Source organism: Martes martes, assembly GCF_963455335.1.
Source record: "Martes martes genome assembly, chromosome: 16".
Lineage (NCBI taxonomy): Eukaryota > Metazoa > Chordata > Mammalia > Carnivora > Mustelidae > Martes > Martes martes.
The window spans coordinates 44,086,547-44,315,555 of record NC_137904.1 but is presented as its reverse complement, the minus strand read 5'-3'; the positions used below and the strand labels follow the sequence as shown (position 1 = coordinate 44,315,555).

Sequence of the window (229,009 nt, the reverse complement as noted above, 5' to 3'; positions counted from 1 at the left end):
CCATTCTGGTTGGGCCTCCTGGTCTCAGGACCTCTTGGGGTGGGGGGGGGGGTGTGGCGGTCTCAGGCAGTTTTGTGCCAAACACGTCGTGCTCCCCAACTGGCAGGCCATATGGCGTCGGGATAAGGAAGGACGGGTGACGTCACGGACCGAGAGCCCCTGTGCTGGGTGTGTGTGTTGACGTGGAGTAATCCGTGACCTCGGAAGCGCGGAAGAGAAGCAAACGACCGCGGCATCTGGGGAAGGAACTGTGAAGCGCTGGAGGGAAGCCAACGGGCCTCTTCTGGGGATGGGTGGTGGTGAGACCCATGTGAGGAAGAAGAAAGAGAAAAGAGCCTGGGCCTTCACCGGAGTCCCGACACATCCAAGGCAGGCGCCTCTGGTCCCACACTGATGCGTGATGCTGCCTCGGCGCTCAGGGATGTGAGGCTGGCTCCAGGCTCTGACGGGAAGGGCAGATGAAGGCCCTGGGTCACTTCCCGGGAGCAGTGGAGGGACCTCTGAGGACCTGGGAAGGCTTCTGTCCGGGGCACCCACCAGCCCTGCAGACCAGCTATCCAGGAGGCTCTGAACAGACTGCCAACACCACACTTGCCTCTTGCTGGTGCTTAGGAGTTGGGGGCTTGTGAGCTGTGCTGAGAAACGGACAGGACCTGGCTTGCTCCCTACTTGCTACGTACCGGCCAAATGCTTCATGGACATTTTCTTGACTCCTTGAAGTAATTTTCAACTTAGGGCTCAAGGTTCCCACTGCAGGGATCAGGAAATCAAGACTGAGATGGGCATAGTCATGTCAGAGGATGGTACCTCCCAGAAGCGACACTGAAGAACAGCCACCAGGCACGGAGCTTCCTTGGAGAGGGCAGATCTCACTGGCTGGAGTGCGGGAAAGCCACGCAGGGAAGATGCACTGCGAGTGCAGGGTCCCAGCTTGCACGGGAAGCTTATAGCCGAGAGCGAGATCAGAAAGGATGCAATACACTCATTGGGATTCCCCTAATTCAGCAACAGGGGAGCTGGCATCTCTATCAACCGACTCTCCAGAAGCACTGGTTGAGCATTTCGCTCAGCGTCGCATGCACTGGCACGGCGACATTCTGCTGCGCCACGGAAACGGCCAAGAGGCCTGGAGATGCGGATCTGCTGGGTAGAAGTTGTCCCGAACACAGGAAGATCCGAGATTCACGGCTGGCATATTGAAGGCGCCATCCACAGTCTACGGTCTTCGGCACTCAGACCCAGTATTTCCTTCTTCACGATGGTGGACAGGCACCAGTTGTACAAGAGGAAGACACAGGAGGAAGACGAAGGAAAAGACGAGGAGCGGGGGGAGGGTGGGAGAGAGCGAGGTAGGGAAGGACGGAGAGGACGGAGGGAAGAGGGAGGAAGAGAAAACGAGAACTGTATTCGCAGTGACACGGAGTCACTTGCTTGGCTGGTTCCCAAGGTGAGGACCAGAGTCTCCAACTCATCCCGCGATCCCCCGAACTGCCCCACTTATATCACGGAAAGTCCCACATCCTGGAAAAGCCCTCGTTTCTGCGTGACCCGGGACTGCTGTCTCTCAGGAAGTTCGGTGACTGCTGCTTGCTTCGTCTGGGTGGACTGCTGCTCTTTCTATCGCCCTGCTGGATTCTGCCTCCACAGATGGAAGAGATGAACTCGGATGTCCTGCAGCCGAGAGTCTTTGATCGAACTGGGATGTGCAGGTGGGGCGGGGGTGGGGGGGCGGCTCCAAGAGACAGATGCCTGTGGGAGTCTGGAATCAGGCTTTGTGGGGAAACCGACTTGGGCTCAGGCATGATTTCGGTTCATCGCTGGGCATACTGCCAGGCCCTCACGAGGCATGTTGCCAGTCTACATGTAACCCAGGGACCAGCGCCGGGGAAGGACCGCTAATCTGACTCGCCAGCCTCTTCCCAGGCCAGTGGGACTTAGAGCACACGATGAAGTTCATAGAGCAGGAATGCAGATGCTGATGGGACCACCGTGTTTTCATCTGAAATGTTTCCACGAGGTATTCTCAATTAAGAAACACATTAAGCACTTATTGGCTAAAGATTCCTAACATGAGGGGGAAAACAACTTCCTCTTCTTCAGTTCCCGCATCACCAGGAAAGCGACGTCAACAACGGCAAGGAAGTCATGCCCATTGGTCCAAATGTGGGGACCCAGTGCATAAAATCCCCACAAGAGGACGAGACAAAAGAATCTGAGGAACTCACCTCTGAACAGAAGCTGCCCCTCCACGTGTGACACCATGACCGAATCGTGCTGCTCCCCTTGCTGCCAGCCTACGTGCTGCAGGACCACGTGCTGCAGGACCACCTGCTGCCAGCCCAGCTGCTGCGGGTGCGGCGGCGGCGGCTGTGGACAAGGCGGCTGCGGGTCCAGCGGCTGTGGGTCCTGCTGCTGCCAGCCTTGCTGCTGCCGCCCAACTTGCTACCAGACCACCTGCTGCAGGACCACCTGCTGCCGGCCCAGCTGCTGCGGCTGTGGACAAGGCGGCTGCGGGTCCAGCTGCTGTGGGTCCTGCTGCTGCCAGCCTTGCTGCTGCCGCCCAACTTGCTGCCAGACCACCTGCTGCAGGACCACCTGCTGCCCGCCCAGCTGCTGTGTGTCCAGCTGCTGTCAGCCCAGCTGCTGTGGGTCCAGCGGCTGTGGACAAACTTGCTGTGGCTCCAGCTGCTGTCAGCCAGCCTGCTGCACCCCTGTGTACTGCAGGAGGACCTGCTACCACCCCACCTGTTGCTGCTTGCCCGGATGCCTCGCCCAGGGCTGTGGATCCAGCTGCTGCTAGCCTGCTTGCCACCCACACTGCTGCCATAACGCCTGCTGGAGGACCGCCACATACCCACGGCGGCCGCGGCCACCCTTGCTGCGTGTCCAGCTGCTGACACACGTCCCAATGACAGCTGCCTCACCAGGAACCCACAACGGCACACAGCACTGATTGGCCAGCGGGGAAACGGACACTGCCAAACGTTGCTGAAAGCCAGCATGCAGTCGCCAACCTTTCGGCTACTCATCTGCCTGTTCAAAACCTTGGGAATCGGCTTGAGGAAGTGTGGACCACTTCTCCTGATTCTCTTCTTCCTCAGGTCTTGGGAGTCCCCTGCCAGCGTCACGCATCCAGACGTGGAGTCAAGATCTCTGCCTTGACTCCACGGTCAAGATCGTCCTCCTGCCTGACGACCTGGGAGAAAGGAAGCCCCTCACCTGATAGAAGTGTATTCTTTTGCAACCTTTAATGTCTGCGCAACGAGGGTTTCCTTCTCAGTGCATTCATGGTCCTTGTGTGCTGATCTCTTCCTGTCGGGATCCCTCTGCATGTCTCCCTACACACACGGACTCTCACATGAGGGTCTTAATAAACCCAGTACCGATCTGCACACCACACGCTGTCCGTGTCCTCGTACGGCATGCGCGACCTAAGGGTTTCTGTACGGGTCACAGGCCACATACGTTGATTATCCTTGTGGAGACTCCTAGCCTGCCCCCACAAATTCCCATCTCCATTGGAGGATGAGGGGATCTAGGGACCGTTATGTCCCAGAGCTGACAGGGAAGCACTCAGGCGCCAGGCTGCGTCTCCTGCCCTTGCTCAAGGGCGCTCACGTACCCACGAGCAGGCGAGCTCGGCAACAGCCTGGGCCAGAGCACCAGCAAGATGCTGGTCCGAGGGTCTTCGAGGCCCGCAGAAGTCCCCTTGTCCTGTAGATGCGGGGGATATCTGGGACAAAGTGGTAGACTCCCGGGTGCCACGAGGCAGGCACCTCCAGCCCAGTGTCAGGGCAGCCGCCTTGCCCTTTAGAGCTCTGGGGAACACGGGGACCCTTTCGCGGAAGTCGGCGCCATCCTGTCCAACATACACTCCTCCTGCTCAGAGACAGGGGAGCCTGCGGAGGCCTCGTGCCCGTGGGCCCCGTCTGCACACGCACATCTTCCGTGGTCATGGAAGGCCCATTCTGGTTGGGCCTCCTGGTCTCAGGACCTCTTGGGGTGGGTCGGGGGTGTGGCGGTCTCAGGCAGTTTTGTGCCAAACACGTCGTGCTCCCCAACTGGCAGGCCATATGGCGTCGGGATAAGGAAGGACGGGTGACGTCACGGACCGAGAGCCCCTGTGCTGGGCGTGTGTGTTGACGTGGAGTAATCCGTGACCTCGGAAGCGCGGAAGAGAAGCAAACGACCGCGGCATCTGGGGAAGGAACTGTGAAGCGCTGGAGGGAAGCCAACGGGCCTCTTCTGGGGATGGGTGGTGGTGAGACCCATGTGAGGAAGAAGAAAGAGAAAAGAGCCTGGGCCTTCACCGGAGTCCCGACACATCCAAGGCAGGCGCCTCTGGTCCCACACTGATGCGTGATGCTGCCTCGGCGCTCAGGGATGTGAGGCTGGCTCCAGGCTCTGACGGGAAGGGCAGATGAAGGCCCTGGGTCACTTCCCGGGAGCAGTGGAGGGACCTCTGAGGACCTGGGAAGGCTTCTGTCCGGGGCACCCACCAGCCCTGCAGACCAGCTATCCAGGAGGCTCTGAACAGACTGCCAACACCACACTTGCCTCTTGCTGGTGCTTAGGAGTTGGGGGCTTGTGAGCTGTGCTGAGAAACGGACAGGACCTGGCTTGCTCCCTACTTGCTACGTACCGGCCAAATGCTTCATGGACATTTTCTTGACTCCTTGAAGTAATTTTCAACTTAGGGCTCAAGGTTCCCACTGCAGGGATCAGGAAATCAAGACTGAGATGGGCATAGTCATGTCAGAGGATGGTACCTCCCAGAAGCGACACTGAAGAACAGCCACCAGGCACGGAGCTTCCTTGGGGAGGGCGGATCTCACTGGCTGGAGTGCGGGAAAGCCACGCAGGGAAGATGCACTGCGAGTGCAGGGTCCCAGCTTGCACGGGAAGCTTATAGCCGAGAGCGAGATCGGAAAGGATGCAATACACTCATTGGGATTCCCCTAATTCAGCAACAGGGGAGCTGGCATCTCTATCAACCGACTCTCCAGAAGCACTGGTTGAGCATTTCGCTCAGCGTCGCATGCACTGGCACGGCGACATTCTGCTGCGCCACGGAAACGGCCAAGAGGCCTGGAGATGCGGATCTGCTGGGTAGAAGTTGTCCCGAACACAGGAAGATCCGAGATTCACGGCTGGCATATTGAAGGCGCCATCCACAGTCTACGGTCTTCGGCACTCAGACCCAGTATTTCCTTCTTCACGATGGTGGACAGGCACCAGTTGTACAAGAGGAAGACACAGGAGGAAGACGAAGGAAAAGACGAGGAGCGGGGGGAGGGTGGGAGAGAGCGAGGTAGGGAAGGACGGAGAGGACGGAGGGAAGAGGGAGGAAGAGAAAACGAGAACTGTATTCGCAGTGACACGGAGTCACTTGCTTGGCTGGTTCCCAAGGTGAGGACCAGAGTCTCCAACTCATCCCGCGATCCCCCGAACTGCCCCACTTATATCACGGAAAGTCCCACATCCTGGAAAAGCCCTCGTTTCTGCGTGACCCGGGACTGCTGTCTCTCAGGAAGTTCGGTGACTGCTGCTTGCTTCGTCTGGGTGGACTGCTGCTCTTTCTATCGCCCTGCTGGATTCTGCCTCCACAGATGGAAGAGATGAACTCGGATGTCCTGCAGCCGAGAGTCTTTGATCGAACTGGGATGTGCAGGTGGGGCGGGGGTGGGGGGGCGGCTCCAAGAGACAGATGCCTGTGGGAGTCTGGAATCAGGCTTTGTGGGGAAACCGACTTGGGCTCAGGCATGATTTCGGTTCATCAATATGAACACAATCAACACTATGCCCCTCACTTCAGTTATATTGCCAGTCTACTTGTATCCTAGGGAGCAGTGCTGCGTGTAGGACCACTAAGCTGACTCAACAACCACTTTCCAGGCCTGTGGGAATTATAACACATGATGAAATTCATAGAGTAGGAATGCATATCCTGATCTGACCACCTTTTTTTCATCTGACAATGTTTCTATATGTCATTCTCAATTAAGAAAGCATTAAGTACTTATATTTTAAAGACTTATAATATTTATGGAGCACCATCCTCTTCCTAGCTCCCCAGTAACTACAGAAATCAAGGTGAACAACTAGGTTATTCCTGCTTATTTCTCCTAGCTTCCTGGCGTCCTGCGCAGATAATCCCCACAACAGGAGGAGACAATTGAATCTGAGAATCTCACCTCTGAACAGAAGCTCCCCCTCTATGTGTGACACCATAACCAACTCTTGCTGCTCCAGTCTCTGTCAGCCTACGTGCTGCAGGACCCTCTGGTTTTGCCCATTTGCTCTAGGTCCTGTTGCTGCCAGCCTTGTTGCTTCTTCCACCCAAGTAGCTGTCAAACAACCTGATTCTGGCCCAGCTCTTGCAATTCCAGATTCTCTGGTTCTAGTGTTTGTGGACCATAATGCTGTGGGTCCAGCTGTTGCCAGCCTTGCTGCTGCCACCCAACTTGCACTCCAACCCTCTGCTGCTAGCCCTCCTGCTGTAGGTATAGCTGTTGCCACCTCAGCTGCTGTGGTTCTGGTGACAATGGGCAAAAGTGTTGTGTTTCCAGCTGTTGCCAGCTCTTCTTCCATCTAAGATGCTTTTAGACCACCTCCTGTAAGACTACTTTTTGCCTCCCTTGATTTACGTCCAACTGCCGCCAGTCTTTCTGCTCCTGTCTGCCTTGCCATAAACTACCCTCTTCCGCACACAACCTTTGTTAAGTAATTTTTCTTTTGGGGGAGGAATTCACTTACTGGGCTTTGCTCAAATCCAGTATACTACCACCATAGTGATACTGTTATTCATTTGTTTAAGAACTTCTCTACCAACTTGATGGAGTGTGTAATACTTTCCCCTGTTCACTTCCTCCTGTGCAGATGGTCATGTGTCACTTTGGTGCATCCTCAATATGGTTGTTGGTCTCTGCTTTGACACTGAATCATTGTCTTCACCTACCTACCAGTAACTCAGGAAAACAAGTCCTCATAACTTTTTCTTAGCTTTTGGTACTGAGCATCATAAAAATCTTATTATTTTTAATGTATTTATGATCTATATATTCTGCTTTATTCTTTCCATAATCACTCTGAATTTTCTTTATCAAAGCAGGAGCTCTTACTTGTATTTCTTTTTTTTTAATTTAATTTAATTTTTTAAATTATATTCAGTTAGCCACTGTATAGTACTTCATTAGTTTTTTGCTGTTGTTTTTACATTTTTCTTTATTTTTTTAAATTTCTTTTCAGTGTTCCAGAATTCATTGTTTACACACCACACCCAGTGCTCCATGCAGTATGTGCCCCCCACAATACCCACCACCAGGCTCACCCAACCTCCCACCCCACTTCCTTCCAAAACCCTCAGTTAGTTCCTCGGAGTCCACAGTCTCTCCCCCTCCAGTTTCTCCCAACTCCCATTACGCTTTTTTTTGTCTTTTTTTCCAAAGATTTTATTTATTTATCCAACAGAGAGAAATCACAGGTAGGCAGAGAGGCAGGCAGAGAGAGAGAGGGAAGCAGGCTCCCTGCTGAACAGAAAGCCCGATGCAGGACTCGATCCCAGGACCCTGAGACCATGACCTGAGCTGAAGGCAGCAGCTTAACCCACTGAGCCACCCAGGTGCCCTCCCATTTGTTTTTGATGTAGTGTTAAATCCTGTCCCATTATTCATCCCACATGGTGTTTTGTTTTATTGTACAGCATTCCTGACATAGAGACCTATATACATATTGCACATCACATGCATTATCTATCCTGAGCCCTATGATAACATCCCTGAAGTCGGATTCTACATTTTCCAGATGAGAAAATTTCACTGTGTGATGTTTGTCGGTAAAAATGAACAGCCTCAGATCAAAAACTGGGTCTTTTGCTCCTGTTCAAGGACACATACATAAACATATCAAGACAAGCAGACATGAAACTTGGACTGAGTACTAGCAAGATGTGCATTTGAATTTATCCTTATCAAAGAAGGAATAATCCCTTAAATATGCAGGTAACATTTACTGTGTTCTTCCCATATCAGTGTCCCACACCTCAATGAGCAGCAGCTAATTTGGTCAGGGAGCAGTGGTTGCATTTAAGAGCTCTCATGACTGCAGGGAAACTTTCCTTGTCTCGGGATCTGACCAGCCCCTCATGTAATTAATCTTCCTCAAATAATTTTAAGCATCCATTGTATCCTCATGAGAGAGAGGATCATTTATCGGCATTTGTCCTTCAGTATCATGTAAATCAAATTCTTGTATGTTCTCCTTCTCCTGAGTACCTTTTTAGAGCAAAAAGGAATTAAGTAATCACCTGCAAAATATAGACCCTGTAACAAGCTTCCCCACTTTAAACCAAATTGCTTCAACATGGTATTGTTCATTTTCAGGAGGGATGTTACCCTATTAAGGGCTTGACATAAGTCTCTGCTACTGACAAACAGTACATTCAGCAGAGACAACTACAGTGAGAGGAGCAAATTCTGTTGGTTCCATGCAAATCCTCTGTGCTTTGTGCCATTTGGTTCCTTTGTTCATGGTCTCCAGTCTAAATACTGGAGCATCTGAGGAGAAAGATGGGGTATATTATCCCAGACTCGTCTGGAGCCTCTCAAGTGATACTCCCTGGTGGGCAATGATATGGGACATAGAGAGGGAACAGTTTCTGTCTACATGCCCATCTCTGTCTAAATTATTCTCTTTCAATCTTGCTGCTTTCAGATCTCAGACTAAGCAACAAAGATTTTCACCATTTGCCAACAGCCCATGAACACCATCCCCTCAGCTCATTCTCCTCCAAACAAAATGTATAACCATGTGTGCTGCTCACAGTTCTTCTCACTAGGAGCATTCCCACTTTCCACTCCCTTTGCAGACCAGAAATTTTTGATTTGTTGTAAAATTTCCATTGTGCTATAAAAGCTGCTATTGGGGCTATCGACTGATAAAATTCAAGGTATTTCATGATCATACGTCATAAGTCATTAGGTTTCTGCAGGAATCAAATGGAATTAAAAACAAATAATGTATCATTTAGTCATTTAGGTCAACACCAAACTCTGGATATGAAATCACTTCTTAGTACCTTGGTCTGGAAGTATAATTTATAAATTTGAGGTATGTCTGAGTTTATGTTAAGTCATGAACAGGGGGGTAAACAAAAGAGGCAAAACCAAGGTTATTGAGTGGGGAAAAATATCTATTCTCTACTATTAAGGATTTTTGAATAAGGTTTATTTCTACTGTATTATTCAAAAATATAAGAATTGTTATCTCCTATTGAAGGTATCTGCCTAAAGACTGGCTGACACAATAACTGAGGGGAGAAAAGAGAAAAAAATCATTACAGATCAATTCATGGGTGGAAAAACTATTTAGTATGGAAGTAGGGAGAAAAAGATACATACAGAAGGATGGATGCTAGGGTACCTGGATGGCTCAGGTGGTTAAGCATCTAACTCTTGATTTGGAATAGGTTCATGATCTCAGGGTCTTCAGATTAAGTCCTGTATCTAGCCCTACTCAGCATGGAGCCTGCTTAACATTCTCTCTTCTGAGGAAGGAGCAGGATAGCAGAGGAGTAGGAGACCTAAATTACGTCTGGTCCCAGGAATTCAGCTAGACAGTTGTCAAACCATTCTGAACACCTATAAACTCAATAGGAGATAGAAGAAAAGAATAGTAGTAATTCTATGAACAGAAAAGCAAACACTTTCTGGATGGTAGGATGTGCAGAGAAGTGAATCTGAGGTGATATTTGGGAACATAGACTGCAGGGGGGAGGGAGCCTCTGTTAGCTGACTACTGGCAATTCATAGAGCAGTGGAGCACAAAATCAGAACGTTTAGAAGTCTACTCCACTGAGGGATGTTCTTCCAGCGGCTAAGCAGGGGATGGAAGCTTTGTTGGGACAGTGTGGTCTCAGGACCCTCAGGGTTAAAAAAAAGACTGAAGGTGCCTGAGTGTGGCAGAGCTCCCAAGTACTGAAGCCAGGGAGGTGGCTGCAAAGACAGAGCTGAACCTTTGGAGTATGGCAACCTCAGGGTTGCCATAAACTGTAATTAGCAGCACAGTTGGGCCACTACTCTTCGAGCAGGGACAAATGGCAGATCCAGGGAGGACCTCCCCTTCCTCCACCAGGAGGAGTGGCACAGGAGCACTCTGCAGGAATCTTCTGAGTTTGGAAACTCCAAACAGGGCCATGTGCCAGAGACAGAAATGATTGGTCACAGGCCAGGTGAGCACAGAGTACGGCCGGAGACCAGGGAGACAGGATTGATTGACTTCTTTTCTCTGAGGGCACACTGAGGAGTGGGACCCTGAGATCTTGGCTCCTCTGGGGTCAGAGACTGAGAGGCCACCATTTTCATTCTCATCTTCTAAAGCTACACAGAAAGCTTTTATGGAACAAAAGGTACTGAGAGCAGATGCAACCAGATTAGTTAGCCTGGTCCCTGGCAAGGGTGGTGCAATTTTGCATCGGACTAAGACATTTGAGAATCACTGCAACAGGCCCCTCCCCCAGAAGATCAGCAAGAATATCCAGCCAAGACCAAGTTCACTGATCACTGAGAACTTCAAAACTCTAGCGCTAGGGGAATACAGCCATAGAATTCATGGCTTTTATCCCCCATGATTATTTAGTCTTTCAAAGTAAATTTAAAATTTTTTTCTTTTTCTATTTTTTTGAAATTTTCTTCTTTCCTATTTTTAACCAACATCTTATCAATTCCTTTTAAAAAATTTTTTTTTAATTTTCATCTTTACAGTCATATTCCATCCCTTCATCGTATTTACCCTTATTTTTGTATATACATATAAGTTTTTCTTTCTTTAAAATTTTGGAAGGCAGTTTCTTCTAAGAGACCAAAATAAACCCAGAATCTAGGGTGCGGCTCAATTCTATTCACCAGCCTGACCATATTCTTATTTTTTCCCCCTTTCTTTCCCCCTGGTTTCAGGTCTCTTCTGATTTATTTAGTGCTTATTTTTCTGTGGTTGATGTTACCCTTCAAGCATTCTGTTCTTTCATTCATCTATTCTTTTCTGGACAAAATGACAAAATGGAAAATCTCACCTCATAAAAAAGAACAAGAGGCAGTACTGACTACCAGGGACCTAATCAATATGTCAGAACTAGAGTTCAGAATGATGATTACAAAGATAGTAGCTGGGCTTGAAAAAAGCATAGAAGATACTAGAGAATCCCTTTCTGGAGAAATAAAAGAACTAAAATCTAACCAAGTTGAAATCAAAAAGGCTTTTAATGATGTGCAATAATAAAAAGATGGAGGCTCTAATAGCTAGAATAAATGAGACAGAAGAGAGAATTAGTGATATAGAAGACCAAATGATGGATAATAAAGAAGCTGAGAAAAAGAGAGATAAACAGCTACTGGATCACAAGGGGAGAACTCAAGAGATGAGTGATACCATAAGATGAAACAATATTAGAATAATTGGGATCCCAGAAGAAGAAGAAAGAATGTGGGGCAGAAGGTATATTGGATCAAATTATAGCAGAGAACTCCCCAAATTTGGGAAAGGAAACAGGCATCAAAATCCAGGATGTACAGAGAAACCCCTCAAATTCAATGAAAATAGGTCAACATCCCATCATATAATAGTAAAACTTACAAGTCTCAGATATAAAGAAAATCCTGAAAGCAGCTCAGGACAAGAGGTCTATAACCTACAATAGTAGAAATATTAGATTGGCAGCAGACCAACCCCCAGAGATCTGGCAGGCCAGAAAGAACTGGCATGATATATTCAGAGCACTAAACAAGAAAAATATGCAGCCAAGAATACTATATCCAGCTAGGAGGGTGGGGGAACCAGGTGGTGGGTATTAGGGAGGGCACAGATTGCATGGAGCACTGGGTGTGGTGAAAAAACGATGAATACTGTTACGCTGAAAATAAATAAAAAATTTAATTTAAAAAAAAAAAGAAAAAAAAGAAATGTTTATCACTCTATTACACACCTGAAATTAATATTGCTTGCATGTTAACTAACTGGAATTTAAGTAAAATCATTGCCTTTAAAAAAAAAAAAGAAAAGAAAATAGAAGGAGAGATAAAAAGCCTCCAGGACAAACAAAAACTAAAAGAATTTACAGACACCAAACCAGCCTTACAGGAAATATTGAAAGAGGTCCTCTAAGCAAAGAGAGAGCCTAAAAGTAACATAGACCAGAAAGGAACAGAGACAATATATAGTAACAATCAGCTCACAGGCAATACAATAGCACTAAATTAATATCTTTCAATAGTTACCCTGAATGCAAATGGGCTAAATGTCCCAAACAAAAGAAACAGGGTATCAGAATGGATGAAAAACAAGACTCATCAATATGCTATCTGGAAGAGACTCATTTTAGGCCCAAAGACACCTCCAGATTTAAAGTGAGGGGGTGGAAAATAATTTACCATGCTAATGGACATCAAAGGAAAGCTGGGGTGGCAATCCTTACATCAGACAAATTAGATTTTAAACCAAACACTATAATGAGAGTTGAGGAAGGACACTATATCATACTTAAAGGGTCTGTCCAACAAGAAGATATAACAATTTAAATATGCCCCAAACATGGGAGCAGTCAATTATATAAGCCAGTTAATAACAAAATCTAAGAAACACATTGACAATAACACAATAATAGTAGGGGACTTTAATACCTCCCTCACTGAAATGGACAGATCATCTAAACAAAAGATCAACAAGGAAATAAAGACTTTAAATGACACAGTAGACCAGATGAACATCACAGATATATTCAGAACATTCCATCCCAAAGCAAAAGGATACACATTCTTCTCTATTGTACATGGAACATTCCCTAGGATAGATCACATCTGGGGTCACAAATCAGGTCTCGACTGGAACCAAAAGATTGGGATCATTCCCTGCATATTTTCAGACCACAGTGCTTTGAAACTGAACTCAGTCACAAAAGGAAAGTTGGAAACAACTGAAATACATGGAAGCTAAAGAACACCACACTAAAGAATGACTGGGGCAACCAGGAAATTAAAGAAGAATTTAAGAAACTGATGGAAACAAATGAAAACAAAAACACAATTGTTCAAAATCTTTGGGATGCAGCAAAGGTGGTCCTAAGAGGAAAGTATATAGCAATACAAGCTTTTCTCAAGAAACAACAAAGGGATAAATCTCACCTGGTCATGATGGATAATCTTTTAATGTACAGTTGGATCCTATTAGCTAGGATCTTGTTGAGAATCTTGGCATCCATATTCATCAGGGATATCGGTCTGAAATTCTCCTTTTTGATGGGGTCTTTGATGGGTTGGGGATCAAGGTGATTTTGGCCTCATAGAAAGAGTCTGGAATTTTTCCTTCTGTTTCTATTTCTTTAAACAGCTTCAGGAGAATAGATATTATTTCTTCTTTGGATATTTGGTAGAATTCCCCAGGGAATCCGTCAGGTCCTGGACTCTTGTTTTTTGATCACTGCTTCAATCTCGTTACTAATTACTGGTCTATTCAGGTTGTCAATTTCTTCTTGTTTCTGTCTTGGAAGTTTATAGGTTTCCAGGAATGCATCCATTTCTTATAGGTTGCTTAAGTTATTGGCATATAGCTATTGATAATTATTTCTGATGACTGTTTCTATTTCCTTGGTGTTAGTCATGATCCCTCCCCTTTCATTCATGATTTTATTAATTTGACCCCTTTCTCTTTTCTTTTGGACTAGCCTGGCCAGTGGTTGATTGATCTTATTAATTCCTTCAAAGAACCAGCTACAGACAAAGGGCTGATATCAAAGATCTATAAAGAACTTCTCAAACTCAACACCCAACAAACAAATAAATTAAAAAATGGGCAGAAGATATAAGTAGACACGTCTCCAAAAAAGACATTCAAATGGCTAACAGACACATGAAAAAGTGTTCATCATCAACACAGAAATTCAAATCAAAACCACATTGAGCTTCCGTCTTACACCAGTTAGAATGGCAAAAATTAACAAGCCAAGAAACAACAAATGTTGGAGAGGATGTGGGGAAGGAGAGCCCTCTTACAATGTTGGTGGGAATGCACGTTGGTGTGGTCACTATGAAAAACAGTGGGAGGTTCCTCAAAAAAATAAAAATAGAGCTACCCTATGATCCAGCAATTGCACTAGGTCATATGTAGTGAAAAGATACAGATGTACTGAAAAGAAGGGTCATATGCATCCCAGGGTTCACAGCAGCAATGTCCACAACAGCCAGACTGTTGAAGGAGAAGAGAAACCCTTCAACAGGCAAATGGATAAAGAAGATGTGGTCTATATATGCAATGGAATATTACTCAGTCATGAGAAAGGATGAATAACCAAATTTTACATCAATATGCCTGAGACTGGAGGAGATTATGCTGAGTGAAACAGTTAAGCAGAGAAAGTCAATGATCATATGGTTTCACTTATTTGTGGAACATAATGAATAGTAAGGAGGACGTTGGAAGGAAGAGGGAAGTGAAGGAGGGGAAATTGGAGGAGGAGATGAACCATGAAAGACCACAGACTGCGAGAAACAAACTGAAGGTTTTAGAGGGGAGGGGGTGGAGGGATGGGTTGGCCCAGGGATGGATATTAAGGAGGGCACATATTGCATGGAACACTGGGTGTTATATGTAAACAATGAATCTTGGAACAATCCATCAAAAACTAATGATGTACCGTACGGTGACTTACATAACATTATTATTATTTTTTTTAAATCGAAAGAAACAAGAAAGGTCTCAAATACACAACCTAACCCTACACCTAAAGGAGCTGGAGAAAGAACAGCAAAGAAAGTCTAAACCCAGCAGGAAAAGAGAAATGATAAAGATCAGAGGAGCAATCAATAAAACAGAAGCCAAAATAACAGTAGAATATATCAACAGAAGTAGGAGCTGGTTCTTTTAAAGAAATAGTAAGATTACAAACAAACAAACAAACAAACAAAATAATTAGTAAGATTGATAAACCCCTGGCCAGGTATATCAAAAACAAAACAGAAAGGACACAAATTAATAAAGTCATGAAAGAAAGAGTCAAGATCACAACCAACACCAGAGAAATACATTGTAACAACATATTATGAGCAACCACATGCCAGCAAATTTAATAATCTGGAAGAAATGGATGCATTACTAGAGACCTATAAACTACCAAAACTGAGCCAGGAAGAAACAGACAACCTGAACAGACCCCTAACCAATAAGGAAATTAAAGCAGTAATCAAAAATCTCCCAACAAAAAAGAGCCCAGGGACAGATGGCTTCCCAGGGGAATTCTACCAAACATTTAAAGAACTAATACCTATTCTCCTTAAACTGTTCCAAAATAGAAATGGAAGGAAAACTTCCAAACTCATTTTATGAGGTCAGCATTACCTTAACCCAAAACCAGACAAAGACACCATCAAAAAGGAGAATTTCAGACCAATATCCCTGATGAACATGGATGCAAAAACTCTCACCAAAATACTAGCCTATAGGATCCAACAGTACATTAAAAAAATATTCACCATGACCAAGTGGGATTTATTCCTGGGCTGCAAGGTTGGTTCAATATCTGCAAATCAATCGATATGACACAATACATTAATAAAAGAACAAAAACCATATGATACTCTCAATACACACTGAAAAAGCACTTCACAAAGTACAGCATTCTTTCTTGATCAAAACTCTTTACAGTATAGGGATAAAGGGTACATACCTTCATATCATAAAACTCATCTATGAAAAACCCACATTGAATATCATTCTCAATGGGGAAAAACTGAGAGCTTTTCCCCTAAGATCAGGAACATGGCAGGGATGTCCACTATCACCACTGTTGTTCAACACAGTACTAGAAGTCCTAGCCTCAGCAATCAGACAAGAAGAAGAAATTAAAAGCATCCAAATCAGCAAAGAAGAAGTCAAACTCTCACTCTTTGCAGATGATATGATACTTTATGTGGAAAACCCGAAAGACTCCACCCCAAAACTTCTAGAACTCATACAGGAATTCAGTAAACTGTCAGGATATAAAATCAATGCATAGAGATCAGTTGTATTTCTACACACCAACAACAAGACACAAAAAAAGCGAAATTTAGGAACTGGTTCCATTTACAGCTAGAAACCATAAGATACCTAGAAATAAATCCAACCAAAGAGGCAAAGAATCTGTACTCAGAAAACTATGGAATTCTCATGAAAGAAACTGAGGAAGACACAAAGAAATGGAAAAACGTTCCATGCTCATGGATTGGAAGAACAAATATTGTGAAAATGTCTATGCTACCTACAGCAATCTACACATTTAATGCAATCCCTATCAAAATACCATCAACTTTTTCCAAAAATTGGAACAAATAATCCTAAAATTTATATGGAATGAGAAAAGATCCCCAAGTAGCCAGAGGAAAGTTGAAAAAGAAAACCAAAGCTGGTGGCATCACAATTCCAGACTTCAAGCTCCATTACAAAGCTGTAATTATCAAGACAGTATGGTACTAGCATAAAAACAGACACATAGATCAATGGAACAGAATAGAGAGCCCAGAAATGGACCCTCAACTCTATGGTCAACTAATCTGCAACAAAGCAGGAAAGAATGTCCAATGGAAAAAAGACAGTCTCTTCAACAAATGGTGTTGGGAAGACTGGACAGCCACATGCAGAAGAATGAAACTGGACCATTTCCTTAATCACACAAAAACAGACCCAAAATGGATGAAGGACCTCAATGTGAGAAAGGAATCCATCAAATTCCTTGAGGAGAACACAGGCAGCAACCTCTTCGACCTCAGCCGCAGCAACTTCTTCCTAGGAACAACGCCAAAGGCAAGGGAAGCAAGGGCAAAAATGAACTATTGGGACTTCATCAAGATCAAAACCTTTTGCGCAGCAAAGGAAACAGTCAACAAAACCAAAGACAACTGACAGAATGGGAGAAGATATTTGCAAAATAAATATCAAATAAAGGGCTAGTACCCAAAATCTATAAGAGCTTAGCAAACTCAACACCCAAAGAACACATAATCCAATCAAAAAATGGGCAGAGGACATGAACAGACATTTCTGCAAAGAAGACATCCAGATGGCCAACAGACACATGAAAAAGTGCTCTACATCACTCACCATCAGGGAAATACAAATTAAAACCACAATGAGATACCACCTTTCACCAGTTCGAATGGCTAAAATTAACATATCAGGAAATGACAGATGCTGGCGAGGATGCGGAGAAAGGGGAACCCTCCTACACTGTTGGTGGGAATGCAACTGGTGCAACCACTCTGGGAAATAGTATAGAGGTTCCTCAAAAAGTTGAAAATAGAGCTATCCTATGACCCATCCATTACATTACTGGGCATTTACTCCAAAGATACAAATGTGATCTGAAGGGGCATGTGCACCCGAATGTTTATAGCAGCAATGTCCACAATAGCCAAATGATGAAAAGAGCCTAAGTGTCCATCAATGGATGAATGTATAAAGATGTGGTGTATATATACAATGGAATATTATGCAGCTATCAAAAGCCCTGAAATCTTGCCATTTGCAATATCATGGATGGAACTAGAGGGTAATATGCTAAGCGAAATAAGTCAATCAGAGAAATACTATTATCATATGATCTCATTGATATGAGGAATTTGTTTTTTTTAAGATCTTATTTATTTATTTGATAGAGAAATCATAAGTAGGCAGAGAGGCAGGCAGAGAGAGAGGGGGAAGCAGGCTCCCCACTAAGCAGAGAGCCTGATGCAGGGCTCGATACCAGGACCCTGAGATCATGACCTGAGCTGAAGGCAGAGGCTTAACCCACTGAGCCATCCAGGCACCCCTAAGGTGATTTTAAAGTACAGGAATGCTAGAAAACCTCTATAAACTCTACCCCTCCAAAATCACTTCCCATTCCATGAACATACCATGCTCTCTCACGCTTCTGTGCCTTCTTTGCACATATCAGCATTTCTGGCTCAGATTCTCTCTCCATCTATCCCCTTTTGCCCTCCCCCACCTTTTTTCTTAAGATTTAATTTATTTATTTGAGAAAGAGACAGAGATAGAGACAGAGAGCACAAGCAGAGGGAAGGAGGAGAAGTAGGCTCCCAGCTGAACAAGGAGCCCAATGTTGTGTGTGATTCCAGGGCCTCATGATCATGACCTGAGCCGAAGGTACCTGCTTAACTGACTGAAACACCCAGGTGCCCATCCCCTTTTGCTCTTTAAGTTCCACATCTAATGTCCCTTTTCTATATTACTTTTAGATAGTTAATTACTTCTTCTACCATTAGGGAGTCTATAGCAATTGGTTCTCCATAAAGAAACTGCCTTTCTACTGTAACTATCTGTTTATACATCTCTTTCTCTAACCACACTGAGTTTCCCAAAGGCGGGGACTGCATGATTTATTTAACAAATATGTATACGGATCCAGCTCTTGGCCATTCTGCAAGCTAGGTAGACCCATTAGTATCTTTTCTTAAGAAGCTCAGGTAAAGGAATGATGAAACAATGTAAAACACGCAAGGAATATACACTCCCAGAATATTAGAAGAGGAAGAGGTAGTTTGGGTGGAGACTATCAGGAAGGGTTTTTGAAGAAGGTACAAGTACTGTGGTTTCATGCATAGTGTGCACAGTGCCTGCAACAGAATAGGGAAGCTTTCAAACACTGTTTACTAAATACATAAGTGAGCGAAAACATATAACTCCACAGGACTCTAGTTTTATGATTCTATCGAACCCAACAAAGACCTTTCAAGAAGAACATTTCTAAATAACACATAGCTTGTCTGCAAACATGAGCCTGTTATTGTGATCCCAACAGTGAATCAATCACTTGGGGCTTTTCAGGCCCCAACACAATCCCCACATGATGCTGTGCATATTCTAAACATTAAAGACTGTGGGATCAGTGACTCACTTTTGCTATCAGGAAAGTAATTCTATTCTAATGGCATTATACATTCCTGGGAGTGTCATGTATTGAGGCAATAATCCATTAGTTGGCTGACACATTATCTGAAACATTCCACCAGAAAAGGATGTCTTGAATGTCTCCTACAACCTTTAAATCTCTTGTTACGACATTCGCACAATAGAGTATCATTAATTTAGACACATTCCTTCAGGGACATGAGCAAGCCAATTTTTCCTGGCCTGCACCCACATGAAATTTGCTTGTAAGGTAAATTAAGATGGTGAATATAATTACAGAAGTTATATTTAACTAAGTGTGGACCTACTTAATGTTAATTGCTAATTGCATATCATTCTGTACCTATCCCTTGAACTTATCACTTAGAAGCATTCTTTAGCTCTGATTTTAATTTTATTATCTTTTAAATTATGTTCAATTAGCCAACACATAGTACACCATTGGTTTTTGATGTAGTATCCACTGATTCATTAGATGCTAGGATTCTCAATTATGCTTTAAATGTATTGAAAAGAAGCTAAAAGGCAGTATTTTTAAAAGTTCTAGCCAACCAAATTAGACCAGTCTGCCTTCTTGTTTTTGAATTACTGAAATTTTATTACATTGTTTCTATGGAGACATTTTATAACTTAGTATCATAATATAACTTAAAAGATCTTAAACATTGTTCAAATGTTTCCTCAAGCTCCAGAAACTTTTATTGCGAATGTAATATGTGCTAAGGACTTTGCTAGATGTGCAGGATTCAAAGAAGAACACTGTTGCAGCTCCATAGCCAAGATGGGTTGTACTCTTTGGGAATATCAAGGGACTAGAGCCAAATAAGTGTTTGAAGGAGCAAGAGAAGGTATAAGAGAGTGGCATCTGAGCTATTTTATTGCTAAGTAAAGAAGAACAAGTAGGTTTTCCAGGGTATTGGATAGAACTGCAAAGGGTGGAATCTGAAAAGTGTGGACTAGAGCTTAGAGCAATGAGGAAGATAAGAGAGTGACTGGAGATGGGGTTAGGAAAGTAGGTGTGTGAAGGGTGTTGATGCCATGTTAATAAGTTTGGCATGTACCCAATGCACACCAGGGTGTCAATAGCCTTTTATAGTGAGGCCTCACCCCAAACCTGGAAATGTCACACAAAATCTGGCGGAGGTAATCAAAAGAAATGATAGCTCATAAGATATGTCTCTTGGCTAAACCAAATGCCCTGTTCATTTTAAAACTTGATTTTATTTGAAACATACTAAAAAGAAGACAAAAGTATCTTTAATAATTCCAACATTCAAAAAAATTATAAAGTACAAAGTAAAAGTTTCCCTAATGACTTTCCTCCCATCTCTAAATTAAATTGATGGGTATCATCCCTGACCTTTTCCCATGTTGATACAAATATTTCTATGTTTATATATGTGTAAAAACATACCATGACCCTGACCCCAAGGAATCTTGGGCAAAATTCGTTCATTCAATAGGTACTTATTGGAGGCTTTCTTTATACCATGCACTGTTCAAGCAACTCAGCATGTAACGCCAAGAGCTGCCATTCTGGAAGGGCAACACTAACAATTAGCAGAAGATGGAACATGGTTATTTCAAATAAAGATAAGTGTTAGGAAGACAATTAAAAAATAGAGTACATTACGATAAGAGAGACGAGAATGTTCTTGAGATTGTGAGGTCATGGGGTGGCTTCTCTTGAGGAGGGGATGATCTGAAATGTGACATGGATGATGCTAAGAGGTACAGGTGCTAAGAAAAGGCTGCCTCAAAATGAGCCACTTTTGCATGAACATCATTTTCAGTTAAAGGGAATCATAACCCAGCAAATTCTAGAAAAATTCCTTATCTTCCCCTAAACACTGCTTGTACCAGAAAAAGAATATTAATGGTGATTCCATTTCACATAAGAAACTTATCTGCAAAATAAGGAAAGCTATGTTTTCTAAATATCTCATCTCACCGTCCTAAAGGTCTTCCTGCACTTCGTGTTCTCAGACACCCACTTTCTCCTTAGCTCATATAAGCATCAAGTTGCCTCATGGTCTTTGGAATTTCAATGTGTGTACAGATTTCCCATATGTATACCATAAAAATTTATTTTTGCCTGCTAATCTGCTTTGTGGAAATTTGATATTTGTGCAAACAGAAGGACCTTAAAGGAAAAGAAAATTCATTATCATTGAAAGCATCATCATTCTCTAGTACCTTCCACCCAAAACAAAACCATATAGATGCAGAATCTGTTTGATATTTTAGATCAAAAAAGACCCATGGTAAAAGAAAACTTACTGAAAAAACAATTGCATTTAGGACTGTGGGGAGCGTATGAAAAGACAAGTGAAGACATACTAGTATAATGGAAATGTTCTATCCCGATAGATGCGGGGATTACACGGATGGGCTTCTGTGTATCAAAATTCACCACTATGGACGACTACACACAAGATTTTTTAACTTCACTGTGTGTAAAGTCCACCAAAAACAGAAAATCAATCATAAAAGGCAAACAAGAAAGAGTGACGACATGACTTCTTTATGACTAAATCTCTGTTCTTAACAAATTGTCATCTTGGCCACTTTGCCTTAAACTTAGTTAAATGACACTACTATGAGCTCTTCTGGTTCTTTGCATGGCATATTGCAGTTGTGTGTGTGTGTGAGGTGGGGGGTGCTTCCTCTAATCGAAAAGCAGTGGTGAGGAACCTGACAGAGGCACCTGCTCAAAGCATGAACGAACAGAATAAAGGGGTACGTCTCTAAGGATGGTCCCTGGGACTTCAACATCAACATCACCTGGGTACTTGTCAGAAATGCCAAACCTCAGGCTCCCCATGTCATCAGAACCTGGAGGATGTGTCCCGACATATTTAACAGGCCCTTCGGATGACTGCCGCATCCCGACGTTGGACTATCGCTAAGTAGAGCAGGAGAAACAGTAACTGAACAAAGTTACCTTGACTAACATCCATTCCGATTTCCAGTGGACACGCCCCCTCCCCACAAAAAAAAAAAAAAAATGTGCTGTACCTTTCCCAGGTCTGGGGATAAATTCTGAGGAGAGGCACATTCGGATTTTGCTACATTTCCTTTCTGTTCCGTTGAAGAGTATTTTTAAATACGAACGACATAAGAATGAAGGTGAGGCTAAGTCTTTAAGAATCTAAAGACCATCCAGAGAAAGGCAACACAAGGATATGTGACCGCAAACTTAACCCTTCCGGAACTACGAATCAGGGCAGTGGCGGGACCCATTCAGATAGTGGCCTGCCACGGTTTTAGGGTAGACAACGTGACCCAGAGACAGAAACACCCCCCAGAAAACCCATTCCCGTGGCAGGGGTCAACAACGTCACACACACATAGACAGCTGTCCCCTTCCTCATTGCTCAACAGTGACCCATACTACAGGGCCTTTTCCTCTTGTCTCATGCCCCTTCCCACATGCCACCCTATGCACATGGAGTTCCCTCCCCACTGACCATTGGAAGAAATGCACGGCCAGAGATAGGTTGGCCCTGATCCCATCCCGCTAGGGGATACACGAGGGGAGGGGAAGAATGTAATTGCAAATGCCACCTATCAGGTAACAGCCCTCTGCAGAGGAAGGGGAGAAGACAGTGGTCCAGAAGATGCCAGTGGTGTGAGTCAGGAGGAAAAGCAGACCTGACAGAATTGATCCCATCTAGAAAGGAAAATTTGTGTCCCACGAGCTTAAACCATTACATAGACAAACACTACTGTGCATCTGATAATTACTTAAATAATGGGTAAACAACAACAAGGAAGACGGGTTGACAAATCACCCGGTTTGGGCAGTATATAGAGGCCATGGCACGAGGACAGACACTTCCACACTCAAGACCTTCGCTTTCCTGGAAACCCACCCAGAACCTCCAGCCTCTGACACCATGGTCAACTCCTGTTGTGGCTCCGTCTGCTCTGACCAGGGCTGTGGCGAGGAGTCCTGCTGCCGCCCCAGCTGCTGCCAGACCACCTGCTGCAGGACCACCTGCTGCCGCCCCAGCTGCTGTGTGTCCAGCTGCTGCCGCCCCTCCTGCTGCGGCTCCAGCTGCTGCAGGCCCAGCTGCTGCGGCTCCAGCTGCTGCCGCCCCACCTGCTGTCAGACCACCTGCTGCAGGACCACCTGCTGCCGCCCCAGCTGCTGTGTGTCCAGCTGCTGCCGCCCCTCCTGCTGTGGCTCCAGCTGCTGTGGCTCCAGCTGCTGCAGGCCCAGCTGCTGCATCTCTAGCTGCTGCCGCCCCTCCTGCTGTGGTTCCAGCTGCTGTGGCTCCAGCTGCTGCAGGCCCAGCTGCTGCACCTCTAGCTGCTGCCGCCCCACCTGCTGCCAGACTACCTGCTGCAGGACCACCTGCTGCCGCCCCAGCTGCTGTGTGTCCAGCTGCTGCCGCCCCTCCTGCTGTGGCTCCAGCTGCTGTGGCTCCAGCTGCTGCAGGCCCAGCTGCTGCATCTCTAGCTGCTGCCGCCCCTCCTGCTGTGGTTCCAGCTGCTGTGGCTCCAGCTGCTGCAGGCCCAGCTGCTGCACCTCTAGCTGCTGCCGCCCCACCTGCTGCCAGACTACCTGCTGCAGGACCACCTGCTGCCGCCCCAGCTGCTGTGTGTCCAGCTGCTGCCGCCCCTCCTGCTGCGGCTCCAGCTGCTGCAGGCCCAGCTGCTGTGTGTCCAGCTGCTGCCGCCCCACCTGCTGCCAGACCACCTGCTGCAGGACCACCTGCTGCCGCCCCAGCTGCTGTGTGTCCAGCTGCTGCCGCCCCAGCTGTTGCTAGACCACCTGCTGCTCCCCAACCTGCTCTAGTGGCTTCTGCTGCTGAGGATCCTGGCCGGCACCCCGCTGACTTTCATCAACCAATCTTCCTCAGGTAGTCCCACTGTGCGCGGAATCGTGACAGGACAACTGTCAAGCCTCAGTTCCGGCCACCCTGTCAACAGACGTGGCCTCCAAATGCACTCCCCCACCAACAACACCCTCCTCCCCGCCTCCTGCTTACTAGCTCCCTCCCAAGGGAATACGGAGCTTGCATTTTCTCTGAAACCTCTCAGCCAGCGTGTCATCCCACTCACACTCTTCTTTCCTGCCAGGTTTCCTCATATAGAGATGCTCCTATACCTCAAATAAACCTGAACGTCTCCAGGCATACAGATCGAAGGGCCTTGTGTCTCATTATTTTTCCCTCGTGAACTGTTACCCTTAGCGGGTCGGTTGTATTTCTGGTGCTCCCTGCAGAAAGGGGAGTCCACCGCAGAGGACTTTAGGATTTCCACCTCTATCCCCTCAGCACTCTCCACGCTGACATCGACACTGGTGGTTTATAGCAAGCACCCGCTGCTCTCTGCTGAGCCCTTTGTCTAGATGAGGGAGGAAATTCTTGGCAGGCCACAGCTAGGGAGAGGAAGTCTCTAGGAGAAGTCCTCAACCAGTGGGCAGCACTTGGTGGATGAAGTGCTCTAGCCCCTTTCCCCTCGAGTGGGGGGTGTGAGACCAGGGGTCCTCAGCCAGGACTGCACCTCAGCCACCTACAGGGCTTACCTGCTCTGGAAATCATTCTGGATTGGCTTCCATCCCTTCCCTGGATCACTTCTCACGTTCCCTACGGCGCTTCTTGAGATCACCTCCCAAACAAACTACTTGCTCTCAGACCTCTGTTTTTGGAGCCTGCTCCTGACATCACCCTAACGCCAGCCTTCCGGAGCTCAGGATCAGGGCCTTCGAAACATTTCCATACAACAGGCACGGTAACCGTGGTGGCAGGCCACCCCTGAACATTATTCTCCACGGAAGCACTTGATCTTTTCACTATATGCTGTTTCTTCCTACAGTATTTGCACACTTGGTCTTAGACTATGGGTCTCCAGTTCCTAAAGTATCATTCTCCGCCCCTGAGGGACAGGACACGCTCCCATGAGGAACTCAGACCACCATGTTAGGAGCTGTCTCCCTAGAGGAGGCCTGTTTCAGGGGAACGGTCCCCATCTGCGATGCTTACACCGCACTCAAAAAACCAGAGACTAAAACACGATGTGCAAGGAAGACCTCTCGGGAGAAATCCGTGAGAAACAGAGGGAGAGGGCGCCTGGGTGGCTCAGTTGGTTAAGCAACTGTCTTCGACTCAGGTCATGGTCCCGGAGTCCCAGGATCAAGTCCCGCATCGGGCTCCCAGCTCCATGGGAAGTCTGCCTCTCCTTCTGAACTTCTCGCCTCTCATGCTCTCTCTCACTGTTTCTCTCTCAAAAAAGTAAATAAAATCATTTAAAAAAAAAGAAAAGAAAAGAAATGGAGGGAGACAAATTAGGGGTCTAAAAGGAACGAATGCAAAATGTGGGTTCCGTCCAATTCCACCCCCACTTGCCGACCCCACAGATGAGGGGTGTGGACTGGGGTAGGGGACTGCTCCTCTTAGAGGCAAGTGGGCTGAGCCTATGTACTCCTACATCACCTATCACTAGCCGTGGACAACCCCTGGTGCGTAGAAAGAAGGGAGGGTCCAGATGCCCAGCTGTGGTCCACCCCTAGGTCGACACAATTCCCTGAAGAACAGTGTGGGTGAACAGCGGGAGCCATGAGTAGCACCATACTCTGCACTAGCGTGCGGATCAGGGCATTTAAGGCAAAAGACACCCGAATGAATATCCATATCTACCCCTGCCTCTGCTCATGTCTATGGTTTGCTCTCATTAACCTCGCTCCATGGGGTCTGCCACCACTTCTACAAAAACTTACAAGACAGGGAGTTAGAGGGTGGCTCCTCTGCTCCTTTAGCTGACTTGCCTGGGACACTGACCTCAAACCCCATCCCTGAGAGTGCCGAGCCCATGATTCCTATGTCCTCTTCAGGCTACACTACTTGCTCATCGGCAGTTGGTTCTGGGAATAGCAATACCAAGAATGCCCCCTGTGGATCCGCTCAATGCTAAACATCTTCCTAATGGCTCCCAGAGCTCCCTTCTGTGCTTGATGATTTCCTGACACTAGAAACCCAAAGGGATAAGGTGCCACCCAGAGTTTTCATACCAATCACATTTGACCATGTTCCCCTCAAGCTAGCTTTCCTCTCTTGGAGACACGACCTCTAGATGCACACAGCCTACACTTAGAGGAGAAGGAGGCACAAATTCCCCCAAATGGATCACCGGGATGAAGATGATGCGCAAACTTCTCCTTGCACTCTAACCTCTAGATCCGTTTATTCATACAGGGGCCATGAAAGGTTTTGGATATCCTGCAGTCCAGTTCAACGCAGGTCCCATGTCCGAAAGCCTGCCAACATATGAGTATTCCAGATTCCCATGGGTCAATGGCTATAGATTGCTGGGCAAGGACTAAGGAAATTCTATGATACACACTTCCTGTGGTCCTTCATCCAAAAAGACTGGTCTCTCCATTGATGAGTTAATGGGTCTGAGAACAGCCTGGGGTCCTCAAACTATGTCAGGGATCATGACCTTCCATTGGGATCAAGAACCTCGGCCTTTGTTCCTGTATTCTTAAGCTCTTTTAAGGACACACACACACACACACACACACACACACCCCAAGGTGCACTGTATTTGGCTACCTATATCCTTGTTGGACTGTTTCAGGGGGAGAAAGAGAGACAGAGACAGAGATGGAGAGAGACCAAGCTCAGTCAGGGTGAGGGGCTGATGGAGAAGCAGACTCTCATCTGAGCAGGGAGCCCGATGCGGGACTCCATCCCAACCCTTCAGGACCATGACCTGAGCCAAAGGCAGAAGCTGAACCGACTGAGCTCCCCAGGAGCCACGTCCACCTCCCCAGCCCCCGGCTGCCCATATCCCCTTATGAGGGACACCATGCTCTATGATCCATATCGTTAGGTCTCTGAGGGTTTCACATCATTCTGACCCTTGGCATTCCAATCTGGTTGGCCATCACATAATAATACACACATTACTTCCTAGAGTTAAATGCTGCCATCTGGACTCGGCCATTCAGGGATATTATCCTCCCATTATTCCTAGGGAGCATATTCCTGGTCCCAGCAATCCCAACACAACCTCTGACTTCAGAGAATGGGCAGTACTACCTCAGTGACCTGCTGACACCGATACTTGATGACTCCTGGATAGCTGAGTAAACAAGAGTGCCCCCAGATCTCTCCTAGGGAATCGAGGCCGTTTGGACTTTCTGGCTTTAGGACCACATCAGTTTTAGCACTTCTCATTCTCCGCATGGTTCCTTTTTTTTTTTCTTTTCCCTTTTAAGATTTTTTATTTATTTATTTATTAGACAGACTGAGAGAGACAGACAGAGACAGAGACAGAGAGAGACAGAGAGAGATCACAAGTAGGCAGAGAACCAGGCAGAGAGAGAGGGAAGCAGGCTTCCTGCTGAGCAGAGAGCCCGATGCGGGGCTTGATCCCAGGACCCCGAGATCGTGACCTGAGCCAAAGACAGAGGCTTAACACACTGAGCCTTCCAGGTGCCCCTTCTCTGCACTTTTTAATTCCTCCTTTCTCACCTGTGTGAGCAGTCGTCCTAGATGAATTTGTTCTGCTTATCCGTTCTTACACAGTACTACCGCAAAATTTAGCAGTTTCAAGTGACACTCATTTACGATCTCAGTTTCTGTGGATCCGATATCTCGGTAGGTACGGCCCACCTAGACCCTCCATTTCACCGGGTTTCCCAGGGCTGCACGCAAGGTGCTGCCTGGCACTGGGGTCTCAGGTGAGGGCTCCACTGGGGAAGAAGCCACTTCTCACTTCACTTACATGCTCCCTGGCGGGATTCAGTTCCTTGAGGGCCGCTAGAGTAGGGACCCTGCTTCCTTGCTGGATGGTGAATGGGGACTGTGCTCAGTTCTCTGCTGCAAGGATCTCTCCCACATTGTACCAGGCTTCATCAAAGCCAGAGACAGAGAGAGAGAGAGAGAGAGAGAGAGAGAGAGAAGGGGTTGGCTTTGAGATGAAAGCCACAGCCCTTGGAAACTCAGCCCCTTGATGGTGCCATCTGCCATGGTTTAGAAGCACGTTACTTGACAGGAGGGAAATACAGGAGACCGTGAACACCAAGTGGTGGATAGCATCTTGAAGGCCATCTTGGAGTCTGCCGACCAGAACTCTTCCATAATACTGAGTGAAAGAATCAAATCAGAATTCTCTTTTGAAAAATCAGAAACATATAAAAATCAAACTATGTTGTTTAGGTGTGCATACCCACCTAATAAGACCATAAGGAAAATAAATGAAAACGTTACTTGAAAAATCAGCACGGTAATCATCTGTAGCATGGGAAAAACGACTCTGGTCAACAAAGGACATGTCAAGAGCCTTCTTGGTGGCAACAGAGTTCTATTTCGGGACTCAAGCTTTGGCTATACAAGTATTTGCTCCATAACTGTTTTGTATCTTATGCTCGTATAGGCCACATGTTTTTCAGTTCTATGCATTTTCCATCAGATGAAAGATTTGTTTAAAAAATTAGGGTAAACTGAAATCCATACTCTATTTAAGATTTTAAATGAAAGCTTACCTTTAGGGACGGATGGTCTCCCTACCATGAAATTTAAAGCTATGACTTCAAAGGAGTCTTGGTACGTCACTAGGACGGCGCCGACTGAACTAGTGATATATGTGCATCAACATTAGTGATTCTTACAGGCAGAAGCCAAGTCAATGGTGCCCAACCAAAGAGAAATTCTACAGACTATATGAATAGTATGTACACACACACACACACACGCGCGCGCGCACACTAGACCTACGTGTAGTGTCTGTTTGATGTTCCAGATCAAAAGAGATCCATGGTAAAAGAAAACCTACTGAAACAGCAATCACCTCTGTGACTGGGAGGACGTTATTAAAGGGCAGGTGGGGCCCGTCCAGTATAATGGAAATGTTCTATCCCGATAGATGCGGGGATTACACGGATGGGCTTCTGTGTATCAAAATTCACCACTATGGACGACTACACACAGGATTTTTTTAACTTCACTGTGTGTAAAGTCCACCAAAAACAGAAAATCAATCATAAAAGGCAAACAAGAAAGAGTGACGACATGACTTCTTTATGACTAAATCTCTGTTCTTAACAAATTGTCATCTTGGCCACTTTGCCTTAAACTTAGTTAAATGACACTACTATGAGCTCTTCTGGTTCTTTGCATGGCATATTGCAGTTGTGTGTGTGTGAGGTGGGGGGTGCTTCCTCTAATCGAAAAGCAGTGGTGAGGAACCTGACAGAGGCACCTGCTCAAAGCATGAACGAACAGAATAAAGGGGTACGTCTCTAAGGATGGTCCCTGGGACTTCAACATCAACATCACCTGGGTACTTGTCAGAAATGCCAAACCTCAGGCTCCCCATGTCATCAGAACCTGGAGGATGTGTCCCGACATATTTAACAGGCCCTTCGGATGACTGCCGCATCCCGACGTTGGACTATCGCTAAGTAGAGCAGGAGAAACAGTAACTGAACAAAGTTACCTTGACTAACATCCATTCCGATTTCCAGTGGACACGCCCCCTCCCCACAAAAAAAAAAAAAAAAAAATGTGCTGTACCTTTCCCAGGTCTGGGGATAAATTCTGAGGAGAGGCACATTCGGATTTTGCTACATTTCCTTTCTGTTCCATTGAAGAGTATTTTTAAATACGAACGACATAAGAATGAAGGTGAGGCTAAGTCTTTCAGAATCTAAAGACCATCCAGAGAAAGGCAACACAAAGATATGTGACCGCAAACTTAACCCTTCCGGAACTACGAATCAGGGCAGTGGCGGGACCCATTCAGATAGTGGCCTGCCACGGTTTTAGGGTAGACAACGTGACCCAGAGACAGAAACACCCCCCAGAAAACCCATTCCCGTGGCAGGGGTCAACAACGTCACACACACATAGACAGCTGTCCCCTTCCTCATTGCTCAACAGTGACCCATACTACAGGGCCTTTTCCTCTTGTCTCATGCCCCTTCCCACATGCCACCCTATGCACATGGAGTTCCCTCCCCACTGACCATTGGAAGAAATGCACGGCCAGAGATAGGTTGGCCCTGATCCCATCCCGCTAGGGGATACACGAGGGGAGGGGAAGAATGTAATTGCAAATGCCACCTATCAGGTAACAGCCCTCTGCAGAGGAAGGGGAGAAGACAGTGGTCCAGAAGATGCCAGTGGTGTGAGTCAGGAGGAAAAGCAGACCTGACAGAATTGATCCCATCTAGAAAGGAAAATTTGTGTCCCACGAGCTTAAACCATTACATAGACAAACACTACTGTGCATCTGATAATTACTTAAATAATGGGTAAACAACAACAAGGAAGACGGGTTGACAAATCACCCGGTTTGGGCAGTATATAGAGGCCATGGCACGAGGACAGACACTTCCACACTCAAGACCTTCGCTTTCCTGGAAACCCACCCAGAACCTCCAGCCTCTGACACCATGGTCAACTCCTGTTGTGGCTCCGTCTGCTCTGACCAGGGCTGTGGCGAGGAGTCCTGCTGCCGCCCCAGCTGCTGCCAGACCACCTGCTGCAGGACCACCTGCTGCCGCCCCAGCTGCTGTGTGTCCAGCTGCTGCCGCCCCTCCTGCTGCGGCTCCAGCTGCTGCAGGCCCAGCTGCTGCGGCTCCAGCTGCTGCCGCCCCACCTGCTGTCAGACCACCTGCTGCAGGACCACCTGCTGCCGCCCCAGCTGCTGTGTGTCCAGCTGCTGCCGCCCCTCCTGCTGTGGCTCCAGCTGCTGCAGGCCCAGCTGCTGCATCTCTAGCTGCTGCCGCCCCTCCTGCTGTGGTTCCAGCTGCTGTGGCTCCAGCTGCTGCAGGCCCAGCTGCTGCACCTCTAGCTGCTGCCGCCCCACCTGCTGCCAGACTACCTGCTGCAGGACCACCTGCTGCCGCCCCAGCTGCTGTGTGTCCAGCTGCTGCCGCCCCTCCTGCTGCGGCTCCAGCTGCTGCAGGCCCAGCTGCTGTGTGTCCAGCTGCTGCCGCCCCACCTGCTGCCAGACCACCTGCTGCAGGACCACCTGCTGCCGCCCCAGCTGCTGTGTGTCCAGCTGCTGCCGCCCCAGCTGTTGCTAGACCACCTGCTGCTCCCCAACCTGCTCTAGTGGCTTCTGCTGCTGAGGATCCTGGCCGGCACCCCGCTGACTTTCATCAACCAATCTTCCTCAGGTAGTCCCACTGTGCGCGGAATCGTGACAGGACAACTGTCAAGCCTCAGTTCCGGCCGCCCTGTCAACAGACGTGGCCTCCAAATGCACTCCCCCACCAACAACACCCTCCTCCCCGCCTCCTCCTTACTAGCTCCCTCCCAAGGGAATACGGAGCTTGCATTTTCTCTGAAACCTCTCAGCCAGCGTGTCATCCCACTCACACTCTTCTTTCCTGCCAGGTTTCCTCATATAGAGATGCTCCTATACCTCAAATAAACCTGAACGTCTCCAGGCATACAGATCGAAGGGCCTTGTGTCTCATTATTTTTCCCTCGTGAACTGTTACCCTTAGCGGGTCGGTTGTATTTCTGGTGCTCCCTGCAGAAAGGGGAGTCCACCGCAGAGGACTTTAGGATTTCCACCTCTATCCCCTCAGCACTCTCCACGCTGACATCGACACTGGTGGTTTATAGCAAGCACCCGCTGCTCTCTGCTGAGCCCTTTGTCTAGATGAGGGAGGAAATTCTTGGCAGGCCACAGCTAGGGAGAGGAAGTCTCTAGGAGAAGTCCTCAACCAGTGGGCAGCACTTGGTGGATGAAGTGCTCTAGCCCCTTTCCCCTCGAGTGGGGGGTGTGAGACCAGGGGTCCTCAGCCAGGACTGCACCTCAGCCACCTACAGGGCTTACCTGCTCTGGAAATCATTCTGGATTGGCTTCCATCCCTTCCCTGGATCACTTCTCACGTTCCCTACGGCGCTTCTTGAGATCACCTCCCAAACAAACTACTTGCTCTCAGACCTCTGTTTTTGGAGCCTGCTCCTGACATCACCCTAACGCCAGCCTTCCGGAGCTCAGGATCAGGGCCTTCGAAACATTTCCATACAACAGGCACGGTAACCGTGGTGGCAGGCCACCCCTGAACATTATTCTCCACGGAAGCACTTGATCTTTTCACTATATGCTGTTTCTTCCTACAGTATTTGCACACTTGGTCTTAGACTATGGGTCTCCAGTTCCTAAAGTATCATTCTCCGCCCCTGAGGGACAGGACACGCTCCCATGAGGAACTCAGACCACCATGTTAGGAGCTGTCTCCCTAGAGGAGGCCTGTTTCAGGGGAACGGTCCCCATCTGCGATGCTTACACCGCACTCAAAAAAACCAGAGACTAAAACACGATGTGCAAGGAAGACCTCTCGGGAGAAATCCGTGAGAAACAGAGGGAGAGGGCGCCTGGGTGGCTCAGTTGGTTAAGCAACTGTCTTCGACTCAGGTCATGGTCCCGGAGTCCCAGGATCAAGTCCCGCATCGGGCTCCCAGCTCCATGGGAAGTCTGCCTCTCCCTCTGAACTTCTCGCCTCTCATGCTCTCTCTCACTGTTTCTCTCTCAAAAAAGTAAATAAAATCATTTTAAAAAAAAGAAAAGAAAAGAAATGGAGGGAGACAAATTAGGGGTCTAAAAGGAACGAATGCAAAATGTGGTTTCCGTCCAATTCCACGCCCACTTGCCGACCCCACAGATGAGGGGTGTGGACTGGGGTAGGGGACTGCTCCTCTTAGAGGCAAGTGGGCTGAGCCTATGTACTCCTACATCACCTATCACTAGCCGTGGACAACCCCTGGTGCGTAGAAAGAAGGGAGGGTCCAGATGCCCAGCTGTGGTCCACCCCTAGGTCGACACAATTCCCTGAAGAACAGTGTGGGTGAACAGCGGGAGCCACGAGTAGCACCATACTCTGCACTAGCATGCGGATCAGGGCATTTAAGGCAAAAGACACCCGAATGAATATCCATATCTACCCCTGCCTCTGCTCATGTCTATGGTTTGCTCTCATTAACCTCGCTCCATGGGGTCTGCCACCACTTCTACAAAAACTTACAAGACAGGGAGTTAGAGGGTGGCTCCTCTGCTCCTTTAGCTGACTTGCCTGGGACACTGACCTCAAACCCCATCCCTGAGAGTGCCGAGCCCATGATTCCTATGTCCTCTTCAGGCTACACTACTTGCTCATCGGCAGTTGGTTCTGGGAATAGCAATACCAAGAATGCCCCCTGTGGATCCGCTCAATGCTAAACATCTTCCTAATGGCTCCCAGAGCTCCCTTCTGTGCTTGATGATTTCCTGACACTAGAAACCCAAAGGGATAAGGTGCCACCCAGAGTTTTCATACCAATCACATTTGACCATGTTCCCCTCAAGCTAGCTTTCCTCTCTTGGAGACACGACCTCTAGATGCACACAGCCTACACTTAGAGGAGAAGGAGGCACAAATTCCCCCAAATGGATCACCGGGATGAAGATGATGCGCAAACTTCTCCTTGCACTCTAACCTCTAGATCCGTTTATTCATACAGGGGCCATGAAAGGTTTTGGATATCCTGCAGTCCAGTTCAACGCAGGTCCCATGTCCGAAAGCCTGCCAACATATGAGTATTCCAGATTCCCATGGGTCAATGGCTATAGATTGCTGGGCAAGGACTAAGGAAATTCTATGATACACACTTCCTGTGGTCCTTCATCCAAAAAGACTGGTCTCTCCATTGATGAGTTAATGGGTCTGAGAACAGCCTGGGGTCCTCAAACTATGTCAGGGATCATGACCTTCCATTGGGATCAAGAACCTCGGCCTTTGTTCCTGTATTCTTAAGCTCTTTTAAGGACACACACACACACACACACACACACCCCAAGGTGCACTGTATTTGGCTACCTATATCCTTGTTGGACTGTTTCAGGGGGAGAAAGAGAGACAGAGACAGAGATGGAGAGAGACCAAGCTCAGTCAGGGTGAGGGGCTGATGGAGAAGCAGACTCTCATCTGAGCAGGGAGCCCGATGCGGGGCTCCATCCCAACCCTTCAGGACCATGACCTGAGCCAAAGGCAGAAGCTGAACCGACTGAGCTCCCCAGGAGCCACGTCCACCTCCCCAGCCCCCGGCTGCCCATATCCCCTTATGAGGGACACCATGCTCTATGATCCATATCGTTAGGTCTCTGAGGGTTTCACATCATTCTGACCCTTGGCATTCCAATCTGGTTGGCCATCACATAATAATACACACATTACTTCCTAGAGTTAAATGCTGCCATCTGGACTCGGCCATTCAGGGATATTATCCTCCCATTATTCCTAGGGAGCATATTCCTGGTCCCAGCAATCCCAACACAACCTCTGACTTCAGAGAATGGGCAGTACTACCTCAGTGACCTGCTGACACCGATACTTGATGACTCCTGGATAGCTGAGTAAACAAGAGTGCCCCCAGATCTCTCCTAGGGAATCGAGGCCGTTTGGACTTTCTGGCTTTAGGACCACATCAGTTTTAGCACTTCTCATTCTCCGCATGGTTCCTTTTTTTTTTTTCTTTTCCCTTTTAAGATTTTTTATTTATTTATTTATTAGACAGAATGAGAGAGACAGAGACAGAGACAGAGACAGAGAGAGACAGAGAGAGATCACAAGTAGGCAGAGAACCAGGCAGAGAGAGAGGGAAGCAGGCTTCCTGCTGAGCAGAGAGCCCGATGCGGGGCTTGATCCCAGGACCCCGAGATCGTGACCTGAGCCAAAGACAGAGGCTTAACACACTGAGCCTTCCAGGTGCCCCTTCTCTGCACTTTTTAATTCCTCCTTTCTCACCTGTGTGAGCAGTCGTCCTAGATGAATTTGTTCTGCTTATCCGTTCTTACACAGTACTACCGCAAAATTTAGCAGTTTCAAGTGACACTCATTTACGATCTCAGTTTCTGTGGATCCGATATCTCGGTAGGTACGGCCCACCTAGACCCTCCATTTCACCGGGTTTCCCAGGGCTGCACGCAAGGTGCTGCCTGGCACTGAGGTCTCAGGTGAGGGCTCCACTGGGGAAGAAGCCACTTCTCACTTCACTTACATGCTCCCTGGCGGGATTCAGTTCCTTGAGGCCCGCTAGAGTAGGGACCTTGCTTCCTTGCTGGATGGTGAATCGGGACTGTGCTCAGTTCTCTGCTGCAAGGATCTCTCCCACATTGTACCAGGCTTCATCAAAGCCAGAGACAGAGAGAGAGAGAGAGAGAGAGAGAGAGAAGGGGTTGGCTTTGAGATGAAAGCCACAGCCCTTGGAAACTCAGCCCCTTGATGGTGCCATCTGCCATGGTTTAGAAGCACGTTACTTGACAGGAGGGAAATACAGGAGACCGTGAACACCAAGTGGTGGATAGCATCTTGAAGGCCATCTTGGAGTCTGCCGACCAGAACTCTTCCATAATACTGAGTGAAAGAATCAAATCAGAATTCTCTTTTGAAAAATCAGAAACATATAAAAATCAAACTATGTTGTTTAGGTGTGCATACCCACCTAATAAGACCATAAGGAAAATAAATGAAAACGTTACTTGAAAAATCAGCACGGTAATCATCTGTAGCATGGGAAAAACGACTCTGGTCAACAAAGGACATGTCAAGAGCCTTCTTGGTGGCAACAGAGTTCTATTTCGGGACTCAAGCTTTGGCTATACAAGTATTTGCTCCATAACTGTTTTGTATCTTATGCTCGTATAGGCCACATGTTTTTCAGTTCTATGCATTTTCCATCAGATGAAAGATTTGTTTAAAAAATTAGGGTGAACTGAAATCCATACTCTATTTAAGATTTTAAATGAAAGCTTACCTTTAGGGACGGATGGTCTCCCTACCATGAAATTTAAAGCTATGACTTCAAAGGAGTCTTGGTACGTCACTAGGACGGCGCCGACTGAACTAGTGATATATGTGCATCAACATTAGTGATTCTTACAGGCAGAAGCCAAGTCAATGGTGCCCAACCAAAGAGAAATTCTACAGACTATATGAATAGTATGTACACACACACACACACACACACACACGCGCACACTAGACCTACGTGTAGTGTCTGTTTGATGTTCCAGATCAAAAGAGATCCATGGTAAAAGAAAACCTACTGAAACAGCAATCACCTCTGTGACTGGGAGGACGTTATTAAAGGGCAGGTGGGGCCCGTCCAGTATAATGGAAATGTTCTATCCCGATAGATGCGGGGATTACACGGATGGGCTTCTGTGTATCAAAATTCACCACTATGGACGACTACACACAGGATTTTTTTAACTTCACTGTGTGTAAAGTCCACCAAAAACAGAAAATCAATCATAAAAGGCAAACAAGAAAGAGTGACGACATGACTTCTTTATGACTAAATCTCTGTTCTTAACAAATTGTCATCTTGGCCACTTTGCCTTAAACTTAGTTAAATGACACTACTATGAGCTCTTCTGGTTCTTTGCATGGCATATTGCAGTTGTGTGTGTGTGTGAGGTGGGGGGTGCTTCCTCTAATCGAAAAGCAGTGGTGAGGAACCTGACAGAGGCACCTGCTCAAAGCATGAACGAACAGAATAAAGGGGTACGTCTCTAAGGATGGTCCCTGGGACTTCAACATCAACATCACCTGGGTACTTGTCAGAAATGCCAAACCTCAGGCTCCCCATGTCATCAGAACCTGGAGGATGTGTCCCGACATATTTAACAGGCCCTTCGGATGACTGCCGCATCCCGACGTTGGACTATCGCTAAGTAGAGCAGGAGAAACAGTAACTGAACAAAGTTACCTTGACTAACATCCATTCCGATTTCCAGTGGACACGCCCCCTCCCCACAAAAAAAAAAAAAAAAAATGTGCTGTACCTTTCCCAGGTCTGGGGATAAATTCTGAGGAGAGGCACATTCGGATTTTGCTACATTTCCTTTCTGTTCCATTGAAGAGTATTTTTAAATACGAACGACATAAGAATGAAGGTGAGGCTAAGTCTTTCAGAATCTAAAGACCATCCAGAGAAAGGCAACACAAAGATATGTGACCGCAAACTTAACCCTTCCGGAACTACGAATCAGGGCAGTGGCGGGACCCATTCAGATAGTGGCCTGCCACGGTTTTAGGGTAGACAACGTGACCCAGAGACAGAAACACCCCCCAGAAAACCCATTCCCGTGGCAGGGGTCAACAACGTCACACACACATAGACAGCTGTCCCCTTCCTCATTGCTCAACAGTGACCCATACTACAGGGCCTTTTCCTCTTGTCTCATGCCCCTTCCCACATGCCACCCTATGCACATGGAGTTCCCTCCCCACTGACCATTGGAAGAAATGCACGGCCAGAGATAGGTTGGCCCTGATCCCATCCCGCTAGGGGATACACGAGGGGAGGGGAAGAATGTAATTGCAAATGCCACCTATCAGGTAACAGCCCTCTGCAGAGGAAGGGGAGAAGACAGTGGTCCAGAAGATGCCAGTGGTGTGAGTCAGGAGGAAAAGCAGACCTGACAGAATTGATCCCATCTAGAAAGGAAAATTTGTGTCCCACGAGCTTAAACCATTACATAGACAAACACTACTGTGCATCTGATAATTACTTAAATAATGGGTAAACAACAACAAGGAAGACGGGTTGACAAATCACCCGGTTTGGGCAGTATATAGAGGCCATGGCACGAGGACAGACACTTCCACACTCAAGACCTTCGCTTTCCTGGAAACCCACCCAGAACCTCCAGCCTCTGACACCATGGTCAACTCCTGTTGTGGCTCCGTCTGCTCTGACCAGGGCTGTGGCGAGGAGTCCTGCTGCCGCCCCAGCTGCTGCCAGACCACCTGCTGCAGGACCACCTGCTGCCGCCCCAGCTGCTGTGTGTCCAGCTGCTGCCGCCCCTCCTGCTGCGGCTCCAGCTGCTGCAGGCCCAGCTGCTGCGGCTCCAGCTGCTGCCGCCCCACCTGCTGTCAGACCACCTGCTGCAGGACCACCTGCTGCCGCCCCAGCTGCTGTGTGTCCAGCTGCTGCCGCCCCTCCTGCTGTGGCTCCAGCTGCTGTGGCTCCAGCTGCTGCAGGCCCAGCTGCTGCATCTCTAGCTGCTGCCGCCCCTCCTGCTGTGGTTCCAGCTGCTGTGGCTCCAGCTGCTGCAGGCCCAGCTGCTGCACCTCTAGCTGCTGCCGCCCCACCTGCTGCCAGACTACCTGCTGCAGGACCACCTGCTGCCGCCCCAGCTGCTGTGTGTCCAGCTGCTGCCGCCCCTCCTGCTGCGGCTCCAGCTGCTGCAGGCCCAGCTGCTGTGTGTCCAGCTGCTGCCGCCCCACCTGCTGCCAGACCACCTGCTGCAGGACCACCTGCTGCCGCCCCAGCTGCTGTGTGTCCAGCTGCTGCCGCCCCAGCTGTTGCTAGACCACCTGCTGCTCCCCAACCTGCTCTAGTGGCTTCTGCTGCTGAGGATCCTGGCCGGCACCCCGCTGACTTTCATCAACCAATCTTCCTCAGGTAGTCCCACTGTGCGCGGAATCGTGACAGGACAACTGTCAAGCCTCAGTTCCGGCCGCCCTGTCAACAGACGTGGCCTCCAAATGCACTCCCCCACCAACAACACCCTCCTCCCCGCCTCCTCCTTACTAGCTCCCTCCCAAGGGAATACGGAGCTTGCATTTTCTCTGAAACCTCTCAGCCAGCGTGTCATCCCACTCACACTCTTCTTTCCTGCCAGGTTTCCTCATATAGAGATGCTCCTATACCTCAAATAAACCTGAACGTCTCCAGGCATACAGATCGAAGGGCCTTGTGTCTCATTATTTTTCCCTCGTGAACTGTTACCCTTAGCGGGTCGGTTGTATTTCTGGTGCTCCCTGCAGAAAGGGGAGTCCACCGCAGAGGACTTTAGGATTTCCACCTCTATCCCCTCAGCACTCTCCACGCTGACATCGACACTGGTGGTTTATAGCAAGCACCCGCTGCTCTCTGCTGAGCCCTTTGTCTAGATGAGGGAGGAAATTCTTGGCAGGCCACAGCTAGGGAGAGGAAGTCTCTAGGAGAAGTCCTCAACCAGTGGGCAGCACTTGGTGGATGAAGTGCTCTAGCCCCTTTCCCCTCGAGTGGGGGGTGTGAGACCAGGGGTCCTCAGCCAGGACTGCACCTCAGCCACCTACAGGGCTTACCTGCTCTGGAAATCATTCTGGATTGGCTTCCATCCCTTCCCTGGATCACTTCTCACGTTCCCTACGGCGCTTCTTGAGATCACCTCCCAAACAAACTACTTGCTCTCAGACCTCTGTTTTTGGAGCCTGCTCCTGACATCACCCTAACGCCAGCCTTCCGGAGCTCAGGATCAGGGCCTTCGAAACATTTCCATACAACAGGCACGGTAACCGTGGTGGCAGGCCACCCCTGAACATTATTCTCCACGGAAGCACTTGATCTTTTCACTATATGCTGTTTCTTCCTACAGTATTTGCACACTTGGTCTTAGACTATGGGTCTCCAGTTCCTAAAGTATCATTCTCCGCCCCTGAGGGACAGGACACGCTCCCATGAGGAACTCAGACCACCATGTTAGGAGCTGTCTCCCTAGAGGAGGCCTGTTTCAGGGGAACGGTCCCCATCTGCGATGCTTACACCGCACTCAAAAAACCAGAGACTAAAACACGATGTGCAAGGAAGACCTCTCGGGAGAAATCCGTGAGAAACAGAGGGAGAGGGCGCCTGGGTGTCTCAGTTGGTTAAGCAACTGTCTTCGACTCAGGTCATGGTCCCGGAGTCCCAGGATCAAGTCCCGCATCGGGCTCCCAGCTCCATGGGAAGTCTGCCTCTCCCTCTGAACTTCTCGCCTCTCATGCTCTCTCTCACTGTTTCTCTCTCAAAAAAGTAAATAAAATCATTTTAAAAAAAAGAAAAGAAAAGAAATGGAGGGAGACAAATTAGGGGTCTAAAAGGAACGAATGCAAAATGTGGTTTCCGTCCAATTCCACGCCCACTTGCCGACCCCACAGATGAGGGGTGTGGACTGGGGTAGGGGACTGCTCCTCTTAGAGGCAAGTGGGCTGAGCCTATGTACTCCTACATCACCTATCACTAGCCGTGGACAACCCCTGGTGCGTAGAAAGAAGGGAGGGTCCAGATGCCCAGCTGTGGTCCACCCCTAGGTCGACACAATTCCCTGAAGAACAGTGTGGGTGAACAGCGGGAGCCACGAGTAGCACCATACTCTGCACTAGCGTGCGGATCAGGGCATTTAAGGCAAAAGACACCCGAATGAATATCCATATCTACCCCTGCCTCTGCTCATGTCTATGGTTTGCTCTCATTAACCTCGCTCCATGGGGTCTGCCACCACTTCTACAAAAACTTACAAGACAGGGAGTTAGAGGGTGGCTCCTCTGCTCCTTTAGCTGACTTGCCTGGGACACTGACCTCAAACCCCATCCCTGAGAGTGCCGAGCCCATGATTCCTATGTCCTCTTCAGGCTACACTACTTGCTCATCGGCAGTTGGTTCTGGGAATAGCAATACCAAGAATGCCCCCTGTGGATCCGCTCAATGCTAAACATCTTCCTAATGGCTCCCAGAGCTCCCTTCTGTGCTTGATGATTTCCTGACACTAGAAACCCAAAGGGATAAGGTGCCACCCAGAGTTTTCATACCAATCACATTTGACCATGTTCCCCTCAAGCTAGCTTTCCTCTCTTGGAGACACGACCCCTAGATGCACACAGCCTACACTTAGAGGAGAAGGAGGCACAAATTCCCCCAAATGGATCACCGGGATGAAGATGATGCGCAAACTTCTCCTTGCACTCTAACCTCTAGATCCGTTTATTCATACAGGGGCCATGAAAGGTTTTGGATATCCTGCAGTCCAGTTCAACGCAGGTCCCATGTCCGAAAGCCTGCCAACATATGAGTATTCCAGATTCCCATGGGTCAATGGCTATAGATTGCTGGGCAAGGACTAAGGAAATTCTATGATACACACTTCCTGTGGTCCTTCATCCAAAAAGACTGGTCTCTCCATTGATGAGTTAATGGGTCTGAGAACAGCCTGGGGTCCTCAAACTATGTCAGGGATCATGACCTTCCATTGGGATCAAGAACCTCGGCCTTTGTTCCTGTATTCTTAAGCTCTTTTAAGGACACACACACACACACACACACACACACCCCAAGGTGCACTGTATTTGGCTACCTATATCCTTGTTGGACTGTTTCAGGGGGAGAAAGAGAGACAGAGACAGAGATGGAGAGAGACCAAGCTCAGTCAGGGTGAGGGGCTGATGGAGAAGCAGACTCTCATCTGAGCAGGGAGCCCGATGCGGGGCTCCATCCCAACCCTTCAGGACCATGACCTGAGCCAAAGGCAGAAGCTGAACCGACTGAGCTCCCCAGGAGCCACGTCCACCTCCCCAGCCCCCGGCTGCCCATATCCCCTTATGAGGGACACCATGCTCTATGATCCATATCGTTAGGTCTCTGAGGGTTTCACATCATTCTGACCCTTGGCATTCCAATCTGGTTGGCCATCACATAATAATACACACATTACTTCCTAGAGTTAAATGCTGCCATCTGGACTCGGCCATTCAGGGATATTATCCTCCCATTATTCCTAGGGAGCATATTCCTGGTCCCAGCAATCCCAACACAACCTCTGACTTCAGAGAATGGGCAGTACTACCTCAGTGACCTGCTGACACCGATACTTGATGACTCCTGGATAGCTGAGTAAACAAGAGTGCCCCCAGATCTCTCCTAGGGAATCGAGGCCGTTTGGACTTTCTGGCTTTAGGACCACATCAGTTTTAGCACTTCTCATTCTCCGCATGGTTCCTTTTTTTTTTTTTCTTTTCCCTTTTAAGATTTTTTATTTATTTATTTATTAGACAGAATGAGAGAGACAGAGACAGAGACAGAGACAGAGAGAGACAGAGAGAGATCACAAGTAGGCAGAGAACCAGGCAGAGAGAGAGGGAAGCAGGCTTCCTGCTGAGCAGAGAGCCCGATGCGGGGCTTGATCCCAGGACCCCGAGATCGTGACCTGAGCCAAAGACAGAGGCTTAACACACTGAGCCTTCCAGGTGCCCCTTCTCTGCACTTTTTAATTCCTCCTTTCTCACCTGTGTGAGCAGTCGTCCTAGATGAATTTGTTCTGCTTATCCGTTCTTACACAGTACTACCGCAAAATTTAGCAGTTTCAAGTGACACTCATTTACGATCTCAGTTTCTGTGGATCCGATATCTCGGTAGGTACGGCCCACCTAGACCCTCCATTTCACCGGGTTTCCCAGGGCTGCACGCAAGGTGCTGCCTGGCACTGAGGTCTCAGGTGAGGGCTCCACTGGGGAAGAAGCCACTTCTCACTTCACTTACATGCTCCCTGGCGGGATTCAGTTCCTTGAGGCCCGCTAGAGTAGGGACCTTGCTTCCTTGCTGGATGGTGAATCGGGACTGTGCTCAGTTCTCTGCTGCAAGGATCTCTCCCACATTGTACCAGGCTTCATCAAAGCCAGAGACAGAGAGAGAGAGAGAGAGAGAGAGAGAGAAGGGGTTGGCTTTGAGATGAAAGCCACAGCCCTTGGAAACTCAGCCCCTTGATGGTGCCATCTGCCATGGTTTAGAAGCACGTTACTTGACAGGAGGGAAATACAGGAGACCGTGAACACCAAGTGGTGGATAGCATCTTGAAGGCCATCTTGGAGTCTGCCGACCAGAACTCTTCCATAATACTGAGTGAAAGAATCAAATCAGAATTCTCTTTTGAAAAATCAGAAACATATAAAAATCAAACTATGTTGTTTAGGTGTGCATACCCACCTAATAAGACCATAAGGAAAATAAATGAAAACGTTACTTGAAAAATCAGCACGGTAATCATCTGTAGCATGGGAAAAACGACTCTGGTCAACAAAGGACATGTCAAGAGCCTTCTTGGTGGCAACAGAGTTCTATTTCGGGACTCAAGCTTTGGCTATACAAGTATTTGCTCCATAACTGTTTTGTATCTTATGCTCGTATAGGCCACATGTTTTTCAGTTCTATGCATTTTCCATCAGATGAAAGATTTGTTTAAAAAATTAGGGTGAACTGAAATCCATACTCTATTTAAGATTTTAAATGAAAGCTTACCTTTAGGGACGGATGGTCTCCCTACCATGAAATTTAAAGCTATGACTTCAAAGGAGTCTTGGTACGTCACTAGGACGGCGCCGACTGAACTAGTGATATATGTGCATCAACATTAGTGATTCTTACAGGCAGAAGCCAAGTCAATGGTGCCCAACCAAAGAGAAATTCTACAGACTATATGAATAGTATGTACACACACACACACACACACACACACGCGCACACTAGACCTACGTGTAGTGTCTGTTTGATGTTCCAGATCAAAAGAGATCCATGGTAAAAGAAAACCTACTGAAACAGCAATCACCTCTGTGACTGGGAGGACGTTATTAAAGGGCAGGTGGGGCCCGTCCAGTATAATGGAAATGTTCTATCCCGATAGATGCGGGGATTACACGGATGGGCTTCTGTGTATCAAAATTCACCACTATGGACGACTACACACAGGATTTTTTTAACTTCACTGTGTGTAAAGTCCACCAAAAACAGAAAATCAATCATAAAAGGCAAACAAGAAAGAGTGACGACATGACTTCTTTATGACTAAATCTCTGTTCTTAACAAATTGTCATCTTGGCCACTTTGCCTTAAACTTAGTTAAATGACACTACTATGAGCTCTTCTGGTTCTTTGCATGGCATATTGCAGTTGTGTGTGTGTGTGAGGTGGGGGGTGCTTCCTCTAATCGAAAAGCAGTGGTGAGGAACCTGACAGAGGCACCTGCTCAAAGCATGAACGAACAGAATAAAGGGGTACGTCTCTAAGGATGGTCCCTGGGACTTCAACATCAACATCACCTGGGTACTTGTCAGAAATGCCAAACCTCAGGCTCCCCATGTCATCAGAACCTGGAGGATGTGTCCCGACATATTTAACAGGCCCTTCGGATGACTGCCGCATCCCGACGTTGGACTATCGCTAAGTAGAGCAGGAGAAACAGTAACTGAACAAAGTTACCTTGACTAACATCCATTCCGATTTCCAGTGGACACGCCCCCTCCCCACAAAAAAAAAAAAAAAAAAAATGTGCTGTACCTTTCCCAGGTCTGGGGATAAATTCTGAGGAGAGGCACATTCGGATTTTGCTACATTTCCTTTCTGTTCCATTGAAGAGTATTTTTAAATACGAACGACATAAGAATGAAGGTGAGGCTAAGTCTTTCAGAATCTAAAGACCATCCAGAGAAAGGCAACACAAAGATATGTGACCGCAAACTTAACCCTTCCGGAACTACGAATCAGGGCAGTGGCGGGACCCATTCAGATAGTGGCCTGCCACGGTTTTAGGGTAGACAACGTGACCCAGAGACAGAAACACCCCCCAGAAAACCCATTCCCGTGGCAAGGGTCAACAACGTCACACACACATAGACAGCTGTCCCCTTCCTCATTGCTCAACAGTGACCCATACTACAGGGCCTTTTCCTCTTGTCTCATGCCCCTTCCCACATGCCACCCTATGCACATGGAGTTCCCTCCCCACTGACCATTGGAAGAAATGCACGGCCAGAGATAGGTTGGCCCTGATCCCATCCCGCTAGGGGATACACGAGGGGAGGGGAAGAATGTAATTGCAAATGCCACCTATCAGGTAACAGCCCTCTGCAGAGGAAGGGGAGAAGACAGTGGTCCAGAAGATGCCAGTGGTGTGAGTCAGGAGGAAAAGCAGACCTGACAGAATTGATCCCATCTAGAAAGGAAAATTTGTGTCCCACGAGCTTAAACCATTACATAGACAAACACTACTGTGCATCTGATAATTACTTAAATAATGGGTAAACAACAACAAGGAAGACGGGTTGACAAATCACCCGGTTTGGGCAGTATATAGAGGCCATGGCACGAGGACAGACACTTCCACACTCAAGACCTTCGCTTTCCTGGAAACCCACCCAGAACCTCCAGCCTCTGACACCATGGTCAGCTCCTGTTGTGGCTCCGTCTGCTCTGACCAGGGCTGTGGCGAGGAGTCCTGCTGCCGCCCCAGCTGCTGCCAGACCACCTGCTGCAGGACCACCTGCTGCCGCCCCAGCTGCTGTGTGTCCAGCTGCTGCCGCCCCTCCTGCTGCGGCTCCAGCTGCTGCAGGCCCAGCTGCTGCGGCTCCAGCTGCTGCCGCCCCACCTGCTGTCAGACCACCTGCTGCAGGACCACCTGCTGCCGCCCCAGCTGCTGTGTGTCCAGCTGCTGCCGCCCCTCCTGCTGTGGCTCCAGCTGCTGTGGCTCCAGCTGCTGCAGGCCCAGCTGCTGCATCTCTAGCTGCTGCCGCCCCTCCTGCTGTGGTTCCAGCTGCTGTGGCTCCAGCTGCTGCAGGCCCAGCTGCTGCACCTCTAGCTGCTGCCGCCCCACCTGCTGCCAGACTACCTGCTGCAGGACCACCTGCTGCCGCCCCAGCTGCTGTGTGTCCAGCTGCTGCCGCCCCTCCTGCTGCGGCTCCAGCTGCTGCAGGCCCAGCTGCTGTGTGTCCAGCTGCTGCCGCCCCACCTGCTGCCAGACCACCTGCTGCAGGACCACCTGCTGCCGCCCCAGCTGCTGTGTGTCCAGCTGCTGCCGCCCCAGCTGTTGCTAGACCACCTGCTGCTCCCCAACCTGCTCTAGTGGCTTCTGCTGCTGAGGATCCTGGCCGGCACCCCGCTGACTTTCATCAACCAATCTTCCTCAGGTAGTCCCACTGTGCGCGGAATCGTGACAGGACAACTGTCAAGCCTCAGTTCCGGCCGCCCTGTCAACAGACGTGGCCTCCAAATGCACTCCCCCACCAACAACACCCTCCTCCCCGCCTCCTCCTTACTAGCTCCCTCCCAAGGGAATACGGAGCTTGCATTTTCTCTGAAACCTCTCAGCCAGCGTGTCATCCCACTCACACTCTTCTTTCCTGCCAGGTTTCCTCATATAGAGATGCTCCTATACCTCAAATAAACCTGAACGTCTCCAGGCATACAGATCGAAGGGCCTTGTGTCTCATTATTTTTCCCTCGTGAACTGTTACCCTTAGCGGGTCGGTTGTATTTCTGGTGCTCCCTGCAGAAAGGGGAGTCCACCGCAGAGGACTTTAGGATTTCCACCTCTATCCCCTCAGCACTCTCCACGCTGACATCGACACTGGTGGTTTATAGCAAGCACCCGCTGCTCTCTGCTGAGCCCTTTGTCTAGATGAGGGAGGAAATTCTTGGCAGGCCACAGCTAGGGAGAGGAAGTCTCTAGGAGAAGTCCTCAACCAGTGGGCAGCACTTGGTGGATGAAGTGCTCTAGCCCCTTTCCCCTCGAGTGGGGGGTGTGAGACCAGGGGTCCTCAGCCAGGACTGCACCTCAGCCACCTACAGGGCTTACCTGCTCTGGAAATCATTCTGGATTGGCTTCCATCCCTTCCCTGGATCACTTCTCACGTTCCCTACGGCGCTTCTTGAGATCACCTCCCAAACAAACTACTTGCTCTCAGACCTCTGTTTTTGGAGCCTGCTCCTGACATCACCCTAACGCCAGCCTTCCGGAGCTCAGGATCAGGGCCTTCGAAACATTTCCATACAACAGGCACGGTAACCGTGGTGGCAGGCCACCCCTGAACATTATTCTCCACGGAAGCACTTGATCTTTTCACTATATGCTGTTTCTTCCTACAGTATTTGCACACTTGGTCTTAGACTATGGGTCTCCAGTTCCTAAAGTATCATTCTCCGCCCCTGAGGGACAGGACACGCTCCCATGAGGAACTCAGACCACCATGTTAGGAGCTGTCTCCCTAGAGGAGGCCTGTTTCAGGGGAACGGTCCCCATCTGCGATGCTTACACCGCACTCAAAAAACCAGAGACTAAAACACGATGTGCAAGGAAGACCTCTCGGGAGAAATCCGTGAGAAACAGAGGGAGAGGGCGCCTGGGTGGCTCAGTTGGTTAAGCAACTGTCTTCGACTCAGGTCATGGTCCCGGAGTCCCAGGATCGAGTCCCGCATCGGGCTCCCAGCTCCATGGGAAGTCTGCCTCTCCCTCTGAACTTCTCGCCTCTCATGCTCTCTCTCACTGTTTCTCTCTCAAAAAAGTAAATAAAATCATTTTTAAAAAAAGAAAAGAAAAGAAATGGAGGGAGACAAATTAGGGGTCTAAAAGGAACGAATGCAAAATGTGGTTTCCGTCCAATTCCACGCCCACTTGCCGACCCCACAGATGAGGGGTGTGGACTGGGGTAGGGGACTGCTCCTCTTAGAGGCAAGTGGGCTGAGCCTATGTACTCCTACATCACCTATCACTAGCCGTGGACAACCCCTGGTGCGTAGAAAGAAGGGAGGGTCCAGATGCCCAGCTGTGGTCCACCCCTAGGTCGACACAATTCCCTGAAGAACAGTGTGGGTGAACAGCGGGAGCCACGAGTAGCACCATACTCTGCACTAGCGTGCGGATCAGGGCATTTAAGGCAAAAGACACCCGAATGAATATCCATATCTACCCCTGCCTCTGCTCATGTCTATGGTTTGCTCTCATTAACCTCGCTCCATGGGGTCTGCCACCACTTCTACAAAAACTTACAAGACAGGGAGTTAGAGGGTGGCTCCTCTGCTCCTTTAGCTGACTTGCCTGGGACACTGACCTCAAACCCCATCCCTGAGAGTGCCGAGCCCATGATTCCTATGTCCTCTTCAGGCTACACTACTTGCTCATCGGCAGTTGGTTCTGGGAATAGCAATACCAAGAATGCCCCTGTGGATCCGCTCAATGCTAAACATCTTCCTAATGGCTCCCAGAGCTCCCTTCTGTGCTTGATGATTTCCTGACACTAGAAACCCAAAGGGATAAGGTGCCACCCAGAGTTTTCATACCAATCACATTTGACCATGTTCCCCTCAAGCTAGCTTTCCTCTCTTGGAGACACGACCCCTAGATGCACACAGCCTACACTTAGAGGAGAAGGAGGCACAAATTCCCCCAAATGGATCACCGGGATGAAGATGATGCGCAAACTTCTCCTTGCACTCTAACCTCTAGATCCGTTTATTCATACAGGGGCCATGAAAGGTTTTGGATATCCTGCAGTCCAGTTCAACGCAGGTCCCATGTCCGAAAGCCTGCCAACATATGAGTATTCCAGATTCCCATGGGTCAATGGCTATAGATTGCTGGGCAAGGACTAAGGAAATTCTATGATACACACTTCCTGTGGTCCTTCATCCAAAAAGACTGGTCTCTCCATTGATGAGTTAATGGGTCTGAGAACAGCCTGGGGTCCTCAAACTATGTCAGGGATCATGACCTTCCATTGGGATCAAGAACCTCGGCCTTTGTTCCTGTATTCTTAAGCTCTTTTAAGGACACACACACACACACACACACACACACACACCCCAAGGTGCACTGTATTTGGCTACCTATATCCTTGTTGGACTGTTTCAGGGGGAGAAAGAGAGACAGAGACAGAGATGGAGAGAGACCAAGCTCAGTCAGGGTGAGGGGCTGATGGAGAAGCAGACTCTCATCTGAGCAGGGAGCCCGATGCGGGACTCCATCCCAACCCTTCAGGACCATGACCTGAGCCAAAGGCAGAAGCTGAACCGACTGAGCTCCCCAGGAGCCACGTCCACCTCCCCAGCCCCCGGCTGCCCATATCCCCTTATGAGGGACACCATGCTCTATGATCCATATCGTTAGGTCTCTGAGGGTTTCACATCATTCTGACCCTTGGCATTCCAATCTGGTTGGCCATCACATAATAATACACACATTACTTCCTAGAGTTAAATGCTGCCATCTGGACTCGGCCATTCAGGGATATTATCCTCCCATTATTCCTAGGGAGCATATTCCTGGTCCCAGCAATCCCAACACAACCTCTGACTTCAGAGAATGGGCAGTACTACCTCAGTGACCTGCTGACACCGATACTTGATGACTCCTGGATAGCTGAGTAAACAAGAGTGCCCCCAGATCTCTCCTAGGGAATCGAGGCCGTTTGGACTTTCTGGCTTTAGGACCACATCAGTTTTAGCACTTCTCATTCTCCGCATGGTTCCTTTTTTTTTTTCTTTTCCCTTTTAAGATTTTTTATTTATTTATTTATTAGACAGACTGAGAGAGACAGACAGAGACAGAGACAGAGACAGAGAGAGACAGAGAGAGATCACAAGTAGGCAGAGAACCAGGCAGAGAGAGAGGGAAGCAGGCTTCCTGCTGAGCAGAGAGCCCGATGCGGGGCTTGATCCCAGGACCCCGAGATCGTGACCTGAGCCAAAGACAGAGGCTTAACACACTGAGCCTTCCAGGTGCCCCTTCTCTGCACTTTTTAATTCCTCCTTTCTCACCTGTGTGAGCAGTCGTCCTAGATGAATTTGTTCTGCTTATCCGTTCTTACACAGTACTACCGCAAAATTTAGCAGTTTCAAGTGACACTCATTTACGATCTCAGTTTCTGTGGATCCGATATCTCGGTAGGTACGGCCCACCTAGACCCTCCATTTCACCGGGTTTCCCAGGGCTGCACGCAAGGTGCTGCCTGGCACTGGGGTCTCAGGTGAGGGCTCCACTGGGGAAGAAGCCACTTCTCACTTCACTTACATGCTCCCTGGCGGGATTCAGTTCCTTGAGGCCCGCTAGAGTAGGGACCTTGCTTCCTTGCTGGATGGTGAATGGGGACTGTGCTCAGTTCTCTGCTGCAAGGATCTCTCCCACATTGTACCAGGCTTCATCAAAGCCAGAGACAGAGAGAGAGAGAGAGAGAGAGAGAGAGAGAGAGAGAGAAGGGGTTGGCTTTGAGATGAAAGCCACAGCCCTTGGAAACTCAGCCCCTTGATGGTGCCATCTGCCATGGTTTAGAAGCACGTTACTTGACAGGAGGGAAATACAGGAGACCGTGAACACCAAGTGGTGGATAGCATCTTGAAGGCCATCTTGGAGTCTGCCGACCAGAACTCTTCCATAATACTGAGTGAAAGAATCAAATCAGAATTCTCTTTTGAAAAATCAGAAACATATAAAAATCAAACTATGTTGTTTAGGTGTGCATACCCACCTAATAAGACCATAAGGAAAATAAATGAAAACGTTACTTGAAAAATCAGCACGGTAATCATCTGTAGCATGGGAAAAACGACTCTGGTCAACAAAGGACATGTCAAGAGCCTTCTTGGTGGCAACAGAGTTCTATTTCGGGACTCAAGCTTTGGCTATACAAGTATTTGCTCCATAACTGTTTTGTATCTTATGCTCGTATAGGCCACATGTTTTTCAGTTCTATGCATTTTCCATCAGATGAAAGATTTGTTTAAAAAATTAGGGTGAACTGAAATCCATACTCTATTTAAGATTTTAAATGAAAGCTTACCTTTAGGGACGGATGGTCTCCCTACTATGAAATTTAAAGCTATGACTTCAAAGGAGTCTTGGTACGTCACTAGGACGGCGCCGACTGAACTAGTGATATATGTGCATCAACATTAGTGATTCTTACAGGCAGAAGCCAAGTCAATGGTGCCCAACCAAAGAGAAATTCTACAGACTATATGAATAGTATGTACACACACACACACCCACACACACACGCACGCACACTAGACCTACGTGTAGTGTCTGTTTGATGTTCCAGATCAAAAGAGATCCATGGTAAAAGAAAACCTACTGAAACAGCAATCACCTCTGTGACTGGGAGGACGTTATTAAAGGGCAGGTGGGGCCCGTCCAGTATAATGGAAATGTTCTATCCCGATAGATGCGGGGATTACTCGGATAGGCTTCTGTGTATCAAAATTCACCACTATGGACGACTACACACAGGATTTTTTTAACTTCACTGTGTGTAAAGTCCACCAAAAACAGAAAATCAATCATAAAAGGCAAACAAGAAAGAGTGACGACATGACTTCTTTATGACTAAATCTCTGTTCTTAACAAATTGTCATCTTGGCCACTTTGCCTTAAACTTAGTTAAATGACACTACTATGAGCTCTTCTGGTTCTTTGCATGGCATATTGCAGTTGTGTGTGTGTGTGAGGTGGGGGGTGCTTCCTCTAATCGAAAAGCAGTGGTGAGGAACCTGACAGAGGCACCTGCTCAAAGCATGAACGAACAGAATAAAGGGGTACGTCTCTAAGGATGGTCCCTGGGACTTCAACATCAACATCACCTGGGTACTTGTCAGAAATGCCAAACCTCAGGCTCCCCATGTCATCAGAACCTGGAGGATGTGTCCCGACATATTTAACAGGCCCTTCGGATGACTGCCGCATCCCGACGTTGGACTATCGCTAAGTAGAGCAGGAGAAACAGTAACTGAACAAAGTTACCTTGACTAACATCCATTCCGATTTCCAGTGGACACGCCCCCTCCCCACAAAAAAAAAAAAAAAAAATGTGCTGTACCTTTCCCAGGTCTGGGGATAAATTCTGAGGAGAGGCACATTCGGATTTTGCTACATTTCCTTTCTGTTCCATTGAAGAGTATTTTTAAATACGAACGACATAAGAATGAAGGTGAGGCTAAGTCTTTCAGAATCTAAAGACCATCCAGAGAAAGGCAACACAAAGATATGTGACCGCAAACTTAACCCTTCCGGAACTACGAATCAGGGCAGTGGCGGGACCCATTCAGATAGTGGCCTGCCACGGTTTTAGGGTAGACAACGTGACCCAGAGACAGAAACACCCCCCAGAAAACCCATTCCCGTGGCAGGGGTCAACAACGTCACACACACATAGACAGCTGTCCCCTTCCTCATTGCTCAACAGTGACCCATACTACAGGGCCTTTTCCTCTTGTCTCATGCCCCTTCCCACATGCCACCCTATGCACATGGAGTTCCCTCCCCACTGACCATTGGAAGAAATGCACGGCCAGAGATAGGTTGGCCCTGATCCCATCCCGCTAGGGGATACACGAGGGGAGGGGAAGAATGTAATTGCAAATGCCACCTATCAGGTAACAGCCCTCTGCAGAGGAAGGGGAGAAGACAGTGGTCCAGAAGATGCCAGTGGTGTGAGTCAGGAGGAAAAGCAGACCTGACAGAATTGATCCCATCTAGAAAGGAAAATTTGTGTCCCACGAGCTTAAACCATTACATAGACAAACACTACTGTGCATCTGATAATTACTTAAATAATGGGTAAACAACAACAAGGAAGACGGGTTGACAAATCACCCGGTTTGGGCAGTATATAGAGGCCATGGCACGAGGACAGACACTTCCACACTCAAGACCTTCGCTTTCCTGGAAACCCACCCAGAACCTCCAGCCTCTGACACCATGGTCAACTCCTGTTGTGGCTCCGTCTGCTCTGACCAGGGCTGTGGCGAGGAGTCCTGCTGCCGCCCCAGCTGCTGCCAGACCACCTGCTGCAGGACCACCTGCTGCCGCCCCAGCTGCTGTGTGTCCAGCTGCTGCCGCCCCTCCTGCTGCGGCTCCAGCTGCTGCAGGCCCAGCTGCTGCGGCTCCAGCTGCTGCCGCCCCACCTGCTGTCAGACCACCTGCTGCAGGACCACCTGCTGCCGCCCCAGCTGCTGTGTGTCCAGCTGCTGCCGCCCCTCCTGCTGTGGCTCCAGCTGCTGTGGCTCCAGCTGCTGCAGGCCCAGCTGCTGCATCTCTAGCTGCTGCCGCCCCTCCTGCTGTGGTTCCAGCTGCTGTGGCTCCAGCTGCTGCAGGCCCAGCTGCTGCACCTCTAGCTGCTGCCGCCCCACCTGCTGCCAGACTACCTGCTGCAGGACCACCTGCTGCCGCCCCAGCTGCTGTGTGTCCAGCTGCTGCCGCCCCTCCTGCTGCGGCTCCAGCTGCTGCAGGCCCAGCTGCTGTGTGTCCAGCTGCTGCCGCCCCACCTGCTGCCAGACCACCTGCTGCAGGACCACCTGCTGCCGCCCCAGCTGCTGTGTGTCCAGCTGCTGCCGCCCCAGCTGTTGCTAGACCACCTGCTGCTCCCCAACCTGCTCTAGTGGCTTCTGCTGCTGAGGATCCTGGCCGGCACCCCGCTGACTTTCATCAACCAATCTTCCTCAGGTAGTCCCACTGTGCGCGGAATCGTGACAGGACAACTGTCAAGCCTCAGTTCCGGCCGCCCTGTCAACAGACGTGGCCTCCAAATGCACTCCCCCACCAACAACACCCTCCTCCCCGCCTCCTCCTTACTAGCTCCCTCCCAAGGGAATACGGAGCTTGCATTTTCTCTGAAACCTCTCAGCCAGCGTGTCATCCCACTCACACTCTTCTTTCCTGCCAGGTTTCCTCATATAGAGATGCTCCTATACCTCAAATAAACCTGAACGTCTCCAGGCATACAGATCGAAGGGCCTTGTGTCTCATTATTTTTCCCTCGTGAACTGTTACCCTTAGCGGGTCGGTTGTATTTCTGGTGCTCCCTGCAGAAAGGGGAGTCCACCGCAGAGGACTTTAGGATTTCCACCTCTATCCCCTCAGCACTCTCCACGCTGACATCGACACTGGTGGTTTATAGCAAGCACCCGCTGCTCTCTGCTGAGCCCTTTGTCTAGATGAGGGAGGAAATTCTTGGCAGGCCACAGCTAGGGAGAGGAAGTCTCTAGGAGAAGTCCTCAACCAGTGGGCAGCACTTGGTGGATGAAGTGCTCTAGCCCCTTTCCCCTCGAGTGGGGGGTGTGAGACCAGGGGTCCTCAGCCAGGACTGCACCTCAGCCACCTACAGGGCTTACCTGCTCTGGAAATCATTCTGGATTGGCTTCCATCCCTTCCCTGGATCACTTCTCACGTTCCCTACGGCGCTTCTTGAGATCACCTCCCAAACAAACTACTTGCTCTCAGACCTCTGTTTTTGGAGCCTGCTCCTGACATCACCCTAACGCCAGCCTTCCGGAGCTCAGGATCAGGGCCTTCGAAACATTTCCATACAACAGGCACGGTAACCGTGGTGGCAGGCCACCCCTGAACATTATTCTCCACGGAAGCACTTGATCTTTTCACTATATGCTGTTTCTTCCTACAGTATTTGCACACTTGGTCTTAGACTATGGGTCTCCAGTTCCTAAAGTATCATTCTCCGCCCCTGAGGGACAGGACACGCTCCCATGAGGAACTCAGACCACCATGTTAGGAGCTGTCTCCCTAGAGGAGGCCTGTTTCAGGGGAACGGTCCCCATCTGCGATGCTTACACCGCACTCAAAAAACCAGAGACTAAAACACGATGTGCAAGGAAGACCTCTCGGGAGAAATCCGTGAGAAACAGAGGGAGAGGGCGCCTGGGTGGCTCAGTTGGTTAAGCAACTGTCTTCGACTCAGGTCATGGTCCCGGAGTCCCAGGATCAAGTCCCGCATCGGGCTCCCAGCTCCATGGGAAGTCTGCCTCTCCCTCTGAACTTCTCGCCTCTCATGCTCTCTCTCACTGTTTCTCTCTCAAAAAAGTAAATAAAATCATTTTAAAAAAAAGAAAAGAAAAGAAATGGAGGGAGACAAATTAGGGGTCTAAAAGGAACGAATGCAAAATGTGGTTTCCGTCCAATTCCACGCCCACTTGCCGACCCCACAGATGAGGGGTGTGGACTGGGGTAGGGGACTGCTCCTCTTAGAGGCAAGTGGGCTGAGCCTATGTACTCCTACATCACCTATCACTAGCCGTGGACAACCCCTGGTGCGTAGAAAGAAGGGAGGGTCCAGATGCCCAGCTGTGGTCCACCCCTAGGTCGACACAATTCCCTGAAGAACAGTGTGGGTGAACAGCGGGAGCCACGAGTAGCACCATACTCTGCACTAGCGTGCGGATCAGGGCATTTAAGGCAAAAGACACCCGAATGAATATCCATATCTACCCCTGCCTCTGCTCATGTCTATGGTTTGCTCTCATTAACCTCGCTCCATGGGGTCTGCCACCACTTCTACAAAAACTTACAAGACAGGGAGTTAGAGGGTGGCTCCTCTGCTCCTTTAGCTGACTTGCCTGGGACACTGACCTCAAACCCCATCCCTGAGAGTGCCGAGCCCATGATTCCTATGTCCTCTTCAGGCTACACTACTTGCTCATCGGCAGTTGGTTCTGGGAATAGCAATACCAAGAATGCCCCCTGTGGATCCGCTCAATGCTAAACATCTTCCTAATGGCTCCCAGAGCTCCCTTCTGTGCTTGATGATTTCCTGACACTAGAAACCCAAAGGGATAAGGTGCCACCCAGAGTTTTCATACCAATCACATTTGACCATGTTCCCCTCAAGCTAGCTTTCCTCTCTTGGAGACACGACCCCTAGATGCACACAGCCTACACTTAGAGGAGAAGGAGGCACAAATTCCCCCAAATGGATCACCGGGATGAAGATGATGCGCAAACTTCTCCTTGCACTCTAACCTCTAGATCCGTTTATTCATACAGGGGCCATGAAAGGTTTTGGATATCCTGCAGTCCAGTTCAACGCAGGTCCCATGTCCGAAAGCCTGCCAACATATGAGTATTCCAGATTCCCATGGGTCAATGGCTATAGATTGCTGGGCAAGGACTAAGGAAATTCTATGATACACACTTCCTGTGGTCCTTCATCCAAAAAGACTGGTCTCTCCATTGATGAGTTAATGGGTCTGAGAACAGCCTGGGGTCCTCAAACTATGTCAGGGATCATGACCTTCCATTGGGATCAAGAACCTCGGCCTTTGTTCCTGTATTCTTAAGCTCTTTTAAGGACACACACACACACACACACACACACACCCCAAGGTGCACTGTATTTGGCTACCTATATCCTTGTTGGACTGTTTCAGGGGGAGAAAGAGAGACAGAGACAGAGATGGAGAGAGACCAAGCTCAGTCAGGGTGAGGGGCTGATGGAGAAGCAGACTCTCATCTGAGCAGGGAGCCCGATGCGGGGCTCCATCCCAACCCTTCAGGACCATGACCTGAGCCAAAGGCAGAAGCTGAACCGACTGAGCTCCCCAGGAGCCACGTCCACCTCCCCAGCCCCCGGCTGCCCATATCCCCTTATGAGGGACACCATGCTCTATGATCCATATCGTTAGGTCTCTGAGGGTTTCACATCATTCTGACCCTTGGCATTCCAATCTGGTTGGCCATCACATAATAATACACACATTACTTCCTAGAGTTAAATGCTGCCATCTGGACTCGGCCATTCAGGGATATTATCCTCCCATTATTCCTAGGGAGCATATTCCTGGTCCCAGCAATCCCAACACAACCTCTGACTTCAGAGAATGGGCAGTACTACCTCAGTGACCTGCTGACACCGATACTTGATGACTCCTGGATAGCTGAGTAAACAAGAGTGCCCCCAGATCTCTCCTAGGGAATCGAGGCCGTTTGGACTTTCTGGCTTTAGGACCACATCAGTTTTAGCACTTCTCATTCTCCGCATGGTTCCTTTTTTTTTTTTTCTTTTCCCTTTTAAGATTTTTTATTTATTTATTTATTAGACAGAATGAGAGAGACAGAGACAGAGACAGAGACAGAGAGAGACAGAGAGAGATCACAAGTAGGCAGAGAACCAGGCAGAGAGAGAGGGAAGCAGGCTTCCTGCTGAGCAGAGAGCCCGATGCGGGGCTTGATCCCAGGACCCCGAGATCGTGACCTGAGCCAAAGACAGAGGCTTAACACACTGAGCCTTCCAGGTGCCCCTTCTCTGCACTTTTTAATTCCTCCTTTCTCACCTGTGTGAGCAGTCGTCCTAGATGAATTTGTTCTGCTTATCCGTTCTTACACAGTACTACCGCAAAATTTAGCAGTTTCAAGTGACACTCATTTACGATCTCAGTTTCTGTGGATCCGATATCTCGGTAGGTACGGCCCACCTAGACCCTCCATTTCACCGGGTTTCCCAGGGCTGCACGCAAGGTGCTGCCTGGCACTGAGGTCTCAGGTGAGGGCTCCACTGGGGAAGAAGCCACTTCTCACTTCACTTACATGCTCCCTGGCGGGATTCAGTTCCTTGAGGCCCGCTAGAGTAGGGACCTTGCTTCCTTGCTGGATGGTGAATCGGGACTGTGCTCAGTTCTCTGCTGCAAGGATCTCTCCCACATTGTACCAGGCTTCATCAAAGCCAGAGACAGAGAGAGAGAGAGAGAGAGAGAGAGAGAAGGGGTTGGCTTTGAGATGAAAGCCACAGCCCTTGGAAACTCAGCCCCTTGATGGTGCCATCTGCCATGGTTTAGAAGCACGTTACTTGACAGGAGGGAAATACAGGAGACCGTGAACACCAAGTGGTGGATAGCATCTTGAAGGCCATCTTGGAGTCTGCCGACCAGAACTCTTCCATAATACTGAGTGAAAGAATCAAATCAGAATTCTCTTTTGAAAAATCAGAAACATATAAAAATCAAACTATGTTGTTTAGGTGTGCATACCCACCTAATAAGACCATAAGGAAAATAAATGAAAACGTTACTTGAAAAATCAGCACGGTAATCATCTGTAGCATGGGAAAAACGACTCTGGTCAACAAAGGACATGTCAAGAGCCTTCTTGGTGGCAACAGAGTTCTATTTCGGGACTCAAGCTTTGGCTATACAAGTATTTGCTCCATAACTGTTTTGTATCTTATGCTCGTATAGGCCACATGTTTTTCAGTTCTATGCATTTTCCATCAGATGAAAGATTTGTTTAAAAAATTAGGGTGAACTGAAATCCATACTCTATTTAAGATTTTAAATGAAAGCTTACCTTTAGGGACGGATGGTCTCCCTACCATGAAATTTAAAGCTATGACTTCAAAGGAGTCTTGGTACGTCACTAGGACGGCGCCGACTGAACTAGTGATATATGTGCATCAACATTAGTGATTCTTACAGGCAGAAGCCAAGTCAATGGTGCCCAACCAAAGAGAAATTCTACAGACTATATGAATAGTATGTACACACACACACACACACACACACACGCGCACACTAGACCTACGTGTAGTGTCTGTTTGATGTTCCAGATCAAAAGAGATCCATGGTAAAAGAAAACCTACTGAAACAGCAATCACCTCTGTGACTGGGAGGACGTTATTAAAGGGCAGGTGGGGCCCGTCCAGTATAATGGAAATGTTCTATCCCGATAGATGCGGGGATTACACGGATGGGCTTCTGTGTATCAAAATTCACCACTATGGACGACTACACACAGGATTTTTTTAACTTCACTGTGTGTAAAGTCCACCAAAAACAGAAAATCAATCATAAAAGGCAAACAAGAAAGAGTGACGACATGACTTCTTTATGACTAAATCTCTGTTCTTAACAAATTGTCATCTTGGCCACTTTGCCTTAAACTTAGTTAAATGACACTACTATGAGCTCTTCTGGTTCTTTGCATGGCATATTGCAGTTGTGTGTGTGTGTGAGGTGGGGGGTGCTTCCTCTAATCGAAAAGCAGTGGTGAGGAACCTGACAGAGGCACCTGCTCAAAGCATGAACGAACAGAATAAAGGGGTACGTCTCTAAGGATGGTCCCTGGGACTTCAACATCAACATCACCTGGGTACTTGTCAGAAATGCCAAACCTCAGGCTCCCCATGTCATCAGAACCTGGAGGATGTGTCCCGACATATTTAACAGGCCCTTCGGATGACTGCCGCATCCCGACGTTGGACTATCGCTAAGTAGAGCAGGAGAAACAGTAACTGAACAAAGTTACCTTGACTAACATCCATTCCGATTTCCAGTGGACACGCCCCCTCCCCACAAAAAAAAAAAAAAAAAATGTGCTGTACCTTTCCCAGGTCTGGGGATAAATTCTGAGGAGAGGCACATTCGGATTTTGCTACATTTCCTTTCTGTTCCATTGAAGAGTATTTTTAAATACGAACGACATAAGAATGAAGGTGAGGCTAAGTCTTTCAGAATCTAAAGACCATCCAGAGAAAGGCAACACAAAGATATGTGACCGCAAACTTAACCCTTCCGGAACTACGAATCAGGGCAGTGGCGGGACCCATTCAGATAGTGGCCTGCCACGGTTTTAGGGTAGACAACGTGACCCAGAGACAGAAACACCCCCCAGAAAACCCATTCCCGTGGCAGGGGTCAACAACGTCACACACACATAGACAGCTGTCCCCTTCCTCATTGCTCAACAGTGACCCATACTACAGGGCCTTTTCCTCTTGTCTCATGCCCCTTCCCACATGCCACCCTATGCACATGGAGTTCCCTCCCCACTGACCATTGGAAGAAATGCACGGCCAGAGATAGGTTGGCCCTGATCCCATCCCGCTAGGGGATACACGAGGGGAGGGGAAGAATGTAATTGCAAATGCCACCTATCAGGTAACAGCCCTCTGCAGAGGAAGGGGAGAAGACAGTGGTCCAGAAGATGCCAGTGGTGTGAGTCAGGAGGAAAAGCAGACCTGACAGAATTGATCCCATCTAGAAAGGAAAATTTGTGTCCCACGAGCTTAAACCATTACATAGACAAACACTACTGTGCATCTGATAATTACTTAAATAATGGGTAAACAACAACAAGGAAGACGGGTTGACAAATCACCCGGTTTGGGCAGTATATAGAGGCCATGGCACGAGGACAGACACTTCCACACTCAAGACCTTCGCTTTCCTGGAAACCCACCCAGAACCTCCAGCCTCTGACACCATGGTCAACTCCTGTTGTGGCTCCGTCTGCTCTGACCAGGGCTGTGGCGAGGAGTCCTGCTGCCGCCCCAGCTGCTGCCAGACCACCTGCTGCAGGACCACCTGCTGCCGCCCCAGCTGCTGTGTGTCCAGCTGCTGCCGCCCCTCCTGCTGCGGCTCCAGCTGCTGCAGGCCCAGCTGCTGCGGCTCCAGCTGCTGCCGCCCCACCTGCTGTCAGACCACCTGCTGCAGGACCACCTGCTGCCGCCCCAGCTGCTGTGTGTCCAGCTGCTGCCGCCCCTCCTGCTGTGGCTCCAGCTGCTGTGGCTCCAGCTGCTGCAGGCCCAGCTGCTGCATCTCTAGCTGCTGCCGCCCCTCCTGCTGTGGTTCCAGCTGCTGTGGCTCCAGCTGCTGCAGGCCCAGCTGCTGCACCTCTAGCTGCTGCCGCCCCACCTGCTGCCAGACTACCTGCTGCAGGACCACCTGCTGCCGCCCCAGCTGCTGTGTGTCCAGCTGCTGCCGCCCCTCCTGCTGCGGCTCCAGCTGCTGCAGGCCCAGCTGCTGTGTGTCCAGCTGCTGCCGCCCCACCTGCTGCCAGACCACCTGCTGCAGGACCACCTGCTGCCGCCCCAGCTGCTGTGTGTCCAGCTGCTGCCGCCCCAGCTGTTGCTAGACCACCTGCTGCTCCCCAACCTGCTCTAGTGGCTTCTGCTGCTGAGGATCCTGGCCGGCACCCCGCTGACTTTCATCAACCAATCTTCCTCAGGTAGTCCCACTGTGCGCGGAATCGTGACAGGACAACTGTCAAGCCTCAGTTCCGGCCGCCCTGTCAACAGACGTGGCCTCCAAATGCACTCCCCCACCAACAACACCCTCCTCCCCGCCTCCTCCTTACTAGCTCCCTCCCAAGGGAATACGGAGCTTGCATTTTCTCTGAAACCTCTCAGCCAGCGTGTCATCCCACTCACACTCTTCTTTCCTGCCAGGTTTCCTCATATAGAGATGCTCCTATACCTCAAATAAACCTGAACGTCTCCAGGCATACAGATCGAAGGGCCTTGTGTCTCATTATTTTTCCCTCGTGAACTGTTACCCTTAGCGGGTCGGTTGTATTTCTGGTGCTCCCTGCAGAAAGGGGAGTCCACCGCAGAGGACTTTAGGATTTCCACCTCTATCCCCTCAGCACTCTCCACGCTGACATCGACACTGGTGGTTTATAGCAAGCACCCGCTGCTCTCTGCTGAGCCCTTTGTCTAGATGAGGGAGGAAATTCTTGGCAGGCCACAGCTAGGGAGAGGAAGTCTCTAGGAGAAGTCCTCAACCAGTGGGCAGCACTTGGTGGATGAAGTGCTCTAGCCCCTTTCCCCTCGAGTGGGGGGTGTGAGACCAGGGGTCCTCAGCCAGGACTGCACCTCAGCCACCTACAGGGCTTACCTGCTCTGGAAATCATTCTGGATTGGCTTCCATCCCTTCCCTGGATCACTTCTCACGTTCCCTACGGCGCTTCTTGAGATCACCTCCCAAACAAACTACTTGCTCTCAGACCTCTGTTTTTGGAGCCTGCTCCTGACATCACCCTAACGCCAGCCTTCCGGAGCTCAGGATCAGGGCCTTCGAAACATTTCCATACAACAGGCACGGTAACCGTGGTGGCAGGCCACCCCTGAACATTATTCTCCACGGAAGCACTTGATCTTTTCACTATATGCTGTTTCTTCCTACAGTATTTGCACACTTGGTCTTAGACTATGGGTCTCCAGTTCCTAAAGTATCATTCTCCGCCCCTGAGGGACAGGACACGCTCCCATGAGGAACTCAGACCACCATGTTAGGAGCTGTCTCCCTAGAGGAGGCCTGTTTCAGGGGAACGGTCCCCATCTGCGATGCTTACACCGCACTCAAAAAACCAGAGACTAAAACACGATGTGCAAGGAAGACCTCTCGGGAGAAATCCGTGAGAAACAGAGGGAGAGGGCGCCTGGGTGGCTCAGTTGGTTAAGCAACTGTCTTCGACTCAGGTCATGGTCCCGGAGTCCCAGGATCAAGTCCCGCATCGGGCTCCCAGCTCCATGGGAAGTCTGCCTCTCCCTCTGAACTTCTCGCCTCTCATGCTCTCTCTCACTGTTTCTCTCTCAAAAAAGTAAATAAAATCATTTTAAAAAAAAGAAAAGAAAAGAAATGGAGGGAGACAAATTAGGGGTCTAAAAGGAACGAATGCAAAATGTGGTTTCCGTCCAATTCCACGCCCACTTGCCGACCCCACAGATGAGGGGTGTGGACTGGGGTAGGGGACTGCTCCTCTTAGAGGCAAGTGGGCTGAGCCTATGTACTCCTACATCACCTATCACTAGCCGTGGACAACCCCTGGTGCGTAGAAAGAAGGGAGGGTCCAGATGCCCAGCTGTGGTCCACCCCTAGGTCGACACAATTCCCTGAAGAACAGTGTGGGTGAACAGCGGGAGCCACGAGTAGCACCATACTCTGCACTAGCGTGCGGATCAGGGCATTTAAGGCAAAAGACACCCGAATGAATATCCATATCTACCCCTGCCTCTGCTCATGTCTATGGTTTGCTCTCATTAACCTCGCTCCATGGGGTCTGCCACCACTTCTACAAAAACTTACAAGACAGGGAGTTAGAGGGTGGCTCCTCTGCTCCTTTAGCTGACTTGCCTGGGACACTGACCTCAAACCCCATCCCTGAGAGTGCCGAGCCCATGATTCCTATGTCCTCTTCAGGCTACACTACTTGCTCATCGGCAGTTGGTTCTGGGAATAGCAATACCAAGAATGCCCCCTGTGGATCCGCTCAATGCTAAACATCTTCCTAATGGCTCCCAGAGCTCCCTTCTGTGCTTGATGATTTCCTGACACTAGAAACCCAAAGGGATAAGGTGCCACCCAGAGTTTTCATACCAATCACATTTGACCATGTTCCCCTCAAGCTAGCTTTCCTCTCTTGGAGACACGACCCCTAGATGCACACAGCCTACACTTAGAGGAGAAGGAGGCACAAATTCCCCCAAATGGATCACCGGGATGAAGATGATGCGCAAACTTCTCCTTGCACTCTAACCTCTAGATCCGTTTATTCATACAGGGGCCATGAAAGGTTTTGGATATCCTGCAGTCCAGTTCAACGCAGGTCCCATGTCCGAAAGCCTGCCAACATATGAGTATTCCAGATTCCCATGGGTCAATGGCTATAGATTGCTGGGCAAGGACTAAGGAAATTCTATGATACACACTTCCTGTGGTCCTTCATCCAAAAAGACTGGTCTCTCCATTGATGAGTTAATGGGTCTGAGAACAGCCTGGGGTCCTCAAACTATGTCAGGGATCATGACCTTCCATTGGGATCAAGAACCTCGGCCTTTGTTCCTGTATTCTTAAGCTCTTTTAAGGACACACACACACACACACACACACACACCCCAAGGTGCACTGTATTTGGCTACCTATATCCTTGTTGGACTGTTTCAGGGGGAGAAAGAGAGACAGAGACAGAGATGGAGAGAGACCAAGCTCAGTCAGGGTGAGGGGCTGATGGAGAAGCAGACTCTCATCTGAGCAGGGAGCCCGATGCGGGGCTCCATCCCAACCCTTCAGGACCATGACCTGAGCCAAAGGCAGAAGCTGAACCGACTGAGCTCCCCAGGAGCCACGTCCACCTCCCCAGCCCCCGGCTGCCCATATCCCCTTATGAGGGACACCATGCTCTATGATCCATATCGTTAGGTCTCTGAGGGTTTCACATCATTCTGACCCTTGGCATTCCAATCTGGTTGGCCATCACATAATAATACACACATTACTTCCTAGAGTTAAATGCTGCCATCTGGACTCGGCCATTCAGGGATATTATCCTCCCATTATTCCTAGGGAGCATATTCCTGGTCCCAGCAATCCCAACACAACCTCTGACTTCAGAGAATGGGCAGTACTACCTCAGTGACCTGCTGACACCGATACTTGATGACTCCTGGATAGCTGAGTAAACAAGAGTGCCCCCAGATCTCTCCTAGGGAATCGAGGCCGTTTGGACTTTCTGGCTTTAGGACCACATCAGTTTTAGCACTTCTCATTCTCCGCATGGTTCCTTTTTTTTTTTTTCTTTTCCCTTTTAAGATTTTTTATTTATTTATTTATTAGACAGAATGAGAGAGACAGAGACAGAGACAGAGACAGAGAGAGACAGAGAGAGATCACAAGTAGGCAGAGAACCAGGCAGAGAGAGAGGGAAGCAGGCTTCCTGCTGAGCAGAGAGCCCGATGCGGGGCTTGATCCCAGGACCCCGAGATCGTGACCTGAGCCAAAGACAGAGGCTTAACACACTGAGCCTTCCAGGTGCCCCTTCTCTGCACTTTTTAATTCCTCCTTTCTCACCTGTGTGAGCAGTCGTCCTAGATGAATTTGTTCTGCTTATCCGTTCTTACACAGTACTACCGCAAAATTTAGCAGTTTCAAGTGACACTCATTTACGATCTCAGTTTCTGTGGATCCGATATCTCGGTAGGTACGGCCCACCTAGACCCTCCATTTCACCGGGTTTCCCAGGGCTGCACGCAAGGTGCTGCCTGGCACTGAGGTCTCAGGTGAGGGCTCCACTGGGGAAGAAGCCACTTCTCACTTCACTTACATGCTCCCTGGCGGGATTCAGTTCCTTGAGGCCCGCTAGAGTAGGGACCTTGCTTCCTTGCTGGATGGTGAATCGGGACTGTGCTCAGTTCTCTGCTGCAAGGATCTCTCCCACATTGTACCAGGCTTCATCAAAGCCAGAGACAGAGAGAGAGAGAGAGAGAGAGAGAGAGAAGGGGTTGGCTTTGAGATGAAAGCCACAGCCCTTGGAAACTCAGCCCCTTGATGGTGCCATCTGCCATGGTTTAGAAGCACGTTACTTGACAGGAGGGAAATACAGGAGACCGTGAACACCAAGTGGTGGATAGCATCTTGAAGGCCATCTTGGAGTCTGCCGACCAGAACTCTTCCATAATACTGAGTGAAAGAATCAAATCAGAATTCTCTTTTGAAAAATCAGAAACATATAAAAATCAAACTATGTTGTTTAGGTGTGCATACCCACCTAATAAGACCATAAGGAAAATAAATGAAAACGTTACTTGAAAAATCAGCACGGTAATCATCTGTAGCATGGGAAAAACGACTCTGGTCAACAAAGGACATGTCAAGAGCCTTCTTGGTGGCAACAGAGTTCTATTTCGGGACTCAAGCTTTGGCTATACAAGTATTTGCTCCATAACTGTTTTGTATCTTATGCTCGTATAGGCCACATGTTTTTCAGTTCTATGCATTTTCCATCAGATGAAAGATTTGTTTAAAAAATTAGGGTGAACTGAAATCCATACTCTATTTAAGATTTTAAATGAAAGCTTACCTTTAGGGACGGATGGTCTCCCTACCATGAAATTTAAAGCTATGACTTCAAAGGAGTCTTGGTACGTCACTAGGACGGCGCCGACTGAACTAGTGATATATGTGCATCAACATTAGTGATTCTTACAGGCAGAAGCCAAGTCAATGGTGCCCAACCAAAGAGAAATTCTACAGACTATATGAATAGTATGTACACACACACACACACACACACACACGCGCACACTAGACCTACGTGTAGTGTCTGTTTGATGTTCCAGATCAAAAGAGATCCATGGTAAAAGAAAACCTACTGAAACAGCAATCACCTCTGTGACTGGGAGGACGTTATTAAAGGGCAGGTGGGGCCCGTCCAGTATAATGGAAATGTTCTATCCCGATAGATGCGGGGATTACACGGATGGGCTTCTGTGTATCAAAATTCACCACTATGGACGACTACACACAGGATTTTTTTAACTTCACTGTGTGTAAAGTCCACCAAAAACAGAAAATCAATCATAAAAGGCAAACAAGAAAGAGTGACGACATGACTTCTTTATGACTAAATCTCTGTTCTTAACAAATTGTCATCTTGGCCACTTTGCCTTAAACTTAGTTAAATGACACTACTATGAGCTCTTCTGGTTCTTTGCATGGCATATTGCAGTTGTGTGTGTGTGTGAGGTGGGGGGTGCTTCCTCTAATCGAAAAGCAGTGGTGAGGAACCTGACAGAGGCACCTGCTCAAAGCATGAACGAACAGAATAAAGGGGTACGTCTCTAAGGATGGTCCCTGGGACTTCAACATCAACATCACCTGGGTACTTGTCAGAAATGCCAAACCTCAGGCTCCCCATGTCATCAGAACCTGGAGGATGTGTCCCGACATATTTAACAGGCCCTTCGGATGACTGCCGCATCCCGACGTTGGACTATCGCTAAGTAGAGCAGGAGAAACAGTAACTGAACAAAGTTACCTTGACTAACATCCATTCCGATTTCCAGTGGACACGCCCCCTCCCCACAAAAAAAAAAAAAAAAAAAATGTGCTGTACCTTTCCCAGGTCTGGGGATAAATTCTGAGGAGAGGCACATTCGGATTTTGCTACATTTCCTTTCTGTTCCATTGAAGAGTATTTTTAAATACGAACGACATAAGAATGAAGGTGAGGCTAAGTCTTTCAGAATCTAAAGACCATCCAGAGAAAGGCAACACAAAGATATGTGACCGCAAACTTAACCCTTCCGGAACTACGAATCAGGGCAGTGGCGGGACCCATTCAGATAGTGGCCTGCCACGGTTTTAGGGTAGACAACGTGACCCAGAGACAGAAACACCCCCCAGAAAACCCATTCCCGTGGCAGGGGTCAACAACGTCACACACACATAGACAGCTGTCCCCTTCCTCATTGCTCAACAGTGACCCATACTACAGGGCCTTTTCCTCTTGTCTCATGCCCCTTCCCACATGCCACCCTATGCACATGGAGTTCCCTCCCCACTGACCATTGGAAGAAATGCACGGCCAGAGATAGGTTGGCCCTGATCCCATCCCGCTAGGGGATACACGAGGGGAGGGGAAGAATGTAATTGCAAATGCCACCTATCAGGTAACAGCCCTCTGCAGAGGAAGGGGAGAAGACAGTGGTCCAGAAGATGCCAGTGGTGTGAGTCAGGAGGAAAAGCAGACCTGACAGAATTGATCCCATCTAGAAAGGAAAATTTGTGTCCCACGAGCTTAAACCATTACATAGACAAACACTACTGTGCATCTGATAATTACTTAAATAATGGGTAAACAACAACAAGGAAGACGGGTTGACAAATCACCCGGTTTGGGCAGTATATAGAGGCCATGGCACGAGGACAGACACTTCCACACTCAAGACCTTCGCTTTCCTGGAAACCCACCCAGAACCTCCAGCCTCTGACACCATGGTCAACTCCTGTTGTGGCTCCGTCTGCTCTGACCAGGGCTGTGGCGAGGAGTCCTGCTGCCGCCCCAGCTGCTGCCAGACCACCTGCTGCAGGACCACCTGCTGCCGCCCCAGCTGCTGTGTGTCCAGCTGCTGCCGCCCCTCCTGCTGCGGCTCCAGCTGCTGCAGGCCCAGCTGCTGCGGCTCCAGCTGCTGCCGCCCCACCTGCTGTCAGACCACCTGCTGCAGGACCACCTGCTGCCGCCCCAGCTGCTGTGTGTCCAGCTGCTGCCGCCCCTCCTGCTGTGGCTCCAGCTGCTGTGGCTCCAGCTGCTGCAGGCCCAGCTGCTGCATCTCTAGCTGCTGCCGCCCCTCCTGCTGTGGTTCCAGCTGCTGTGGCTCCAGCTGCTGCAGGCCCAGCTGCTGCACCTCTAGCTGCTGCCGCCCCACCTGCTGCCAGACTACCTGCTGCAGGACCACCTGCTGCCGCCCCAGCTGCTGTGTGTCCAGCTGCTGCCGCCCCTCCTGCTGCGGCTCCAGCTGCTGCAGACCCAGCTGCTGTGTGTCCAGCTGCTGCCGCCCCACCTGCTGCCAGACCACCTGCTGCAGGACCACCTGCTGCCGCCCCAGCTGCTGTGTGTCCAGCTGCTGCCGCCCCAGCTGTTGCTAGACCACCTGCTGCTCCCCAACCTGCTCTAGTGGCTTCTGCTGCTGAGGATCCTGGCCGGCACCCCGCTGACTTTCATCAACCAATCTTCCTCAGGTAGTCCCACTGTGCGCGGAATCGTGACAGGACAACTGTCAAGCCTCAGTTCCGGCCGCCCTGTCAACAGACGTGGCCTCCAAATGCACTCCCCCACCAACAACACCCTCCTCCCCGCCTCCTCCTTACTAGCTCCCTCCCAAGGGAATACGGAGCTTGCATTTTCTCTGAAACCTCTCAGCCAGCGTGTCATCCCACTCACACTCTTCTTTCCTGCCAGGTTTCCTCATATAGAGATGCTCCTATACCTCAAATAAACCTGAACGTCTCCAGGCATACAGATCGAAGGGCCTTGTGTCTCATTATTTTTCCCTCGTGAACTGTTACCCTTAGCGGGTCGGTTGTATTTCTGGTGCTCCCTGCAGAAAGGGGAGTCCACTGCAGAGGACTTTAGGATTTCCACCTCTATCCCCTCAGCACTCTCCACGCTGACATCGACACTGGTGGTTTATAGCAAGCACCCGCTGCTCTCTGCTGAGCCCTTTGTCTAGATGAGGGAGGAAATTCTTGGCAGGCCACAGCTAGGGAGAGGAAGTCTCTAGGAGAAGTCCTCAACCAGTGGGCAGCACTTGGTGGATGAAGTGCTCTAGCCCCTTTCCCCTCGAGTGGGGGGTGTGAGACCAGGGGTCCTCAGCCAGGACTGCACCTCAGCCACCTACAGGGCTTACCTGCTCTGGAAATCATTCTGGATTGGCTTCCATCCCTTCCCTGGATCACTTCTCACGTTCCCTACGGCGCTTCTTGAGATCACCTCCCAAACAAACTACTTGCTCTCAGACCTCTGTTTTTGGAGCCTGCTCCTGACATCACCCTAACGCCAGCCTTCCGGAGCTCAGGATCAGGGCCTTCGAAACATTTCCATACAACAGGCACGGTAACCGTGGTGGCAGGCCACCCCTGAACATTATTCTCCACGGAAGCACTTGATCTTTTCACTATATGCTGTTTCTTCCTACAGTATTTGCACACTTGGTCTTAGACTATGGGTCTCCAGTTCCTAAAGTATCATTCTCCGCCCCTGAGGGACAGGACACGCTCCCATGAGGAACTCAGACCACCATGTTAGGAGCTATCTCCCTAGAGGAGGCCTGTTTCAGGGGAACGGTCCCCATCTGCGATGCTTACACCGCACTCAAAAAACCAGAGACTAAAACACGATGTGCAAGGAAGACCTCTCGGGAGAAATCCGTGAGAAACAGAGGGAGAGGGCGCCTGGGTGGCTCAGTTGGTTAAGCAACTGTCTTCGGCTCAGGTCATGGTCCCGGAGTCCCAGGATCGAGTCCCGCATCGGGCTCCCAGCTCCATGGGAAGTCTGCCTCTCCCTCTGAACTTCTCGCCTCTCATGCTCTCTCTCACTGTTTCTCTCTCAAAAAAGTAAATAAAATCATTTTTAAAAAAAGAAAAGAAAAGAAATGGAGGGAGACAAATTAGGGGTCTAAAAGGAACGAATGCAAAATGTGGTTTCCGTCCAATTCCACGCCCACTTGCCGACCCCACAGATGAGGGGTGTGGACTGGGGTAGGGGACTGCTCCTCTTAGAGGCAAGTGGGCTGAGCCTATGTACTCCTACATCACCTATCACTAGCCGTGGACAACCCCTGGTGCGTAGAAAGAAGGGAGGGTCCAGATGCCCAGCTGTGGTCCACCCCTAGGTCGACACAATTCCCTGAAGAACAGTGTGGGTGAACAGCGGGAGCCACGAGTAGCACCATACTCTGCACTAGCGTGCGGATCAGGGCATTTAAGGCAAAAGACACCCGAATGAATATCCATATCTACCCCTGCCTCTGCTCATGTCTATGGTTTGCTCTCATTAACCTCGCTCCATGGGGTCTGCCACCACTTCTACAAAAACTTACAAGACAGGGAGTTAGAGGGTGGCTCCTCTGCTCCTTTAGCTGACTTGCCTGGGACACTGACCTCAAACCCCATCCCTGAGAGTGCCGAGCCCATGATTCCTATGTCCTCTTCAGGCTACACTACTTGCTCATCGGCAGTTGGTTCTGGGAATAGCAATACCAAGAATGCCCCTGTGGATCCGCTCAATGCTAAACATCTTCCTAATGGCTCCCAGAGCTCCCTTCTGTGCTTGATGATTTCCTGACACTAGAAACCCAAAGGGATAAGGTGCCACCCAGAGTTTTCATACCAATCACATTTGACCATGTTCCCCTCAAGCTAGCTTTCCTCTCTTGGAGACACGACCCCTAGATGCACACAGCCTACACTTAGAGGAGAAGGAGGCACAAATTCCCCCAAATGGATCACCGGGATGAAGATGATGCGCAAACTTCTCCTTGCACTCTAACCTCTAGATCCGTTTATTCATACAGGGGCCATGAAAGGTTTTGGATATCCTGCAGTCCAGTTCAACGCAGGTCCCATGTCCGAAAGCCTGCCAACATATGAGTATTCCAGATTCCCATGGGTCAATGGCTATAGATTGCTGGGCAAGGACTAAGGAAATTCTATGATACACACTTCCTGTGGTCCTTCATCCAAAAAGACTGGTCTCTCCATTGATGAGTTAATGGGTCTGAGAACAGCCTGGGGTCCTCAAACTATGTCAGGGATCATGACCTTCCATTGGGATCAAGAACCTCGGCCTTTGTTCCTGTATTCTTAAGCTCTTTTAAGGACACACACACACACACACACACACACACACACCCCAAGGTGCACTGTATTTGGCTACCTATATCCTTGTTGGACTGTTTCAGGGGGAGAAAGAGAGACAGAGACAGAGATGGAGAGAGACCAAGCTCAGTCAGGGTGAGGGGCTGATGGAGAAGCAGACTCTCATCTGAGCAGGGAGCCCGATGCGGGGCTCCATCCCAACCCTTCAGGACCATGACCTGAGCCAAAGGCAGAAGCTGAACCGACTGAGCTCCCCAGGAGCCACGTCCACCTCCCCAGCCCCCGGCTGCCCATATCCCCTTATGAGGGACACCATGCTCTATGATCCATATCGTTAGGTCTCTGAGGGTTTCACATCATTCTGACCCTTGGCATTCCAATCTGGTTGGCCATCACATAATAATACACACATTACTTCCTAGAGTTAAATGCTGCCATCTGGACTCGGCCATTCAGGGATATTATCCTCCCATTATTCCTAGGGAGCATATTCCTGGTCCCAGCAATCCCAACACAACCTCTGACTTCAGAGAATGGGCAGTACTACCTCAGTGACCTGCTGACACCGATACTTGATGACTCCTGGATAGCTTAGTAAACAAGAGTGCCCCCAGATCTCTCCTAGGGAATCGAGGCCGTTTGGACTTTCTGGCTTTAGGACCACATCAGTTTTAGCACTTCTCATTCTCCGCATGGTTCCTTTTTTTTTTTCTTTTCCCTTTTAAGATTTTTTATTTATTTATTTATTAGACAGACTGAGAGAGACAGACAGAGACAGAGACAGAGACAGAGAGAGACAGAGAGAGATCACAAGTAGGCAGAGAACCAGGCAGAGAGAGAGGGAAGCAGGCTTCCTGCTGAGCAGAGAGCCCGATGCGGGGCTTGATCCCAGGACCCCGAGATCGTGACCTGAGCCAAAGACAGAGGCTTAACACACTGAGCCTTCCAGGTGCCCCTTCTCTGCACTTTTTAATTCCTCCTTTCTCACCTGTGTGAGCAGTCGTCCTAGATGAATTTGTTCTGCTTATCCGTTCTTACACAGTACTACCGCAAAATTTAGCAGTTTCAAGTGACACTCATTTACGATCTCAGTTTCTGTGGATCCGATATCTCGGTAGGTACGGCCCACCTAGACCCTCCATTTCACCGGGTTTCCCAGGGCTGCACGCAAGGTGCTGCCTGGCACTGGGGTCTCAGGTGAGGGCTCCACTGGGGAAGAAGCCACTTCTCACTTCACTTACATGCTCCCTGGCGGGATTCAGTTCCTTGAGGCCCGCTAGAGTAGGGACCTTGCTTCCTTGCTGGATGGTGAATCGGGACTGTGCTCAGTTCTCTGCTGCAAGGATCTCTCCCACATTGTACCAGGCTTCATCAAAGCCAGAGACAGAGAGAGAGAGAGAGAGAGAGAGAGAGAGAGAGAGAGAAGGGGTTGGCTTTGAGATGAAAGCCACAGCCCTTGGAAACTCAGCCCCTTGATGGTGCCATCTGCCATGGTTTAGAAGCACGTTACTTGACAGGAGGGAAATACAGGAGACCGTGAACACCAAGTGGTGGATAGCATCTTGAAGGCCATCTTGGAGTCTGCCGACCAGAACTCTTCCATAATACTGAGTGAAAGAATCAAATCAGAATTCTCTTTTGAAAAATCAGAAACATATAAAAATCAAACTATGTTGTTTAGGTGTGCATACCCACCTAATAAGACCATAAGGAAAATAAATGAAAACGTTACTTGAAAAATCAGCACGGTAATCATCTGTAGCATGGGAAAAACGACTCTGGTCAACAAAGGACATGTCAAGAGCCTTCTTGGTGGCAACAGAGTTCTATTTCGGGACTCAAGCTTTGGCTATACAAGTATTTGCTCCATAACTGTTTTGTATCTTATGCTCGTATAGGCCACATGTTTTTCAGTTCTATGCATTTTCCATCAGATGAAAGATTTGTTTAAAAAATTAGGGTGAACTGAAATCCATACTCTATTTAAGATTTTAAATGAAAGCTTACCTTTAGGGACGGATGGTCTCCCTACCATGAAATTTAAAGCTATGACTTCAAAGGAGTCTTGGTACGTCACTAGGACGGCGCCGACTGAACTAGTGATATATGTGCATCAACATTAGTGATTCTTACAGGCAGAAGCCAAGTCAATGGTGCCCAACCAAAGAGAAATTCTACAGACTATATGAATAGTATGTACACACACACACACACACACACACACGCGCACACTAGACCTACGTGTAGTGTCTGTTTGATGTTCCAGATCAAAAGAGATCCATGGTAAAAGAAAACCTACTGAAACAGCAATCACCTCTGTGACTGGGAGGACGTTATTAAAGGGCAGGTGGGGCCCGTCCAGTATAATGGAAATGTTCTATCCCGATAGATGCGGGGATTACACGGATGGGCTTCTGTGTATCAAAATTCACCACTATGGACGACTACACACAGGATTTTTTTAACTTCACTGTGTGTAAAGTCCACCAAAAACAGAAAATCAATCATAAAAGGCAAACAAGAAAGAGTGACGAGATGACTTCTTTATGACTAAATCTCTGTTCTTAACAAATTGTCATCTTGGCCACTTTGCCTTAAACTTAGTTAAATGACACTACTATGAGCTCTTCTGGTTCTTTGCATGGCATATTGCAGTTGTGTGTGTGTGTGAGGTGGGGGGTGCTTCCTCTAATCGAAAAGCAGTGGTGAGGAACCTGACAGAGGCACCTGCTCAAAGCATGAACGAACAGAATAAAGGGGTACGTCTCTAAGGATGGTCCCTGGGACTTCAACATCAACATCACCTGGGTACTTGTCAGAAATGCCAAACCTCAGGCTCCCCATGTCATCAGAACCTGGAGGATGTGTCCCGACATATTTAACAGGCCCTTCGGATGACTGCCGCATCCCGACGTTGGACTATCGCTAAGTAGAGCAGGAGAAACAGTAACTGAACAAAGTTACCTTGACTAACATCCATTCCGATTTCCAGTGGACACGCCACCTCCCCACAAAAAAAAAAAAAAAAAATGTGCTGTACCTTTCCCAGGTCTGGGGATAAATTCTGAGGAGAGGCACATTCGGATTTTGCTACATTTCCTTTCTGTTCCATTGAAGAGTATTTTTAAATATGAACGACATAAGAATGAAGGTGAGGCTAAGTCTTTCAGAATCTAAAGACCATCCAGAGAAAGGCAACACAAAGATATGTGACCGCAAACTTAACCCTTCCGGAACTACGAATCAGGGCAGTGGCGGGACCCATTCAGATAGTGGCCTGCCACGGTTTTAGGGTAGACAACGTGACCCAGAGACAGAAACACCCCCCAGAAAACCCATTCCCGTGGCAGGGGTCAACAACGTCACACACACATAGACAGCTGTCCCCTTCCTCATTGCTCAACAGTGACCCATACTACAGGGCCTTTTCCTCTTGTCTCATGCCCCTTCCCACATGCCACCCTATGCACATGGAGTTCCCTCCCCACTGACCATTGGAAGAAATGCACGGCCAGAGATAGGTTGGCCCTGATCCCATCCCGCTAGGGGATACACGAGGGGAGGGGAAGAATGTAATTGCAAATGCCACCTATCAGGTAACAGCCCTCTGCAGAGGAAGGGGAGAAGACAGTGGTCCAGAAGATGCCAGTGGTGTGAGTCAGGAGGAAAAGCAGACCTGACAGAATTGATCCCATCTAGAAAGGAAAATTTGTGTCCCACGAGCTTAAACCATTACATAGACAAACACTACTGTGCATCTGATAATTACTTAAATAATGGGTAAACAACAACAAGGAAGACGGGTTGACAAATCACCCGGTTTGGGCAGTATATAGAGGCCATGGCACGAGGACAGACACTTCCACACTCAAGACCTTCGCTTTCCTGGAAACCCACCCAGAACCTCCAGCCTCTGACACCATGGTCAACTCCTGTTGTGGCTCCGTCTGCTCTGACCAGGGCTGTGGCGAGGAGTCCTGCTGCCGCCCCAGCTGCTGCCAGACCACCTGCTGCAGGACCACCTGCTGCCGCCCCAGCTGCTGTGTGTCCAGCTGCTGCCGCCCCTCCTGCTGCGGCTCCAGCTGCTGCAGGCCCAGCTGCTGCGGCTCCAGCTGCTGCCGCCCCACCTGCTGTCAGACCACCTGCTGCAGGACCACCTGCTGCCGCCCCAGCTGCTGTGTGTCCAGCTGCTGCCGCCCCTCCTGCTGTGGCTCCAGCTGCTGTGGCTCCAGCTGCTGCAGGCCCAGCTGCTGCATCTCTAGCTGCTGCCGCCCCTCCTGCTGTGGTTCCAGCTGCTGTGGCTCCAGCTGCTGCAGGCCCAGCTGCTGCACCTCTAGCTGCTGCCGCCCCACCTGCTGCCAGACTACCTGCTGCAGGACCACCTGCTGCCGCCCCAGCTGCTGTGTGTCCAGCTGCTGCCGCCCCTCCTGCTGCGGCTCCAGCTGCTGCAGACCCAGCTGCTGTGTGTCCAGCTGCTGCCGCCCCACCTGCTGCCAGACCACCTGCTGCAGGACCACCTGCTGCCGCCCCAGCTGCTGTGTGTCCAGCTGCTGCCGCCCCAGCTGTTGCTAGACCACCTGCTGCTCCCCAACCTGCTCTAGTGGCTTCTGCTGCTGAGGATCCTGGCCGGCACCCCGCTGACTTTCATCAACCAATCTTCCTCAGGTAGTCCCACTGTGCGCGGAATCGTGACAGGACAACTGTCAAGCCTCAGTTCCGGCCGCCCTGTCAACAGACGTGGCCTCCAAATGCACTCCCCCACCAACAACACCCTCCTCCCCGCCTCCTCCTTACTAGCTCCCTCCCAAGGGAATACGGAGCTTGCATTTTCTCTGAAACCTCTCAGCCAGCGTGTCATCCCACTCACACTCTTCTTTCCTGCCAGGTTTCCTCATATAGAGATGCTCCTATACCTCAAATAAACCTGAACGTCTCCAGGCATACAGATCGAAGGGCCTTGTGTCTCATTATTTTTCCCTCGTGAACTGTTACCCTTAGCGGGTCGGTTGTATTTCTGGTGCTCCCTGCAGAAAGGGGAGTCCACTGCAGAGGACTTTAGGATTTCCACCTCTATCCCCTCAGCACTCTCCACGCTGACATCGACACTGGTGGTTTATAGCAAGCACCCGCTGCTCTCTGCTGAGCCCTTTGTCTAGATGAGGGAGGAAATTCTTGGCAGGCCACAGCTAGGGAGAGGAAGTCTCTAGGAGAAGTCCTCAACCAGTGGGCAGCACTTGGTGGATGAAGTGCTCTAGCCCCTTTCCCCTCGAGTGGGGGGTGTGAGACCAGGGGTCCTCAGCCAGGACTGCACCTCAGCCACCTACAGGGCTTACCTGCTCTGGAAATCATTCTGGATTGGCTTCCATCCCTTCCCTGGATCACTTCTCACGTTCCCTACGGCGCTTCTTGAGATCACCTCCCAAACAAACTACTTGCTCTCAGACCTCTGTTTTTGGAGCCTGCTCCTGACATCACCCTAACGCCAGCCTTCCGGAGCTCAGGATCAGGGCCTTCGAAACATTTCCATACAACAGGCACGGTAACCGTGGTGGCAGGCCACCCCTGAACATTATTCTCCACGGAAGCACTTGATCTTTTCACTATATGCTGTTTCTTCCTACAGTATTTGCACACTTGGTCTTAGACTATGGGTCTCCAGTTCCTAAAGTATCATTCTCCGCCCCTGAGGGACAGGACACGCTCCCATGAGGAACTCAGACCACCATGTTAGGAGCTGTCTCCCTAGAGGAGGCCTGTTTCAGGGGAACGGTCCCCATCTGCGATGCTTACACCGCACTCAAAAAAACCAGAGACTAAAACACGATGTGCAAGGAAGACCTCTCGGGAGAAATCCGTGAGAAACAGAGGGAGAGGGCGCCTGGGTGGCTCAGTTGGTTAAGCAACTGTCTTCGACTCAGGTCATGGTCCCGGAGTCCCAGGATCGAGTCCCGCATCGGGCTCCCAGCTCCATGGGAAGTCTGCCTCTCCCTCTGAACTTCTCGCCTCTCATGCTCTCTCTCACTGTTTCTCTCTCAAAAAAGTAAATAAAATCATTTTTAAAAAAAGAAAAGAAAAGAAATGGAGGGAGACAAATTAGGGGTCTAAAAGGAACGAATGCAAAATGTGGTTTCCGTCCAATTCCACGCCCACTTGCCGACCCCACAGATGAGGGGTGTGGACTGGGGTAGGGGACTGCTCCTCTTAGAGGCAAGTGGGCTGAGCCTATGTACTCCTACATCACCTATCACTAGCCGTGGACAACCCCTGGTGCGTAGAAAGAAGGGAGGGTCCAGATGCCCAGCTGTGGTCCACCCCTAGGTCGACACAATTCCCTGAAGAACAGTGTGGGTGAACAGCGGGAGCCACGAGTAGCACCATACTCTGCACTAGCGTGCGGATCAGGGCATTTAAGGCAAAAGACACCCGAATGAATATCCATATCTACCCCTGCCTCTGCTCATGTCTATGGTTTGCTCTCATTAACCTCGCTCCATGGGGTCTGCCACCACTTCTACAAAAACTTACAAGACAGGGAGTTAGAGGGTGGCTCCTCTGCTCCTTTAGCTGACTTGCCTGGGACACTGACCTCAAACCCCATCCCTGAGAGTGCCGAGCCCATGATTCCTATGTCCTCTTCAGGCTACACTACTTGCTCATCGGCAGTTGGTTCTGGGAATAGCAATACCAAGAATGCCCCTGTGGATCCGCTCAATGCTAAACATCTTCCTAATGGCTCCCAGAGCTCCCTTCTGTGCTTGATGATTTCCTGACACTAGAAACCCAAAGGGATAAGGTGCCACCCAGAGTTTTCATACCAATCACATTTGACCATGTTCCCCTCAAGCTAGCTTTCCTCTCTTGGAGACACGACCCCTAGATGCACACAGCCTACACTTAGAGGAGAAGGAGGCACAAATTCCCCCAAATGGATCACCGGGATGAAGATGATGCGCAAACTTCTCCTTGCACTCTAACCTCTAGATCCGTTTATTCATACAGGGGCCATGAAAGGTTTTGGATATCCTGCAGTCCAGTTCAACGCAGGTCCCATGTCCGAAAGCCTGCCAACATATGAGTATTCCAGATTCCCATGGGTCAATGGCTATAGATTGCTGGGCAAGGACTAAGGAAATTCTATGATACACACTTCCTGTGGTCCTTCATCCAAAAAGACTGGTCTCTCCATTGATGAGTTAATGGGTCTGAGAACAGCCTGGGGTCCTCAAACTATGTCAGGGATCATGACCTTCCATTGGGATCAAGAACCTCGGCCTTTGTTCCTGTATTCTTAAGCTCTTTTAAGGACACACACACACACACACACACACACACACCCCAAGGTGCACTGTATTTGGCTACCTATATCCTTGTTGGACTGTTTCAGGGGGAGAAAGAGAGACAGAGACAGAGATGGAGAGAGACCAAGCTCAGTCAGGGTGAGGGGCTGATGGAGAAGCAGACTCTCATCTGAGCAGGGAGCCCGATGCGGGACTCCATCCCAACCCTTCAGGACCATGACCTGAGCCAAAGGCAGAAGCTGAACCGACTGAGCTCCCCAGGAGCCACGTCCACCTCCCCAGCCCCCGGCTGCCCATATCCCCTTATGAGGGACACCATGCTCTATGATCCATATCGTTAGGTCTCTGAGGGTTTCACATCATTCTGACCCTTGGCATTCCAATCTGGTTGGCCATCACATAATAATACACACATTACTTCCTAGAGTTAAATGCTGCCATCTGGACTCGGCCATTCAGGGATATTATCCTCCCATTATTCCTAGGGAGCATATTCCTGGTCCCAGCAATCCCAACACAACCTCTGACTTCAGAGAATGGGCAGTACTACCTCAGTGACCTGCTGACACCGATACTTGATGACTCCTGGATAGCTTAGTAAACAAGAGTGCCCCCAGATCTCTCCTAGGGAATCGAGGCCGTTTGGACTTTCTGGCTTTAGGACCACATCAGTTTTAGCACTTCTCATTCTCCGCATGGTTCCTTTTTTTTTTTCTTTTCCCTTTTAAGATTTTTTATTTATTTATTTATTAGACAGACTGAGAGAGACAGACAGAGACAGAGACAGAGACAGAGAGAGACAGAGAGAGATCACAAGTAGGCAGAGAACCAGGCAGAGAGAGAGGGAAGCAGGCTTCCTGCTGAGCAGAGAGCCCGATGCGGGGCTTGATCCCAGGACCCCGAGATCGTGACCTGAGCCAAAGACAGAGGCTTAACACACTGAGCCTTCCAGGTGCCCCTTCTCTGCACTTTTTAATTCCTCCTTTCTCACCTGTGTGAGCAGTCGTCCTAGATGAATTTGTTCTGCTTATCCGTTCTTACACAGTACTACCGCAAAATTTAGCAGTTTCAAGTGACACTCATTTACGATCTCAGTTTCTGTGGATCCGATATCTCGGTAGGTACGGCCCACCTAGACCCTCCATTTCACCGGGTTTCCCAGGGCTGCACGCAAGGTGCTGCCTGGCACTGGGGTCTCAGGTGAGGGCTCCACTGGGGAAGAAGCCACTTCTCACTTCACTTACATGCTCCCTGGCGGGATTCAGTTCCTTGAGGCCCGCTAGAGTAGGGACCTTGCTTCCTTGCTGGATGGTGAATGGGGACTGTGCTCAGTTCTCTGCTGCAAGGATCTCTCCCACATTGTACCAGGCTTCATCAAAGCCAGAGACAGAGAGAGAGAGAGAGAGAGAGAGAGAGAGAGAGAGAAGGGGTTGGCTTTGAGATGAAAGCCACAGCCCTTGGAAACTCAGCCCCTTGATGGTGCCATCTGCCATGGTTTAGAAGCACGTTACTTGACAGGAGGGAAATACAGGAGACCGTGAACACCAAGTGGTGGATAGCATCTTGAAGGCCATCTTGGAGTCTGCCGACCAGAACTCTTCCATAATACTGAGTGAAAGAATCAAATCAGAATTCTCTTTTGAAAAATCAGAAACATATAAAAATCAAACTATGTTGTTTAGGTGTGCATACCCACCTAATAAGACCATAAGGAAAATAAATGAAAATGTTACTTGAAAAATCAGCACGGTAATCATCTGTAGCATGGGAAAAACGACTCTGGTCAACAAAGGACATGTCAAGAGCCTTCTTGGTGGCAACAGAGTTCTATTTCGGGACTCAAGCTTTGGCTATACAAGTATTTGCTCCATAACTGTTTTGTATCTTATGCTCGTATAGGCCACATGTTTTTCAGTTCTATGCATTTTCCATCAGATGAAAGATTTGTTTAAAAAATTAGGGTGAACTGAAATCCATACTCTATTTAAGATTTTAAATGAAAGCTTACCTTTAGGGACGGATGGTCTCCCTACTATGAAATTTAAAGCTATGACTTCAAAGGAGTCTTGGTACGTCACTAGGACGGCGCCGACTGAACTAGTGATATATGTGCATCAACATTAGTGATTCTTACAGGCAGAAGCCAAGTCAATGGTGCCCAACCAAAGAGAAATTCTACAGACTATATGAATAGTATGTACACACACACACACCCACACACACACGCACGCACACTAGACCTACGTGTAGTGTCTGTTTGATGTTCCAGATCAAAAGAGATCCATGGTAAAAGAAAACCTACTGAAACAGCAATCACCTCTGTGACTGGGAGGACGTTATTAAAGGGCAGGTGGGGCCCGTCCAGTATAATGGAAATGTTCTATCCCGATAGATGCGGGGATTACTCGGATAGGCTTCTGTGTATCAAAATTCACCACTATGGACGACTACACACAGGATTTTTTTAACTTCACTGTGTGTAAAGTCCACCAAAAACAGAAAATCAATCATAAAAGGCAAACAAGAAAGAGTGACGACATGACTTCTTTATGACTAAATCTCTGTTCTTAACAAATTGTCATCTTGGCCACTTTGCCTTAAACTTAGTTAAATGACACTACTATGAGCTCTTCTGGTTCTTTGCATGGCATATTGCAGTTGTGTGTGTGTGTGAGGTGGGGGGTGCTTCCTCTAATCGAAAAGCAGTGGTGAGGAACCTGACAGAGGCACCTGCTCAAAGCATGAACGAACAGAATAAAGGGGTACGTCTCTAAGGATGGTCCCTGGGACTTCAACATCAACATCACCTGGGTACTTGTCAGAAATGCCAAACCTCAGGCTCCCCATGTCATCAGAACCTGGAGGATGTGTCCCGACATATTTAACAGGCCCTTCGGATGACTGCCGCATCCCGACGTTGGACTATCGCTAAGTAGAGCAGGAGAAACAGTAACTGAACAAAGTTACCTTGACTAACATCCATTCCGATTTCCAGTGGACACGCCACCTCCCCACAAAAAAAAAAAAAAAAAATGTGCTGTACCTTTCCCAGGTCTGGGGATAAATTCTGAGGAGAGGCACATTCGGATTTTGCTACATTTCCTTTCTGTTCCATTGAAGAGTATTTTTAAATATGAACGACATAAGAATGAAGGTGAGGCTAAGTCTTTCAGAATCTAAAGACCATCCAGAGAAAGGCAACACAAAGATATGTGACCGCAAACTTAACCCTTCCGGAACTACGAATCAGGGCAGTGGCGGGACCCATTCAGATAGTGGCCTGCCACGGTTTTAGGGTAGACAACGTGACCCAGAGACAGAAACACCCCCCAGAAAACCCATTCCCGTGGCAGGGGTCAACAACGTCACACACACATAGACAGCTGTCCCCTTCCTCATTGCTCAACAGTGACCCATACTACAGGGCCTTTTCCTCTTGTCTCATGCCCCTTCCCACATGCCACCCTATGCACATGGAGTTCCCTCCCCACTGACCATTGGAAGAAATGCACGGCCAGAGATAGGTTGGCCCTGATCCCATCCCGCTAGGGGATACACGAGGGGAGGGGAAGAATGTAATTGCAAATGCCACCTATCAGGTAACAGCCCTCTGCAGAGGAAGGGGAGAAGACAGTGGTCCAGAAGATGCCAGTGGTGTGAGTCAGGAGGAAAAGCAGACCTGACAGAATTGATCCCATCTAGAAAGGAAAATTTGTGTCCCACGAGCTTAAACCATTACATAGACAAACACTACTGTGCATCTGATAATTACTTAAATAATGGGTAAACAACAACAAGGAAGACGGGTTGACAAATCACCCGGTTTGGGCAGTATATAGAGGCCATGGCACGAGGACAGACACTTCCACACTCAAGACCTTCGCTTTCCTGGAAACCCACCCAGAACCTCCAGCCTCTGACACCATGGTCAACTCCTGTTGTGGCTCCGTCTGCTCTGACCAGGGCTGTGGCGAGGAGTCCTGCTGCCGCCCCAGCTGCTGCCAGACCACCTGCTGCAGGACCACCTGCTGCCGCCCCAGCTGCTGTGTGTCCAGCTGCTGCCGCCCCTCCTGCTGCGGCTCCAGCTGCTGCAGGCCCAGCTGCTGCGGCTCCAGCTGCTGCCGCCCCACCTGCTGTCAGACCACCTGCTGCAGGACCACCTGCTGCCGCCCCAGCTGCTGTGTGTCCAGCTGCTGCCGCCCCTCCTGCTGTGGCTCCAGCTGCTGTGGCTCCAGCTGCTGCAGGCCCAGCTGCTGCATCTCTAGCTGCTGCCGCCCCTCCTGCTGTGGTTCCAGCTGCTGTGGCTCCAGCTGCTGCAGGCCCAGCTGCTGCACCTCTAGCTGCTGCCGCCCCACCTGCTGCCAGACTACCTGCTGCAGGACCACCTGCTGCCGCCCCAGCTGCTGTGTGTCCAGCTGCTGCCGCCCCTCCTGCTGCGGCTCCAGCTGCTGCAGACCCAGCTGCTGTGTGTCCAGCTGCTGCCGCCCCACCTGCTGCCAGACCACCTGCTGCAGGACCACCTGCTGCCGCCCCAGCTGCTGTGTGTCCAGCTGCTGCCGCCCCAGCTGTTGCTAGACCACCTGCTGCTCCCCAACCTGCTCTAGTGGCTTCTGCTGCTGAGGATCCTGGCCGGCACCCCGCTGACTTTCATCAACCAATCTTCCTCAGGTAGTCCCACTGTGCGCGGAATCGTGACAGGACAACTGTCAAGCCTCAGTTCCGGCCGCCCTGTCAACAGACGTGGCCTCCAAATGCACTCCCCCACCAACAACACCCTCCTCCCCGCCTCCTCCTTACTAGCTCCCTCCCAAGGGAATACGGAGCTTGCATTTTCTCTGAAACCTCTCAGCCAGCGTGTCATCCCACTCACACTCTTCTTTCCTGCCAGGTTTCCTCATATAGAGATGCTCCTATACCTCAAATAAACCTGAACGTCTCCAGGCATACAGATCGAAGGGCCTTGTGTCTCATTATTTTTCCCTCGTGAACTGTTACCCTTAGCGGGTCGGTTGTATTTCTGGTGCTCCCTGCAGAAAGGGGAGTCCACTGCAGAGGACTTTAGGATTTCCACCTCTATCCCCTCAGCACTCTCCACGCTGACATCGACACTGGTGGTTTATAGCAAGCACCCGCTGCTCTCTGCTGAGCCCTTTGTCTAGATGAGGGAGGAAATTCTTGGCAGGCCACAGCTAGGGAGAGGAAGTCTCTAGGAGAAGTCCTCAACCAGTGGGCAGCACTTGGTGGATGAAGTGCTCTAGCCCCTTTCCCCTCGAGTGGGGGGTGTGAGACCAGGGGTCCTCAGCCAGGACTGCACCTCAGCCACCTACAGGGCTTACCTGCTCTGGAAATCATTCTGGATTGGCTTCCATCCCTTCCCTGGATCACTTCTCACGTTCCCTACGGCGCTTCTTGAGATCACCTCCCAAACAAACTACTTGCTCTCAGACCTCTGTTTTTGGAGCCTGCTCCTGACATCACCCTAACGCCAGCCTTCCGGAGCTCAGGATCAGGGCCTTCGAAACATTTCCATACAACAGGCACGGTAACCGTGGTGGCAGGCCACCCCTGAACATTATTCTCCACGGAAGCACTTGATCTTTTCACTATATGCTGTTTCTTCCTACAGTATTTGCACACTTGGTCTTAGACTATGGGTCTCCAGTTCCTAAAGTATCATTCTCCGCCCCTGAGGGACAGGACACGCTCCCATGAGGAACTCAGACCACCATGTTAGGAGCTGTCTCCCTAGAGGAGGCCTGTTTCAGGGGAACGGTCCCCATCTGCGATGCTTACACCGCACTCAAAAAAACCAGAGACTAAAACACGATGTGCAAGGAAGACCTCTCGGGAGAAATCCGTGAGAAACAGAGGGAGAGGGCGCCTGGGTGGCTCAGTTGGTTAAGCAACTGTCTTCGACTCAGGTCATGGTCCCGGAGTCCCAGGATCGAGTCCCGCATCGGGCTCCCAGCTCCATGGGAAGTCTGCCTCTCCCTCTGAACTTCTCGCCTCTCATGCTCTCTCTCACTGTTTCTCTCTCAAAAAAGTAAATAAAATCATTTTTAAAAAAAGAAAAGAAAAGAAATGGAGGGAGACAAATTAGGGGTCTAAAAGGAACGAATGCAAAATGTGGTTTCCGTCCAATTCCACGCCCACTTGCCGACCCCACAGATGAGGGGTGTGGACTGGGGTAGGGGACTGCTCCTCTTAGAGGCAAGTGGGCTGAGCCTATGTACTCCTACATCACCTATCACTAGCCGTGGACAACCCCTGGTGCGTAGAAAGAAGGGAGGGTCCAGATGCCCAGCTGTGGTCCACCCCTAGGTCGACACAATTCCCTGAAGAACAGTGTGGGTGAACAGCGGGAGCCACGAGTAGCACCATACTCTGCACTAGCGTGCGGATCAGGGCATTTAAGGCAAAAGACACCCGAATGAATATCCATATCTACCCCTGCCTCTGCTCATGTCTATGGTTTGCTCTCATTAACCTCGCTCCATGGGGTCTGCCACCACTTCTACAAAAACTTACAAGACAGGGAGTTAGAGGGTGGCTCCTCTGCTCCTTTAGCTGACTTGCCTGGGACACTGACCTCAAACCCCATCCCTGAGAGTGCCGAGCCCATGATTCCTATGTCCTCTTCAGGCTACACTACTTGCTCATCGGCAGTTGGTTCTGGGAATAGCAATACCAAGAATGCCCCTGTGGATCCGCTCAATGCTAAACATCTTCCTAATGGCTCCCAGAGCTCCCTTCTGTGCTTGATGATTTCCTGACACTAGAAACCCAAAGGGATAAGGTGCCACCCAGAGTTTTCATACCAATCACATTTGACCATGTTCCCCTCAAGCTAGCTTTCCTCTCTTGGAGACACGACCCCTAGATGCACACAGCCTACACTTAGAGGAGAAGGAGGCACAAATTCCCCCAAATGGATCACCGGGATGAAGATGATGCGCAAACTTCTCCTTGCACTCTAACCTCTAGATCCGTTTATTCATACAGGGGCCATGAAAGGTTTTGGATATCCTGCAGTCCAGTTCAACGCAGGTCCCATGTCCGAAAGCCTGCCAACATATGAGTATTCCAGATTCCCATGGGTCAATGGCTATAGATTGCTGGGCAAGGACTAAGGAAATTCTATGATACACACTTCCTGTGGTCCTTCATCCAAAAAGACTGGTCTCTCCATTGATGAGTTAATGGGTCTGAGAACAGCCTGGGGTCCTCAAACTATGTCAGGGATCATGACCTTCCATTGGGATCAAGAACCTCGGCCTTTGTTCCTGTATTCTTAAGCTCTTTTAAGGACACACACACACACACACACACACACACACCCCAAGGTGCACTGTATTTGGCTACCTATATCCTTGTTGGACTGTTTCAGGGGGAGAAAGAGAGACAGAGACAGAGATGGAGAGAGACCAAGCTCAGTCAGGGTGAGGGGCTGATGGAGAAGCAGACTCTCATCTGAGCAGGGAGCCCGATGCGGGACTCCATCCCAACCCTTCAGGACCATGACCTGAGCCAAAGGCAGAAGCTGAACCGACTGAGCTCCCCAGGAGCCACGTCCACCTCCCCAGCCCCCGGCTGCCCATATCCCCTTATGAGGGACACCATGCTCTATGATCCATATCGTTAGGTCTCTGAGGGTTTCACATCATTCTGACCCTTGGCATTCCAATCTGGTTGGCCATCACATAATAATACACACATTACTTCCTAGAGTTAAATGCTGCCATCTGGACTCGGCCATTCAGGGATATTATCCTCCCATTATTCCTAGGGAGCATATTCCTGGTCCCAGCAATCCCAACACAACCTCTGACTTCAGAGAATGGGCAGTACTACCTCAGTGACCTGCTGACACCGATACTTGATGACTCCTGGATAGCTTAGTAAACAAGAGTGCCCCCAGATCTCTCCTAGGGAATCGAGGCCGTTTGGACTTTCTGGCTTTAGGACCACATCAGTTTTAGCACTTCTCATTCTCCGCATGGTTCCTTTTTTTTTTTCTTTTCCCTTTTAAGATTTTTTATTTATTTATTTATTAGACAGACTGAGAGAGACAGACAGAGACAGAGACAGAGACAGAGAGAGACAGAGAGAGATCACAAGTAGGCAGAGAACCAGGCAGAGAGAGAGGGAAGCAGGCTTCCTGCTGAGCAGAGAGCCCGATGCGGGGCTTGATCCCAGGACCCCGAGATCGTGACCTGAGCCAAAGACAGAGGCTTAACACACTGAGCCTTCCAGGTGCCCCTTCTCTGCACTTTTTAATTCCTCCTTTCTCACCTGTGTGAGCAGTCGTCCTAGATGAATTTGTTCTGCTTATCCGTTCTTACACAGTACTACCGCAAAATTTAGCAGTTTCAAGTGACACTCATTTACGATCTCAGTTTCTGTGGATCCGATATCTCGGTAGGTACGGCCCACCTAGACCCTCCATTTCACCGGGTTTCCCAGGGCTGCACGCAAGGTGCTGCCTGGCACTGGGGTCTCAGGTGAGGGCTCCACTGGGGAAGAAGCCACTTCTCACTTCACTTACATGCTCCCTGGCGGGATTCAGTTCCTTGAGGCCCGCTAGAGTAGGGACCTTGCTTCCTTGCTGGATGGTGAATGGGGACTGTGCTCAGTTCTCTGCTGCAAGGATCTCTCCCACATTGTACCAGGCTTCATCAAAGCCAGAGACAGAGAGAGAGAGAGAGAGAGAGAGAGAGAGAGAGAGAAGGGGTTGGCTTTGAGATGAAAGCCACAGCCCTTGGAAACTCAGCCCCTTGATGGTGCCATCTGCCATGGTTTAGAAGCACGTTACTTGACAGGAGGGAAATACAGGAGACCGTGAACACCAAGTGGTGGATAGCATCTTGAAGGCCATCTTGGAGTCTGCCGACCAGAACTCTTCCATAATACTGAGTGAAAGAATCAAATCAGAATTCTCTTTTGAAAAATCAGAAACATATAAAAATCAAACTATGTTGTTTAGGTGTGCATACCCACCTAATAAGACCATAAGGAAAATAAATGAAAATGTTACTTGAAAAATCAGCACGGTAATCATCTGTAGCATGGGAAAAACGACTCTGGTCAACAAAGGACATGTCAAGAGCCTTCTTGGTGGCAACAGAGTTCTATTTCGGGACTCAAGCTTTGGCTATACAAGTATTTGCTCCATAACTGTTTTGTATCTTATGCTCGTATAGGCCACATGTTTTTCAGTTCTATGCATTTTCCATCAGATGAAAGATTTGTTTAAAAAATTAGGGTGAACTGAAATCCATACTCTATTTAAGATTTTAAATGAAAGCTTACCTTTAGGGACGGATGGTCTCCCTACTATGAAATTTAAAGCTATGACTTCAAAGGAGTCTTGGTACGTCACTAGGACGGCGCCGACTGAACTAGTGATATATGTGCATCAACATTAGTGATTCTTACAGGCAGAAGCCAAGTCAATGGTGCCCAACCAAAGAGAAATTCTACAGACTATATGAATAGTATGTACACACACACACACCCACACACACACGCACGCACACTAGACCTACGTGTAGTGTCTGTTTGATGTTCCAGATCAAAAGAGATCCATGGTAAAAGAAAACCTACTGAAACAGCAATCACCTCTGTGACTGGGAGGACGTTATTAAAGGGCAGGTGGGGCCCGTCCAGTATAATGGAAATGTTCTATCCCGATAGATGCGGGGATTACTCGGATAGGCTTCTGTGTATCAAAATTCACCACTATGGACGACTACACACAGGATTTTTTTAACTTCACTGTGTGTAAAGTCCACCAAAAACAGAAAATCAATCATAAAAGGCAAACAAGAAAGAGTGACGACATGACTTCTTTATGACTAAATCTCTGTTCTTAACAAATTGTCATCTTGGCCACTTTGCCTTAAACTTAGTTAAATGACACTACTATGAGCTCTTCTGGTTCTTTGCATGGCATATTGCAGTTGTGTGTGTGTGTGAGGTGGGGGGTGCTTCCTCTAATCGAAAAGCAGTGGTGAGGAACCTGACAGAGGCACCTGCTCAAAGCATGAACGAACAGAATAAAGGGGTACGTCTCTAAGGATGGTCCCTGGGACTTCAACATCAACATCACCTGGGTACTTGTCAGAAATGCCAAACCTCAGGCTCCCCATGTCATCAGAACCTGGAGGATGTGTCCCGACATATTTAACAGGCCCTTCGGATGACTGCCGCATCCCGACGTTGGACTATCGCTAAGTAGAGCAGGAGAAACAGTAACTGAACAAAGTTACCTTGACTAACATCCATTCCGATTTCCAGTGGACACGCCACCTCCCCACAAAAAAAAAAAAAAAAAATGTGCTGTACCTTTCCCAGGTCTGGGGATAAATTCTGAGGAGAGGCACATTCGGATTTTGCTACATTTCCTTTCTGTTCCATTGAAGAGTATTTTTAAATATGAACGACATAAGAATGAAGGTGAGGCTAAGTCTTTCAGAATCTAAAGACCATCCAGAGAAAGGCAACACAAAGATATGTGACCGCAAACTTAACCCTTCCGGAACTACGAATCAGGGCAGTGGCGGGACCCATTCAGATAGTGGCCTGCCACGGTTTTAGGGTAGACAACGTGACCCAGAGACAGAAACACCCCCCAGAAAACCCATTCCCGTGGCAGGGGTCAACAACGTCACACACACATAGACAGCTGTCCCCTTCCTCATTGCTCAACAGTGACCCATACTACAGGGCCTTTTCCTCTTGTCTCATGCCCCTTCCCACATGCCACCCTATGCACATGGAGTTCCCTCCCCACTGACCATTGGAAGAAATGCACGGCCAGAGATAGGTTGGCCCTGATCCCATCCCGCTAGGGGATACACGAGGGGAGGGGAAGAATGTAATTGCAAATGCCACCTATCAGGTAACAGCCCTCTGCAGAGGAAGGGGAGAAGACAGTGGTCCAGAAGATGCCAGTGGTGTGAGTCAGGAGGAAAAGCAGACCTGACAGAATTGATCCCATCTAGAAAGGAAAATTTGTGTCCCACGAGCTTAAACCATTACATAGACAAACACTACTGTGCATCTGATAATTACTTAAATAATGGGTAAACAACAACAAGGAAGACGGGTTGACAAATCACCCGGTTTGGGCAGTATATAGAGGCCATGGCACGAGGACAGACACTTCCACACTCAAGACCTTCGCTTTCCTGGAAACCCACCCAGAACCTCCAGCCTCTGACACCATGGTCAACTCCTGTTGTGGCTCCGTCTGCTCTGACCAGGGCTGTGGCGAGGAGTCCTGCTGCCGCCCCAGCTGCTGCCAGACCACCTGCTGCAGGACCACCTGCTGCCGCCCCAGCTGCTGTGTGTCCAGCTGCTGCCGCCCCTCCTGCTGCGGCTCCAGCTGCTGCAGGCCCAGCTGCTGCGGCTCCAGCTGCTGCCGCCCCACCTGCTGTCAGACCACCTGCTGCAGGACCACCTGCTGCCGCCCCAGCTGCTGTGTGTCCAGCTGCTGCCGCCCCTCCTGCTGTGGCTCCAGCTGCTGTGGCTCCAGCTGCTGCAGGCCCAGCTGCTGCATCTCTAGCTGCTGCCGCCCCTCCTGCTGTGGTTCCAGCTGCTGTGGCTCCAGCTGCTGCAGGCCCAGCTGCTGCACCTCTAGCTGCTGCCGCCCCACCTGCTGCCAGACTACCTGCTGCAGGACCACCTGCTGCCGCCCCAGCTGCTGTGTGTCCAGCTGCTGCCGCCCCTCCTGCTGCGGCTCCAGCTGCTGCAGACCCAGCTGCTGTGTGTCCAGCTGCTGCCGCCCCACCTGCTGCCAGACCACCTGCTGCAGGACCACCTGCTGCCGCCCCAGCTGCTGTGTGTCCAGCTGCTGCCGCCCCAGCTGTTGCTAGACCACCTGCTGCTCCCCAACCTGCTCTAGTGGCTTCTGCTGCTGAGGATCCTGGCCGGCACCCCGCTGACTTTCATCAACCAATCTTCCTCAGGTAGTCCCACTGTGCGCGGAATCGTGACAGGACAACTGTCAAGCCTCAGTTCCGGCCGCCCTGTCAACAGACGTGGCCTCCAAATGCACTCCCCCACCAACAACACCCTCCTCCCCGCCTCCTCCTTACTAGCTCCCTCCCAAGGGAATACGGAGCTTGCATTTTCTCTGAAACCTCTCAGCCAGCGTGTCATCCCACTCACACTCTTCTTTCCTGCCAGGTTTCCTCATATAGAGATGCTCCTATACCTCAAATAAACCTGAACGTCTCCAGGCATACAGATCGAAGGGCCTTGTGTCTCATTATTTTTCCCTCGTGAACTGTTACCCTTAGCGGGTCGGTTGTATTTCTGGTGCTCCCTGCAGAAAGGGGAGTCCACTGCAGAGGACTTTAGGATTTCCACCTCTATCCCCTCAGCACTCTCCACGCTGACATCGACACTGGTGGTTTATAGCAAGCACCCGCTGCTCTCTGCTGAGCCCTTTGTCTAGATGAGGGAGGAAATTCTTGGCAGGCCACAGCTAGGGAGAGGAAGTCTCTAGGAGAAGTCCTCAACCAGTGGGCAGCACTTGGTGGATGAAGTGCTCTAGCCCCTTTCCCCTCGAGTGGGGGGTGTGAGACCAGGGGTCCTCAGCCAGGACTGCACCTCAGCCACCTACAGGGCTTACCTGCTCTGGAAATCATTCTGGATTGGCTTCCATCCCTTCCCTGGATCACTTCTCACGTTCCCTACGGCGCTTCTTGAGATCACCTCCCAAACAAACTACTTGCTCTCAGACCTCTGTTTTTGGAGCCTGCTCCTGACATCACCCTAACGCCAGCCTTCCGGAGCTCAGGATCAGGGCCTTCGAAACATTTCCATACAACAGGCACGGTAACCGTGGTGGCAGGCCACCCCTGAACATTATTCTCCACGGAAGCACTTGATCTTTTCACTATATGCTGTTTCTTCCTACAGTATTTGCACACTTGGTCTTAGACTATGGGTCTCCAGTTCCTAAAGTATCATTCTCCGCCCCTGAGGGACAGGACACGCTCCCATGAGGAACTCAGACCACCATGTTAGGAGCTGTCTCCCTAGAGGAGGCCTGTTTCAGGGGAACGGTCCCCATCTGCGATGCTTACACCGCACTCAAAAAAACCAGAGACTAAAACACGATGTGCAAGGAAGACCTCTCGGGAGAAATCCGTGAGAAACAGAGGGAGAGGGCGCCTGGGTGGCTCAGTTGGTTAAGCAACTGTCTTCGACTCAGGTCATGGTCCCGGAGTCCCAGGATCGAGTCCCGCATCGGGCTCCCAGCTCCATGGGAAGTCTGCCTCTCCCTCTGAACTTCTCGCCTCTCATGCTCTCTCTCACTGTTTCTCTCTCAAAAAAGTAAATAAAATCATTTTTAAAAAAAGAAAAGAAAAGAAATGGAGGGAGACAAATTAGGGGTCTAAAAGGAACGAATGCAAAATGTGGTTTCCGTCCAATTCCACGCCCACTTGCCGACCCCACAGATGAGGGGTGTGGACTGGGGTAGGGGACTGCTCCTCTTAGAGGCAAGTGGGCTGAGCCTATGTACTCCTACATCACCTATCACTAGCCGTGGACAACCCCTGGTGCGTAGAAAGAAGGGAGGGTCCAGATGCCCAGCTGTGGTCCACCCCTAGGTCGACACAATTCCCTGAAGAACAGTGTGGGTGAACAGCGGGAGCCACGAGTAGCACCATACTCTGCACTAGCGTGCGGATCAGGGCATTTAAGGCAAAAGACACCCGAATGAATATCCATATCTACCCCTGCCTCTGCTCATGTCTATGGTTTGCTCTCATTAACCTCGCTCCATGGGGTCTGCCACCACTTCTACAAAAACTTACAAGACAGGGAGTTAGAGGGTGGCTCCTCTGCTCCTTTAGCTGACTTGCCTGGGACACTGACCTCAAACCCCATCCCTGAGAGTGCCGAGCCCATGATTCCTATGTCCTCTTCAGGCTACACTACTTGCTCATCGGCAGTTGGTTCTGGGAATAGCAATACCAAGAATGCCCCTGTGGATCCGCTCAATGCTAAACATCTTCCTAATGGCTCCCAGAGCTCCCTTCTGTGCTTGATGATTTCCTGACACTAGAAACCCAAAGGGATAAGGTGCCACCCAGAGTTTTCATACCAATCACATTTGACCATGTTCCCCTCAAGCTAGCTTTCCTCTCTTGGAGACACGACCCCTAGATGCACACAGCCTACACTTAGAGGAGAAGGAGGCACAAATTCCCCCAAATGGATCACCGGGATGAAGATGATGCGCAAACTTCTCCTTGCACTCTAACCTCTAGATCCGTTTATTCATACAGGGGCCATGAAAGGTTTTGGATATCCTGCAGTCCAGTTCAACGCAGGTCCCATGTCCGAAAGCCTGCCAACATATGAGTATTCCAGATTCCCATGGGTCAATGGCTATAGATTGCTGGGCAAGGACTAAGGAAATTCTATGATACACACTTCCTGTGGTCCTTCATCCAAAAAGACTGGTCTCTCCATTGATGAGTTAATGGGTCTGAGAACAGCCTGGGGTCCTCAAACTATGTCAGGGATCATGACCTTCCATTGGGATCAAGAACCTCGGCCTTTGTTCCTGTATTCTTAAGCTCTTTTAAGGACACACACACACACACACACACACACACACCCCAAGGTGCACTGTATTTGGCTACCTATATCCTTGTTGGACTGTTTCAGGGGGAGAAAGAGAGACAGAGACAGAGATGGAGAGAGACCAAGCTCAGTCAGGGTGAGGGGCTGATGGAGAAGCAGACTCTCATCTGAGCAGGGAGCCCGATGCGGGACTCCATCCCAACCCTTCAGGACCATGACCTGAGCCAAAGGCAGAAGCTGAACCGACTGAGCTCCCCAGGAGCCACGTCCACCTCCCCAGCCCCCGGCTGCCCATATCCCCTTATGAGGGACACCATGCTCTATGATCCATATCGTTAGGTCTCTGAGGGTTTCACATCATTCTGACCCTTGGCATTCCAATCTGGTTGGCCATCACATAATAATACACACATTACTTCCTAGAGTTAAATGCTGCCATCTGGACTCGGCCATTCAGGGATATTATCCTCCCATTATTCCTAGGGAGCATATTCCTGGTCCCAGCAATCCCAACACAACCTCTGACTTCAGAGAATGGGCAGTACTACCTCAGTGACCTGCTGACACCGATACTTGATGACTCCTGGATAGCTGAGTAAACAAGAGTGCCCCCAGATCTCTCCTAGGGAATCGAGGCCGTTTGGACTTTCTGGCTTTAGGACCACATCAGTTTTAGCACTTCTCATTCTCCGCATGGTTCCTTTTTTTTTTTCTTTTCCCTTTTAAGATTTTTTATTTATTTATTTATTAGACAGACTGAGAGAGACAGACAGAGACAGAGACAGAGACAGAGAGAGACAGAGAGAGATCACAAGTAGGCAGAGAACCAGGCAGAGAGAGAGGGAAGCAGGCTTCCTGCTGAGCAGAGAGCCCGATGCGGGGCTTGATCCCAGGACCCCGAGATCGTGACCTGAGCCAAAGACAGAGGCTTAACACACTGAGCCTTCCAGGTGCCCCTTCTCTGCACTTTTTAATTCCTCCTTTCTCACCTGTGTGAGCAGTCGTCCTAGATGAATTTGTTCTGCTTATCCGTTCTTACACAGTACTACCGCAAAATTTAGCAGTTTCAAGTGACACTCATTTACGATCTCAGTTTCTGTGGATCCGATATCTCGGTAGGTACGGCCCACCTAGACCCTCCATTTCACCGGGTTTCCCAGGGCTGCACGCAAGGTGCTGCCTGGCACTGGGGTCTCAGGTGAGGGCTCCACTGGGGAAGAAGCCACTTCTCACTTCACTTACATGCTCCCTGGCGGGATTCAGTTCCTTGAGGGCCGCTAGAGTAGGGACCCTGCTTCCTTGCTGGATGGTGAATGGGGACTGTGCTCAGTTCTCTGCTGCAAGGATCTCTCCCACATTGTACCAGGCTTCATCAAAGCCAGAGACAGAGAGAGAGAGAGAGAGAGAGAGAGAGAGAGAGAGAAGGGGTTGGCTTTGAGATGAAAGCCACAGCCCTTGGAAACTCAGCCCCTTGATGGTGCCATCTGCCATGGTTTAGAAGCACGTTACTTGACAGGAGGGAAATACAGGAGACCGTGAACACCAAGTGGTGGATAGCATCTTGAAGGCCATCTTGGAGTCTGCCGACCAGAACTCTTCCATAATACTGAGTGAAAGAATCAAATCAGAATTCTCTTTTGAAAAATCAGAAACATATAAAAATCAAACTATGTTGTTTAGGTGTGCATACCCACCTAATAAGACCATAAGGAAAATAAATGAAAATGTTACTTGAAAAATCAGCACGGTAATCATCTGTAGCATGGGAAAAACGACTCTGGTCAACAAAGGACATGTCAAGAGCCTTCTTGGTGGCAACAGAGTTCTATTTCGGGACTCAAGCTTTGGCTATACAAGTATTTGCTCCATAACTGTTTTGTATCTTATGCTCGTATAGGCCACATGTTTTTCAGTTCTATGCATTTTCCATCAGATGAAAGATTTGTTTAAAAAATTAGGGTGAACTGAAATCCATACTCTATTTAAGATTTTAAATGAAAGCTTACCTTTAGGGACGGATGGTCTCCCTACTATGAAATTTAAAGCTATGACTTCAAAGGAGTCTTGGTACGTCACTAGGACGGCGCCGACTGAACTAGTGATATATGTGCATCAACATTAGTGATTCTTACAGGCAGAAGCCAAGTCAATGGTGCCCAACCAAAGAGAAATTCTACAGACTATATGAATAGTATGTACACACACACACACCCACACACACACGCACGCACACTAGACCTACGTGTAGTGTCTGTTTGATGTTCCAGATCAAAAGAGATCCATGGTAAAAGAAAACCTACTGAAACAGCAATCACCTCTGTGACTGGGAGGACGTTATTAAAGGGCAGGTGGGGCCCGTCCAGTATAATGGAAATGTTCTATCCCGATAGATGCGGGGATTACTCGGATAGGCTTCTGTGTATCAAAATTCACCACTATGGACGACTACACACAGGATTTTTTTAACTTCACTGTGTGTAAAGTCCACCAAAAACAGAAAATCAATCATAAAAGGCAAACAAGAAAGAGTGACGACATGACTTCTTTATGACTAAATCTCTGTTCTTAACAAATTGTCATCTTGGCCACTTTGCCTTAAACTTAGTTAAATGACACTACTATGAGCTCTTCTGGTTCTTTGCATGGCATATTGCAGTTGTGTGTGTGTGTGAGGTGGGGGGTGCTTCCTCTAATCGAAAAGCAGTGGTGAGGAACCTGACAGAGGCACCTGCTCAAAGCATGAACGAACAGAATAAAGGGGTACGTCTCTAAGGATGGTCCCTGGGACTTCAACATCAACATCACCTGGGTACTTGTCAGAAATGCCAAACCTCAGGCTCCCCATGTCATCAGAACCTGGAGGATGTGTCCCGACATATTTAACAGGCCCTTCGGATGACTGCCGCATCCCGACGTTGGACTATCGCTAAGTAGAGCAGGAGAAACAGTAACTGAACAAAGTTACCTTGACTAACATCCATTCCGATTTCCAGTGGACACGCCACCTCCCCACAAAAAAAAAAAAAAAAAATGTGCTGTACCTTTCCCAGGTCTGGGGATAAATTCTGAGGAGAGGCACATTCGGATTTTGCTACATTTCCTTTCTGTTCCATTGAAGAGTATTTTTAAATATGAACGACATAAGAATGAAGGTGAGGCTAAGTCTTTCAGAATCTAAAGACCATCCAGAGAAAGGCAACACAAAGATATGTGACCGCAAACTTAACCCTTCCGGAACTACGAATCAGGGCAGTGGCGGGACCCATTCAGATAGTGGCCTGCCACGGTTTTAGGGTAGACAACGTGACCCAGAGACAGAAACACCCCCCAGAAAACCCATTCCCGTGGCAGGGGTCAACAACGTCACACACACATAGACAGCTGTCCCCTTCCTCATTGCTCAACAGTGACCCATACTACAGGGCCTTTTCCTCTTGTCTCATGCCCCTTCCCACATGCCACCCTATGCACATGGAGTTCCCTCCCCACTGACCATTGGAAGAAATGCACGGCCAGAGATAGGTTGGCCCTGATCCCATCCCGCTAGGGGATACACGAGGGGAGGGGAAGAATGTAATTGCAAATGCCACCTATCAGGTAACAGCCCTCTGCAGAGGAAGGGGAGAAGACAGTGGTCCAGAAGATGCCAGTGGTGTGAGTCAGGAGGAAAAGCAGACCTGACAGAATTGATCCCATCTAGAAAGGAAAATTTGTGTCCCACGAGCTTAAACCATTACATAGACAAACACTACTGTGCATCTGATAATTACTTAAATAATGGGTAAACAACAACAAGGAAGACGGGTTGACAAATCACCCGGTTTGGGCAGTATATAGAGGCCATGGCACGAGGACAGACACTTCCACACTCAAGACCTTCGCTTTCCTGGAAACCCACCCAGAACCTCCAGCCTCTGACACCATGGTCAACTCCTGTTGTGGCTCCGTCTGCTCTGACCAGGGCTGTGGCGAGGAGTCCTGCTGCCGCCCCAGCTGCTGCCAGACCACCTGCTGCAGGACCACCTGCTGCCGCCCCAGCTGCTGTGTGTCCAGCTGCTGCCGCCCCTCCTGCTGCGGCTCCAGCTGCTGCAGGCCCAGCTGCTGCGGCTCCAGCTGCTGCCGCCCCACCTGCTGTCAGACCACCTGCTGCAGGACCACCTGCTGCCGCCCCAGCTGCTGTGTGTCCAGCTGCTGCCGCCCCTCCTGCTGTGGCTCCAGCTGCTGTGGCTCCAGCTGCTGCAGGCCCAGCTGCTGCATCTCTAGCTGCTGCCGCCCCTCCTGCTGTGGTTCCAGCTGCTGTGGCTCCAGCTGCTGCAGGCCCAGCTGCTGCACCTCTAGCTGCTGCCGCCCCACCTGCTGCCAGACTACCTGCTGCAGGACCACCTGCTGCCGCCCCAGCTGCTGTGTGTCCAGCTGCTGCCGCCCCTCCTGCTGCGGCTCCAGCTGCTGCAGACCCAGCTGCTGTGTGTCCAGCTGCTGCCGCCCCACCTGCTGCCAGACCACCTGCTGCAGGACCACCTGCTGCCGCCCCAGCTGCTGTGTGTCCAGCTGCTGCCGCCCCAGCTGTTGCTAGACCACCTGCTGCTCCCCAACCTGCTCTAGTGGCTTCTGCTGCTGAGGATCCTGGCCGGCACCCCGCTGACTTTCATCAACCAATCTTCCTCAGGTAGTCCCACTGTGCGCGGAATCGTGACAGGACAACTGTCAAGCCTCAGTTCCGGCCGCCCTGTCAACAGACGTGGCCTCCAAATGCACTCCCCCACCAACAACACCCTCCTCCCCGCCTCCTCCTTACTAGCTCCCTCCCAAGGGAATACGGAGCTTGCATTTTCTCTGAAACCTCTCAGCCAGCGTGTCATCCCACTCACACTCTTCTTTCCTGCCAGGTTTCCTCATATAGAGATGCTCCTATACCTCAAATAAACCTGAACGTCTCCAGGCATACAGATCGAAGGGCCTTGTGTCTCATTATTTTTCCCTCGTGAACTGTTACCCTTAGCGGGTCGGTTGTATTTCTGGTGCTCCCTGCAGAAAGGGGAGTCCACTGCAGAGGACTTTAGGATTTCCACCTCTATCCCCTCAGCACTCTCCACGCTGACATCGACACTGGTGGTTTATAGCAAGCACCCGCTGCTCTCTGCTGAGCCCTTTGTCTAGATGAGGGAGGAAATTCTTGGCAGGCCACAGCTAGGGAGAGGAAGTCTCTAGGAGAAGTCCTCAACCAGTGGGCAGCACTTGGTGGATGAAGTGCTCTAGCCCCTTTCCCCTCGAGTGGGGGGTGTGAGACCAGGGGTCCTCAGCCAGGACTGCACCTCAGCCACCTACAGGGCTTACCTGCTCTGGAAATCATTCTGGATTGGCTTCCATCCCTTCCCTGGATCACTTCTCACGTTCCCTACGGCGCTTCTTGAGATCACCTCCCAAACAAACTACTTGCTCTCAGACCTCTGTTTTTGGAGCCTGCTCCTGACATCACCCTAACGCCAGCCTTCCGGAGCTCAGGATCAGGGCCTTCGAAACATTTCCATACAACAGGCACGGTAACCGTGGTGGCAGGCCACCCCTGAACATTATTCTCCACGGAAGCACTTGATCTTTTCACTATATGCTGTTTCTTCCTACAGTATTTGCACACTTGGTCTTAGACTATGGGTCTCCAGTTCCTAAAGTATCATTCTCCGCCCCTGAGGGACAGGACACGCTCCCATGAGGAACTCAGACCACCATGTTAGGAGCTGTCTCCCTAGAGGAGGCCTGTTTCAGGGGAACGGTCCCCATCTGCGATGCTTACACCGCACTCAAAAAACCAGAGACTAAAACACGATGTGCAAGGAAGACCTCTCGGGAGAAATCCGTGAGAAACAGAGGGAGAGGGCGCCTGGGTGGCTCAGTTGGTTAAGCAACTGTCTTCGGCTCAGGTCATGGTCCCGGAGTCCCAGGATCGAGTCCCGCATCGGGCTCCCAGCTCCATGGGAAGTCTGCCTCTCCCTCTGAACTTCTCGCCTCTCATGCTCTCTCTCACTGTTTCTCTCTCAAAAAAGTAAATAAAATCATTTTAAAAAAAAGAAAAGAAAAGAAATGGAGGGAGACAAATTAGGGGTCTAAAAGGAACGAATGCAAAATGTGGTTTCCGTCCAATTCCACGCCCACTTGCCGACCCCACAGATGAGGGGTGTGGACTGGGGTAGGGGACTGCTCCTCTTAGAGGCAAGTGGGCTGAGCCTATGTACTCCTACATCACCTATCACTAGCCGTGGACAACCCCTGGTGCGTAGAAAGAAGGGAGGGTCCAGATGCCCAGCTGTGGTCCACCCCTAGGTCGACACAATTCCCTGAAGAACAGTGTGGGTGAACAGCGGGAGCCACGAGTAGCACCATACTCTGCACTAGCGTGCGGATCAGGGCATTTAAGGCAAAAGACACCCGAATGAATATCCATATCTACCCCTGCCTCTGCTCATGTCTATGGTTTGCTCTCATTAACCTCGCTCCATGGGGTCTGCCACCACTTCTACAAAAACTTACAAGACAGGGAGTTAGAGGGTGGCTCCTCTGCTCCTTTAGCTGACTTGCCTGGGACACTGACCTCAAACCCCATCCCTGAGAGTGCCGAGCCCATGATTCCTATGTCCTCTTCAGGCTACACTACTTGCTCATCGGCAGTTGGTTCTGGGAATAGCAATACCAAGAATGCCCCTGTGGATCCGCTCAATGCTAAACATCTTCCTAATGGCTCCCAGAGCTCCCTTCTGTGCTTGATGATTTCCTGACACTAGAAACCCAAAGGGATAAGGTGCCACCCAGAGTTTTCATACCAACCACATTTGACCATGTTCCCCTCAAGCTAGCTTTCCTCTCTTGGAGACACGACCCCTAAATACACAGAGTGTATAATAATGGATAAATGAGGTAACAATTCCCATAAATGGAATACTTGGAACTGAGATGACTGGGAACTCCTATATTCCTGGCATCTAGATTATTGTATTCTAATGGTGCTATACCAGCATTTTGTAATTATCTTTCCTGGTCATCTCAGATCCCTTATTCAGTTGCATGCAAATGGATGAGTACTCCAGCTTTCCCTATAAATATATTCATTTGGAATGTTCTAAGGAAATTTCTAGTATACACACTTGTTGTTTCCTTTTATCCTAGAGGACTGGCCTCTGGTTTGATTGGTCTGTGGGTTCTAGTCTGAGAACTGACTCAGTCTGCATACTGTAAAATGGATCATGAGTTTCCTTCAGAATCACTAACCTCAGCTTTTCGTTCATTTATTCCCTAATTCCACAGAGCTTAATGTACAGGTATACCTATAACCTACTTAACTGCCTATATCCTATTCTTAGGGACACCATACTCTTTTACTCACACTGATAGATCCCTGAGGTTCACACCCATTCTGCCCCCCTTTGTCATTCCAAGCTTGCTGACAATCACATCATTATATCCACATTACTTCCTTGAATTAAATGCTGGCACTGGACTCTACTCTTCAGAGATATATCATCCCCATTATTCCTAGGAGGTCAGTTCTCTGACGGTATTCCCTATCACAGACTCTGAATTCAAGGAATAGGAACTATTTACTCAGTGATGCTGCTGACTCCCATAGCTAATGATTCCTTATTACCTCAGTAAAGAGAGTGCCCCTGAGACCTACTCGGGGTCCTATTCAGCCAGTTGGCCTTTCCAGGTTTGTGACTATGTGTTTCCACATCTCTAAACCTTTTGAAATCTTCTCCTCAGCTGTATGTAGAGTGTACTAGGTAAATCTGTGCTGGATATTCATCACTATGTAACATTACCTCAATATTTAGCCACCTAAAATGACATGTATTTATTACCTCACAGTTTCTGTGGATCAGGAATCCTGATGCTGTTCAGATGGGTTCTCAGATGGGTATCTTCAACTAGTTAGCTGGCACTAAGGTCTCAAGTGTGGTCTCGACTGGGAAAGAAGTTACTTCTCACTTCACTTACATAGACACCAGCAGGATTCAGTTCCTGGAAGGCCACTAGAGTGGGGACCTTGCTTCCTTGCTGGCTGTTGAATGGAGACTGTACTCAGTTTTCTGTCACAAGGATCTCTCCCACATTGCACCTGGCTTCATCAAAGCCAGTAAGAGAGCGAAAACGGTTGGCTTTGAGATGAAAGTCACAGTCTTTTATAACTCAACCCCTTGATGTTGCCATCTGCTGTGGTTTAGAAGCAAGTTACTCGAGCGTAGGGAAATACATGAGACCATGAACATCAAGAGGTGGAAAGCATTGGGCCTTCTTGGAGTCTGCCTCAAAATTTTTGCATAATATTGAAAGAATCAATATTCCTTTATTTAAAATTTGAAAACATGTAAAACTAAACTATATTGTTTAGGGATGTATACCCAAGTGGTAAAATCATGAAGAAAATTAACAAAAAGATAATATAAAAATCTGGTTAGTGATCACCTATAGGGTGGAAAGAGGGAGATATGGTCCAGAAAAAACATATCAAGGGCTATATTGATGAAGGCAGCATTCTATTTCATGTCTTGGGCATTAGGTATAGAGGGTTTGTGTCAAAATTATTATATTACACATGTGTATTTTATACACTATGCAGTATATGTGTTTTTCATAATAAGAGTTTTTATAAATTCAGTGTGAATTGAAGTGCTTGCTCTATTTACAATTTAAGAAAGGAATACTAGATTAAGCATTGATTGAACCTATATTTGACCCTTGAATGATACAGGTTTGTACCACTTGAGTCCATTTATAGGTGGATTTTTTAATATAAATACAGTACAGTATTCTAAAATTTTTCCTTATGGTTTTATTAATAACTTTCTTTTTGCTGGCCTACTCTATTCTTAGAATACAGTATACAAGACATACAACATAAAAAATATGTTATTTGACTATGTTATTGGTAAACTTGTGGCCAAGAGTTGGATGTCAGTGAACAGAAGAAGATATTTGCAAGTGACATATCAGATAAAGGGCTAGTATCCAAAATCTATAAAGAATTTATCAAATTCAACACCCAAAGAACAAATAATCCAACCAAGAAATGGGCAGAGGACATGAACAGATATTTCTGCAAGAAAGACATCCAGATGGCCAACAGACACATGAAAAACTGCTCCACATCACTCAGCATCAGCGAAATACAAATCAAAACCACAATGAGATATCACCTCACACCAGTCAGAATGGCTAAAATTAACAAGTCAGGAATGATAGATGCTGGTAAAGATGTGGAGAAAGGGGAACCCTCCTACACTGTTGGTGGGAATGCAAGCTGGTGCAGCCACTCTGGAAAACAGCATGGAGGTTCCTTGAAAAGTTGAAAAGAGAGCTACCCTATGACCCAGCAATTGCACTACTGGGTATTTACCCTAAAGATACAAATGTAGTGATCCGAAGGGGCACGTACACCTGAATGTTTATAGCAGCAATGTCCACAATAGCCAAACTATGGAAAGAACCTAGATGTCCATCAACAGATGAGTGGATTAAGAAGATGTGATACACACACACACACACACACACACACACACACACAATGGAATGCTATGCAGCCATCAAAAGAAATGAAATCTTGCCATTTGCAATGGCGTGGATGGAACTAGAGGGTATTATGCTGAGTGAAGTCAGTCAGTCAGAGAAAGACAATTATCATATGACCTCTCTGATATGAGGAATTTTAGAGGCAGGGTGGGGAGTTGTGAGGGATAAGGAAGGAAAAAATGAAACAAGATGGGATAGGGAGGGAGATAAACCATGAGAGACTCTTAATCTCACAAAACAAACAGGGTTGCTGGGGGAGGCGGTTATGGAGAGGGTGGTTGGGTTGTGGACATTGGGGAGGGTATGTAATATGGTGAGTGCTGTGAAATGTGTAAGCCTGGCAATTCACAGACCTGCACCCCTGGGGCAAATAATACATTATATGTTAATAAAAATAATAAATAAATAAATAAATAGAATTTAAAAAAAGAATTTTAATCATAAAAAAATTAATCTGTGTCTTTACCAAACTGTCACCTTGGTTAATTCGTCTTAGACACCACTCTTTTAGTTAAATTATACTCCTTTGATGTTGCACTCCTTTGATGTGCAAGCATGTGTGTTCATGTGCACACACACACACATGCATGTATGTGATCATCACAGTTATCTGTAAATTCCTGGGGAGCAAATTCTAAATCACATGTATAACCCCAATCACTGGCAACATATGTATCTCAAGATTATTCACTCAACAAATCTGCCTTATAAACAAGCAGGAGTTTGATAGAGGTACTTCCTCAAAGCTTGAATGAACAGAATAAAGGAATAGGTCTCTAAGGGTCCTTGGGTCCTTCAGCATCAATATCATCTGGGTACTGGTCAGAAAAACCTTAGGTTCCACCCTGTAGTCAGAACCTCTGAGAATTGTCCCAACCACATTAATAAGCCCTTTGGATGATCTGATGCATGTTCAAGTTAGACTATCACTAAATAAAGGATAAGTAGAAATAGTAACTAAATGAAGTTAAATTGACTAAAATTCATTCACATTTCAAATGGATCCAAAAAAACCCCTGTGCTACAGAGGTAAGTTCTGAGGAGAGGCACATTGTAATTAGCCAACATTTTATCTGCTCTGTTGAAGAGTATTTTTAATTAAGAATGGGATGAGGAATAAAAATGAGGCTATGTTTTCAGAGTCCATAGTCTCTCATGGTTCACCTCCCCTTCCAATTTCCCTCAACTCCCTTCTCCACTCTATCTCCCCATGTCCTCCATGTTATTTGTAATGCTCCATAAATAAGTGAAACCATATGATAATTGACTCTCTCTGCTTGACTTATTTCACTCAGCATAATCTCTTCCAGTCCCATCCATGTTGCTACAAAAGTTGGGTATTCATCCTTTCTGATGGAGGCATAATACCCCGTAGTGTATATGGACCACATCTTCCTTATCCATTCGTCCGTTGAAGGGCATCTTGGTTCTTTCCACAGTTTGGCGACCGTGGCCATTGCTGCTATAAACATTGGGGTACAGATGGCCCTTCTTTTCACTACATCTGTATCTTTGGGGTAAATACCCAGTAGTGCAATTGCAGGATCATAGGGAGGTGGAAGGTTGGGGGAACCAGGTGGTGGGTATTAGGGAGGGCATGGATTGCATGGAGCACTGGGTGTGGTGCAAAAACAATGAATACTGTTACGCTAAAAAGAAATAAAAATTTAAAAAAAAACTCTAAAAAAAAATGAGGCTATGCCTTCCATAATCTAAAGACCAGCTGGAGAAAACAACACAAATATATATGACAGCAAAGTAACAACTCTGAGCAATGGAACATGGTAGTGAAAAGAACCATACGGATAATTGCCTACCATGGTTTTAGAGTAAAGAACACGATCCAAAGTTTGAAACATCCAAGAAAAGCCATTCCAGTGCCAAAGAGATCAGCAATGTCACACCATGTAGAGCTGTCTCCTTCTCATTGCTCAACAATGACTCATAATAGAGGTCCTTTTCCTCTTATCTCATGCCACTTCCCACATGCCACGCTATGCACATGAGATTGCCTCCCCACTGATCATTGGAAGAAATGCTCGAGCAGAAATACAATTGCCCTAATCCCATCCTGCTAAGGGATAGGGGACAGAAAGAAATGTGATTGCAAACACTACCTGTCACACAACAGCCCTCTGTGGAGGAAAAGGAGGAGAGAGTGGTCCAAAAGATGCCAGAGGGTGTGAATCAGGAGGAAAAGCAAACCAGATAGAATTGATCACATCTAGAAGAGAAAATTTGTTTCCAACACATTTAAACCATTAGTCAAACACTACTGTATCTGATAATTACTCAAATATTGGGTAAACAACAACAAGGAAGATGTGTTGACAAATCACCCTGTTTGGGCAGTATATAAGAGGCCACGGCACAAGACTTCTACACTCAAGACCTTCACTTTCCTGGAAACGCACCCAGAACCTCCACCCTCTGACACCATGGTCAACTCCTGTTGTGGCTCCAGCTGCTGCAAGCCCTGCTGCTGCATCTCCAGCTGCTGTCGTCCCTCCTGCTGTGGTTCTAGTTGCTGTGGCTCCAGCTGCTGCCACCCCACCTGCTGCCAGACCACATGCTGCAGAACCACTTGCTGCCGCCCCAGCTGCTGTGTATCCAGCTGCTGCCGCCCCTCCTGTTGTGGCTCGAGCTGCGGTGGCTCCAGCTGCTGCTGCCCCTCCTGCTGCATTTCTAGCTGCTGCCGCCCCTCCTGCTGTGGCTCCAGCTGCTGCTGCCCCTCCTGCTGCTGTCCCTCCTGCTGCCTGCGCCCAGTCTGTGGCCGGGTCTCCTGCCACACCACCTGCTATCGCCCCACCTGTGTCATCTCCACCTGCCCCCGCCCCATGTGCTGTGCCTCCTCCTGCTGCTGAGTCTCTCTGCCTAAAATCTTTGTGACATATGGATATCTTCATAAGTCACATAAAATGCATTAGAGCCAACCAGTAACTATGGAATGGACTCCTTAGCTGCCAACTATTCATCTTCTGATTTGGCATTCAGAGTTGGCATTCAGTTTTAAGAAAGGACAGATTAAAACAACTGTCAAGTGATTTTTTTTCCAATTTTTTATTTATTTTCAGCGTAACAGTATTCATTGTTTTTTCACCACACCCAGTGCTCCATGCAATCTGTGCCCTCCCTAATACCCACCACCTGGTTCCCCCACCCTCCCACCCCGCCCCCTCAAAACCCTCAGGTTGTTTTTCAGAGTCCATAGTCTCTCATGGTTCACCTCCCCTTCCAATTTCCCTCAACTCCCTTCTCCTCTCCATCTACCCTTGTCCTCTATATTATTTGTTATGCTCCACCAATAAGTGAAACCATTGACTTTCTCTGTTTGACTTATTTCACTCAGCATAATCTCTTCCAGTCCTGTCCATGTTGCTACAAAAGTTGGGTATTCGTCCTTTCTGATGGAGGCATAATACTCCATAGTGTATATGGACCACATCTTCCTTATCCATTCATCCGTTGAAGGGCATCTTGGTTCTTTCCACAGTTTGGCGACCGTGGCCATTGCTGCTATAAACATTGGGGTACAGATGGCCCTTCTTTTCACTACATCTGTATCTTTGGGGTAAATACCCAGCAGTGCAATTGCAGGGTCATAGGGAAGCTCTATTTTTAATTTCCTGAGGAATCTCCACACTGTTCTCCAAAGTGGCTGCACCAGTTTGCATTCCCACCAACAGTGTAAGAGGGTTCCCCTTTCTCCACATCCTCTCCAACACACGTTGTTTCCTGTCTTGCTAATTTTGGCCATTCTAACTGGTGTAAGGTGGTATCTCAATGTGGTTTTGATTTGAATCTCCCTGATGGCTAGTGATGATGAACATTTTTTCATGTGTCTGATAGCCATTTGTATGTCTTCATTGGAGAAGTGTCTGTTCATATCTTCTGCCCATTTTTTAATATGATTATCTGTTTTGTGTGTGTTGAGTTTGAGGAGTTCTTTATAGATCCTGGATATCAACCTTTTATCTGTACTGTCATTTGCAAATATCTTCTCCCATTCCGTGGGTTGCCTCTTTGTTTTGATGACTGTTTCTTTTGCTGTGCAGAAGCTTTTTATCTTGATGAAGTCCCAGAAGTTCATCTTTGCCTTTGTTTCCTTCGCCTTTGGAGACATATCTTGAAAGAAGTTGCTGTGGCTGATATCAAAGAGGTTACTCCCTATGTTCTCCTCGAGGATTCTGATGGATTCCTGTCTCATGTTGAGGTCTTTTATCCATTTCGAGTTTATCTTTGTGTACGGTGTAAGAGAATGGTCAAGTTTCATTCTTCTACATATAGCTGTCCAGTTTTCCCAGCACCATTTATTGAAGAGACTGTCTTTTTTCCACTGGATATTTTTTCCTGTTTTGTCAAAGATTATTTGACCATAGAGTTGAGGGTCCATATCTGGGCTCGCTACTCTGTTCCACTGGTCCATGTGTCTGTTTTTATGCCAGTACCATGCTGTCTTGGTGATCACAGCTTTGTAGTAAAGCTTGAAATCAGGTAACGTGATGCCACCAGTTTTATTTTTGTTTTTCAACATTTCCTTAGCAATTCGGGGTCTCTTCTGATTCCATACAAATTTTAGTATTATTTGCTCCAGCTCTTTGAAAAATACTGGTGGAATTTTGGGATACAGCAAAGGCGGTCCTAAGGGGGAAATTCATAGCCATCCAAGCCTCCCTCAAAAAAATTGAAAAATCCAGAATACACCAGCTGTCTCTACATCTTAAAGAACTGGAGAATCAACAACAAATCAAACCAACTCCACATGTAAGAAGGGAAATAATCAAGATTAGAGCAGAGATCAACGAGGTAGAAACCAGAGATACAGTAGAATGTATCAACGAAACTAGAAGCTGGTTTTTTGAAAGAATCAATAAGATCAATAAACCATTGGCCACACTAATCCAAAAGAAAAGAGAGAAAGCCCAAATTAATAAAATTATGAATGAAAAGGGAGAGATCACAACTAACACCAAGGAAGTAGAAACAATCATCAGAAGCTATTATCAACAGTTATATGCCAATAAGCTAAGCAACCTAGATGAAATGGATGCATTCCTGGAAAACTATAAACTCCCAAAATTGAACCAGGAAGAAATTGACAACCTGAATAGACCGATATCTAGTAACGAGATTGAAGCAGTGATCAAAAACCTCCCAAAAAACAAGAGCCCAGGACCTGACGGATTCCCTGGGGAATTCTATCAAACTTTCAAAGAAGAAATAATACCTATTCTCCTGAAGCTGTTTCAAAAAATTGAAGCAGAAGGAAAACTTCCAGACTCTTTTTATGAAGCCAGCATTACCCTGATCCCCAAACCAGGCAAAGACCCTACCAAAAAGGAGAATTTCAGACCGATATCACTGATGAATATGGATGCTAAGATTCTCAACAAGATCCTAGCAAACAGGATCCAACAGCACATTAAAAAGATTATCCACCATGACCAGGTAGGATTCATCCCTGGGTTACAAGGATGGTTCAACATTCGCAAAACAATCAATGTGATAGAACAAATCAATAAGAGAAGATAGAAGAACCACATGATCCTCTCCATTGATGCAGAAAAAGCTTTTGACAAAATCCAGCATCCGTTCCTGATTAAAACGCTTCAAAGTATAGGGATAGAGGGAACATTCCTGAACTTCATCAAATCTATCTATGAAAAACCCACAGCAAATATCATCCTCAATGGGAAAAAGCTTGCAGCCTTCCCATTGAGATCAGGAACACGACAAGGATGCCCACTCTCACCACTCTTGTTCAACATAGTATTAGAAGTCCTAGCAACAGCAATCAGACAACAAAGAGAAATAAAAGGTATCCAAATTGGCAAGGAAGAAGTCAAACTCTCTCTCTTCGCAGATGACATGATTCTTTATATGGAAAACCCGAAAGACTCCACCTCCAAACTACTAGAACTCATACAGCAATTCAGTAATGTAGCAGGATACAAAGTCAATGTCCAGAAATCAGTGGCTTTCTTATACACTAACAATGAAAATACAGAAAGACAAATTAGAGAATCGATTCCATTTACTATAGCACCAAAAACCATAAGATACCTCGGAATAAACCTAACCAAAGAGGTTAAAGATCTGTACTCGAGGAACTACAGAACACTCCTAAAAGAAATTGAAGAAGACACAAAAAGATGGAAGACCATTCCATGCTCTTGGATGGGAAGAATAAACATCGTTAAAATGTCTATACTGCCCAGAGCAATCTATACTTTTAATGTCAAGTGATTTTTAACCCAGGCCCAAACGCATGTATTTTCAGGCCAGCAATATTTTCATGCTACGTATACACTGATTATGATGCTCTTACATGACACTGTTTTCATATGTTCTTAATAAACAGCCATTTCTCCTGATGCATGCATGTGTATGTTTGTGTGCATGTGTGTCTGTATGTCTTTACCTATCACCTCATACCAAAGGCTATCTTGCTTCAAATGCAGGAGAATATGTTCAAGAACAGTTACTTACAATGGAATCAAGACTGCACTAGGTATTCGTTGCATGACATGGACAAAATTGCTTAATCTCTCCAAGCCTCAGTTTGCTTTCTCTGAGAAATTGGGACAATACACTATGTTCTTCAAAGGTATAAAGACATAATCCAGTAATACAGTTAGCACAGGGTAGGACACGTAATGTAAGCTCTCAACAAATATTCTAGAACACTATCATAGGATAGTACTGTTACTGTCTTTGATAAAACAGCAAAGAAAGTTTACATAATTGTTTCACGGTCCTCTATACCTCAAAATTAAGTTTTAGTATATGTCCCAAATGTCCCTTTTAAAAAAGTATGTTAGATGACATCATAAAGTCATCTAAATTTCACCTGCCTATATTTCGACTTCCAGTAAGTTCCATTATTGGTTGTGCAAATATCGGGTGTTCTACCTAGCTCAGATACTTTCTCCTCCTTCCTCCTTTCCTCTCTAAGCATAAAAACTCTCTTTTAGAATATTAATTATACCTTCTAAATCCAAATTTCTCAAAATCTATGAAGTCCATGGCAACTTTTCCATAAAAATTTTAAAACTTTTCATTAACAGATGCTCAAAATTTTAGAATTTCTAGACCAAAACTCCGTATTTTTTATTAACATATAACGTACTATTTGTTTCAGGGGTAGAGGTCTGTGAATCATCAGTCTTACACAATTCACAGCAAAACTCCATATTTTTTGAGTCTCATGAAAATTCTCATGTTCCTGAAGTTTCTCATCTTCTTGACGATTTTTCCCCCCACTTTGGCCCTTTATTACCTTGCCTGGTTTTACTTAAAAGAATATTTACAGGATATTTCTTTGAGACTCAGTCTTCTTAGCATCCAGACTCAGGTAAGAATGATCCTCCTTAGGTGAGAAAATGTGTCACAATATATATAACAATATCATGTTTATAGAAACATAAGGGTGTATACATTTTGGTTCTGAAGTACAGTAAAAACATTTTAAATTCAAATTGTACACATATCAGTTTTATCTATTAGCTGTGTTATATTTCCCAAAACTTTAACAAGCACAATTAAGGGTTATTATCTCTAACATTAAAAGAGAAGTAGTAAGAGACAAACCAGATAGGAGTTTATATAAAATGGGGTTCACCCCAACACAGGTTACATATCACATTCTTTGCATGTCATAGAAATGTCTGGCAGACATTTTCAGCTTCAACTTACTCTGAAATGTTCTACAGAATACAGCCCTGTCTATTCACACACCAGAATTAACAAATCTTTTATCCTCCCATATGTTCCTCTTTGATAACTACTAATTATAGGATGCAAGCTCTTGTTTTAATGTTATGCTTAATTAGCTAGACCTGAATCAAAGAGTGTAGGTTTTATACTGCCTTTTCAGCATTGAAGTATAGGAGGCTTAAAAGTTCCTGTTTTTATAACAAGAACTGCGTCACAGCAGGAACAAGATAGCAGTCTGAATCTGTGTAATAAAAGGAGTATTTACAAAAGTGTGGACAGAACTTTTAGGGAAAGCAACAAGGAATAACTTAATACCCAGGGCTCATAATAGCAAGGAGCAGTTACCCCATGCCTGAAGACCTATGCAAGGATTTGGGTGAAATAGTCAAAGGGCAGCATGCCAAACTTCTTAGGATTACTACAGAGAGGCACTCAATGTACAGTAATTTCCATGAGAGAGAGTTGCAGTGCTCTAAAAAAATCCAGAAATAATACCAGAGATACTGCAGCAGAGAAAACCAAGATAGAAACAGTTATAAATGGGAAAGTGTGTTTGTGGTCCCACCGACTTTACCCGAACACAGAGCTGTGATGATTTAAAGTGAATAGAGCATGGACTAAGTCTGTCCTTCATCCAGTTTTATTTGTCTGTGTTAAATATGTACCACTGGAATTGCTCAAGCCCTCATAGGTAGTAAACTCTAAGCATACTGAATTTTAGTTCAGACTGTTCTGATGAAGGAGATAGCTGAAGGGAGCCTTGTAATCCCCACAAACACTTTTAACAGTCCTGTCTAACCAGTGTATGGGAAGACAGTTCCTGGAGATTAACAACAGACTCCTGGTGATTAAACGGCTCTTTCCCCCAGTTGCTTCAGTTGTAACTAATAGATCAGAACTTTATAGGAGGCACAACAAGCTTAGCCAGACTTCTATGCCATTCTAGACTTGCCTACTGCGTTCTTTTCCATGCCAGTTTCAGTTTCTGCCAGGTATGGCAGAGAATCAAGTATAGATTTATGGTTTGGCTACACAGATGTTTGTGTTCACTAGCACATTGCCATAATCTAGTGAGGTAGGCTTGGACTGGATAACCATTAATAGCAAGTTAGTACTATACATTGATAATTGTGGCATTCATGAGTGAAAAATCATCAATGAATTTGAGAAAGCAAATCCAGAAATAGACTCAAATACGTAAGATTTAGTATATGAAAAGTTGGTATCTTAAATCAGCAGGGGAAAAAAAATGCACTGCTTGGTAAGTGGTGTTAGGTTATGGTCACATCAGATTTAAAAACATTTAAACCTCACATCTTGGTATCCTGATGGATTAAATATTTGAAAATATAAAACATGAAACTTTGAACAGAAGGAATTATAAAACAATGTTTATGCAAAATTATAACTGGAACGGTCTTTCAAAGTATGACACCAACCCAGAAGTCATAAAAGAAGAGATTAATAAATTTGACTATATCAAAAGTAAACAGCTGCATGGCACAAATGACATAAGCAAAGTCAAAGAAGAAAGATAAACAAGAAAAAATATGTGAAATTCATATTATATAAAATCAATGTATAAAGGCTAACCACAGTAGAAAAACATAAAAACATAAATATAGACAATACAGAAAATTTCCTATAATTTTTCTACATGATTTCTATAATTTTTTCTTATAGAAAAGGAAATACCGTGGCACCTGTGTGGTTCAGTAGGTTAAAGCCTCTGCCTTCAGCTCAGGTCATGATCTCAGGGTCCTGGGATCAAGCCCCGCGGCGGGCTCTCTGCTCAGCGGGGAGCCTGCTTCTCCCTCTCTCTCTCTCCCTCTGCCTGCCTCTCTGCCTACTTGTGATCTCTGTCTAATTAATTAATTAATTAATTTTTTTAAAAAAGAAAAGGAAATACCAATAGCCTTAAACATCTGAAGAGCTGCTCAATCCCACTTACAATAATGGAAATACAAATGAAAATCACATAGAGAGGGGCACCTGGGTGGCTCAGTCATGTTAAGCATCTGTCTTCAGCTCAGGTCATGATCCGAGGGTCCTGAGATGGAGCCCTGCGTCAGGCTCCCTGCTCCACAGAGAGCCTGCTTCTCCCTCTCCTACTCCCCCTGCTTGTGTTCCCTCTCTTACTGTCTCTCTCTCTATCAAATAAATAAATAAAATCTTTTTAGGGGCGCCTGGGTGGCTCAGTGGGTTGAAGCCTCTGCCTTCGGCTCGGGTCATGATCCCAGGGTCCTGGGGTCGAGCCCCGCATCGGGCTCTCTGCTCGGCGGAGAGCCTGCTTCCTCCTCTCTCTCTGCCTACTTGCGGTCTTTGTCTGTCAAATAAATAAATAAAATCTTTAAAAAAAAAGTTTAAAAAAAAATCTTTTTAAAAAGAAATCACATAGAATGCTGTGAAGTGTATAAACCTGGTGATTCACAGACCTGTACCCCTGGGGCTAATAATACATTATATCTTAAAAACAAAAAAATTTTTAAAAATCACATAGGGAGGGGAGTGGGTAGGGGATGGGCTAAACTGGTGATGGGTATTTAGGAGGGCACTTGGGATGACCACTGGGTATTATATGTAAGTGATGAATCATTAAATTCTACTCCTGAAACCAATATTAAACTATATGTTAACTAACTAGAATTTAAATTAAAATTTGAAAAAGAAAAAAAAACCTAGAGAAACTTTTTCACCTATCATACTGACTAAGATTAAAAATAAATACACAGGTGTCTATATACATAGATACATATTGCTATATATGTATTTATGTATTTGTGTATCCTGTGTATCGTTGCATTAATAAAAATGGGGAAAGACAAAACATTCACATATTGCTGGTAGATGTGTAAAATGGTATAAACTATGGAAGGTGAAGCTGGCATTATCTAACAAATATTATAAACAAATGTATACTCTTTGATCAGATACTCCATTTCTGTAGGAATTTATTCTTCAGAAAACACTCACACATGTGAAATTATGTATGAACAGGCTTATTCACTGCAGTATCATACGTAATCTCAAAAGACTAAAAGCAAACTAAATATCCAGCAGTGGAAAACTGATTTAATAAATTATAATACCTTCATAAATGGAATACAATGCTACCATAACAAAACCAAAAGACAACTGACAGAATGGGAGAAGATATTTGCAAACAACATATCAGATAAAGGGCTAGTATCCAAAACCTACGAAGAGCTTAGCAAACTCAACACCCAAAAAACAAATAATCCAATCAAGAAATGGGCAGAGGACATGAACAGACATTCCTGCAAAGAAGACATCCAGATGGCCAACAGACATATGAAAAACTGCTCCACATCACTCGGCATCAGGGAAATACAAATCAAAACCACAATGAGATATCACCTCACACCAGTCAGCATGTCTAAAATTAACAAGTCAGGAAATGACAGATGCTGGCGAGGATGTAGAGAAAGGGGAACCCTCCTACATTGTTGGTGGGAATGCAAGCTGGTGCAGCCACTCTGGAAAACAACATGGAGGTTCCTCAAAAAGTTGAAAATAGAGCTACCCTATGACCCAGCAATTGCACTACTGTATTTACCCTAAAGATACAAATATAGTGATCCGAAGGGGCACGTGCACCCAAATGTTTATAGCAGCAATGCCCACAATAGCCAAACTATGGAAAGAACCTAGATGTCCATCAACAGATGAATGGATAAAGAAGAGGTGGTATGTATATATAATGGAATACTATGCAGCCATCAAAAGAAATGAAATTTTGCCATTTGCAATGACGTGGATGGAACTAGAGGGTATTACGGTTAGCGAAATAAGTCAATCAGAGAAAGACAACTATCATATGATCTCCCTGATGTGAGGAAGTGGAGATGCAACGTGGGGGGTTTCGGGGTAGGAAAAGAATAAATGAAACAAGATGGGATCGGGAGGGAAACAAATCATAAGAGACTCTTAATCTCACAAAACAAACTGAGAGGGGGGAGGGGGTCAGAAGAGGGGGGTGGGGTTATGGACATTGGGGAGGGTATATGCTATGGTGATTGCTGTGAAGTGTGTAAACCTGGCGATTCACATACCTGTACCCCTGGGGTTAATAATACATTATATGTTTATTTAAAAATAAAAAATAATTTAAAAGAAAGAAAGAATGGCAAAGCGATCTATATACTACCTGAATGCTTCATGTGAAAAAACAAAGCAGGAAGACCATGACTGATGTACTACCATTTGTATAGATGAAAGAAATGAATAAATATTCTTATTCCTTATGTGTTAAATATCTTCAGAATGAGTAACAAAAAACTGGAAGCTCTGGTTGCCTTCAAGGGGGGAACCTAGGTGACTGTGAAGAAAGGTGAGAGGAATACATGTGAAAAAATGATATTCAAGATGTTTAAATTTTAAAATATAAAAGATGCAAAATATAAAATATTTCACCAGAAACTAGTTTTTTTGGTTTTTACCCTCTACTTTTTCCCTATCCAAGACAATGCTAAGCAACCTTTGAACTTTTCCTACATTCCTTCTAAAGGAGATTGTTTTCTTTTCATGTCTTAGCAATGCTGGTCTTGCCAAAGCTTATATGGATAGAGGGGTGGACACAAAGCTACAACACATAGCCCAGCTCAGTGGTTATGACTAGAGGCCTGATTCAAACAGTGGGAAGACTTGGGGTTGGGGGAAAGTTTTCCATCCCCCAGGGGAAAATGGTAGGCACCATTGTGGTATCACATCATAATTCAGTTGCCTCGTTTGAGGCAGCTTTCCTGGGTATGCACTTTCCCTACTATCTAAGAGAAGAATTATATAATCAGCAAGCATGTTTGGGGTATAGAGGTAAATTCCAAGGGAACTGTTTAAGTATTACATGTTCTCCTTTATTACAATATAAATAACATCATCTGGAAGGGACTACAGATTTTAGTTTGAATTATTTAGAAAAATGCAAGATGGTCACAGCTAATTCCAAAAAGAAATAGAAAAATATTATATGAATAGTGAACATCAGGGGGCTCTTAGGCCCTTAGGCCCATGAAACGGAATCTGAAATCCCCCAGAATACATGTCCATAGATATTTGCTGACAGTGGAGTTTCAAACGACTCTATGTAAGTTTCATGCTTATTTGTATGTTAATAATGTACAGTGCATTATTAACCTAGGGTAACATGAAGGTAAAGACAATTTCTTTCCCATCTGACTTTTCAGAGGCAGGGTATACAGAGCATAAAAATGTGGACTCCAGTGCTGGGTTGCCTGGAAACAAATCATTGCTTCCTATTTATTGGTTTTAATTCTCCCTGTGCCTCAGTTTCCTCATCTGTAAAGGGGAGATTATAGTGAAGCTTACTGCACTGGGTAGTTAGTACTGGCAAATGCACTAATCTGTGTAAACCACCGAAACAACTGCATAAAGTGCTGGGTGTTGTGTTACTGCAGCATCTAGCAAAGTACTCAGCAGGTCTGGAGAAGGAAGCAAAGAAGGACAGGAATTCCAGAATCCATTGTGTTTTCATTTTGTGTAGGCTCCTTAAAAGAACAGGTATAATTAGTGTGTAATTATGCCAAATATCTCTTCCTTATCTCTAAATGGCTTCAGTTCTTTTTTTAGCACATAAATGCTTTATAATTTATTTATCCCTTAAACTTCAAATTACTGGCTTTTAGGAGGAAAAGGCATGCATTATACACATGGAGAGTTATAGAATACATAAAAAACGGATGGAGAATGTTTTATAAGTTTTATGAAAAACCTTCCTTATACCTCTATCTTCAATTTGGTTCAAGCCTTTGCTTTGAAGTGACTCTATTATGCTCATTACCATCACTGGAGGCTATAAGCACACCGCTCACCTTGCTCCACTTCAACCTTAGCATCTCTCCCCAGAAAGCCAAGTGTATTTTGGCATTTCTAATGGCAAATCAAAAACTTAAAGTAAACAATATATGGCATGTATATATTGCATTCCTGCCTAATGGCTTTTAATAGACCCACTATTTCTCCTGAAATTTAAGGCTATACACACTCTCTCTCTCATTCTAGCAATCTCAATTTATCTCTCACTACTTCTTAAAGTATACCTTCCAGACACTTCCCTCTCACCATCACAAGCCAGAGTTATGCCCCTTCTCAACTGTTGTCCTTTCTCTTGAACAACAAAAGGTCAATGTGTCTTCTTTGATGGCTGAGACAACATCTGTGCCCATTAAACAGAGATCTCCTTTATCAAAATCATCCTATTTCAGGCTCTGGGGATACAAAAATGAGCAAAGCATAGTCCTTGCCCTAATGGAGTTTATACTCTAGAGGGAACCAGAAACATAAATGCATTTCTGGTAGAAAATGATATGATGGAACCCACGTATGTGCAAAGAACCACCGAAGCGCGATGGAGAAAAGACTTCACTTTGTGTCAAGCCAAGGAAGATACAGGAGGAAGGTGGCATTTGAACTCAATGGGAAAAATAGCTAGGAAAGCACTGAGCTCACGAGAGACTTTGCAGGAAGAGGGACTATCATGAATGTAACTTGCTCTTTCCTTGAATATTTTTTTCCCTGAATACCTGTGGCACTGAAGAATACCTCTTAGGAGTGAACCAGATGTGGCCTTGATTATAAAACTCTTTATGGCTGTAATTACTATGTAAGTACATGCAAGAACAAAAATATTTATATTCCCCTTCATGCTTCCAAGAAAATCTTAAAACATAAATGATACCACAAAAACTGACAGACATTTTAGGTTAGAATATTTGAAAATTTTTCAATAAAAATGTCATAAAGTATGACCATGGCATATTTTGACATTTCAAAAGACAGATCAAAAACTATCAACCCAATTACCCTAGCCCAGCCCAGAAGACATTTCTGAAAATCAACACGGATCAATCCCAGATGACTCTTTGTTATTTAAAAATCCTGAGTTGCTGCTAACTGTTTCAAAGTACATCAGAGTGATGAGAAATAACACAGCTTGGAATGTTGTAGGAATTTCATTAACCCAATGACCACCAGAATATACACAATGAATCATAAGTCTCCTCACTTATTACCCTCAAAAAGAAGGAGCTACCTTTCTTTTTTTCTACCAGCATTCCATCTATTGAAATATTAATTTTCCACTAGAGATTATTCTCCATCAGAAGCTCTTCCAAAATCATTGCAACATGAGAAACAGAGAAAAGACAGGGACCTACCTGTGTCACATGATACCCAGAGACTAAAGGCTTGTGACACTGAAAACAAAGGAATAAATAAGAAGTGATTCACATGAAAACCCTGGGGAACTTGAGAAAAGGGAAATAACTATTTTCTATTCATTGGGAGTTTTTACTAGAAAAATAGAATGATCTAATTTACTAATTGCATTTGTAGTCATATAAACAAAATGAAGGAAATCGTCTTTTCATAATCACAGAAGTCCCTCAGCAGGGTATAAAAGGTGCTATGTGGCAAGGACACCTCCAAACTCACTCTCTTGGAAACACATCCACAACTTCCACCCTCTGACACCATGGTTAATTCCTCTTGTGACTCTGTCTGCTCTGACCAGGGCTGTGGTCACGGCCTCTGCCAGGAGACATGCTGCTGCCCTTCCAGCTGTGGTTCCAGCTGCTGCAGGCCCAGCTGCTGCATCTCTAGCTGCTGTCGCCCCACCTGCTGCCAGACCACCTGCTGCAGGACCACCTGCTGCCGCCCCACCTGCTGTGTGTCCAGCTGCTGCCGCCCCTCCTGCTGTGGATCCAGCTGCTGTGGCTCCAGCTGCTGCAGGCCTAGCTGCTGCATTTCTAGCTGCTGCCGCCCCTCCTGCTGTGGTTCCAACTGCTGTGGCTCCAGCTGCTGCAGGCCTAGCTGCTGCACTTCCAGCTGCTGCCGCCCCTCCTGCTGTGGATCCAGCTGTGGTGGCTCCAGCTGCTGTGGCTCTAGCTGCTGCCGCCCCTCCTGCTGCATTTCTAGCTGCTGCCGCCCCTCCTGCTGTGGCTCCAGCTGCTGTGGCTCCAGCTGCTGCCGCCCCTCCTGCTGCTGCCCCTCCTGCTGCCTGCGCCCAGTCTGTGGCCAGGTCTCCTGCCACACCACCTGCTATCGCCCCACCTGTGTCATCTCCACCTGCCCCCGCCCCATGTGCTGTGCCTCCTCCTGCTGCTGAGACCCTTCCCTGAACCCACCCTCTCCCTTCATTGGGTTCATCATAGCAACAGACTCCATACACCATATGGATGCCTTGGAGGTGGCCATTCCCAGCAACTATGTGTCTACATCCCAGCCTCAGGCCAAACTCTCACCTTTTCCTCAAGTGGGCCCAGAATATGAAATTAGGTGATATTCATAGAAAGAAATTACTAGAATTGCCCAAATTCTATTTCTGACCTTTTGATTTCTGGGCACCAAGTCACCCTGCCCCCAACACAGAAATTCCAGCAGAGCCTGCAAGGGCACTGCTGTCACAGCCTCAAATCCAGAAGTCTGTGTTCCTTTTATAGAAAGATTTCTGTATCTTATTGCTACTTTTGAATAAAGCTCCACTTTCTTGGCCTAGAAATACAATGTTCTTGTGTCTGCTGTTTGGCAGTGTCCTCATTTCCTGGGAAATTATAGCCAACATGCCACTGAATCAGGTTTTCTAGTCCCTGTTCTCACCTTCAGGAAAATCTGAATGTGGAGTGTGACATTAAAAACCAACCAACCAACCAACCAACACAGAAATAACAATATACAGAATGTCCAAAAGCACTGAAGAGTCATAAAGATTTTTATGTAAAAAATTTGGGGGCATGGAGGAGAAGAGTTGTATACCACAGCAAGCCTTTCTTCAATATTTCTGAAAGCTTACTTTGCCCTACAATTCCACTCCTCATAGGTGTCTCATCCCTCTGTCTCCCTTCCTTTCCCCATCTCTCTTGTTCTTCCCTTGTCTGGTTTTCTTGGAAAACCAGGGGGTCCTCCTTATGGTCTATCCATCTCCTATGTAATCCAATTTATTACCCTCTCAGCTTCTCTAACTTCATCTCCAACAATTAACAACAAAATAATGATCTTTCAGGAAAATCAATCGCCCTGAGTAGTTGGAGGATAGCAGAAAATGGAAAGTGCTCAAATTTTAATATTTCCCTATCTTAATGACTCTTCTGGGATGTATACTTCTGGCCATGTTTAGGAGCACTTTGTCAACAAATATTATGAGGAGTGTGGGACTGACAAGAAACCAATCAATGCACTAGTTTGGTTCTTAGTAAGCCCAGAATACTCCCAAATCCTTATGGACTCTATCCCAGTTAAACAAAAAAAGAGTTAAAAATAAATTTCTGATGAACTCATGCTAGTGAAAGCAGGAGAAACATTTAGCAAGCTTTGTAATAAATGCATATTCTGAGAGTTGCAGAGCTAATAAGTAATACAGTGGGACTGAGTCATGATTGTGTTTAACTCCATAAATTAATTTAACTTGTCTAGGGACATTATTTCTCAACCCCACTCAAGTTACAAAACTCCTAATAGATCTGAGATGGTAGAAGAAAATTAGTTGTACCATCAGTTGGCTTAAGCATAAAAATTTGGGGTTTTTTTTTGAGAGGGAGAGGCTATATCAGTACTTTTTCTTTAATAATAAAGAAAAATTTAAAGAAAAAGAGTATAAGTGGAAGAATTGGAAAGAAAACAATAACAACAACAACAAAAAAAACCCACCCTGGATTTAATGGAAAATCCAGAATTTCACACACATGGACTTGGTTTGCATATTAGTTATCTACACTTGTTGTGTAACAAGTTATCCTAAAATTTGGCAGCTTAAAACAACAAACATTTATTATCTCACATACTTTCTGAGGGTTAGCAATCCAAAAGTGGCAAGTTGGGCTCTCTCTTGAGATTGCCGGCAAGTCCGTTGACCAGGGTTGTATTCCTATGAAGGCAGAAAAATCTACTTCTGAGCTCACTCACATGGCTGCTGGCCGGAGACCAGTTCCTCACTCACCATGTGGGCTGTTCAGGCACCATGTCATCTGGCTCCCCCCAGAGCAAGTAATCTAAGAAAGTGAGAAAAGTAGCAAGAAAACCCAAGATGGAAGCCACAAGCTTATAATAACCCAGTCTTGAGAGTGACATATTCTCAGTACTGCTGAATTCCATTATTTTCCAAATGAATCACCATGTCTAGCTCACACTCAAGGGGAGGGGATCACACAAGAACGTGAGTACCAGCAGTCATCATAGAGCTTGCCAACTACAGTATGTAGGAGAGGTGCTCACAAATCTGAAAACGGGTTTTAATGCTTCGGGCCTGCAGGTGATTTCCTGGGTCATAGGAAATGTCTACAGAGCAGACATCTATGACCTGGGCTATGGGAAAGCTGAAGGAAGAGCAAGAACAAACACAGGCACTGGAAAGGAACAGTCAGAGGGAAGGCAAGTAATAGAGCACAGTGTCCAAAAAAGAGTGGCAACTTGAAAAAAAAAAAAATCAAAGGACAGAATTCTACATCCAGCTATGACAAAGTAGCTGGTATCAGACTGAACCTCTCAATGAGGATAACTATAATAACTGGATAAAATTAAGAGAATGATTGATTTTAAGCACTGGGAATTGATCTATGCAGGCAGGATTGAGCGTCCCATAGTCTTAGAAGACAATTAAATCCTTTACGTTGGAAGATAAAGTCACCTCAGGCCTCTCCAGTTGTTCATATAAAATGTTTGGTATTCAACTAAAAATAGATATGCCAGAGGAAAAAAGGATCAAATTAATAAAACCAAGGAAAAGACAGTAGAAATATACTCAGAGATGATCCATATAATTAAAACTAACTTTAAAATAACTATGATTAATATATTTAAATAGATGAAAAAATGGCAAATTTCATCAGAGAACCAGAATATGTAAAAAGAAAAATGAAAACAAAAGTCTAGTGAAAATCCTAGAATTAAAAAATTCAAAACCTGAAACTCAGAACTCAATAAAGGGGTTTAGCAGATTGGACAGAAGAAAGAGCACACTGGAAATAGAAAATATCCACACTAAAATACAAAAAGAAAAAAGGTTAAAAAAATACAGACAAGAGCATGAGGTACACATGGAACAAAGTGAAAGAAGATCAAATGTACACATAAACTTGAGTCCCAGGAAAAGAGAACAGGAAAGAAGCTATAAGGGGCGCCTGGGTGGCTCAGTGGGTTAAGCTTCTGCCTTTGGCTCCAGTCATGATCCCAGGGTACTGGGATCGAGCCCCACGTCAGGCTCTCTGCTCAGCGGGGAGCCTGCTTCCTCCTCGCTCTCTGCCTGTCTCTCTGCCTGCTTGTGATCTCTGTCTGTCAAATAAATAAATAAAATCTAAAAAAAAAAGAAAGAAAGAAAGAAACAGGAAAGAAGCTATAAACAAAGAGATAGATGATGGGCAATTTAACAAAAGTGATGGAAACATCAAACCACATATTTAAGAACCTCTTTGAACTCCAATTTATTTATAGTCTTCATAATCTTCAATTATCTTCATATCTTCAATTATCTCAATTCTTTTTTTTCACTGGTCAAGGGACCAGTGAGAGTCCCTTCAAAGAAGCTCCAAATACTTTTTGATATTTACAAACAATGAGTTGTTGGTAATGGTTTCAAATTGAACACAGGAAGTAATACCTTGCACAAACTTTGAAACAGCCAGAGTCTATCTCTGATGAGAATTTATGACTCACAGATAGGGTCTGTCTTCCTCAAACCCACAGGTATCTCATAAAGATGAACTTTTTTCTATTCCCTACTATAATTCTACCTCTCTTTTGACATCAAAAAGACCCTGGCATCATGTGAATAATTTGTCCAAACAACATCATGGAGTGATACCCATATCACAGGTAAACATCAATGATGGAACCCATGCGATGGACCCTTTTGACAAACAAGAAAACAGAAAAGACAATTTTGAGAATGACCAGATTGGAAACCTTAACACACCCAGAAAAGGATATCTCATTTTTCCTCATTTGAAAATATTTAACCAGAAAATATTTAACCAGAAAAACACAGTGATTTAATTTAATGACTAATACTTCTTCAGGAAAAGAAAACTAGGAAATGGTCCAGGATAAAAACACAGCAGCTTCAGCAGAGTATAAAAGAGGACAAGCAGCACAGGGATTTTCAAATTCACTAAGCTCACTCTCTTACTAATACCCGAACCTCCACCCTCTGACATCATGGTCAACTCCTGTTGTGGCTCCGTCTGCTCTGACCAGGGCTGTGGCCAGGAGACCTGTTGCTGCCCCAGCTGCTGCCAGACCACCTGCTGCAGGACCACCTGCTGCCGCCCCACCTGCTGTGTGTCCAGCTGCTGCCAGCCCTCCTGCTGTGGTTCTAGCTGCTGTGGCTCCAGCTGCTGCAGGCCTAGCTGCTGCATCTCCAGCTGCTGCCGTCCCTCCTGCTGTGGCTCCAGCTGCTGCAGGCCCAGCTGCTGCACCTCTAGCTGCTGCCGCCCCACCTGCTGCCAGACTACCTGCTGCCGCCCCACCTGCTGTGTATCCAGCTGCTGCCAGCCCTCCTGCTGTGGTTCTAGCTGCTGTGGCTCCAGCTGCTGCAGGCCTAGCTGCTGCATTTCCAGCTGCTGCCGCCCCTCCTGCTGTGGATCCAGCTGTGGTGGCTCCAGCTGCTGCCGCCCCTCCTGCTGCATTTCTAGCTGCTGCCGCCCCTCCTGCTGTGGCTCCAGCTGCTGTGGCTCCAGCTGCTGCCGCCCCTCCTGCTGCTGCCCCTCCTGCTGCCTGCGCCCAGTCTGTGGCCAGGTCTCCTGCCACACCACCTGCTATCGCCCCACCTGTGTCATCTCCACCTGCCCCCGCCCCATGTGCTGTGCCTCCTCTTGCTGCTGAGACCCTTCCCTGTGACCACCAACTTTGTTTACCTCTGTCCCACATTTGTAGACCCTCCTTTTGTCCTTTTTAAACACATGGAGTGGAAATGATGCTGCTCAACTGAATTGGGCCTTGATTCCATGGAGGAACCAATCACACTGTTGAAGAAGATGGATGTGGCATGGAGCTTACTTACACATTTACTTATACAGTAACAAATTTTACCCTTTGACCTGACAATTGGTGAAATCATTCTCCTATCTTCCCTTTTCTAGGCCTTTTCTGTAACCTGATATATTTTCGTACCAAAATAAAATTACAATGCCCTGCATTAACAATTCAGTGTGATTATTGCTCTCTTAAGATTTTGTCTTCAGCTCGTAGGCAACTGTATTTGACTTACAACTGCAGCAAACACACATGGTCTTGTCACTTCTCAATAAATAGTTTCCATTATTCACTGCCTGAATCTTTCCTATGTGCCTCCTTATTTCATGGGCAAATCACCTAACACTATGAACCTGTCCTAGGAAAATAAACAAAAAAGTTAAAATTAGAAGTTTGGAAGACTGTAGGTAGATAAAAGCAAAAAGAACACAATACATGTTTCATGCATCACACCAGCCACCATAGCTATGCAATCTATTGTTCAGCACAGTCTACAAGTTTGTATTCAGACTTGTACTCAATGACACTGGTGTCATCCATGCAGCAAATCAAATTTTCACTGATTCTGACTCTATTTATGATAGGGCTTTAGTCAAGTCTCATTTTTTTTTCTTTTGATAGAGAAGTTTCAGATCATTATGAATTCAAGGGACAGGCAGTTTGCCTAGATGAGTAAAGCATGCCCTTAATAAGATGAAGTGTTTGGTGGAAACTGGGGCAATGTGTAGACTGCATGACCACGTAAGAGGGTATTCCTGAGTTCCTGTCAATTGTTTCCACGGGAAAATGGGGACCTAGTGTTTTCACTGGAAAGTGGGTCTGCTTTCATTGACCCTCCCAAAAGCCAATTTCTTCATTCATTCATCCAAATAGTATTTATTGAGCATTTATTACAGGGGAGGCACTTTTAAAGGTACTGGAGTAAAGGCAGAGACCAACACACAGAAAGCTCTCTACAGTAATAGAGCAGATATTCTAGTAGAGTTATTTACTTTTTTAGTAAATAGTAAAGTTTTTTCTATACATTTGTCCACTCAGGTTGCTACACAATATTTTTTCTCTGTGCTTTTACATGTGTGAATAAGACTGAGCTTTGAAGCCCCTCTTCAGATGAAAGTATCTGCGATACATATGGGGACACAGTTCCCAAAGGACAGTTTTACTAATGATGTACCCTACCCTTCAACCATAGAGCCACAGTAAGGTTGCCAAGTTAGGACAGGGAGGTAGAGATACATTCACTGATGAGCAAAAGAATGGAGCTAATTCATCAGTTACTCACTTGGGGTGAGAACTAACAGAAGACGGTTCCCATACTGCAAAAAAAAATAGTAGAGAATATATGTAATAGATATCCCAAAGGGAGGGAAAAAGCAATAAAACATACTAAGAATTATAATTCAAATAAATGAACAGTTGTATATACCTTGAAAAATCAGCCCATGGTGGTAAAAACTGAGACATAATAATAATAAATTTATAATATATGATATATTTTATTACATTGTATTATATTATGATGATCCAAAACCATTGGATTTCAAAGAAAAAACATTTTAATATCTAGGCAAAATATCCATGTCAGTTAAAAGGAAAAGGAAACAAGATTGCATTCATACATTTTGATGGCAACACTTCACATCAGAAGATAAATAAAGTAACATTCTTAAGACAAATAAGGAAAGAAAACGTGATCCCAGGATTTTATATCAAGCCAAACCAAGTTCCATGCTACAAATAAACTACTATGAACTTGAGAGACCTCAGGGAATATTCTCTCTGTGGACATAATTCTAAGGGATTTATTAGCGAATGAGCTTTAAACCAACAAGATCAATGAAGGTGTTGGAGGGATAATCTTCATGAAGACTAGCAGAGGGAGATATATAAATATATTATGTGCTGAATATATATGAGAAATGCATACTTATTATCTGTAGAACTAAGAATGAATAATGAACAGGCAAGAGGCATTATTAATGTGATGGATACAGATTGACCACATAGATACAGTACAATTTCAAAAAAAAATGTCCCTTCAATAAATGGTACTGGGAAAATTGGACTACATATAGAAAAATGAAACTTGACCATTCTCTCACACCATACACAAAGATAAACTCGAAGTGGATGAAAGATCTCAACATGAGGCAGGAATCTATCAAAATCCTAGAGGAGAATATAGGCAGTAACCTCTTCGACATCAGCCACAGCAACTTCTTTCAAGACACGTCCCCAAAGGCGAAGGAAACAAAAGCGAAAATGAACTTTTGGAACTTCATTAAGATCAAAAGCTTCTGCACAGCAAAGGAAACAGTCAACAAAACAAAAAGGCAATCCACGGAATGGGAGATCTTTGCAAATGACAATACAGACAAAGGGCTGATATCAAAGATCTATAAAGAACTCCTCAATCTTAACACCCAAAAAACAGATAATCATGTCAAAAAATATGCAGAAAACATGAACAGACACTTCTCCAAAGAAGACATACAAATGGCTAGCAGAATATTTATCATCATCAGCCATCAGGGAGATTCAAATCAAACCCACATTGAGATACAATCTTTCACCAGTTAAAATGGCCAACATTATTGGGACAGCAAACAAGTGTTGGAGAGGATGTGGAGAAAAAGGAACCCTCTTACACTGTTGGTGGGAATGCAAGTTAATACAGACACTTTAGAAAACAGTGTGGAGATTCCTTAAGAAATTAAAAATAGAGCTTCCCTACGATCCTGCAATTGCACTACTGAGTATTTACCCCAAAGATACAGATGTAGTGAAAAGGGCCATCTGTACTCTAATGTACATAGTAGCAATGGTCACAATCACTGAACTGTGGAAAGAGCCAAGATGCCCTTCAACAGATGAATGGATAAAGAAGATATGGTCCATATATACAATGGACAATTATGCAGCCATCAGAAAAGATGAATACCCAACTTTTGTATCCACATGGACAGAACTGGAGGAGATTATGTTGAGTGAAATAAGTCAAGCAGAGAAAGTCAATTATCATATGATTTTACTTACTTGTGGAGCATAAGGAATAACATGGAGGATATTAGGAGAAGGAAAGAAAAAGGGAATTGGGGGAAATCAGAGGGGGAGATGAACTATGAGACACTGCGGACTCTGAGAAACAAACAGGGTTTTGGAGGTGGGGGGATGGGTAAGCCTGGTGGTGGATATGGAGGAGGGCACATATTGCATGAAGCACTAGGTGTTGTGCAAAAACAATGAATCTTGGAACACTGGGAAAAAAAATAAAATTAAGATGTAAAAAAAAAAAAAAGGAGGAAAAAGAAAGAGAATACATAAAGTAGAAAAATGTTGCTAACTGCCTACCGGTAGTAACAGATCTAATGCTGATTCAGTGGGGAATGAAGACGTAACTAAGTAATTTCAGTATTCCTTAAAATAGAGAATCAAGAGACAGTAGCCAGAAAATTAGTCTGGTAGAGTACTATATACAAATGTTCATTTAAAGGTAACTGTTAGTATAAAATACAAACCTTCCTAAATATCAAAGACATACTGAGAAAGAAACGGAGAGAATAAAGCAGTGAAGGATTAAAGATAAAGAGAGAGAGAAAGATGTAGAGATGTAGGTATTTAACATTTATATTACATATGCGTAATTCACTATATGTTGTAGGACACTATTCATTATATATTATATATCACTATTCATTATGACATATATATATAAACTACATATATAATAAAAATTACATAACTAAAGTCAAACATATTGATCAATTGATCATACCAATACACATAATAAGCTCAACTCACCTGTAAAAAGAAAAAGATTTTCAGATTGGCTAAAAAATAAAAACACAACACTGCTGTATACAAGAGATACAACTAAAAAAAACAGGTTTCAGAAGATTAAAAGTGAAAGAATAAAGACATATCATAGAAAATGCAAATAAAAGAAAGCGGAAGTCACAATTTTGATACCAAACAAGTTAGATTTATACCAAAAAGCATTATAGGACACAAAGTGGGATACTTCATTATGTTAAAGGCTACAGTGAAGATATAACAACAAAGCTAAACTTTCAGAAACAGAAGGTGATACAAGAATTAAAAGACACAAGCCAAAATCAAAAACTAACACACTGTTGATGGACATCTAGGTTCTTTCCATAGTTTGGCTACTGTGGACATTGCTGCTGTAAGATGAATGGATAAAGAAGAGGTGGTATATATATACAATGGAATACTATGCAGCCATCAAAAGAAATGAAATCTTGCATTTTGCGACGACATGGATGGAACTAGAAGGCATTATGCTTAGCAAAATAAGTCAATCACAAGAAAGATCTATTATATGATCTCCCAAGTGGAGATGCAATGTGGGGGGTTTGGGGGTTAGGAAAAGAATAAATGAAACAAGATGGGATCGGGAGGGAGACAAACCATAAGAGACTCTTAATCTCACAAAACAAACTGAGGGTTGCCAGGGGGAGGGGTGTAAGGAGAGAGTGGTTGGGTTATGGACATTGGGGAGGGTATGTGCTATGGTGAGTGCTGTGAAGTGTGTAAACCTGGCGATTCATAGACCTGTACCCCTGGGGCTAATAATACATTATATGTTTATAAAAAATAAAAAAAATTATTTAAAAAAACTAACACACTGTATGAAGAGAGACCATATGAAGAAAAATTAATAAGAATAGGAAATAACTACACATAATTAATAAGGCAGATCTTGCAGATATGGATCAAATTCATGACCCTCAGGTAAAAAAGATACCTCTTGTTTTCAAGTGCACAATATTATTTTAATCATGAAAGCCTGAAAACAACACCAATGTCCATCAATAAGGGGCTGGATAAATAAATCATATTATGGCAACAGACCAGGACACTTTGTGGCTAAAAATGAAATGAAGAATATCTGAACTATACAACTGTGAAATAACATAACTCTGGGATAAATTGTTAAGTGAAGCAAAGCAAATTGGCGTAAAGTGTATCTCGTGTACAACCATTTATCTAAGAAACAAAGGAGATACAACTAGGCAAATGCAAACACTTACATTTAAAATAGCAGTGGAGGGGGGGCACCTGGGTGGCTCTGTGAGTTAAAGACTTTGCCTTCAGTTCAGGTCATGATCCCAGGGTCCTGGGATTGAGCCTCGCATCGGGCTCTCTGCTCGGCAGGGAGCCTGCTTCCTCCTCTCTCTCTCTCTCTGCCTGCCTCTCTGCCTTCTTGTGATCTCTGTCTGTCAAATAAATAAATAAAATCTTTTTAAAATTTTTTTAAAAATAGCAGTGGGAGGGAAAACCTTACATTATAAAAATGATTCTCTGTGGGGGAAGGAAGAAATAGAAATAACAACACTTCCTTAAACATGCCTTAATTTGTTGAATTTATTTTGGGACTACAAATACTTTCCATAATTGCAAAACAACATTTAAATTTTAAAGAGGGATTCCCAGAAACTATTTTTTTTAAAAAGCCACTGACGATGTGCTCTGTTCCATGCATGATGAAAATACTATAAGTTTCAAGCATTCACCTCAGGTGTCTCCATCCACATGGAGACAGACAATCACATTCAGGTTACAATAGATGTGCGGAATCTGAGTGCTCCACAATGTGATATCAAACATATAGGAGGAACAGATGAAGTTTAGAAAAGAAGAAGAAATGTCTAAGAAAACATAATGGAGGATGAAGCGCTCTGGGCTGGAATTTAAAGAGAGAATAAGGAATTGCTGATTTTTTAAAAGATTTTATTTATTTATTTGACAGACAAAGATCACAAGTAGGCAGAGAGGCAGGCAGAGAGAGGAAGGGAAGCAGGCTTGATGTGGGGCTTGATCCCGGGACCCTGGGATCATGACCTGAGCTGAAGGCAGAGGTTTTAACCCATTGAGCCACCCAGGCACCCTGGAATTGCTGATTTGAAGTGGGAGAATGAACTTTCTAGGGAAATTTAACAGCAAAATCAAAGGTATACACTTCATAAGACTCAGCAACCTAACACATCTCTATGTGAACTCTTAGAGAATAATGAGTACTTCATGGGTTCTTTAAGAAAAAAAATCAAAAAAGTAATTACAAAGCATTCAGAAGACTATCTGGCACGCGGCAAGCACTCATAAACAGTATCTGTAATATCTCATTTCTCACTGTAGTTAAATAAGCCTTAAATACGTAATGCTTGTTTTTGACACTAATTCTTCAATGCTTGGAATATTTGCCCAAATCTTGTCTTCCAATATACCATAGTTAAGTGCCCATACAAACAGCAAGGCTTATCTGTTTATATCTTCTTTAAGCAGAATGACTTGAATTTGAATTATGGAAAGAACACAAGAAAAAGATGCTTTAAATAAAACTTTATTTATAATGCAGAATCTATCACATATGTTGGCCAATCAAAAGAAAGATCAAACCTGCTCACCTTTACCATACTATATGTGAAGGTTCCTGAAGGAAAAAGTTCATTTCTGAAAACTGTTCTTTCATCAAAAAGGAATGAGTCAAAGCTATATCTTGAGGAGGAGTCATTACAATGAGTTTAGATACTGTGATGCCCTGACTCTCCAATCATCCAGGAAATACAGTCCAATCCTCCCATTATTTGTAGACAAGTAACCCCAGTGATGAGTCTTTCTTCCTATTTCCTTATCAGTACTCCACCTGACACTAGAATGCATTTTCCACTTTGACCAAAAGAGAGAGAGACTTGACACTGTAAAAGCCATCCTCAAAATATGATCATGGAAAAAGAGGAATTAAATCCTTGATCATATTTTGAGGATTATTATCACAATGACAGTCTCTCTCTTTTTGGGGGGGGGGCAAAGTGGAAAAGTGCTACTGTCAGGTGGGGTGCTGATAAGGAAATAGGAGGATACTCATCACTAGGTGAAACAGGTGATAGGAATTAAGGAGTGCACTTGTAATGAGCACTGGATGATGTATGGAATTGCTAAATCACTATATCATACACCAGAAACTAATGTAACACCGTATGTTAACTATACTTGAATTAAAATATGACCACTGGAGTCATACACAAAAATGGGACACATGGAAAAAGTCAATAATAGAATATTATATGACAGTTCCAACATATAAGATACAATATACAGAAAAATATGCAAATATGGTTCAGTGAATCACAATGGAGCAGAAACGGGGAAATAATGTTTTTCCTCAGATATTGGCATATTTAACTTAATAAACATAATTATTAACTTGTAACACTAATTGTTTCCTGGTAGGAAAAACAAGAATGCTCCTTGTGGTAACATCAGCTACTCAGCAGAGTATAAAAGGGGACAGAGGTGAGGAGACTTTCAAACTCAAGAAACCACTCTTCTGGAAACCCACTTATACCCACTTGTGGAACCCTACTCCTCCCACTGACACCATGGTCAACTCCTGTTGTGGCTCCGTCTGCTCAAACCAGAGCTGTGGCCAAGAGACCTGCTGCCGCCCCAGCTGCTGCCAGACCACCTGCTGCAGGACCACCTGCTGCCGCCCCACCTGCTGTGTGTCCAGCTGCTGCCAGCCCTCCTGCTGTGGTTCCAGCTGCTGTGGCTCCAGCTGCTGCAGGCCCAGCTGCTGCACCTCTAGCTGCTGCCGCCCCACCTGCTGCCAGACCACCTGCTGTAGGACCACCTGCTGCCGCCCCAGCTGCTGTGTGTCCAGCTGCTGCCAGCCCTCCTGTTGTGGCTCCAGCTGCTGCAGGCCTAGCTGCTGCATTTCCAGCTGCTGCCGCCCCTCCTGCTGTGGATCCAGCTGTGGTGGCTCCAGCTGCTGTGGCTCTAGCTGCTGCCGCCCCTCCTGCTGCATTTCTAGCTGCTGCCGCCCCTCCTGCTGTGGCTCCAGCTGCTGTGGCTCCAGCTGCTGCCGCCCCTCCTGCTGCTGCCCCTCCTGCTGCCTGCGCCCAGTCTGTGGCCAGGTCTCCCGCCACACCACCTGCTACCGCCCCACCTGTGTCATCTCCACCTGCCCCCGCCCCATGTGCTGTGCCTCCTCTTGCTGCTGAGCTCCCTGCCCTCTGACTACCATCTCTGCTTACCTCTACCCCCCAGATGTAGACTCCTTTTGTGCGGACCCTTTTTGTGCTGACCTTTAGGACACATGAAATGGGGTTAATGTTGCTCAACTGAGTTTGGTCTCATTATTCTAATGAGCCCGTCGGTGTCCCACTAACACTATGAGCATATTCTGGCCTCAGTAAATTCTACTTGTGGACCTCTCCTTTCATCCAAATATGAATTTTTTTACAACATACCAACTGTTGTATTGACCAATTCTCCCAAATTCTCCTTAATTTTGAGGCACCAACTCATCAAGCTCAAGGGGCTGAAGTTTGATTGCGGTATTTCTACATTACAGATTTTATAGTCTCTCTTAATTGTCCAGTGGATTCTCTTATAATTCTTAATCCCCAAATTTTCTTATGTTATAACTCTATGCCAAAATAAAACAACACTTTCCTGTACAAAAATTCAGTGTGATAGTACTCTTCTTTAAGATTTATAATGCAGTCACTGGGTATTATATAAGACTGATGAGTCACTGACTTCTACCTCTGAAACCAAAAATATATTATATGTTAATTAACTGAATTTGGATTAAAAAATAAAATAAAATAATAAAAAATAAATTTAAAAAAAGTTTTTAATGCAGTTTGGACAACTATATTTTACCTATACATGTAGGGCAGACAACATGGCTTTGTCAATTTTTCAATAGAGGGAGAGCCCAATTTAGTCACAGCTTCAGTTTTACTGGCAGTCTCTTAAGTTCTTAGATATTCTTGGGAAATCATGGATAAAAATCGGAGAGAATTTTTTTGGAAAACCTGTAAGAAATTAATCCTCCATGGGACATGTTTTCCATACTACATAACTGTGAAAGCAGTTAATAGTAATTATAAGGAAAATGAAACTGAATGTAGCTGGGAGGAATTGATGATTTGGGGAAAACATAACGAAAGGCTGAGGTTGATAAATCAGATATTAAAGGACAGACGTAAAAGTCAGAGGTTTCACTGGCAGCATAGAAATGGAATCTCCTAAAGGTTAAATAAAACTGAGGACCAAGGCTAGGACTTCATCAGAGGAGGAGCAGAGCTCCAGAGGTGGGTGTTCATTCAGCCTGGGTAGTTCTGCCATGCCAAGGTCAGGGCCCTAGTTGGGAGAGAAGGAGACCCTGAGATATAAGATGGAGACATCTGGATTGAAGCACTTGAAGATCTTGAGTTCCCAAATTTCCCTGAACCCTCTGGGCTTGCAAAAGTGATCGGATTTCCTTGTTGACATTTAGCGCCACCTCCACTCTTGAAGATGATACAGAAGCTTCAGTGCTGGAAAACAGGCAATACAAGCTCTCTTCACTACTCTCACCTCACTTTGTCACAGACCAATAACTATGGCTAAGTTACAAAACTAACCCAGAGAATGGCTGAACGTGTTAATGGGAGACTATATCCCACAAGATTTTTAAAGTCTGCTTCATAGATAGTGGTATGGTTTTCCATCAGGAGGCTCATATTGTCCAGTTGTCTCTTTTTTTTTTTTATATTACCAGCTGTTGGTGATCATCATCTAGGACCATTATTTCATTTAGGCATAGCAAAATCATGATATTGCAATTCTATTGTTGCTCTGCCTGCCATTTATTAGCTGGGATAATTCCATACAGAGAAACTTCCCCATATCGACATTTAGTAATCTACATGTATAGGAAAGGCAAAATAAACGTTTGATTCTTCCCTTTTATTTACCAGTTTGCATACTCCAAGAGTGATGTAAGAGTTTGTTGTTTTTTTAAATTTTGCATTAATATGAACTCATATATTTCAATATACCTGATGGTGAATCAGTCCATTCCAGTTCATATCCCTCTATTGATCCTCAAATAAGCAACTTCAAGTTGGCCTCCAAGACCTAGTAATCTTTTAAAATTCCTCTTTTTCATATAACAGGATATTACAGACTTGTTTGTACACTTCCTTCCCCAGACTTCTAATCAACAATTTCTCTGAGGACCCCCAGTTCCTTTCAGGAGGAAACAGTATTTGAGACCATAAATTGAAATATCGCATGGAGCACTGGGTGTGGTGCATAAACAATGAATTCTGTTACACTGAAAAGAAATTTAAAAAAAAAGAAATATGCAGGTGTTCATTACTAGTAAATCACTTTGTTTTAGCTTATTCAACATTCACAACTAGAAAATATGTATTTAAATGGTAAACCATGTCATGAGTTTCTACTGAGAACTATAGGGCTTTTACTAAACCTCATATATCTTACTTATAACTCTCATTTCTCCTCTGCCAAAAATGTCTCAATGACACCAATGTATTTACTCGTTTTCTTTATTCTATATTCTATATTCTATACGTTCTATATGTCCTATATATATTCTATATTCTATATGTTCTGTATATTCTATATGTTTGTCCAACAGTCTCAGAATAACATTACCAATACTAACAACAACTAACAACAATATGGATATTGAAAACAAGACTGTTTTTCAGTTGTTCTATTTATTTTTGATCTTCAAATAGTTGCTTTTTATGCCTGGATATACAGTTACATTCTTTTATTATTGTTGTTGTTTTAATGATTTTGAGATTTCAAAAACTTTAATTTTGTTTTATAACCATGTAAAATATTGACATGAGTCCAAAGTCAAACCTACAGAACAAGGTATATCCCAAAAATTTAGCTTTTATCCTCTGTTTCTCCACTCTATCTCCTCTACCTTCTCTGATACTTCCATTATTTTTTGTTTTCTTCTCAGTTTTATTAAGGTACAACTGACATACAAAAATTGCACTTACTTTAAGCATATAATTTGATGTTTTGATATATACAGTTGAAATCAACACCACGTCAAGGTAATGAACATCTATCACCCCCTTTATAATTCCTTCTCATTCCCTACCTCCAGTCAACTACCAATCCACTGTCACTATAAATTTGTTTCCATTTTCTAGAATTTAATGGAATCCTACTATTGTGTACTCTACCTTGCCTTTTCACTCAGCATAATTATATTGAAATTCATGTTGTCATGTGTATCACTAGTTCATTTCTCTTTTTTTCAGCTTATTTTTCTATATTTTCCAAGTTCATGTTTTACTTTAATCCATTCCTCTGTCTCTCCCATGCACATGTGTGTGCCATGCTCTCTCAAAAATATGGAACACTTCGTGAATTTGTGTGTCATCTTTGCACAGGGGCCATGATAATCCTCTCTGTATTGTTCCAACTTTAGTATATGCGGGACCCAAGTGAGCACTAGTGCATTTCTTTTTATGACTCAAAAGACTTCCACAGTATGGACACATGACATTTGTTTATCTGTTCACCTGCTGGTAGACACTTGAGTGGTTCCCAGATTTTTTATATTACAAATAGTCCCCATGAACATTTGTGAATAAGTCTTGGATATATCATTTTAACTTTTTTTTTAATTTTAATTCCAGTATAGTTAACATGTACTGTTATATTAGTTTCAGGTGTACAATATAGTGATTCAGCAATTCCATATATTACTCAGTGCTCATCAAGGTAAGTGTACTCTTAATCCTCTTCACTTAGTTCACCCATCCACCTACCCACCTCCTCTCTGGTAACTATCTGTTCTCTGTGGTGAAGAGTATCTTTTTTGGGTTCCCTCTCCCCCCTACCTTTGTTCATATGATTTCTCTCAGGTAAATACTTTGGGGTGGAATGGCTAGGTCATATCATAGGTGTATCTTTAACTCTTTAAAAAACTGTCAAACTGTTTTACAAGGGGATTGTGCCATTTTAGGTTCTTTCCTTGTATGAAAGTTCCAATGGTTTCATATTTTCACCAACACTTCGTAAGGTCAATCTTGTTAATGTCAACCATTGTGTATGGTGTTATCTCATTGTGGTTTTAATGTGAATTTTCCTAATGATTAATGATGTTAAACATCTTTTCATGGGTTGACTTTCCACCTGTGTTTTTACTTTGATGAAGGTCTATTCAAATCTGTTGCCCATTTTTGTTGGATTGCTTCTCTTCTTATTGAGTGGTAAGAATTCTTTATATGTTCTATATACAAATCCTTGTGAGATGTATGTTAAGTATTTTCTTGCCTTTTAATTTCCTAAACAGTATCTTTTTTAAAATTTCTATTTTAATTTCAGGTGGCTAAAATAGTGTTATATTAATTTCTGATGTATAACAGTGATTCAACAATTCCATACATCACCCTGCACTCACCACAACAAGTGAATTCCTTAAACCCCTTCACCTATTTCACCCATCACCCACCCTCTGGTAACCATCAGTTTGTTTTCTATAGTTAGGAGCCTGATTCTTTTTTATTTTTATTTTTTTATAAACATATAATATATTTTTAGACCCAGGGGTATAGGTCTGTGAATCACCAGGTTTACACACTTCACAGCACTCACCATAGCACCTACCCTCCCCAATGTCCATAACCCCACCACCCTCTCCCTACACCCCTCCCCCAGGCCACCCTCAGTTTGTTTTGTGAGATTAAGGGTCTCTTACGGTTGTTTCCTCCCAATCCCATCTTGTTTCATTTATTCTTTTCCTAACCCCCAAACCCCCCACATTGCATCTCCACTTCCTCATATCAGGGAGATCATATGATAGTTGTCTTTCTCTGATTGACTTATTTCACTCAGCATAATACCCTCTAGTTCCATCCACATCGTTGCAAATGGCAAGATTTCATTTCTTTAATGGCTGCATAGCATTCCATTGCATATATATACCACCTCTTCTTTATCCATTCATCTGTTGATGGACATCTAGGTTCTTTCCATAGTTTGGCTATTGTGGACATTGCTGTTATAAACATTCGGGTGCACGTGCCCCTTCGGATCACTAAATTTGTATCTTTAGGGTAAATACCCAGTAGTGCAATTGCTGGGTCATAGGGTAGCTCTATTTTCAACTTTTTGAGGAACCTCCATGCTGTTTTCCAGAGTGGCTGCACCAGCTTGCATTCCTACCAACAGTGTAGGAGGGTTCCCCTTTCTCCACATAGGAGTCTGATTCTTGGTTGGTTTCTCTCTATATATATTTTTCCCCTTTGCTCATGTGTTTTGTTTCTTAAATTCTACATATGAGTGAAATAATATGGTATTTGTCTTTCTCTGACTGACTGACTCGCTTAGCATTATACTCTCTAGCTCCATCCATATCATTGCCAATGGCAAGATTTCATTTCCCTCTGTAGCTGAATACTTTTCCATTGGCAATAGAAACCCCATTTTCTTTATTCATCCATCTGTAGGTGGACATTTGGAGACTCAGGCTCCCATCCAAGAGCTACCGTCAGTCACACTGCTATAAACACAAGGATGTGCGTATCCCTTCGAATTCATGTTTTGGTATTTGGGGAGGGTAGGGAAGATCCAGCAGCGCAATTACTGGATCATATGGTAGTTCTACTTAAGCTTTTTGAGGAAACTCCATACTGTTTTCCACAGTAGAAGCACCCCCTCCAATGTCTGCATTCCCACCAATAGCGTGGGAGGCTTCCCCTTTCTCCACTTCCTTACCAACACCTGTTGTTTCTTCTGTTGTTGATTGTAGCCATGCTGACAGGTGTGAGGTGCTATCTCACTATAATTTTGATTTGCATTTCCCTGATGGTAAATAATGATGAGCATCTATATGCCATCTTTGGAGAAATGTCTGTTCATGTCCTCTGCCCATTTTTTAATTGGGTTATTTGCTTTTTGGGTGTTGAGTTTTATAAGTTGTTCATATATTTTGGATACTAATTCTTTATCAAACACATCATTTGCAACAATCGTCTCCCATTCAGTTGGTTGCTTTTTAGTTTTGTTGATCATTTCCTTCACTGTGCATAAGCTTTTTATTTTAATGTACTCTCAATAGTTCATTTTTGCTTTTATTTCCTTTGCCTCAGGAGACAAATCTAGAAAAAAGTTGCTACAGCCAATATCAAAGAGGTTACTGCATAAACAGTATCTTTTGAAAAGTAATTTTTATTTTGATGGAATCCAACTACTTGATTGTTCTGGAATGCAATTAAGTTGATTTAACAGTCTGATCCTTTCAAGACTTGCTTATAAACTGATGGTGGGATTAGAGCAGCCCTTACTCTAGGGAAAAATTTGCCTCACTCCTGAGGCAATACTATTCTAAGTCCTTTAACCAATGACCCATGAATTACAAGGTTTTTCACTCTGGCTCATGGGAACATATACTGTTTCTGGCCTTTTGTCAGCTCCAAGGATTGTTCTCTTTGTTTTTTATGGATAGGGTGGGGCAGGGCAGATTTTTTTCTGCCCTTGGGTAGTTTCTTCATGCACATGCACTCATAAGTACTCAGCTGAAGATGCAGGTGGACCATCTGCAGACCTCTGGGGTTCTCTGTACAACTCTTTCCTCTCTGATACCCTATCCTGTGAATTGCAGTTGACTTGGCCACCTCCATGCCAGCTCTGTCTCCTCAAGTCAGGAGGATTACCAGGCTCTACCTGGTTCTCTCTCCCAGAGCTGCACACCCCCAGAAACTCTCTTCAAGAAATAAACCAAGACGAGGCACCTGGGTGGCTCAGTGGGTTAAAGCCTCTGTCTTTGGCTCAGGTCATGATCCCAGGGTCCTGGGATCAAGCCCCGCATCGGGCTCTCTACTCAGCGGGGAGCCTGCTTCCTCCTCTCTCTCTGTCTGCCTCTCTGCCTACTTGTGATCTCTATCTGTCAAATAAATAAATTAATTTAAAAAAAAAAGAAATAAACCGAGGCAATTCTATGGATTACCTCATTTGTTTCCCTTCTCTAAGGCACCAGTGTTCTGACCTGATAGCCAATGTCTAAAAACCACAGTTTCATTTATTTTGTCTGTTTTTTTAGTTGCTTCAGGCAGAAGTGTAAATCTAGTCCCTAAGACTCCTCAGCAGGAATTTTAAATCCCTTTTTTGTTTTTGTTTTGTTTCCTCTGCTCTTTCTCTGTTCTTCCATTATTTAAAAAATTCATGTAATATAAGCAAATAGATTTTCTATATGTGTTCCCTTATTTTTTTTCTACCTGCAGTGTTTATTTTTTTCCAAATTTTCATTTAAATTCTAGTTAGTTAACATGTAGTATAATATTGGTTTCAGGAGTAGAACTTAGTGATTCATCACTTACATAGAACACCCAGGGCTCATCATAACTAGCGCACTCCTTAATCCCCTTCACCCATCTAGCCCATCCCCCACCCACATCCCTCCCTTTTTTGTTTAGACACATTATAGAATGTTGTGGACACTTTGCTCCAACTACTTTATCATCTCTTAACAATATACTGGAGATTACTTCATAGTAGCATATAAAGATACTCTTTATTCCTTTTTTACAGCTGAATAGTACTCCATCATGGAGATACAACAGAGCTCATTCACCACCACACTACTGAAGGACACCCAGGTTGTGTCTAGCTCTTGTTATTGTTTTGTTTTTACAAATAGCAGTACCATGAGTAATCTTGCATAACATCTTTTCATAGTTTTGCCTGAGTACCTTGACAATTTATAGAATTGGGATACCGGAGTCAAAGAATAATGCTGCGAATTATTGTCAAATCTTCATAAGAAAGGTATGAGCATGCCTATTTCCACAGAATCTTCCTATTAGAGAATACTGTGAAATTTTGAATTTTTGACGTCTCACAGGTGAGAAGTGGTATCCTATATAATTTCATTTCCATTCTTATGTGTGAGACTAGACATCTTTCTATAATGGAGAATGATCTGAATCTCATTTTCCCATCAGGTTTTTCCTCTTCTCCAGTATAATTTTAGAAGTGCTTTATAAATTAACATCACTGGCTCTTTGTCTTTGGTATAAATTGCAGGTATTTTTTTTTTCATTTAGTCATTTGTCTTTTTACTTTGTTTCTGGTGAGATTTTAAACTATATTTTCCTTATTACAAATAATTATCTTTTCACTATCTGAATTTAATTGTAAAATATATGTGTATACAATTGAAAAAATATTAAATTATGAGTCCTCTTTAATGATGAGGTCTCCTGTTACCTCTACTGCCCCATTTTGTAAGTGATCTTGGTTGACTCTCTTTGAAGTGCTATTGATTGCATCACTATCCTCCTTACTACTCCCATTGCCACCAACCTAGATAGGCATTAATCTCTCATCCTTAGCCTACAGCCACCACCTAAACTTTCCTCCTACTTCCCATTACTCCTCCATCCCCAGGCAAATAATATTTTAAAAGCCTAGATGTTCTCTCACACCTTTCTCCCAACTGTGTGATGATACAGTTTCTTTGTATAAATTCAAGAATATCTTTACATATAAATTCAAGAATATCTTTACATTCTCCTCATTTTAGCAGTGGACTATTATTTGTCTTTACTATCCTATACATACCAACCAGACAAGTCATTTACTCCACAAGAGGCCAAAATAAACCCCCATTCAATTATATCCCCACTGTCTGAATGTTTTTCTTTTTTCCATCCATCTAGATTAGCTATAGTATGATAAAGGGTGAGTAAATGCCTTGTTTTCAGTAAATTCCACATTCACTCAACAAACATTCATTCAGAGCAATTGTTAGGCACCCTGTTAATATATATGAATAAGCCAATCTCTGACCTCACGGGGTATATAGAAGGAATAGGGGGGAAAGAGATATAAACCAGTTACGGTAGAGTGTGATACCCTATATCACAGGTATCTTGGATTAAAAGGAAAAGAAGGATTCATTTTGAGTGTGGTAGATGTCAAGAAAGACATTAGAGATGAGTTGGTATCCAGACTAAACATTTATGTATGAGCAAGAGTTTGTGAATTGACAAGAGAGAAAGCATATTTAAACAAATGAAACAGTATGAGAAAGGACATGGAATTATTATTCCTCATACCCGTTTGAAACTTCTAAGAAAGAACCATCTTCTCTATTGACTATATGACTTCAATCTATCTGAACCTCAATTACCTCATGTCTGAAGAATTAAGAAAAATTGTGACCACCTCTTAGAGACCTTGCAAAGCATAAACAAGGTAACAATTAAAGACTCAGAAAATTCCTGACACACAATAGGCACTCAAAAATAGTAACTATTAGTATTATCTCATATTTCATAAGTGTACAGATTTAAATACATAATTGTTATTTATCATACTATGTTCTACACGCTTGCCAAACCCCTACATATGTGTCTTGTCTTATCCAATGCCTATAGAACACAGATTAAAGCTTAATCTTTTAGATCTCATTTATATCAAGCAAAATATCTTAAACATAACTTTTTGAGAGACAAAAGCTCAGAATACAAGAAAATATTCAATATGCATATTCTACTGGGTATGTTCATCAGCCAAAATAAGAGAAAAAATACTCCTTTATGATACCCTATTTCTGAAGAACATGTCCATAATAATTTAATAATTTTTTAAAAGACCTATTCATGCCAATGGGTTTTTTACTATTCAATAGCAGTGAATCATTGCATTATGACTTTCAAACTGAATAACTGAATAAGACAAAACAGATAGGAACTTCATTAAGATCCTTTATACCTTACTGGCCATCCATAAAATCTAAAGGAATTACCATATTCCCCACTGCACACAGGGACTGCCCCCCACCTCTAAGATGGCTCTTTCACCCTATTTTCCTACCAGCATTTTTATATGACTGGTTGTTAACCTCTTTAACAGCAGATTTAGTCATCATAAAATCCACTCTCAATGTAATATCCTGGAGTTAAATACATAAATGAAGATTTGATACTTGTGAAATCCAGTGAAACAATGCTATGGGATGGGACTTGTTTGGAAGACACAGCAGGCAAGGGAAGAGATATGGAAGCTGATTTACGTGGTTTTAACCAAACCAGATAGCTCACAGTACAACAGGAAAAGGAAATGGAGCCTTTTCTATATATAGGAATATTTACCAGATAAACATAATTATCTAATTTACTAAAGCTAACTGATTTTCTATTAGGATAAACAAGAAGAGTCCTGCACATGGTCATAGTAGCCCTCAGCAGGGTATAAAAGTGACAGAGGGCAGGGAAAGATCACACTTGAGAACTTCATTCTTCTGAAAACCCACCCAGAACCTCTAACCTCTAACATCATGGTCAACTCCTGTTGTGGCTCTGTCTGCTCTGACCAGGGCTGTGGCCAGGAGACCTGCTGCTGCCCCAGCTGTTGCCAGACGACCTGCTGTAGGACCACCTGCTGCCGCCCCAGCTGCTGCCAGCCCTCCTGTTGTGGCTCCAGCTGCTGCAGGCCCAGCTGCTGCATTTCCAGCTGCTGCCGCCCCTCCTGCTGTGGATCCAGCTGTGGTGGCTCCAGCTGCTGTGGCTCTAGCTGCTGCCGCCCCTCCTGCTGCATTTCTAGCTGCTGCCGCCCCTCCTGCTGCATTTCTAGCTGCTGCCGCCCCTCCTGCTGTGGCTCCAGCTGCTGTGGCTCCAGCTGCTGCCGCCCCTCCTGCTGCTGCCCCTCCTGCTGCCTGCGCCCAGTCTGTGGCCAGGTCTCCTGCCACACCACCTGCTATCGCCCCACCTGTGTCATCTCCACCTGCCCCCGCCCCATGTGCTGTGCCTCCTCTTGCTGCTGAGCTCCCTGCCCTCTGACTACCATCTCTGCTTACCTCTGCCCTACAGATGTAGACCCTTCTCCTTTTGTGCTGCACATTAGGACAGATAGAGTCTGGCTGACCTCATTCACAGGTTGAGCCTCATGATTCCAATGAACCCAACCCACTGACTCTGTGAGCACATTCTGGTTCATGTTAAGCTCTTCCATTATTATCTTTTCCTTTCAATACTGGTGCCAAATATGGATATTAATTTGTAATCCATCAGCTAAAAAATCATCCCTCTCCTCTAAATTTCTCTTTCTTACTTATCACTATGGAGTTCTAGATTATCCTTCCTAACAAAGTAAATATTATTTGTAATCCCTATGCAGTACTGACTTGATACCCTCTGACCTGGGATACCCTTGGACTTGGGGGTCCAGTTATATATTTCTAAAAGAGTGAATTTCTTATGTTTTTTTGCTTCTCTTATTTCTAATAAACTTTTCTATACACAAAAATTGATCGGCATTGTTCTCTATTGTATTCATGATCATTTTACTCAGTAACTAGGCAACTATATTTTACATGATGATACAGGAAGAACACTCATGTTGAAACCACTTTGAGAATAAATGCTATATCAAATATAGATAATTTAAGATACTGGAACAAAAGCAGTACATGTGCACATACACATTGGGACAGATTTAGTTCATGTCCTTACCTCTTATTTATAAATTTTAATTTTTATTGAGCTATAATTGACATATAACATTATATCCTTCAGGTATACACCATAATAATTTGATATTTGTATATGCTAAGAAATGATTACCACAATAAGTCTAGTTACTATCTGTCACCATACAAAGTTACAAAAATATTTTCCTTGTAAGGAAAACTTTAAAGATTTATTCTTTTAGCAACTTTCAGGTATGTGACACAGTAATATTGACTATAGTCACCATGCTAACATTACATCTCTATGACTTATTCATTTTACAACTGGAAGTGTACACCTCTTAAGCACCTTCAACCAGTTTCCACACCCTTTATCCCCACTGCCCTCTGGCAACAGCCAATCTGTTCTCTGCATCTATGAGTTTTGTTTTGTTTGTTCATTTGCTTAGACTCCACATGTAAATGAAATCATACAGTATTAGTCTTTGTCTGACTTATTTCACTTAGCATAATATCCTCGAGATCCATCTATGTTGTTGCAAATGGAAAGATTTCATTCTTTATGGCTGAATAAAATTTCATTGTGTATATATACCACATCTTCTTTATCTATTCATCCATTGATGTACACTTAGGTTGTTTCTGTATCTTGGCTATTGTAAATAATGCTGCAGTGAACATAGGGATGCATATTTTTTTAATTAATGTTTTCCTTTTCTTTGGATGAATACCCAGGAGTGAAATTGCTGAATTATATGGCAGTGCTATCTTTAATTTTTTGAGGAACCTCCATATTGTTTCACAGAATGGCTTCACCAATTTACATCTCTACCAATAATGCACAGGGTCCTCCTTCTTGAAGCCATGCTTTGGAATCACACATTAGGATATCCCCCTTCTATTATATCCTCACCAACCAGTAAACCCAATGTAGAAAGAAGGTTATAATGACAAATTTAAACATTAGTAACATATTTTTAAATGAAAAGCTTAGCAAAATTACATGAATAAAAAATGAAAAGTTTAATGAGATTATATAAACAAAGATTAAAAAACTAATGGAAAAATCTGGTAAAACTGGTCAAAGAGAGAGAAAGGGAGAGAAAGAAGATGACTGAAAGATAGACAAATAACATTATGTTTGTAAAGGGGAATACTCAGCTTCCAAAAGAGTAGAAATTTTTTAAAAACATACTAGAACATTACATATAAGTTTATACCAATATATTTGAAAATTATTATTGAATTGGTAATTCCAGAAGATATACAAAACATAAATAAGCCAATAACCATTAAAGAAACTATACCTAAGATGCAAAATCTATCCTTTACATATATTGATACTAAAAACCCAGACCCAATGTTGATTCATTAGTAAGTTGACTAAACCTTAAAGTTCTCTCCCACTCCAACTAGGAAAAAGAACAGAAGAAAGGAAAATCTTCCCATTTTTAGTAAAACAATAATATTAAAAACATACAAGAGCAATGTGATAAAGGAAAATTATAGGCCTATATTATTGAAGATCATAGATGCAAAATTCCCATAAATACTAGTAAATGAAATTTAGCAATATATAAAAAGAATAACACATCATAACCAACTACAGTTTCCTAGACATTCAGGAATGCTTCAAAATTAGAAAATATTTGAATAAGCTTGTTGATACTACTACATTAAAGGGGGAAAACTTCAGGATTATATCAATAGCTGTTATATCAATAATATATATTATATTCAATAATATATAAATGTATTATTCAGGGTTCTCCAGAGAAATAGAACCAATAGGAGATAGATAAATAGATATAGACACACGATCATATACATAAACCAACACACACACACACACATATACCCACTCTCCCTATATATATATAGATATAAAATAAATCCCTCTCTCTATATATATAGGTAGATAGAGATATAGATATAGATATAAGGATTTATTTTAAGGAATTGGCTTATGTGATTACAGACTTTGAGAAGTCCCAAGATCTGCACTCAATAAGCTGGAGACCCAGAAGAGCTGATGGTATAATTCCAATTTAAAAGCCAGCAGGCTCAAGACCCAAGAAGAACCAATGTTTCAGGAAAAGACTGATGTCAAGGGAGTCAGACAGGAGGAGTTCCTTTTAATCAAAGTGGGGAGACGTCAGCCTTTTTATTCTATTCAGACCTTAAGTTGATTGGATGAGGTCTACCCACATTGGAGAGGGCAATCTGCTTTATTCAGTCTACTGGTTTGAATATTAATCTTACCCAGAAACACTTTCACAGACATACCCAGAAGAATGTTTGTCCAAATGTCTGGGCATCCTATGGCCCAGTTAAGTTGACACATAAAATTGGCCATCACAACAGTCATTTACTATTTAAAATACTCAAAACAAAATAGGGCTAAAAGAGGACATTTTTATCCTAATGAATGTTATTTATTAAAACTTCATAGCAAACATAATAGTTAAGAAATGAAAAGTATTCTACTAAAGTTTAGAATAAGACAAGGATAACTCATATCACTCCCTATCATTCACTGTTGTATTTGAGATCCTAGCCAATGCAATCCAATTAGAAAAAAGTGTTATTAAAAAAAAAGTTGGTATTTGTAGACAATACTGTTGTCAACATAGGAAATCCAAGAAAACCCACAAACTTGTGCTAAAAAGAGTTCAGAGAAATCAGTATATAGAGTACTGACAAAAAAAAACAAAACCCAATAACATTTTTTTACCTTGCAAGAGTCAATTTGTAATTCTAATTTAATAGGAAGGAAGATTTCATTAAAAATAGCTACAAATATTATAAACTGCCTCAAAATAAGCCTTAAAAAGCTGTGTAACGTTTATGAAGAAAAGTTTGAAATATTCTTTGGAAATCTGTATGTAAATGAAGAGTTAATATCAGGTTTATTACTGGAAGGTTTAATACCACAAATATGTCAATTCTTCCTATTTGATTCAATAAATTTAATGCTATTCTGATCAAAATTCCAATGAGGTTCTTAAACAGAGTATGACTAACTGTTTCTAAATGCATATAGAAAAGAAAAGGTCCAAGATTAGCCAAAGGAATGCTGAAAAGGAAAGTAGAGGGATTTTTCCCCTATCAGACATATTTCTTCTCCCACCCTGTAGGCTGCCTTTTAGTTTTGCCCACTGTTTGCTTGGCTGTCCAGACACTTTTTGTTATGATGTAGTCCTGATAGATTATTTTTGCTTTATTGCCCTTGCCTCAGGAGACCTATCTAGAAAAAATTTGCTATGGCAAATGTCAAAGACATTCCTGCCTGTGCTGTCTTCTAAGATTTTTTATGGGTTTAGGTTCACACTCATTTTGAATTTATTTTTGTGTATAGTGTTTCTTTCTTCTGCATGTTGCTCTCCAATTTTCCCAACACCATTTGTTGAAGAAACTGTCTTTCTTGCATTGAATATTCTTTCCTGCTTTGTTGAATATTAATTGACCATACAGTTGTAAGCTCATTTCTGGATTTCCTAGTCTGTTCTATCGACCTATGTGTCTATTTTGTGCCAGTACCATAGTGTTTTGATTACTATAGGTTTGCAATATAACTTGAATCTGAAATTTTGATGTCTCCAGCTTTTCTTTTTCAAGATTGCTTTGGCTATTTGGGGTCCTTTGTGGTTCCATACAAATTTTGGGATTGCTTGTTCTAGATTTGTAAAAAATGCTACTGGTATTTTGATAGGGATTGCTTTAAATATGTAAATCAGGAAGTCCCTTTTTAAGTCAATGACATTTCCTGGTTGACCAGGAAGAGAAGGAGGAAGAGAAATAAAAGTTACTCAAATGAATGGAAATGCAGTGTACATCTAATTTGACTTTCTAAAAGTCTTTATCCAAGCTTTACAACAAAGATTCCCAAAATAATTGATTTGCTATTTTGACAGATTAGATTATTCTTCATTAATGTTTGCTCTCTTCCCCCTCCTGCCCCTTTGGGAGAAGTATCCTCTTCTCCCACTCTCCCACCCTGTGACTTGAACTTCACCATGTGACTTGCTTTGGCCAATGAGATGTTAGAGGACATGATCCACGCAAAGACTTAAAATATGCAGGACTGCATTGCTCCCATGTGCTTATGCCATCAGAACGAGGGTTTCCAATTAAAATACAGGACACCTCATCAAATTTTAATTTCAGATAAATAACAAATTTTTTTAATTTTTATTTATTTTTTAAATTTCTTTTCTTTGTTCCAGAATTCAGAATTCATTGTTTATGCACCATACTCAGTGCTCCATGCAATACGTGCCCTCCATAACAAACAAATTTTTAATGTAAGTTTGCCTCATGCATACTCAGACAAACTTATGCTGAAGATTTATTATGTTAAAGATAAATCCAGTTTTAATTTGGCACCTATATTTTTATTTGCTAAATCTGGCAACTCTAATTCAAAAGGAAGTCCCAAACCAACCCACTGCCAGAAGCCAAGACCAGCCTTAATCAGACAAAACACAACTGACCTGCAGACATATGACCAAGAAATAAATACTTGTTATTGTACATTCTGAGAGTTTGTGGTTGCTTGTTATGCATTACAGCTGATTAACTCAACCATAGTGGCAACAAGAAACTAGCTTGCATGTAATTCCAGCCACATTATTGAGAATTACTTAGTCTGCACCTGCACATGAAAAAACCAACAAATACTGTAAAGGAGCCAAGAGACAATCTTGCGATGAAGAGATTTAGAGAACTGAATATAATTCAAAACTATGATATCTTCCATGAATCACTGAAGCCAAAACAAAACTAATCCCCCCATGAAAACAATAAAAAGCTCTCCCGTTAAGCTCTAGGTACTAATTTTAGGACATCTGATTGGTGGTTTGCAAGCTCCTGGCACTTTCTTTCATTTAATGCTCACAGAAAGTAAGTGGCGTTGATGGAACAGGATGCTTTTTTTTCACCTCAAATCCAAAGGAAAAGTACATCTCTGCTCCACAAGTAAGAGGTAAATTTATGGAACTCATCACAAAGGGTAGAAATGGGGTGAAGTATAAATTAAAAAACAGTAAAAGAACAGTGTGGAGATTCCTCAAGAAATTAAAAATAGAGCTTCCCTATGACCCTGCAATTGCACTACTGGGTATTTACCCCAAAGATACAGATGTAGTGAAAAGAAGGGCCATCTGTACCCCAATGTTTATAGCAGCAATGGCCACGGTCGCCAAACTGTGGAAAGAACCAAGATGCCCTTCAATGGACGAATGGATAAGGAAGATGTGGTCCATATACACTATGGAGTATTATGCCTCCATCAGAAAGGATGAATACCCAACTTCTGTAGCAACATGGACAGGACTGGAAGAGATTATGCTGAGTGAAATAAGTCAAGCAGAGAGATTCAATTATCATATGGTTTCACTTATTTGTGGAGCATTACAAATAACATGGAGGACAAGGGGAGATGGAGAGGAGAAGGGAGTTGAGGGAAATTGGAAGGGGAGGTGAACCATGAGAGACTATGGACTCTGAAAAACAACCTGAGGGTTTTGAAGGGGCAGGGGGTGGGAGGTTGGGGGAACCAGGTGGTGGGTATTAGGGAGGGCACGGATTGCATGGAGCACTGGGTGTGGTGCAAAAACAATGAATACTGTTACGCTGTAAAGAAATAAAAAATAAAAAAACAAAAATATGAAGAACACTCTCCCAAAAAAAAAAATAAAAGAAATTAGACAAGCGTATTATCTCACAGTGCCACAATGTGTTACCAAAGGGAACCAATCTACACTTAGAACATCTCAGAACAGGCAACCCCCCACACCTCCACCCACCAGTAAGCCAAGCTCTGTTGATCCCTCCTCAGAGAGAAACCTCTGCACTGGTGCACATCTGACCCTGCAAACAAGTACTAGGGCCCTTTTGGATTATCTCTCATTGGAACAAGACACTTTTTCCTAACTTTTTTCCAGCATCACTTTTAATAATGCTTACTTAAGACTTGAGATAAAAAATGGGGGAATACTTGAGATGTTCTCTCTCCTGTCTGAAGACTATGGTCTACTGAACCTGATAAACATAAAACTCATAGTAGAGGCTGCTTACTGAGGAATGAGGAGACCAAGACCCCACTGTGTGACTATGGTGAACCCACACAACCTCTCCTTTAAGATGAGGGGATAGGTCTATATGTTCTCTACAGTCCCTTCCCAGAATCTACACATATAATGATTAATCCTGAATAAATTACAAAGATAAAAACTGCAACAGATCCTTGATGAAAATTTTACAGTCAAGGTAGAGTTTGGTCTGGAAGGAAGAGAGGGCATTACAGGTGAATGGGGGAGACAACAACCAGGGCAGAACAGCCCAGGCCCTATGAGGGAAGAGTGACTAAACCAGGGTGGCAGGGTTGCAGGATACAATGTGGTCCCTCCTCATCTGAAAACTACAAACCTGCCCCTCGGTGAATCATGAAAGGAGACATCCAGGAAACAGATGTCTACCGGCCTGCACAAGAGTGTTGCTATTAACCTGTTACTGTTAGGACCACAGGTGTAAATACGGCAAGTCACTGTTTGGGTGGTAATTATGTGAGTCTTTGAAGTCCAGCAATAAAATGCCGGCTAATGGGAAGAGTGAGTAGATACTATTCTAGTTTAGAAAACACACTCTTTTCTCTTCCATGAGTTAGGAATATTTCAAAGGAAAATTCATCAGAATTGAATCCAATGTCCATATTTGGTAAGAATAAACAATATGGAAAACAAAGGAATGTTTGTGGTTGTGTGCATAGATGCGTATAAGGTGAAGATTCAAAAAACATCATTTACTGAAAGCTAAATCCTCACTTAACTGGCCAGAAGATTAAGAAATGATCATGTGTCCTGGGGGTCATCAGCAGCTGGCCAGGGTATATAAAGGGCCCAGAGCAGGACAGAGACATTCACACCTGACAACACCCAAATCCTCTCACCAGTCCAACCCTAACCAACCCCAGACATCACCATGTCCGGCTCCTGCTGCGGCTCCTGCTGCTCCTCCTCAGGCTGTGGGGGAGGCTGCTGCCAGCCCTGCTGCTGCCGCGACCCCTGCTGCTGCCGCCCCGTGTCCTGCCAGACCACCGTGTGCCGCCCCGTGACCTGCACCTGCCGCTGCACGCGCCCCATCTGTGAGCCCTGCCGCTGCCCCGTCTGCTGTGACCCCTGTGGCCTGCAGGAGGGCTGCTGCCGCCCCATCAGCTGCTGCCCCACGTCCTGCACGACCGTGGCCTGCCACTACCCCGTATGCTGTGACCCCTGTGGCGTGCAGGAGGGCTGCTGCCGCCCCATCAGCTGCTGCCCCACATCCTGCACGGCCGTGGTCTGCCGCCCCTGCTGCTGGGCCTCCACCTGCTGCCAGCCCATCCTTGTGCAGGCGCCCTGCTGCCGCCCCCCCTGCTGCCAGCCTGCCCCCTGCCGCACCACCTGCAGGACCTCCCCCTGCTGCTGAGACTCCCACTATCCCCACAGAGCAACACACTGGAGCCTAAGCACCTATTCTGCATTTTAAGAAAGTAGAAAGAAAAATAGGTATTTTTCATAAGGTGACAATAGTCATTTTTACATCCTACCATTTGGATATACAAGCAGATGTCCACAACAGCAGAAGACACTATGAGTGGTAAATCTCTCTTCAAAACCCCTCAGAGTAGACTTTGCAAACCCATCCTTAACTCTGAGGACTGCTCAAACCCTCCCCGCCATCTTTTGTAAGGTGCTGCTTGCTTGTTTTCAATAAACTAAGTTTTCTTGTAAACTTCCCTGCTCTCTGATTCATTCAGTAGTCCAATGTTTATTAGTATATGTAGATGATCAGACAAGGAATAGGAAGAAGGAAGACAAGAGAGAGAAGGTGAGAAAGACAGGAGAGGAAAGGGAAAGGTGCTAGGAATCCTGGTATGAATCTCGGAAGGTGGTACAGGATGGCCGGGCTAGTCCTCAGACTGCTTACATGGATAGGAAATCTGTGCACACAGGGTCCTCCAGGGTCTGTCCACTGCCCACATGTCCAGGTTCATGTCTCAACACCCCCCACCAAGTTTCACTGCAAGTAACACTAAACTCACAGTAAGTGGCACATACCATGCAGTTCCGTAGGTCTTTGCTTTTGTCATATTCTTTCATTTATCTGGAATATTTTTTTTCCACCTACCCCAGCCCTCCACTTTCTTCACCTACCTAACACTGAGCCATTTCAAAGATTCAGCTCAGCCTTCTGTAATAGCCCTGCCCTAACCCCTCCACCACAGAAACACACCCACACACGTGCATACACATACAGAGGTTGGGTTAGGTGCCCCTAACATGTGCCAATAGCATCCGATGCTTACTTCCCTCCCCATATAGCATCATACTGAGATCATCCATTTCTCTGTCTCCAAAGAAGGGACCACAATTTATTTATTCTTGCTTTCCACATGGAGCCCAATGTTTAGAATATGGTTGGTACTTGATTTCTATTTGTTGAATCAAACAAAATGAGAAGGTCATTGTCTTCATGACAAGAATTCTAAAAGGCAGATATTCTACTTAAAGCAGAATCTTCAGCATCAGTATAACTTAACTTCTCTGACCCTCAGGTTTCCTCCTCTGCCAAATGGTAAGGTTAATCCTTACCATTGTAGGTTGCTGGGAAAGTTAAATGACCTTATGCATGTAAAGTGCTTGGCACATAGTATTCACCCAGTACCATCCACTGATATTTCTTGTTGCACATCTGAATAGCACTGTATCAAATGGGCTCAAAAGATGTGCTATTTATTACATATTATGTCACTGAGAGTGGGAGAAGATTGAGGGGAAGCCTTTTTGTTTTTTCAAGACAGTCCACATCCATTGGCAGAAACAGATTTCCTAATATAACAAAACATATTCCTAAGTATAAGAAAAGAGGGCAAAAAAAATGTTATCATCAGATTGAGGCCATCTCAGAATGAAAATGCTCTATAAAAGTGGATTGGATAATCCACAGGAAAGAACCCCTAGATTACAAGCTTTATGAATAAGTGTTCAGCATCAGAAGCAAGGAGAGCTGGGGAGAATACATGCATCTGATGGAATTTTCCTTTCGCCCTGAACCGCCCAAAGGAATTAAACAACTTAGACTGTAAGAAACTCTAAAAGATTACTTGGGTTAGTCTTCCCCGGCTTTGGGCAAATGGTATTTATTAGGCAGAAAACTTTTTCTTTTTTTTTTTTTTAAAGTACGCTCCATGCCCAGCATGGAGTCCAACACGGGGCTTGAACTCACGATCTTGAGATCAAGACTCAGACACTTAACTGACTGACCCACCCAGGTGCCCCTAGGCAGGAAAGATATTTATTTGTTAAATTCCAGGAAAAAAAATCCCACCCACCCCCTGATCATCTAGAATTTTCCATCTAAAACATTTTCTTTTCAATGAATGATATCCATTTCTTTTGTCTTCCATGTTGTACAGATTTCATGATAAACCTGGCCTATGAAGAACATTAGGGACAGATGACCTTTCCCCTTCTACAACTGAGGAATGTGCTGGCGGAGAGACCGGTATCAGCTCTAAGCCACACAACTGCTAGGTGAGGGAGGAAGCATCTGAATCTCTCTTTGTCTTCCCTATCCTCCTCCTGCCCTTTCTCCCTCACTCTTTCCCATCTCCATCTCTGACTCTTATGATCGGAGGGTATTTCAAAGATCTTTTTGGAGAACAGGGAATGCTTATTCTGTTTTCAGAATTTAAAAACCTTCCTAAATCCAGTGGCCAGTTCCTAACAAAACACAACTCATGAAACTATGGAGAAGGAGGCATGGTTCACCATCAGAAAAAGTCACCAACACTGCATACTTTTTCAATCCAACCACAAAATCTCACAATTTATCACCACCATAGTTAACATTTACTTGTTCCCACTCTGGTGATTATGCTCTTGCAGAACATCTGGAGTTCAAACAATAGGACTAAAAAAGCTCACGTGGTAAAGATTAGGGACAATCTCTTGTCCAACAAGCTTAGGCTTATTTATGTGCTATAGCAAAGGAAACTACGCAACACAGGGGACCAGAGGCATCCCACCCAACAAAGGAAAAGCTTTTTTTTTTTTTAAATAGGATTTTTGAAGAACAGTAGAGTTTACATAAAATTATATGAAATGGTATTTTAATGGGCTTAAAGCAAAACAGAGGTTTGAGCAAAAGTATTAACATCAGGACTGGGTTGTGACAGGACTTAGGTCCTCTTTCCCTGAAAACTACATAGTTAAGATAAATGAGGAATATTGTATCTGAAAACCTCTTATCTGAAACTCTGCCTTTGGGTTGGATATTGAGGCTGCTTCTCTGTGTTAAAGTGACTAAGATCCTGTCCCAGAAATAATGGGACCTTCCATTCTTAATGATGTGGCTTAAAACTGCAAAGTTTCTGACAGTCTGTGATTTCAGGACACAGAATTTCTTAGTGTTCTGTCCTTTCTGTTAATTAACAAACGCAGTGAGTTTACAGACATCTTCCTATTCCTACTATTTGAATTGCTGTATATATTCTAGGCCAAAATAACAATACTCTAAATCATAAATCAACAAGTTCCCACTTTACTAGATGGGACAGAAGTTTTGGTAACTATGACTACCTGTTCACTAGTCTGAAATAACTCAGCTGGAAAAAACTAGGGATCATTCATCAGTGTTTACAGTCATCAGAAGATCACAGTGTTGTCAACACTTTGCCATCCTTTTATCTGCATGACTTTAGAGAAATCATTTCACAAATCGGGCCCCTCAAGAACTGTGAAGGACTATGATGGGTCACAAACTCAAAGGCCTTCAACGACCAGGACTATGGAGGCCAACGAATGTATAAAACATGATCTAGCAAACAAAATACTTTGTGGAGACAAATTTGGTCTGAGAGTCATCGGCAAGCCTTCGATGATGTCATCCTCAACCTCCCTTTCAACTATAAATTTCTTTTCTATATTTCCACTTTACTTAACTATGGTTAAACAAGACAAAGCTTTTTTTAATTTATTTTTTATTAACCTATAATGTATTATTTGCCCCAGGGGTACAGGTCTGTGAATCATCAGGCTTACACATTTCACAGCACTCCCCATAGCACATATCCTCCCCAATGCCCAGCCACCCTATCCCTCTCCCCCCAGTCCCCCAGCAGCCCTCAGTTTGTTTCGTGAGATTAAGTCTCTTATGGTTTGAAAAGACAAAGCTATTTTATCAGTCATCAGTACATGTGGCTCCCTTTGTTTTTCCTGAAACCAATTTCACACTTCATAAGCAATCAAACCCTCAGCCAAGAGACCAAAGTATCTACCACAGAAAGATAATTGGCTCCTTTACAAATATCTTCAATATGTTTTGAAGAACTCAATACAAGTGCTCTTATGGTCACACCTAGAAAGAAAGAGTAACCCCAATTTTAACTCTATTTCTAAGACCATACTCAGGGAGGGGCATTCAAAATGCACAATACGAATAAAGTCCTCCCTTAGTTTGACCTTGTTGCCCCATGAAAATTCTTCTCCTTTCATTGCTTTATGTGCCTTTGTCTTGCCATCCTAAGATTTGTAATCACTGTGTGATGAGAAACTACTTAGAATTTCCTTTTATTCCTTTCCCTCTCCACTCCCAAATAGCATGGTGCTGTTTACACAGAAAGAGTCTCAGTAGTGACTCAGATTTATAGGCAAACTAGAGTCGTTCCAGTAGCTCTGGTGATTATTTCCTTAAAAACAAAGTGAAGCACTATTCTATTTTCCAGAAGCACTGGACCATTCTTCCCAGAGCAGAATCAGTACATATCTCCTTCCATGAGTCATCCTGGTTTTTCAGAAATTCTTACTTCATCTCAGTATCAATTAGAAGCCAGGTCTGTGACCTCGTGAACCCTACAGTCTCATACTTAGTCATGGGTGGTGAATAAGACGAACGAGAAGAAAGTAGGATGGTGGCAACATGGGTTCTACAAACTTTCATCTTGTCATGTGACATGTCAACTTGTCATAAGACATGTCAACTGGTCATGTGACATGGTATGGAAGGATTGGTTATTCCATGAGTAATTTTTTGGATGATATAAATTACCAAGTATTCATTTCAATGAGGAAGAAAGCAGACGGGCAGAAAGGAAAGCATCCTTCCATGATGTTGGAATTGCTGCCTCAGCAATTGAATCCACCAATCTAGAGGTCAACGGGCAACCACAACTCCAGGAAATGACCTGTGTCCTGGGGGTCATCAGCAGCTGGCCAGGGTATATAAAGGGCCCAGAGCAGGACAGAGACATTCACACCTGACAACACCCAAATCCTCTCACCAGTCCAACCCTAACCAACCCCAGACATCACCATGTCCGGCTCCTGCTGCGGCTCCTGCTGCTCCTCCTCAGGCTGCGGAGGAGGCTGCTGCCAGCCTTGCTGCCAGCCCTGCTGCTGCCGCGACCCCTGCTGCTGCCGCCCCGTGTCCTGCCAGACCACCGTGTGCCGCCCCGTGACCTGCACCTGCCGCTGCACGCGCCCCATCTGTGAGCCCTGCCGCCGCCCCGTCTGCTGTGACCCCTGTGGCCTGCAGGAGGGCTGCTGCCGCCCCATCAGCTGCTGCCCCACGTCCTGCACGGCCGTGGTCTGCCGCCCCTGCTGCTGGGCCTCCACCTGCTGCCAGCCCATCTCTGTGCAGGCGCCCTGCTGCCGTCCCCCCTGCTGCCAGCCTGCCCCCTGCCGCACCACCTGCAGGACCTCCCCCTGCTGCTGAATAGCCCACTGAGAAACATTCCCAGGTGTTCAGAAACATGTAAAAACTCTTCCCAACCCAAGGGATCAAATGAGAGATTCCTTTGCAACCTACATGTTCTTCAACAACTAACTCAACAGTAGCTGTCTATTCGTTTTCCCACATAATTACCCAGTTAATCCTGCCCCTCTTCTACAATCTTTAGAAGCATCCCAACTTTCATCATTTGAATTCCTGGCTTGAAAAAATTGGTGAACAAAGATCAAACTTCCTCTTGAATGGAGCTCTATCTCACTGACTCATCATCACATCTCTACTATTATAAGATGGGATACTTTCCCAGGATATCATTATATTTCTGATGGGGTTTTGCATGGTAAAATAATAAAAATTTTATCTCTGGGAAGCAAATGGGTTTCTCTTTATTGTTTATTAATCTTCAAAAGCTTATTTTTAGGTTATGGTATGGTAAGCATAATCAGAAAAAAAAAACAAAGAAAGAAGGGTTTTTCAAGGACCTTTTTTTTCAGCTTTAGGAACAATTCAGGTGCAAGATCTGTAATTTTAATAGCAGTTCAAATAATGTAGAACCTCTTGTGTGAGGTACTTTTATAGCTCAAGCCACAGGTTTTGTAGTGATGCTGAGGAAATGGAGAGACTACATGTTTCTCTGATCATGAACTTGACCCATGAGTTATCCCCACACATGTGATAAGGGGGAGGAAGACTAATTTAGAGCTGCATTTATAGCCTGATTTAGAAAACTGTGCAGTGATTAATACAAGTGGTACCTGGGAATCCTGAACCACTGAAGGCCTAGGCTATAAGAATCACTATCCCATCTTTCCTACAGCTCCCCTCTGGCACTACTATGGCCAATTCTGATCCTAATGGAATCACTGCTGCTGGAAAAATTAGATATGCAGCTGGAATCATTCATTTAGAACTCCAAATGACTTTACCATTAAAACAATGCCCAAGTAGTTGAAGTGGTAAAACATTAATCCACAGTGGGCATATCTACCTGTCCAGAGAGAGGAGGCAGGCCAGGTAAGCTTTGTGAAGGTCTGGAACTTGAATGACTTTTTTCATTGCTGGATTCCCACTGATCTGTGCCATACTTGGCACATAGGATATAATCAGAATTTGTTGAAGGAGGGAATGAATAAGTTCTACAGGGTTGCAAGAGAGAAAAACATCTCTATCCCTCACTGATTCTCTCCTCATGCTGGACATGTACATTCTTCTAATAAAATAAATAAGCCACCTTATGAAGGAAGTATTTTTCTTGAAATATGGTTTAAAAAAAAACTTCTCAACAAGAAGTCCATTGCAGTCAAAACATTTACATGCACAACAGAGTTTTCTCTTTAGTAAGGGTCTATCTACTGGTACATAGAAACTGGACTTGTGAGCCTTTCTACATATTCTTGGACGCCATTTAAAAAATTCTCTACACAATTTTCCCCTCTCAGAATTTTCTTTGTTGGCTTCCTACAGAATTCATTGTCTTACGTTATTTTCTCAGATGTAGAATTCTTTGTGTACTCCCAAGCTTATCATCATTATCGAACTGTGTTTGTTTTCAGAGTAACTCCATGCCATGGTCAACCACAGTGGTTGGTGTGGATCTGGGTAAGCCTGCAAGAGACTATGCAAGCAGAATGATCAGAAAGGAGGCTTGTACCACAGCCTTCAACCATGGATCTAGAACAGAATCAGTTGTAAAGCAAAAGATCAGAACCAAGCAAATCCAAAGGCAGAGTCTACAAAGTGGCTGAGTGAAGTGATTTTCCTCAGTCCCAAACGACTGAGAATCACAGCTGGCTCTGGGAGCAGGAGTATGCTCAAGCATAGTGCATGGGGAGACAATGGAACAAGATACAGGGTATGACAAAGCAGGCCTGGAGACCACTTTTGGCAGGATCACTACCTGGGTGCTCTATTATGGTGGCAGACTGCAACCTTCATCTAGATGGTGGCGTAGGGGCCAAGGGCGGGCTGCCCCAAAATGGGCCACTTCGGCATAAACATTTTCCTGAGTTAAAAGCAATCAAAACCCAGCAGATTCAGGAAATGTCCTTTACCTGCCCTGCAACAACCTGCCTCTACCAGGAAGAAACCTATTAAAAAGATTTCTCTTTATATAAGACACTTATCTGCTAATAGGGCAAACTTTGTTTTCCAAACATCTCCTCTCACCTTCCAGCTAATGGTCTTCCCCCTCTTTGTATCCTCAGACCCCCACCTCTCTCCTTAGCTCATGTAATTATCATGTTGCCTCAATGTCTTTAGAATTTCCATGGCTGTGTGGATTCCCCATAAGTATGCCATTAAATTTTATTTTCTCCATTTAATCTGTCACATGTCAATCTGGTTCTTAGTCCAGCTAGAAGAACTTTAAAGGGTAGAGTAAATTATTCCTTCTCAACAGTGGCTTTGTTCATAGTGCCCCATAACCACTTCGTTAGGTCCAACTTTGATGCTATCTCCTTAGGGTATGTTTTGGAATTCTTTTTAAGATTTTATTTATTTATTTGACAGAGAAAGAGAGATCACAAGTAAGCAGAGAGGCAGGCAGAGAGAGACGGGGAAGCAGGCTCCCCGCTGAGCAGAGAGCCCGATGCAGGGCTCGATCCCAGTACCCTGAGATTATGACTTGAGCTGAAGGCAGAGGTTTAACCCACTGAGCCACCCAGGTGCCCCTGTTTTGGGATTTTTAGAAAGCTATGTGGGAGATAATTCTTTGAATTCCTGAGGATATAGGAAAAACATAAGAATCCTTTCAGATAACTCTAAAAATTAGCCATTTCATAGATAACAACTATTTTAAAAATAAATTCACTGTTAAAATTCATACATAGAACAGATGTTCCTTAATGGCAGGGGAATATAATAACCACATTCCATTCTTCAGCTCCTTGGGCTTACAAATAATGTTCCCACAGATGCTTTTGCAGTAAGTTCTGGCTCCAAACTAGTAGGTGTATGATCTTAGGCAGATCACTTCTCTACTTCCTTATGTGTAAAATGAGGAATACAATACCTATCTCGTAGGATTATTGTGAGAATTAATACAAGTATTTGTTTTAGCACAATATTTAGAATATAGTTGTTAGAATTCAATGATACATTATTGTGAAGATTTAAAAAATGCAATTTGCCATGGTTTGGAAAGCTATGACTATGGAAAATAATGAGCACATATCTAAGACAAAAATTTTTTTTAAAAAGCCGAAGTCACAGTAACAGAGAATAGAACAGGGATTACCAGAGGCTGAGTTTATATTGTACATTCTGTACATAAGGAACCAGATAAGTGACTTGCCTAAAGTCATACCCTCATGACACCCTAGCGTTGGAGCCAATACTGTGGGATGTCGGGACGGAAAGAAATAATTAAGAAAAAAAAATGGTACAGTGGTGGTTGCTAGGGGCCAGGGAGAGGGGTTCAATGGGTAGTTAGTGGGGTTTTTTGTTTTGGTTTGGTTTTTTTAAAGATTTTATTTATTTATTTGTCAAAGAGAAAGAGAGAGAGCACGCACAAGTATGGGGAGCAGCAGAGGGAGAAGCAGGCTCCCCACCAAGCAAGGAGCCTAACACGGGACTTGATCCCAGGACCCTGGGATCATGGTCTGAGCTGAAGGTAGCTACTTAACTAACCGAGGCATCCAGATGTCCCAGTGGGGAGTTAGTGTTTAACAGGTACAAAATTCTAGTTCTGCAAGATGAAAAGAGTTCTAGGGGCACCTGGATGGCTCAGTCAGTTGAGCATCTAACTCTTGATTTCAGCTCAGTCATTATCTCAGGCTCATGAGATCAGGCCCCACCTCAGCCTCTGCGCTCAGTGCAAAGTCTGCTTGGGATTCTCTCTCTCCCTCTGCCTGCCCACCCACCACCCTCTCATTAATTAATTTTTAACTAATTAATTAATTAAATCTTTTTTTAAGAGCTCTAGAGATGGATGGTGCTAATGGTTCACAGCAGCATGAATAAATATCATACCAATAAACTGTACACTTAAAAAGTATATGTTATGTGTTATATAGTATTTTACCAAAATTAAAAAATTGAGGGGAAAAAACCACACTGATGACAAGATGATAAGATGGATTCCTGTAGCTCCCAGAAGTACACAGTAAAACTTCTTTTACTGAGAAACCATGACTTTTAAAATAGTCCTTTATTATTTTCCTGAACTTGTTTTGTCCAGGAAGCTTAGCAGTGGAAACAGACACTAACAACTTGGGGAATTCACTTCCACTATTAGTAAGAGCATGACAGCTACTCTGTGTCATCAAAACATCAATTGGCAAAACATCACTGAATTATAAAGATAATTGGGAACTTTGAAGTTAGGGTCATTAAGTTCATATTTGAACCATAAATAGCAAAATATAATGGGTCTCCATTAAATAAGGAAAGCAAATGGTCTTTCACGAGTACCTGAGCACCTAAAAAAAAAAGTGTCTGGGGAACTTGCTAAACTATCAGTGTCATTTCAGAAAAAATAAACACAAACAAGGAAATGATCATGTGTCCTGGAGGTCATCAGCAGCTGGCCAGGGTATATAAAGGGCCAAGAGTAGGACAAAGATATTCACACCTGACAACACCCAAATCCTCTCACCAGTCCAACCCTAACCAACCCCAGACATCACCATGTCCGGCTCCTGCTGCGGCTCCTGCTGCTCCTCCTCAGGCTGCGGAGGAGGCTGCTGCCAGCCTTGCTGCCAGCCCTGCTGCTGCCGCGACCCCTGCTGCTGCCGCCCCGTGTCCTGCCAGACCACCGTGTGCCGCCCCGTGACCTGCACCTGCCGCTGCACGCGCCCCATCTGTGAGCCCTGCTGCCGCCCCGTCTGCTGTGACCCCTGTGGCCTGCAGGAGGGCTGCTGCCGCCCCATCAGCTGCTGCCCCACGTCCTGCACGGCCGTGGTCTGCCGCCCCTGCTGCTGGGCCTCCACCTGCTGCCAGCCCATCTCTGTGCAGGCGCCCTGCTGCCGCCCCCCTTGCTGCCAGCCTGCCCCCTGCCGCACCACCTGCAGGACCTCCCCTTGCTGCTGAGCAGTGCACCAATTACTGATGGTCCCCAGTAGAAGATGGGGTCCATCCATCCTGCTCTTCATGACAGAATAGCATGCCTTTTCTGAGAAGTCCATTTTGCATCTCTTCACCCTAGCTTGGAGTAGGCACTGGAACCCCTTTTTCAGTCTGACTATTCATGAAGAGTACCCTGTCCTCCCAGGAACCCTGTCTAACTCCTCAATCATGTCTTCTGTTTCCTAATAAACTTAGTATTTCTAGCAAAGAAATCATGGTCTTTGTGATACTTTCTTTTAGTAGGTTCTGTCTGTTTTGTCCACAGACATTCAAAGCGAGATGCAGAATAATCCTCTCAGCTTATTCTCTAAAATAACTCAAGTCTGGGTAGTTTCCTTATTATCCTTGTAAGTGGAATTTATAAGGCACAGTAACCAAGTGAGAAAGGTGGGCACAGCTAAATCTTCATCACACATACAGAATCAGATGTGCTCACAATCCAGACATGCCAAACATCTGGGAAATGTCCTTGAACAACACCCGGTAAGGAGGCTGCATCTAGGCTGATGAGGGTTCAGTCACTGATCTAAAACCTGTCAGCAAGTTTAGAAAACCCAGTGTGTTCAAGGTGGAAAGAACCTCAGGCAACATCTGGTAAAACACATTTGTGAAGCTGAAGAGCAATGAGTAATGAAAGATAAAGTAAGTTTCTTACTAATATAATCACTGATGTTCATTAAAGATCCAGGAGACCATGTGCCCACTGACATTAAGCCCTTAAAAGTCAAACACTTCCTCTCAGTATGGTAGGAGACATGTTCTTCTGCCCAGAGGAACTCTGGGTTTTTATGGACAAGAATAACTGTGGCTTCAGATAATTCTTTTCTATGTGTTACAGATCTGGTAGTCATTTTGAGGGTTATTTAGGGTGTCAAGTCTTGTGGGTACTGAATCAACATCGGCTCTCAAGGCTGCTCACCTTTATGCTCAGGAACTGGGCAGTAATGGCATTTTCCAAGCAAATTAATCAATCACTGTCAGTCTACACATTGTTAAATATCTACTATGAACAAGACACTGAGCTGACCACACTGAGAGAATATGAAAGAATAAAGAGGATGCTTGCTTCAAAGAAGTTACAATGTATTTAGGGAGATGAAGTATAAATAAGAAAAAAAGTAAAATAGTACATACTGCAAGCAATATAAATATAGAAGAAATGTCAAGTAGTTAAAAATAGTTGAAGATTGTAAACTTACTAGGAAACATGTACAATTATCTTGTCTTATTTTTTAAATATTTTATTTATTTATTTGACAGACAGAGATCACAAGCAGGCAGAGAGGCAGGCAGAGAGAGAGGAAGGGAAGCAGGCTCCCTGCTGAGCAGAGAGCCCGATGCGGGGCTCGATCCCAGGACCCTGGGACCATGACCTGAGCTGAAGGCAGAGGCTTTAACCCACTGAGCCACCCAGGCGCCCCTATCTTGTCATTTTTAAGTCAGAAATAAACAAGCTGTAAGATAGTCAACTATTCTGTAAGGAAAATGTATTCTGCGTGTTTATGTATGTTTATGCCTAAAAAATTATCTAAAACATGATGCAACAAAATCTAAGAGTACCTGGGGATAATATTCAGTTTCTTCTTTATAATTTTTAATTACATAATTTTAAAATGAACATATATTTTTCTTTTAATGGAATGTGCTGTCTAAAACCTGTATCTATTTTGGGAAAAATATTTGAACCTTTCTCATGATTATGCTCTGCTTCTAAAAACCTACCTATCAGAGTCTAAATGGATGTAAAGCAGATAATTAACAGCTATTTGTACTCATAAGAAGTATTTTATTATATATAGAAGAGAATATCACTATGGTATATATGATGGACTTTCTGATACCTTTAAACTGATCAAATTATTAAACACTGATTTGCATTTTAACTCTTCGGGATCATCTCAACTGCTTAAATAAGGTGTGTAATTTGATATGTCCCAATTAAAATTTGTTTTAATTGTTAGCAGTTTTAAATTACAGGTATAATTATTTTTGTCCATTTGATTTAATTTTTTTTTATTTTAATAAACATATAATGTATTTTTATCCCCAGGGGTACAGGTCTGTGAATCGTCTGGTTTACATATTTCACAGCACTCATCATAGCACATACCCTCCCCAATGTCCATTTCCCCACCACCCTCTCCCATCCCCCTTCCCCCCCGCAACCCTCAGTCTGTTTCTTGAGATTGAGTCTTTTATGGTTTGTCTCCCTCCCAATCCCATCTTTTCATTTTTTCTTTTCCTACCTCCCCCCAAACCCCCCCACCTTGCATCTCCACTTCCTCATATCAAAGAGATCATATGATAGTTGTCTTTCTCCGATTGACTTATTTCGCTAAGCATGATACCCTCTAGTTCCATCCACGTCGTCGCAAATGGCAAGATTTCATGTCTTTTGATGGCTGCATAGTATTCCATTGTGTATATATACCACATCTTCTTTATCCATTCATCTGTTGATGGACATCTAGGCGCTTTCCACAGTTTGGCTATTGTGGACATTGCTGCTATAAACATTCGGGTGCACGTGCCCCTTCGGAGCACCACGTTTGTATCTTTAGGATATATACCCAGGAGTGCAATTGCTGGGTCGTAGGGTAGCTCTATTTTCAGTTTTTTGAGGAACCTCCACACTGTTTTCCAGAGTGGTGGCACCAGCTTGCATTCCCACCAACAGTGTAGGAGGGTTCCCCTCTCTCCGCATCCTCGCCAGCATCTGTCATTTCTTGACTTGTTAATTTTAGCCATTCTGACTGGTGTGAGGTGGTATCTCATTGTGGTTTTGATTTGTATTTCCCTGATGCCGAGTGATGTGGAGCATTTTTTCATGTGTCTGTTGGCCATCTGGATGTCTTCCTTGCAGAAATGTCTGTTCATGTCCTCTGCCCATTTCTTGACTGGATTATTTGTTCTTTGGGTATTGAGTTTGATAAGCTCTTTATAGATTTTGGATACGAGCCCTTTATCTGATATGTCGTTTGCAAATATCTTCTCCCATTCTGTCAGTTGTCTTTTGGTTTTGTTAACTGTTTCCTTTGCTGTGCAGAAGCTTTTGATCTTGATGAAATCCCAATAGTTCATTTTTGCCCTTGCTTCTGTTGCCTTTGGCGATGTTCCTAGGAAGAAGTTGCTGCGGTGGAGGTCAAAGAGGTTGCTGCCTGCATTGTCCTCAAGGATTTTGATAGATTCCTTTCGCACATTGAGGTCCTTCATCCACTTTGAGTCTATTTTCGTGTGTGGTGTAAGGAAATAGTCCAATTTCATTTTTCTGCATGTGGCTGTCCAATTTTCCCAGCACCATTTGTTGAAGAGGCTGTCTTTTTTCCATTGGATATTCTTTCCTGCTTTGTCGAAGATTAGTTGACCATAGAGTTGAGGGTCTATTTCTGGGCTCTCTATTCTGTTCCATTGGTCTATATGTCTGTTTTTGTGCCAGTACCATACTGTCTTGATGATGACAGCTTTGTAATAGAGCTTGAAGTCTGGAATTGTGATACCACCGACTTTGGCTTTCTTTTTCAATATTCCTTTGGCTATTCGAGGTCTTTTCTGGTTCCATATAAATTTTAGGATTATTTGTTCTATTTCTTTAAAAAAAATGGATGGGATTTTGATAGGGATTGCATTAAATGTGTAGATTGCTTTAGGTAAAATAGACATTTTCACAATATTTGTTCTTCCAATCCATGAGCATGGAATATTTTTCCATTTCTTTGTGTGTTCCTCAATTTCTTTCATGAGTACTTTATAGTTTTCTGAGTATAGATTCTTTGCCTCTTTGGTTAGATTTATTCCTAGGTATCTTATGGTTTTGGGTACGATTGTAAATGGGACTGACTCCTCAATTTCTCTTTCTTCTGTCTTGTTGTTAGTGTAAAGAAATGCGACTGATTTCTGTGCATTGACTTTATATCCTGACACTTTACTGAATTCCTGTATAAGTTCTAGCAGTTTTGGAGTGGAGCCTTTTGGGTTTTCCACATATAGTATCATATCATCTGCAAAGAGTGATAGTTTGACTTCTTCTTTGCCGATTTGGATGCCTTTAATTTCTTTTTGTTGTCTGATTGCTGAGGCTAGGACTTCTAGTACTATGTTGAACAGCAGTGGTGATAACGGACATCCCTGCCGTGTTCCTGACCTTAGCGGAAAAGCTTTCAGTTTTTCTCCATTGAGAATGATATTTGCGGTGGGTTTTTCATAGATGGCTTTGATAATGTTGAGGTATGTGCCTTCTATCCCTACACTTTGAAGAGTTTTAATCAGGAAGGGATGCTGCACTTTGTCAAACGCTTTTTCAGCATCTATTGAGAGTATCATATGGTTCTTACTCTTTCTTTTATTAATGTATTGTATCACATTGATGGATTTGCGGATGTTGAACCAACCTTGCAGCCCTGGAATAAATCCCACTTGGTCGTGGTGAATAATCCTTTTAATGTACTGTTGGATCCTATTGGCCAGTATTTTGGTGAGAATTTTCGCATCTGTGTTCATCAAGGATATTGGTCTGTAATTCTCTTTTTTGGTGGGATCCTTGTCTGGTTTTGGGATCAAGGTGATGCTGGCCTCATAGAATGAGTTTGGAAGTTTTCCTTCCATTTCTATTTTTTGGAACAGTTTCAGGAGAATAGGAATTAATTCTTCTTTAAATGTTTGGTAGAATTCCCCTGGGAAGCCGTCTGGTCCTGGACTTTTGTTTGTTTGGAGATTTTTGATGACTGTTTCAATCTCCTTACTGGTTATGGGTCTGTTCAGGTTATCTATTTCTTCCTGGTTCAGTTGTGGTAGTTTATACATCTCTAGAAATGTATCCATTTCTTCCAGGTTGTCAAATTTGTTGCCATAGAGTTGCTCGTAGTATGTTCTTATAATTGTTTGTATTTCTTTGGTGTTGGTTGTGATCTCTCCTCTTTCATTCATGATTTTATTTATTTGTGTCCTTTCTCTTTTCTTTTTGAGAAGTCTGGCCAGGGGCTTATCAATCTTATTAATTCTTTCAAAGAACCAGCTCCTAGTTTTGTTGATTTGTTCTATTGTTTTTTTAGTTTCTATTTCATTGATTTCTGCTCTGATCTTTATGATTTCTCTTCTCCTGCTGGGTTTAGGCTTTCTTTGTTGTTCTCTCTCCAGCTCCTTTAGGTGTAGGGTTAGGTTGTGTATTTGAGACCTTTCTTGTTTCTTGAGAAAGGCTTGCACTGCTATATATTTTCCTCTCAGGACTGCCTTTGTTGTGTCCCACAGATTTTGAACTGTTGTGTTTTCATTATCATTTGTTTCCATGAATTTTTTCAATTCTTCTTTAATTTCCTGGTTGACCCATTCATTTTTTAGAAGGATGCTGTTTAGTCTCCATGTATTTGCGTTCTTTCCAAATTTCCTCTTGTGATTGAGTTCGAGCTTCAGAGCATTGTGGTCTGAAAATATGCAGGGAATGATCTCGATCTTTTGGTACCGATTGAGACCTGATTTATGACCCAGGATGTGGTCTATTCTGGAGAATGTTCCATGTGCACTAGAGAAGAATGTATATTCTGTTGCTTTGGGATGGAATGTTCTGAATATATCTGTGATGTCCATCTGGTCCAGTGTGTCATTTAAGGCCTTTATTTCCTTGTTGATCTTTTGCTTAGATGATCTGTCCATTTCAGTGAGGGGAGTGTTAAAGTCCCCTGCTATTATTGTATTACTGTCGATGTATTTCTTTGATTTTGTTATTAATTGGTTTATATAGTTGGCTGCTCCCATGTTAGGGGCATAGATATTTAAGATTGTTAGATCTTCTTGTTGGACAGACCCTTTGAGTATGATATAGTGTCCTTCCTCATCTCTTATTATAGTCTTTGGCTTAAAATCTAATTGATCTGATATAAGGATTGCCACCCCAGCTTTCTTCTGATGTCCATTAGCATGGTACATTGTTTTCCACCCCCTCACTTTAAATCTGGAGGTGTCTTCGGGTCTAAAATGAGTTTCTTGTAGGCAGCATATGGATGGGTTTTGTTTTTTTATCCATTCTGATACCCTGTGTCTTTTGATTGGGGCATTGAGCCCATTAACATTCAGGGTAACTATTGAGAGATATGAATTTAGTGCCATTGTATTGCCTGTAAGATGATTGTTACTGTATATTGTTTCTGTTTCTTTCTGATCTACTACTTTTAGGGTCTCTCTTTGCTTAGAGGACCCCTTTCAATATTTCCTGTAGAGCTGGTTTGGTGTTTGCAAATTCTTTCAGCTTTTGTTTGTCCTGGAAGCTCTTTATCTCTCCTTCTATTTTCAGTGATAGCCTAGCCGGATATAGTATTCTTGGCTGCATGTTTTTCTCGTTTAGTGCTCTGAATATATCATGCCAGTTCTTTCTGGCCTGCCAGGTCTCTGTGGATAGGTCCGCTGCCAATCTAATGTTTTTACCCTTGTATGTTACAGACTTCTTTTCCCGGGCTGCTTTCAGGATTTTCTCTTTGTCGCTAAGACTTGTAAATTTTACTATCAGGTGACGAGGTGTGGACCTATTTTTATTGATTTTGAGGGGCGTTCTTAGCATCTCCTGGATTTTGATGTTTGTTCCCTTTGCCATATTAGGGAAATTCTCTCCAATAATTGTCTCCAATATACCTTCTGCTCCCCTCTCTCTTTCTTCTTCTTCTGGAATCCCAATTATTCTAATGTTGTGTCGTCTTATGGTGTCACTTATCTCTCGAATCCTCTCCTCGTGTTCCAGTAGTTGTTTGTCTCTCTTTTGCTCAGCTTCTTTATTCTCTGTCATTTGGTCTTCTATGTCACTAATTCTTTCTTCTGCCTCATTTATCCTGGCAGTGAGAGCTTCCATTTTTGATTGCACCTCATGAATAGCTTTTTTGATTTCAACTTGGTTAGATTTTAGTTCTTTTATTTCTCCAGAAAGGGCTTTTATCTCTCCGGAGAGGGTTTCTCTAATATCTTCTATGCCTTTTTCGAGCCCGGCTAGAACCTTGAGAATTGTCATTCTGAACTCTAGATCTGTCATGCTACCTATGTCTGTATTGATTAGGTCTCCAGCCTTCGGTACAGCCTCTTGTTCTTTTTTTTGAGGTGAGTTTTTCCGCCTTGTCATTTTGTCCAGGTAGGATTTGCTTTCTCCTGCTGTGGAATTCCGCTGTTCTTGGTGACTGAAGTTGGTTTTGGATGGTTTCTTGTTGATCTTCTGGGGGAGGGGCCTGTTGTAGTGATTCTCAAGTGTCTTTGCCGCAGGCGGAATTGCACCGCCCTTGCCAGGGGCCGGGCTAAGTAATCCGCTCGGGTTCGCTTTCGGGAGCTTTTGTTCCCTGAGCGCTTTCCGTAGAGTTCCGGAGGACGGGAATGAAGATGGCGGCCTCCCAATCTCTCGGCCCAGAGGAGCAGAGAGCTTGGGGTTCCGCTCCTCAGTGCGCTCTCAGAGCAAAGCGCCCAACAGTCCCGCCTCCCTGGCTTGCGGTCGCGCCTCGAGGAAAGCAGTCAATTGTTGGAGCTGGAGAAAAGCGCCGGGTCGCTTTTGTCTCCGTGGCCTCCGGCCGCGCTCCGAGCCCACCCAGCCTGCGACCGGCACAAGGTAACCCCGGGCTTAGAGCTCACTCCTCGGCTTTGTCGCTATAGCCGGCTTCCCCGCTCTAATACCTGGGAGCTCTGCGGCACTCAGACACCCCCAGTCCTTCTGTGACCCCGCGGGTCCTGGGGTTATGCTGACCCCGCCTGGGTTTCCCCCCAGTTTAGCCTCTGGAGCGATGTCTCCCAGTGGAGCCGACTTTTAAAAGTCCCGGTTTTGTGCTCCGTCGCTCCGCCGCTTGCCGGGTGCCGGCCCCTCCCCCCGGGGTCTATCTTCCCGTCGCTTTGGATTCACTTCTCCGCAGGTCCTACCTTTCAGAAAGTGATCGATTTTCTGTTTCTGGGATTGTTGCTCTTCTTCTCTTCGATTTCCCGTTGGATTTATAGGTGTTCACAATGGTTAGATAAGCTATCTAGCTGATCTCCTGCTACCCGATGTCGTCTCAGCCTGCTACTTCTCCGCCATCTTGACTCCTCCCCTATTTTTGTCCATTTGAATAGACAATTGAGAATTAAGAACATAAGACAATATTTTCCATGTTAAAATTTGTTCATACTGTTACATTAAATGATAGTGTTAAATAAAGTCCTAGCAGTAGTAATACAAAATATGTTGCCCTTCACCACCAGGAATCTGTCTAAATCGGTTTTTTAGGCTTTTTTTAATGGATGTTTTTCTAAGAGCTCACTCTGTGTTGCATGGACTGTGGGGTTCTCAGTACAGTTCAGGCCACTATCCACAATTCTGACACATATTCTTCTTATGGGTTTTATAACAATAACCTAACTCCCCTTTGAGAAACTGGTGTTAAAAACATGGAGCTCTATATCTTCCTTCCAGGCATTTTTATTTTATTTCATTATTACTTCATTTATTTACTTCATTATTAATGAGACTCTCCAATAGATTATCTTGTTTAGTATACATTCTGTGGTAACTGAATAGAGTGGTAACTGAGAGTGGGCCATTTGCCATATCAGAGATGCTCACCTTTATTCTAAATTCAAAAGTTAGAGGTTATAAAGGCACCCACAGAAAATGACTTAAAAATATATTCACTTAATAAACACAAGACAGTTAATAAGTGCCAGGCACTGTTCTTACTGAGTGACAAATAATAACTTATTTACTGTCACAACAACCTGGGTGTGTCCTATCATTAACCTTCATGGCCCAAGGACACACAGCCAATAAGTGGCCAAGTTTTCAGTGAAGGTTACCTAGTTTTGGGATAAGCGGCATTAAAAAATGCTCTGTGGCTTGCCACCAATGTCAAATCACAGAGTTCTGTGGCACAAATTACTGAAATTGGACCCATATTTTCTCTGCCTACACATGAAGCTTGAATATGGGCTGGGGATGAGGATCTTAGACTAACACTAGAACTGTTTTCTTTTTTTTTTTATTTTTATTTTCAGCATAACAGTATTCATTGTTTTTGCACCACACCCAGTTTCTGAGAGACTCACGGACTTTCTAGGGATCTTTACAAAGGAGAAAGAAAAAAATCTCTTTGGAATGATTTTGGATCAAAAGTGTTCAGAGTAGAGAAATTAGTCTTGTTAACTTAAGGTTTTATGTATCCTTGAAAGGCTCCCTTTGCATAAAATGTGATCATGAAAACCCCCAACAATATGAAAAACTGATGAGACAATGTGCATTGAAAAGAGCTAAGCACAGGCAACAAAAACAAAAAAATCAGTAAGCAGGACTACAAACAACAAATAAAAACAAAAAGCAAAACAAACAAACAAAAAACCAATTTGATTGAAAAATGGGCAGAGGACCTGAATAGACATTTTCCCAAAGAAGACATACAGAGGCCAACAAGGTGCCCAACATCAGTAATTATCAGGGAAATGCAAATCAAAACCACAATGAGATATCATACCTGTTAGAACTAGTATAATAAGATAAGATCTAACAAATGCTAGTGAGGATGTGGATAAAAAGGAACCTTCCTTGGTGTACTGTTGGTGAGAATACAGACTGGTAAAACTACTATGGAAAATGGTATGGAGACTCCTCAAAAAATTAAAAATAGAACTACCATATGACCCAGGCAATCCCACTTCTGGGTATATATCTGAAGGAGACAAAATCATGACCTCAAAGAGGTTGTGTACTTCCATGTTCATTACAGCATTGTTCACAAGAGCCAAGGCACTGAAGCAATATAAATGTCCAATGATAGATGAATGCATATAGAAAATGAGATATAGTATACACACACACATATGGCATATATATATGATGTGTGTGTATATTCCAAGTCTTGGAATAACTGTTTTTTTTTAAGATTTTATTTATTTATTTGACAGACAGCGATCACAAGTAGGCAGAGAGGCAGGCAGAGAGATAGTGAAGCAGACTCCCTGCTGAGCAGAGAGCCTGATGCAGGGTTCGATCCCAGGACCCTGGAATTACGACCTGAGCCAAACGCAGAGGCTTTAACCCACTGAGCCACCCAGGCGCCCCATGAATAACTGCATTTTATACACACATAATGAAGTATTACTGAACCATAAAAAAGAAGGAAATCTTGCCATTTGTAACAACATGGCTGGACTTTGAGGGCACTATGCTAAGTGCAGTAAGTCAGAGAAAGGCAAATAATGTATGATCTCACATGTGGGATCAAAAACATCAAATTCATAGAAACAGAGAACAGAAAGGTGGTTGTCAGGGGGTGAGGAGTAGGAGAAATGGGGAGATTTTGGTCAAATGATATAGACTTTCAGTTATAAGATGAACACCAGGGATCTAATGGACAGCACAGTGACCACAGTTAACAAATCCTAGAGGAGAACACAGGCAGTAACCTCTTCCACATCAGCCACAGCAACTTCTTTCAAGTCACGTCTCCAAAGGCAAAGGAAACAAAAGCGAAAATGAACTTTTGGGAGTTCATCAAGATCAAAAGCTTCTGTACAGCAAAGGAAACAGTCAACAAAACAAAGAGGCAACCCACAGAATGGGAGAAGATATTTGCAAATGATACTACAGACAAAGGGCTGATATCCACAATCTATAAAGAACTCCTCAATCTCAACACCCAAAAAACAGAAAATCAAGTCAAAAAATGGGCAGAAGACATGAACAGACACTTCTCCAAAGAAGACATGCAAATGGCTAGCAGACACATGAAAAAATATTCATTATCATTAGCCACCAGGGAAATTCAAATCAAACCCATATTGAGATACCACTTTACACTTTACACCAGTTAAAATGGCCAACATTAACAGGACAGTAAACAACAAGTGTTGGAGAGGATGTAGAGAAAGGGAAACCCTCTTACAGTGTTGGTGGAAATGCAAGTTAATACAGACACTTTGGAAAACTGTGTGGAGATTCTTTAAGAAATTAAAAAAAAACTCTATGATCCTGCAATTGCACTACTGGGTATTTACCCCAAAGATACAGATGTAGTGAAAAGAAGGGCCATCTGTACTCCAATGTACATAGAAGCAATGGCCATAATCACTGAACTGTGGAAAGAGCCAAGATGCGCTTCAACAGACAAATGGATAAAGAAGATACGGCCCATATATACAACGGACTATTACGTAGCCATCAGAAAAGATGAATACCCAACTTTTGTATCCACATGGACAGGACTGGAAGAGATAATGTTGAGTGAAATAAGTCAAGCAGAGAAAGTCAGTTATCATATGGTTTCACTTACTTGTGGAGCATAAGAATTAACATGGAGGACATCAGGAGAAGGAAAGGAAAAGTGAATTGGGAGAAATCGGAGCAGGAGACGAACCATGAGAGACTATGGACTCTGAGAAACAAACAGAGCATTTTGGAAGGAAGGGGGGTGGCCTTCTTTGGAAAGAAGGGGATAGGTGAGCCTGGTGGTGGATATTAAGGAGGGCATGTATTGCATGCATGGAGCACTGGGTGTGGTGCATAAACAGTGAATCTTGGAACACTGAAAAAATAAAATTAAATTTTAAAAAAAACACAATACTATGTTGTACATTTGAAAGTTGCTGTGAGAGTTAAGCTTTAATCTTTTCACCATAAAAACAATAACAACAAAATGATAATTATATAGGCTATAGTGAAGGATGTGTTGACTAACCTTATCATGGTAAGCATTTTTCAATATATACATACATGAAATCATCCCAATGTACACTTTAAGCTTACACAATGTTATATGTAACTTATATCTCAATAAAGCTGGGGAAAAGAAAAAGGACAAGAAAGAGTAGAATACATGAGTTTTTATCTTGGCCCTGGTTGCTGCTTTGGAAAAAAGTCAAGTGTGTCCATGGACAAGAGAAAGAACATGAAATGTGAGAGAGTCAAAGGTCTTCATTGATGAGACCACACTTCATTTCTCCCTCTTCTGTTTCCCCAATTATGACTGTATGTTCAGTCAGTTTACATTCCTTCTAAAGTTTTAGAATTATGTTTAAAATTTCATTTGGGGATCTTTAGCTCCTGGGGCTTGAGGCACATTCTTTTGAATGATGGGAATAATCCTAAAGTGACCAAAAATCCTGTCTGGTGAATAATAAAAGGGGAAAAGCTGCAAAGTAATGAGACTTCTTCCCCCATGTAATTCCCCAAGGGCCTCTAACAACACTTCCCTAAGAAGCAGTGTCATCACAGAACACCTGTGCAGCCTCCTACATGCCTCCTCTGATCAATGTATTATCTACGTCTGCAATGCTGGTTGAAAACCTCCATCTTACTTAGTCATATAGTGCCTATGTCAGGGATATTAAGAAAAAATTTCTTGTTACACAATTCTCTATCATAGATACAAGAAAGGCAAATATAAAAAAAAGTCACGTCTCAGAAATAAATATCAACATTCTGTGGCCAGAAGGACCATAGTCACTCAAACTTGAGCTAGAGAAAAGAAGGGGAAAAAATGTAATGCAATTATGTATATTTTATTTCAATAACTTAACTGATTTACAAAAGTAACCTTTTATCTTTCCCATACAAATTATCTGAGCTGCGGTCTTATTCAAGGTATATGCATTCTATTGTATCAAGTGATATCTCAATAAAGTTCCAAGGAGTCCAGACCCAAGGACATGTCCAATACCTGTTTGACTCACATGCAGGTTTCTCAGAGCATCTCCTGGGGGTCAAGTCAGGATCCAGTCACTGATCTAGAGACCCCTATATGTTTCTTTTAAAACTTTCAGTTCCTTTAGGACCATTTTCCCCAACATTCATCAGGTGCTACCTACCCAACATAAATATCAAGAGTTGCTATTATCTCAAATGACTGTGAGTGTTTAGATTTTGATGATGAACAGCATGAATAGATCCATATTTAGGAAAGCAACAAGAGTTCTCTAATGAGATCGTGAGTATGTCACAAGCAATGCAATCATTAGTCAAAACAAAATTCTACTTAATTGGCCAAAAGATAAATGGGGGGGGGGGGTGTCATCAGCAGTTGGCCAGGATATATAAAGGGCCCAGAGCAGGACAGAGACATTCACACCTGACAACACCCAAATCCTCTCACCAGTCCAACCCTAACCAACCCCAGACATCACCATGTCCGGCTCCTGCTGTGGCTCCTGCTGCTCCTCCTCAGGCTGCGGGGGAGGCTGCTGCCAGCCCTGCTGCTGCCGCGACCCCTGCTGCTGCCGCCCCGTGTCCTGCCAGACCACCGTGTGCCGCCCCGTGACCTGCACCTGCCGCTGCACGCGCCCCATCTGTGAGCCCTGCCACCGCCCCGTCTGCTGTGACCCCTGTGGCCTGCAGGAGGGCTGCTGCCGCCCCATCAGCTGCTGCCCCACGTCCTGCACGGCCGTGGTCTGCCGCCCCTGCTGTTGGGCCTCCACCTGCTGCCAGCCCATCTCTGTGCAGGCGCCCTGCTGCCGTCCCCCCTGCTGCCAGCCTGCCCCCTGCCGCACCACCTGCAGGACCTCCCCCTGCTGCTGAGAAGGGTACTGACCGTCTATAACAAGCAATCAACCTTCTGAAAAAGTCATACTCCCATCTCTACCTACCAAACCTCCCACCCTGAGCCATCAAGATCCAAGTCAACCAGAGGATGAATGGAAATCCAGGCTTATCTCTTAAGACTTGGACTGTTCTCAAGTCTTTGTAACAGTATCAACTCCCTTCTTCCCACTGTAGATCTTGGGTCGTGTGGCATGCTTGTTTTCTAATAAACTTCTCTTCTTTGGCCTAGCAAATACATATTTGGTTTTACTTATTCATTCTAATTCTTTTCATTAAATTTAAATAAAAAATGTACTGATTGCCTAACATCTGCACATCACAGGCTAGACAGTATACAATAGCAATTAAAATTGAGTTAAAAATGTGCCCCTCTTTAAAAAAACTTCTAGGGAGAAAAATGAAAGTCATAATAATGCAACTAAAAATTAGAAAATGAAAAAAAAGCACAACACACTTTGGTGTCAACAGAGAAATCACTATTGATTGGGGAGAACAAGAAAGACTGAAAAGGGAACTAGCATTGTATATGGGTTAAGATTTTGGCATGCAAGGGAAGGGAAGATGGCATTCTCAACACTGGTAACAGTGTGCACAAATGTATATAGAGAGGGACTGTTCAGAGGATAGTTTGGCTGGGAATACCGGACATATGTAGAATGAGCAGAGAGCCCAAAGGAATAACGGAAGATAGATTTGAAAAATGTGTGTGCTTTGAATACTAACCAAAGGAGTATGCCCTTAATGCAATAAATTCTAAGGACCTGTTGAAAGCCTTGGGGAAAGAGAATGGCATGACAGGCGTTGGGTAACAGGATGATTCTTATGGCAGCTGCTTATCAAAAAAGAACTCCAAAGTCTGGACATATAATGGTTATACAGAAACAAATTAAGAGGCCATTGTACTGGTCCAAGTGATACACAGTAAGAACTGAACTAAGATGACAGCCATGGAATAAAGAAGACACAAAGAGTATGGCAGACATAGAAACCCAGAAGGTATGTTCCCTAATATGAATGTGGGAAACAAAAAACAATTAAAAATCAAATGTGTTATTGCAGCTCTAGAGAAAACCCTTCTGGCCAGAAGACACTTAAAAGAATCTGAACATATTCATGCTTATTTACTATGTGATTAAAGTTACTACTCCATAGCATTTCTTCTCACTACTAATATTTCTATTCCTGAACTATTATAAAGTATTTTCTTTTTTTAAAAAGCATTTTCTTAATAGGAGACAAAGAGTTTTAATAATTTATTGATCCTGAAAAACAGCATGATATAAAATAAAATGAACTGATACAGGAGGGAGAGGTAGGAGTTTTATACGCAGCTCTTCTGGTTGTGTGCTGTGTGAATAAAGCAAATCACTAACCTCTCCAAAAATGCAGCCACTCCTGGACTCAGTAGTATACTAACATCAGCTGATGCCAAGAAGGAATTAAAAGCAGTCTGTACCACAACATCAGTGTTCCAACTTAAAACTATGAGGATGGATGACAATATATTTGATTCTTTTTCTTGATTCATCCCTATCAATACTACAATGATTTGTACACTACAGCAAGATATGAGACAGACTGAATCTTGCTTTCTGCACAACCCTTTAGTGCTATGTGCATAATATGATGACTTAATAAACTTTTGCCACTTATAAAAACAATGATGTCGGTTTCTTTTTTTTTAATGATGTCAGTTTCTATAACTATACAATCAAACATTTGGACAAGGTGATTTATTAATTTTTTTACATCTGATATTTAATGATTCCTTCAACCACTTTTCAACTTCATACCTATAGTTATGGTTATCATATGATGTGAACATCTTTCTTGACAGCAACATGAATCACATCCTAATGTAATTCTATCACTGCACAAACCAATTCTTCCACCTCATAAATAACTAACTATGTGCTCCTATTCAAGATTGGAAGGAAAGAATAAACCTATCACAAGTAGCAATAATATGATCTTTTTGGTCACCACTTTTTTTTCATTTCCCCCCATGTCACCCTACACATTCTTCTTTTGACAACAAATTCTTTTGACAACCACCAAAATTGTTTCAAATTTATTTTCCTGAAATTCACATCAAGCTTTCTGGTTATGTACTCTGTAAATGGAGCAAACCACTTACCTCTCCAAATTATAGCCATTCCTAGATTTAACAGTATTCTAACATTGACTGAAGCTCAGGGGAAATTAAAAGTGGTCCATACCACAACATCAATCCCTTTACACTTATATTAAAGTATAAGGTATATTTAATCTCTTTGCACTTATATCTATTGAATGATATTTGATCATTCTTTTCCTACCCTACCTTATATACACTGTAATCCAGAAAAAGTATCTCCTAACTCCTGTTTTTTCTTTTATTGATTCCCCTTCATAAATTCAATTGTCATGCTCTTCGGTCTAATATCATTTCACAGGACACATGGTATAGTTACATAAAATGAAAATCCCACCTTTAAGAAATACTGTCTAGGGGCGCTTGGGTGGCTCAGTGTGTTAAGCCTCTGCCTTCAGCTCAAGTCATGATTTCAGGGTCCTGGGATGGAGCCCAACATGGGGCTCTCTGCTCAGTGGGGAGCCTGTTTCCCCTCCTCTCTCTGCCTGCCCGCCTACTTGTGATCTCTCTGTCAAATAAATAAATAAAATCTTTAAAAAAAAGAAATACCATCTAGATAATCTACATAGCAGTGATTTTTATCTTTCATAGAGAAATACAAATTATACTTGAAATTTTTTGCAAATTTTCCTAATTATTGGCTATGAATTTTAACCTTTTAAATTTATGCTAATAAAATATCCACAATAAATTGGAACAGAACCATTTTTGTTCTACAGATCTTCCTCAGTGATATATTCTGATGTCTAAATGTGTGAAGTTCAGGAGAGATCATGGAAATTGGAGAGATCCAATTCCTGGAAAAATCTATGAATTTCCATGAATGTGAAGTTTATCAGAGTTTCTATCTGGCTGACTGTAGGGACTATAATCTTATTAATCAAAAAATATAAAGACAGTATTACATAAAAGACAATCAGTTGTTAATAATTTTTCTCTGGAGACTTGAGTCTGGTGAATATGACCCTAAAAATTCACATCATCTTATGAGTGAGAGTCACTTTGTCAGGTGATATGATCGTAAATGCGGAATGGAAGCTGAGATTTGAGGAGAAATTATAGCATTGTTTGGAAATGAAACATTTCTACCAAGGACAAAAACATTTAGTGAGCATTAGCTGAGCAATAAGGAAAAGCCAATCTGGGATGCATTTAAAATAACTCAATATTTGAACAATCAAAGGACTCTGGAAAAGCTTGTTTAAAGAGTAACAAGATAAAAATGCTGCCCATCACAAACACAGGAACTGGTCAAGACCTATAAAAGGCCCAAGTGAAATAAGCAGCTCTAACTCAGAAACTCCAACAAGCAAACCAACTCTCAAACCAGCTCCTGACATGGCCTGCTGCTCCACTAGCTTCTGTGGATTTCCCACCTGCGCCACCAGTGGGAACTGTGGCTCCAGCTGCTGCAAACCCAGCTGTTGCCAGACCAGCTGCTGCCAGCCCAGCTGTTGCCAGACCAGCTGCTGCCAGCCCAGCTCTTGCCAGACCAGCTGCTGCCAGCCCAGCTGCTGCCAGCCCAGCTGTTGCCAGACCAGCTGCTGCCAGCCCAGCTCTTGCCAGACCAGCTGCTGCCAGCCAACCTGCTGCCAGACCAGCTGCTGCCAGCCCAGCTGCTGTGGGACCGGCTGTGGCACTGGTGGTGGCCAGGAGGGTGGCTGCGGAGCTGTGAGCTGCCGAGTCAGGTGGTGCCGCCCTGACTGCCGCGTGGAGGACACCTGCCTGCCCCCCTGCTGCGTGGTGAGCTGCACGCCCCCAACCTGCTGCCAGCTGCACCATGCCCAGGCCCCCTGCTGCCGCCCATCCTACTGTGGACAGTCCTGCTGCCGCCCAGCCTGCTGCTGCTACTGCTGCCAGCCCAGCTGCTGCCAGCCCACCTGCTGTGAGCCCACCTGCTGAACACCTTCTAAAGGAATCCTGAGAAACTGGCACTTCAAAACAAGCCAATGTAGAGTCCCAACAAACTTCTGAGCTCCAATACTCATAACCCAGCTTGCAAACTCTTGTCATACGGCTACATAATTTTCCTGAAATGTGAATTTATAATGGAAAACCAAAAATATTTCATAAACCTGGATATGAATAGAAGTCCAGCAAGGTTAAGAGGAATATGTAAAACTTTACTATAAATATCATCTGAAATAGTTCAACAGCTCATTAGATTTGGGATTTAATAAAATTTTATTCTTCAGTGATGAAGTCATGGTTGGAGCTTTCTTTTCATTAGAATTTGTTAATGCTATCAGGGTACTTGGATTTTTCATAATCTTAATAACTGTGGCATGGCAGTATGGTTGGTCTTTATTTTTGTCCTTTTATAAAGGTCTTTAAAAAACGGTTTTCCTTTGTTTTAACATTAAATGGCCCAATATTCTGCAGCCAAAATGTATGATTAAAAGAATCTATCAGTTTTTAGAAATTATTTTCCAAGGTCCTCACATGTGCAACTGGTGGGCTAGGTGTTCCAGAAGATCAACTTTACAAAAAGGAATTTTTATGTCATTTAGCTTCTTGAGGTGTTACCAAATCTATTCATTTCATTCACATATGACTCTGTGTAAAATTCTTTGAATTACCAAGGGTATAAAAGGGTAACACATAATCGGAAAGACAATAAACACAAGATTTCAAAATATCAGCATAAAATGTAAAGACATCCCGAGTTCTTGCCCCCACTTTGTAACTAAGAGTCCATGGATTCTTGAGCAAGACCCTTCGCCTGCCTGGGCACCAGTTTAGAAAGCCTGGAAAATGAAAGAACTGACTTCCATTGTTTACAACATCCCTCCCAGGCACTGGACAGATTATTTCCTGAACAGGCAATGCACTGACAGACTCTTCAGATGCACAACAGGGAAAAAGTGTTCAATGGTCAAATATGTTGCATATATTTTCACCATCTTGAAGGTTTACAAAGCACATAAGAATATTAAAGAAAGCTCTATAACTACTACTCCCAAATGGATTTAGAGAATCTTCCACTCATTTATTTCCAACTGACATCCTGTAACACTAGTATTCCTCAAAATATACTGTGGAAAATGATGAAAGGGAATTCCAACTTATGTTTCTATAATACCTATATAGTTGTTTCATGTATTGTTAAGTAGAAAATTAATATTCACTACAGGAATGGATTTAAACGAGCATGATCCTGGCATTTACCATGCCCATTCTTATTCTAATCTCCAGACAGAGTTCTAGAATGAAGCAAGGATAAAATTTAAAAAAACACACGTAATAAGAACTTCCCTTTTAATGGATAAAATCCTTGATTTTAAAATCAAAGTGGTAAACCAGTGGCTGGAGATAAAGGGGGATGGGGAGTGATTACTCAAGATTATTACGGATTCTTCTAAGGCAATGAAAAAGCTTCTAAACTAGAGACAGGAATGGTGGTTGTAAAACATTATGGGTGCACTAAAGGCCACTCAATTGTACATTTTTTTAAAGATTTTATTTATTTATTTGACAAACAGAGATCACAAGTAGACAGAGAGGCAGAGAGAGGAGGAAGCACGCTCCCTGCTGAGCAGAGAGCCCAATGCGGGGCTCGAACACAGAACCCTGGGATCATGACCTGAGCCGAAGGCAGAGGCTTTAACCCACTGAGTCACCCAGGTGCCCCTCAATTGTACATTTTAAAATGGTTTAATATATGTTATGTGAATTTCACCTCAACTTAAAAACTAAGTCAAAGGGATGGTGTCTCCACTAGCACAACTTCACTAGAATTAGAAAAAGTCATCCCCTTTAGGTAGACATAGTCTGAAGAATACACAGCTTACTGAGCTTGCGCATCTTCTTGTGAAGAAGATTCTCCAACCTCTGAGTAGACAGAGCCCCCCAATAGGGGACAACCTACATATTCATACACAATGTGTCTAAAACTTGTTCAACATTCTGTGCCCCTCATATACCACTCTCTTATCTTCCAACAGATTAGAAAGACTTAGGTTTGATGTACCTTTGACTTAGACGGCTTCAGGTTAGAACCAAAAGAGCCAGGTTGACATTCAGAGAAATGATCTTATTACTCGATTTAGAATAAAAAGTTGGGGATGTTCAACTCTTTGGTATATCAACCATGTCTTATCACTCAGGAACCTAAGTAAGGCAGAGGCAGCTGAATTAAAGGACTAGTAAAATGGACTTTAAGGAATTGAGAGACACCCCAAAATTTACAATAAAAAACCCAGAACCTTGATCTCTTAAAGAAAAATAACTCAGGGGCGCCTGGGTGGCTCAGTGGGTTAAAGCCTCTGCCTTCGGCTCAGGTCATGGTCCCAGGGTCCTGGGATCGAGCCCCGCATCGGGCTCCCTGCTCGGCAGGGAGCCTGCTTCCTCCTCTCTCTCTGCCTGCCTCTCTGCCTACTTGTGATCTCTGTCTGTCAAATAAATAAATAAAATCTTTTAAAAAAATTTTTTTAAATAAAAAAAAGAAAACTCAAATATTAGTATCTATAAACAGAAGGCAAATATTCAATAATAAGAGACAAACACATCCTTTCTCCAAATGGTACTATTGGGTTTGGGCCCCATTGCTTAAATGAAGTAATGAAAACCAAAGAGAATATGCATAGTAATAAAATAATTTTTTAAATGTAAAGTTCCTGGCATTCTTTTCTCAAAGAAGACCACAGATGTGGATTTCCAGCCTTTAAACAAGTCTGAAAAATCTACACAGCGAAACATCACAAAGGACTATAACTTCCTACTCTATTTGTATGAGAACCAATCAAGAAAAAATGGATTTAAGTGGTAGAAGGAAATAATTTTTATTTTCTTGACTTACTTAGGGAAGATAAGAAAATATTCAGATTAGTCTCTGGCAGAAGAACAGAATTCTCAAATTTAAGTGTCATATCTTATGTGATGAATTAATCTTATGTAACAACTTGACTGGTTTAAGGAATCCCCAGATAGCTGGTAGAACATTATTCCTGTGTGTCTGCGAACGTGTTTACAGAAGGAATTAGTATATGAATCTGTAGAATGCGTAAAGAACCTGGGCCTTCAGCAATGTGGATGGGTATCATCCAATCCTTTGAGACCCCAAATAGAACAAAAAGGCAGAGAAAGGGTCAGCCGTTCTGTGGCTTAAGCTGGACATCCATCTTCTCCTGCCCTCAGACTTCAGTGCTCTTGGTGGACTTCTCAGGTTCCCTATTTGTGTGAAACAATCCTTCACAATAAATCTCTTCTGACATATTTTTATATTTATCCTACTGGTTCTGTTTCTCTGGAGAACTCCGGCTAAAACACCTAATAATTCTCTGAGGGCAACGAAAGACCAGAAACATGAAAACTGAGTTAAGTTTTGCACCAAGGGAGATGCTATAAACAGTGCCACACCAGAAAAGCCAGAAATGGAGACCTAACAGACAACACCACTATGTCCAGTGCCCTTACCAGGAGGTAACTCCTCAAACATCTGAATTTTTGCAAGGGGAGATAAATGTTTTTATTATTTATCATTTGTCAAAATAAAAGATTCTACTGAATTTAAATATGAAGGAAGTAGTTCCGGAGATTGTAATGGTGATAAATCTACATGTTCCAAACACCCAAGGTAAAAAAAAAAAAAAAAAAAAAAATCAGCTTATCAAAGAATCTGTGTGGTAGATTTGCTTAAGGAGAAGAGGCAAAAAATTCACATACCTTTTAACTCACATTTGATGTGGGATTTGAAAACGTCTTAATTCTGATTTGGGAAGAGTTATGATCTTAACTCAAAGCTGTCCTTTCTGGAGAAGCAGAACTAAAACTTGGTATTCTGATTCAAACTCTGTATGTGGTATTTTAACTTCCATTTCCCTTCAATATAATCCATACTCAATGAAGGCCAGGTCACCTTTCATTGTACCTACACAAAAGCTTCATCTTCACCCTCATCAGTTGTCTCATTCAAATTATATTAACTTTCAACGAGTTGGACTAGTTCCTAATATGTACAGTAAACTGCATGCCGCCAATCTAACACACCATAGTGTGTCACGTGCTCCAGTGTTAATACACTGTCATTTTTATGCAGTTAAGGATATTTAAATCTAGAAGACATCCTAATACCAAAGTTTAGATGAAGTCTCAAGTCAAATAGATTAACCTTTTTAAAAGCACTTGAGATTTTTCTCAAAACATGCTTATTATGGAGTTAAAAAAAAAAACACCAAAAATTTCCAGAGAAGTCCTAATAAATAGTGTTATTACTCATCCAAAGCTCTGTCTTTCTTCCCTGGACTCTAAAAAGTTTGAAAGTGAACAAATTTTTACATCTTTCTTTTACCCTTTGATTTTCTCTACAACAATTGCTTACATGGAAAACAGAGTACTGACTGCAGTGGTTGAACAGAGTTCAGTCTGGAGTCAGATGATATAGATTTAAATTTCAAATTCACCACTTGCTGCTGTGAACCTGGGCAAGAGACGTAAATCTGCTTGAGGCTCAGTTTCCCTACATGGATGATGGAAGTAGCTATAGGCATGGCTCATATGACTACAGTAAAAATTAAATGAACTGATACATGCAAAGCAGTCAGAACCATTTGAGCACCAAAGTGCTCCAGAAACTGTGATTAGTAACAATTCATCCACATTTCTCAGTCCCCCCAAAAAAGCATCCCTTTCTGGCCAGCTGGATCACTTTGCTTCATAGATTGAAGTTGAAAAAGGTAAAGAGGCAGTAGTTGACACTGGAACCACATTGCTGGGAATTAAACTGTCATGTGAGACCCAAGAGCGCGATTATCAGAGGCAACACTGAGTAATACAACACTCCTTAAAGGTGAAGCATCAATTATTCTTAGGGTAATCACCAAATTTTAACAAATATGGGGCATTATGGGTTATGTATCCAAGGAACGCCAATGACTACTTGACTGTGGTAAAGAATCTTAATTGAAGACCAAATAAAATGAACTTATAAAAGCTTTCAGAAGTTGAACAAATAACTCAGGAATAGGGCAATTATTATTCAGAGACAGATTATTTATACACAAACAAGGAAGAGATTTTGAGAATTATGTAAATCATAGCTAGTCAAGGCATATAAAAGGCCTGATGTGGAAGTCACCACCAAAACTCAACAACTTCTCTTAGCAACCCAACTCTTCATCCCAAATCCTGACCATGGCCTGCTGCTCCACTAGCTTCTGTGGATTTCCCACCTGCGCCACCAGTGGGAACTGTGGCTCCAGCTGCTGCAAACCCAGCTGTTGCCAGACCAGCTGCTGCCAGCCCAGCTGTTGCCAGACCAGCTGCTGCCAGCCCAGCTCTTGCCAGACCAGCTGCTGCCAGCCCAGCTCTTGCCAGACCAGCTGCTGCCAGCCAACCTGCTGCCAGCCCAGCTGCTGTGGGACCGGCTGTGGCACTGGTGGTGGCCAGGAGGGTGGCTGCGGAGCTGTGAGCTGCCGAGTCAGGTGGTGCCGCCCTGACTGCCGCGTGGAAGACACCTGCCTGCCCCCCTGCTGCGTGGTGAGCTGCACGCCCCCAACCTGCTGCCAGCTGCACCATGCCCAGGCCCCCTGCTGCCGCCCATCCTACTGTGGACAGTCCTGCTGCCGCCCAGCCTGCTGCTGCTACTGCTGCCAGCCCAGCTGCTGCCAGCCCGCCTGCTGTGAGCCCACCTGCTAAAAGAAAGCCTGCTGATTTCTGATTTGAAGTTTCAATCTCCAAATCAATTCATGAACTAATTATCTCTTCTACCACCCATGGATGGCTAACAAATTCTTGAATTTTTATTTGGTTTTTGTTGTGGGGGATACCAAATATTTGGGCCTCACAGACCTATCTAATTCCATCCAATTCTGGAAAGACCTTGATCACCCCAATGACATTGCCAAAATACAAATTTAACTCAAGAAATTACCTTCAGCACACATTTGAATCTACTCTGTGACTCAGTGTCACTGATGCCACAGAAGAATCATCTGTCCTATATTTATCTCCTATACTCCATCTTTCTGCAAACTGCACTTTTTATGAAAGGGGAATAATATATCAACGCCTATTAAATTATATCTATTTGGTGCAGCAAACATATCTCTTTCTCTTCATTGAGTGTGTTCGTGATACGTATTTCATAAAAAGTCACAAAAGATTTTAGTCTGCCTTTGCTATACCACAATGATTTCTAGGAAATTTTACCAGATCTAATGGAGGTTAATCCCCAGAGAAAGACAGAGCAAAGGCAGTTATAAAGGGCCTCAGAAGTGGCACAGGCTCTATTTCCATATCCTTACCTCATAAAGTACTTTTATAACCAGAAAGTTATAGAAGCCAGGAACTCTGAATCCAGAGCCAGAATATGATGTATTTTTTTTTTGTCTGTTAAAGGAATGCTCTTTCAGGCAATCTTCAAACCATGGGAACATAAGGCTAATATATTACACTCTTCCATTTATACACAGCCTTGCAGAGTAAAGCAAGAAAGCTCCAAGTTGCAGAAGCCCCTCTGAGGAAATATGCTTTTGGTTAGATGGAGGATTTTACTTTTCCCATTTCTAAACTGAAAGTGAAGATAATAATGTAACTAATTTGGTTTAAAATTTTCACTTAGAAATACATGTATTATATATACACATGCATGCATACATAATACACAACAAATGAAAAAAATACATACAATGAACTTATACGTATTTATTTATTTATTTGATAGAGGGAGAGCGCGCACAAGAAAGGGGAGCGGCAAACAGAAAGAGAAGGAGAAGCAGGCTCCCAGCCTGATGTAGGCCTCGATCCCAGGACCCCGGGATCATGACCTAAGCTCAGGCCAGACACTAACCCGGCACACCAGAATGCACACAGATTTAAACACAGCATTAGGAAACGCTTCATGAATCTGGGTAGTTTTCAGACAAGGATCAAGATTAATTTGTGTTTTCTTGGACTCAGAACTGGAGGGAGCCAGGGGCTCCTGGTTGGCTCAATCAGTTGAGCAACAGATTCTTGGTTTCAGCTCAGGTTGTGATCTCAGGGTCATGGGTCTAAGCTCTGGGCTTAGCTCAGAGTCTATGTAGGCCTCTTTCTCCCTCTCCTTTGGCCCCTCCGCCCTGCTTCTTCTCTCCCTCTCTCCCTTCCCCTTTTCCCTTCCACCTCTCCCTCTAAAATAAATAAATCTTTAAAAAAAAAAAAAAAGAACTGGAGGGAGCTGAAGATAATTCTTTTTCATTAAAAATATTGCTTCGGTTAATGGGGCGCCTGGGTCATTAAGAGGCTGCCTTCACTTCAGGGTATGGGGATTGAGCCCCGTATTGGGCTCCCTGCTAGACAGGAAGCCTGCTTCTCCCTCTCCCACTCCCCTTGCTTGTGTTTCCTCTCTCGCTGTGTCTCACTCTGTCAAATGAATAAATAAAATCTTAAAAAAATATATTACTTTGTAAAGACTACAATACTTTATTCATTAAAGAGTTAATGAAAATCAAGAAATTAGAAAGCATGAGTAAAAGATAACATGTAAGCAAAGAGTCAGTTTCCCCAACATTTCTTCTAGAGACCTGATCCAACCCAGAAGACACCCTTGAACAACAGAACAAAAATGGAAACATGTTTTGTCCTCTTGTTTCTTTAACTACTGACCACATTCAGGTATCACTATTATTCAGGTATCACTACCTAAGAGCTCCTGCCGAGAAAAAAGTATAAAATAAAATGACAGGTGACTTGGGTAAAATGCAAATTTGGCTACTTACCATTACAATACACTGCCAATCATTCATTCCTTCCTTGATTCAACAAGGCTTTACTGAGTGCCTATATTCAAGATTGTGCAGAAGGCACTATGGAGAATACCGAAATGAATCAGACATAGCAGATCATGCCCTTAAGGAATGAATGATCTGGAAGAGCAATTATACAATTTTAGCCCTGGAGTGTCTGAGAGATCATCTCATTTTACAGATGAATAAAACAATGTTCAGGGGGATTAAGTATTCTGAGGTCACAGAATACACTTGATGGTAGAACCTGTTTGAGAAGCCTGTTTAGTTCTATTAGCTTAATTTAGTTCTCATAATCACCTAAAGCTGGACTTCTTTAAAGTCCCTTTTAGCTTAAAATTCTATTATCTCTTTAATTCAAAAGCACAAACTAAAAATATTGGTGAATTTGTCAATAGGGGGATGATTGAATAGACTGTGGTATGATCACACTCTGGAATAGTGCATAGCTATTTAAAAGAGTAACTAATACATATGGGATAGGCTAAAAAATTAGATAAGCTAGATAAAATGGATAAATTCCTAGAATCACATAATGTATCAAAACCAAATCATGGACGGGAGGTGGGAGGTTGGGGGAACCAGGTGGTGGGTATTGGGGAGGGCATGTATTGCATGGAGCACTGGGTGTGGTACAAAAACAATGAATACTGTTGCTGAAAAGAAATTTTTAAAAAACTGAATCATGAAGAAATAGAAAATCTAAACAGATTTGTAACTAGAGAGGAGATTAAATCGGTAATAAAAAAAAAAAACTCCCAACAAATAAAATCCCAGTACCAGAAGCTTCACTGGTAAATTTCACCAAACGGGGTTTAAAGAAAAGTTAAAAATCAATCATCCTCTAACTCTATCTAACATCTCTAACTCTATCTAATCATCCTCTAACTCTAACATCCTCTAACAAATTAAAGAGGGAACACTTCCAAACTCACTCTATGAGGCTAGCATTACCCTGATACCAAAGCCAAAGACACTACAGAAGATAAAACCAGAGACGAATATCCCTGATGAATATTGATGCAATAGTCCTCAACAAAATACTACCAAACAGAATTCAACAGTACATTGAAAAGATTACACCATGACCTAGTGGGATTTTATCCTAGAATGCAAGGATGGTTCAACAGACCAAAAAAAAAAAAAAATCAATGAATATAATACATCACATAACAGAACAAAGGAGGGAAAATACATGATTATCTCTATAGATGGAGAAAAATGATGAAATTCAACATGTTTTCATAATTAAAAAAAAAACAGAAAACAAAAACACTCAACAAACTAGGAATAGAAGGAAAGTACATCAGCCTGGTAAAAGCCATATATGAAAGCCCACACTAATATCATACACAGCAGTAAAAGACCAAAAACTTTTCCTCTAAGATTAAGAAAAAGAGAAGGGTGCCCACTTTTACCTATTCTATTTATCATAGTACTGGGTACTGGGAGTCCCAGCTAAAGCAATTAGACAGGAAAAAGAAGTAAACAGCATCCAAATAAGAAAAAAGTAAAACTGTCTCTACTTGCAGATGACATGATATGATATATAGAAAACCCCAAAGACTCCACCAGAAAGAAAGAAAGAAGAAAATGTTTAGAACTAATCAACAAATTAGTAGAGTTGCAAGATATAAAAAAAATCAGCTGCATTTCTATATACTAACAACAATCTATCAGGGAAAAATTAAGGGGGGCCTGGGTAGCTTAGTTAAGTGTCGAATTCTTGATTTTGGCTCAGGTCATGATCTCAGGGTCGTGAGACTGAGCCTTACATCAGGCCCCACAATGGGCATGAAGTTTGCCTAAGGTTCTCTCTCTCTCCCTCTCCGTCTCCCTGCTGCTCTCCCTCTCATTCTCGCTCTCTAAAAATAATAATAATAATAATAATAAAGATTAATCAAAAAAAGAAAGAAAAATTAAGAAAACAATTCCATTTATAATAGCATCAAAAAAGAATAAAATACTTAGGAGTAAATTTAACCAAGGAGATGAAAGATCTGTGTACTGAAAACTAGAAGACATTGTTGAAAGAAATTAAAGAATGTACAAATAAATGAAAAGGTATTCCATGCTCATGAATTAGGAGAATCAGTACTGTTAAAATGTCATACTACTCAAAGCAATTTACAGATTCACTACAATCCCTATAAAAATTCCAATGGTATTTTTCACAGAAAAAAAAAATCCGAAAATCTGTATGGAACTACAAAAGACTCTCTGTGGCCAAATCAATCTTGAGAAAGAGGCACAAAGCTGGAGGCATCATACTTCCTGATTTCCAACTAGATTACAAAGCTATAGTAATCAAAACAGCATGGTACTGGCATAAAAGCAGTCATACAGATGAATGGGATAAAAGAAAGAGCCTAGAAAGAAACCTTTACATATATAGTCAAATAATTTTCAACAGGAGTGTCAAGATCATTCACAAGATCCTTGTGAGAAAGGACAGTCTTTTCAACAAATGGTGCTGGGAAAAGTGGATATCCACATGCAAAAGAATGAAGGTGGGCTCTTACATCACACCATACACAAAAATTAACTGAAGACAGATTTTAAAACCTAAAGTTAGGAGATAAAACTGTAAAACTCTTAGAAGAAAACACAGGGAGACATGGTTTTCCATGACACTGGATTTGGCAGTGATTTCTTGGATATGACACCAAAAACATATAGAACAAAAATTAAAAACACAGATATTGAACTATATCAAAATTAAAAACTTCTGTGCATCCTGCTGGGTATTTACCCCAAAGATACAGATGTAGTGAAAAGAAGGGCCATCTGTACCCCAATGTTTATAGCAGCAATGGCCACGGTCGCCAAACTGTGGAAAGAACCAAGATGCCCTTCAACGGATGAATGGATAAGGAAGATGTGGTCCATATACACTATGGAGTATTATGCCTCCATCAGAAAGGACGAATACCCAACTTTTGTAGCAACATGGACAGGACTGGAAGAGATTATGCTGAGTGAAATAAGTCAAACAGAGAAAGTCAAGTATCATATGGTTTCACTTATTTGTGGAGCATAACAAATAATATAGAGGATAAGGGTAGATGGAGAGGAGAAGGGAGTTGAGGGAAATTGGAGGGGGAGGTGAACCATGAAAGACTATGGACTCTGAATAACAACCTGAGGGTTTTGAAGGGGCGGGGGTGGGAGGGTGGGGGAACCAGGTGGTGGTTATTGGGGAGGGCACAGATTGCATGGAGCACTGGGTGTGGTGAAAAAACAATGAATACTGTTACGCTGAAAATAAATAAAAAATTTAATTTAAAAAAAAAAAAAAACTTCTGTGCATCACAGGACCAAAGAACAAAATGAAAAATCAATCTAGAGAATGGGACAAAGATTTGCAAAATATATTTGATAAGAAGCTAATATCTAGAATATATGAAGAAGTCCTACAACTCAACATCAATTAAAAATTGGGCAAAGGACATGAATGGATACTTCTCCCAAGAAGATAAACAGCCAACAAGCACTTGAAAAAATGTTTCATATCAACAGTCATTATAAAAATGCAAATCAAAACAACAATGACATATAATCATACCCAATAGAATCCCTACACTCAAAAAACCCAAAGAGTGTTGGCAAGGATGTGAGGAAATTCCACTGTTGGTGGAAATGTGCAGCCATTATGGGAAACAGTATGGCAGTTACCCAAAAAACTGAAAACAGAATTACCATGTGATCCAGCAATTTCACTTCTAGGAATATACCCAAAAGAATTGAGAGTATGATCTTGGAGAGATATTTGTACACCTATATTCATGGTTATATTAATCATAATACCCAAAAGGTTGGAAACAGGTCCAGTGTCCATCAGTGGATTAATGGATAAACAAATCATGCTGGGGGCGCCTGAGTGGCTCAGTGGGTTGAAGCCTCTGCCTTCAGCTCAGGTCGTGATCCCGGGGTCCTGGGATCGAGCCCCGCATCGGGCTCTCTGCTCCACGGGGAGCCTGCTTCCTCCTCTCTCTCTGCCTTCCTCTCTGCCTACTTGTGATCTCTGTCTGTCAAATAAATAAATAAAATCTTTAAAAAAAAAAAAAACAAATCATGCTGTATACATACAATGGAATATTATTCAGCCTAAAAAATGAAGGATATTCTGATACATTCTAAACATGGATGAATCTTGAGGACAGTATGCTAAGTGAAATAAGCCATTCATTAAAAAGATGTATGTATGATTCCACTTACATGAGACACCTAGTTTGGTCAAATTCATCAATATAAAGAGTGAAAAAGTGGTTACCAAAGGCCTAGGGAGGAAAGAATGGAAAGGTTGTTCTTTAACGGACAAAGAGTTTCAGTTTTGGAGGTTAAAAAGAGTTCTAGAGATTGCACACCAATGTGAATGTACTTCACACTAGTAAACAGTACACTTAAATGGTTAAGATGGTAAATTTTATATTATATTATTATAATTAAAACTTTTTAAAAATACATATAGACCCCAACTTTTACTTAACTATATGAACAATCTTTCTATCTATCTATGCTGGATTTATGTCTGCAAAAGCAGGGGAAAAGATGTTAAAGAATATGTACCCAACTGTTAATATTTATTATTTCTGAAGTACTAGTTTTGGAAGGGATGGGTTTTTGGAGAAGAGAGGAAAAATACTAAATTTCTTCATATGCCTGTGTACTTGTTTGACTTGATTAAAACATGAATTCATAGGGAAGCTCTAGTTTTAATTTCTTGAGAAATCTCCACACTATTCTCCAAAGTGGCTGCACCAACTTGCATTCCCACCAACAGTATAAGAGGGTTCCCCTTTCTCCACATCCTCTCCAACACACGTTGTTTCCTGTCTTGCTAATTTTTGCCATTCTAACTGGTGTAAGGTGGTATCTCAATGTGGTTTTAATTTGAATCTGTACCCCAATGTTTATAGCAGCAATGGCCACGGTCACCAAACTGTGGAAAGAACCAAGATGCCCTTCAACGGATGAATGGATAAGGAAGATGTGGTTCATATACACTATGGAGTATTATGCCTCCATCAGAAAGGATGAATACCCAACTTTTGTAGCAACATGGACAGGACTGGAAGAGATTATGCTGAGTGAAATAAGTCAAGCAGAGAGAGTCAAGTATCATATGGTTTCACTTATTTGTGGAGCATAACAAATAATATGGAGGACAAGGGTAGATGGAGAGGAGAAGGGAGTTGAGGGAAATTGGAAGGGGAGGTGAACCATGAGAGACTATGGACTCTGAAAAACAACCTGAGGGTTTTGAAGGGGCGGGGGGTGGGAGGTTGAGTATTAGGGAGGGCACAGATTGCATGGAGCACTGGGTGTGGTGCAAAAACAATAAATACTGTTACGCTGAAAAGAAATAAAAAATTAAAACAAAACAAAACAAAAAACATGAATTCATTACTAGCATACATTTTTAATTAGTAGAGTGAGAAAACAATCTACCAGCAAAAGTCATTAAGGGTTTCAACTGGAAATGGATAAAGGTAAAATCCATTGGATGGATAAAGGTAAAAATACTGGTTAGAGCTCTTAGTATCCTCTGACTTGCACAGACAGATCCTAGAAAGGCATAGTGCTTTTGGATGCTGATTAATTTAGATAGCTCATGTTTTGATGACACTAATGTTAATCATTCCAAATCTGAACAAATTCTATTTATGAAGTCCTGGTCCCAAGTGACCACTTAGGAAGAAAATGCTCAGTTTAGACAAACTCAGCCTAAAGGTTAACAAAGGACATGTATGACAAAGCAAGCCAGGGTTGGCCCAACTCTAGTCTCTCATGTGATTCGCATAAAGAGGTGTTGCTCTGATTGGCTTCCATAATGATCCAGAGGGCAAAAAAGAAATACAATGAGACCTAATTGAATAATGACCAAAGCAGGTTATTGAAATGCTATTAATAACTTTCTAAACAACTCAGGGATCAGCCAATCAGAGACTTACTTTGCAAATGGTATTAAGGAACAATGTTGAATGTCAAGGAAATATGCAGCTCTAGGAAATATATAAAAGGCCAGCTGTAGAAGGTACAGACAAAACTCAAAAACCTCTTAGCAACCCAACTCTCACCCCAAGTCCTGACATGGCCTGCTGCTCCACTAGCTTCTGTGGATTTCCCACCTGCGCCACCAGTGGGAACTGTGGCTCCAGCTGCTGCAAACCCAGCTGTTGCCAGACCAGCTGCTGCCAGCCCAGCTGTTGCCAGACCAGCTGCTGCCAGCCCAGCTGCTGCCAGCCCAGCTCTTGCCAGACTAGCTGCTGCCAGCCAACCTGCTGCCAGACCAGCTGCTGCCAGCCAACCTGCTGCCAGACCAGCTGCTGCCAGCCCAGCTGCTGTGGGACCAGCTGTGGCACTGGTGGTGGCCAGGAGGGTGGCTGCGGAGCTGTGAGCTGCCGAGTCAGGTGGTGCCGCCCTGACTGCCGCGTGGAGGACACCTGCCTGCCCCCCTGCTGCGTGGTGAGCTGCACGCCCCCAACCTGCTGCCAGCTGCACCATGCCCAAGCCCCCTGCTGCCGCCCATCCTACTGTGGACAGTCCTGCTGCCGCCCAGCCTGCTGCTGCTACTGCTGCCAGCCCAGCTGCTGCCAGCCCACCTGCTGTGAGCCCACCTGCTAAAGCAAGGCTGCTGATTAAGAAAGAATGAAAGGAGAAGCTAAGCAAACTGCTCTGATCTCCGAAGAAGTTTTCATTTTACTCCCATGCTAAGTATCATGATGTTTCTAAGCCACTCAGAAATAACGAGTCTTAGACAGGACCCTCTTGGATGTGCTGAACTAGCACACTGAAAGCATGTATCAATCGGAGTATCTAGATATCCTGCCTTGCTTGAAAAGGCACCAGGGTGGGGTATTTCTTCATTTCAGTGACATCTCTGGTCTCCTCCCTTTCTCTTGATCCCCACGTATTTTCAGACATTTCTCCTTGAATATCCCCTGAATTTCAAATAAAATGTTAAATGTGTAAAGCAAACTGAGTTATTTTCTTCCTTCTACCTCTAAGTTTGTCCACCCTTAGCTGGAATTCAAGAAGAGTGGATTTGCATTTTGATAATAATTCTAAAGCATAAACATAAACTCTAAACCAGAAAGATTAAATCTAATTACATTATGCTGAATCCATCAGTTAAGAAAATCCTCCATGCATTTAATAATCTTTATAGTTATTCAAATACCTAAAATGTTCTAACCTATTATGATTAGGTCTAAGCCAGTAAAATCACTTTTGGCTAAAATTTTCAGGTTGTTCAAATCTATAGGACTTCTACCTAGATATATCTCTACCGTTTTCATCTCTTTCCAGTTTATATACTAGATGGTCTCCTTCATGTGTACCTAACATCTAAAGATTATATTACTTAATAAGTAAATTTTAAAATATCTACCAGATACTATCTTTTAGATACTCTTTTCCAAGAGCATTTAGGTTTAATTCCTATGTCTTACCTATTATATTCTTTTTTTTTTTTTTTTTAATTTTTTTTATTTTAATAAACATATAATGTATTTTTATCCCCAGGGGTACAGGTCTGTGAATCGTCTGGTTTACACATTTCACAGCACTCATCATAGCACATACCCTCCCCAATGTCCATTTCCCCACCACCCTCTCCCATCCCCCTTCCCCCCCGCAACCCTCAGTCTGTTTCTTGAGATTGAGTCTTTTATGGTTTGTCTCCCTCCCAATCCCATCTTTTCATTTTTTCTTTTCCTACCTCCCCCCAAACCCCCCCACCTTGCATCTCCACTTCCTCATATCAAAGAGATCATATGATAGTTATATTTCTCCGATTGACTTATTTCGCTAAGCATGATACCCTCTAGTTCCATCCACGTCGTCGCAAATGGCAAGATTTCATGTCTTTTGATGGCTGCATAGTATTCCATTGTGTATATATACCACATCTTCTTTATCCATTCATCTGTTGATGGACATCTAGGCGCTTTCCACAGTTTGGCTATTGTGGACATTGCTGCTATAAACATTCGGGTGCACGTGCCCCTTCGGAGCACCACGTTTGTATCTTTAGGATATATACCCAGGAGTGCAATTGCTGGGTCGTAGGGTAGCTCTATTTTCAGTTTTTTGAGGAACCTCCACACTGTTTTCCAGAGTGGTGGCACCAGCTTGCATTCCCACCAACAGTGTAGGAGGGTTCCCCTCTCTCCGCATCCTCGCCAGCATCTGTCATTTCTTGACTTGTTAATTTTAGCCATTCTGACTGGTGTGAGGTGGTATCTCATTGTGGTTTTGATTTGTATTTCCCTGATGCCGAGTGATGTGGAGCATTTTTTCATGTGTCTGTTGGCCATCTGGATGTCTTCCTTGCAGAAATGTCTGTTCATGTCCTCTGCCCATTTCTTGACTGGATTATTTGTTCTTTGGGTATTGAGTTTGATAAGCTCTTTATAGATTTTGGATACGAGCCCTTTATCTGATATGTCGTTTGCAAATATCTTCTCCCATTCTGTCAGTTGTCTTTTGGTTTTGTTAACTGTTTCCTTTGCTGTGCAAAAGCTTTTGATCTTGATGAAATCCCAATAGTTCATTTTTGCCCTTGCTTCTGTTGCCTTTGGCGATGTTCCTAGGAAGAAGTTGCTGCGGTGGAGGTCAAAGAGGTTGCTGCCTGCATTGTCCTCAAGGATTTTGATAGATTCCTTTCGCACATTGAGGTCCTTCATCCACTTTGAGTCTATTTTCGTGTGTGGTGTAAGGAAATAGTCCAATTTCATTTTTCTGCATGTGGCTGTCCAATTTTCCCAGCACCATTTGTTGAAGAGGCTGTCTTTTTTCCATTGGACGTTCTTTCCTGCTTTGTCGAAGATTAGTTGACCATAGAGTTGAGGGTCTATTTCTGGGCTCTCTATTCTGTTCCATTGGTCTATATGTCTGTTTTTGTGCCAGTACCATACTGTCTTGATGATGACAGCTTTGTAATAGAGCTTGAAGTCTGGAATTGTGATACCACCGACTTTGGCTTTCTTTTTCAATATTCCTTTGGCTATTCGAGGTCTTTTCTGGTTCCATATAAATTTTAGGATTATTTGTTCTATTTCTTTAAAAAAAATGGATGGGATTTTGATAGGGATTGCATTAAATGTGTAGATTGCTTTAGGTAAAATAGACATTTTCACAATATTTGTTCTTCCAATCCATGAGCATGGAATATTTTTCCATTTCTTTGTGTCTTCCTCAATTTCTTTCATGAGTACTTTATAGTTTTCTGAGTATAGATTCTTTACCTCTTTGGTTAGATTTATTCCTAGGTATCTTATGGTTTTGGGTACGATTGTAAATGGGACTGACTCCTCAATTTCTCTTTCTTCTGTCTTGTTGTTAGTGTAAAGAAATGCGACTGATTTCTGTGCATTGACTTTATATCCTGACACTTTACTGAATTCCTGTATAAGTTCTAGCAGTTTTGGAGTGGAGCCTTTTGGGTTTTCCACATATAGTATCATATCATCTGCAAAGAGTGATAGTTTGACTTCTTCTTTGCCGATTTGGATGCCTTTAATTTCTTTTTGTTGTCTGATTGCTGAGGCTAGGACTTCTAGTACTATATTGAACAGCAGTGGTGATAACGGACATCCCTGCCGTGTTCCTGACCTTAGCGGAAAAGCTTTCAGTTTTTCTCCATTGAGAATGATATTTGCGGTGGGTTTTTCATAGATGGCTTTGATAATGTTGAGGTATGTGCCTTCTATCCCTACACTTTGAAGAGTTTTAATCAGGAAGGGATGCTGCACTTTGTCAAACGCTTTTTCAGCATCTATTGAGAGTATCATATGGTTCTTACTCTTTCTTTTATTAATGTATTGTATCACATTGATGGATTTGCGGATGTTGAACCAACCTTGCAGCCCTGGAATAAATCCCACTTGGTCGTGGTGAATAATCCTTTTAATGTACTGTTGGATCCTATTGGCCAGTATTTTGGTGAGAATTTTCGCATCTGTGTTCATCAAGGATATTGGTCTGTAATTCTCTTTTTTGGTGGGATCCTTGTCTGGTTTTGGGATCAAGGTGATGCTGGCCTCATAGAATGAGTTTGGAAGTTTTCCTTCCATTTCTATTTTTTGGAACAGTTTCAGGAGAATAGGAATTAATTCTTCTTTAAATGTTTGGTAGAATTCCCCTGGGAAGCCGTCTGGTCCTGGACTTTTGTTTGTTTGGAGATTTTTGATGACTGTTTCAATCTCCTTACTGGTTATGGGTCTGTTCAGGTTATCTATTTCTTCCTGGTTCAGTTGTGGTAGTTTATACATCTCTAGAAATGTATCCATTTCTTCCAGGTTGTCAAATTTGTTGCCATAGAGTTGCTCGTAGTATGTTCTTATAATTGTTTGTATTTCTTTGGTGTTGGTTGTGATCTCTCCTCTTTCATTCATGATTTTATTTATTTGTGTCCTTTCTCTTTTCTTTTTGAGAAGTCTGGCCAGGGGCTTATCAATCTTATTAATTCTTTCAAAGAACCAGCTCCTAGTTTTGTTGATTTGTTCTATTGTTTTTTTAGTTTCTATTTCATTGATTTCTGCTCTGATCTTTATGATTTCTCTTCTCCTGCTGGGTTTAGGCTTTCTTTGTTGTTCTCTCTCCAGCTCCTTTAGGTGTAGGGTTAGGTTGTGTATTTGAGACCTTTCTTGTTTCTTGAGAAAGGCTTGCACTGCTATATATTTTCCTCTCAGGACTGCCTTTGTTGTGTCCCACAGATTTTGAACTGTTGTGTTTTCATTATCATTTGTTTCCATGAATTTTTTCAATTCTTCTTTAATTTCCTGGTTGACCCATTCATTTTTTAGAAGGATGCTGTTTAGTCTCCATGTATTTGCGTTCTTTCCAAATTTCCTCTTGTGATTGAGTTCGAGCTTCAGAGCATTGTGGTCTGAAAATATGCAGGGAATGATCTCGATCTTTTGGTACCGATTGAGACCTGATTTATGACCCAGGATGTGGTCTATTCTGGAGAATGTTCCATGTGCACTAGAGAAGAATGTATATTCTGTTGCTTTGGGATGGAATGTTCTGAATATATCTGTGATGTCCATCTGGTCCAGTGTGTCATTTAAGGCCTTTATTTCCTTGTTGATCTTTTGCTTAGATGATCTGTCCATTTCAGTGAGGGGAGTGTTAAAGTCCCCTGCTATTATTGTATTACTGTCGATGTATTTCTTTGATTTTGTTATTAATTGGTTTATATAGTTGGCTGCTCCCATGTTAGGGGCATAGATATTTAAGATTGTTAGATCTTCTTGTTGGACAGACCCTTTGAGTATGATATAGTGTCCTTCCTCATCTCTTATTATAGTCTTTGGCTTAAAATCTAATTGATCTGATATAAGGATTGCCACCCCAGCTTTCTTCTGATGTCCATTAGCATGGTACATTGTTTTCCACCCCCTCACTTTAAATCTGGAGGTGTCTTCGGGTCTAAAATGAGTTTCTTGTAGGCAGCATATGGATGGGTTTTGTTTTTTTATCCATTCTGATACCCTGTGTCTTTTGATTGGGGCATTTAGCCCATTAACATTCATGGTAACTATTGAGAGATACGAATTTAGTGCCATTGTATTGCCTGTAAGATGATTGTTACTGTATATTGTTTCTGTTTCTTTCTGATCTACTACTTTTAGGGTCTCTCTTTGCTTAGAGGACCCCTTTCAATATTTCCTGTAGAGCTGGTTTGGTGTTTGCAAATTCTTTCAGCTTTTGTTTGTCCTGGAAGCTCTTTATCTCTCCTTCTATTTTCAATGATAGCCTAGCCGGATATAGTATTCTTGGCTGCATGTTTTTCTCGTTTAGTGCTCTGAATATATCATGCCAGTTCTTTCTGGCCTGCCAGGTCTCTGTGGATAGGTCCGCTGCCAATCTAATGTTTTTACCCTTGTATGTTACAGACTTCTTTTCCCGGGCTGCTTTCAGGATTTTCTCTTTGTCGCTAAGACTTGTAAATTTTACTATCAGGTGACGAGGTGTGGACCTATTTTTATTGATTTTGAGGGGCGTTCTTAGCATCTCCTGGATTTTGATGTTTGTTCCCTTTGCCATATTAGGGAAATTCTCTCCAATAATTGTCTCCAATATACCTTCTGCTCCCCTCTCTCTTTCTTCTTCTTCTGGAATCCCAATTATTCTAATGTTGTGTCGTCTTATGGTGTCACTTATCTCTCGAATCCTCTCCTCGTGTTCCAGTAGTTGTTTGTCTCTCTTTTGCTCAGCTTCTTTATTCTCTGTCATTTGGTCTTCTATGTCACTAATTCTTTCTTCTGCCTCATTTATCCTGGCAGTGAGAGCTTCCATTTTTGATTGCACCTCATGAATAGCTTTTTTGATTTCAACTTGGTTAGATTTTAGTTCTTTTATTTCTCCAGAAAGGGCTTTTATCTCTCCGGAGAGGGTTTCTCTAATATCTTCTATGCCTTTTTCGAGCCCGGCTAGAACCTTGAGAATTGTCATTCTGAACTCTAGATCTGTCATGCTACCTATGTCTGTATTGATTAGGTCTCCAGCCTTCGGTATGGCCTCTTGTTCTTTTTTTTGAGGTGAGTTTTTCCGCCTTGTCATTTTGTCCAGGTAGGATTTGCTTTCTCCTGCTGTGGAATTCCGCTGTTCTTGGTGACTGAAGTTGGTTTTGGATGGTTTCTTGTTGATCTTCTGGGGGAGGGGCCTGTTGTAGTGATTCTCAAGTGTCTTTGCCGCAGGCGGAATTGCACCGCCCTTGCCAGGGGCCGGGCTAAGTAATCCGCTCGGGTTCGCTTTCGGGAGCTTTTGTTCCCTGAGCGCTTTCCGTAGAGTTCCGGAGGACGGGAATGAAGATGGCGGCCTCCCAATCTCTTGGCCCGGAGGAGCCGAGAGCTTGGGGTTCCGCTCCTCAGTGCGCTCTCAGAGCAAAGCGCCCAATAGCCCCGCCTCCCTGGCTTGCGGTCGCGCCTCGAGGAAAGCAGTCAATTGTTGGAGCTGGAGAAAAGCGCCGGGTCGCTTTTGTCTCCGTGGCCTCCGGCCGCGCTCCGAGCCCACCCAGCCTGCGACCGGCACAAGGTAATCCCGGGCTTAGAGCTCACTCCTCGGCTTTGTCGCTATAGCCAGCTTCCCCGCTCTAATACCTGCGAGCTCTGCGGCACTCAGACACCCCCAGTCCTTCTGTGACCCCGCGGGACCTGGGGTTATGCTGACCCCGCCTGGGTTTCCCCCCAGTTTAGCCTCTGGAGCGATGTCTCCCAGTGGAGCTGACTTTTAAAAGTCCCGATTTTGTGCTCCGTCGCTCCGCCGCTTGCCGGGTGCCGGCCCCTCCCCCCGGGGTCTATCTTCCCGTCGCTTTGGATTCACTTCTCCGCAGGTCCTACCTTTCAGAAAGTGATCGATTTTCTGTTTCTGGGATTGTTGCTCTTCTTCTCTTCGATTTCCCGTTGGATTTATAGGTGTTCACAATGGTTAGATAAGCTATCTAGCTGATCTCCTGCTACCCGATGTCGTCTCAGCCTGCTACTTCTCCGCCATCTTGACTCCTCCCCTTACCTATTATATTCTTACCACTGGTCCCCAAATTGCTCTCTAAGTTTCAACTGCTAACACTCACCTTCATTTACTGTGAGTTTGTATAAAATGTATCTCTAATCTAAATGACGGTAGAACAAAGTGCCAGGGAGATACCCTGTGAGTTCTACCATCACCAATGGTCAGACACATGCATTACAAATCTCGAACTCTGTATATTGCATCGTTGCAACCCAATTTGAAAGATGTTCTCTTAGGAAATTAACATAAATCTAGAATAAAAAAATACTCTTACCATTTAAGTTTTTAATTCCTCATTAAGTATTTTAGTGCAATATATAAAACACAATAGGACAAAATATAGGACACTTCATGAAAAATATTTTCCAAGTTATTTACAAGCTCCCAGAACTTACCTCTATCATTTAACTGGTAGCAATGATAGACCAAAAACATTTGACAATGATAGATCAAATGCATTTCAAAGAATATAGGAGATGGCAGTACCTTCTTCAAAATGTCCTAACTCCCAGATGTTTTTCCCTGAGCTTTGGTTCAACTTTTCAATGCAGAAAAATATTTCAGGACTTCCTACTCTCTTTTGACAATAACAAGGACTCCTCCATAAGAGGCACTACAGCTTGAAAGTTCTATTAAATTATTTATAATTGGTACATGTGTCCATGAATCATGTCTTTTACTCCACCCATTCAAAATCAGATTTGGTAAGCATTTATTAAAGATCTACCTGTGGCTAAGCCCTCTGCAAGATATCTTTATATAAACTATGTCACTTGGTTCACAAGAAAAGATTTCTGACCTAGAATATGAATAATATTTACATATTTCAAGTTGATTGAAGTCAAAGGAACTATGATAGTAATTTGATTTAATGTTGGAGTAAATTAGTTGGAAGCTTTTAATTATCTATAACCAAAGGTACTCTTCAATTCAGTGGATGTTCCAATGTCCTACATTCAACAGAATTCAGTCCATACCGCCAAAAGGAAAAAATAATAGTTAAAACTAAGAGCACAATTATCCTTAGCCTTAGAGATAGGACAGAGTGTCACGTGAAATAACCACCTCTACAAAATGAGGGTGTTGACGTGGACTAAAATGGAAGAGCTCTTTGAACATGGAAAACCACAAATGTATTCCAAAGAGCAAAGAACCAATATGAGGAGTCCAAATGAAACTATAAAACAAAGTAATTTCTAAACTGCTGCTCATAATAGGTCATAAGTATTTCAATGTAAGCCAATCAGAGGACCAATGAGGAACAAATTTAAACAAAAACAAGGAAGATATGTTAAGAATTTTATAAATAGAAGCTGGCTCAGATATATAAAAGGCCTGTCTGACATAGACTTTACCACCAAAACACCTACAAGCAACCCAACTCTCACCCCAAGTCCTGACCATGGCCTGCTGCTCCACTAGCTTCTGTGGATTTCCCACCTGCGCCACCAGTGGGAACTGTGGCTCCAGCTGCTGCCAGCCCAGCTGTTGCCAGCCCAGCTGTTGCCAGACCAGCTGCTGCCAGCCCAGCTCTTGCCAGACCAGCTGCTGCCAGCCAACCTGCTGCCAGACCAGCTGCTGCCAGCCCAGCTGCTGTGGGACCGGCTGTGGCACTGGTGGTGGCCAGGAGGGTGGCTGCGGAGCTGTGAGCTGCCGAGTCAGGTGGTGCCGCCCTGACTGCCGCGTGGAGGACACCTGCCTGCCCCCCTGCTGCGTGGTGAGCTGCACGCCCCCAACCTGCTGCCAGCTGCACCATGCCCAGGCCCCCTGCTGCCGCCCATCCTACTGTGGACAGTCCTGCTGCCGCCCAGCCTGCTGCTGCTACTGCTGCCAGCCCAGCTGCTGCCAGCCCACCTGCTGTGAGCCCACCTGCTAAAAGAAAGCCTACTGATTTCCAATTGCCCAGGATACAGTATCTCTGAATAGCGTATCTCCTCAACCACTCTGGACCACCACAAGTTCTTAGACTTCCATTTGCGTTTTTGTTATGGGGGCTACCAAGTATATGAGTTTTAGCTGATTTCATTCTGTAATAGATACCCTGACCATCCACTGCAAACACAGAAATGCTGTGAACCTACCAGCTGACTACCCAAATGTTTTAGATATCTATTTCTGATTTTTTGCAGGGTTGAAAATTACTGATATACTGTAGAATTAACCCTTGAGAACTACCCACAACTCTAATTCTTCCCTGCTTTATAATCTATTCTTAGCTCTGTTTACCTAGCATTTTTTTAACATCAAAAGCACCAGAATATAGCCAAGTGACTTTTCTCAGTTGTCACCGGAAAGAATGGAAGCTCTTCACCCAACATTCATCCTCTAAGAAGTAGGCTAGACTTTTTCATAGTTCAACATCTGGTTCCGTCCCTTTTTTTGCAAGGGGGAGGGGATCATAACGATCTTGCCTGTTGGCTATTTCAATTACATCTGTAATACAGTGTTTTCAGTCATTTCTTAATAAATATTATAACTAGGCAAACAAACCATAGTCTGTGCTTCTGTTTATATATAAAATGGGTTAACTGTGATAATTCATGACTGCCTACTTGAAAGAAATACATTTATTTCTTTTTAAAAGAAACTGAAATCATATATAGTGTATTCATTCATTCATTCTATAAACATTTATTGATCACCACTTCTAAAGCAGGGACTATGGAGATCAGAAAGACGAAAACTTTTTTCTTATCCTTGAGGAATTTGCTATCCAGTAAGAAAAAGTATATGTGTGAAAATAGCTACATGGGACGCCTGGGTGGCTCAGTGAGTTAAAGCCTCTGCCTTCGGCTCAGGTCATGATCCCAGGGTCCTGGGATCGAGCCCCACATCAGGCTCTCTGCTCAGCAGGGAGCCTGCTTCCCCCCTCTCTCTCTCTCTGCCTGCCTCTCTGCCTACTTGTGATCTCTGTCAATCAAATAAATAAATAAAATCTTTTAAAAAAAAAGAAAATAGATACAAACAATTTAACAAGATAAGTGGTATTTTCTTAAGAGTTGGTAGAAAAAATCTCCATCTTAGGAAGAGGCTTTTGTGGCAATATGCCTCAATGGTCCAATTTACAATAGGTGCATCACATGTGACGTGCATGTTGACAAACCCAAAACCCTAAGAGAAGGATGTAAAATAATTACACATGAGACAGAAAGAGGATTTTTTTTTTAATACTCCAGAAAGGGAGTGAGAAGAAGAAAGAAGAGAGGAGAGACCCAGTCAGGAGGTCATGAATATTACTCTATGACTCCTCCCCTTAAGTTACCAAACTCACACAATCTTTAGGGTAGGTCAACTTTCCTGTGAATACCAGTGGAAGATCTTAATTTCATGTCTGGGTTGATTCAAAAGGAGTTGGAGACAACCCAGGACCCAGACAGAGCAGGGGGATCTACAATAAAGTAATACCACTGCTGTGGAAAGTAGTACTTTGGTTATGTAGACTACAAAGAAGAAGATGGAAGGGCCAGAAACAGGATTTCAAAAGGAAAAGATCACTTTGGGACCAGCAGGGGTTACGTCAGGAGTGGCATCTGAAAAGGCTTCACAAAGGAGGTAATCTTTGGGGCCCATGAAGATCATTCTAAATGGGAGGAAAAGAGTAAAGAAAAAAAAAAGTTCAAGCTGCACACCATTAGAGTGGCTAAAAATCTAGTGACAACACCAAATGCTGGTGAAATCCTGCTGGAGCAACAAGACTTCTCTCTCACTGCTGGTGGGAATATACAACAGTACAGCCACTTTGGAAGACCGTTGGGCTATTTCTTACCAAGTTAAACATAGGCTTATCATATAATCCAGCAATTGTGTTCTTATGTATTTATCCAAATAAGCTGAAGATTTATCCAATAAGCTGAAATCTTAGAATATAAGAGTAATTATCTACCATTATTTTAAACTAATTTAGGTAATGGCTCCAATTGGAGCTTATGTTCAGATGGAGTGTCTTTCATGGAACAAATTAACACAGCCCCAGGCAGTTAGAAGTATGCAGCTTTTGACATGAAAATGCCTTTTTCTCCATATCAGTTTGCAAGAACGATCAGAAGTAGTTTGCTTTTAACTGGCCTGGCATGACTAACAGTAACTTTACAAATATTGCCTCAAGGCTGTGTGAACTCTCCTGCGTTCTGTCATAATATACTCAGCAGAGATCTTAATCAACTTGACATTCCACACAGCATATCAGTCCACTACAGTGACACTACAGATGACATCATGCTAATTGTTTCTGAGGAGCAGGAAGTAGCAAGTACTTTAGATGTCTTAGTAAACACATGTGAACTCCGGGTTGAAGATAAACCCCACAAAAATTAAGGAGGTTCCCACCTCAGTGAAATTTCTTGGAGTCAAACTGTCTAGAACATGTTGAGATCTCCTTTTTAGGATGAAAGAAAAACTTCTGTCCCTTGAACTGTCTTCGGCTGGGAAAAAGCGCAACTCTTGGTGGGCTTTTTTGGATTCTGAATTCAATATACACTCTATTTGAGTGTGCTAGTGTAACCCATTTACTGACAACCTGGAAAAGGACCACTATGGATTCAAGACCTTTCAGAAATGAAGATTTAAATCATTCCCTATCAGATAAAGAACCTCAACCAGCTCAAGTCCTGACTGAGCATAAAGAAAACATAAAAGGGGTAGAGGAGGAAGAGAGTTACAAGTGAACTTCAAGTGAACCCAATTTCATTTAATATTCTATCAGTTCTGTGAAACAGTTATCTTGGTTTTGTAAGATGAGTAAATTAAATTTGAAAGAGATTAAACAAACTGAAGCCATGATCTCAAAGAGACAGGTGTACTCCCATGTTTATTGCAACATTATTCACAATATCTAAGACATGGAAGCAAAGTAAGTATCCAACAATGAATGATGGATAAAGAAAATATGGTATTTACATACAATGGGATATTATCCAACTTTAAAAAAGAAGGTAAATTGTATTGTTTCCAACAACATGGATGATTATGCTAACATAAGTAAGCCAGATGCAGAACAAATTTTAGAGGATACCACTTTTATGAGAAACTAAAATAGTCAAACTCATAGAAGCAGAGAATAGAATGGTGGTTACTGATGTGGAGTAAAAAAGCAAAAAAAAAAAAAAAATCTCCTTACAACTTACAGCCCATCAACAAGTATTTGATACAGGCAGAGTGACTGTTCTCCAGGAACTCAACTGCTGCACCATTAATACTTTGCTAAAGGCAAAAGACAACTTTAGCTTGACATTAGCTAGACCTCCAGGATCCTGTAAAAACCCCTTTGGAAACTTCCTTTATCTCTACACTGACCCAAGATATATGTTAGCAATCATCCTCCAAGCATATGGTCCACTGATATTCACCTGAAGCATCTCATGACTAAGGTTTTACTAGATAGTAGTAAATAGAGCTTTCCTAACAACTGCTGGTCCCTCAGGGTCCTGGAAACCTTGCTTCCAAGTTCCTTAGAGACTCAGGCTATCCCCAACCCCCTCCCAACTTGAAAGTATAAAATCAACCCCCTCCCAACTTGAAAGTATAAAATCAACCACTCTTCACAACCCCAGTACAGCTCTTTCTGCCCACAGGTCCTGTCCCTGTGCTTTAATAAAACCACCCTTTTTGCACCAAAGATGTCTCAAGAATTCTTTCTTGTTTGCTCCTGAACCCCAATATTTCACATCCATTACCAGAGGTTCAGGAGTGGGGAGAATTGAAAAGGTAATGGTCAAAGGGTACAAAGCTTCAGTTATATAAAATGAGTAAGTCTTAGAGTTCTACTGTGTACCACAGTGTCTATAGTTAACAATACTGCAATGTATACTTCAAAATTTGCTAAAAAGATGTATATTAAGTGTTCTTATCACCAAAAAAAAAAAAGAGGAAAATGAGGAAAAAAAGAAGAGGAACCTTTCCAAGTTTATGGCATTGATTATGCTGTTTCACTGGTAATATACTTACCTCCAAACTCATCAAGTTATTTACATTAAACTTGGTTTTTTGTATGTCAATCATATCTCAAGGTGGTTTTTTAATGACTAAAGAAAATTAAATAGCTTGCTTATAGTCACACAGCTCATTAAAAAAACTAAAATATGAACCCAACTTTGACTTCAAAACTCATAATGAGGGGCACCTGGGTGGCTCAGTGGATTAAGCTTCTGCCTTTGGCTCAGGTCATGATCTCAAGGTCCTAGGATCGAGCCCCGCATCAGGCTCTCTGCTTAGCAGGGAGACTGCTTCCTCCTCTCTCTCTGCCTGCCTCTCTGCCTACTTGTGATCTCTGTCTGTCAAATAAATAAATAAAATATTTTTTAAAAAAACTCATAATGAGACAATGAAATTAAGGAACTGGAAATAAAGAATGGTGTGGGAAGGTTCAGATGATTTATTTTTTATTTTATTTAAAATCAAATAATTGACATACAGTATGTTATTAGTTTCAGGGGTAGAGTTTAGTGATTCATCAGTTGCATACAACACCCAGTGCTCTTTACATCACGTGCCCTCTTTAATGCCCACCACCCAGTTACTCCATTCCCCCCTACACACCTCCCCTCCAGCAACCCTCACAGTTTGTTTCCTATAGTTAAGAGTTTCTTGTGGTTTGTCTGCATCTCTGATATCGTAGTTCAGCTGATTTAAAGATGCCTATTTGGGAAGCTCTGGGCTTTCAGAGTAAGCTCCTCTGTGCCAGGTGCAAAGATACTGTCCCAGCTGCATGCCCTCCCTGCTGTTGTCAGCCCTGTGATGCTTCGCAAACCACTTTGTCGGGCTTTGCCACTAGGGGGTGACAGAGGAAAGCTGCAAAGCTGAAGAGGAAGAAGGCACGTGCTCCTTCCTTTTTGCTTCCTTCTGCTTAATTGGGACTTCCTGAATGCTGACAATTCCCAGGAGTCTCTCCCAGCAATACCTGTTCACTCCAGCAGCCCCAGATTCTTCCCTAAAAAGCACCTAAATCCAGTCTGCGGTTTTCTCAACACTTGGAGAAACTGCCTCACAGCACACCCCACTCAAAGTCACCATCTAGCCAGTTTTCCTGAAACATCTGATTCTCAGGACAACCCCCTCTCTAAATTTCTAAGTGTTAATTCCCTCCCTTTCCCTTGAAAGAAACTATCTTTCCCAGGGTTTTCTGCAGTTCCTACATTTGTAACATCTCAGTATCCCCTTTTAACCCTTTCATTTTTTTAAGAGCTTAGTTTTAAAGTCTCCATATACAATTCACTTGATTCAAATAATGGGTGTGGTTCTTGTTTTTTTTTTTTTTTAAGAATTTTATTTATTTATTTGACAGACAGAGATCACAAGTAGGCAGAGAGGCAGGCAGAGAAAGAGGGGGAAGCAGGCTCCCCGCTGAGCAGAGAGCCCACTGTGGGGCTCAATCCCAGGACCCTGAGACCATGACCTGAGCCAAAGGCAGAGGCTTAACCTACTGAGCCACCCAGGTGCCCCGCGGTTCTTGTTTCTTAAAGGGACCCTTACTGTTACACTCTTATTGCCTTTAAAATTTCAGATTATCTACTGAACCATTTGTTCAGACTTCCCATCTAACTTTGGTTAATCCTGGGAACTGACTATGGAGCAAATAAGACTCTGAGCTTTGGGGCGCCTGGGTGGCTCAGTGGGTTAAAGCCTCTACCTTCAGCTCAGGTCATGATCTCATGATCTCAGGGTCCTGGGATCGAGCCCCGCAATGGGCTCTCTGCTCACTTGGGGGCCTGCTTCCTCCTCTCTCTCTGCCTGCCTCTCTGCATACTGGTGATCTCTATCTGTCAAATAAATAAATAAAAATCTTTAAAAAAAAAAAGAAGACTCTGAGCTTCAGCGGTGGCAGCCAGAGAATTACATTATAGGCCTGACAAATTCTGACTGAGGAACAAGAGAGACTACTCAGGACCATTTAGCTCTGTAGTTAAGAAAGCTCTACTATGTCTATAAAAACCCTCTATGCAAAGTGGGCTGTGCCATGGAGACCTGACAGCAGGTGGCCCTTTGTTAATTACTGACTTATCCCCAAACCCAGAAACCTGCAGGTTTCTCTAGTCAGGTTTCTCGGCTTTCCATCATGGTTGTTCTATTAAACACTAATAGGCAAACTTAGTTTTAAAAGCCCAAGAATACAAAGGGATTTTGAGAAACTTCAAGGAAGAAAATGCTGAATCATCACATCAACCGAAGCATGAAAGCCTTAGGTGAGCCTGGGGATTTGAGAGTTAAGTAAAAGTGTTCTTGTGAGATTGAGAGAGACTGATCCAAAGCACCAAATATTTGTTCATATTGGGGCTCTTCATTTTTTTTTAAGATTTTTCAATACAGTATTTATCTTTGATGAAAGAGACAAGCTAAATCTTTTCTCAAAATGATGGGAGGAATCTTGGTCTGAATGGAGCCAGAATAAAGTAAAGATAGTATTCATTTGTTCTAAAGATCAGATCTGTAGGCCTGCAGAAAAGATCCTAGTAGGTTTATAACATTGTGGGATGGAGAAGCGAAGGAACTCAGGATTTTCAGAGCCTCTGAGGTGGTGAGCCATGAGAAAGTTTGAGAATAGTCAAGATGACAGAGGTTTATGTACCGTAACAGCCAGAAGATCTCGAAACAGGAGAAATTCATAGTTCTCCCCTAGTGGGCATCATGGGGGAGGCAGGAGATAATATAATGAATCCTAAAGATAGAATTCAGGAAACTCTGAGGTTAGCATTTTGAAACTTCACCCCAACACTTACTGTTTTATTGAACAGGAGAGTCAAGAACAAGAGAGAAGCAAACAGAGGTTAGGAACAGAAATTCGTGTGGACCAGAGGTTGAAACTGGAAGTAAGCCAAACTGTTATATTGTATTTGAGTATAGACCGTACACTTTGATCACTCTAAAGACCTTTTTAACTGTAGGAAGGAATCAAAAAAGGAATCAGAAGACCTAAGATGAAAATCACAAATCTACCCAGTTATACCTTGCCTATCAAATAGGGGTTCTAATATCTCAGTGTCCCTGTATCAATTAAGTTTATCAGGCACCTGTGTGGCTCAGTGGGTTAAGCCTCTGCCTTCAGCTCAGGTCATGGTCTCAGAGTCCTGGGATGGAGGCCCACATTGGGTTCTCTGCTCAGTGGGGAGTCTGCTTCCTCCTCTCTCTCTGCCTGCCTCTCTGCCTACTTGTGACCTCTCTCTCTCTCTGTCAAATAAATAAATAAAATAGTTTTAAAAAATAACTTTATCAATAGTAATATGCTTGGCATTTTAAAAAAATAAATTATTTTTTCTTTTCCTCCTCTCCATTCTATTGTACATCTTCAGGAGCACAAAACCCTACTACTAGGAGGTTAACAATACCCAAATACACAAGAGTAGAGGATAAAGCTGAGAAAACTAGGAAGAAGGCTGTCCAGGGAGATGTTTTACTCCATTTGGGTGGTTGCTCCTTCCTTATCCAACTCATCAGCACTCAGAAAAATCAAAACACTCAATACTTGCAGGAATTTTTTCCCACATATGATGGTCCTCTCCTTCTTTTCACGTACTTTTTCCCAACTGACTAAAAAGCCAAATTTCTACTGATGAATGCTGACCAACTATGATTTTAAGCTGTCCTAATACATCATGGTTCTCCAGTTAAAATTTCAAACTGGGGACGCCTGGGTGGCTCAGTGGGATGGGCCTCTGCCTTCGGCTCAGGTCATGATCTCAGGGTCCTGGGATCAAGCCCCGCATCGGGCTCTCTGCTCAGCGGGGAGCCTGCTTTCCCCTCCCTCTCTCTGCTTGCCTCTTTGCCTACTTGTGATCTCTGTCAAATAAATAAAGTCTTAACAAAATTTTTTTCAGGGGCACCTGGGTGGCTCAGTGTGTTAAGCCACTGCCTTCAGCTCAGGTCATGATCTCAAGGTCCTGGGATCGAGCCCCGCATCCGGCTCTCGGCTCAGCGGAGAGCCTGCCTTCCCCCCTCTCTCTGCCTGCCTCTCTGCCTACTTGTGATCTCTCTGTCAAGTAAAAAAATAAATCTTAAGAAAAAAAATTTTTTTCAAACTGAATTTCAATGTGAATTGCATCATTTCCCATAAACCATAGATATTAATGAGGAATTCAGAATGGAGAAATCCATACTCAAGCTGACAGAGCTGTGCTTCAGTCCCCTCTGAGTAATAAGTCTTACTGAGGGTTTGCAAGAACTACCTCCACAAAATGGCAACATGACAGAAGGTATTAGAGAAGGAGACACTGCTTCCCAGTAGCCTCACAGGGTTCCAGCAAAGCAAGGCGGAGGGCCACTAGGTCTTCCTTTGGAGAGGTGGAGCTCCTACTGGTTGCAAAGTTATTGTGAAGACTGAACAGGCAGAAGACTTTTCAGACATTGAGAGACTGGAAAGCTAAAACTCCTAGGATTTACCCCTAGACCACCTCGTTGTTAACTAGAAAGAACACCTGTAAATGATGGAAAAAGAACTCTAGCTCCCCTTCATTTAATTAATAACTACCCTTTATTTAGAACCATTTATTGAGCACTATGTTCCAGACACCGTGTTAAACATTTTTAGTGCATTATTTACTTTATTCCTTAAACATTCTAGCGATGTGGTATTTTACAAATGGGGAGATTAATGAAGTAATTTCCCTGCTTTAGAAAAACATGCCAGTGGCTTTCAATGGTCTAATTACTTTACTTTTGTTCAAACCCCTAGCCTGTGAGTCAAGACTCTCCATCTAGCTTTTACCTCCCAAGACTCTTTTCCAGACACAGTACACTATTCACTGCTTCCCAATGACAATTGGTTCTTTTCCACGTCCATGCCTTTACTGAAGCTGCTCACTACAACTGGAATGACCTTCCTACTCTGCTTTGTCTTCAAGTCCTGTGTGCCCAAAGAACTCCAGTAGAAACTAAACCACCTAAAAGTAAAATTGTGCCCTGCTCATCCCTGAGTCCTCTCAGTCTCCTACCATAGCGCAAGGCAAATAGCAGGGGCTCAACAAAGACTGACTAAAATAAACTAAATTACATATTTTTCCCCTCAAAAACATAACAGTCAACAATGGAGAGATTATGGATTAGTATACAGTGATTAAGAACACAGACTCTGGAGCCAGATAGCCAGGGTTCAAATCCCAACTCCCTATTTACCAGTTGCTGACTTTGAGCAACTTATTTATTCTCACTATGCCTCAGTTTCCCTCATCTGTAAAACAGAGGATACCTTCAATACCAACCACAAGGGGCTGTTGTAAGAATTAAATGACATAATACATGCAAAGTATAGAACCATATCTGCTACATAGTAAATGTTATATAAGGGTTTGCTGTTATTACACAATCAGCTGCATATTATAGTAAACTAACAACTCAAAATGTATTTTAAAGTCATCATACCAGCTATTTAAACACATTAACATTTAATTATCTTAATTTTAAAAAATTTCAACCACTTACAGGAATTCTTTGGAAATACAGTAGCTATTTAATTCAATCCAGTAATCAGATTTGTCTAACCAATCAACAAGAAACATCTAACTCAAAATAAAATTATTTGATATAACTATTGTTAGCAAATAATTCCAAGGAATAAAAACCCAATGTTTACTATAGAATAATTGTGTTTAACTATCTCAATACTAGATTTCACACACTGAATAGCCAAAAATTTAATTTTCTCAGTGCCTATCACATATTAGGCATCCAAATTTTATCAAACATCCATTTTCCCAATCAGGTTAATTTTACTTAACACATATAATTTATATCTTCCTTAACTGTGTATAATTTCCTGTTACTACTGCACATTCTACAGCCCACAGTAACACATGAGAATTAACCCTCCAGGAAAAACAGGCAGCACTGCCGGCAAGCAGAAGCTGGGTGAAGCGTACATGTGCCCTGTGGCAGAGTACCGCGAAACCTGCTCTGGCATGTTGCAGCGGGATCATACATGTCCATGGGACACAGAGTGGAAGGGCTCACTCACCCCCCCTTTAAGCCAGTATCAGCTGCCTTCAAGTCGCAAAACATTATTTCTGTTTAAAAGAAATCCAATCGGCACAGGCTAATAAGCCAGCAAGCCTTGATTCTGTCTTGGCTATAACCACACACTAGAAAATATCTGGAAAAAGCCCCCAAAGTCCACCACTTAACCCAAACCCAGAATCCTTTGCCTGCCTGCTCAGCAAAGAATAAAGTGAACATCGTGCAATGAAAGGACTGATGTCCGTAGCCGTCCTGATGCCAGCTATTTGCTCTTCCAAATGCTATCATAAAGGAGTTCACCAGAAATTGAAAAGATATGCGATTCAGAAAACAAAGACCAAATGTTTTTACTTACAGGCATTTTTATTAGGATGACAAACTGAAAAGGCTCCTATAGCCTGCTTTTGTGAAGGGATGAAGTGCTCCATCAGGCTTAAAGAAAATTGAGTTGCCTCGAAGTGTGAAATCTCCCCACACTGACGTTCCTGCTGACTCGGGAGGTGCCGTCATGGGAGGGTTTTCCCGACAGCACCCAGGAAATCCAGGATGTTGGTAAGGCACACAGAGGCTCACAAAAAACTGTGACTAACACACATAAAAGTGACCTTTCATCCCAGGCCAAGAACTTGGCAGTAAGCACATTCTGCGTCTGGGTGTTGGGGCCTCCTGTGTCTTCAGCCCTGCTCCCTCTCAAGGGCTTCAGGCTGCTTACCTTGCAGGTCCCACACTGACCTCATCATCCACCTCTTCCCACCACCCCAGATGGCAGCTCTGTGGCTCAGTTCCCCTCTCACCTATGAGTAAATCTGAGACCTAAACATGGTCGTTGGTCTCTCTCTCCACACATCTTCCTGATCAGCACAACCTACCATCTCTACTTTCAAAATATCTCCCCAAATCTTCCACCTCTTACCAGTTCCTCCACCACTGGCATCACAGCTCATCCTCTCACCTGGACCATGGATTGTTCTGCCTGTTTTCACTTTGGCCCTGCAGCACCTACCTTTCCCCAGAACATAACACATGCTTTCACCCCCTGCTGCAAAGCACCCAGTGCATTCTCAGTGCCTTTAGAATAAAAGCTAAACTCTGTTGAACCTACAAAAATCCTACATAGCCCGGCATCTGCCTACCTCCATGAACCTCATGCACTTTCACACTCATCTTTTGCCGCATGCACCCTAGCCACCTAGCAAGGGCTGTCACTGACCGCCCTGACCTCCAACCACTCTATCACTACACCCTGTTTCATTTTCTCCTGGCATTTGTCACTTGTCATGGTCACTCCTTCATTTTTTTATTGTCGTTTTCCCCTACCAGAATGAACACCTTGACAACAAGGACTTCATCTGACCTGTTAACACCTGTATGCACAGCACCTACCATAGTGCTGGGTATTCTGCTGAATGATCTAACTAATTTAAAAAAAAATGAATGAACACAATTTACAGTTATGTAAAATTTAATCCCAGAAAAATGCTGATTTTTATTAATAAGTGTGAGGAACTGCTATTAGACAAGGTGCCATTCACTACCCGTATTACTTTAAATCATTATTTAATATACTCACTCTCAGTTTTGTCTTCTGGGAAGTGGGTATAGTAACAGTCCTGGTCTTATAGGGTTGTAAGAAATAAGGAAGAAAATGTGCATAAAATACTATGCATTATGCCTGGCATATGGTATATATGTTCAATAATTGTTACCTATTAGCCAAGGATAAGATGACCATATTGTAGTCATCTTAAAAACAAGAATATTAGTTTTGTTGTGGAAACTGCTAAGCCACCAGTGGTCCCCAGGAAATTGAATAATCTGATGAGAAATCCCAGATATATCCCCTCTTCTCTATGATACCCTGTAAGACAGAAACCACACCCTCCTCAATACACCCATAGGACACCCAAATAGCTTCCCATCTACTGTCCCTGCCTTCAAATTACCTCCTTTCTACCGCTAGCATTTTGGTTAAGAAAACAGGCTTTCATATCAACTCCCCTTTTTTATGGTCTCAAGCACTTCAATAACCTGATCCCACCCATCTTACATCAACTTATCTTGAGGGTTGTCTAGTCAGAACAACACCCCCACCCCCCCTCATCCACCAAGAGGAAATCTGTAAAATGGTTGAGAGTGCACAACCTGGAGCCAGACTGCTTGGCTTCAAATGCCAGCTCCATCACCTACTCACTGACTAGTTACTTAGAGTGTCTACGCCCCAGGTTTCTCATCTGGGAAGTGGCAGGGACGGCAACTCTGCCTGGCTCATAAGCCTGGGGTGAGAACTGTGTAACACACGTTAAGCACCCAGCACAAGGCCTAATACTTAGTAAGCGACGATGCTGCTGAGCCTCTACTCAAAAACTAGTCATCTTTCTAAAAACAAATCCACACATGCCCCACATCTGCTCAAAATCTTTAATTAACGTCCATTGCCAAGAGGACGAAGTTCAAAATCCTAAGTGGAGCCTACTAGAGCAAATTCTTCCTACTGTGGCCCTAACCCACCTTTCCAACTCCATCTCCCACTGCTCCTCCTCCACAGCCTCCCCGAGTAAGGGAGATCAGGCGTCCATGCTTTGTGCTTCCCCCAATCAACCCTGTTGCCAACCCATGAACGCTCCGCGGCATTTTGTTTCCTTGATTTACTTGCTGAAATTCCCTTCCTATTCCTTCCTATCCACTAAGCTCCTCATCATGCTTCAATACCCACACAATTGTTCTCTTTTCATGAAGCACCTCCTGAATTTTCCACGTAGAGTCAGTGGTACCTCCTTCTAAACTCCCACACCTCACCCAGAACACCTGAATGAATGTACAACCCCATTGTCATTTACAAGTTTACTTCTCTGTGTCTCTTCTCTACAACTTCAAGGGCAGGCACATATTTGCTTCTTTGTTATGCAATGTCTGACTCCCAGCAGGTATTCAACCAATGAGGGTTTGACTGAACTGAGAGATATCTCTGGGAGGGGTGTGGATGACAAGCAAAATTCTAGCAGAGGAATCCAAAACCATAAAATCATTCTAGTAGTGAAAAATGAAAAGATGGCTACAATGAAAAGTTTTAATGTAAAGCAGCTTTTGGATCCATCGTCTTGTCGATTTTGGCTTCTGACACCTTTATGTTGTACAATTCTCTAATTATTTTTTAAAGCCTGAGCCATTTTATATGGAGATGGGTCAAGAAAACATATTCTTCAAGACTTTCAAGGTAAAATATTTCTGAAGGTTTACTAGTTTAATACTTTTCCCACTCCAAAGCAATTCTAAAACATCACAGTAAGTTTTATACCTTTATTTATTTAAATAATATGATCACTAAGGCTTTAGTAGTTTACAAGTAACTGGGAAATCTCCCAAGTGTGCTCCATAGAACACTAACTTATGAAGCTAACTTATGGAAACAAACAAAATGATTCCATGGCCAAGCAAGTTCGGAGAAAAAAAAATACACGTTACATCTCTTTATTGGAAAGTCACAGAGCACTTTTGCATATTAAAGGCCCTGGAAGGTCCACCAATGAAAAACTCTATTTCCCAAATGTATTTACCAGAGAACCCTGGTTGCTGGTTAATGGTTGCTTCAAACATGTGTTCATGGAACTCATTTTATGAAATAGTGTTTAGTCTCTAAATGGCCCTATACAACTGTTCTTTGGGTCACGAATAATCCTAGTTCATAACATTGTTGGATGGAGTTTTAAAGGGCATCTGTCACTGTACAGTTCCTGACTCTCATCTGGCCTGTCCCTGACAAGTTATCGTTCACCGCACGCATGGAGGGAATGAAAAGCAAATGATTTTTACAGCTAAGGAAGTGTTTCTTTACACAGAATCTCCTTCTCGGGCGCCTGGGTGGCTCAGTGGGTTAAGCCGCTGCCTTCGGCTCAGGTCATGATCTCAGGGTCCTGGGATCGAGTCCCGCGTCGGGCTCTCTGCTCAGCGGGGAGCCTGCTTCCCTCTCTCTCTCTCTGCCTGCCTCTCTGCCTACTTGTGATCGCTCTCTGTCAGATAAATAAATTTAAAAAATCTAAAAAAAAAAAGAATCACCTTCTCTATAGATCCCAACTGTTTGTCTTAATTCAGCTTGTCGGAGCCATGAAGAATAAATCTAAGACTCTTAGCACTTTTTCAGCCAGAAGACCTAGATTATCACATAGAATCTTTGGTTGCTGGAAGACTAGCAATCAAAAAGCCTACTTGTCTCCTTATCTGAGAAACAGAAAAGAAATGTGGGGATGATTGGCAGATACCTAGCATACCAGGCCATCACTAATGATGTATAATGATTAGAGGTTAATGACTCGGTGCCTTTGAAGACTGAAATGAAGTGTCCTTAAAGTGACAAAGAGCCAACATGAAGAGTCCTAATTTGACAACAAAACAACCTAAACCCCTTTTATGAGGTAAAGAATGTGTCTCAGGTAATAAACACTTAAGTAATTAGACAGTTTTAATGGAGATAGTTTTAAACTGAAACACGGAAAAAAAAATTGTGGTAATAGGCTGACGCCCAGGGAGGTGAGTATAAAAGAGCCAAGGCAGAAGAGAGAAGCATTGAGAAACCAACAGACTTCTCTTCTCAACCCAACAAAAACCCAACTCCTGATACCATGGCTTGCTGTGTTCCCTGCTGCTGCAGCGTCCCCACCGGCCCCGCCACCACCATCTGCTCCTCTGACAAATGCTGCCGGTGTGGAGTCTGCCTGCCCAGCACCTGCCCTCATGACATCAGCCTCCTCCAGCCCACCTGCTGCGACACCTGCCCCCCACCCTGCTGTGAGCCTGACACCTATGTGCCAACTTGCTGGCTGCTCAATTCTTCCTACCCAACTCCCGGAATGAGTGGGATCAACCTGACCACCTACGTGCAGCCTGGCTGTCAGAGCCCCTGTGAGCCCTGCTAAGCAACCCTGTCTCTGCATAGGTCAGGGATCTGGGGCTCATCATCTGACCTTCAACCCCTGCCACCACCTACATCAGGCTAAATCAATCCCAAGTCCCTGGGCCATGTTTTCATGAATTCACTCAACTTCTTCTCTCCTCCTTTGAGTGGAGTTAAAGACCTTCTTTCTGTCTTTTAGGCCATTTCATGGCTCTTTGAGAAATAACTATTTTGACTATTCCTTAATAAACTTTATTCTGGCTTAGCAAATGTTGCTTTGTGATGATTTATTCTCATGTTTCCTCTCAGGGAAAGTGGAATGCCTACCTAAACCTGTACAGCAATTCATCGTATCCAAGATTTATCTCAGCAGAAGGAGAGCATGTGTGGTGGAATCATTGAAAAATTAGATACCGGCTCTTTGTCATGGGTTAAAAAGTGAAAAATTCACTAGGTCATCTTTAGGATCTTTTTACTCAATAGGTATTTTTTGAAGACAACCACTATGCCAAGCTCTATCCTGGAACCTGGAGATTAATATGTTTTTTAAATGTTTTATTCATTTTAATTTCCACTGACCCTGAAACTGATTTTTCTTTCTTCCCTAGCTGACTAAACAAACTGGCCACTTTGTAGAAATAATTTTGATTTCCTTAGTTATAGCCATCAGCAAAATTCCAAGCTCAAAATGCAATGTAATTTGGGGAAGACCAAATACCCATTTCTTCACATATGCTATCTTCTACAAAAATCAATTCTGAATATTAGCATTTATTGGGTATTCTTTGATCCCTCAAATGAGGCTTGGTTTACATGAGTCAGAATTCTCCTTAGAAGTTTACTAGTCCAAGTGTCATATAATATCATGGTGTTAAAATGAACTAAAAATCTCAGACTGTAGTGCAGTATTCTCCATCCACAAGAAACAGGCACACAATTCTGGAAGCGAAAACACACAATTCCTCTTAGAACAAAACTTTGGTGATGACCATTAATTCATCTCTGTAGTTGTCCTGGAAAATTCCAAGTGTGCAAAATTTTTACAGAAAATACCCAAACTGCAATCTCATATATTTTCTTGGACTTGCCTTGGAACTTTGGGCTATTCACGTCCTCTCAGCCTCGGTTTCCTTGTTATCATAGCAGAAATGATACTCTTATCCCTGCTTATGTTCCAGGATTATTGTGAGAATCAAACAACCCAGTGTGTTGACAGCCCCACTCTGGATGGTGAGAGACACTCGCCATTATTGCCACACAATGATTCCCAGCTTCCTCACCAAAAGGCACCCCCTTATTTCTAGAAAAAAAATATTTTTCCCATGTACCTTCGTAAAATAATTCACTGCTTCCTTCATGTTTGTTCAAAATACATTTGTAAGCATCAGTGAGAATTTTAGGATTAATATACCCAAGTTACCTCTTTTTTTTTTAGTCAAAAGCAAAGCAGTCTTACATTTTCATACATGCTTATAAGGGATAAATATTTAGACTTTATTTTTAATACTGAAAATAGGTCTGAGTGTCCCAGTACTACCTCTGTGGACCTTTAGGCAATCGAAGACCCTTGGCGCTAGTTAAAATGCCCCAGATGGAACCCAGGAAATGTGTGGCTCTGCGCTTGAGCTGCCTCTGCAGCCCTGAGCTGGTCACTGGAGCTCTGTGCGTCTTAAATCAATTAAAAGGGTTGGTTGACCAGAAGCTCTCTAGGACACTTTCAGCTTTAAAATTCCATGGTTCTAGATCGTCCAGAAGCATTTTAAGTAAAAGTACTCCATGCCACTAACCAACTCCACCCCAATTTATCACTTTTGCTACTTTCATTCATTATAGCTAACATTTGGTGAATATCTACCAGGCATTCTAATTTATGCTTCATGGGCATTATTTCATTTCTAACAAAAAACACAGACAGATAACTACCATCATTCTCTTACAGGAGAGAAAATTGAGGCTCCCAAAGTTACACAAATAGTAAGTGCCGGGGGGGATCAAACCTAAAACCACTTGAATCCAAAAACCGCTTCTCTTTCCACTATACCAAAGTACACACCTCCTTTGCATACAGCACTATGTTCAAGACAAATAGGATTACACATGGCTCTCTTTATCTAGGAGAAAGTATATGCCACTTAACAATACATTTTAAATTATCCCCCTAAATTATATATCTGGTTATATATAGTAACTCACTCTCTCTGGGGTGATTACAGTTTAAGACAAAATGAGTATATAGTGAGTCTAGGAAAAACTGTTTAGGTTCTAAGGTGAAAACAAATCTTTTTTTTTTAAAGTCAGACATTAAATAGTGATTAGCAACCTCAGCACAGGAAAAACATGGACTGGGTCATTAAGCCTGCACTGAAATATGGAATGTTTGGCAATTCAAACACATTTTCGATTTTCTTATGAGTTTCAATAACCCAGTTCAATGCAAAAACAAACTATCTATAAAGTTAATAATTGTTTATCCTTGATAAGAGAACAGGAAACCAAGTCATATCATTTTTCTTTCAAATTTATCCTGGCCTCCAGACCTTTCTTTCCATCTTCACTGATTCTAGCCTAATTTAGGCACTGATCACCAGACCCCTGATCACAGCCTCCTAGTTAACCTTGGTTCAATAATCCCATGCCTCTCCCTTCATCCAAACTATACCTCTTTGAGACCAAGCTTCTATTCCTATTATAAATATTGGCTAAGTTGAATTGCTCAAAACTCTAGGATAACTCAAAATTTATTTTTTTTATTTTATTTTTTTACTGAATCAAAGCTAAATTCTTCAGTGTGGCTTTTAAGACCCCCAATAACCTGATATAGTCAATTCTAGCAAATTTTACCTGCTACTAATCCTGGGGCAAGGTGCAACCTACACTTGTCAGAGCAATGTCCCCTATATGACAGTCAAGAGAGTCGTCTCTGCAACCAGACTGTCTTGCTTTAAATTATATCTCTAACACTTACTAGCTATGTGTCCTTTGGTCATATCATTTAACTCCTCTCTGCCTCGGGTTCCTCAACTGTCAGATAAGATTAAAAATAGTTTGTAACCTACATAACTAGTACACCACAGAACTGTACAGGTCATGAAAAACTAGGAAAGACTGAGAAAAGATTGTCCCTGACCAGAGGAGACTAAGGAGATGTGATGACTAAATTATTTTGGGATGGTGGATTGGATCCTAGAACAGAAAAAGGACAGTAATGGAAAAACTAGTGATATCTGAATAACACCTGAAGTTTAATTAACAGCAATGTACCAATGTTGGTTTCTTAGTTTCAACATATGCACAATGGTATTGTAAGATATTATCATTAAGGGAAATTGAGTGAGGGGTAGATAGGAATGCTGTACTATCTGCAAACTTTGTGTAAATCTTAAATTATTCAAGAATAAAAAGGTGATTTTTGAAAAGTATGTATAAATACAGAGAACTGGTGGTTTCCAGAGTGAAGAGGGTAGGGGATGGGCAAAGGGGGTAAAGCGGAGTGGGGGATACAAGATTCCAGTTATGTAATGAATAAATTATGGGGATGAAAAGTATAACACAGGGAATACCGTCAATGGTATTGCAGTAGTGTTGGATGGTGACAGATGGAGGCCACACTGTGTTGAGCATGGCATAATGTACAGATCTGTCCTATCACTATGTTGTACACCTGAAACCAATGTAGCATTGTGTGTCAGCTATATTGCAATTTAAAAACATTTTTTAAAAGTATATACCTCCAAAGAATTTCCAATGGAAAAAAAGACCAGCTCTTCAACAAATGGTGTTGGGAAAACTGGAGAGCCACATGCAGAAGAATGAAACTGGAACATTTCCTTACACCACACACAAGAACAGACTCAAAATGGATGAAAGACCTCAACGTGAGACAGGAATCCATCAAAATCCTTGAGGAGAACATAGGCAGCAACCTCTTCAACCTCAGCCACAGCAAGCTTTTCCTAGAAACATCACCAAAGGCAAGGGAAGCAAGGGCAAAAATGAACTATTGCAGCTTCATCAAAATCAAAAGCTTTTGCACAGCAAAGGAAACAATCAACAAGATCAAAAGATAACCGACAGAATGGGAGAAGATATTTGCAAATGACCTATCAGATAAAGGATTAGTATCCAAAATCTATAAGGAACTTACCAATCTCAACACCCAAAGAACAAATAATCCAACCAAGAAATGGGCAGAGGACATGAACAGACATTTCTGCAAAGAAGACATTCAAATGGCCAACAGACACATGAAAAAGTGTTCAACATCAGGGAAATACAAATCAAAAGCACAATGAGTTACCACCAGTCAGAATGGCTAAAATTAACAAGTCAGGAAAGGACAGATGTTGGCAAGGATGCAGAGAAAGGGGAACCCTCCTACACTGTTGGTGGGAATGCAAGCTGGTGCAGCCGCTCCAGAAAACAGTATGGAAGTGCCTCAAAAGTTGAAAATAGACCTACCCTACAACCCAGTAATTGCATTACTGGGTATTTACCACAAAGATACAAAGGTAGTGATCCAAAGGGCATATACACCCCCATGTTTATAGCAGTGATGTCCACAATAGCCAAACTATGGAAAGAGCCTAGATATCCATCAACAGATGAATGTATAAAAAAGATGGGAGATATACATATATATATATATACACACACACACACATATATATACATATATATAATGGAATATTATGCAGCCATCAAAAAAACGAAATCCTGCCATTTGCCACGATAAGGATAGAACTAGAGGGTATTATGCTAAGCGAAATAGGTCAATCAGAGAAAGACAATTATCATATGATCTCACTGATATGAAGAATTTGATAAACAAGACTGAATCATAGGGGAAGGGAAGGAAAAATGAAACAAGATGAAACCAGAGGGAGACAAACCATAAGAAACTCTTAATCTCAGGAAACAAACTGAGGGTTGCTGGAGGGAAGTAGAGTGGGAGGGATAGGGTGGCAGGGTGATGGACACTGGGGAGGATATTGCTATGGGGATGCTGTGAATTACGTAAGACTGATGAATCACAGACCTGTACCCTTGAAACAAATAATACATTATATGTTAATTAAAAAAATGTTTAAAAAAAGTATATACCTTCTAAAACTGTAGTCAAGATTAAATTAATTAAAACATGTACAGCCTTTAGAACAGTGTGTACCAACTGTCAACCTCCAGGTCCATCTTTCTATACTCTGTGATGCTAGGGGTGAGGACTCTTAATCTCCTTCGCCTGACTTTCTAGTAGATTCCACCAATGGAGGGCACTAGGAGGAGTCTGTAAGGCCCGAGGAAGAGAAGGTCTTATTGCCCCAGCATCCAGTCCTTTAACAGGCAGCCACAGTAGATTCTAGTGTCCAGCTTCTTTCCATGATGCTCCAAAAATAGCATCACTGCATCCCCTCAGAAACATCTACACCAGCAAGGGGGTGACTCCCACCTCCCACCCATGAAGGCCCACATCCTGGCCCCAAGGGGCCTCTCCCCTGAGCTTCTGAGGCAAAAGCACCAGTTGGGCAGCCCCTGGGGTCTGTGCCCAGCTCTGCAGGGCCACTCTGCCAAGCATCTGGGTTCAGTTGCCCCCAATCTCTTCTCCCCAGTCCCCGCCCAAGGCTGGTAGCCTGCTTCTTGTGTTTGTCACCTCAGTTTTCCTTTTTGGCTTTTTCAGTCCTCCCATAACTATTTAACCAATTCCCCTATCTTAAAATTCTCTCTGTTGAAATACTTCGTGTGAGGTTTTCCCAACTAAACTTGATACAGAAGTATTTGCATCATAAATGTTAGTTATCATTATTTTCCAACCTTCCTTCCTCAACCATTCCTTCCATGTGTTCCACCCCCCAAAACTCCATCCCATGATCCAGGCCCTATGGTTAGGTACTACAGAAACCAGGAAAAATAAGACATAGTCTCTGCTTTGAAGGAGATTACATTCTAGTTAAGAACCAACACGTGTGCAAAAACTGCAGCCAAGTTTTATGGGTAGATAAGGGTTGCAATCAAGGCCCAAGAAGGCCTGGCCAGCTCTACCAGGGACAGGAGCAGCATAGGGGCAGAACATGGAAGAAGTCATTGTTTTCCTTGCCCCAAAGACACTTATCTCTTTTCTAAGCATAGTCTAATCAAAACGACTTATTCCAAACCCTGCAGGCATCTCTGATCACTGAGCCTCTCCACAGTATTTCCTCCTGTGGACCTTCTCACAGTGCCTATTGGGGAAACTGCACCGAAATGACCTGACAGTGTCACACACAAGGCTGAATGATTTGCATAAGCAATTCTCATGTCATCTTTATTTAATTCTTGAAGTAAGACTATAGTAGGTGTATATTACTATTTTCCCCAAATTTGTAGTTGAGAAAACTGAAGCCCAAATAACTTGATCTAGGTCTCACAACATGTAATTTATAATTTGGATTCAAACCTAGCTCCAGCATTCCTCCCATTACCTTGTCTTGTACTTAATTATACATTGTTTGAATCATATGCAAAGGGATATCTAGCCTTTTCCATCAGAGTTGGTACTCTTGGAGGGCAGGCACCATGCCTTCTATTTTTCTCTCTCCTACAGTTTTCAGAATATATTACAGGTTGAATAAATATTTGACTTATAATGAATAGATCTGCTTACTAGTGTCCTTTACTGTAGTTATGTACTAGCTTTGGCCATGACATCTTAATATTACCTTGAATTAAAGTGGAAGGACTTTTTTAAAAGTTTGATGGGAGGTGACTACCAGCTTTGGCAGTAGTTTTGAAAAATGAAATAGGCAGGTCAGCAGTTTGGCTTTTCTGAAAAGTTTGGTGTTTTGCAAAGAGAGGAAAGCTCATTTTTCAGACCACATATAGTCTTATGGACCTATGTTTTAATATGTTCAATTTCCTGGTTAAAAATAAAAAACAATGTCCTTTGAGAGCTTATTTATACATAATTGCATACACAGACAATTTTCAGTACAGAAAATCATCTATTAGGCTCTGAACTTCCCAATCAAGATGATTTTTTTTTATTTCTGATATTCATTTATCCCCTCAAATCCATGAAAAAGATAGCAAGGTGAATCTGGCAGGAAAAAAAAGTCCCAGAGGTTTCGACTTCCCAAATATATCCAGAACATACATTTCGAGAAGGATCATTTCTTACTTTCCAGGGAAATCACTCTTTATTCTCTACACTCAGCAGTGGTCCTTTTTAAGAACAAATTCTGGTTGGTAAAAAAGAGTAAAGTTAGAAAAGACAGTGACATATTTGCCCGTGATTGAGTAAGTAGAGAACCTACACTGATAACATTTTGAAACAGCATCAGAAAGCACGTTTGAAATGTAGCAACACAACCAAATAAAACTGAAGGAGAGCTCATCCCACAGCTGATAAATAAGAAGTTAGTGAGTTATTTGCACGGGATTATACAAACAACAACAGGGAAACTTTATGATGGACAGAAGCTGTGTTCCCTGAGACAGCTCCATATAAAAGACTCACAGAGAACAACTCTGTAGAATATCTTCCTTCGAAACAAAATGTCTTGCCGTGAGTCTGGTCTCCAAGGCTGCTGCAGCATCCCCGCCGGCCCTGCCACCACCATCTGCTCCTCTGACCTATGCTGTCAATGTGGAGTCGACCTGCCCAGCACCTGCCCACACGAGATCAGCCTCCTCCAGCCCACCTGCTGCGACACCTGCCCCCCACCCTGCTGTGAGCCTGACTCCTACGTTCCATCATGCTGGCTGCTCAACAGCGGCCACCCTCCTCCACCCCTAAGCGGGATCTCTGTCACAACCTGTGTCCAGCCCGGTGAATGTGAAGCACCAGGCTGCTAGCCAAAGATAGGTCCAAGAGCTTGCCCACATTGCCCCAGGGGACAACGATAGTCATTAAGGGCCACTCAGCAAATGGTCTTTAATTAAAAGCTCTGGAAGAAAATGTTCTGACCCTGTGCCTTCAGTTTTGCAGAACTGTTCTACATTTTGAATGATTTCCAGTGAGAAGTCAAATAAACACCGTCATGGACCTCCTCACTTTAAAACTAAATAAACACCACTGTGCCCAAACCACGTGCTGTCTCGTGTTTAATGCTATAATTACCAAACAACTCTTGACACATGTGTGCACATCATAAACCTATAAATACGTCCAGCAGAATGACACCATCTGATGACATCAGCATAAATCTCATAGGCAAAAGGAGGCCTCACAAGGATATGTACATACTTGAAGAAAATTGCCTGAACAGTCAAATATATTAAGCTCTAAGATTAAAATCATTTTAAATTCCAAGGTCAGCTCCTACTTTTAATTTTAATATTTACCTGCCTCTTTAAGTAACTACATTGTGTTTCTCCTTTTAAAGATTCTGAGAAACTGGCAATTAAACATCCACATACAGAAGAGACCCCAAAAACTGAGCTGAGCCATATTTTTTTTTCATTGACTCATTTAGGTGAAGTTTTAAATGTAAAACCGCTTTGACAAGTGTAAAAGCACTTCAGAAATGAAATGAATCATTCTGCTTATGTAAAGTATTATTATTATTATTAGGGGATATTCTAAAAATAAATACATACCTTTTTCATTCTAATCTGTAATTTAATCCAATTCAAAACACATTTATCAAATGCCTACTCTGACCTAGGTACTTGACAGAGACAAAGAAAATGAAGTCATAATTCCCACTTTCAGAGAGTTTGCATCGAAGTGAGGAAGACAGATAAAAATGATGAGCCATAATATATAACAGACTGAAATGAGGTTTACATGAAAAGATAGGCAGCACACTTTGTTAAAGCAAAAAATGAAAACATCTAGAAGAACCACCTAAAGGTTGCCATGAAGAAGATATTTAAGCTGATGCTTGAGGAATGAGCAGGATTTGAGAAGTAGAGAGTTGGGGAAGGACATTGCAATAGATGATCACACAAAGATGCAAAGTACCTAGAAGGCGCTAACCTTCATTTTTATTTGATAAGCTTTGTGACACATATCAATATTCAAGCAAAAATCAAGCCAACTTCACTAATGAGTTTTTCTTCCAATAAAATGCATAAAGCTTATTTACCAATGACATTTAGTATTTTTTGCTGATTGTTTCAACCAGGTTTCTTCGTTTTTAAACAGGCCAAGTTGGTTTTCAGTAACGTCCCCTCAGATACAGCCCACCAAAAAATGCATACTTTATGTTTCCTCAACTTCTTGCCATCCAACAAATTATGTACTTTAGATTCTACTACCTGAATAGTTCCGTGCTAAACAAGGGGAAGATGCTAGAATCAGGATATTACATCCTGGAGATTATTCAGTCCAACTTCCTCATCTGCCAACCTAGACTCTGGCAAATCAAGACCAAGTGAGGTGAGGAATGCTGTATAAGGCATTCCTCAAAGGAATTTACAATGTAATTGAAGATCCAAGATATGAAAACAAATAAACATGCACAGTAGGAAATAAGTCCATGAAGAAAGGATTTCTATAGTTCTAAATCACATTGGATCAGATCGACTTCCAGAACTCACTGCCATTTTGTGAATCTTATGACTACTCCTTTTAGTCCTTGTTTCAACTTATTTTAAATTTAGTAGAGCATTCATCTGAAAATGAATAAAGATGAGGTGAATTTTCTTTTAACAGTACATTTTACAAAAGTCAGCAACTGGGTAGATCTTTCTTCCCAGTGAATTTACATTTTGACATAACTTTGAGTAAAGAATGCTAAAAAAAAATAGTAATACAAATTTCGGAAACTTGGAATAGATTAAAAATAATGAAAAAGGAGTTTCATCTTATTCCATTCTGGCTCTATCCTACTTACTCAATAGAACCTGAATTATAGCCTCAATAAATAAAGTAAATATGTCTGAGATGCATACAGCCATATGCAACGTTCTTCTAGAAGTAGCCACGTCCCTGTTGACTTTATTGAAAGGATGGTCCAATTAACCATTTGAGTTATATGTACTAAAATTAGTAATTAAAAATTGTATCATGTTATGCAATTATTTTAAATTAAGGGAGAAAAACAAGGAAAAGAATATAGCCTCTGAAACTATAGCTAAATTGTCTCTCAGACTGATTATCCATAATTCATATAAGGTTTGGCATTCCAGGACTCTGTGAAGATAAAATGTAATCTTATGACAAAAATGACAAGTCAGTGAGTCAAAAACATGATTTACCTTAATAAGGGCAGGACTCTTAATGGACAAGTAAATACCAAACTGATTAGAGAATCTTAGTGAAGAGGAGTGGGATAAACAAAAATGAGAGGAAGCCTTCTGGTTGGACCAACACCCACTGGGGAGCGTATATAAGAGCCCCAAAGAAAGAGGAGACATTTGAACCTCAGAAACCTCATCTTTCCAAGAAACAAGAGCAGACCAGATTCTCAACACCATGGCTTGCTGTGTTCCCTGCTGCTGCAGCGTCCCCACCGGCCCCGCCACCACCATCTGCTCCTATGACAAATGCTGCCGGTGCGGAGTCTGCCTGCCCAGCACCTGCCCTCACACCACTTGGTTACTGGAGCCAACCTGCTGTGACAACTGCCCCCCACCCTGCCACATTCCTCAGCCCTGTGTGCCCACCTGCTTCCTGCTCAACTCCTGCCACCCCACCCCAGGCCTGGAGACCATCAACCTCACAACCTTCACTCAGCCCTCCTGTGAGCCCTGCATCTCAAGCTGCTGCTGAATGATGGCTGCTTTGCTCCATGCCTGACAATGAAGAACCCAGAAGCTGTCTATTCAGTATTCACTTGCCTCAGCAGTTTATCAGATGTTGAGGCAGACCAGATGGCCCAGATATGAAAATCTACCCTTCATTTTAATGGAAAGAAAACTTGAGACCTTTTTATGATTATTGGCTGAATAACCATTTCATTCATTTGGGCAGGTGAATATCATCTATTATCAAAATACTAATGAATTCTCTAAGAGCTAAGGCTATATTTTCTGGTCATGTTGCTTTGTGGATCCCATTTCTTATACTGGATATTTTCTTAGAGAAAAAAAATTCATGATGGGTTTCCCAATAAACTATTTCTCTGGCAAGATTTGTTGTTTGTTTATGTCAGAGTTTTGGGTATATGTCTAATTTTTTTAAAAAAGGTAAAGATAAGATGATTATTTTATTAAAAGTAAGAATCTATTAGAAGAATGCTTGGAACTAGCTAGCTTCCTAGGCTTGTTAACTTCAAATTGGTTATCTTTTATGTTCTCTCCTTTTCCTCAGCCAAATACAATTTGGAGGTGAGCCAATATTTATTTACCTACACTTTGCTGGGTAAATCATAGTAACTCACATAATCCTTAAAATATCACTCATAGATGAGAAAAATGAAGCTTTAGGAAGTATTCAACACTCTCAGGGCGCCTGGGTGGGTCAGTGGGTTAAAGCCTCTGCCTTCGGCTCAGGTCATTATCCCAGGGTCCTGGGATCAAGCCCCACATCAGGCTCTCTGCTCAAGCGGGGAGCCTACTTATCCCTCTCTCTCTGCCTGCCTCTCTGCCTACTTGCGATCTCTGTCAAATAAATAAGTAAAATCTTTTTTAAAAAAAAGAATTATTCAACACTCTCAAAGTTACTTAGTAAGAAATCCAAAATTCAGCTCCTTGTATGTCTGATTTTAAAGCCCAATTCTTTCTACCATATGACAGAGCCTCCCATACCAACAGCCAGAAGCTGAGTCAACAGTTATGACATCAACTTCAAAAATGCAAGAGAAATAAAAAATGTAAGAATCTTTAACAAAATCATCACATCCAATTATAACAGAAAAGGATCAATTGGCTCACAGATTAAAAGTGGCAGGTATTCAGTTCTAAGATCTGGGTCATTTAATGGGTCTACCAATTTCAATTTCATTTTCCCTTAAAGAGAACTTAAGTGGCCAACTCTAGAAGCAGGGCACTATATCTCTACTTGCCACCATCCTTGGCACAGAAATTCAAATCCAGTGATCAACAGAATGTCAAAACTTTCCAGGCGATGAGCTGAGAACTAGAGCTAAGCCTTGATTAAATATGATTTAATGGGGCACCTGGGTGGTTCAATTGGTTAAGCATCTGCCTTTGGCTCCAGGGTCCTGGGATCCAGTCCAGCATCTGGCTCCTTGCTTGGTGGGGAGCCTGCTTCTCCCTCTCCCTCTGTCCCTCTCCCTGCTTGTGTTCTGTCAAATAAACAAATAAAATCTTTAAAAAGAAACAAAATACAAAAAATAAACATGATTTAATCTATGACTTCATTTTGTTTTTACCAACCTACTTACTTTTATCTTGAGATTATCCTTTACCCAGCCTTAGAGAGAGAATACATATATAATTCATATATTACACATATCACAAAGTATACATATACATGTGTAAAGTATATATGTGTCATTCATATACAAAGGCACAACTCAAAATCTGAAAAGCATTGAGCTAAAACCAAAAGAATATAGGCAAAAAAGAAAAAGGCAGGGCAAGGAAGGGAAGAAATAAATGCCTTTAAATAAACATGTTTCTCAATGTCCTTAGTGTGTTTGTCAGTCTCTCCAGAGAGGGATTTCTCAGACAATCTCACAGGCTTATTAGTGGTTTGAATGAACAGAACTTAGCAGCCATGAGGTACGTGGATACAGGCTACAATAATACCAACAAGGAATTTAGTCCATTCATTCATTCCCTTGGCCAGTATTTCATGAGTGCTTCCCCTGTGCTAGGCACCATATCTGTGTTAGGATTGTAAAGATAAAAGCAATGTTATTACCTGGAGTGTTCTCAAGTTTCTCTCAAATCTGATGAGGGAGGCAGACAAGCTGTCTTTTTTTGTTGTTGTTAATTTATTTATTTGGGGTTTGGGTGGCTCAGTCAGTTACGCATCTGCCTTCAGGTCAGGTCATAATCCGAGTGTCCTGGGATCAAGTCCCACATTGAGCTCCTAGCTCAGCAGGGAGCCTGCTTCTCCCTCTGCCTGCTGCTCCCCCTGCTTGTGCTCTCACTCTCTACCACCCCTGCCCCGGAAATAAATAAAATCTTTTTTAAAAAGTATTTGTTTATTTTAAAGAGAGAATGGGGGGAGGGGCAGAGGAAGAGAACCTTCAAGCAGACACCCTACTGAGCATAGAGCCCAATATGCAATCTCATGACCCAGGAGATCATGACATGAGCCAAAACCAAGAGTCGGATGCTCGATCAACTGAGCCACCCAGGAACCCTAAGACAAACCAGTTATTGTAATCACAATACATGTGTTTTACATAAGCATATGAATATATTTGTAATGCCATGTGGATCCTGCTGTGACTGATGTGAGCAGCATGGCATGCAAGCACACAGAGGAACTAAAACCCAGATCTGGTGATTCAGTGTCAGGGTGAGGGATAGTTATGGAAAGCCTCTGAGCTATCCAGGCTAAAAATTAGAAGATGACAAGGCAGGAGAGGAGGGGAGAGGCTGTTCCAGACACAACAGCAGCTTACTAACTCATGGATTGAGTCCACTGAAGATGGGGAGAAGAAGTGAGGGGAGGAGGAGAGAAGAAATGCAAAGACCCTGAGGTTGGGGCTCCCTAAGCAAAGGGTTTTAAGACTGAAACCTCCAAGCAAAGAGAGATTTGAAGCAAGAAACTAACAATCCTATTTTGTTTCTTTTTATTATCAACCTTTGATTTAGGTTTTCACTGTCATAGATACCCCTGTAGGGCCAAGGGCAGGCTACCCCAAGATGTGCCACTCTGGCATATTAATTTTTTATACTGATTATTTTAAATAAAAATTACTTCAGAGACAGCCTATGCAAGGACATCCAGATCCTCCTCTGTCCCCGTGAAAGTAGGAAATAAATCTCCATTGTGAAAGGTACCCTCCCTGTATTTGGAGG

General features: G+C 44.1%; 16 protein-coding genes across 26 annotated transcripts; all 16 read left to right on the top strand.

Annotated features, from left to right (window-relative positions):
* Positions 1 to 2,260: 2,260 nt before the first annotated feature.
* On the top strand, positions 2,261 to 2,800 carry LOC308356933 (uncharacterized protein; the record flags this gene model as incomplete). The annotated part of the gene is made up of 1 exon (XM_080826327.1): positions 2,261 to 2,800. One exon carries the CDS (start codon positions 2,261 to 2,263, stop codon positions 2,798 to 2,800), a length of 540 nt encoding a protein of 179 aa, XP_080682453.1.
* A 20,029-nt stretch (positions 2,801 to 22,829) lies between these two features.
* On the top strand, positions 22,830 to 141,425 carry LOC308356903 (uncharacterized protein; the record flags this gene model as incomplete). 11 transcript variants are annotated; one of them, XM_080826273.1, is made up of 3 exons in its annotated part: positions 22,830 to 23,674; positions 30,646 to 30,720; positions 104,340 to 104,484. In XM_080826273.1, 3 exons carry the CDS (start codon positions 22,830 to 22,832, stop codon positions 104,482 to 104,484), a joined length of 1,065 nt encoding a protein of 354 aa, XP_080682399.1. The 11 variants fall into 11 exon arrangements, with proteins under 11 accessions (XP_080682399.1, XP_080682403.1, XP_080682401.1 ...); XM_080826275.1 differs by lacking the exons at positions 22,830 to 23,674; positions 30,646 to 30,720 and adding exons at positions 95,985 to 96,037; positions 96,401 to 96,625 and having other exon boundaries at positions 104,160 to 104,484; XM_080826277.1 differs by lacking the exon at positions 30,646 to 30,720 and having other exon boundaries at positions 22,830 to 23,449.
* LOC308356930 (uncharacterized protein) lies at positions 44,900 to 45,550 on the top strand (the record flags this gene model as incomplete). The annotated part of the gene is made up of 1 exon (XM_080826324.1): positions 44,900 to 45,550. The coding sequence occupies one exon, from the start codon at positions 44,900 to 44,902 to the stop codon at positions 45,548 to 45,550; it is 651 nt and encodes a 216-aa protein (XP_080682450.1).
* LOC308356932 (uncharacterized protein) lies at positions 59,491 to 60,141 on the top strand (the record flags this gene model as incomplete). The annotated part of the gene is made up of 1 exon (XM_080826326.1): positions 59,491 to 60,141. One exon carries the CDS (start codon positions 59,491 to 59,493, stop codon positions 60,139 to 60,141), a length of 651 nt encoding a protein of 216 aa, XP_080682452.1.
* Positions 74,082 to 75,100, top strand: LOC308356929 (uncharacterized protein; the record flags this gene model as incomplete). The annotated part of the gene is made up of 1 exon (XM_080826323.1): positions 74,082 to 75,100. The coding sequence occupies one exon, from the start codon at positions 74,082 to 74,084 to the stop codon at positions 74,730 to 74,732; it is 651 nt and encodes a 216-aa protein (XP_080682449.1). The 3' UTR covers positions 74,733 to 75,100.
* LOC308356927 (uncharacterized protein) lies at positions 81,383 to 82,401 on the top strand (the record flags this gene model as incomplete). Its single annotated transcript, XM_080826321.1, has 1 exon — positions 81,383 to 82,401. One exon carries the CDS (start codon positions 81,383 to 81,385, stop codon positions 82,031 to 82,033), a length of 651 nt encoding a protein of 216 aa, XP_080682447.1. The 3' UTR covers positions 82,034 to 82,401.
* LOC308356931 (uncharacterized protein) lies at positions 88,684 to 89,702 on the top strand (the record flags this gene model as incomplete). The annotated part of the gene is made up of 1 exon (XM_080826325.1): positions 88,684 to 89,702. One exon carries the CDS (start codon positions 88,684 to 88,686, stop codon positions 89,332 to 89,334), a length of 651 nt encoding a protein of 216 aa, XP_080682451.1. The 3' UTR covers positions 89,335 to 89,702.
* A 7,155-nt stretch (positions 141,426 to 148,580) lies between the features above and the next one.
* Positions 148,581 to 149,359, top strand: LOC308357179 (keratin-associated protein 2-3-like; the record flags this gene model as incomplete). The annotated part of the gene is made up of 1 exon (XM_080826648.1): positions 148,581 to 149,359. The coding sequence occupies one exon, from the start codon at positions 148,581 to 148,583 to the stop codon at positions 149,061 to 149,063; it is 483 nt and encodes a 160-aa protein (XP_080682774.1). The 3' UTR covers positions 149,064 to 149,359.
* A 4,591-nt stretch (positions 149,360 to 153,950) lies between these two features.
* On the top strand, positions 153,951 to 155,573 carry LOC308356936 (keratin, high-sulfur matrix protein, IIIA3A-like; the record flags this gene model as incomplete). The annotated part of the gene is made up of 1 exon (XM_080826330.1): positions 153,951 to 155,573. The coding sequence occupies one exon, from the start codon at positions 153,951 to 153,953 to the stop codon at positions 154,350 to 154,352; it is 402 nt and encodes a 133-aa protein (XP_080682456.1). The 3' UTR covers positions 154,353 to 155,573.
* A 3,420-nt stretch (positions 155,574 to 158,993) lies between these two features.
* Positions 158,994 to 159,395, top strand: LOC308356937 (uncharacterized protein; the record flags this gene model as incomplete). Its single annotated transcript, XM_080826331.1, has 1 exon — positions 158,994 to 159,395. The coding sequence occupies one exon, from the start codon at positions 158,994 to 158,996 to the stop codon at positions 159,393 to 159,395; it is 402 nt and encodes a 133-aa protein (XP_080682457.1).
* A 13,138-nt stretch (positions 159,396 to 172,533) lies between these two features.
* On the top strand, positions 172,534 to 172,923 carry LOC308356938 (keratin-associated protein 2-3; the record flags this gene model as incomplete). Its single annotated transcript, XM_080826332.1, has 1 exon — positions 172,534 to 172,923. The coding sequence occupies one exon, from the start codon at positions 172,534 to 172,536 to the stop codon at positions 172,921 to 172,923; it is 390 nt and encodes a 129-aa protein (XP_080682458.1).
* Positions 172,924 to 176,419: 3,496 nt separating this feature from the next.
* Positions 176,420 to 191,775, top strand: LOC308356538 (uncharacterized protein; the record flags this gene model as incomplete). The annotated part of the gene is made up of 2 exons (XM_080825596.1): positions 176,420 to 176,966; positions 190,832 to 191,775. 2 exons carry the CDS (start codon positions 176,420 to 176,422, stop codon positions 191,428 to 191,430), a joined length of 1,146 nt encoding a protein of 381 aa, XP_080681722.1. The 3' UTR covers positions 191,431 to 191,775.
* Positions 182,213 to 184,201, top strand: LOC308356934 (keratin-associated protein 9-3-like; the record flags this gene model as incomplete). Its single annotated transcript, XM_080826328.1, has 1 exon — positions 182,213 to 184,201. The coding sequence occupies one exon, from the start codon at positions 182,213 to 182,215 to the stop codon at positions 182,714 to 182,716; it is 504 nt and encodes a 167-aa protein (XP_080682454.1). The 3' UTR covers positions 182,717 to 184,201.
* A 7,911-nt stretch (positions 191,776 to 199,686) lies between the features above and the next one.
* Positions 199,687 to 204,171, top strand: LOC308356935 (uncharacterized protein). The gene has a single exon (XM_080826329.1). The coding sequence runs from the start codon at positions 199,730 to 199,732 to the stop codon at positions 200,201 to 200,203; it is 474 nt and encodes a 157-aa protein (XP_080682455.1). The 5' UTR covers positions 199,687 to 199,729; the 3' UTR covers positions 200,204 to 204,171.
* A 10,658-nt stretch (positions 204,172 to 214,829) lies between these two features.
* On the top strand, positions 214,830 to 215,413 carry KRTAP3-1 (keratin associated protein 3-1). Its single transcript, XM_080826337.1, has one exon. It carries the CDS (start codon positions 214,881 to 214,883, stop codon positions 215,172 to 215,174), a length of 294 nt encoding a protein of 97 aa, XP_080682463.1. The 5' UTR covers positions 214,830 to 214,880; the 3' UTR covers positions 215,175 to 215,413.
* Positions 215,414 to 225,542: 10,129 nt separating this feature from the next.
* On the top strand, positions 225,543 to 227,336 carry LOC308356941 (keratin-associated protein 3-3; the record flags this gene model as incomplete). The annotated part of the gene is made up of 1 exon (XM_080826335.1): positions 225,543 to 227,336. One exon carries the CDS (start codon positions 225,543 to 225,545, stop codon positions 225,837 to 225,839), a length of 297 nt encoding a protein of 98 aa, XP_080682461.1. The 3' UTR covers positions 225,840 to 227,336.
* Between the last annotated feature and the right edge of the window lie 1,673 nt (positions 227,337 to 229,009).

Bases quoted from the DNA above. Each gene is read 5' to 3' on its own strand.
- LOC308356935 (XM_080826329.1), top strand. From the start codon at position 199,730: ATGGCCTGCTGCTCCACTAGCTTCTGTGGATTTCCCACCTGCGCCACC.
- KRTAP3-1 (XM_080826337.1), top strand. From the start codon at position 214,881: ATGGCTTGCTGTGTTCCCTGCTGCTGCAGCGTCCCCACCGGCCCCGCC.